The sequence below is a fragment of the Cnephaeus nilssonii genome, assembly GCF_951640355.1.
Source record: "Cnephaeus nilssonii genome assembly, chromosome: 1".
In the NCBI taxonomy this organism is placed as follows: Eukaryota; Metazoa; Chordata; class Mammalia; order Chiroptera; family Vespertilionidae; genus Cnephaeus; species Cnephaeus nilssonii.
The window spans coordinates 76,142,779-76,361,749 of NC_137072.1; the positions used below are offsets into that span (position 1 = coordinate 76,142,779).

Here is a 218,971-nt window from a genome sequence, read left to right on the forward strand (position 1 = left end):
AAACAAAAATTCTTCTTTTTATCCCAACAATTAACTAATACCCAAACTGCTGTCCTTACTCATAAAATCCACCAGTTATTGACATCATCCAGTCCTACATCTAGAACTTCATTGTAAAATCCTTTTAGGCATGTGTTAGATTTCTGTGAAAACGCTGTTTAAATATAAACTGCATACAACACTGTTAGTATTGTTTTAATAAAACTATAGATTTATAAAAAAAATTCTTTAAAAAAAGTAACAAAAGAGAGGGGCAGAAAATGAGGGAACGCAGAAAGAACAGAAAAGACAGCCATATGGAGACTGAGGCAGAGAATGGAGTTTTCAGATATGAGCCAAGGAATTCCTGGGGCCACCAGAACAGGAAGAGGCAAGGAAGGATTCTTCCTAGAGCCTTTGGAAGGAGTGTAATACTGCTGACACCTTAATTCCAGATATGTGGTCTCTTGAACTGTGAAAGAATAAATTTATGTCTTTTAAGTCACTAGGTTTGTAGTAATTTGTTACAGCAGACTCAGGAATCTAATAGAGAATGTATGAATACAGCTAAGAGTGAGAGTGGGAGAGTAGCTGAAGGGGTTTGAGGAAAAGAGAGAGGTGAGAAATTGTCCTGGAGTATGGGAAAGTCAATAGCCTGGAAACATATAAAATGACTGCCTGCAGCATTAAGAGCTACTTTAGGATCATAAAGAGGAATTTAAAATGAGATAAATCGGTTTGTGTGGTTTTTCCTACAGATCTGTTTATCTGTACAAGGGTACAGGTGAAGAATCATAGAAACTTGGGTTTATCCAAGGTTATCTTTTCATCAAGAGAGTACAAAGTAAAAGACAAGTAAAACAGTTGATGATCTATGTAAAGAACTGATTTTAATGATTGTCTTCTTTTGTAACTGCTCTCATCTCCAGGTACCTACAACGTACCCTGACACATCATAGGAACAGAGCAAATATCTATTTAATCAATTACTAAATGGCATGATATTTACCATAGTAGGCTTCTCCGAAATAAACATAACACAATAGAGTCTGAGCTACATCACAGATAAACCTAATCACACCACAATCTCCTGTGTGTGGGTCCATGAAATGCTCTTCTTGTGATCCTGTGAAAGAGCCTAATTCCCACCAACACCATGACTCCTAAGCTATGTGATGCTTTCCGCCTATTCCCTTCTTACATGACAACAATTGTTTGTCACCTGGTATCAGTTCTGTCATTTCCCCTCAGGAGAGAGAGAACAAAAATATCAGTTGAAGAGAAATATTCAGAGAAATATCTCACTTCTCCAAGAAAAGTATATTGTCATTGTTGATATAATCCTTATGCTGTATATGTTTGTCAAAACTCAGCATTTTTAGTGAATAGTTCTGTGAATTTTGGCAAACACATACAGCCTATAACCACCACCACAAAATAGAAAACATTTTCATCATCTCTGGTAGTGAATGCCTCCCTGCCACCATCGGACTCTGGAGATTTTGATCTGTTTTGTCCTTAGGAGCTTTGTTTTTTCTAGAATGTCCTATTAATGGAATCATGCATTTTGAGTCTAGATTCTTTCACTCAGCATAACTCTTTTAAGGTAATCTCATTTTATTTTCATATACGTTACTATTCTCAGAGAAGAAAAATTATATTCAGAAAGCTAATAAACTTACTCGAAGCTGTAGTTCTTGAGGGTCAGAAATTTGGTTCCAGTTGCTTCAAAGTTGTATGTTTCTTGTTCACTATGCCATATTGCCTTCTGTTAGCTGATGGCTTATACAACTCTCACTACCAATTCTTGAATTTAGCCATTTAGTCCTCTACCCTCCTGCAAACAAAGACCAGAAAGCTAAGAAGACAGACATCAGGGCCAAGAGAGGCTGTCTAAGCAAACTTCCTGCTATGTTTGCCACGCTGACATTGGGGCAGTCACCATGTTATCTTAATACCATTGACGATTCAGTTCTTACATGTGCCACTAGCGTGGGGAGCATTTTACATGCATTCTTTCACTTAATTCTTACAACAGTCTGGAAAGCTATTATGAATTCCATGCACAGAGGAGGAAGCTTAGGTGCAGGAAAGGCCAACCAGCAGTAGTGTCGGGGAGCCAGGATTTACAGACAAGGGTATTTTCTTTTTCTTTTTTTAAAAAAATATACATCTACTTTACTCTCAAATTCACATGGAAATTCACCAATAGGTCCATAAAAAAAAATTAACAAATTTTAACACAGACATTATACAAATTATATTCTCAAAAAAATGGAATTAAACTAGAGCTCAAAAGCAGAAAGATAACTGAAAAATCTCCAAATAATTGGGAATTAACCAGCATACTACTAGTAATGTGTATTTTCCTCCAAAGTTTGAGCTTAGGAAAGGAACCAGGCCTTCAGCCCCCTACAGTGGAAGTTGCCATTTAGTACCAGACAGTGTGCTAGGCAAGTGCCACATACATTATGTTATTTAATTCTCACAAAAGTGGTACATAAATTTATATGCAAAGGCCACTGCAGGCAGCTTGGGTGGGATTGTAAATTGGATGAGGTGGTATCTTAAGGAATCATTTCATACAGGAGAGCACATGCTGAAAGGGTTTATGTAGCCTGTCAAAGTTCACCTAACTATTAGGAAGTCAGAATTCCATTCTAAGTCCATGCCTCTGTTCACTATCCCTTGAAGCACTATGTCGGTGGGGCAGAGGGGGAGGGGAAGGGCAAGGAGGGAAAAGATGGAAGGAAAGGAAACAGAAATGAAGGGAAGAATGTAACTATGTGTGCTCCTTCCTTGTTAGTTCAATTGAATGAGCTTCACTAAGGGTTTCTCTGAAAAACGTTAGCTAAGAAAATATATACAAATAAATTAAGGACTTCTAACAATATTAGCTGATATTTCTGTAATGCTTCCATTGCACAAGGCACTAATCCAAGCATTTTACCTATGTTAACACATTTATACTTCAAAAAGCCCTATAAGGTAGTCACTAGTATTATTTCTATTTTATAGACTACTACAATTTGAACCCTGGCACTCTAATTCTAAAGAGTTTGTCCACTTACAGCACAACACGCACAGTACTAAAATTATTTCAAATGTCCTCTCCCTATGTGTTAGAAGCAATGACTGATAAAAACCTTTGTAGTGTTTCCCTTTAAATGGGTACAATTTAGTTGTAAGATTATAATGAAGGCTAAACAGGGTGTTCATACTTCATATAGTAGTCAAAAAGAGAAGGTAGGGAGAACCAAGATAGCGGCATCGGTAAGCACCTGTACTCACTGCCTCCCACAACCACATCAAAATTACAACTCAAATACAGAGCAACCATCATCTAGAACCACTGGAAAGCTGGCTGAAAGCACACTGAGACTGGTAGGAGTACAGAGGCGCAGAACGGCTGGTCTGGCACCCACCTGTGCTGCTTTTTTAATCAGGAGGGAGATCATCTCTGCAGAGGCCACGGGGTGGAGCCAGGGGTCCCAGCCCCACATCAGATCCCCCCCAGTCCAGGGTCCCAGAGCTGGGAAAAGAAGTCCCCATAACTATCGGCTGTAAAAACCAGTGCAGATTGGGGCTCAGTGACACAGAGGCTGCTGGAGACCCAGCTGTTCCTCTTAAAAGGAAGGCATCATGAAGTAAACTTACAAGGTCCTGCTTTCTCTGAGCTCCAGTTCCAGGGCAAGGATCTGGGGGACACATTTGTCTGGCATCAGGGCAGGAACTTGGGGGTGGCTCTCTCCCAGACAGAGGTACTTGCAGGGATCATTGTTCCTGTGCTGGGACCTCCCAGGTTGCAGGGCTGACAGCTGACTGGCAGCCGTTTCTGTTTGCTCTGCTCTGGTGATTCCTTAAGATACCACCTCATCCAATTTACAATCCCACCCAAGCTGCCTGCAGCGGCCTTTGCATATAAATGGCCTGTCCTTGAAAATCTCATACAAACTGCAGCTGGGTCAGGGAGCCTGAAGCCTATCAATAAAAGGGCCAAGACCCAGAACCAGCACCAGCCTGCCTTGCTTCACAGCTGGGCCTCCTCTGGGCACTTCCATACCCAATACAAAGAGGAAGAATCTGTAAATCTCTCTGTAGCTCCTACTGGGTGGCCCCAGGCAGTGGCTGACTTTGCACCTCTCTGGAGACTCAAAGCCAGTGTACCCAGTGGTCAATGTCAGACCATACCAGATTACAACTCTACACATCCATAAGGGACACACTCAAGGGGCGGACTCAGTGAGCACCAAAGCCCCACTGAAGCAAGTCCTGCTCCATAGGAGTGTCTCCTGAATGGTAGCTCTCCCACTGTAGTCACAGCTGGTCCTCATAGCCAATTGGCCTGGAGGTCAATTTCTCCCAGTGATGCCAATAGCAATAAAGGCTCAACTGCAACAAGACTGGACTCAGCTGAAACCGGTTTGGCTCAGTGGATAGAGTGTCGGCCTGCGGACTCAAGAGTCCCAGGTTCAATTCCGGTCAAGGGCATGTACCTTGGTTGTGGGCACATCCCCAGTAGGGGGTGTGCAGGAGGCAGCTGATCGATGTTTCTCTCTCATCGATGTTTCTAACTCTCTATTCCTCTCTCTTCCTCTCTGTAAAAAATCAATAAAATATATTATAAAAAAAAAAAAAGACTGGACTCACAGCCCACAAAGGGGTGCACCTAGAGTGCCCAGTTCAGGTGACTGGGGAGGCTGAGAGCTACTGGGCCCTATAGAACACCTACTACACAAGGCCACTCTACCAACTCAAGGAGACTTAGCAGCTACCCAGTACATTGAAACAAACACAGGGAAGCAGCCAAAATGTGGAGACAAAGAAACAAGTCACAAATGAAAGAAATGGAAGAAAGCAAACTACTGGATATAGAGTTCAAACCCACAGTTGTAAGATTACTCAAAAATCTCCTAGAAATCTGTAAGGGACTTAGAGAGACTTTCAATGATCTTAGTGAGAAGAAATTAAGCATACACTGACTGAAATAAAGAATAATATACAGGTATTCAACAGTAGAGTAGAGGGTTCTGAGAATCAAATCAATGATTTGAAATATGAGGAAGAAAAAAAAACATCCAACCAGAGAATCAAAAGAAATAAGAATCCAAAAATATGAAGATAGTGTAAGGAGCCTCTGGGACAACTTCAAGAATACCAACATTCACATTATGGGGATGCCAGAAGAAAAGAGAGAGCAAGATATTGAAAACCTATTTGAAGAAATAATGATAGAAAACTTCCCCTACCTGGTGAAAAAAATAGACTTACAAGTCCGGGAAGCACAGAGAGTCGCAAACAAGAGGAACCCCAAGACACATCATAATTAAAATGCCAAGGGCTAAAGACAAAGAGAGAACATTAAAAGCAGCAAGAGAAAAACAGTTAGTTACCTACAAGGGAGTACCCATACGACTGTCAGCTGATTTCTCAACACAAACTATGCAGGCCAGAAGGGAGTGGCAAGAAACATTCAAAGTAATAAATAGCAAGAACCTACAACCAAGATTCCTCTACCCAGCAAAGCTACCATTTAGAATGGAAGGTCAGATAAAGAGCTTCACAGACAAGGAAAAGCTAAAGGAGTTCATCACCACCAAACCAGTATTATATGAAATGTTGAAGGGTATTCTTTAAGAAGAGGAAGAAGAAGAAAAAGACAAAGATAAAAAATATGAACAACAAAATAGCAACAAATACATACCTATCATCAATTGAATCTAAAAATCAAAATAAATGAATAAGAAATCTAGTGAACAGAATAAACTGGAGAATAAAATAGAATCAGAGGTATGGAAATGAAACAGACACAATTCTCAGAGGGAAGGGGGGTGGGGGAGGTGTGAAGAGATTAAACAAAGATCTTATATGCATGTATGCATTACCTATGGACACAGACAATAGGGTGCTGAAGGCCTGGGGTGGGGCAGGAACTGGGTGGAGGGAGGCAATGGGGGGGGGGGGAGAGGGACATCTGTAATAATCTCAACAATAAAGTTTTTTTTTAAAAAAGGAGAATACAGATCTGTGTTTCCTAACATAGGAAGATCTTCAAAATACTAAGTGGGGGAAAAAACTCCAAAAAAATGGGTACAGTATGATGCTTTTTAATTTATTTTCATGTGTTTTTTGCAGATATAAGTGTATGTGTAAATACTTAGTATGCTCTGTAAAAAGAGAGGCCTTTTTAGGACAAGATCAAACAGGACTTTAGGCTCATTTCTAATGTTTCACTATTCACAAAGAGCAGGTATTTATGTTATTTATCTAATGCTCTAATTAAAAATTATCAAAAATATTATTTGTTTCTCTTATCTCTTTTTTGTTTTCTTTATGCTGATAAATCTCTCTCCATATATAGAAAGACATATATGTGTAATATATACTAGTACAACATAAATGTAAATTGTAATATATATTTATTATGTAAAATCATTTTGGGGAAAATCTGATTTGATATAAATTTATTTAAAAACTCTCAGAAGTAGATATTTTAAAAGAAAAATAATTATGTATTAATAAATTCACTATGTCCCTGTGACGCATGGAGATAGCTCTTTTCAACAAAAAATTTAAGGAGTATTTCTTGTGTTATTTTATAAATATAAGTTTTAAGAATATCTGGTTGCTTTTATTGAGAGCTTTTATGTGAAGGCTTCTTTAAGATATCTGTATACCTACCAATAATCTTCTTTAAACTCTTAATCCTAGTGCATTCCTTAGGTGTTTCTCATTCAAATCCTTGCAACCAGTTTCTTCTCCTTTGATGAAATTAGTCAATACTAAAAAAAAAAAAAAGATATTGCTTTCTTGTTGGGACTATGCTGTCTCTGAGCTCTTCAAGCTGTTCTATGGGTTGAGACTTCTCTGTTCAGACTTGTCGAACTAGTTTCATTTCAACTACTTGTAATTTGTTTCCTTATTTCTTGTAGCTGTAGACCTTTAATATACTAGAGATGTCATATAGTTGATTAGGAAGTCGAGTTCAGTGGGTGCATGATTCCAAGCGCATGTTTTTCTCCTGTAGATGATGTTGCGGTAAGTTCAGCTTTGTTTTGTAAATGGCTTGTTTGCTCTGCTGTGTGTCAGTGGCTTGATTCTTGGTGTGTCAGACGTTCCTGCGAGGTGTCCTCAGTGGATTGAATCTCCATTGGATTTTGTGAGATGTCTGAAATTGTTATAACAGCTGGATTAATCTCTGTGTTTGAAGATCATTGTTAGCATTACTGCACATTGTCAATTTCAAATAGTTGGGATTTTAGAAGTTAATGAGAACTAAATTACATTGCATCCTGATTGATTCTGATTTTGGGGTTAGGGGAAAGGTGTTCATTTGTTTTTGAAAAGCCTGTTAGCAATCTGAAAAAATTTAGCTTCTCTGGCACTTTCCCTTTAGTTGCTTTTCCTTGTACCTTAAAGTCAGTCCCTGGGAACTAATGCAGATTGGGAGGTCAGTAACTATAGAGGCACCTGCCTTCATCATAGAACTGTCAGGACTTCTTGGGGGAAGAAAGACAACAGGAGACCCGGATTGGGGAAAACATGTCTATTCTCTTAAAATTTTTCTATTAAATATTAAGAAAAAAGAAGACTATGATTTCAAGATTTTTTTTGTTTGTTTGTTTTTCAAATGGGGTTTGCTACATGCAAAGGAGAGAAAAAATAAGATTTCTTGATATAACTATAAACAATTAAAATAGTGACTTTAAACATCCATGATGACAATAATACTTCACCGTTTATGCCATTTCAAAACATTTATATTTATGTTAATTCATTTAATAGCCAGGACACTCTTGTGAGATCAGTAAAACAGGTGTTGTTAACTCTGACTTTAAAGTGAGAAATCTGAGGGAACCAGACGTGAAGGGGCCTCCCAGGTCTACAAAGCTGTGTAATGACAGAGCCCGAGAGCTGCAATGCGCAGCTCCTCAAGTCCTATCTTCCCGGACTCCTGCAGATGCTCCAGGTGGCCAGGGTTCCACCGGGGAAATTTCAGAGATGAGAACTTGACTCTAGATTGGCCACTAAGTTAATGAACTTCCCTGGGCTTCCTTCCCCACTAATAAAATCCAGATTTGTATCAGCACTTTAGTGAGCACATTGCAATTGTCAAAGGTTCTCTGAGATCCTGAAGACAGGTCTAGAATGCTTCACACATAATCGGCACTCTGTAAATATTTGGTGAACACATGAATGAGTAAACACATGTAACTGTTTAGCATTAATGTTTTGCTTATTAAAATTTATTGATTTTGAAACTTTATATCCCATGTTCATTGAAAGCATGATGTTGTAAAGCAGTAGTTCCAACCTTTCATATTCACATTCCCCAAATTATTCTTTTAAGAATATGAAGTCTCATGATTATAGATAGCCAAAATCAGTTTTTTTCTAATGAATATCTGTGTTTATAGGAATGTGTTCAGTTTTAGGGAAGTAAATTACAGGAATAATTTTGGAAACCAATGCTCTTGTTTAAGGCACCCATGACACTTGTTGTTAAAGAAAGGGGACAGTAGGAATCATCAAAGGTTTATGGTTCCTTTAAGATAAATTCAAGGAACACTAATCCAGGATTTAGAGGATTTGCAGGAGGTGGCAGGTCACACTAAGAGGTGAATCTAAGGACTGAGGCAAAGCAAAAGCTTAATAATTTCTGGTATCCCCACTTTTCAAAAGTTCATGTTATGCCACTTCACTTTACAAAAAGTCTACATTAGTATCTGCTTTTGTTAACTGAAAGAAACCCAAAGAGGACTTTCGCTTTTATAAAAAAAAAAACAAAAGAAAAACATGAAAAGCGAAAATAGCACTCAGTGTTTGTTTTGCAGTGAGCTGTTACAGAGGCAGCAAGCACCGTGAGTGTGGAAAGCGGCATCACCAAGCTCAATCTAGTTTATACCGGCCATGTATTTACCACTATTATTTCTGTTCTTACTACATGTTAATGTTACTTTAAGTTGTATGTATTATTTGGTATGATCTGGTAAGTTATTTTGGGGGCCTGGGAATGCACGAAAATTTTTCCATAGAAATTAATGATAAATGTTTCTTCCCTTTTTGCCATTTATGCTTACCAGAGGTTTCATAGGAAGGCTCCACTTCCAGAGAGTGGGGGAAACCGGTGCCATGACACCCTATATCTCACCTACATTCAGTCTACAATACATTCTACAATCACACTCACCATTCCTACTTCTCAATGAACAAGAAATACAATGGGAACCCTTGTCAAATATATTTGACCCATATCTTCACTGTTTCTGCTCTATGGAACCTTAGGTCTCTTCTCTATGGGTTTAGGGATCCTCTTCTCTACATCTCAGAGATATCTTCAGTGTTTGAACCTTGCTGTGAATATTCAGTTGCATTTGCCTTTAGTAATATCCAAACCCCTACTCTTCTTTAAAAAATGTATTAATTGGGAGAATTACTCACTTAAAATCTCAGTTATTTCCCTTGTATAAATAAAATACTAAATGACTTCATCTGAGATTGTTGTCCTTTTCTCATAAGTCTGCATATCCCTCTCTTCCTATAGCACATTATTTTTGGCATAGCTAACTAAATGCAAAAATTAGATTCCTCCTCTCCATTTTTATTCTTTAGAGGAAAAGATCGTCCTGGGAAAGTCTTTGCAAACATTTACATTTTATATTTTAATTTTATTCTGAATACTCATTTTAAACAATTTGTTAATTTGCCAAGCTCATTCTCTAATATATTCAAAAACCAGAATTAAAATCAAAAGAGCAAAGTGAAACCTTCATGTTTCTTACTGATTACTAAGCTTTGTAAAAATTATCAATTTTACTGTTTTATAATTTTTCAGCAATCTCATAGTGTTTAGATACTGTTAGATTCTATTATTATCTCCATTTCATAGGTGAAAAAGTAACTGGCTGTACATCATACCAGGTAGTAAAGTGAAGAGTTGGGATTTGCGGAAATCTGAAATCAGAGCTTAACTATTAAGATATTCTGTTTTTCCTTTTTTTTGTTTTTGTTCTTTGGTTTGTTTGTTTATAATTTTCAAGCCAAAATAACTTTTGTTTTGTTTTTTAATTTAAAATTTGAATAAAAGATCCATATTGTTAGTCACTCAAAACTCCACAAAGCTGTGGCAACAACTACATGAGATAACCCGTATGAAAACTCCTGATCCACAGAATAAATTTAATATGTGCTAAAGTCCTTCATTACTCACTTCATTGCTTCATACCTCTGGGCAGTATTTATTGTCACTGTTTTAAGGTGGGACAATTGAAATTCAGAGAAGTCATATAAATTTCTCATGATACATGTTAAAGAGTTACAAGCAGGGACTGAGGCCAAATTATTCTACTCTAAAAGATGGGGCCATATCTGCACATATCTGCAATACAGGATGCCTTCCGAACATTTGGCCAGGCAGGTGAAGACTTAAAGGAATTTTTAAAACCTTTGTCTCAGTAAAACAGCTGTGTGGGGCTTTTCCCCAAACAATTCTGGAGCACCAGCTGTCCTACAATTCAGTTCAGTTCTGACAGTAATCAGAATTAGCACAGATCCCTTGAGTGAAGGGCTCATCCCCTTCAGACTATCCTGGCCCCACTTCAGATGCCAACTCCTCTTCTGGGTTTCTATTCACTTTTTTTTTTTATGTTGCTTGAAATTTCACACATTATTCATTTGGGTTAACAGGAAGCCTACTCTGGGGGGAAAAAATCACTCTCAAAGGGAAGTTTGATATCTCAGAGAAAGATGGGCTTCTGAGTACTAGTAGCCAAAATTAGATTATCATTCTGCGTACTCACTGTATTAATTGAGCAAATTATTTGCCTGTAAAATGAAGATAAATAACTCTACTGACAAGAGTGTTTAGAGGATGAAAGATTACAAGATATGAACAACTCCTACAAAGTCAGCCCTTAATAAATAGTAGCTCTTGTCCTTATTACTTTTAGTATTAAATGCTCATTCTAAAATAGTCATGTATTAGGTCCCCACAAAAGGATGCTTTTCTGTAACAAATGCCTGATATTAGTGGCTCAGAGGGAATGATGATTTTCACTGGTGAAAGGAGAGTTCGGCACTTTGGTTCTATGAGAATTTTCCTCCAGAGGTGGGAACCGGGCTGGAGAAAGAGGAGCAGTTTTCTGCACCAAATGGCTCCCAGGAAGTTAGTGCATTTAGCACCTTTGTTCAGTTCCATCAGGAGTTAAATAGATATCTAAGTTGGCCCAGGAAGCTAACAGATAATTTCTTTTAAAATCAGATAGTATATTTTACACTTCAAAAACTGTCTTTATGAAGAGTAATGAGACCATAACCTATCTATAAATTGGTGCTTATAAAACAATCACATGTCTCTACCTGCATTTGTGGAAAGATACCATGTATCTACAAGGAAGCAAAAAGCCCTAGCTGGTTTTGCTCAGTGAATAGAGCATCGGCCTGCAGACTGAAGGGTCCCAGGTTCAATTCTGGTCAAGAGCACATGCCTAGGTGGTCTCGATCCCCAGTGGAGGGCGTGAAGGAGGCAGTCAATCAATGACTCTCTCATCATTGATGTTTCTCTCTCTCTCTCTCTCTCTCTCTCTCTCTCTCTCTCTCTCTCTCTCTCTCCTTTCCTCTCTAAAATCAATAAAAATATAAAGCAGAAAAATAATCTTGAAAAAGGAAATATTTGGAGCTTGTAGATAAAATTATAAAGGGCATGTGGTTGACTCTGGAGTGAGCCAAAGTTGCTGCCTTCAGGGAAGGCCTTTCTAGAAAATTGTAGATCCATGTGGAGTGGAGGGGCCTTTTGCTAACTAAATATATAGAACTCACATATATAGAAGCCCTCAGGTTAGAGCATGGTTACTGAGGAAATGAATATCGCAACTCTGATCATTAACAATTCATACTGTTCTACGTATTCTTCAAGACACATGTCTTTCAATCTGAAAGATTGCAGAAAGCAAAATTACTAAATTATTCAAATTATCACATGTTTTCATTGACAACATCTTTGGAAAAATCATGCCATGAATATACTGAATAATTAAGCTTAATGAAGGTATAATGGATATGAAAAACTGGATTTCATGGAATGCAGATTGCCTCATCCCAATGCATATGAGGGATTAATTTTAGCTTTCTTTCCATTTTAATTTCCAAGGGTTCACATTGCATTCCCCAAATTATTGCTTGGAAAAAATATCCCTTAATCTTCTAATTGCATGCTTAACATAGAATTCCATTGTAATGAAATAGTTCTTCACCATCCTCACAATTAGAGATTTAAATCTCACATGCTTTTTTATGAAGTCTATAGATTTCTGTCCATTTTTATCTAAGTCATAATATTTTGTGATAAATTTGTAAGATTCTTAATCCTTGATGCACATATTCCTTCTCCTATTTATTCAAATGAATATAGGTGTTGCTGTGAAGGAATTTTGCAAATATAATTAAGGTCTGAATCAGTTGATTTTAAGATGGGAAAATTCTTGTGGGCCTAACCTAATCAGGCAATTCCTTAAAAAAGGACAAAGCTCGCCCTGGCCAGGTGGCTCAATTGTTTGGAGCATCGTCCCATACACCAAAAAGTTGTGGGTTTGATTCCTGGCAATTACCTAGTTTGTGGGTTCCGTCCCCGGTCATGATACGTACGGAAGGCAACTGATAGATGTTTCTCTCTCACATCCATGTTTCCCTCTCTTTCCTTCTCTCTCCCTCATTTTCTCTCTCTCTCAAATCAATAAAAACATATCCTCAGGTGAGGATTAAAAAAAGGACAAGGCTCTAAATGAAGAGAAACTCAGAATATGAGAGATTTAAAGTGAGAGAGATTCACCATCACTGGCTTTGAAAATGGAGTGGGCCAAATGGCAGAAAGATAGATTTCAAAATTCATAAAACTCCTTGAGTTCTAGCCTTATTTCTTTGGTTCTTTTGTGTGTGTGTGTGTTTTTGAATGACTTGGAGACATACTGATAAGATTCTCTGAGAAAATGAATGGTCAAATATATAAAGAATAAATGAATGAGTGACTAAATAACTATATAAATAATAAACATATTTAAAAATTAAAATGCAACCAATGGAGAAGCTGTCTGGCACTGGGGGAAAAAAGGGTTGAAGGAGTGTGAATTCATGAGTTTAAGATTACTGATGGTTCTATTATATTGGAGAAATTACTTTTTCTTCTCTGGGCCTCAGTTTCCTCATCTAGAAAATGCATTAAACTATACTAAGTAGTCTCTAAGTTCTCCCTCATTTTTGAATTTTTAAATTTTAAACCATTTAAGAGACTAAGTAATGTTACTCCCCATGGACCTTCTGCTTCTAGCTTCTATCACCTTAGTTCTTGTCCATCAGAGGACACACTGCCTTTCCACAGCCAGTTAAAAATAAAAGATAAAGCCGAAACCGGTTTGGCTCAGTGGATAGAGCGTCAGCCTGCGGACTGAAAGGTCCCAGGTTCAATTCCGGTCAAGGGCATGTACCTTGGTTGCGGGCACATCCCCAGTAGGGGGTGTGCAAGAGGCAGCTGATTGATGTTTCTCTCTCATCGATGTTTCTAACTCTCTATCCCTCTCTCTTCCTCTCTGTAAAAAATCAATAAAATATATTTTAAAAAATAATAATAAAAGATAAAAAGTAAATGGAGTAAGATATCCTTCTTTTTTACACTGTATAAATGTACCACAGTTTTTAATCCACTCATTTACTGATGGGCACTTGGGTTGTTTCCAGATCTTAGCTATTGTAAATAACACCACTATGAACATAGGGGTGTATATATTCTTTCTGATTGGTGTTTCTGGCTTCTTAGGATAGATTCCTAGAAGTGGGATCACTGGGTCAAATGGCAATTCCATTTTTTTTTTGGGGGGGGAACTTCACACTGTTTTCAACAGTGGGTTATACCATTCTGCATTCCCACCTGCAGTGTACTAAGTAGAGTTCCTTTTTCTCCATATCCTCGCCAGCACTTGTTTGTTGATTTGTTGATGGTAGCCATTCTGGCAGGTGTAAGGTGGTACCTCATCATCATTTTAATTTGCATCACTCTGATGATTAGTAATGTTGAATATTTTTTCATATGTCTCTTGGCCATTTGTATGTCTTCTTTGGAGAAGTGTCTGTTCAGGTCCTCTGCCCATTTTTTAATTAGGTTGTTTGTTGAGATGGATGAGTAGTATATTACCCTCTGAGAAATCATGGAGGGACATGAGAGTATTATGCTAAGTGAAGTCAGCCAGTCAGAAAAAGACAAGTATCACATGACCTCACTTATATGTGGAATCTAATGAACAAAATAAACTGATGAACAAAAAAGATCCAGAGACATTAAAGCAAGTAACAGACTGACGTATTTCAGTGGGAAGGGGGAGGGAAATGGAAGAGATTAATCAATGAACTTACCAGTATATGCATAGCCCATGGACCCACAATATTGTGGGGAAGACCTGGGGAGGAGGTAGACGCGGGGTAGAGTGGGTCAAAGGGGGGGAGGAAAGGGAGACATCTGTAATACTTTCAACAGTAAAGATAAATTTAAAAAATGTAAAAGGGATAATAGATTTGAAATCACTTTGTAAACTCTAAAAGGGTAGACAAATAAAATAGATAATTTTTAAAGTACTGGAGAACAAAGAAATGGTCCTTTTTCAAGCATGCATGCTACTTTGGACCACACTGTTAAGGGAAATCAGATCTGGCCACCACAGAGAGCCATCAATAGCCTCTAGAAATAGAAAACAGAAGCAATATTATAGATTCCCAAATTTTGATCTTTTCCACACCCCACACCCCCACACCAAGATGACCTTGACCAAAATGGAAGACAAATATCTTCTTGCTGGGAAAGGTAAGCTAAAGCAACTTGCACTTATTCAAGGAGTATCAGAAAGCCTGTAACCATGACTATGTGAGAGTTACTGGTGAGTTTTCCTTTATGCAGAGCAGTAGGATTTGGCACCCGAAGCCGAGGTTGTTTGAAACCATGGATGATTGCCCTTCTCGTTGTGTTATTGCTGATTGTGGTGGCAGTGACCATTGGTCTTCTGGCTCACTTCTTAATCTCTGGTAGGTAAAATTATGGATTTCACTTCGTTTGAGTTCATTTTTCTGTAAAGCCTCATTCGCATACTATGTAAATGTAGTTTCATCCAAAAGACATTTGTACTTTTACCCATAAATGCCCACATTCTAAATATTTTTATTTATTCAATTATTTCCTCAACAACTAATAGCTGAATGCCTATTATATGCAACTACTTTTCTGAGTATTCAAGATAGAGCATTAAGCAAAGCAGACCAATTTCCTATATCCTTGGAGCTCACAATCTAGTATTTTGAGAAATACACAAAAGATCAAAGATAGTAATCATAATATATTCTAATCATCATTGTACATTCAAGGGAAAAACTATGATAAATTACTTACTAAATTAGTAACTAAAATTGGCTCTTTTACTCATCATTTTTTCTGTCCACCAACATTTCAAAGCTAAAAGCAAAGCACATGTCCAAGAAAATAATTAATTTTGAAATGACTGGTAAACTATAAATATGACACAATGTTTTTACTAATTTTTAGAAAAAAATTTGCACTCTCCAAAATAATATTCAGGGATTTTTGTATTGCCTGATATATTTATAATCACACAAACAATGCATTTTAGAATTGTCTCTTCTAACATTACATTTTTCTCCACACAGAGTAAAATCCATTTACGTTTTTTGACAAATCTCTACAATGTGACTCTGACCCAGATTATGTGACAAAACAGCTAGTTCAGGCTGTTAACTTGAATAGTCTTATCTGCTGTCACTTTCCTCAGACTTGATGAGGGACTGAAGACTCTGTTATGAGCTTTAAAGGGCTTAAGAACATAGTTCTGGCTCCAATATAACAATCCAACCTGTGGTTTACACGATGGCAAAAGAGTTTTAGGTCAGTTAATTCGATTGCACAAAAACGCCTTTGCTATGGTTAAAAAGATTGATAATTGTGGATTGTATAGATAAGTATCAGGGGCACTAAAAAAGCATTCCATATCCAGAGATGTCCCACTTAGGAGAGAAACTATCCCGAGACCCCTGTTTCTGTCCAAGTTCCATGGGAAACCCTCCTTGTGTCCTCTATGCCAGGCTCCCCGAGGAGAAAGGTTGTTTTGTGGTTGCTCTGTTCCCAATTTCTAACTCTCTCATAGCTTTCTTGCCCACCCGCCCTCCACCTGGAGGCTTTGGTCCTGAGATTACCAAATGCTTCAGTACTTTCCACAGTTCTCTGTGTTCTCTCCTTTCTTACTGATTCATCCCAGTTACACACTGTTCTCACTACCAACCTGATAGTGTTCCTCCTGCCTTTCTTTTCATGTATTTCTTAGTGTGCCTGGTTCTCACATTACAAATTAAAATGTATAAAGATTTTTATTTTAAAAAGTTAATAAAAAAAATAACTGAAAACACACAAAAAAAGATTTTTATGTATGTCTACTTCCAGTTGAGTATAAGATGACATACACTTCACCTCAGCAAGGGGTAATAAGGTAATTAAACATTCCAGGACTACAGCCAGACTGTCTGAGTTTAAAACCCAGGTAGATCATTTACCACTTCCATAGCACAGAGCAAGTTTCTTAACACCTCTGAGCCTCACTTTTCTCATTGGTGAAATGGAGGTGATTATAATCTTAGAGAGCTGGAGTGAGGAAATACTATAGGTAGAGTGCCCAGAACGGGGCTTGGCACATAATAGGCATTCAATAAATATAAGCTGCTGTTATTAATCGGCAGCATTAATCATTATTTTCACTATACTTTTTATTAAACTAAATTATAAAGGCTCTCAGCAATATATTCAAGACCATATTAGCCTCATTATAGTTGGACTAGAGGCCCAGTGCACTAAATTCGTGCACAGGGGTCCCTCAGCCCAACCTGCACCCTCTACAATCCAGGAGCTCTCAGGGGATGTCCAACTGATGGCTTAGGCCCACTCCCGTGGTTCTCTGCTCTCTGCGGGGCCTGGGGGTTTCACTGCAGCCATGGAAATGAAGCTCTCATGCCCTGCTGTCCGCTCTCTGCCGGCCTCCACATGCGCTATGTGAAGGAAGCCCCAATGCCCTGCAGTGTGCTCTGTCTGCCAGGCCTGGGGGCTTTGCCAACACTGACACACTAAGGAAGCCCCCAAGCCCTGCTGTCTGGGCTCTGTCTGCCATGTCTGGGGACTTCCCCGCCACTGCAGCACTAAGGAAGCCCCCAAGCCCTGCTGTCTGGGTTCTGTCTGCTGGCCTTGGGGCTTCCCCGCTGCTGCCGCACTAAGGAAGCCCCCAAGCCCTGCTGTACTGGCTCTGTCTGCTGTGTCTGGGGGCGGATCCAGCCTCGCTGCTTGGTCCTCGTGAACCCCCGAGGCGGTGACGGGCCCAGACTCTGCAGCACCAGTGGAGCGGGGAGGCTGGATTCGCCCCCCTCCGGCAGTGGATCTAGCCTCGCTGCTCCGGCGGACAAGCCTGGACACTCCAGCAGTGGGGCTGAGGGGACTGGGCACCGCCATCTGTGGCTATGAGGGCCGCCGATTTTGTCATGGAGTGGTGGTTAATTTGCATATTACTCTTTTATTAGATAGGATTCTGAATTTTTTTGCCAAAACCACTTTATTTTCTGCTTTTTCTTTTCACCACAGGCCAGAAAACGGAGTATTATCATGGTATCTTTAAAATTTTAGATGTACGAACCAATAGTAATTCTGGAGACAATGGCGTATACCAACTTAAGGACTTAAAAGAGATAATTGAAAACTTGGTAAGTCAGATACAATTATTTCTATCATAGGATAATGTGGGTAGAAAGGGTTTTGTAGATCATTTCACTCAATATTTTTCAAAATGTAAATTTCAGACTACTTGTACCAGAATCATGTTGCAGATCCCGAGGTCCCACTCCTGACCCACTGAATCAGTGTCTGATGGGAAGGGAAGGGCATGATAGGGGAGCAAGGGCGTCAGCATGTCTAACAAATGGATCGTTCTGATAAACCACTCTTTCTAACTCAACTACTTCATTTAAATGTGAGAGAACTGAGGCCACAATATGATCTAAATGGGAAAGCTTAACCATATCAGAAGTGGTTATTTGTAAGACCACATGCTTGTTTTTGGAGACCACATTTTAAAATTTTAAAGATTTTTAAATATATGAGGAAAGATGATAGTAAATATTCATTTTCTCTTACAAACATAGTAATAAAGTTAAAACACTCAGACTTATTACAATTTAGTTCAATGAAATGCTAACACATTTTTTAAACTAAAATTAAAGAATGCTCCTAAAAGGAAAAAAAAAAGTAAACTTAGCTGTACAATAATTCTGCTCAGGACACCTGTGAATGCTCACTTTGTGTTATAACTCACTTGGCTTAGTCAGGTCTGGCTGCTTCCCAAAGTACCACAGACTGAGTGGCTTATAAACAGCAGAAAGTCATCTCTCACAGTTCCAAAGGCTGGAAGCCTAAAATCATGGCACCAGCATAATCAGGTTCTGTGAGGGCCCTCTTTCAGGCCAGACCATAGACTTCTTGGGTTATCTCACAGGATGGAGAGCAGGGAGCTAAACAGCCCTTGGAGTCTCTTTTGTAAGGGCACCAATCCATTTATGACCTAACTAGAGGCCCGGTACATGAAAATTCATGCACTGGAGGGGGTTCCCTCAGCCCAACCTGCCCCCTCTCACAGTCCGGGTGCCCTCAGGGTGGGAGGCGACATGGCAATCAGGGGAAGGCAATGCTCCCATCACACCTCTGCTGCTGCCACTGCCAGCAGTGCAAGCCTCGGCCGGCCCTAGTTACCTGAGCCTCAGGCGGCCCTGGGCAGCTGGGCAGTTGCCATCCGAGGCTTGCCTGCACCTCAGGCTGGCCCTGGGTGGCTTGGGGGCTGAGGGTGGATCCAGCCACACCATGTACCTGCTAGCCCCCCCCACCCCCTGGCGGGGCTGAAAGGACTGGGGGACTCCGGCGGGGCTGAGGGGATTGGGCACCCCCATCTTGTAGCTATGGGTGCTACCTTCTGTGTGACAGCATGATAGTCAATTTGCATATTCCCTCTTTATTAAATAGGATTACCTACCAGTATATGCCCACTTCCTGATATCTTTACCTTGGGGGTTTTGGGTTAAACAAATATTCAGTCCACTGTATCACTTTTTGTTTCATACATTTTTACTCAGATTTGTTAAGATCTATGTTGTTAAATGTGCATCTAATTAATTACTCTTAGAAGCTACATGATGATTCATAGTATATACCTACCATGTTTTACCTCCTCCCATTATTCCAAGAAATGCTGCACTAAACAGCCTCCTCCTTATCCCCTTATGAACCCATGCAAGTTCTTCCGAAAGCAGAATTACTGGGTCATTAGGTGTGCATACACTTAATTTAACTAATTGGTGTTAGCTTGCTCTTTAGAGTGACTGCATCAGTGTGCACTCCCATCTGCAGTGCATGAGGATCCCCATGTCCCAACATCTTTGCTAACACCTGGTATTAGTTAGCTTTTTAATTTCTGCCAACAATTAAGTTGTATCTTACCAGTCTTTGTGATTTAGTTTGCATTTTTCTAATTGCTAATGAGTTTGAGCATTGTTATATCTACTTGTTAGCCTTTTGAGCTTTCATTTCCATAAACTGCTTGTACCTTTCCTTTGCCTATTTTTCTGTTAAGGCTGTTTTGTTTTATTAGCATTGCTTTGCTGGAGTTCCTTATGTTGTGATGTAAACAACCCATTGGCTACAGACATTGTACTTATGCATTCTGTCTGCTATTAATTTGGACCATGATTCCTAAAAATAGAGATTTGTAATTTTGAAATAATCATATTCATCAATTTTCTTTGCCTTACTGTTGTGTTTTTAAAGGTTTTTATGAAGTCATTCCCTCTCTCTAATTCTATATTAAAACATTCTAGTATAATTTTTTCTATTAACTTTATAGTTTGGTCTTTTACATTAGGTCTTTAATGTATCTGGAATCTACCTTTGAGTGTGATGTTAGGTAGGGACCCAGGTATTATTCTCCATATAGTGAGCTAGTTTTCCCAATTGAACTAAACAATCTGTTTTCCCAAATTTCCCAACACATGGTATGGTTATTCAGCTCTTTACATTTTCGGCATCTGAGTCTTACAAGATGGAAACATGATCTGTTCCCTAAAGCTGCTCCCAATCTCTTTGGAGTGATGAGAGTAACACACATGAAATTGAATAGCATGACACGATATAATTAAGGATTAAATTGTATGTTGAGGAAACAAGTACAGAAGGACTTCAAAGAAGAGGAAGATCAACTAGGGTTCCCATGGTCAGGAAAGGCTTTGTATTGTTTTAGCCCTCTTTAAATAAGACAGGTGTCCCTTTCCCTCCACTCCCCACTAAGTTACCTTTAGGAGAATTACAAGAAGGGTTCATGCCTCATTCTGAGCCACTCCTATTATTTGTTGTTAAATTCCAATGAATAAAACCAGATTCTTCTCTCTGCCCCATGGGGTGCTCACTAGACAGCCAGGAAAAACAGGCTGCAGTCTTGTTCTTCCTCATAATTTGGGATTTAATTGTTTGGATGTAAAAGTAACATGAATTCATGCTCAGATACTGCTAAAACCCATCCCAGGTCCCTGAGATAGTGGCACAGACATATCTCATCTTTCATACAATTTTTCAGAGAAGACACCAGTAACCAGAAACCAGTAATTCATGGCACTCCCAAGTGGATAGGTCACTTTCATCATTAGTATAAGTTTGAGTAGTGTCACTGACAGAGGGAGTACTTCATTTGGAAAAATATATTTCAGAAATATCAAGAAATATTTTTAAATTATAAGGTCATTACAAATAACACCATGACAATAACATAGCTAACATGTATTGAATGCTAAACATCACATTAAGCATGCTATGTGTCATTTTAATTAATCCTCAAAAAACAGCCTTATAAGGTAGGCACAATTACTATCACAGTTTCACAGATGAGAAAACTAAGGTACAGAAAAGTTAACTTACTCAAGATCACACAACCAGTAAGTGATATAGTTGGGACTTCAGATTACATGTTCTTAATAAACTATCATCCATAAAATCATCTATGTGATTTTCTTTCCCATCAACCATCCCATAAAATACCAGAAATCAAGTAATTATTCCTGGTACATTCGTCTCTCTCAACTATACAATTAACATGGGCTAGTGATCATCATTTGCATTAGCAAAGGCAACAGTCAGGGATTTTCTTATTGGGGTTGCCTCCCACCAAAAAACAAAAACAACACTCTACTCCTATACCCAGAGCAGTTCTAAATTTTATCTTCTTTATACCCAGGGACACCAAAAACAGGGCCTGAAATGATCCTCAAAGTATCCTTGAGCTTATGTGTCTAGAGTTGTAGTGACAAAAAAAAAAAATTGGAAACAGAAAGTGATGCAAGGAGATGAATGTAATTAGGAACACTCGGTAAATGAATTAGAAGGCAAAAGTGAGATTTGGCTCAGATTAACACTGAAGCAGGAAGTTCTACTGAGAAAAATCAACTGTGTCAAGGTATACCTAAACTTAACAAAGGTATTAAACTATTTAAAGTTTGGGGTTGAATAAGGTAAGAAAGGTAAAAGATACCTCATGCTTGGAGAAGGGCTACAGCCCTATGCCTAGAGAGAACAGATTGTACTGGAAGTTTTCAGAAAAAAATAAGCAGATGTTACCAAGAACCTTGTGTTCAGAGGTTAGAAAAATTGGATGTAGAGAATGGCTGAATCCTTACTTGAGAGCTAAGACTTACTTTGTTTTGTAATTAAAGATTAGGCATGATGAAAAGAGGAAGATGTGTAACACTACATCTACTTTCTATGTCTTTAATTTGAATCCTGAAAGAAAAGGCTAGTTGTTGTATATTTCATGTCAAATCTTCAATATAACATCGCCAAGGAGGCATTATTATCCAAACTTTACAGAAAAGAGAATTAAGCCTCTGAAGTTAAGGTGTACAACTAGGAAATGATAGAGGGGAGATCTGAAGAAATCTAGGTTACTCAAACATAAGCTCATTTCTCTAAATTGCTCTACTAGTCAAGAAAAAACTCAGCTAAGATAGGAAACTCGGTTCTATATAAATTTTTTTCTCATAATATTTAAGCCCATAAAGATTATAAATCTCATATATGGTACTAGATTACTTTTAGTTATGTAACACATTGTGTTTACTTATTATACTAGAGGCCCGGTGCATGAAATTCATGCACGGGGGGGGGGGCGTGTTCTCAGCCCAGCCTGCACCCTCTCCAATTTGGGATCCCTCGAGAGATGTCCGACTGCCCGTTTAGGCCCGATCCCGGTAGGATTGGGCCTAAACGGGCAGTTGGACATCCCTCTCACAATCCAGAACTGCTGGCTCCCAACTGCTCGCCTGCCTGCCTTCCAGATTGCCCCTAATCGATTCTGCCTGCCAGCCTGATCACCCCTAACCACTCCCCTGCCAGCCTGATTGATGCCTAACTGCTCCCCTGCCAGCCTGTTTGCCCCTAACTGCCCTCCCCTACAGGCCTGGTCACCCCTAACTGCCCTCCCCTGCAGGCCTGGTCCCCCCCACAACTGCTCTCCCCTGCAGGCCTGGGTCCCCCCCCCCCAAAATGCCCTTCCCTGCAGGCCCAGTCGCCCCCAACTTCCCTCCTCTGCCAGCCTGGTCACCCCTAACTGCCCTCCCCTGCAGGCTTGATGGCCCCCAATTGCCCTCCCTTGCAGGCCTGGTCCCTCCCAACTGCCCTCCCCTGCTGGCCTGATCGCCCACAACTGCCCTCCCTTGCAGACCTGGTCCTTCCCAACTGCCCTCCCCTGCTGGCCATCTTGTGGAAGCCATCTTGTGTCCACATGGGGGCAGCCATCTTTGACCACATGGGGGCAGCCATCTTGTGTGTTGGAGTGATGGTCAATTTGCATATTATTCTTTTATTAGATAGGATTAGATAGGATAGAGGCCTGGTACACAGGTGGGGGCCGGCTGGTTTGCCCTGAAGGGTGTCCTGGATCAGGGTGGGGGTTCCCTTGGGGCGTGGGGCGGCCTGGGTGAGGGGCCTGTGGTGGTTTGCAGGCTGGCCATGCCCCCCCGGCGACCCAAGCAGAGGCCCTGGGATTTATTTATCTTCTATAGTTGAAAGTTTGTAGCCTTCAGCGGAGCCAAGCCTCCTGCTCGCTCCATGGCTGCAGCCATTTTTGTTGGGATTTATTTATCTTCTATAATTGAAACTTTGTAGTCTTGAGTGGAGGCCTGGGCTGGCCAGGATGTGCGGAAAGCTTGGCTTCCTCCTTCACCAGGGGAAACCCAAGCCTCTTGCTCTCTCCAGCTCCATGGCTGTCGCCATTTTTGTTGGGATTTATTTATCTTCTATAATTAAAACTTTGTAGCCTTAAGCAGAGGCCAAGGCAGGCCAGGGCAGGCCAGGGCAGTCAGAAAGCTTGGCTTCCTCCATTGCCAGGGAAACCCAAGCCTCCTGCTCTCTCTGTGGCCACAGCCAGCTTGGTTGAGTTAATTTGCATACTCGCTCCTGATTGGCTGGTGGGCATGGCTTGTGGGTGTAGCGGAGGTATGGTCAATTTGCATATTACTCTTTTATTAAATAGGCTAAATACTAGAGGCCCAATGCATGAAATTCGTGCAAGGGGCTCAGCCCTCACAGCCCAGCTGCCTCGTGGCCCCACAGCCCCGCCCACTGGTCATTCCCGAAGGTCATTCAGGAAGGTTGTTCCATTGTCTGGTTTAATTAGCATATTAGCTCTTTATTATATAGGATGCCTTTATCCTTACTTTCTTTGCTTCCCTGTATCAGTTTTTATCCAGCTTTATTGAGATGGAATTGACATATAACATTGTGTAAGTTTAAAGTGTAAACCATGTTGATTTGATACACTTATATATAAGATAATTATCACCATAACAATATTAATTCTTATAATCCATGAACATGGGATATCTTTCATTTGTTTTTGTCTTTTTCAATTTCTTCATCAAAGTCTTACAGTTTTCAATGTAGAGATCTTTCACCTCCTTGGTTAAATTTATTCCTAGGTAGTTTATTACTTTTGATGCTATTGTGAATGGGATTGTTTTATTTCTTTCTCAGATATTCTGTTATTAGTGTATAAAAATGCAACTGATTTCTCTATATTGATTTTGTGTCTTGCAACTTTACTGAATTTATTGATTAATTCTAACAGTTTTTTGGTGGAGTCTATGGGGTTTTCTATATACAATAGTGATGTTCCTTCTATATGCAATTTGTTGAGCGTTTTTATAATGAAAGATGTTATATTTTGTTAAATGCTTTTCCACATCTATTGAGATGATTATGATTCTTTCTGCCAATGTGTGTATACATTACTTATTAATTTGTGTATGTTAAACCATTTTTGTATTCCAGGAATAAATCCCATTTCATTATGGTGCATGATCCTTTCAATGTGCTGTTGAATTTGGTTTAGTAATATTTTGTTGGGAATTTTTGCATCAATATTCATCAGAGATACTGGCCTATCATTTTTTTTTCTTTTTAAAAAAAATATATTTTTTATTTCAGAGAGGAAGGGAGCGAGAGATAGAAACATCAATGATAAGAGATAACCATTCCTCTACTGCCTCCTGCAAACCCCACACTGGGGATTGAGCCTGCAACCCCGGCATGGGTCCCGATCAGGAATGGAACCATGACTTCCTGGTTCATAGGTTGCTGTTCAACCACTGAGCCATGCTGGCTGGGCTAGTTTTATTTTCTTGTAATGTCCTTATCTGGCTTTGGTATCAGGGTAATTCTTGCCTTGTAAAATGAATTTGGGGGCATTCCTTCCTCTTCAATTTTTTTGTAAGCATTTGAGAAAGGTTGGTATTAATTTGTATTTGAATTTTTGGTAGATTCACCAGTGAAACTCTCTGGTCCTGGACTTGCCTGTGTTGGGAGGCTTTTGATTACCCATTCAGTCTCCTTATTTATGTTTTATCTATTTGGATTTTTCTATTTCTTCATGATTCAGTCTTATTAGATTGTATGTTTATAGGAATTTATCCATTTCTTCTAGGTTATCTAATTTGTTGGAATATAATTGTTCATAGCAGTCTCCTGTGATTCTTTGTATTTCTTTTGTACTAGTTATAATGTCTCCTCTTTCATCTTTGATTTTATTTAGTTGACTCTTCTCTCGTTTTTCTTAATTTGTCTAGGCTTGTCTATTTTGTTTATCTTTTCAGAAAACAAGCTCTTAGTTTCCTTTATCTTTTCTTGTTATTTTTCTAATGTTTATTTCATTTTATTTCTGCTCTGATCTTTGTTATTTCCTTGCTTATGCTAATTTTGGGGTTAGTTATTTTTCTTGTTCCTTGAGATGTAAAGTTAGATTGTTTATTTAGCATCTTTTTTTCTTAATGTAGACATTTCTTTATATGAACTTCTCTCTTAGAACTGTTTTTGCAGTATTCCATAAGTTTTGGTATATTGTTTTTTCATTTTTATTTGTTTCAAGATTTTTTTTTGGATTTTCCTTTAACCAATTGGTTGTTCATAACTATGTTGCTTAATTTCCACATATATGTGAATTTTCTAGCTTTCCTCCAGTTAATTGATTTCTACTTTCATACCATGATAGTCAGAAAATATACTTAGTATGATTTCAATCTTCTTAAATATTTCTTAAGATTTGTTTTATGACCCACCATATGATCTATTCTGGAGAATTTTTGTGTGCACTTGAGAAGAATGTATTATTTTGCTGCTATTATTAGATATAATGTTCTGTTAGATCCATTGGTCTGATGTATGGTCAAGTCCAATGTTTCTTTATTTTCTGCTTGGATGATCTATGCATTGTTGGAAATGAGATATTGAAATTTCCTACTATTATTTTATTGTTGTCTGCCCCTTCAAATCTGTTAGTATTTACTTAATTTAGGACCTGTGATGTAGAGTGCATATATATTTATTATGGTTATATTTTCTAAATAAATTGACCCTTTATTATTATATTATTTGTCTTTTGTTACTGTTTTTAGCTTACAATCTTTTTTATCTGTGTCAGTTTATGAAGAGAAAGACAACAGTTAAAGCAATTGTAATAGAGAGAGGAAGGAGGTTAGTGGATATATTTGCATTTACTGGGTGTCCCCAAAAAAACATATACACACTTTGAATAATTATTAATTCCAATGAGTTAAATCTGAAAAGGATGAATCAGCAATTGAGCTATCAAGAATGTATGTGTATAAATTTGGGGGGGGGACATAAGCAATCTATGATTGGAGGAAAGATGTGGATAGGTGTTTTCTGAGGGAAGTTTTTGTGTGAAAAGAAGCAATATTAGCTATCTCTAAACTTCCTAATAAAGATGTAAATATTTCACAATCTTCATTCTATTGGATAACCTGCTTAGGTTATTATTAATTATTCAGGCACTATAAGAAGTCTAAGAGAAATTATTATCTCTCTCTCTCTCTCTCTCTCTCTCTCCTTCTGAAAGAATAATCAAATTTAGACATTTTGAGGACAATCACCTGGAGAGGAAATGAATCTTCTAAATAATGATTATCCCTTGCTTTGAGCATTCTGGTTTAAATATCTTCAGTACAACTTTAAATAGTGACTAATTATATATTTTCCTCTTTAAAAAAAATAATTCAGAGATCTAGGCTTTTGTAGTATACTTAAATGTACTATACTTAATAATGTCTCTATCACCCTTAATTGCAAAAAAATTAATTCTATGACTTTATTTTGCCCGTCAATCTCAGGAATATAAACAAATTTGAGATAAGTTTATCCAATGCATTGCTACTTGTGATATATGATTAGTTAGTCACAGATGTCTGTTTCCTTCTGGCATTTCACAAAGAAACACTGAGGAAGTAGTAGTACAATAAAAGAAACAACTTTGGTAACATCACATAACAATACAACCCATTGGGTGCTATCATTACTTCCTGGTTTAGAGTAATCAGAATGTCACACTTCCATGGAAATTGCTTGCACACCTACAGATCCCATATGACAATGGATATAGCTGCCTTCTCCAAAAAACACCGCACTGGGTGCAAAGCTGTGGGAGTTATAAAGAGGACTTTTGTGAAAATGAAGTGACTTGATTCCCAGAAGGTCAACAAGCCCCCAAATCCTGGGAGCCCCACCAATGCTCAGGTTAGCCATGCTCTATACAGGCTTAGAATAATGATTCACATCTCACTTATTGACTCTTGGGTTTCACCAAAAATCTGGATACAATAACTTTAAAGGATTGTAATAGAACTATTGAGATTATGACCTTTATTTTGGGGAGCAAAGAAAACAGGCTGCCTTCAGAGAGGAGTATAACAGTTTCTGGTCCCCCTAACATGCTGCTTGCTACATGTAAATGGGTAGGAACCCTTAGTGAGAGCCCACCTGTTTGCTCACACTGAGGTCAGCTGGCTCACTGCTGTGTCACCTTGGGAAATTCACTTACTTACCTATATGACAGTATTTACCTCAGAGGTTGGTGTGAAAAGCAAATGAGCTCAGATACAATGGAGTCTATGCCTGGTGCACAGGTAGAAGACAGCAGTCATACTAGTCTTCTATCATAACTAGTGTGGTCTCATTATGGAGGAGTTTTCCACAAGGAATCAAATTACCTTAAAATGTCAACAAGGAGGAAAATGTTTCAAATAATTCATGGGCAATTTTTTTCTCTAGGAGCATTAATCACAATTTGATATAAAGCTCATTAAAAACTCTTATAAATGTCCTGATAAATGCAAGACTTTCTGATAAATAAATTTCTCTTTTATTAATTCACTCAACAAAAACATGCTGCATTCCTATATATTGTAGAGAATGAAAAGATGAATCACAGTTCCTATTGAGAAAGGGTTCCTATTGAGAAAGGGTTTGCCATTTAGTAGAGGAAATAACATATTTGCATAAGTAACTATATTAAGGAGTGGAAGGTTTAAGAGGGATAAGAAAAATTAGACAAGAGGAAAAACGATTACTCTGAGGTTCAAGGAATAACCCTAATGAAGGTATTATCTGAACTAGACCTTGAAGGAGAGCTGTGCTTCAGAAACACAGAGGTAGCAGAATGGGGGAGGGGGCTTCTGACTGAAAGAATAGCTTGAGAAGGGCAAAAGCATAGCCAAGCCTGAAAGGTAGTGGTGGTGCTGAAGGGGGTCGGGGGCATTGGCACATGGTGAGGCCCTTGAATGTCTGACTTTATGACTGGAGGCTCAGATTCAATTGTGTTCTGTTCTCTGTTTCTACCTTGAGTTCAACCCGTGCAGCAAGCAACATCCATTAAGCCTTACTAAGGCTTAGTGGCATATTTTTAAAAAGCATCCTTTATACATCCTTCATGTGGTATTCTTGTTATAATTATGAGAAATCAACAGACTCTGAAGTTTTCTTCATGGCATATTTTGGTTCATTGGGGCGCATCTGGTGTGATGGTGGAAGGAACTGCTTTTATATCTCACTGGGCAATCTTCAGTGGCTTAACTATCTGAAGTTTGCATTCTCAGCCCTGAAACTCCCCCTATGTGATTACAAAGACTGCTGAGAGAGGATTCATTTGGGAGCATCTGACAGTGAAAGAAAGAAGGCTACGTGTGTAAATAGAGTTAGTTTGGGAATGATCATTGAATGGTTGGGTGAGGTCTGTTTGTTTGAGTTGACAGCCTCTCCCTAACTCTTTCATTAAACACCCAACTAACCTCCAATTGCCCTCTTAGAACTTAATCTCAGTGCAATTACTAGCATTTCAAAATCACCCAACACAAAGAGGTACTACCCTGAAAGGGGGTCTTTATTCAATGTTAGGAGAGTAACTCCAACTACAAAATTCGACAAGTGCCCCAGATGAGAAGTAGGATAGATTTAGAAACCACTTACTCTATTAGGTGGTATAAATAATAAATTTATAACAAGCTGGCACACAACTTAAGTGTCCTCCAACATTTCTGGGAATTTAGAATGCCAAAAAGTGTTGGTGGAGTGTTTCTATAAGGTAGGCCTCCACCTACCAGGGAAACATGATTTCGGGTCTCTAGAAAGCTAATTCATACATACTAGTAAATGCCAGTCAGCAATAAAGTTTATGTTCGTGTTTGCTCTAATTTTTCCCATCATAAATTTAGTTAGTGCAACACTCCTAGCCAGTCTGTGCCCTAGCATTTCTCAAAGTGTTTTCCTCAGGCTACCTGATCACCTGGAAATCCGGGCCTCACCCCAGACCTAATCAATGAGGCAAGGTCCTGGGATTTGAGTTATAAGGAAGAAAGTCCTTTATTTCTATAATTACTGAAGTTACTTCTACCCAGATTCTTCTTATGTTATTATTTCAGCTCCTATCTTCCCAGACAGTTGAGTCATTCAAAGGTGAAGCTGATGCTGGGTGTAGATAGTCTTCTCAGTAGGCATGTTGCCATATGGATGATGTCATCCAGAGTCAAAAACTTACTCCGATACCTTCACTAACAAGTTACAAAGGGCCAGGGGATCAACTGTGGTTGGGATTTCAGAGAATCGTTACAAACCAAATTTTGAAAGATATCCAACTGCTATTAAGTTTTCTTCTTTTTAATATTTTTCACTTTTATCTCTGTTGTTTTTTGTTTGTCTTTGCTTTTCTTTTGGATTTCCCCCAGAAAACTGAGTAATAGGACTGGTTGTGGATTATAAGAAAGAAGTGATTATAATAATGTCACTCTTGCAAAAACATATCTTCCAAAAACAGTTTTGTTACTAGTAAATAAACCTCTTTCCTCCTCAGTCCCTTTAAGCTTTTATTTAAACACAAATAAAATCATACTTTGGACCCTAGCAATTTCTCTGTTTTCCAAGTGCCGCTTTTGATCTTAAATGAACAGCTATTACCAAATGCATATCTTTACATCTTTTATACTTTGTCTTGTAAAGTCAACCATCTAGTTATTTTATAATTTACTATTATGTGTTCTATAAAAAAATTGAAGTAAGGTGTATATCACATTTAACAGGGAGGTTGTGTGTTTGATGAGAAGAGACCTACAGACAGAAGACCTAGATTTAAGTCCAAGTTTATTATTCACGTGATTCCAGAGAAATTCATATGATGTCTCTGAGTCTTAGTTTCATATTTAAATACTAGAGGCCCGATGCACGAAATTTGTGCAAGAGTAGGCCTTCCTTCCCCCAGCTGCCGGCACCGGCTTCCCTCATAGCCCTGGCTTCCTCTGGAAGGACGTACGGAAGGACATCTGGTATAATTAGGATATTATGATTTTATTATTATAAAAAATAATCAATATAATTCTTAGTTCACACAGTTATTGTAGGGATGCCTAATGATGTTAAGGAAGTCATAACGTATTCCTTGATCCCTAAATCAGCCTTCCATTCATTTCTATCTTTTGTGTTTTTCAAAATGATAGTTGGTCTTCTTGCTCCTTCCATAAGGATGTAGGACATGGTTTTTAATGCAGTGCCAGCATTCTGATCACACTGTTGCCACCAAGTGGTCATTATGGGTACTGCAAGCCAAATCTAGGCGTGATAAACCACAACATAATAGTGCTATGACAAGCAATTCAAACTGTGCATATTGACTAAAACAGTAGCTTTTCTACTCCTTCTTTGGTGACATAAACTGAGTAACACAATTCTTATCTGACCTGAAACACCATCTTACTCTTTCTTCCTCCTTGATTTACCCTAGAGCTCACAATCCACAACAACAATTTAAAAATCATTGTCTCTCTCTTAAATTCCTAATCCCTCTTTCCTAGTAGTATACATACAGCCAAAGACCTGCAAAGAAATCTGAGATGTGAAATGCCCAGAGGGAGACTAGGGAGCCACCAGTAGTTGACTACCATAATATATCCAGCATCTTACATGTGTTTAATCTTGAAACCCTAGGAGCAACATACAATATCTTTGTCTTACAGGTTAAGTAAGGCTCAAATGGAATCAGTTCGTGAGCAGCAGGATAAGCTTCAAACCCAGGAAAGAGCCAAGTTCTCTCCAGCACCTCTCAAGGCCTCTTTTCCAGCCCGGTGGCTGCTCTGTCATTTTCTGCTTTACCTTCTATGGCGTTTAGGCATCCTCTACCCAAGATACCTACACCAGCACATTCGGAATCACCTGGCCAAAGTCTTACAATACGAATGCCTAGGTCCCTTCCAGACTAATTTTAACTAAAACTCTGGAAGATAAATCCCAGCATCTGTAATTTTTTTAAAATTCTGCAAATTACTCTATTGTACTGTGAGGGTAGAGAACCACTGGTTTAAATAATGATATTACTCATGTTAAATTGTTTTTCTACTGCTTTAGTATTTAATCAGGGGTATATTCTTATTATGAAACTAGAGTCCCGTTGCACAAAATTCGTGCACGGGGGCGGAGGGCGCGGAGGGGTGTCCCTCAGCCCAGCCTAAACCCTCTCCAATCTGGGACCCCTCGAGGGATGTCCGACTGCCCGTTTAGGCCAGATCCTGCCGGTAGGATCGGACCTAAACGGGCAGTCGGACATCCCTCTCACAATCCAGGATTGCTGGCTCCCAACTGCTCACCTGCCTGCCATCCTGATTGCCCCTAACCGCTTCTGCCTGCCAGCCTGATCACCCCCTAACCACTCCCCTGCCAGCCTGATTGATGCTTAACTGCTCCCCTGCCAGCCTGATTGCCCCTAACTGCCCTCCTCTGCCGGCCTGGTCACCCCTAACTTCCCTCCCCTGAAGGCTTGTTCACCCCCAACTGCCCTCCCTTGCAGGCCTGGTCCCTCCCAACTGCCCTCCCCTTCTGGCCATCTTGTGGCAGCCATCTTGTGTCCACATGGGGGCAGCCATCTTTGACCACATGGGGGCAGCCATCTTGTGTGTTGGAGTGATGGTTAATTTGCATATTACTCTTTTATTAGATAGAATACTTTATTAACACAAATTTCTCTCTTGTGATAACAGGTGGATGAGATATTTATCGATTCAGCCTTGAATAACCATTATATCAAGAACCGAGTAGTCAGACTGACGTATGTATATTTGGGCAAAGGTGGAGTCACAGCTTAATGGAACAAAGGGCAAAGGGGACAGGGACCCTCATATATTCTGCATCTCTAGGAGCCAGGCTTTGGCTATGGTTTCTCATAAACATAATCTCTACAACAGTCTCAAGACATAGCACTGATCACCATTTTGTAAAGGAGAAAATGAAAACTTGGGGCGGGGGTAGGTTAAGTGATATGTTCAAAGTTCCCCAACTGACAGTTTCCCAAGTGAAACAGAACCAGGATTCAATATCTGGAACTACCAGAATCTGTGTCAGGGGAAAACCCAGCAGCATGCCACTGCAGGCACCACATTGTATTTTTTTTTTTTTGACAAATATGTCATTTCAAAAATATTAAGAAGGAAAAGTTGGCTACAGTTTGGGACAATTAGTTTTACCTGTAATAAAGCCCCAGTGTCAGCAGGCACACCTAAACAAAAAGAGGTTTCTGTTTTAATAAATGTTCTGTTTGTTGTAGTGGAGGGGGAAGACTCATATCAGTTGCAGGAATTGCTCAGAGGTTTCTATTGTGTTATTTGGAAAGCACATAGCTGAACATATACATAATAGGTGCAAATGTATGGGCCTGTATGACTCATCTTCTTAAAGAAAATGAATATATTTAGACAGATTTATTTGAAGGAAATAATCATTTTTCTCACCCATAGACTAATGCCTAGTAACAGACTTACTCCAAGTTCCTTACAACTTTTCTGACTAACTAGTGACCACCAGAAGAATTTTATAAAATGGGTAAATTCTATAATACTTAGGAGATAAAAGGAACATATTTGCTGAAACTTTCTGGACTTCATGCCTTCTATTTTAAAATTCTGATTTGCCATAATATTCAAGCAACATTATCATAATCTTACAAACTCCTTTAAAATTTGTAGCCATTGTCAATGAATCTTTGTGTGAATCCAACAATTGAGGCATAATTCCGGGGAAGAAAATACAGGAAAGAGTGTAAATCGATACCAGATTATTACTTCGAATAATCACCTTTCTCTTATGTCTCAAAGTCCAGAGGACGGTGGTATGAAAGCAGATATCATTATGGTGTTCCAGTTCCCCTTTGCTGAGCAAAGGGAAGTAAGGAAGAAGAAAATCCATAGCATCTTAAACCGGAAGATAAGGAACACAAGAGCCTTGTCAATAAATGCCTCATCAGTGCAAGTTAATGGTAAGTAGGCACCTTTCCGTGTGATGTGAAATTCTCTATTAGGTTCATTTTGTGTCTCATCTTAAACTTATATGCCATATTTCTATTCCAAATAATAGCTAGAATCAAGATTAATTTTTTTCAGTTAAAAGGTAAAATTTCAAGGTTTTATTATTCGCTGATGAAAGCATGTCTGCGGTTAGTTGTCAAGTGGTTTTTCCTGTAGTAAGTGACTGGTGCTCATCCCAAAATAAAGGCCAACCTTTACCATTAATAGAAAATTAATCTGACCTACCACTGCCTCCATGATTAAGTAAGTGAAAATACTAAGCATTTAGCAACAACTGCTTTTCTGGGTGGGACCCTTCTAAACATAAACTCATGTGTTGCCTCTCAAAAATATGGATGATTTCTGTATATAGTGAAATTATTACATTTTTAAAAATATATATTTTATTGATTTCAGAGAGGAAGGGAGAGGGATAGAGAAATAGAAACATCAATGATGAGGGAGAATCATTGATTGGCTGCCTCATGCATGCCCCCTACTAGGGATCAAGCCCGCAACCCAGGCATGTGCTCTTGACCAGAATCGAACCCAGGACCCTTCAGTCCACAGGCCAACATTCTATCAACTGAGCCAATCTGGCTAGGGCAATTATGAAATTTTTGTTAACTTTTTTCCTATGGGCATTTGGAAAATTGGAAAAACCAAATTTGGAGCTACTAAAGCAATCATAATTAATAAGTAAAAATCACTAACCTAGAAAAAAATTATTGAAACAATTATACCATTATCACTTCTCTGAAATAGAGAATCAACCTTTACCAAGGCCCTGTCTATGCCCTTTATATGCTGCATCTAATTTCTAGATCCCTATGAAGTAGGCAAATGTTATAGATGTGAACGAAGGCCTCAACAGATTAAGGACTCGAATTGTTAAAAGGAGGTAAAGTTCAAATCTAGATCTCTAATTTCTTGAGAGGCTCTATTTAAAATGGCTCTGTGGTCAAACACATTCTAGAAATTCTGTTTTTTAATATTCATCTCTTAGAAATCCATTCCTTATTAGCATACCCTGATGAGTCCAGCTAGACAAAAACCTGTCTACCCTTGTATATTAAGCTGCATCTACTTCCGGCAGACAAATGCAGACTTCCCTACAAATTCCAATGGACACCATCCTTAGCGTCACAGAGAGAATCAGAGTGATTAATATCAGATGGGAAACAGGATGCCCTGCCCTTGTAAGGGTCTGACTGACTCTTCAAGAGGAAACCTGACCAGGAAGCAAAAATCTGAGAGAATGGGATGGGCAAGAGTTTGCTGATGTGGCAAAGAGTCAGCTACTCAAGGAATAAATCTGTGGACCTCTCCCAACCCGAGGGGGAAGAAACTGTCAAGCGCTTAATCCACCTTCTTTGTCAGGTGGGAAAGCAAATGAATTGAGGTTATGAAATAGTGGAAATCCTGATAAGTTACATGATATGTTTATTTAATTCCCAATAACCAGTTAACTTAGCAGGAATTTAAAAGTCTGACCTATCTGAAACTTGAAATGAGATGTGAAATGGTCATGGATTGCTTGATCTTTTTGTTTGTTACAGACTCAGATTGTACACTGCAGTTTATTTTAATGACTGGAGTAGATTAAGGGTAGGATGTGCTGATGGAGAACCTGATTTAAGTGTTACCTGACTAATTCTAACCCCATTGAGTCACTGCAGGACCAACCAAGTAATTGGCCCAGGACTTTGCTTCATTTTCTCATCTATAAAATTGTAATGATAATTTTTGTTCTTCCTGAAATCATAGAAATACCATGAGGATATAGGGGAAAACACATACACACACACACACACACACACACACACACACACACACACACACACACACATAATATGGAACATATAGACTATTACCACGTAGAAAACTAGTAAATTGTGCATATGCTTTGGAAACTGAAAGCATTAATGTGAGTGACTGGTAATAGGAAAAGCTAGAAACTTGAAGGTTTCCAAATTTAGAAATGTAAAAAGAGCAGTGTTTGCTAGCACTTAGGAAAGGCCCATTTAATGGAAAGCTCATTAAGAAACCTCAAGGCTGTTCTTACAGGCAAAAACATTGCTCTAAACACTTAATTTGGGGGACTCCCAAGGAATAAAAAAACTGCAGCCCAAGATTTATCCATAAATTTGTCAAAATATGTGTTTTGTTTTGACAAATAACTGTGTGGTGTGGGTCCTTCATGTGATGCAGTGTGTGAAAGCAAAGCCAAAGTCGACATCTTTGCATCGCAAATGCCGTGGCTGTGGCAGAGCAGCTCACTGCCTACCTGCAGTGGGAGTGCTCCCGCTCCCATCATGTTACTTGTAGGCTGTAGAGCCCTGAATACTAACTACATTCCTCCCGACTCAGGGTTACTTTCAAGACTAGGGTGTTCATGTTTCTTTGTGCTCCTAGATGTGGAAAGTCAAAATATTGATACAAATTAAAAACCATCAATAGCTAGTGACTTGTATATAGGAAGTTTACCTGTAGGTGTAATTATACTCCCTAAAAAGTCAACCCTTAAAAATCCAATTACACTTACAACCATTACACTTAACCTGGTATCATTCCTGGAAAAGAGATATTTGCATCATGCTCAAACTAAGCTGAAGAAGTTTTAACAGAAGAATTCTAACATTATACTATTTTCCATTTTAGTGCATTACTACTGTGCGGCATTTTAAATTGGTTTTTTAAGTGAAATAAGAAATTTACTAAAAACAATATTTGACAGAAAATTGAGTTCCTTCCATAGAGTAAGCATTGAGAATGTGTGCTGAGATTGATTCTTCACCATATAATAATTTGGGCATGCCTTCAAGGGTATCTTTGAATTCAATATTTTCAAAACCCCAATTTACAGAGTTCATCATCACTAGTTTTCCAAGTGGGACTTATAGAAGGTGGAGAAAAATTCTTATTTTGCACAATGAGAAGTTAAATTCAGAAAACATGAGTCTATACATACTACTGGTGAAAATTTGTAAAAGTTTATCTTCATTCTACTCAGCAAGCAATTTTATCTTGAAAATCATCATTATTCAGGCAACCTTCCACCAACTTAACTTTAAGTATTCATGCTTTCTGTATCAGATCCCTAACTTTGTTGGAAATAAGCAGACTTTAATCTTAGTTTATGTTCAATAATTAATGTTGGCTAATAATACACAATAGTTTATACTCTTCAGAAAAAATCATTTTGATAATTTAGGAACTATGTTTTAGAAGTATTTTAAGTACAGTTCACATGGGTGTTTTCAATGTGTTGTTGTTGTTATTATTATTATTATTATTATTATTATTATTCCTAAACCCTTTTACCAAAGAAAGGCTCTGTGAACTCTTAAACAGAAGAGATAAAAGCAGACCTGCTCTGGTTGAGGCTGAGTTTGAGCCTCAAAACCCCACCTACTTGCTCCCTAGTTCCCCACTTTTTCTATCTTCTAAGATGAAATCCAAAGAGGGTATTTTCTGCACCATTGGAAAACCACTGTTCTGTAGTAATATAAACTATTTGTGAATTTTAATCTTCACTATTTGTGCCCTAATCACCCACTGCTTGAGGTATTATGCACCTAATTGGAGGTTGCCTATAAGTCTCTACAAAAATTGTGCACATATCCTGTTACATCTGGTAGCCATTCTCCTGACTGATGAGTACTGTCTAGAATCCATATATGGTCAGCACTTCCTGATAATTTCAGGTCATGGAGGCCAATCAGGAGAATGTCAAATTATTATTCTTTGTTCTGTTTTGTTTTTCAGCAATGAGCTCATCAACAGGGAAGTTAACTGTCCAAGCATGTAAGTCTAGTTAGCTTATAAAAACAAGTTCTATTTCCACATCAGAAAGAACAATATCTTCAAATATTAGCTAATAATTTCCCATCCATGTCCCACTTTCTTGGGAGAGAATAGCAATTGGGCAATGTGGAAATACTTTTATTTCTAACTCTGAGATTGATCTTTTCTCATGTTTAAGAAAACATTTTACATGATTGAAATTTTGAGCATTTTGAAGAAGTTATATATAGACATACATGTATATATATACATTTCTGGTTTGGAATAAATGGACTTGCTTTTCTAATTTTTAAATACTATCAAATGTGCTTTCTGCTGAGAAATAAAATGAAAGTGAGATGGAGAGGAGATAGATTCCATTATCTGCGAATGACCTATACAATTTGCTTAATATATCTTACCTTTATGGTTGACAGCAGCTCCACTTGCTTATTTTATATCAGTGTAGCCAAATTTTTGAAAGATTTTATAAAAGTGGTGATGAATTTGAGCAAAGCTATTCAAGCATTCATCTATGTGTCTAACAAACATGCCACACTACACATTTTAATTCATTCATTCATTCACTCAACAAATACCATTTTAATATCTACTAAGTGCCAGGAAGTGAATATCATTGTGAATAAGACACAATACTGCTTCTAAAATTAAGAGTTTGAAGTTAGGAGAAGACATAAATAAGTCAGGAAATGTTAAAACGGTGTGACAAATGCTATGACAGAGAAAGTGCACACTGCTATGAGAGTCAATCAGAGAGTTAGCTAATCTCATCTTGTGGAGTCAGAACGTGATCTGAGACAGCATGGTTAATAGTGATCAAAGACCGGAATCCTGCTGACACATTTTGACTTTATTTGGAGGGCAGTGAAAAATCACTAAAGGGTTTTACTCAGATCAAAAAGATCACTCAGTTTCAATGTGGAGAACAGATTGGAGGGACAAGACTAGAGGCAGGGAGATAAACTGGGACGCTGTAGAAGTCTTCCAGATGAGAAAAATGGTAAACTAGAACAATGGCAGAGTGATGGAGATTTTTAAAATGACTGGCCACAGTTGGAGTGTAATCAATGCCAGTAAAATCAGTTTTCTTTTTTGGTACCTAATTAGTTAGAACAAGAATTGAAGCTAGTTTATTTTCCTTATGAGCAAGGTGCTAATAAAGGAGGCTGATTCTTAGCAGGAACCCTAAGCAGCAGACTAATCTCTGATCTGATGCACATAACAGAGCACATACTTATTCCCACCAATAATAAATGTGATGTGTATGGGGAAAACATGGAACCTCCATCCTGCAGGGTGAGACACTGGTCACGATACATTACCTCATGCACACTTTAAGAACTGGCTACTCAGAAAAATTTAAAGAAGAAGGAGCTCCAACACATAGGCAATTACATGTCTGGTCAGTTCTCTTGTGAGAGTTCATGTCAAAGTGACACTGTTGAATCACCTAAAATTGAGAAACAGTGATCTCAGTATGAGCTCCCAGGACATGTAGATAATTGATACCACAAGTCCTTAGGATACACACTTTGCAGTGTGCCAACCCTTTGCAGCTGTACATAGTTTCAGTAGGCAATATATTCCACATATATAAAGGGAGGGAAAGAATAAAACATCAACATATTGGTAAATACAGAGGACGGATATTAATATTGTACATGTTTATATAATGATAGATGCAAATATTGCATTGTAGTACTCTATTAGAGGTTCTTTGCATCAAAACTTACACATTTCTTAAAACTTAATAGTCTCATCTCTTTCAGGTTGTGGTAAACGGGTTGTTCCATTAATAGTCAACAGAATAATGTCCGGAGACATTGCGGCCAAGGCTGCCTGGCCTTGGCAAGCTTCCCTTCAGCGTGATAACGTACATCAGTGTGGGGCCACCTTGATTAGCAGTACGTGGCTCGTCACTGCAGCACACTGCTTTAAGAAGTAAGTTATAGACCTTAAGTTGGACCCCACTACTGCTAAAAAAAAAGTCTCTGGGATTTATTATGTTCTGAGTAATAATACCCCCAAATATTACTGAGGTAAAAATGAGAAAACTCAGGTTCTTTTCTAAAACAATGTTACTTATTTGAAAGTTGCGGAGGCGGGGGAGTGAAGTAGTCATTGATTAGGTCCTCAGACTTCTTTCTAACTAGCTTCACTTTATGACCTTTTACCAGTACCAAATATCCTGGTAAGAAAAACAGAAATTTCCAAAGGACTTTATCCATACTAATAAAAGGGTAATATGCTAATTAGACTGGATGTCTTCCAGACATCCAGACAAAGCCCGGTCCGGGACAAGCCACCTGCTCTGTGGTCCCGGGTGCCAGCACCTGCGGCTGCAGCCAGGGTGAGGGCAAAGTCGCCCATCCCCTGTCGCCTGCGGCTGTGGCAGGCTCAGGGAAGCTGGCCCGGGTCCCGAGTGCTTGCAGCCAGCCAGAGAGAGGGCAGCCTGGATCCCGGGTGCTTTCGGCTGGCCAGAGGAGGGAATCCTGGGTCCCGGGTGTGGGGCCGAGGCAGAGGTGGTTAAGGGCAATCAGGTAGGCAGGCAGAGGGGGTAGGGCCGATCAAGCAGGCTGGCAGGTGAGCAGTTAGGAGCCAGCAGTCCTGGATTTTGAGAGGCATGTCCCCAAGGGGGTCTCATATTGGAGACGGTGCAGGTCGGACTGAGGGACTCCCTCCCCCGTGCATGAATTTCATGCACTGGGCCTCTAGTGTTAGAGTAATAGCAAGAACTAAATGATGTGCTTGAACATGTGAAAATTGCTTAGAAATTTCTGTTGGAAGATAACCTACTATGAGTTACTTCACAAAACTACAATTGTGATTTAGATTACATTAAAAGAAATTCAGAACCCAGAATAAATGAGATATCAGACTCTTTGTTGGTCAGATCCTGCCTAAAATAGTGAATTCTGTCCTGGACAATACACTTAAAGAGAACTTGACAAAACATAATGCTCTTAGAGTAGTACCGAGTCCTTGGTGATAAAGAAAGGTGCTGGTATATCCATACAATCTTGCCACTCAAAGCATAGTTCATAGATCAGCAGCATTGACATAACTACAGAATTTGTTAAAAATGAAAGAATCTCAAGCCCTATCTCCACCCTACAGAATCAGGAACTGCATTTTAATTGGCTCCCCAGGTTATTTGTACATCTGGTAGAGATGATAAATAGTTATATTCACACTAGAGGCCCAGTGCAAGATATTCGTGCATGGCGGGCGGGGGGGGGGGGGGGGGGGGCGGCCTCAGCCAAGCCTGCACTCTTCCAATCTGGGACTCCTTGGAGGATGTCCAACTGCCGGACATCCCTCTCACAATTCAGGATGGCTGGCTCCTAACTGCTCACCTGCCTACCTGCCTGATCACCCCTAACCGCCTCTGCCTGCCAGCCTGATTGCCCCTAACTGCCCCCGCTGCCGGCCTGGTCACCCACAACTGCCCTCCTGCCAGCCTGGTCACCCCTAATTGCTCCCTGGCCGGCCTGGTCACCCCTCACTGCTCCCTCTGCCAGTCTGATCGCCCCTCAACTGCCCTTCCTGCCAGTCTGGTCACCACACACAGCCTGCTGTTCAGTCGTTTTGTCGTCCCTCACTAACTCCCCTGCCAGCCTTGTTGCCCCACGCAGCCTGCTGTTCCATCGTTACTGTGAGGGCTTCCTGACCAATGTGCATATTATCTTTTTATTAGTATAGATATCTGAGATACTTTCCATGGAGGAGAACTAGGTAATCAAGTAAGAATTTCTCAACAGTCAGAGATGCTCAAAGATGAAAGGGATTTTGAGGTAAAGAAAGAAATATAAAAGCAATGATGTCCCCATCTGCAGCAGTGTTCAAGTGTAGACAATCTCCACTTGAGAGTGTTCTTGTAACAACTATCATCATTCATTAAGCCCCAATATGCTGCAAACATCTGGTTAGGTGCTTAAGATTTGTTTTATATGATTCTTATCTATATCCTCCTTTGCTTGCTAAACCCTGCTTAGGAAGCCCATTTTCAGTGAAATAAGAAAAGTTAAGTAACTTGCCCAAGGTCACAATGTTAGGAGATGGTAGACTTGAACACAAGAATATGACTTCCTCATGGCAAGCCCCATTTCCCAAGCACTGGGTCAGTGAAAGGACTACATGACTTTGTATGGCCTTTACTACTCAGATTATTTTATATTAGTGGAGTCTAATATTGAGTTATCACTTTCAGAAACCTCAATACATTATTTTTTTAAAACTAATAGTCAACAGAATTCCTAGATCCTATTTATAAGGATGATTTTTCAGACCAGATGTCACCATTTTGAATTTTTACAATTTATTTGGGGATCTAAATTACTGTTTTATACTTATCACCAGAAAATTGCATCTTATTGATTTGGGGCCAGGTATTTCTGGTTTGTAATCTGCATATGTAATAAACACAAACTGTATTAATTGGTATCAAGCCATTGTTGGAAAGTGTTAGAATGATCACTCCCATTTGAGTAAATACAATTCTTTCCTTTGCATTTCCAAGTTCAAAATATCTAACTTATGTGAAGTTCCTCTAGGCATTTTAAGTTGCAAGTGTCGATTTGTACCAATAAATCTCACAAAAGACTGATTTATAAATTTAAAATGTGAATATATTTATGCTATATGAACAATTGTGTTTATAAACCAATCTTTTTTAGTTTTTCTCATTAGAATATTTTTGCACATAAAAATTGTATATAAAAAATAAAATTTTAAATTTCCTCAAAAATAAAAAGAATAATCCCAGCATAATTAACAGCTATCAAATAAGACTTAACCCCCATTGATATGTTTATAATAAGTGCTTCTTTCTATGAAGCTACCTATTAAGAAATAGTTAGGTTGAGAAACAAGTATCCATGTAGACAGTATTTGTCTCTTTGGTTATCCCTTATGGATGATGTTAAATTAATTAGTTAAGGAACATTTATCTTGCTATTAATAAATAAATTTTGGTTGAAGACCATGTCCTATTAAAAAAAGAGCATAGAGAGGCAAGCAGACATGTGATAATAGGTAAATAGTGTAGCCCATCTAGGCCTTATTTTCCTTAAGTATAAAACACAGGCTTTACTAGATATTCTGTCATCACTAAATGACCTTTCCAATCCCTACGTGCACCATTATCCACCAATTGCTCCAGCCCACAAGCTAGAAGTCATACACAATTGGCCATCTCTCACACAACCTCTGACAGCTTTTAACTCATCCACTCTTACCGTCCAACAATCTATTTTTTCAGAATCAACATGTTTTTGTTTTTGTTTTAAATATAAATGAGAGTCAAGTACTGTCATCTTAAAATCATCCATATCACTTGAATAAAATCCAGGCACTTTATTCATGACCTGTAAGGCACTCTAAAATCTGGTTCTTACCTACCTCTCCAACATCACCGCCACCATTCTTCCTTTGGGTCCTGAACTATAGCCCCTCTGGTCTAAAGAGTTGGGAAGTTTGTCTGGAACCTTGTCTTCCCATCTTCTCAAAGCTGACTCCTTGTCAACCATGTATTAGTCCCATTGTCATGTCCCAAAAGAGCCTTCCCTAACTACCCACTAGTACTCTATTCCATTGATCTATTTTATTTTATTCTTAGCCCTTGTCACTGTTTGGTTATTTACCTGCTAGAGGCCTGGTGCACAAAAATTCGTACACTCAGGTGTGTGTGTGTGGGGGGGGGGGGGTCCCTCAGTCTGGCTTGCACCCTCTCACAATCCAGGACCCCTTGGGTAGGGTCCCTAGGCCTGGCCTGAGATTGGGGCCTATCAGGGCTTTCCTTCGCCTGGCCGCAGGCAGATGGCCCCACCCCCGCCGCTGCCACTGCTTGCCATCTGTGCAGCACTGCTCCCCGCTACCCTGCCACTGATGGCCTCCTTCTGCAGGCAACAGGCGTGGGGTGCGATAGCTTGGTTGGCCTGGGCCTCCCTCTGTGGGCAATCACTGGCTGTCTGCACACCTGCCACAGGGTTGCCACAGGTGGCCTGGGCCTCCCTCTTTCTTTGCTGGGGGATGGGGCCAGCTCTGTGAGGGGCTATCTGCCTACCTGATCGCTGCTAACCGTTTGCTTGGGGGCAGGACCAGCCTAGCGAGGGGCCATCTGCCTACCTGAACACCCCTAACTGCTTGCTGGGGGGCGAGACCAGGCCTGAGAGGGGCCATCTGCCTATCTCAGTGGTCGGCAAACCATGGCTTGTGAGCCACATGTGGCTCTTTGGCCCCTTGAGTGTGGCTCTTCCACAAAATACCATGGCCTGGGCGAGTCTATTTTGAAGAAGTGGCATTAGAAGAAGTTTAAGTTTAAAAAATTTGGCTCTCAAAAGAAATTTCAATTGTTGTACTGTTGATATTTGGCTCTGTTGACTAATGCGTTTGCCGACCACTGGCCTATCTGATGCCCCTAACTGCTTGCTTGGGGGCAGGACCAGCCCAGCGAGGGGCCATCTGCCTACCTGATCACCCCTAACCGCTGGCTTGCCTACCTGATCACCCCTAACCGCTGGCCTGCCTACCTGATCACCCCTAACCACTCTGCCTGCCTGCTTGCCTGATCCACCCTAACTGCTTGCTTGGGGGCGGGTCCAGCCCAGCGAAGGGCCATGGTGGTTCTGGTCTCTGGTCATTCCGGTTGTTATGCTTACGGTGGCTGGCCTTTTATTATATAGGATTTGTTAATCTGTTTCATTCTTTTTCCTTCACTAGAATCTAAACTTTTCTGTCTTGTTCACCACTTTATCCTCAGCACTTTGAATAAGACTCAGCATGTAGATGTTCAATAAATATTGGCTGAAGAGATGAATGATATTTTATGTGCCTTTGCAGTTCTAAAATCTAATAATTCTGTATTAGATTCAGGTCTAAGATGCTTTTTGTATATGTCTTATCCTTCAAAATAGTAGCAGTAGACTCCATTTAAATAGTCAAAGAAAGTTATTGGTGCAATCAGGTATTTTCAGGATGCTATTTTCTCTTTTATTAGCCTAGTGCAATTATTGTAGTGCAGTTTATATATTCTGTTCATTTGCTAATCTTTTCTAGGAATGCAAATCCACGTGACTGGACTGTTAGCTTTGGAACAACAATCAACCCTCCACTAATGAAAAGAAATATCAAAAGAATTATTCTCCATGAGAAGTATCACTCCCCAGCAAGAGTGTACGATATTGCTGTTGTGCAGTTTTCTCCCAGAGTCACCTTTACTGATGACATCCGCCGGGTGTGTTTGCCAGAAGCTTCTGCATCCTTCCGACCAAATTCAACTGTCTATATCACAGGATTTGGAGCACTTTACTACGGTGGTGGGTATCTCAAAAATGATCAGAGGGTGTGATTTAATTTCCATCAATATTGCCAGCCATTTCCACAACTTGGTTGGATTAGTTAGGGCTCCTGTTTTGCAAGTGACAAAAACTCAACTCAGATTAGCTAAAGCAAAGAATAATGATGAAATGGCAAATTTTGCCATTGTAATTTGGAAATCAAGAAGTTAATTTGGCTGGCCTAGCTGGTTTGGCTCAGTGGATAGAGTGTTGGCCTGCAGTCTGAAGGGTCCTGAGTTCGATTCCAGTCAAGGGCATGGGTTGCAGGCTCGATCCCCAGTAGGGAGCGTGCAGGAGGCAGCCAATCAATGATTCTCTCTCATCATTGATATTTCTATCTCTCTCTCCCTCTCCCTTCCTCTCTGAAATCAATAAAAATATATTTTAAAAAAAGAAAAAAGAAATGAGTCTGGCTTCAGACACAGCTAGATTCAGGACTTCTTATGATGTCACTAAATTTCTGAATTTTTTAATCATTCCATTTCCTCGCTCAGTTTCCCCCTTCATATGGAGGGATTCCAGCTCCAAAGTGGCCAACAGCAGCTCAGGATTTACCTGCTCTTTACCTATAGATGCCAAGGGAAGAACACATCTCTTTCTTTGCCAGAATCTATTTTAATCCCTGAAAATATCTCTTTTGGCCCAGCTTGTGTCCAGGGGTACTCAGATTGATTGGCTAACTCAAATACTCAGACGTATGCCTCCACCAAGAAAGATAGGTGTGTGATTGGTAGCCTGGTTAGCATCACATGGAATGAGGGAGAGGCAGTTTCGCTTTAAGGAAGACTTCCTTCAGCAACAATCCTATCTAATAATAGAGTAGTATGCAAATTAACCATCACTCCGCGACAAAAATGGCGGCGCCCATAGACACAAGATGGCGGCGCCCAGGCCCGCAGGAGTCCCCCAGTCCCAGGGAAGGCTGCCGCTGAGAGAAGGCAGCGAGCAGCCCAGCCTGTTGGCCTAGGAGGCGGCTTTGCCCTCCAGCCAGATCCTCTTCTAGCCCTGAAACTGGCCGTGGGTCGGGGAGGCGCCCACGCTCGGCCGCCATGATCAGCTTCATGCCCGACCCGGGCCGTGGGTCTGGAGGCGCCTGCGCACGGCCGCCTCCATCGGCTGCCCTCCTGGACCCGGTCCGTGGGTCTGGGAGGAGCCCGCGCACGGCCGCCTCCATCGGCTGCCCTCCCGGACCCGGGCCGTGGGTCTGGGAGGAGCCCGCGCACGGCCGCCTCCATCGGCTGCCCTCCCGGACCCGGGCCGTGGGTCCGGGAGGCGCCCGCGCACGGCCGCCTCCATCGGCTGCCCTCCCGGACCCGGTCCGTGGGTCTGGGAGGCGCCCGCGCTTGGCCGCCTCCATCGGCTGCCCTCCGCGACCCCGGTCCGTGGGTCTGGGAGGAGCCCGCGCACGGCCGCCTCGATCGGCTGCCCTCCTGGACCCGGGCCGTGGGTCTGGGAGGAGCCCGCGCACGGCCGCCTCGATCGGCTGCCCTCCGCGACCCGGGCCGTGGGTCTGGGAGGCGCCCGCGCACGGCCGCCTCCATCGGCTGCCCTCCGCGACCCGGGCCGTGGGTCCTGGAGGCGCCCGCGCACGGCCGCCTCCATCGGCTGCCCTCCCGGACCCCGGCCATGGGTCTGGGAGGAGCCCGCGCACGGCCGCCTCCATCGGCTGCCCTCCCGGACCCGGGCCGTGGGTCTGGTAGGCGCCCGCGCTGGGCCGCCTCCATAGGCTGCCCTCCGAGACCGGCTGCCTCCATCATCTGCCCTCCGAGAACAGCTGCCTTGATCAGCTGCCCTCCGCGACCCGGGCCGTGGGTCTGGGAGGCGACTGCACAAGGCCGGCACGATCAGCTGCCCACAGTGGCCTGGGCATTGGGCCTGCGAGGTTCCAGTGCATGGCAGGAGCCGTCTGCTGCCTGTCCCAGCCTGGGCTGTGGGCCTGGGAGACCCAGGCTGCCTATACACCTCCCTCCCACCCCCCCACCCTGCCCCCTCTGAGATCAGCTCCCATCTGCAGCTGGGGGGTGTAGGCCTGGGAGGCAGCCGTGCCCCCCAGAGCTATTCCCTCCAAGAGGCAGCCTGGGGTGTCAGGGTGCACCCCCATGGAGTGATCCCCCACACACACTATAGCCTTGGAACTTCCCTTGCCGCCAGCCGAGTGATTGGAGAGGGAGGGGGTTAGTAATCTGGGCGATGCTGCCCAGCAAACCTCTCCCATTGGGTAGAAAGTTCTGACCAGGTTAGGGAGGTAAATGGGTTTTGTTTAAAATCTTTAGGAACCACATGGAAATGTCTGAGATAGGGTTTCACATCAGAAGTAACTTACAACTAATTTCTGAAGGCAAACCTGGACATTGCAGTTACATTACTGGAGAGTACTCCGAGGTCCGGAGGTTGGCTCTGCAGAGGTGGTGCAGAGTGCTCCCCACCCTGGTTCCTCAGCACCTTGGGCAGGGCTTGAGCCCACCCAGGAAGGCCTTTTCCCCTACAGTTTTCACCAAGGCAGGGAGGTTTTGTAGACATGAATAAGAAGTGCCCATGCACAAGTCCTGAAGATGCCGGGGCCGGCAGAAATGACAATCAAACCGGGAAAAGAGCAAAACCAGAAACACCACCAATCCCATCATAGATCATCTTTTTCTTCAGATGACTGTGTGTTTCCCTCTTCTTTGTCTTCTGGAAGCAAGACAGATTCAAGTACTGACAATTCTACCAACGGAAAAGTTAAGAGAAAGAGAGGACAGAAAAGGAATAAAAGGAAAAAAGAAAGAAAGGACAAAAGTTGAAACATCAAGAAAAAGAAAGAAAGAAAAAAGAAAGAAACAACCACATCATATCACCTTTCTAAGGTCTCATGAAATTCCTGTTTAAGTTTATTTTATGACACTTTTAGTTTGGGTTTACATTTTTTACTGGTTTGTGAAGACCACGGCAGGTACACAGTCCAATATGTTAAAGAAAAAAACCCTATCTACTAAAGAGGTAATAGGAGGGGAGAGCATTTGGGGGTGACCGGGCTGTCAGGGGAAGGCAGTTGGGGATGACTGGGCTGGCAGGGGAACAGTTAGGCATTGATCAGGCTTGCAGGAGAGTGGTTAGGGGGTGATCAGGCTGGCAGGCAGGCAAGCAGTTCGGAGCCAGCAATCCTGGATTGTGAGAGGGATGTCCGACTGCCCGTTTAGGCCCGATCCTAGGATCGGGCCTAAACGGGCAGTCGGACATCCCTTGAGGGGTCCCAGATTGGAGAGGGTGCAGGCTGGGCTGAGGGACACCCCAACCCCGTGCACGAATTTCGTGCACCGGGCCTCTAGTAAAATATATTTCTGTGTGCCGTTCTCTATGCAATACCAGGTATTGCCCTCTCTAAGAATATTTAACTTAATAATACTAACTTAATCTCCTAACAAGTAAAAATGATTTTATTTTTGAATATTTTGAGGGCATACGTAGACACACTCTGGATCCTAAAATCTGGTCCAGGTACATACATATACAACAGCGAGAGGGTTTCTTTAACTCTGGGCTTGAGAAGATGAGAAAGGGCTTTCTGAGAATGCCAAAATTCATTCACAGAGTTCTATACAATTTAAATACAATAAACTCTAAAGAATAAGCCTTTAATTCTCAGTCTCTACTAAGAAACTAGGAATACCTTTCACTAATGTGGCCCAGAATAGATGTCCCATGTGGTTTCATTCCCTATTATACGAGCTGAGAAGCGTGTTGCTTTCTTTAAGGCAATATAACTTGTCACAGAAGTGATTATCCATAGTTTTTTTTTAATTCCAGGGGTGGCTGAGTAGAGCTGTAGGCCTGACACCTCTATGTCTGCATTCTATCTGAGGGGTTTCATCCTAAGTCAGAGTTTGCATTCTCTGCTTCAGGATGACAGGAGGGACATCTCGGATTCCTTTTGGCATGGTGAGAAGAAACATTGCTGGCTTGGAGTCTGAGGCTGGCTCAGAACCATACCTAGCATAATACTTTTTTTGCGTAGCAACAGGATTTGACTGTCATGTATAGAACACCATACCAAACAACAACAACGACAACAACAACAACAAATACTCTTTCAAGCACCCATGGACATTCACCAAGATAGGCCATATCTACGTCCATAAAACAATCATACACACACTTTAAAAAATTGAAATCATACATGGTATACACTCTGGTCATAATGGAATCAAACTACAAACTAGTAACAGGAAGCTACCAAGAAAATATACAAATGCTTAGAAATTAAACAACTCCCTTGTAAATAATCCATTGGTCCAAGAGGAAGTCTTGAAAAAAATTTTAAGTATACACAGAATTGAATGAAAATGAAAAACAAAATATCAGTATATACAAAATGCAGCTAAAATAGTGCAGAGAAGGACATTTACAGCAAATGTGCAAATTAGAAAAGCAGAAAGGTCTCAAATCAATGATCTAAGTTCCCACTTCAGGTAACTAGAAAGGAGCAGCAAAATAAACCTACAATAAGCAGAAGGAAGGAAATAATAAAGATTAGGAAATGGATAAAAACAAAAGCAAGGAAACAATAGAGAAAACTAATGGGGGAAAAAGCGAATTCTTTGAAAAAAAGTCAATATTCAGCATTCTCACAAGAGTTGAGAAACAGTTCAGGGAGTTCCAGGATTTATTTAAAACAGCAAGCAAAGTCTTGATTGGGATTGTGGTCTCATTTGCAGCTCTGGGTTCTCTTCTAAGCTCATTGATTGGTGGTGGAATTCAGTTGCTTGCAGCTATAGAACTTCTGACAACTGCTTGTTCAATGCCATTAGGAAAGTCTTCACACCCAGGGAAGGCCTCAGCCCTTTTTAAAAGGGCTCATCTGATTAGGTCAGACCCACCTTGGAAAGTCTCCCTTTTGATGAACTCAGTGTCAAACGGAATTCATCTTAGTTTACACTTAAAAAATTTCCTCATCTGTGCCTCATACCATAACCTAATCATATGCATAATACACATTATATTCAGAGATTCCACCCATACTTGGGGGTAAGGAGATCACAAAGGAATCGTGGGGATCATCACTGAATTCTGTCTGTTACAGTGTCAGTTTCCCAACGATCATAAGATTTAACGTAAAGCATCTGTGAATGCTTGTGATATTCTTTGTTTGTACCCTAATTATCTTCCTGCCATAATATTGGTTTCTATAATTCAGAATCTAGTTTATAATCTGGAGCCCCAAACTTATAATACATAAAAAATGAAATCGTTGTCATTTTATGTGTGAAAGTTCTTCATAAAAATGCAAAGAATAAAATAAATATACATAGTGTTACAGTTATTTTATCAAGCCAAGGGAGAAAACTAGACCTATAAAGTTCTGGAAATAAAGTCCACAAATATAAATATTATTTTTAAAAATTAATGTCTTCCAGCCCTAACCGGTTTGGCTCAGTGGATAGAGTGTCGGCCTGCGGACTCAAGAGTCCCAGGTTCGATTCCGGTCAAGGGCATGTACTGTGGTTGCGGGCACATACCCGGTGGGGAGTGTGCAGGAGGCAGCTGATCGATGTTTCTCTCTCATCAATGTTTCTAGCTCTCTATCCCTCTCCCTTCCTCTCTGTGGAAAATCAATAAAATATTTTTAAAAAATTAATGTCTTCCTAAGTATATAAACTGATCATTTTTAAGGGAAAGATACAAAGATTTTTCCAGGAAAAGAAACAAAATGGTATTTCTTGCTAGTATAGCTATTTATAAAAATACGATAAGGCCCCCCACCTAGCCAGTTTGGCTCAGTGAATAGAGAGTTGACTTGTGGACCAAAGGATCCCAGGTTCAATTCCGGTCAATGGCACATACTGGGTTGCAGGCTCCTCCCTGGCCCAGGCCCTGGTCGGGGTGCATGCAGGATGCAACCAATTGATGTGTTTCTCCCACATCAATGTTTCTCTCTGTCTTTCCCTCTCTCTTCCACTCTCCCTAAAAATCAATGAAAAAATATCCTTGGGTGAGGATTAACAAAATGTGATAAGGCCCTAGCTCATGTGGTTCAGTTGGTTGGAGCATCATACCATGCACTGAAAGGTCTCGGGTTTGATTTCTGGTCAGGATACATGTCCAGGTTGCAAGTTCAGTCCCTGGTCAAGGCACTTGTAGGAGGCAACCAATCGATGTTTCACTCTCTCATTGATATTTCTCTCTCTCTCTCTCTCTCTCTCTCTCTCTCTCTCTCTCTCTCTCTCTCTCTCTCTTTCTCTCCCTTCCTCTTTCTCTACAAATCAATAAAAGCATGTTCTCAGGCCCCGCCAGCATGGATCAGTGGTTGAGCATCGACCTATGAACCAAGCATTAATGGTTCAATTCCCGATCAGGGCACATGCCTGGGTTGCTCAATCCCCAGTGTAGGGTGTGCAGGAGGCAGCCTATCAATGATTCTCTTTCATCATTGATGTTTCTATTTCTCCCTTCCTCTCTGAAATGAATATATATATATTTTAAAAACATGTCCTCAGGCAAGGATTAAAAAAATGTGATATGGATAAAAATAATTTAAATGTGCCAGGTTTTAAACAGAATTTTATTTTCCTCTGGAAACTGCTTACATTAAACTCATGCCGTGTTGACAATTTTAGTATGAAAAAGATTAGAATAATGTCTGATCACTTCATTCTAACTAAGAATGCTGACTGTGAACACTAAAATTATTTTGTTTTTCCTTAAGGGGAATCTCAAAATGACCTTCGAGAAGCCAGACTCAAGATGATAAGTGATGATGTGTGCAAGCAACCAGATGTATATGGCAGTGATATAAAATTTGGGATGTTTTGTGCTGGATATCTGGAAGGCATTTATGATGCCTGCAGGGTAGGCGGAGAGAGATTATTTTTATATCATTAACTCAAATATTTTTTATCTGAATTAAGAAACATTCTATGTTCTTTATACTAGTACAAAATACAGGTATCTTATCAGTTCAAAAATTTCTAAATGCAAATTTCACAACATACATATTTTTAGATGTTTTGTTACACAAAATAAGCAGAGTTCCTTTGATACTGTCAAACAAACTAACCAACAAAATTAAATGTCCTTGCCCTAGCTGGTTTTGCTCAGTGATAGAGTGTTGGCCTGTGGACCAAAGGGTCCCAGGTTCAATTCCAGTCAAGGGCACATACCTTGGTTACAGGCTCCTCCCCAGCCCAAGGGCTGGTGCAAGAGGCAACCAATCGATGTGCTTCTCTCACATCGATGTTCCTGTCTTTCCCTCTCTCTTCTACTCTCCCTAAAAATCAGTGTAAAAATATACTCGGGTGAGGATTAAAAAGAAAAATAAATAATAAAATTAAATGTCCTTAATACTAGAAGTCCAAAGATTCATAAAACTCTCTTTTATTAAAGAGCTCAAATATAGGAAGGAAACATTCAGGAACAATGAATGATGATGTTATGTTATAAATGATATTAATGAAGAGCAAATATTTTTACAGAAAGTATCAGAAAGATCACATTTAAATGAGGCCTGAAGGATAAATAGCACTTGCCCAATCCTATATAATAAAAGGGTAATATGCAAATTGACCCTAACAGTAGAACAACCACTGGACCAGTCACTATGAGGTGCACTGACCACCTTTTGGTCCCTTTCCCTGGCTGGCAAGCTCCGATTGCCTGATGGCTACCCACAACGGGGGCAGGGCCAGTGAGCGGGCGGGAACAGCCAACCTCTCAGTCCTTTCCCCCAGCCGTCAGGCACCAATCACCCAATGGCAAACGGGAAACCGGGGGTGGGTGGTGGCAGGGGGCAGGGCCAACTGTGGGCAGCTGGAGAAGATGGTCCTGATTGCAGGCCAGGCCTAGGGACCATACCCGCACATGAATTTCATGTGCCGGGCCTCTAGTTATAGAATAAGAAAATAATATTATAGAAAAGAGGAAGAGCATAGCCACAATTATAAAGGTGTGAAGCTACAATTCATATTTGAGGGCACCCCAGGCAACCTGTTGAGTCTCACATAGGAGGATGAGAGGTGAGAAGTAGCAAATGCTCAGAAGGTGGATTAGACCATGTCGTGACTACCCAGTGCACTTACCATGTCCTCCTCTGTTATCCAATATCTATCCTGCATGTATGTGTTCTGACAAAGTACAAAAGTGTGTTTCTTCCTGGAGGCACTTGCTCTATAATGTGAGATCCTTGAAAATTCCAAGGAGGTGATTCTACCTGATGAAATGATGGGGTTATTAATATCAGGTGGCAGCAAGCCCTTCCCAGAGTCCCACAGATTACAAAACATGGGAAGCCTCTGTCAGAAAAAGGTATGCTACGTACATATACATGTAGCATATAGGCTGGGAAAGAACAGAGTCTGACACACACCTGGCCTCAGTTGTTAAGAATGTGGAGGAAGGCAGCTAGAATTCATGGAATCCAAAGAGAGGCCCATGCCATGACAGATAAGTGGAAGGTGGCAACAGGAGTCTAGGAGCAGACAGGATATGGGAATCTAGGCAAACGTTGTGATTAATGATAAGCCTCAGGAAGGATTGGTGCTCATGAAGAGCCTTCCCTGGATTGGGAAGCAGACATAAGATTCCTAACCCATGACTATGCAAGTGAGTAATAAGCCAGAGTTATTCAAAAAGTGAGAAAGTTATCAAGGAGGGGACTCAGGCACAGGGTCCAAGACAAAAATACAGAAATTGTACTGGGGTACATGGTGTGGGGCTTAGTCTGTCTGAGAAAACAGAAGTCCAAGCACCCTACTTAGAGTCAAAAGAAAAGCAACATCAGCTTGACTTTCTTTGTTATGTATTTGAAATTTGTTAAGAGTAGACCTTATGCATTCTTACCTGCCCCCTCCACACACACACACACACACACACACACACACACACACACACACAGTAACTATGTGAGGGATGGATGTGTTAATTAACCTGATGGATATGTTAGTTAACCTGATGGTCATTTCACAAAGTATGTTATGTCAAATCATCATGTTGTTTGCTTTAAATATATACAATTTTATCTGTCAATTATCCTAAAAAATAAAAGCCTAATATGCTAAGTATCCAGTCATCAGGTCATCCATTCAACTAATCAAAGCATAATATGCTAATGATATGCTAAGGCCTCTCAACCACTCACTATGACGTGCACTGACCACCAGGGGGCAGACAGTCAACTGGTCGACCAGTCGCTATGATGTGCACTGAGCACCAGGGGGCAGACGCTCTGACCCATAGGTTAGCTTGCTGCTGGGGTCCGGTTAATCAGGACTGAGCAAGACTGGCTGAACACACCCTGGAGCTCTCCCATGGTTCCTCCCTGGCTGGCCAACCTCCCGCATCCCTCCCCGGCCCTGATCATGCACCAGTGGGGTCCCTCGGCCTGGCCTGTGCCCTCTCGCAATCTGGGACCCCTCGGGAAATGTCGGAGAGCCGGTTTTGGCCCAATCCCTCAGGCCAGGCTAAGGGACCCCACTGGTGCACGAATTCGTGCCCCGGGCCTCTAGTATATCTATAAAGCAGAAAAAATTAAAATGTCAACATTGAAATTTTATAGACTTTTTAAAGGGTTTTATAACTTTTAAAATATATGTTTCAATTAATTATCCTATAATTGGTAACCTATACATATACCTAATAATAAAATATGTGCTTCATCAGAATATCTTAAGTAATAAGCTTTATATTTAAGTAATATTTTCTTTCTCTCTTTTTTTTACCTTCAGGGTGATTCTGGGGGACCATTAGTCATAAAGGATCTTAAAGATACCTGGTATCTCATTGGAATTGTGAGCTGGGGAGATAACTGTGGTCAAAGGAACAAACCTGGAGTCTACACAATGGTGACTTATTACCGAAACTGGATTGCTTCAAAAACAGGCCTCTAAATTACTGTAAAAGTTCAACATCGAGAGCTGTATGCAGGCCACACACGTATGAGAACCCAAATATTCAGTGAGGTTAAATGACTGGACCTAGCAACACAGAACATATGTCACTATTTATTTTAGGATCACTCTAATCAACCAATAACCCATAGCCAATTCATAAAGAATTTAAATTTGTAAAGTTGTGGGTCAATTTAGCCTGGCTTGAAAAATACATCAGAGCTACTTAGCTCTTAAAATCACACAAGGTGGAGCATAAAAGAGGAGCAATGCAATCTATTGAGGATAATCCATGAGATTTGTCAGGGGTGTCACCTTAAGTGAGTACATTTTTAAACACTCAAAGAGTACAGGAAACCTTTATATAATCTCCAGAACTCACAAATACTTTTTTTTCTTTTTTTCTCATTCTTCCAGGTTTTCCAAAGAGATTTTTCACCATAAGAAACTATTTTTTTACTTATAAACTCATTGGAGGGATCTTCATAAAAGAAAGCTATATCTGGGAAACAAAGTTCTGTGATAAATCAAGCCAGAGATCTTACCTTTTTATGTTGGTTCTAACCTCCTTAATTTGTGGTGATTTTTCACACACACACACACACACACACACACACCTATCCCTACCCTATAGATAAACTCAGAGAAAGCTTGATTAATGAATAAGTATATATATATATAAATTAATAAGTATATATATATAAATTAACTAATCAAAAATATATTTTTGTTATAAGAAATTTGGGGGAATGTGATAACTTTATGAACAGTACCAAAACAGTGGCACAACATTTTGACATTTTATAGATGCATTTACATGTTTGGACCAACAAGAGGTGACTTTGTGGATTATCACTGTAAGGTTAAATGCCTAGAAAAAAATTAAAAATTTGCCAATACATTAAAGAATCAAAGAGCATCACCTTTCTAGATAGAAATCAAGTGTCTTTGTATTGCTGCAGCCGATTATCCCCTAACGCTTGTGGCAGCCTGACCACTGCAACCATGAAACCCTAGTTTAAAAAAAAGTTTTAAAATAAATATAAATTTTGAAGACCTCCCACACAGAACACATGAACAATGTCATCTGAAAGAACAAACATGCCCTCTAAATAAAGTGCCTTGTGAAGACATTGGGAAAGTCAGGCTCATGTATTCGATGATACAATTGAATGAAGGCTTTGTGGGAACTTTGTGACACCACCAGCTAACCCTCAGCTCTGCAGTATGGTGTCATTTATTCATGTAGTCCAAATATAAGCCAACGCATTGGGAAATTGAATTACCTTACAATAATTTCCCCTCATGTGCTATTGAGAAGGCATGAAAATAACCCTGAAGTAATGGAAAGGAAATTTACAGTTTACTCACCAAAAAAATAAAAATAAAAAGTTGATCCATAACTTAGACTCACAAAAGTTTAAAAATTAGAAAAGACTGTACAAGTCATGCAGGCCAGCACACATGGTTCAGAGACCGGAAGCCAGGAAGCATAAATGACTTGGTGAGGCCTAGACAGCCTGTATCCAGCGAGGGCCGTGAACCCAGGTACCAATTTCACATGCTCTTTACCTTGCAAAGCATCTATTGTTTTTTAACATCAGATCTATAAAAGTTTCAACAAGGGCTATTATTGAATCTGTCTTAAATTAGGAAACTCTTAAGAAATTAATTTTAAATGATGAAATTCACTCAGGCAGCTGGCTGCCAATTCTCTGAACTCACTTCAAGATAAAGTTGCTTGTTTATAGGCAAAAATATACACAGACATATAAATTATTCTATATTTTGGTGGTATATAATTCTGACTTTCGATGTTAAGATTCAAAATAATCTTAGAGTTATGAACTTTGTATTTCTAAACTGTTTGGTGCAGCATTTCATTCTGGGACATGTGCAAGCAAATATTGATATGTCATTTTAAATCAATAATAAAGTTGGTGGTCAGAGCATTCTATAAATACCATTTAATCTGTGGTAGGCCAATAGTATGAATCTTTCTTTCAACTGATCTTAAGAATTGCCTTTCTTTCTTTCTTTCTTTCTTTCTTTCTTTCTTTCTTTCTTTCTTTCTTTCTTTCTTTCTTTCTCTCTCTCTCTCTCTCTCTCTCTCTCTCTCTCTCTCTCTCTCTCTCTCTCTCTCTCTCTCTCTCTCTCTCCTCACCAGAGGATATTTTTCCCATTGCTTTTTCAAAGAGAGTAAGGGAGGAAGAAAGGGAGGAAAGGAAAAGAGAGAGAGAAACATCGATAAGAAAGACACGTCGGTTGGTTGCCTCCCGCAGGCATCTGGCAGAGGCCAGGGAAGGAACCTGCAACCCAGGTACCTGCCCTTGACAAGAAATCAAACCTGAGACCCTTCAGTGTGGGCCAATGCTCTAACCACTTCCCAACACTGGCCAGGGCTGCGTTTCTTTTAAATAACTAGTTTGGGTCACGCTGAAGCAGGGTTTCTCAACCTTGGCAGTTTTGACATTTTGGCCTAGATAACTTGTGAGGGGCTATCCTATGCAGTGTAGAATATTTAGCAGCACCCTGAACTATGCTGCTAGCAGAAAATATAAAATATGATATTTCCTCATTACCAAGGTGAATCTTTTTTTTATCAATATGTTTAGGCAGAGAACAGGAACTAAAAGCTAAATATTATGCAGCTTAAAATTCTGTGGAAACTGATGGTGATTAAGGGCCAGTACAGGCAAGGACTAATAACTTCAGGAGGGTATTAGAGACCTCCAGGATAGTATTATGCTAATTCTAGTAGCCTTGAAATACGTGTTCTGGGTTTGGGCATGCTAGACGTGATGCAGTATGCAGGGTCACTGAGGATCCCTGTAAAACCTGCTGACTATTTTGCATGGGCTGTAGTGATCAACTAGAGTAGCTTCATAGTACAGAGAAAGCACTAGGATGAGTACCTCCCTGATTGAGAGATGTGGTCACTGCCCTCATAGAACAGACTACTCTCTGTGCCTCCCAGAACCATCTCAGGAGGCTCTGGCATTCGACTGGGCACTACTGTCCAGGAGTCCTCCTGCTACCCTTTCCGGGACCTTAGTAGGAACCTGGAGGCTAGAGGACATCCACATTCTCAAGTTTGTTACATTTTCCGAGGAGACGTTTCTTTGACCTTTCCCTGGTAACCTGGCTCCCGGGTTTTGGAGGAGTTGTCTGGCAGTTTTGAAACTCTACTCCAGTGAACACAACACAGCTGAAGTAGCGGTGGCTGTTACCATGGTAGTACAGGCCACGGATATCTGGTCACGTCATTCCATGATGCTGGCTCCCCCCAAAGGAATATTTCTAAATCTTAAAAGCATGCTTGGTCTTGAAGAAAAAAGGCATTTTATCTTTGTGAGAATGCTTTCCTGGAGAATTTGATATGAGTGGAGAAGAGATACTGTTTCAATGATGGAAGGTAGGGTTAATTTAGGGAAGGAGATTGGGTTAATCTTGTCACTATGTACAGGAACTACAGTTACCTCTGGGGTTCCAGACAAACCTCCTTCCCACATAAAGGTTTGTCTTCTGGGGTATGTGTGTGTTTAGAGAAGTATGAAATGAATCAATGAGAACCTTAAATTTTTTTATCAACCTTGAAGATTCCTAATGATGAAACTGTTATCAATTATCTTGCTGGAATCTTATACTAGATAGAGACAGCACTCAGTGTTCCTATCAGTTGCTCTTCCTGAAACTGTTCGAAAAGGGGTAATGTAATCTGGCTCCATCATACACAACACCATGGTGGTCCAGCACAAGGCTTTTCCTGTGCCTCCAACACCCAGAGCTCCTCAGCTTTCCCGGATTCTGTTGGACAACTAGGGAATAGGACGGAGCATGGAGAAGCCCCTTCTAGGTCAGAAGTCTTGCTCACAGCTAACCACAGCTCTGATTCATCTCTTCACTTTGTCTGAGGTAAGAAATCCAATTCAAAGCACAAACATTATCCCTGGCTGTTCATGACAAACACTCTAAAAAACAGCAGAGCCCTCACATGCCTTTCATTGGGCCATTTAAGGACAAAACAACATACTCTGATTACACAAGCTCCTATTTTATCCATATCCCTTATATCCTTCTCATTTATATGCCCCTGAAAAATTAGATCAACAGATTATAGCACAGGACAAATAATCAAAACAAAAGAAAGCCACAGACTGGATTTCAAGGTGACCTTGATAGCTTCTCCCTGATCCATGACTACAGTCTATCCCTAATCCCAGAAAACCACAGTGTTAAGTGTTCCTGTCCAAAAGCCCTGGAAACAAATAAGGATGAATCAGTGGAAAGGTCCCTGTATTACTAAAAAAAGAAAACAATGCAAGTACATGCTCTTCTAACTGTGAGAACTATTACGTATCAGAAGGGTGTTATATACATCTTCATGGTTCCAAATGACCTCAAACCCAGTTCAAGTACCTGGCTACAGTCACATATTTCAGAGTTTGGTAAAAGAGTAAAACATTAATACAAAACCTGTTCATTGATGACTAGTTAGACCAATTGGATTATTGAATATAGGTTCAAATAACCTCTTAAAATATTTGTAAAACATTATACTACCAAATCACACATTTGCTAGATGATGGATAATATGACATAGGAGTAAACAATATGAAGTTAAACAGAATTTATTTGAATCCCAGCTCCACAACCTACCACTGAATGACAATGAGTCTGTTATTTGAACTTCATGATGGTTAGTTTTGCGTGTCATCTTGACTGAGCCACTGGGCCCAGATAAGTGATTAAATATTATTTCTAGATGTTTCTGTGAATGTGTTTTAGATATTATTAACATTTTCCAGCTTTATTGTGAAATAATTGACAAAGAAAATTATATATATTTAAAGTGGACAGCATGATGATATGATAATACATACATTGTGAAATGATTGCCAAATTAGCTAATTAACATACCCACCACCTCACATAGTCGCTTTTACAATACAGCATTAACTATAGTCACAATGCTGTCCATTAGGTTGCCAGGATTTGGGAGGTGGGGGAAATGAGAAGATGTTGGCTAAAGGGTACAAACTTATAGTTATAAGTACCAGGATCTAATGTACAGCATGCTGACTATAGTTAATGGCACTGTACTGTATACTTGAAGGTTGATAGAGAGTAGAGCTTTAATGATCTCATAACAATAACCACAATAAAATTGTAAATATGTGAGGTGAAAAATGTCTTTACTACCTTATTGTGGTAAACATTTTACAATTTTGTGTAGCAAATCATCACATTATACACATTAAACTTACACAATGTTATTTGTCAAGTATATGTCATTAAAGCTGGGGGAAAATAATTTAATTTTTAATTTAGCAGTAAACACTCAGAAAAATAAGTGGGGAAAGTAACCTGTTCAAAATAACAACAACAACAAATCCAACAAAACAAAATCAAGAAATTTACTTTAACAATTCTCATCACCAAAGTGGGAAAAACCCAAGTTCAATGAAAGGTCTCTATAATTAAAGAGCTAGTAGGACATGTTTTGTATATTATAAGTGAAGCAAAACCAAGAACAGCATTTTCACATGCAAACCCAAAATTGAAGATCATGAGGGCAAACACTCTATCACAAGGGTTTGATTTGTAGTCTACATAAGCAACCCTATGTAGCTTATTCTAGAAAAAAATAGACCATTGGGTTTACTTATTCAAATATAGTTAATAATTTCTCATAGTTAGATTGGTATATTTCTTAGTATTTTACCAAAATTTGTATTAACCAAGATCACATCAACATTATAAAATTCACTGAAAAGATTTTAGCATGTTCTATACTTGGGAACAGTTAAGATAGCACAGGCAATAACTGTTTTGGAAATGCTATGAGTCCAGATGTTTATAGAAAAAAATTTAATACATTTTTTCATTTCTCCTGTGGTTACTTTTTGTTGTTGAAGTTTCCTAGCTCTTAAATCAATTTCAATAATTTGTTTTTTATCCCAGACATTTATTTTCTTGAGACTAAATATTTTAGAATAGTTTCACATATAATTACTTATTTTTTCTACATTTGTTGTTACGTTATTGTTCTCATTTTCAAAATTGTATGTTTGTGTACTTTTGACCAATACAAATTTCACTCTTTATCCTAGTTTATGTTGTTGCTTTGGATTTCTGTATATTTTCCTGCTGTCTTTGTTCTCTTTATCTTTAACATTCTTTTTGTTTTAGTTGTATATCTGAAAATGTATAGGTTTCTTATAACTGGATTTTCTTTTTAAAACCATCAAAGGAGTCTTTGCCTTCTACTATATCTGTTGAAACCATTTACATATATTGGCATAATTTTTATGTTTTGTATAACTTGTGTCAACTTTCTTTGTACCATTTGTTTCTTCTATTTTCTTGCTAAATTCTTTATATGGGGGTGGCAAAAGTAGGTTTACAATTCTGAGTATGCAAAACACATAGTTTATTCTTGCATTACTGTTTATTAATTATTTTATTACTTTCCATAGGAACAACTATAAACTAACTATTGCCAAACCCTGTATTTTATTCCCAAACACACATCCATCCCCAGAACAATAGAAACCTTAGCAAATAGGTTCTCTCCCTTGGTGGGAAGTTTTCTGCATCTTATTCATAATTAGAGGCCCGGTGCATGAAATTCGTGCACGGGGGTGTGTGTGTCCATCAGCCTAGCCTGCACCCTCTCCAATCTGGGATCCCTCTCACAATCCAGGACTGCTAGCTGCCAACCACTCATCTGACAGCCTGCCTGATTGCCCCTAACCACTTCTGCCTTCCAGCCTGATCACCCCCTAAACACTCCCCTGCCAGCCTGATCAATGCCTAACTGCTCCCCTGCTGACCTGATTGCCCCTAACTATCCTCCCCTGCAGGCCTGGTTGCCCCCAGCTGCCCTCCCCTGCTGGCCCAGTCACCCCTAACTATCCTCCCTTGTCAGCCTGGTTGCCCCTAACTTCTCTCCCCTGCCGGCCTGGTCACCCCCAACTGCCCTCCCCTGTAGGCCTGGTCCCCCCAACTGCCCTCCCCTGATGGCCTGGTCACCCCCAACTGCCCTCCCCTGCAGGCCTGGTCCCCCCAACTGCCCTCTCCTGCTGGCCTGATCACCCCCACATGCCCTCCCCTACCGGCCATCTTGTGGCAGCCATCTTGTGTCCACATGGGGTAGCCTTCTTGTGTTGGAGTGATGGTCAATTTGCATGTTACCTCTTTATTATATAGGATGGTCTAATCACTCTGTTTTACACATACATAAGTTGTTTCTTTTAAAGCACCTAAAAGCAGAAGTGAAAAAGAAGTTTGTATGCTAATATTTAATGTAATTTTATTTCCCATGATACTTTCACTTGTTCCTCCTTTCAGTGAAATTCCTCTTTGTCAGAGGCCTGGCTTGTGCTCTTAGAGAAAGCCATGATGCTTCCCCATATTAAAAAGAACACTTGCGATGGGAATCCATATAATAATTTAATACACATAATTTAATGAGTCCTAAAGCTCTTTAAATATAGCATTGCATGGGTTGAGATATATTTTTATTGATTTTAGAGAGGAAGGGAGAGGGAGAGAGAGATAGAAACAGCAATGATGAGAGAGAATCATTGATTGGCTGCCTCCTGGACACTCCACACTGTGGATCAAGCTGTAACCCGGGCATGTGCCCTAACCAGGAATCTAATCATGACCTCCTGGTTCCTAGGTCAATGCTCAACCACTGAGCCACACTGGTGGGGTGAGATATATATTTTTTAATTACTACTTTAAAATATTACCATATATTGAAGTCAATATATGATACGGCATTGTCTCTAACTTTAAGATTATAATTAAATTGGTTTTATTTTATCATCCTTTTTGCTATCTTTCATGACATGAATTGATGTTAGAAAGAATCTTCTAAATAATACTTTCTTAATCCTAAGCAAGAACCATGTCCAAGTGCTTGTGAGATTTTTATACTGTCTTTGAAACATTTTAATAACATTTTGAATACAAATGCATGGTCTTATTACTGCTCAAGAATACTATTAAAATGAAAAGATAGGTACAAAAGACATGACACTGTTAAAAAAAAAAAACACCCAAGTTACACTTAGTCATAACCAGAAAAGAACATAATTTCTAGGAAAAGGGAACATAAAAAAACAACAACTGTGACATCTCTGAATTTTGTCTATATATATGAAAAAAGTTAAAATAAATGGCAAATGGTATTGCCGGATATTCTTATTCTACTTCCAAATGAGCAAGACAATATAAAGTACTTTTAATGACTTGTAATAATCACAACGAAAGCAGTTATTAAAGGAGTTTCTCCAGAAAATAAATCCTACTCTTAATTATAAGGAATCTACCCACTTAGAATTCACAACAACCCAACTAGTACTGCTGGCTAAGGTCCTCTGGGTAGGCAAGACAAACTCACACCCAAAATAGATGTCTACTCTATTTTGGGTGTGAGGAAAAAATGGCTGGTCTTTCCAGGATGGAAGAGTCTCAATGTAGCTGGCTTGCCACCAGCTTGAGAAGCTGTGAGTTCAGCCTTTGATAATAGGTTGAACATTCAGAGGAGGGGTTAGTTAGATTGGTGTTGGTAAGTGAGAATTCATGCTGTTGGCCTCCATCTCTCCCGCTGTGGCCATAACAGTTATGTGTCCACCATGCCAACATTTAATAGTTCTAGTTTAGAGTGACCAACTGTGCAGTCTGCCTAGGATTGAGGAGGCTCCCAGAACACTGGACTTTCCATTTTAAAGCCTAGAAAAGCTTGGGCAAAGTGGAACAAGTTCATCCCCTACTGGTGCCCCTCTCACTAGCACATTCCTGATGGCTTCCTTGAATGATATATTATCTAGACCCTCCCATGAACATAATATTCTGATGGGTCTCCTGGATTCACATAATATATCCATTTTATTGTGCTCATTTCTTGGGCTTTTTAATCCTTTGACCTCTACTGTCTCCTACAAAAATTCTGGCATTTCAATTTTGCTTAGCATGGATCATCCTTTTTTCCCAGGTCTCTAGGAGCCACTCTAGCAGTAAGTTTACACCATTTCCTGGGCATCTTGTCAGGTGTGATGCCTTGTATAAAGAGAGACTGCTCCAAAGTCAATAAACCCTTCCTTATCCAGCCTTATGTTCCAGCCACTTTTGATATCATTGTAATAATCTGGTCATTATTAACAGGAAGGGAGTAAAGGGAAGATTAAATAATATAGACATGCCATTTATACAGGTTTGCTAATTTAATACTCTCCAAGTATGTTCCTCGCTGATCAATGGTGGAAGGGACTGGACAAAGGCAGCTTGGACACATGCCCAGTAAGGTCTAAGTGATGAGGGAAGATGCTTACCTGTCAGCCACACCTGGAAGTGAGTCAGTGACCAGAATAGGCATGGCTAGAGCAAGGGTGTAAATCCTGAATATTTTAACTCCTAGACAAATGAGTGTGCTCTCTTGTCTCTTCTGCTTGTCTGTGCTCCTATGATTCCTGTTGCAGGGGGCATGCTCCTCTGCATTCCCCATATGCTCACAGCCATGTGGGGCCCATACAATGGACCAACGGACTCTAATTAGCCTGAATGCTGAACTGGATCCAGCTGCAACATGGAATGGAAGCTCTGGACACTGGCTCTGCTTTGAGCTCTACTGAAACCCCAGCTGCTCCTCTTTCAGGACTTGGTTAAGGGGCATGGAACTTTACAACCTGAAGAATGTAACTCTGCACCAAAAAAAAAAAAAAAATGAAAAAACATTCATTCTCCCATGCTAATCTTAGAATTTCTATTTCTGAAGATATTACAAGAGCCACCCCACACACACTGGTGTTGGGGATATTGGACCCCCTAATTTCTCTGGTAACACTTTAATCAAGCACCCTTGGAATCTACTCACTCAGAAAGGACTGTCACAGTCCCTGCTGGTACATGCTGGCTTATTTTTGCAGCTCTTTTGGTATACAGAGTCTTTCCTTTCTCTTTAGGCCTGGCATGGTCCCAAATGATCATGTTGTGACTTAACTTTGGTCATAGACCCAGCAGCCAGGAGAAGCAATGGATGCAGCTCCTAGAGAGAATAGCTATTGCCTTGTTGGAAAGAGGTCTGGGCAGTGTCTCTATAGAGGAAAGAGAGGACTCAGTCCTACAGACTCAAAGCCTCAAAAGAAGCCTTCAGAGTCAAAACCTTCAGGGACATCTGGGATATCCACATCTCATGTGTCAGGTCCCAGGTTTTCCCATCTCGGGCTCTGATTTTGGAATAACAGACCTCTTTCTGTTGAGCATTCAACCACCACTGGAATTCAGCCACTCAATCCAATCCTGTGCTTGGTAGTCCTTCTCATCCACTGCATAAGATGAAGGCTTCTTAATCTGCCAAAGAGGATTTCTGAATCTCATACTCAGCATTAAACTATGTCAATTGCCTTCAACTTTTTATCCACTTCTTGGTTATACATGTAACCTAGTAGCAACTATGCAATTCTACTGTCCTTATGTGTATCATCCCTCTCCCCTATACCTTTCAAATACCTATATCATTCACTGGCCTGTGCATTCACCTCTATTAGCATGCTGGCCCAGCTCACTACTTATGAGAGTTTTAATAATCAGATCACCGCCGTGTACTAGAGGCTGTTGGCATGCCATGCACCACCAAGTCCTCATTACCAGCTGGGTGGTGAGTAATCAGTCCCCAATCTCATCTGAATACCTGTTTTCCTGGAGCTTCCTCAGTCCTCCCTAATACAAGTTGGGTTTTCTGGATAGCAGACAAAGTAAAAGTACAAAGGTTTGTTGAAAAGTACCACCTGTTAAAGGAAAAGGAAGGAAGCAGAAATGGGTAAAGAGAGCTATCGAATGGGAATGTCTATCTGATAAATTTCTGCCAGACTGACTGGGAACTCAGAAACAAACCTAACATGTTAGAGACAGAGGTGGAGAACTTAGGAGAGGGGTTGTGTGTGATGAGCTTTGGATTTCTTAAATGATGTTTGAACAAATGGTTTAGGAAAAAGATTGGCTTAGAGAAGCCAAATCACATGTATAAATCTAGGGAGGTGAATATTTTAGAAACATCCAGGGTCATTTTCAAACTACATGCTCTCCACCTCTCAGCATTGTGACTCCTACATCTATACACACCAATCTACTTTGAGAATTGGCACTGAGGAGTGGCTACGTTACATATTGTTGAACATACCAGGTGCTTTAAATTCATTAGTTCATTTTATTTTATTTTATTGAATTTAATTTTAACAATTCTATGAGAATGTTATTTTAACTTCATTTGTACACATAAGAATAATGAAGCTTTCAGAGATAAGCAACTTTTCTAAACCCTGCTGAGTAGTAAATAGAAGAGACAAGATTTGGTTCTAGGTATTTTTAACTCCAAAAGAATTAAAAATTATTATTTTCACTACAACATGTCTTCTGAATGGTGAAAAACCTTTGGAACATGGTAGGATATACTTATTCCCTTTCTTCCAACTACCTACATCAATAATCCACAAAATTAAACTTGGCTACACTTAAAAAATTCAATTATCATTCAAATTTTAAATGTATATTTATGAAGATGACTGTGTAGGTAAACACTTGTACTTGCCATCTCCCACAACCACATCAAAATTACAACTAAAATACAGAACAACCATCATCCAGAACCACAGGAAAACTGCCTGAATGGAACTCCTACAACTAGAAAAGTAAAGAAGAAAGCACACTGTGACTGGTAGGAGATGTGGAGGTGCAGAACAGGCTGGTCTGGCACCCCCATGCTGCTTTTTTAATCAGGAGGGAGAGCATCTCTGTGGAGGTTGCCCGGGAGAAGCAAGAAGTCCCAGCCCCACACCAGAAGCCCAGCCCAGGGTCCCAGAGCTGGAAAAAGAAGTCCCCATAATTACAGGCTGTAAAATCAAGTGCAGATTGGGGCTCAGTGACACAGAGGCTGCTAGCGACTCAGATATTCCTCTTAAATGGCCAGCACCATGAACTGAACTTACAAGGTCACACTTGCTCTGAGCTCCAGTACCAGGGAGAGGCTTTGGGGGACACAGACACATATGAGGAGGAACTGGATTGTCTGGCATCAGTGCACAAACTTGGGGCAGTTTTCTCCCAGACAAAGGTGCTCCCAGGGATCACTGTTTCTATGCTAGGACCTCCTCAGTTGGAGGGCTGACTGGCAGCCATTTCTGATTGCTCCACCCTGATGATTCCCTAAGACCCCACCTCATCCAATTTACAACTCCACCCAAACTGCCTGCAGCAGCTTTTGCATATGAATGGCCTGTCCTTGCTCAGACTAAAATCTCTCAAACAAGCTATAGCTGGGTGAAGGAGTCACAAACCTAACAATAAAAGGACCAAGACCCGCAACCAGCAGCAGCCTGCCTTGCTTTACAGCTGGGCCTTGTCTGGGCACTTCCAAACCCAATACAAAGAGGATGAATCTGCAGATCTCTCTGTAGCTCCTGCTGGGTGGCCCCAGGATGTGGCTGACTTTGCACCTCCCTGGAGACCTAAAGTCAGTGTACCCAGTAGTCAATGTCAGACCATACCAGATTACAACTCTACACATCCATAAGAGACACACTCAAGGGACAGACTCAGTGAGCACCAAAGCTCCACTGAAGTAAGTCCTGCTTCATAGGGGTCTCTCCTGCATAGCAGCTCTCCCACTGTAGTCATAGATGGTCCTCATAGCCAATTGGCCTGGAGGTCAATTCCTCCCAGTGACACCAATAGCAATCAAGTCTCAATTACAAGACTGTTCTCACAGCCCACAAAGGGGTGTACCTAGAGTCCCCAGCTCAGGTGACTAGGGAGGTCCTATAGGACACCTACCACTCTACCAACTCAAGGAGACACAGCAGCTCTATCCAATTCATAGAAACAAACAGGGAAGAAGTCAAAATGTGGAGATAAAGAAACATGTCACAAATGAAAGAAATGAAAGAAAGCAAACTACTGGATATAGATTTCAAAACCACAGTTGTAAGCTTACTCAAGAATCTTCTAGAAACCTCTAAGGGACTTAGTGAGACTTTCAAGGATCTTAGTGTGAATGCCAAAACAAATGGAAAAGGTCCAGTAAGAAAGTAAGCATACACTTATTGAATTAGAGAATAATATACAGGGATTCAACAATAGAATAGAGGATTCTGAGAATCAAATCAACAATTTAAAATATGAGGAAGCAAAAAACATCCAACCAGAAGAGCAAAAAGAAATAAGAATCCAAAAATATGAAGATAGTGTAAGGAGTCTCTGGGACAACTTTAAGAATACCAACATTCACATTATGGGGGTGCCAGAAAAAGAGAGAGAGCAAGATATTGAAAACCTATTTGAAGAAATAATGTCAGAAAACTTCCCCTACCTGGTAAAATAAATAGACTTACAAATCCAGGAAGCACAGAGAGTCCCAAACAAGAGGAATCCAAAATAACCACACCAAGACACATCATAATTAAAATTCCAAGGGCTAAAGACAAAGAGAGAATCTTAAAAGCAGCAAGAGAAAAATTGTTAGTTACCTACAAAGGAATGCCCATATGACTGTCAGCTGATTTCTCAACATAAACTATGCAGGCCAGATGGGAGTGGCAAGAAATATTCAAAATGATGAGTATCAAGGACCTACCACCAAGATTAAGCTATCATTTAGAACTGAAGGTCAGATAAAGAGCTTCACAGACAAGAAAAAGCTAAAGGAGTTCATCACCACCAAACCAGTACTATATGAAATGTTGAAGGGTATTCTTTAAGAAGAGGAAGAAAAAAAAAAAAGATCAAAAATATGAACAATAAAATGGCAACAAATACATACCTATCAAACAATTGAATCTAAAAACCAAAATAATTAAATAAGAAATCTAATAAACAGAATAAACTGGTGAATAAAATAGAATAAGAGGTATGGAAATGGAACAGATACAATTCTCAGAGGGAATGGGGGTGGGGGAGGCGTGAAGAGATTAAACAACGATCTTATATGCATGTATGCATTACCTATGGACACAGACAATAGGGTGGCAAAGGCCTAGCATGGGTTAGAAACCAGGTGGAATAAAGTTTTTTTAAATGTATATTTATAATAAATGTAAAACTTGTATACAAATAAAAATATTTTAATATATTTTTATTGATTTCAGAAAGGAAGGGAGAGGGAGAAAGAGATAGAAACAACGAGATGAGAGATAATCATTAATCGGTTGCCTCCTGCATGCCCCCTACTGGGGATCATGTCCGCAACCTGGGCATGTGCCCTTGATTGGAATCGAACCTGGGATCTTCAGTCCACAGGCTGACACTCTATCCATTGAGCCAAACTGGCTAGAGCTACAAATAAAATTTTATATTAAACTAGAGGCCTGGTGCACAAAATTTGTGCATGGGTGCAATCCCTGGGCCTGGCTGGCGATTGAAGCATGAGCGTTTAGCATGGAAGGGCAGGTCCCAGGTGACCTTTGTGCCCTGGGAAGCACCTGGGCCCCTGGGCACCCAAGCTCCCCGCTCCGCCTGAGTCATGGCACCCAGGTCCCCACGTAGACATGCGGTGAGTGTAGCCAGATGCCATGGGCTGGGAGCAGAGTGCGCCTCTGGGCCGCCCAGTGGCAGTGCACTCTCTGCCAGCCAGCCTCACAGACCGGCTCCTGCACAAACCCACGGGAAGCCTGACCAGTCAAACTCCTGGTCAAACTCCTGGTTGAGGGGACAATTTGCATATTAGGCTCTTATATAGGATGGTGAGCATGTCTATTATCTTTGTTTTTCTATCTTTATAATAACTGTGAGAGAAGTAATGACAAATTCATTGCCAACCAAAGCCATATGACTGGACTGCTCTGAATTGAGTAATCAAACTCCAAATTCAAAGAAATCACTACTGGCCCACACCCTCTTAGATCATCTGCGTTTTGGTTGTTGTTTTTCTGCTGGTATTGTTATGACGGACTCCATTGAGCAATTCATATTTCTATCAAAGTTAAGTCTACGAACTGATTGTTTGCATGTTCGAAGATATTCTCTTTACTATCTATGGTCTCTCCCCCTCAGCCTAGGCAGGCAAAAGAATCAATTTCAATAGCTCATATACTGCCAGTTTATCCTTCATCAAAATAAATTTTATCTCTTATTTGAAAAAACAACAACTGTTAATCCTCCTAAGTCGGGCTGCCTTGGTTTTGTGAATGTACAACTGGAGGAATAAAATCAAGCTTATGACAGAGAAGAGGATTATGATATTTTTATATGTCATTCTATGCTCCTTATTCTTGCAATGCTGCCTCTCACAAACAGAAAAGGTCAAGGCCTAACCTGCCACTTTCTGAAGATCTTAAGATTAAGAGTCAATATCTTTTTACATTGTCGAGGATGTGTAGAAAAATGGAACTCTCATGCACTGTTGGTGGGATTGTAAATTGGTGCAGCTACTGTGGAAAACAGTATGGAGGTTTCTCCAGAAATTAAAAATAGAACTACCATATGATCCAGAAATTCCATTTCTGGGTATATATCTGAAGAAAACCAAAACATTAGTTCAAAAGATATACATACCCATATGTTCATTGCAGCATTATTTACAATAGCCAAGATATGGAAGCAACCTAAGAGTCCACAGATAGATGAATGTATAATGAATTATTAATCATAAAAAAAGAATGAAATCTTGCCATTTTCAACAACCTGGATGAAGAGGGTATTATACTATGTGAAATAAGTCAGAGAGAGAAAGGCAAATACCATGTGATTTCACTTACATGGAATCTAAAAAACAAAATAAATGAACAAAACAACAAAGAAACAAACCCATAGATACAGTGAACAAATTGATGGTTGTCAGATGGGTGGGGGTCGGGAAGGGTAGCGAAGGTAAAGGAATTAAGAAGTACAAATTGGCAGTCATAGAAGTAGTCACAGGGATGTAAAGTACAGCATAGGAAATATAGTCAGTAATATTGTAATAACTACATATGATGTCAGATGGGTACTAGACTTCTCAGGGTAATCACTTCATAAGTTACATAAATATCTAATCACTATGCTATACACCTGAAACTAATATAATATTGTATGCCAACTGTAATTGAGAAATTTAAAAATAAAAGTTTTTAATGAGTCGACATCTTTTGCACTCCCTGTTAAGAGCAAATCCTTTGCCTCACAAACCATAATTTCATGCCCCAGCTCTCTTTGTATGGAGCTCATTCCAGGCAAGCAGGAAGTCACTTTCAGACTGAGCACAGTTTTCCCCATGCCATTCCCTTGACTCATCCCAAGTTCTGCTGTGAATAGTGATGGGGCGCCAGATCTGCATGAATACATTCAGTTACTGGACATCCAAACAAATGTTTTGACTAAACACATACTCCTTAAAAAGGCCTTTGCTGAGTACTCCAGGAAACACAAAGATAGAGGAGAAAGAGCACGCATACTCGGGGGAAAGTGCTGTCAACCAAAACCAGAGGACAATACTTCACATCCTTGAAAAAATTATTAAAAGTAAAGTTTTAAAAGCCATTAAAATATTCAAATAATTGGCTGAATAAATTATTTTCCCTTTTATTTATTTCAAAGAAAAATTGAGCATTAGGGTGGAAAAAAAAACTTGTTTGTGAAGGTGGTCATTGAAAGAATGAATCATCAACATTAAAAAAGATATAAACACTTCATATCAGGAGATAGTTTCAGTATTTTATGATGAATCTAGTCAGTGTAATATGACTCATCCTTTAAAATGCAGCCATTAAAATAGTTAATACTTGATGAATCTATATTTGAAAGTTTTCTGTAAGTTTGAAATTATATCAAAACAAAAAGTTATAATATACTTTTTATATAACTATTGGATATATATATCCTATATAATAAAGATGTAATATGCAAATGGTTGTTACACTATGAAGCGTAACTACCGATCGAATAACAACCAGATCATGGATCAGCAGGAGGATGGGGCAGCAGCGAGCTACAAGCAGGTGGCAGAGAGCTATGAGGGAGGAGCAGGGGGAGGGGGCCGGGGGGAGCTGGAGGGCGGGGCAGCAGGTGGAGAGCTACTGGAGAGCGGCAGGGAGCTACTGGCACACACATTCGTGTGCAGGGCTACTAGTATACATATATGTATGTGTGTGTGTGTGTGTGTGTATATATATATATATATATATATATATATATATATATATATACTAGTAATTACATAGCTACTAGAAATAAAAAAATAGTAATACAGGGATATGCTTATGAAATAACATTAAATATAAAAAACATCATACAAAGTTATATATTTTTATATAACTGTGTGAAAAATACCTGAACATGTGAAATGAATATGATTTGTTTAGTTAACTTTGTTCAAAAGTTTTAAAAATAATCTTTCATTGTTTTACTTTAAAAAAATCAGAATATCGAGCATGAAAATATATAAGGGAAAGCAAGGCAGTCTGGAGTGAATGTGTTGGTTAGCAGTTATCAGTGACTTACAAGGTAAAGTCATAGGACTTTAGACTTGGAAATGTCCTCTAATGCAACCTGATTCAGCTTCTCATTTCTCATTAGAAAAATGAGACTCAGAGAAATAAGTGACTTTTTCCCCTTAGTCTCCCATTAGTTGGTGAAAAAGCCGAGACTAGAATTCAATCAATATTTAACACCCAATCTAATTCTATTATACATTCCAATTCTTTAGCATTCATTGTTTCTCACAAAGTAATCTAAGCATAACCTTCCAAATTTATCTCCTACTCATTTTCAACACACTAAACAGGAATGTTTTTTCTCACTTCCACATTATTCTAGCCTCTATGTTTTCTTGATCATAGTCCCTGCCTGCAAACATCTCCCAACACTCTATCCCCCCACACACTCATACTATGCTCCATTGCCCATTCATCTACTAGAAGTAATTAGCTAGAATACTTTTTCAAAAGACATACTTAAAAAAAGACAAAGTGAATTTTAGTTTAAGCTATTCTACTTGATTATTACACAACTTTGTACACCTACTCAATTACTTCTCTGAATCTCTGTTTCATATGTGAATGAGAAAACAGTATTTTCTCTTAGAAAGGAGAATGCCTTAACATATGGAAAGTATTTTCTGATAGTCCTTGGCATACTGTGGCAAAGAATAAGCTCTATGACAATATAACACAGGCAAGAGTGTCACATCTTCTTTAAATGAAAAGCAAATACTCTACAGTATGTGGAGTAGTTATAGGCTTCCACAAAATACCTGTCATCTCTTATGGTGTTGAATCACAATATAACCAGGAGAAACGAAATTCTTCCTGGTTTGTAAAATTCCCTGTCTATTTCTGATTCTGTTCCACAGTCCTACTATTGGTTCAAGTTGATTCCTTCAGACTTGTCTAACAAGTTGGGTATTAATCACATGGGATTTCCTCCTTTGACCTCAGCGCCTTCATAGATCACACATAATACATGACAGTCATTCATTTGAGCGAAAACCTCAGAGCAGCAGGAAAAAAGACCTCTTCATTATTCAACATTAAAATGTATAGGTAAGTCCTGTTTCTGACTCTGTAGTTTTAGAAGTTTAACTATATCTTAGAGCGTGTGAAAAATATACAGAAGCTTAAAATTTTGGGTTGTGTCTAGCAAGCTTCTCGTTACTTTTTTGGAAACTTCTTTAACACTCTTAGATATTTTAAGATAATATGCTTGATATTGTTTAAATAAGGTTCTTGGCTGCTTGACTACATTCTTTTATGAAATGAAAAAAACTAAAGAGATGGCTTGGCATTATGACAGCATATCTTTAAATAAGGAAGTGTTCTTGTTTTCTCATGTTCCATTTTTTAAAAAGTGATGTGTGAACATTAAATGAAATCAGTAAAAAAAATTCTGTTGTTTTAATTTTTTAGGATTCTGTATTTTTACTCCTGTTACAGTGTCATTACTAGCTATTAAATATACAATAAATCTTGAAGTTTTCTTTAAGAAAGTAAAGACATTATTTGTCTACTTTTTATATACTTATGGTATCATTATTTTCAGGTAAGTTCTTGTTGAAACTTAAGAAGAAAATAGTATTTATCTAGTTTTGTTTTCAGTTAGTAAATATTTCCTTTTACACACTTTCACATAAAAAACAAGTTGTAGCCTAATCTAGTCAAACAGTACAGTCTCAAAATCATTATATAATTTGATGATTTTGGTGTGTGCATCTATGAGTTTACAATTTGTTCCTTTTGTTTTTTCATGACAAAGAAAAATATGATACTGATGTGTTTTTAAAAGGGGGAATATATCAAAGCATGAATAGTGTGTTGGCTATGTTAAGTAGAGTTGAGTTTATTTTAAATGTCCCAAACTTTAGAAAACTCAATCAAAATAAAAAATATTTTAATAATTAAATACATGTGCAGGGGATTATGAAGTATACTAGTAAACTACCAGTCATAGAAGTAGTCATGGGGACATAAAGAACAGCATAGGGAATATAGTCAATAATATTGTAATAACTATATATGGTGGTAAGTGGGTACTAGACTTATAGTGGTGATCACTTCATAAGGTATGGCAATGTCTAATCATTTTATTGTATACCTGAAACTAATATAATGTTGTATGTCAACTATAATTGAAAATAAATTTTAAAATAAATTAAAAATATATGTACAATAGTGTGCATTTAAATATATATATAAAAGAGTGAAAATTGATAGCAGCCTAAGTTTCCACCAATAAAAAATAATTAATAATTACCAGTAACATAAAGAAAATAATATCAATTATTTAATATTCATGCAATGGATATAAAGAATTCATTAAAATAAATCAAAATCTATGAAGTAATATATATACTGGTTGGCTGGTTTTTATCAGGATGAAATAGAGTTATCATACCAAATTGATGAAATTTTGAAAATAACTTATGGATCCTTATTCATCAATTTGAAGACCTGTGACTGGGAAATAATTCCTTCTGTCAACATGAATAAAGAGCAGAATTTTCGGTGGGCAGGGTAGAGTATATTCAAATGGCTTAGGGTGTTAAAAAAGATAGACATATTTTTGTTCTGATAATATTACTTCTAAGCCAGTACATCTGCATGTGTTTAATATTGCAAGGAATGAATTAAAACATAAAATTTCCTTCTCTGCTGAAATATTCTAGTCAGCATAAAGAAACACAATTTTTTAAAATATCCCAAATTCCACTATTTCAGAATTCCTCCATATGCTCTGAGGGAGCAGGGTATTCAAATAAGGTAACAGAAGTGAAATGAAAACTAACAAATATTTTTTAGATAATTTTAGATCATTTTAAAGTAGTTTTAGGTAAATTTCCAAGTAATTCTGAGATATCTTTGGTTTCGAATAGGCTCTCTTGGATGGTTTGATTACTTTTATGTATAAATTAAACTGTCACACCTCTTCCAGGTTGTCCTCTCCTAAAGACAGCAGAGATGGTGTGTTTCTTTTTTCCCCACCTGTTCTTCCCTTCTCGGAAAAAGAAAATCCTATTACAGGGCCCAGGAACTTGGGCAGCTGTATTATCATGATATAATCATCATTCCTTTTAATCATCATTCCTTTCAAATCCTTGGATATTCCAGATGTCTCAGGTCCATTAGGAGAGTGTCTATATCCACTGAATTACAGTAAAAGTGTGAGATGATGTTTGGACAATAGGATGAAGATTTGGGGTGAATGGGCATATCTCAGTTTAGGAACAGAGAAATCTTAGTAAGACTCCTCCCACCATAACACATCTTATTTCCATTTTCTCCCCTTTGTTTGTGCTCATAATACAATTAACTGACTACACAGACATGCCAAAGACAGTCAGTCAGGTGCCCTGCCTCCTAACAGTCCAAGACAACACGAGGCAAGGGGGGAGATGGTTATCTGTCAAAAATGCATTTCAAACTCAATTCTGGTTTATAATTGTCTATTTTAACTTTAAAAAACCATGCTCAACATTGCAAATAATTAGGCAAAAGATGTATATCTTAATAGAAACTAGGCAAGTATATTTAAGTAGTGCATATAAAGTATAAGTTTTTGCCCACAAAATCCTCAAGGCCACATACTAAAACAGTTGCTGAATTTGGCCAGAATGTTTTACTACTGGAGGTGATTAAAGAAAGGTATATTATTTTTGGTTAACAAATGTTTTACTAATAAGGGAGTGGTGATAGAGTTATATAATACATAGGATGGTCAGCTGCAATCAGTCACTTAGGATACTATATTTTCCAGCAAATTCTCTCATCTCCACTATCAATTTGTCCTCTGGAATGCACTCCCAAGCTATTTTCTCAGAGATTTCTTACTTACCTTACTCTTATACCATTCCAGCTCCCAAGATGGTTAAGGTTGACACCCCTAAAATAAAACATGAGGACAAGAATCAATATCTACTGTTTTAATGAAACCTCAAGATATCCAATCCAATTCCTTAAAAGGTGTTACTCCAACTTAGAGGATCTCTTTCTCTTGAGTTAAAAAAAAAAACACAAAACCACAAAACTTGCCATTATTTAAGTTTTTCAAAGTATTCTTTTTAAAAATATATTTTTTATTGATTTTTTACAGAGAGGCAGGGTGAGAGATAGAGTGTTAGAAACATCGATGAGAGAGAAACATCGATCAGCTGTCTCCTACAACTTCCCCTACTAGGGATGTGCCCACAACCAAGGTACATGCCCTTGACTGGAATTGAACCTGGGACCCTTCAGTCCGCAGGCTGATGCTCTATCCACTGAGCCAAACTGGGTAGGGCCAAAGTATTCTTTAAGTCTAAATTTAGCGTGTGTTCATAATATGTAAAATAAAAGCATCATTCCAAACCTAAAACCATTGAGTGAGTAACTATCTAAGATGACTCAATACTGATGACTGCTGACTGATCAGGGTGGTTGAAGGCTGGGTGGCTGTGACAATTTCTTAAAAGAAGACAACAGTGAATTCTGCTGTATTGATTGACTCTTCCTTTTAGGAATGATTTTTCTATGACACATGATGCTTTCTGATAGTATTTTACTCACAGTAAAACTTCTTTCAAACTTGGAGTCAATCCTTTCAAACCCTGCCACTACTTTTTCAACTAAGTTTATGTAATATTCTAAATCCTGTGTTATCATTTCAATAATCTTTTTAGCATCTTCACCAGAATTAGTTCCATCTCAGGAAAGCACTTTCTCCAACTCCTCATTCATTAAAGTTTTATCATGAGATTACAGCAATTCAGGCACATCTTCAGACTTTGCTTCCAATTCTAGTTCTCTTGCTATTTCCACCACATCTGCAGTTACTTCTTTCTTAAAGCCCTGAACCCCTCAAAGTCATCCATGAGAGTTGGAATCAACTTCTTCCAAAAGTCCAGAGAAGTGATTTTGCCTCATGTCAAACAGCTTTTCTGATCACCTCAACAATTTTAACCCCAATATGCATTCTGCTTCCCAAAATAAGATATATATCTGCTTTTTTTTTTCTGAGCTCTAAGGAATACATTCTATTGTGTAGGTCTCAAAAAAATCAGTATCAGAGATCTTGAAACTCTGCTCATTTTTCTATGACACGAAATCATCCTGGACAGTGGATACTGAGAAACTCAACTCTTCCCTCTGCTTTTGTAGGTGATCTGGGCAAGAAGCCAGTAGGATTAAATTCAGAAGAGGTTGAGTACAAGATGTTGTTTTAAAAAATATATTGATGCAACTAAATATTACTCAAGAGTACTTAAAACAGCTAACCTTGGGTTTGGTCCATGATTCATTAAAAGCCACTTTTTTTCCCGTAAGAACAACATCATTTACTAGATATAGTTAAATAAAACTAACCATGATGAATACATATGGGATTCTGAACCTAGTCTTCATTCCTCTAGCTGCACTGAGAATAGTTCCAGGAAATTTCTGGATTGTCTATTATGTCGTGCCTGTTAACTTATCCCATCTCGTTTGTGAGGAAATGTTTTTCTTGTTTTAGATCCTTTACTAATAGATTTTTACTTCTTTAAATTGTGCATTTAATTATGTTTTTCTTTCTTCTACCCCATCATGCATAATACCTCCTTTCCTGTTTCCCTGCTCCCCTACCTAAGTAAACAATGTTAAAAACTATTGCATATCCTTCTATACAAATTAAGCAGGATTGTTTCCTTGACAGTTGTTAGAATCTTTTTTACATTTGAGTCTATGTCACAGTCAAATCAAACATTGGAAGATGAACACATTTGGGGGGGGGGGAAATAATGCTACCTGTGCTTCTCTGGCGTGTGATATACCGAATTCCCCACCTCAGTGGGACACACTTTGTAGAGCCAATGAATGACATATCCTGACACTTGCAGTTTAGTATTACAAATCAGGTCACATTGAGCTGAGAGAAAGGACCCCTAAATCTGTTACTCATTTATTTTCTGTAGAAAGCAAACATGTATCTAGTTCTGTATGATGGTCAGTATATTTTGACAAAGTGGTAAGTTAAGGTTTTGAACATTTCATACTGATCTTATAGACACAGATTGTTTATGTACTTGGATTTTAGAAAGCAGAGAAATCAGAAGCCTTCGATAAAATCACTCTTTTTGGCCCAGACCACTGTGGTTCAGTTGGTAGGAGCATCGTCCTGTGCACCGAAAGGTTGCCTGGGCACATGGTCAGGGCACATGCCTAGGTTTTAGGTTTGATCTCCAGTGGGGGCATGCACAGAGTCAGTTGATCGGTGTTACTCTCATACAGCAATGTCTCTCTCTCGCTCGCTCTCACTCTCTCTAAAATCAGTAAAACATATCTTTAGATGAGGATTAAAAAAATTTAAAAATCACTCTTTCCCATGGATCTGACCAGTATTATAAGCAATTCCAAATGCCTTACTTGTAACACTGCCCCACCAAAAATTAAAAAATGCAAACGAGTGAGAGGAATGTTATGTTAGAATTAGCTGTTCTAAATTGTGTAAGAAGTAAATCATTTCAAAACTCTGATGCTTTAACTATTACTTGTAACAAATGGCTTGCCTTCAACAATAACACACCACTGTATTCCAATACCTGAGAGAATTGTTTTCTAGAAAATGGCCTTGAAACTTGAACTGAACAGGTTATTGAGTCCTTTTCAGTTCTTGTGAGTTTAAGTCCACCCCAGAGACAATTCTTTGTAGAAAGTTTGATAATTTTGTTTTTACAGTAAGTAATAATCATTAAAATATAAATTTAATTTTTCAGCAGCTTCACTGAGATATGATTACATACCAAAAAGTTCTCATGTTTAATTGTACAATTAATTCAGTGCATTCTCGCATATTTATAGAATTGTGCAACCATCACTGAAATCCAAATTCCAAACATTTTCATCATTTCAATAGCTACAAAAATCAATTTCAAGTATTCATTTACAAGAAGTATTCTGACAGCATGATGCCAAATATCATATTTAGATTGGCATTGGCATGGCTTTGTAATTTGAAGAAAGTTACCAAAATAATGTTGGTGTCAGTAAAGGTTAAAGATCCTCTTTAATTAAGATAAAGGAAAATAAATGAAGGGAAAGAATAAAAAATGACAAAGGAGAAAGAAAACCAAGTTTTAAAACTAAATCCACTGAGGAAAAGGTGCTATTTAGAGGAAAGTGGACAATGAAGAAAATCTTCAACTGAACAGTTTCTTGCTTTGCTAATTTACTCTGGCTCTGTCAGTAGCTAACCTTTTAGAGCTCAGAAGGAAACTAACACTGAACAGCAGTGACCTCTGGAGTACATGCTGGCCTCTCCCTAACCTTAATTAGCAAGGAGATCAATAACCTGTGCCAGGACTTTCTCTGTTACAGGCGTTGGTACTGAAACACTAGGTACACGTCTTTCAACGATGGTAGAGTCAACAAGGTATTGCTTTCATCACTTTGTGAATTTGGTGACTCCTAAAGAAATATACTTAAAATACCAGCATCATGAAGCTCCAAAAGAAATATTTCCATCTGTTGTGTTGTTTTCAAATCACCTAGGTAGGCTCACCTTTGTAGAAGAGCCACCACCTACCATATTGACATTGTGCCCATTTGCACACTAACAAGGCTCTATAATCTCAATTATGGATACAAGAACCCACGCTTTGGGTTCAGTTCAACTGTACAGTTCCAGCAAAGATAGCCTTTCTTCTAAAAGCAAGTATACCATAAGTTTAGTATTGCAGTAACCAGAATATACCTTTAAGTCTTTAACTGACTCTTTGTCAGTCAGTAGTCTCCAGACATCTTCTATTAACAGTTACTCAAAACTACTTCTACAATGCAAATCTCCTAACTCCACTTCTCTTTCCACATCCCCTTAAATGTCTTTTAAATGCAAGAATTAAACACTGTGCTCAGTTTAAAGTCAACTACCAAATCTTCTTAAAATTGTTTTTACATTTCTCATGATATTATATTTTTTATTTAATTTAATTTTTTTCCATGACCATTTAGCCCCTCTATGCTCTCTTCCAGTTCCATCCACCTTCTTCCCCTCCAGTCACCACACTGTTATCCATATCTATGAGTTCCCCCTCTTTTTAAAAAATTTTTGCTCAAGTAATCTCAGATCTTTCATTTCAAAAACATAACTGATATCAGAACAAAGGAAATCTTAAAAAGAAGAAATGATCACTTTTTAATTGAAAAAATTCAGCACCTGCCTTACTTTTTTCAGAAACATAAATTGGACATTATTGACTATATTACAAAACTGGAAGTATTTTTCAATTTAGTAGGGTCCAAATAAATAAGATTTGATACACTATGATGAGGCATAATCTACAATATTTTCCTTCTTTAATAATTGTTTAATATACCTTTAATTACTAGAACACAGTGAAATCTTTTAAAATCAGGTAATAATTGTTGTAAGTCAATTTTTTTTGTAAGTCAACTTTTTAAACACATTTCAATGTTATAACAACAATAAAATGGAGAAAAATGCCCATAGATTTCCATATATAAAAAATGATTTTTTCAAGTTTAGAACCAATTAGACAACATATGAATGGAGCATCACTAGGGAAGGCATTTATTTTTCTCCCAGCAGTGAAGGTAGATTTGCCCTGTTGTGGCCACACCCTCTCATGGGGTTGACTCTAGGACTTAGACCTGTTCAAAAGATCCTGAGTCCCAGCAAAGGACAAACTTAAGCAGCTCATGAAACAATTGAGCCCACACTCTTAGCTTCATTGGCAGCAGGTTCTCATGAATCATCATCACTCCCAACTTAGCCATTACACACACACACACACACACACACACACACACACACACACACATATACACACACACACACACACACACACATACCTATCTACATACATGCGTACATACTCATCATTTGTTCATATCAACTTGCAAATTTTGTGAGAAGAATTTGAATCCTACATTGGCTTTCCCTTCAAGTAGCAGATGACCAAATTTCGACACATCTTTACAGGACTGCTATACACAGTTGTATAGTTTGCGCAATATACAAAAATGGATAATTCAGGGGAAGATTGGAAGCAGATATGGAGCCTAAGCTCTGTGCCAAATTTTCTGTCCCAGAGGAGAGCTGCATGCAGCCTGAGGGGCAGCCTTTTATAATTGTCTGTGCCAGAGAAGTTGCCTTTTCCTAATTCTCACAAAAGCATTCTAGCATTACCCATTCTGGGCAAATGGGTCCCTCACCATTTGCCCAGCCTCTGTGTCCTCAGGAAGTATAAAGGGATTTATATCCTCAGGAAATATAAGCTTATTTATATGCTACACAAGATAAAAATAAAATGAAAGTAAACCATTGAATATTTTAAAATGTCATGTAGTGTATTCCAAAGGTACACACACATATAGTGTTGCATGCTTGTGATTCAAGAACAGGATTATTTTTTGTCCAATTATAGTTGACATACAATATTATATTAGTTTCAGAGGTACAACATAGTGATTAGACATTTATATAACTTACAAAGTGATCACACCAATAAGTCTAGTACCCATCTGACATCTTACAAAGTTATTAAGATATTATTGACTATATTCCCCATGCTGTATGTTACAAAGGATAGGATTCTTACCTTCCATATAAGCCCAGTTTTCAGAATGTATAATTTAATAAAACAAATATATTCAAGAAGTCTTAAACCTATGGCACTGACTCTGCCACCATCCAGTCGTATGATCCTAATGAATCCTGTGTCTCTTTCCTTGTACAGTGTACCCAAGCTTACCACGTTGATAAACTGAGTTGACATCAACTAAGTTTGACATCAAGTTTATCAACAACAAAAAATTTAGAAATAAATAAAAGTATTGGACTGACTCAGTGAGAAAATAGATCATTTTCTCCCATCTCAAATTCAAACAGAAAAGCTACTCCATTTTCTTCTGTTCATTATTGAACTTCCAAATAAGACCTTATTTAATGTGCTCCTCAACTTAAAAAAAAAATTAAACCATTGAGTTGGATCATCTCTACTGCCTGCCCAGTGTTAACCATCTAGAGTTAATGAAACTGACTAAAATAGAATTTGTCCCTTCACTTTGGAACCATTTTCATATTCTTCATAACTCCAATGCTCCAGTATATAATGTAAACACATATATAAAATGTATGTGTGTGCATATCTATATATATATAAAAGCCTAATATGCTAAGTGTCTGAGCAGTCACTATCATATGCACTGACCACCAGGAGACAGATGCTCCAACCGGTAGGTTAGCTTGCTGCTGGGGTCTGGCCAATCGGGACTGGGCGAAACGGGGCCAGACACACCCTGGAGCCCTCCCGCAATCTCTCCCAAGACACTGGCCCTGATCGAGACTGGGCCAGATGGCTCTGATCAACCCCAATTGCCGGCCAGGCGGAGGGACCCCACCTGTGCAGGTATTTCATGCACCGGGCCTCTAGTCCTATAATAAAAGGTTTGTGCAAATATTTTTGAACTTTCCATCTCTTAGAATCAAGAGTAACATAGTAAGTGTGATAGAAATTAGTAACAACGATGTGCTAATTAGCAGAAAACCTCCTCCCATCTTCTGTGGACATTTTTGCAGTTTGAGCTTGACAGACCTGGATTCACATTCCAGCTCTGTCACTTACTAGCTAAGTGACTAAGCCTCCATTTCATCATCTATAAACCAGAGTTATTTACAAGGATTAAGTTAAATGATGTAGAAAAACTCAATCCAGTGCCAAATACACGTTAAGCACTAAATAGATTATTCTCCTATCTGTACTGTGTCAGTATTCAAACAAGAATGGATGGTAGACAATTGTATTTAAAGTCCATCCAAACTATAGTAAAATTATTTTTAAACTCATCTCTGCAGTTTCATTCATCAATTTTTCCATAAACAAGGCCCAATATAGATTCATAATTTGTATTGTGCTAAGGATGGGACATATCTATGCATCTCTACCTTTCACGAGCTACAGCCTAGATGTGGGTGCAGGCAATACAATCATTGTGTACCACATGAAGGGATAAGGACTAGAATAGAGAAATTCATTGGGCATATGAGATCAGATAAGGGGCAGTGAGAGCACAAGAAGGGAAAAGAAAGATGCTTGAATTATTTTAAGAATAAAATGGGAATTCGCCAGGTGTCTGGCTGGGGATAAGTGAGTATGTGGCAGAAGATAAGGCTCCAGAGGTGACTATGATGGACTTTAAATGCCATGTGAAAGGTCTGGCTGCCATCCTGAAGATCATGAAAAGCTACAGATAAATTTCAAATGAGGTAGGGGAAGGGGAGAGTGTTAGAACCTAAGATTTAAATTTAAAAAAAGAAAAGAATCCCTTGCAAGACTTTAAAAGGTTGATTGGAAAGAAACAAATATCAGATTCAATCTAGATCCTTTTTTCTACATCTCATAAGTGAACCATCAGCAAATCTTCCATGGTCTAAATTTAAAATATATCCAGACTCTGACCACTTATCACCACCTCCAATGCCCTTACATACAAAGCCCTGAATGATCTCTCCTCACCTGCTGACACCCTACTCCTGCCTTTCTCACTTTATCTCCCTCTGATGTATCCTCACCCCTAACTTGCTCACTCCACTTCAGTCCAGGACCATTGCTTTGTGAATCAAAATTCAGATACTGGCCCTAGCTGGTTTGGCTCAGTGGATAGAGCATTGGCTTGCAGACTGAAGCATCCCGGGTTTGATTCTGGCAAAAGGCACATGCCAGGGTTGCCAGCTCAATCCCCAGTAGGGGGCATGATTCTCTCTCATCATAGATGTTTCTCTCTCTCTCTCTCTCTCTCTCTCTCTCTCTCTCTCTCTCTCTCTCTCCATTCCTCTCTGAAATATATATATATATATTATAAATTCAGACAATGTCTGGAACACATTTTCTCTAATAGTTTACAAAGTAAATATTGTCCACAATTAAGTTTGTGCTGTCATAAGCTTTAAAGCCAGCCACTTACAAAGTGGGACAAATCACACTAAAAAAAGCAGACATTTCTTCAGCTATTTTGTATAGGGTGGAACAATCCATTCTTATGCAATTAACTATGGCTTCTGAGATTAAGATAATTTGAGCTCCACACCCATCGTTTACTGAGTCATATGTCTCATGATGCTTTTCAGTCATTGAATTTAAGAAGTTTTCTATTAACTGAAGCAAAGTTGGCTCTACAGTCATTCCCATGGGAGGCTCATCCAAGCTAAAGCATATGCTGACTCCAGCCTTTATGTTTTTGCTTTCTGGGGTTTGGACCTCCAACTTAAACTTTGTTTTTCAGTACTTCTCTCTCCACATCCATAAATCTTGACACGTTCACCTCTGGAAATAGTTAATCCCTGGTTGAGGAGGATGTCCAATCGATTTGAAATTTATTTAGGTTTTTAGGTTTACCCTTGTCTCCAATGCTGTCTCCTTTTGGCTCTCCTACTGCTGGGTAGCCACTAATATTCACTGAACTCACAAATGCTAAACACCATGTGCATTGGTGATTGCTTGTCATTGGCACGACAACCTCATAAGGTAACAGGAGTAATAGGATCAAAAGTCAACAAATATCAAAGTGCCAATTTTCTCCAACTTGTAAATTACCACTAGTGGTTCCTAAACATTGGACTCCGGACCAGTGTCAGTGAGCATCAGTTTCACTAGTAGAGCAAAATGAACAAATAGGAGCGATGGAGTAAAAGGACATCCTAAAACTGAAGTCTAATTATTCATCATCTTTTTTTTTATCATTCTGAGATTATGTCCTTCCTACTTTTACATATTTAAATGCCTTTTTACTAAATGATAATGTTTGAGCATGGTCATTTTTTTAAAATATATTTTTATTGGTTTCAAAGAGGAAGGGAGAGGGAGAGAGATAGAAACATCCATAATGAGAATCATTGATTAGCTGCCTCCTGCATGCCTCCTACTGGGGATTGAGCCCAAAACCCAGGCAGGTGCTCTGACTTGGAATCAAACCATGACCTCCTGATTCATCAGTTGATGCTCCACTGGGGAGCCACACTGGCCTGGCAGGCATGGTCAATTTTTAATGTGTTTAAAATTGAAAGTTGGCAATTCTATGTCCACCTCCAATAATCTGACATGTTACTAGTCCCAGAGCCATAACATATGATATGCAGGGGGTACATCGCAAAATGCCAGGAGGTTCCTTCTCATAAGTCTGTGAGTTGGGCAGAGCCCAGACACCACTAGGCAACCCTGCTGTGAAACCTAAATGTCTGGGAATATCTGACCTCAGAGCATTCCCTTCACATGTAGCCCAGAATGTTGGCAAAACAAATGGAAAAAAATGAAAATCAGACTAAATGTAACTGCTTTTCAGCTCAGTCAAGATCTTAAAATTTGAAACATGGCCAGGTGTTAACACATACAGCAAATATCATAAATATTTATGAATCACTTATGTATGCCAGGCACACTACAAAAGTGTCAGAAACATCATCATGAATACCATCTTTATTTTCAAGGTGCTCACAGCCTGGTGAATAACCGATTTAACCAGAAATATATAGTTTACAGCACCTAACATAACCTTCCTGATCTTAAAAACAGCCTTATGAGGCTGGTATGATTATTCCCATTTTTCAGGTAAAGGAAGTCTCAGATAAATAACAATATAATCACTAATCAAACAAGGGATAGAACAGGAATTCACACTCAGCTCTTCTGACGACCTCCCCAGTATGAGTGTGTGTGCAGTAAGAGGGAGGCAGTGTAAAAGATAGTACCTGGGCTATATGCCTAATGCAATATCAGATACTACTGGATTACACTGCAGTTGACAAATTCATGAGAAAAGGGAATAAATCACACACATCCTCTGCTGGTGGTACAGTTCTAATTCATTTCAGGAGCTTGCTCCTCTCCTGGACCTCAGCTCTCGGCCTCTGGCCACATCCCCATTTTTATAATAAGGATAATATTTCTGTGAAAAATGCTACTGCTCTGACTCCCTCCATCCTTGCCCCACTCAAAATGATCTCTTTCTGTACAATCCTGGGGATGGTGCCCAGGTGAGGGAGATTACTATAGTAAGTGTTCCACATAGGGTCCTGGGAGAAGTTATAGCAAAACAGAGAACAATTTGGTTCTTGAGAATTTCATCAACTGGAAGAAGGAAAAACAACTGCAAACCATATTTCCTTATGCTTCTAGCAAACTACATGTCAACAATATGCTGAAAAATTTTTGAAAGAAAAACCATTAAGAAGAATGTTGTCCAGGTCAGGTTTATTTCCAGAACTAAATTCCCATCAAGAATCACTTAGTTTTCAGCCCAGCTGGCCTGGCTCACTAGTTGAGCATCAACCTATGAACCAGCAGGTCACGGTTCGACTCCCAGTCTGGGCAAGTGCCGGGGTTGCAGGCTTGATCCTCAGTGTGGGGCGCGCAGGAGGCAGCCAACCAATGGTTCTCTCTCATCATTGATGTTTCTCTCTCTCTCTCTCCCTTCCTTTCTAAAATTAATTGTGTATATATATATATATATATATATATATATATATATATATATATATATCACTTGGTTTTCCATAAATAGAACCATGTGCAAGCTAATAGGTTTAAGAAGACAGAATATGATCATGAGCACTAAAATAACAGCTTCTCTGCGTGAAATGAGCAGCCTGTGATGTTTTTCTCTTGTTCAAAGGCCAGCACGGGTGCCATCAACCTCAAGATTCCTGAATCCATATGTGGTGCTTTTTGTTGTTGTCGCAGTGGTGTTAATCCTGGCAGTGACGATAGGTCTACTGATCCACTTTTTAGCTTTTGGTAAGTACCAGAAGATTAAAAGTGCCACTTTTCAGTCTAAATAACTAAATATACTTTCAGATTAAAAATGTGGCTTTCCTTGAAATCTTACCATTTGCAACAAAATGGATGAACCTAGAGGGTATTATGCCAAGTGAAATAAATTAGATAAAGACAAATACCATATGATTTCACTTATATGCGGAACATAAAGAATGAAATAAATGAGCAAACCAAACAGAAACAGACTCAAAGAGAACAAACTGATAGTTACAAAATAGTCAAAGGGGATGTAAAGTTCATCATCTTGAATATAGTCAACATATTGTAATAACTATGTGTGGTGTCAGGTGGGTACTTGAATTATCAGGGGGATCACTTTGTAAATTATATAAATGTCTAACTATTTTGCTGTACACCTGAAACTAATATTTTAAAATTTTTTGGCCTGCCTTAATTGCCACTTTTAGTTCCTAAGATAATTATATTTTTTTGCTTATAATCTCCTATGTATTTGTTTCTATATTTTTCCTCAATCTATATATTTTTCTCTTCTATTTTGGCTTTTTTAGTCTAATAAACATTATTACCCAGGCAAAAGTATTCTAGCCAAAGGAAAAAAATTTCCTGGTACTTTTCTGATACTAGAATTTGCCTATTTTGTTTTTTCATTAATGCCATGATTTCTCTTTTCATTTAATAATCTGATAAAACTAGAGGCCCGATGCATGAAATTGATGCAAGGGCCTTGGCTCGAGCCCCCACCCTCCACCGCAGCTGGGGGCCTCTGCTGCCTCGGCCTCGGCCCCTGCCCACTGCGGCTTTGTCTGGAAGGAAGGATGTCCAGAAGGACGTCTGGTCTAATTAGCATATTATGCTTTTATTATTAAAGATTGTAAAAACGAAATGTTCTAAAGAACCTTAAGTTTCAAAAATAGATACAGAGGTAAAGAAGCATCGAATAAACTGTCAAACTACAACAGGAAGGCAAGGGGAGGGTTGGGGTGGTGAGAGATCAACTAAAAGACTTGTATGCATGCATATAAGCATAACCAATGGATGCAAGACACTAGGGTGAGGAATGGTGAGGGCATGTGTTGGTGGGTAGGGGAGGCCTGGGGAGGTCAATGGGAATAAAAGGAGACATATGTACTACTATTTGTAATACTTTAAACAAAATAAAATAAAATAACCTTAAATTTCAATCCTAAAATTTGGATGTACCTAAGTATTTGTTAATTTATAATCTGTCTTCTGAAAACACAATCTTAGTAGCAGCTGTCCCTCCCTCCGGCCAGCCAGCCAGCCCCAATTGTCCCCAATCACCAGCCAGACTGAGCGACCCCACCTGTGCACAAATTCATGCACCTGGCCTCTAGTTTTATTATAAATACATTTATATTAAGTTTAAAGTATTCTTTCATTTAATAGAAGCAATTTTTTAAATTATGTAATATATCCTCCCATAGTTCTGAATAAAGATTAAAGTACTTAGTAATGTGCTTTTTCTTTGTTTTACAGATAAAAAGTCTTATTTTTACTCTAGCAGCTTTGAAATCCCAAATGTTAAATATAATGATAAGTTAAATTCACCAGCTACACAAGAGTATAGAAATTTGACTGGAAGAATTGAATCTGCGGTAAGTTAATATTATCTCTTTTCTTTATTCCATCATAAAAAATACGATAATAAATCTATTACTTTGTAATACATTTGCAATTGCTAGGTGCTCTACATATTTTTCTCTCTTCAAAGGTAAAATTGTGTTTCTGCTTTTTCTAAGTTAATCTGCTAGTATACTGATTATTCACATTTTCTTAAGTCATGAGTGAAAAGTGTTAGAAGGGTCTAATTAAATACATATTTATATGATTATGACTTCTTCAAAGAATATAAGTCTATTATTTGTGCAAATTGAGCATTTATTATGCTCTCCTGAGACTGCCAGTTAAACCCATTTGCCTTATTCCTTTTTTCTTATCCAACTAAACACACCACACACATAGATAATAGGCATTAAAAGACAAGTTTGCCTATCAAAAATAACATAGTTTGGTCAATATCACACTTTGGTTCAATGATAGACATAGAAACTATGCAAAGCAAACTTGGACTTTCAATTTAAGAGGCCCCAAGCTGCCTACCAGAAAACCTCACCTGTGAACCCAGAGCGTTTCTTTATTACCACAGACAGGGCCTGGCCTTCAACCCTGCAGAGTCAGAGTTGACCAGTCTCAGAGTTGCTTACTTAACCCTTATCTTTCTGAAGAGTCCTAAGAATATAAATTAATCCAATGGCTCTAAAACTTGATCATGTAACAAAATCACCTGGCAGGATTATTAAAACACAGATTTCTGGGCCCTAATGTCAGAGTTTCTGATTCAGTACATCTGGAATGGGTCCAACAATTTGCATTTCTAACAAGTTCTCAGGTGATTCTGATGCTAGTGATCCAAGGACCACATTTTGGGAACCACTGAGTAAATCCACAATAAAAATTATCATGGCTGGGGGACTGAATCATCCGCTTGTTTAACACATTTTTCCCACGGAGGCAAACTTCACTGAGGGCCAAGTTATGAGACAACTGCTTGGTGAGCATGGAATTAGAGCAAGGGACATTAGGTATACTATTTCAATGTTTAATGAGATCAGAAAAAATATCAGAATTAGAATGATTTGGGAAGAGAATCTATTTCAGGAGGTAGATGTAGGATTAACATTGAGAACATCAGTTTATTATGTCAGGAATGGGAACCTCCTGTTCCTACAATAAACATTTATTAAAATCAATCCTGCCAAATGTTGTGAACATACAAAAATGGATAGTGGACCCTGACCTTGTGGAGCTAAGTCTAACATGAAAGATTAAACAAATCTAAAAATACTTATGATGCAAGCTATATAATGGGTACGTGACATGGGAGCAAGGCAAACATGAGTTTGTGATGAGAGGATAAATTACATTCAGTCATGGAGATCAGAGGTGGCTTCTTATAAAGATGACTTCTCAGGTTGTCTGTAAAGATAAGTAAGTCGCACTACAGTCAAAACATAAGCCAAAGTATAGAGGGGAGAAGGTGCTTAGCTAACAACTTTGGACTTTATTTTGTAGGCAAAAATCTTCAGTTGGAGGTTGCAGGATGGAAACGGGATCCAACAGATTTGTGTTCAGAAATGTAAAAATTAGATTATGAAGAGAAGAGCCTGTATACTAAGACTATTTAGAAGGCCATAACAGTGGTCCAGAAAAGATCCAAAAGTCAGGAGCTTGAATTTGGGAATATTACAGAAAATATGGAAATGCAGATAAAACTTCTATCTCAGCAACTCTCCTCCCCAACTTATTACTTTCTCCTCCCAATCTGTATGAAAAAAGCAACAGAAATATTTAGTTGTATCATTTATATCATGAGATCCCATTATTTGGACTTCAAGCCAATGGACATTCCTAAATTTCTTGAAGATGCTACTATGGATATACATCTCAGGAGGCCAGTTACTCATAATGAAGTTTTCAAATCCACACAAAGATATCTTGAAATGCTTCAGCTGTGTACTTAGCTCAATGAAGGAAGCAAACTGCAAGGTGGGTTTTGAGTAGACTCCCAGCTTCATCATATGGAATGGAACCCTATTATTTGTCATTACAGTAAGATGCTAGAGGTCCTCAGCCCTCAGGAGATCACTCAGTCCCTGACAGAGAGACCAGGTATGTTAGCTCAGCTCATCCTCAGTAGAGCATATGTAAAATTGCAAAAGGCTAATTTGAAGAGAAATGGCATAATAAAGCAAAACATATGTTCAACAATTTAAAAACTAGAAACTACATTAATTTCTTTTTAAAAGCCCTACCAGCACATTTGGAAGATATACAATAAGTCTTTAGAACCCATTCCCCAATGACAAAAAAAAATATTAAATTAAACATTATTATTATAAAATTATTAAATATTTCCTAATTTAAGCTTGTTATTCTTATTCTCAAAAAATGTTTTTAAAGTAAATCATAATCTATACTAATAAAAGGGTAATATGCTAATTAGACTGGACATCATCCAGACATCCTTCCGGACAAAGCCACAGTGGCAGGGCTGAGGCAGAGGTGGTTAGGGGCGATCAGGCTGGCAGAAGAGGGCAGTTAGGGGCGATCAGGCCAGCAGGGAAGGGCAGTTAGGGGGTTATCAGGCCTGCAGGCAGAGGTGGTTAGGGGTGATCAGGCTGGCAGACAGGCGAGCAGTTAGGAGGCAGCGTTCCCAGATTGTGAGAGGGATGTCAGACTGCTGGTTTAGGCCTGATCCTGCAGGCAGTCTGACATCCCCCGAAGGGTCCTGGATTGGAGAGGGTATAAGCCGGGCTGAAGGATCCCCACCCTGTGCACAAATTTCATGCACCAGGCCTCTAATATATATATATATATATATATATATATATATATATATATATATATATATATCCTATCTAATAAAAGAGTAATATACAGATTGATCATCACTGCAACACACAATATAGCTGCCCCCATGTGGTCAAAGATCCTGCCTCCATGTGGACACAAGATGGCCACCACAAGATGGCCAGCAGGAGAGGGCAGTTGGGAGGCACCCGGCCTGCAAGGGAGGGCAGTTGTGAGGGACCGGGCCTGCAAGGGAGGGCAGTTGTGAGGGACCAGGCTTGCAAGGGAGGGCAGTTGGAGGTGATCAACCCTGCAGGAGAGGGCAGTTAGGGGTGACCAGGCTGGCAGAGGAGGGAAGTTGGGGGCAAACAGGCTGGCAGGGGAGCAGTTAAGCATCAACCAGGCTGGCAGCGGAGTGGTTAGGGGGTGATCAGGCTGGCAGGCAGAAGCGGTTAGGGGCAATCAGGAAGGCAGGCAGGCAAGCAGTTGGGAGCCAGCAGTCCTGGATTGTGAGAGGGATGTCTGACTGCCCTCCAGGAGTCCCAGATTGGAGAGGGTACAGGCTGGGCTGAGGGACAACCCCCTGCCGTGCACGAATTTTGTGCACCGGGCTTCTGGTATATATATATATACCTTATTATCAAAATCAAAGTATTTTTAGTACTATCTCTTGTTATAAAGATAATGTACAAACATGTAGAAAATTCAGAGTATTCAAGAATATAAAGAAATAAGAAACATGCATAAAATCTCCTACTCATATATATCTACTATTAAGATATTGATGTTCCAGGCACCTTTCTATGCAAATTGCATATATCACACGTGCCCAGACACATAATTATCTGTCAGTGGAATCAGACTATACATGCTAATTTATCTTCTTTTCTCTCAAAATTATGTTATAGAATTAAATATCAATAAATTTAGAAATGTACCATTTTAAATAACTAAGCAGTGTTATAGTGTGTAGATATATCCTATCTAATAATAGAGTAACATGTAAATTACCATCACTCCGCTACGCCCACGATTAGGCGGCGGGAGGCTGGGGGGCGGGACTCGGGGTGGCCTATCCAGCCATTGAGAGGCACGGATCCACTGCCACTGAGGGGGGCTACCCTGCTGTTGAGAAGCGCAGGGGGCGGGACTCCTGCCCCCTGTGCCTCTCAACGGCCAGATCCGCGGCCGCTGAGGGGGCCTGCCACGGACACCCAGCTGCGCCTCTCAACGGCAGGGTAGCCAGGTGTCCGCAGCAGCCCCCCTCAGCGGCCTTTGAGAGGCGCAGGGGCGGGACTCCCGCCCCCTGCGCCTCTCAAGAGCAGGGTAGCCCCCCTCAGCAGCCACGGACCATCAAAAGCGTGGGAGCTGGGTGCCTGTCTGCTCCGGCACCAGGCCTTTCAGAAGCCTCCGCCGTGCCAGAGGCTTCTGAAAGGCCTGGTGCACCAGCAGACAGGCACCCAGCTCCACCGTGAAAAGTGAAAGCGTGTAGGGGACCCTACACGTGCATGATTCAATCATGCACTGGGCCTCTAGTAATCTATAATAATAAAAGCATAATATGCTAATTAAATTGGACAGCCGAATGACCTTCTGGATGACCTTCCAGATGAAGCCGGGGCTGCAAGGGCTGAGGCAAGCCGCTGCAAGTGTGAGAGCTGAATCCCTTGCACAGATTTCGTATATTGGGCCTCTAGTATTTTATATAACCAGCCCTTTATTGACAGTTTTAAATTGTTCCCAGTTTTTCACTATTATATTCAATATCCTGATGACCACCCTTGTTCACACATCCTTACACATTTGCATGATTATATTTTGGGGATATAGTCCCAGACGTAGAGTTATCAGAGTATGGGATCTATGCATTTTAAACATTTTTTCTAGAGATTTTCAAATGTTTTCTTTGGTTTTACTGAAGATTTTATTGTAGAAGCATTTTAGATTTACAGAAAAGTTGTAAAGATAATATGTAGTTGTCTTATACATCACACCCAGCTTCCTCTATTATTACCACTGACATACAATAGTATATTTGTTACAATTAATGAACCAATGTTAATACATTGTTATTAACCAAGATCCTTATTTTATTCCATTTCCTTTGTTTGTACTTAACGTACTTTTCTGTTCTGTTCCCAAATCCCATCGAGAATACTACTTAGGCTCTTGTAAACTAGGACAATTCCTCAGATTTTTCTTCCTTTTTATAACCTTGCCAGTTTTGAGAAGTACTGACCAGGTATTTTATAGAATGTCCCACAATTGAGGTTTTTTTGAGGTTTTTTTTTTCCTCATGATTAAACAAGGATTATGGATTTGGGGGATGAAGACCACTGAGGAAAAGAGTCATTTTCATTACATCATATGATGGGAGTGCATATTAGCAACATGACTTTTCACTGTTGACTTTGATCACCTGGCTGAAGTAGTATTTGTCAGGTCTCTACATAAAGTTACTCCCTCCTTTTTCCACACTATACTCTTCAGAAGGAAAACATTATTTGCAGTCCACACACTAAGAATAAGGGAGTGGAGAGTCATGCTTTGAATATTTGAAGAATTAAAATTCTTCTATTACCTTGTTTTCCCCATGTATGTGTTTATTCAAGCACCTTTTTATACCAATAGAGTGTAGTTTATGCATTTTAAACATTTATCTTAATTTCTAGATTGCACTCCAGAGGGCCCCAGTTTACATTCTCACCAGTGGTATATAAGTACACATAAGTGTGCTAATTTCCCTCCAGCATTAACACTAGGCATTGTAAATCTTTTTCATTGTTTCCAATAAGTAAAAAGAGATATGTCATTATTTTTATTTGCATTTCTTTGATGACCAGTATAATTTAATCTGCCTTCATATATTAATAAGTTATTTTTATTATTTTATTTTTTTAATTTCCTGGTCATGAGCATGCCCATTTTATTATTAATGGAGCATTTGTCTTTTTTACATAATCTGGGGAGGGGGGATTTCCCTTATTAGAATATTAAAACTTATCTATAATTTATATTGCATATATTTTCCTGATATGGGATTTGACTTTCAACCTTGTTTATATGTGGGGTTTTTTATGCCCAATAGATTCAGTATTTTTATGTAGCCAAAATTATCAATCCTTTTTATGATTTTTTACTTTTGTGCCAAGTTAAAAATGTCTTTCTCCACTCCAAATATTCTAACATGTTCATTCACATTTCCTTTTTGTACTTTAATTATTTCAGTTTTGTAATTTTATCTTTGATTCATCTGGAATTTATTTTATAGTAAGATAGAGATACAGCTTTTTTCCCAAGAAATAGCTAGGTGGTGGTACCAAAACTATATGTTAAATAGTGTAATTGATTTATTTGTCATGCTACCTTTATCATACACTAAATTCTTCCTTTTATTTTCTCTGTATTCTACTCCCTACCACTGATTAATCTTGCCTCACAGTACCAAACTACTTAGAGTACTATGGCTTTAGAATCTATTTAAACACCTGTCAAAGCAAGATCTCCTGTGAAATTCTTCTGATGTATGATTTTGGTAATCATATATTTATCCTTCTGTAAAAAGACATAAAACATAATATGAAAATACTTTAAAATAGTGCTTTATAGTTTACATAGCACTTTGACATATATTATCTAACCTTCAACTCATAACAGCCATACGAATTAATAAATCATTTTTATAGGCTGGTAAGCAAAGGTTGTGAGATTAAGAAACATCAAAGGCCATTCAACTGGAAAGTTGTAGAACCAGAATTTAAACCAAGGTCTCCTGACCACAAATCCAAGAATCATATAATTTCCCATTGGTAACATCAGTACCCTCATTATCCTTATCCCATAGACAACATTGTTACATTAATGAGCAGTGAACTAGTCCTGGAACCTTCTGTTTGTTATATTAAGCAATTCACTTCTCTTTTCTGGTTCTGTTTACTCATAAGTAAAAAAAATTTGTTGGGCTAGATGATTTTTATAGTACTTTCTAATTCAAAAAGTCTATGATTTTGTGATTTCCATGGAAGATATTTGTGCCACACGTTCACCTGTTTTTCTTATCCTACCTTTCTGGCCACTCCTCTATGTCCTCTACAGACTCATGCTCCTCTACAGGCCATTTAATGTTGACTTCCTCCAGGCTTTGGCCTATTCCCTCCTCTCTTCTCATACTGTTTTCTGTCTAGATGATCTCATCCATGAGCATGACTTGAACCAAAATGTATATTCTAGTGACTCACTCTATCTCCAGCCCAGACTTTTCTTTTGTACTTCAGACCTTTTCACCCATTTGCCAGCTTGATATCTCTACTTGACTTTTTTAAAAATATATATATATTATTGATTTTTCACATAGAAGAAGGGAGAGGGACAGAGAGCTAGAAACATCGATGAGAGAGAAACATTGATCAGCTGCCTCCTGCACACCCCCCACTGGGGATGTGCCCGCAACCAAGGCACATACCCTTGACCAAAATCGAACCTGGGACCCCTGAGTCTGCAGGCCAACGCTCCATCCACTAAGCCAAACTGGCCGGGGCTCTACTTGACTTTTTAAAAATATATCAAATATATTATGTCCCTAAACCAAATCTATGATCTTTTCACGCCATCCTAGCCTTCTTCTAATAATCCTATACCCGTTAATGATAATGTCATTTATTCAGTTTTTCAAACCAAAAACTTAGAATTCATCCTTGACATACTGTTCTCTGTCATTCCAAATATCAAATTCATTACCAATTCTTATAGGTTTTATCCCACATTATTTCCCTCAAATCCATTCATACCTCTCCTTCTGTGCTACCACCACACCCATCCAAGCCATCACCTCTACTCTAGAGTACTAAAATAGGACCATAACTAATTGGCATTATTTCTTCCCTAAAATTGATTATCCATATGCAGCCAGAGATACTGTTCTTAAATTGCAAGTCTGATTATATTTTCCTCTTACTTAAAAAAAATGTCAGTGACTTCCCATTATTTAAGATAATGCTGCATGGTCTGGCCTTTCCTATCACCCTAGCCCCTTTGCTCTCTATGCTGCACACTTACACTGGCCTTCTCTTCTTTAAACACAACCTATTTGTTCCCACTGCAGAATTTTGCGTGTTCCATTCACTCCACCTGTGAGGTTTTCCATCCTCTTCAATCAGCTAATGGCTAGTCTCATTCTTAAAAATGTTCAAGGCCTCTCTAGAAAAAAAAAATTGTCATTTTGTCAAACAGCTGGTTGGTTTGATATCTGCCTATAGGAATGGATATTGAAAAAGTAAAATACAAGATGGTGGAAGAGATTGCATAAACTTTACACTTACAAGAATCGGCTTCAAAATCTGGCTTACTGTAGCATTCAGCATGCTACTTTATTTTCCTACCTTCATCTTTTCGTATCCAACTCAACCTTGGTGCAACCTCACAGTATAAAGGAATGGAATCCACTCTCAATTACAAAACCTTACTATATCTGACTTGCAATTTGGGGGAACTGTTCCAGTCCTAGAACCACTCCTCATTCACTGTAAAGCGAAACTTCAAGAGGGCCATTCTTGCTGGGACTGAGCAATGATCCGGGGAGATAGCTAAGGGCAGATGAGAAAATTACCAACTGATGCTAAAAACACCTCTGTTGCTTACGCATTAATCAGAAATATCAAGGAAAAGACCGCCCTTTGCTTCTTTCTCCCCTTCTCTTCAAGATCTCCATTGCTATCCATTTTAATCTGGTTTTACCCTTTTAAAAACAGTTGTTAAAAGGATTACACAATGTAAGTTGTATCAGTGGACTTCCCTGATGTTGGCTTGGTTCCTGCCCTCCCCCCCTCCCCCGCCCTAGGAAGAGCCACCAAATCACATAACACGGGCTCTCATTGAGTAAAGCATCCTAGTGTGTTTAGAATAGCTTCTGGTGAAGACACATCCTATTCACTATCATCTTTGTGCAATAAACGAAGAAATGGGCCTGCATCAAAAGTTTATGTAACCTGCCTAAATCAATCCCATGTGTTCTGAAATGGAATGGAACTAAACTGAACTGAACTAGTTACTCAAGTCCCTATACCTCATTTACCTAAGTCTCATGCTATGAGGTTGAAAGCAAGGACTAAGGAGAAGAACTGTAATTACAGAGGGTTCCCCCCCTTTATTTCTACAGATTACTACAACATTCAAAGAATCAGATTTAAGAAATCAATTCATCCGAGCTCATGTTGTCAAACTGAGGTGAGTGGAACAATATCAAAAAATATGGAAGCTTGGATGCAATTTAGCCCATTTGACTTTTATTCACAGCATAAATAATGAGTGAAACTTTCACAGAATTCAATGCAATATTATGAGAATAGTATCATAAGTAGTTTAAAAAACAATGCCAAAACAAAAACAAAACATGTCAGATATGACCTATTTACCTACTAATATAAATAACTACATTTAATTTTGGGTAGGAAAAAGAGAAAAGGGTGGAGAGAGATTTGGGTGAAGGTACAGTAACAGGGCTATCCTATTGTATAAATTCAGTGGATACCCTTCACAATGCAGTCTATGTAAACAGGGGCCCCTGGAGTTATGCAGTGCTGTGATCCTGGCCTTATACATCCAAGATCAGAACACTATAGCCACCATCAAAAGTGGCTCTGGGTTTTTGTTTGCCTGGAATGCTGTAATATAAAGATGCTGTGGCAAATGCAAGCATGTCTGTCATGAATTAATAATAGAGGGAGTAGCAGCATGCATGCTAGCTATTTGCCATTCCTGCCTTAATTGAATGTGTACCTATTTACATGATGTGATAAGACAAGCATTCACAACTAAAATAGTCACGCTTTATTAACCCTACCACAAATGCTTCAAATGCTCACATTGCTCAATCCTTCAAGTAATATGCAAAAGTTCTTTGAAAGAAAGAAGAATGACTCAGTTCTTTCTCAAATACTAATACCACAAGAAAATTAGTTTTTCTTATTCTCTGTAGAGTCACCTAATAAGAAGCCATGGAAATAGAGCTCTGGACAGATAAATTTTATTGAGGGTTAGAGGAGTGGGCAGAATCCATGAAACAAGTATTTTCCAGAATGCACTTTAGTGCACATTCGCCTTACTACCTTCTTGCGAAAGTCTCTGTACTAGCCACCAGCTCTCCAAACATGTAGGACTGAATGAGCTATCTGTATTTCTTCTCCCTTTATTCACTTTCCCCTTAGCTGAAGCTATTTCCAAACCCGAATCTATCATCTCTCCTTCACCAAGTGTTACTCTTCTAGTGTTGCATACCTCTATTAATGGCAAAAGTTTAACCCAGTTGCTCAAGAAAGACATATGAGTCATTTTTAATTTCTGTCTTTCCTTCAATCCACACTATGTGTGTATTTATACATGTACATATGTGTGTGTGTGTATATATATATATATATATATATATATATATATATATATATATCTCCTTAAGACATTTTATTTATATATGTATTAAAAAGTTTACTAAACCTTCCTTTATCTGACTTCTTACCATCTTCATCTCTGAGCTTATCTTTTACTACTTTCCACTCTGTTCTTTACTCACCACTAGACTTCTTTCAGTTCTTCATTCTCCTTAACTCAGACCTTTGTTCCCTCTGCCCGAAATACGCACACTTTTTCCCTTTCCCTTCTGTATTAAAATATAGTGTGTTAATGGAGAATTTGAGGTACAGAAAGCCAACACATCAAGAGATGATTACCCTTGAAAAGCCAGTTTTTATTCACAGTTCCCAAGAGAAAGTGACATGACTCTTTGATGGGGTGTTATGATGATCAAATAAGTTAGTAAGTATAAAACACTGTCCTGTGTGAGCATCTATTTACATGTTTATCTTTCACTAAGGATCCCTCTCCTTTGAATTGCATAGTTATATATTTTCTATTTTTCTCTTGTTAGCCTTTTTCTTACTGATCTGTAGAAGTTCTATATTTATAGTAGGTACCAATCATTTGTCACTTTCTGAGTTGCAAATATATTCTCCCTCTCTGTGGCAGAAAAATATCATAATTATCCATTTTTTAAATATCTTCATGGTTTTTAGGCAAAAAGGCAGTGCTGTGATGGCAGATACTGTTATGAAATTTAAATTCTCTAGAAATAACAATGCAGCATCAATGAAAAGCAGAATTGAGTCTGTTTTACGTCAAATACTGAATAAGTTTGGAAACTTGGAAATAAACCCTTCAACTGATGTATCAGGCAAGTACCTTTTTTTACCATTTTATCCTACCTAATAAAAAAGTAATATGCAAATTGACTGCACCTTCACTACGCCCAAGCCACGCCCACCAGCCAATCAGGGCGAGTATGCAAATTAACCCAACCAAGATGGCAGTCAATTTGCATACATGCCTGGGTCCGGGAACCTCTTCGGCACCCAGGTCACTTCCAGCCGGCCATCAGGCAGAGGTTTTAGGCTTGGGAAGGGGCAGAGCCTGTGATCAGAGGTGTGGGGGTGGGACCCCTTCCCAAGCATAAAGCCTGGGGCGGAGGCTTTAGGCTTGGGGAAGTGCTGGGGGGAACCCCTTCCCAAGCCTAAACCTGGGGAGGAGGCTTTTGGCTTGGGAAGGGGCTGAGCTTGGGATCAGAGGGAAGAGGAAAAAATCAATGGAAACATATCCTCAGATGAGGATAAAAAGAAAAATAAAGAAATGTCATATTCTATGAAAGACACATCTTGAAAATGCTTAAAGAAAGTTGTCATTTTTTTCATGGTGAAGGGACTGGGGTCTGTGTTGATGAAAATACCTGGGCAGCTGCGGTGACTGGCAGTGGCTGCAGCAGAGGGGTGATGGGGTGGGCGCCTTCCCCTGATCAGCCTGGTCGCCTCGAGCAAAGGGAAGCCAGACTGTGGCTTAGGTCAGCTCCCAATGGGGAGTGGGCTTAAGCCATCCATAGGACATCCCCTGATGGCTCCCAGTAGGTGACAGGGGGCAGGCTGGGCTGAAGGACCCTTCCCCAGTGCATGAATTTCATGCACAGGGCCCCTAGTTTCAATATATCCCTCAGTGTAACTAATCCATGTTTTAAATTAATGAGAAACTGGCCTTATTTCCCCTTGGAATTAAACTTTGTGAAAACAATCCTACCTAATAAAAGTATAATATGCAAATTGACCCTAACTCTGCTACACCCACAAGCCATGCCCACCAGCCAATCAGGAGCAAATATGCAAATAAACCCAACCAAGATGGCTACAGCCACACAGAGCAGGATGGAGGCTTGGGTTTCCCCAGTAACAAAGGAAGCCAAGCTTTCTGCCTGCCGTTGCTGGCCTAAGCCTCCACTCAAGGCTACAAAGTTTCAGTTATAGAAGGCAAACAAATCCAAACAGAAATGGCGGCAGCCACTGAGCTGAAAAGAGCAGGAGGCAAGGGTTGCCCCCGGCAATGGAGGAAGAAAAGCTTCTGCAGCCCTGGCTGGCCTAGGCCTCTGCTCCAGGCTACAAAGTTTCAATTATATAAGATACACAAACCCCAAATGGCTGCTGGCCATGGAGCGAGCAGGAGGCTTGGCTCCGCTCCAGGCTACAAAGTTTCAATTGTAGAAGAAACATAAATCCCAGATACCAGGGCCTCTGCTTGGGTCACCAGGGGGTGTGGCCGACTTGCAAATCACCACAGGCCCTTCACCCAGGCCGACCCACACCCCAAGGGAACCGCCACCCTGATCCGGGATACCCTTCAGGGCAAACCAGCTGGCCCCCACCCATGCACCAGGCCTGTATCCTATCTAATAAAAGAGTAATATGCAGATTGACCATCACTCCAACACACAAGATGGCTGCCCCCATGTGGTCAAAGATCCTGCTCCCATGTGGACACAAGATGGCCGGCACAAGATGGCCAGCAGGGGAGGGAAGTTGGGAGGGACCAGGCCTGCAAGGGAGGGCAGTTGGGGGCAATCAAGCCTGCAGGGGAGGGCAGTTAGGGGTGACCAAGTCGGCAGAGGAGGGAATTTGGGGGTGACCGGGCCTGCAGGGAAGGGCAGTTGAATGGGACCCAGGCCTGCAGGGGAGGGTAGTTGGGGGGGACCAGGCCTAAAGGGGAGGGCAGTTAGGGGTGACCAGGCCTAAAGGGGAGGGCAGTTAGGGGCAAACACGCTGGTAGGGGAGCAGTTAGGCATCAATCAGGCTGGCAGGGGAGTGGTTAGGGGGTGATCAGGCTGGCAGGCAGAAGTGGTTAGGGGCAATCAGGAAGGCAGACAGGCGAGCAGTTGGGAGCCAGCAGTCCTGGATTGTGAGAGGGATGTCCCAGATTGGAGAGGGTGCAGGCTGGCCTGAGGGACACCTCCCCCACCCCCGCCCCCCATGCACGAATTTCATGTACCGGGCCTCTAGTATATTATAAAGCTAGGTACAATATGTAGCCCTCTAATATGAAACATTCTAAAGTTTGAAGATACTTTTAGAATTCATATAGTAAATTTCATTTACTAAAAAATCTTTATTAATTTTCCCTTTTAATACTCCTCATGAGGAATGTTGTCAGGTGTTCAATTGTATGTATGTTACAGGAATGGTAAGTAGCTTCTCAAAGTCAGAGACCAATTTAATGATCCCCACCAATTTACAGAGCATGCAACTGTAAGATTTCTATTAAATACTTGTAGAATAAAGAAGAAAACTGGGAGATTTAGCAATATCCCTATATTCTCTCTGAAAATTATCTTTCTTGAATCTATGTCTATTTTCTTCCATCCCAAATGCTACCTCTCTGATTCAAGCCAACATCATCTCTCATTTGAACTTCTGCACCAGCCTTCATACTGCTCTCCTTATATATTTTTCTTGGCCCCTTTCAATCTATTTTCCACAAATTTATTAAGGCAATGTTTTACAATACAAATATGATCTTGCTTACAAGCCTCCCACAGCTTCCCACAACACACACACACACACACACACACACACACACACACACACACCTTTAAGTGGAATACCATATTTTCTGGTTTGCCCAGGACAGTCTCAGTTCATGCCAGCTGTCCCAAGAACCATGATAATTATTGCCCCCTAAGTGTCCTGGTTAGGACAATAAAGGATATTGCCACCTCATCTAAAGCACTGCATGATTTGGTTCATACTTACCCCTCCAGTCTCATACTATATCACTCTCATGCTCATTCTGGCCATACTTTCATTTTCCCCAACTGCCAAGCTCCTCTCTTCCTGCTTGAGGGTCTTTGCACACATTGTTCCCATTTTTTATAACACTCCCTAGATCACCCCTGAGCATCTGTCAGTTCTCATCAGAATTATTACTTTCTAATGCAAGCCTTTTCTAACTTCCATTACTCAATTACCTACCCTTGTCACAGACTCTTTCATTTACCTTCATAGCATTTATCTCAAAGAAAACTACAAAATTATTTATGTGATTTTTATACTGTTTGTCTTCATCCTCTTCTGTAAGCTTCCTAAAGGCAAGAACCAGTCTGCTTTGTTGATCCTACTGTCCTTCTACTACTCAGTATCTAGTATAATAAATACTCCATTAATATTTGTTGCATGACTAAAAGAAAGGAATTACTTAATATATGCATAAAATTTAAGGACACTCCTCCAACTTTGTCTCATAACACATTTAGTAAACCATGATTCCCTCACAATAAACTCAAGATTAAAGGATTTTGCTGGCTCCCACACTGGACTGCTATTTAATCTCATTGTTAACCAACAGAGAAAAAAGCAATTTGAAATCTGTTGGTAAACAATCATTGCACCAGGACCACAAAGTTTTCTCCCCAGCCCCTCCAAGTCCTTCCAGTTCTACCCTGGACTCCCATCTCCTCTGCCAGCAAGTAAAGAGTTAATCCTTGGCACAGAACAGACCTCCAAGACACTGCTCCAGTTCCATGGCTGGTCATGTCCTTTCTAACTTGCTGACACTCAAACACTACAGTTTGTTTAATCCTCACAACAATCAGATCTTACACTTTTATTGTTAACTCTCAGAAAAGCTAGATAATTGCCCAGGGTCAGTGACTCAACATGTAGGGGAGTTAAGATTTGAAGTCAAGTCTCTCTTGTTCAAAAGAGGAAAAGCAATGGTCAGCTCTTTTTACTTCTTGCCTCTAAAAGGATTTTTTAGCTCCTCTGACACTACACAGCAGATGTGATACCAAAGCCCTGTGAAACTTCTGGCAGCCAATAAATTCACATAGATTGATTTTAGAAAGCATGATAACCCGTCTGAGTTTAGATTTAGATTATAGGAAATACTAAGTTGATTTCAATCAGAGAAGGATATGACCTGATATACATTTTTAGAAAAATCAGTCTGGTAAAATGGAGATGGATGCATGCAAAGTGCAAAGGAACCCAATTTGAAGGTTATTTTAAGAGTATAGGTGTCAGATGATGTAATAGCCTGAACTAATGTAATAGCCAAAAGGATGGAGAGAATGGGGCTAATTGAAAGAAAAATTAGAAGCTAGAAGGTACAAAATGTGGAAACCAGTAAGATGTGAAAATTACAAGAAAGAAATAGTTCAAAGGCCATTTCGGATGTCTAGCCATTGGTGGAAGTGATGTCATTACTAAATGAGGAGCCTAGGAACCTGTATTTTAGCAGCTGTCCAAGTGTTCCTTTTTTTTAATATAATAAATCTTTATCAAGTATTTCTGATTATAGTTGTCTGAGGGCTACCCTTTAAGAAATTACAATAAAATTATATACAGTCCTTAATGTATTAATCTCAGTCTTTTTGTTTTTTTGACACCAGTTCTTGATGACCAAGAAGCAGTAAATATGTTCAATGAAGGTAACTTTTAAAATTATTTTGTAAATATGATTTACCAGAATATACAGAGTAAATGATCATTTGTGCCCTTTGCCAAGACAGTGTCTATTGAGGTGATATCTTTATACTTAGTTCAGTTCACTCACGTGGGGTGTTGTTGAAATATGACACTGCTGATTCCATGGGCGATTCAGGTTTTCCCCTCCTTGAGGAAAGAAGCGGTAGCAGTGGCATCCCTCCCAATCTGTAACAAGTGTGACCTTGTAAGAAATCTCTTGGCAGCTTTGGATAGCTTTTCCTGCCCTGATCATATGCTGACACTTCTGTAGAATTGTAAATTATGTTGGGTAATATCATTATGGCTTCTCCTAACTACCAGAATAGTGTGCTTTGTTGTGGAATTATGTTAATTATAATGTATAAATTTTTTAAAATTATAAAACGTGTTGCCAGTTTTATGTTGATAACCTAAAGAAAAAGACACTACCACTGTCATTCTGCATACTCTCTGGCTAGGATAGCTGAAATGTAATCACTAGAAAACAGCAGTTCTCTGATGATAAAATGTAGTCAGAAAGTAGTTGAATATACCTCAATAACTGGCCTATTTCAGATACTTAAATGATGTTATAAGATAATGCTACTCTGAGTGTTGTTTAACTTTATTATATATTTAATGCATGCTTCTTCATTTTTGTGAAAATGTACTTAAGTAAATTTTTAGAGGATTTGGTTGGTGGTACAACCAAGGAATATATGTTCCATGTATATTCTTAATTAAAGTCTAGCCCTTTTCTATCTGAGAAGTCTGTTACCAAAAAAAGCCTTTGGATGGTTGTCATATTGAAGCAGTATCACTGCCTTAGTGCTGGTCCAGTAATAGAAGTTTGTGGTGTTGATTTACCTCTAATTTCTTAGTAATAAACAAGAGGAAGTAAATCATGGGAATGGAAATCGAGAGGAACTGAGTATCTGGCCAACCTCAGCCCATTTCAGCTTTGGCCATTGCAGTGATCATGGGCTCTCTTAAGATTTTTATTTGTTTGTTTCATTCTTTTTTAAAATTTTTAATTTTTGTCAATTACAGTTCATATTCAATATTATTTTGTACTAGTTTCAGCTGAGCATGTTTAAATAAACCTTGTTTGTGTGTGTGTGGTGAGAATGTTTAAGATATACTCTCAGCAACTTTCAAGGAATTACTTGAAAAGGAATTACTTTAGATCCACAAAATATTCTTGAGAATGACAGGATCTTAAGCATTCTCACCACACACATAGGAAAGAGTTAACTACTAATATGTGAGGTGAGGGATGTGTTATCTTGATCTTCTTCGTTATTCAATGATGTACGTGTATATCAGCTCATCACATTGTACGCTTTAAATACACAATTACAATGATCAGTTATTCCTCAACAAAGTAAGGGGGAAATGTAGTTTCTGATTTGTTCCCTAGTGTGGGTCTGAGAGTCACTATTTCTTTTCCTTTTTCAGCTTTGAGGTATAATTAAGAAATAAAATTGCAAGCTGAAATATAAACTGGACAACATCAAGTTGTCCAGTTTATATATATAGTGCAGATTCCCCTATGTAGTTAATTAACACATCCATCAGCTCATATATATACCCTTCCCCACCATTTTTGTGTGAAACAGTTAAGATCTACTCTCTTAGAAAATTTCTATTATACAATACAGTATCATCAACTGTAATCACTATGTGTTACATTAGATTCTCAGACTATATCCACCTTATAGCTAAAGTCTGTACCCTTTCACCAAACTTTCCTTATCTCCCCCTCACCCCAGCTCCTGCCCTGTCCCACCCAGTCCCCCTCAGCCCCTGACAACAACTTTCTGATACCATGCAGTAGTTGTTTTTGTCTGGCTCATTGCACTTAACACAACACATTCAAGGTTCATTAATGTCGTTGCAAATGACAGGATGTTTTTCTTTTTAAGGCTAAACATTATACAATTATTCCATTTTGTGTGCGCGTGTGCGCACGCGCTACATTTTCTTAATCCATTCATCCACTGACAAACACTTAGGTTGTTTCCATATAGCATTGACATTTTTAATAGCTCCCAGAGATACCCATACTGCAAGTCACAGACAATAGTCTGAGTAGTGAGGCTACAGAGAAGATAGAAATTTCCTAATGAACCCAACAGTGACCTATCATAACCAACCCCAGCTCATGAGGAATTCCAGAGAATTTTGAAGCTGTTCCAGAATCTGAAGCGACAACACCAATTAACTTCAGAAATGTTCTCTAAAATTCAATTTAGAAGCAACAGTAGTCACATAAATAGTCTAAAAATATAGCATATTGATCATGCTTTTAGAAAGGCTAGCATGTCCTGGGAAAGAATACATAAAAGACAGAATACATAAAAGTCATAAATGATGAACTCTTGCAACATCTCCCAAAAGTAAATGAATCATGATATTCCCAGAACACTAATGCCCTTTTCTCATTAGAATGTGGGGCCCATCCGAACCTAATATCATTGTCTGAAGAGAGAATCGTGGGAGGCACAAAGGCTGAGGAAGGAGACTGGCCATGGCAAGTCAGTCTACAGCTGAATGGCGTGCACCACTGTGGCGGCATCCTGATCAGTAACACATGGATCCTGACAGCAGCTCACTGCTTCAGAAGGTGAGGCCACAGCTACCTACCCATCTGGAACAACTAGGAGAGACATATACATGAGGACTCCACCCATACCTTAAGGACTGAACATGATTAGATTGAGTCAGAAATAATTCAATGCAAAAAAAAATAAGTATTTTCTTCCTATTCGTGATAGCAAAAATATTTTTTCACCTTCAGCTAGCTGATTTATTCCTGTATTTCAGGTAATTGTATATTATCATGGTAAATAGCAAAGATTTATATGTCAGAACTAGAGGCCCGGTGCATGAAATTCATGCACGGATAGGGTCCCTAGGCCTGGCTGGCAATCAGGGCCGATCTGTGGGGAGACTGGTGGGGCAATCAGGGGCCCCCCACTGGCACCTGCCTTGGCTGGCCTGGCATCGCCTGCTTGCTGCCCGCCCCCCACTGCTGCCTGTGGAGCAACCGAAAAGGTGATCAGGGAATGGGAGGCCCCCCACTGGCACCTGCCTTGGCTGGTCTGAGGCCTGTGGGCTGGGGGCAGCTCCCGCATTGAGCGTCTGCCCCCTGGTGGTCAGTGCACATCATAGTGACCAGTCGTTCTGCCAATCGTTCCTCCATTCAGTTGCTTTGCATATTAGGCTTTTATTATATAGGATGTTTAATTTCAATCTTAGCTATAAAACTTAGGAAATTTGGGGACTGGCAACAGAGAAACCAAGATGGCGGCATAGGTAAGCACCTAAACTGCTGCCTCGCACAACAATTTCAAAACTACAACTAAAAGACAGAACAGACATCATCCAGAACCACAGGAAAGCTGGCTGAGTGGAAATTCTACAACTAGAAGGAAAGAGAAAAGCTCATGGAGAATCAGAGGAGCTGCAAAGAGCTGAGGTACGAAGACACGAGTGCAGAGAAGAAGGGCGGCTGAGTGCCTGGCTGGCTTTCTCTGGCAGGAGGGAGAAGGAAGCTCCCGACTGCACTGAACCCCAGTTGTGGGCAAAACCCCGTGGACCCAGGCTCATATGGGGGTAGTCTGGACTGTCAGGTAGAGAGAAAGGCACACAGAGACTCGAAGATTCGGGGAAGCTGCAGCGGGCAGGGGTCTGGAGGCGCACACACGCGAGTGCGTGCAGAGAAGTCTGACTGCAGAAGTTGCCGCTGGCTTTCCGTAGCGGAAGGGAGTCAAAAGTTCCTGACTGCTCTGAACCCCAGTTCCAAATGCACTGAACCCCAGTTCTGGGTGAGCTCCTAGGGACCCACGCTCTTACGGGGGGGTGGGGGGGGAATCTGGACTGTCAGGGGGAAACTCAGGTGAGTCGCAAAAGGCAGAGGTCTGGAGGCACATGCACAAGTGCACGCAGAGAGGACTGATTGCTGACTGTGCCACTGGCTGGAGGGAACCGGAAGCTCCCGACTGCTCTGAACTCCAGTGCTGGGCGAGAATCTGGGAATCCAGATTCATTGGGGGAGAAACTGGATTGTCTGGCAGTGGGTGAAACTCAAGGGCATTTTTCTCTCAGAAGTGCTTGCAGCAATTACTGAGGGACACTGAGACGCAGGGCCTCGGGCAGGGCTGATGGGAAGCCAATGCTGTCTGCTCAGCCCTGAGACTCTGCCCCATCCAAGCTGAGCACAGAGGCTTTTGCAATTTTGCAAGTCTGGTCCCATAAGGCTGTCTCCAGCACAGAAGGTCTCCTGGCATAAACACAGCTGATACTCACAACCAATTGGCCTGGAGGTCAATTCCTCCCAGTGATACCAACAACAATCAAGACTTAACTACAACAAGGCTGTATACACAGTCCACAAAGGAGTGCACCAAGAGTGTCCACCTCAGGTAAATGGGGAGGCCGACCCACTGGGCATATAGAACACCTAGCACACTAACCAACTCAGGGAAGCAGCAAAAATGCAGAGACAAAGAAACATCACAAATGAAAGAAATGGAGGAAAACGAATGACTGGATATAGAATTCAAAATGACGGTTATAAGGTTTTTCAAGAATTTCCTAGAAAAGGCCGATAAATTTAGTGAGACCCTTGAGGATATGTAAAAGGACCAACTAGAAATTAAACATACACTGACTGAAATAAAAAATATTATACAGAGATCCAACAGCAGACTAGAAGATCGCAAGAATCAAGTCAAAGATTTGAAATACAAAGAAGCAAAAAAACACTCAACCAGAAAAGAAAAAAGAATCCAAAAAGTTGAAGATAGTGTAAGAAGCCTCTGGGACAACTTCAAGTGTACCAACATCAGAATTATGGGGTGCCAGAAAAAGAGAGAGAGCAAGATACTGAAAACCTATTTGAAGAAATAATGACAGAAAACTTCCCCCACCTGGTGAAAGAAATAGACTTACAAATCCAGGAAGCGCACAGAACCCCAAACAAAAGGAATCCAAAGAGGACCACACCAAGACACATCATAATTAAAATGCCAAGGGCAAAAGACAAAGAGAGAATATTAAAAGCAGCAAGAGAAAAACAGTTAGTTACCTACAAGGGAGTGCCCATACGATTGTCAGCTGATTTCTCAACAGAAACTATGCAGGCCAGATGGGAGTGGCAAGAGATATTCAAAGTGATGAATAGCAAGAACATACAAACAAGATTACTCTACCCAGCAAAGTTATCATTCAGAATTGAAGGTCAGATAAAGAGCTTCACACATAAGAAAAAGCTAAAGGAGTTCATCACCACCAAACCAGTATTATATGAAATGCTGAACGGTATTCTTTAAGAAGAGGAAGAACAAAAAAGTAAAGATAAAAATTATGAACAACAAATACATATCTATTAATAAGTGAACCTAAAAATCAAGTGAATTAAAAATCTGATGAACAGAATAAACTGGTGAATATAATAGAATCAGGGGCATAGAAAGGGAGTGACTGATAATTCTCAGGGGGAAATGGGTATGGGGGGTGCAGGAAGAGACTGGACAAAAATCATATACCTAGGGATGAGGACAGTAGGGGGAGGTAAGGGCAGAGGGTGGGGTGGGAACCGGGTGGTGGGGAGCTATTGGGGGGAAAAGGAGAAACAATTGTAATAATCTGAACAATAAAGATATATTAAATTTTTAAAAAACTTAGGAAATTTATCAAATCTCCACAAGCCTTGCTTTTATTTTTATTTTTTCAAATTAGGGGCAAATAGGGACATACTGTTATCTATGTCTTAGTTTTATTGAGAGGATTAAATATGCTAATGAAAATATGTTAAATGTTAGCACAATAGATTGCTGCAAAAAAAATGCACATTATATCTGGTAAGCTAATCAACAGACTGATGGCTGATCTGAAACTGCCTATGCCATTAACAGTGTTATCTATTTTAATAGCTAATTAAAGAAACAATGCCCCTTCTTCAAGGGCGCCTAAGTTCTAACACAAAAGTAATGACCAATTACATGGAATAACATAAATAAATTAATTTAAACAACTTATAGAGAATTCTTCAATTATGTGAATACAGGTTATTGTTAACGTAATTAGAGTAATAAGCTGCCAGTGGATAGTAGGATACATAAAATTATTCTACTGACATAAAGAAAAGGCCCTACTTCTCATAATAGAAGAACTTTAGACTTTAGTGTGACTAAAACCTTCTAGATTCAGACCTACCTTATCGTTAGGGTATCCTAGACACAAACATTGTGAAAGAACTAAACTCAAAAATTTCACTTAGAAAGTGATGATGATCTGAACTCATGTGTCTCTAACCATATCTATTCTCTTTCAATAACCCCTGTCTCAAATCCATCCTCATTACCACACCCCCAAAGCACTCCAATTTTAGTAATTCAGTTTTATTTCTCAAAGCATGAGAAAGCTTAAGTTCCAACCAGATTACATTACTCTCTCCCCTGGACTCTGCTTACATTTTCCCACTTCAGAGCATTTGCTCAATCAGATTATTCTCTTTAAAATGTTAATATTCTTTCCAAACCTCCATGTCTACTGGAATTCTATAAAATCTTCACTAATTTAAGAAGTCCTTTACAGATTTGATGGTACTGCCTCATACTACAATGCCTGTTTCAAAAGTGTTTATTAAGTTAAGAGGGAGTAACATTTAAAAAGATTAGTACAGCCCTAACCGGTTTGGCTCAGTGGATAGAGCATCGGCCTGCAGACTCAAGGGTCCCAGGTTCCATTCTGGTCAAGAGCATGTACCTTGGTTGTGGGCACATACACGGTGGGGAGTGTGCAGGAGGCAGCTGATCGATGTTTCTCTCTCATCGATGTTTTTAGCTCTCTATCCCTCTCCCTTTCTCTCTGTAAAAAATCAATAAAATATATTAAAAATAATAATAATAAAAAGATTAGTACATATATTCTGAATAAATGTTTTAGGAAAACCCAAATTATTCTGAAGTTTTCTTATAACTATATTATGACTCGATATACTTTTTACACATTGAATACATTTGAAATTTCTGATAGCAGAACTTTCTGATATCAGGAGTAACCAAATTTCTGATTTAGATCAGCACATTTATTGCTATATACCAGAAAATACAAGCAACAAAATTAACAAAAACATTTCAGTCTGCATTGCCACCTAAAAGGAATGGCACTAATTGATTTCGATCAACCCGGAGTTTAGGAACCAGAAATGCAAATACCTGGACTTAGCAACAAACACTTAGAGTAATCAAGAATGCAACAGAAAGAGTGCAGGATTCTAAGCTGTATTCAGATCCAACCACCGAAAGCTAAGTAAAGGCCACAGTTATAAATGAAAGCCACAATTATAATGAAAGCCACAGTTATAAATATCACCAATGGTAACCAAAGAAAACCATGATTTTAAAGGCTTGGAACATTTGGGGAAGTTTGTCTCCCCAAATCCTTCCATTCACTATCATGACTTAACCCTGAGAGCTGGCAAACTACATGCACCTTGTATTGGTGTCTCCCTTAGACCTGATTGTCACTGAGAACCCATCAATGAGGATTTGTTTGGGGCAGGACCAATCTTCTATCAAGGGACATAGAAGTGATGAGGCCTTCATAGAAAGGAGTCTTGAATTGTTACCTCCTCTATGAAGATTTCCCTGATGCTCCTTTCCTTCTCCTACCTTCTCACAAAAATATGCTTATTTACCTTTAACAGTAGTCCCTATGATTTATGATTATCTCTGTTAGGCTCCCCTTCATTAGTGTGTAGAGCTGCTCAGTAACACATGGATCCTGACAGAAGCTCACTGCTTAAGAAGGTGAGACCACAGCTACCTACCCATCTGGAACAACTAGGAGAGACATATACATGAGGACTCCACCCATAATTATGTATATTCTTATTCCCAGAGAGTCATACTATTCATTATACAAAGTAGATACTTAGTAATGGCTTGCTGAATTTTAATTAATGAAAAGAAGAGTTACCTTCATTGAGTATTTACTTTGTGCCAAGCACTATGCTTGACATAATTTACTTGTCTGAATGAATGCTTAAAATTGTGTGAGAGGAAATCATCTATCACATTTTATACATTAAATGAACTGATAATTAAAGAGTTTAAGTAACTTGCCCTAAATAATATTGGTAATATGTGGCATAGCCAAGATTCAAATCTAAATCTTACTGGTTCTCAAACCATGATGTTATTCATTTGCTACGAAAACACACACACACACATACACACACGCGCACATACACACACACACACACACACCACACACCACACACACACACACACACACACACACACACACACAGGAAGAAAGGGAGACAGGGATGCAAGGAGGCAAAGAGGAAAGAAAGACACAAAGAATATATTTTAGAATCTTCACTGAAAGACCTCGATCAAATGAAGTTCAATGTAAAATAATCATGTATTTGCTTCTTGTCAAATATTTTTTCTTTAGAATCTTTAACTAGTATTTACTTTATACAAGCTACTGTGACCTATAAAAGCATTTCCTGGATATATAATTTTTATTTTCTATATCAATTCCACTGTCTATATCTAAACTCCACAAAACTATTAAATTATTATTTGGTTACATTTTAAAAATATATTTTTATTTATTTTAGAGAGAGAGGGAGAGAGAGAGAAACACGAATGTGAGAGAGAAACATGGATCAGTTGCCTTCCAATCCGTTGTTTTCCATATGTGCCCAACCTGGGACCAAACCTGCAACCCAGATATGTGCTCTGGCTGGGAATAGAACCGCCAACCTTTCGTTGCACAGAATGGTGCCCAGCCAACTGAGCCACTCCAGCCAGACTACATTTTGTTTTTATTCAACTTTAGGAGCATGTTGAGTTAACCCTACAATTCACAGATCCTTATTTTCATCAGTCTGTACAAGATCTTTCTCTCATTTTATTTTTCTCCTTTTAATGTGGATCCTATTTCCACTGCCCCCATAGGCTTCACACTAATATTTTACATATGTCTTCAAATATACAATTACCTACAAAATGTATAGGGTGTGTGTGTGTGTGTGTGTGTGTGTGTGTGTGTGTGTGTGTGCCCTTCATTTATATAAGTAGCACTGTGCTCATATTATTCCTTAGTTTGGGGGGCTCAATCCTGGGAATTTTAATCTGGTCCACCATAGACTCCACCATATACCTTTATTCAAGTAGATTGCTCCAACTTCACATACACACACACACAGAGACACACACACACATCTTCATTTTTGCCTCTCTATAAACCTTCAAGAATTTCTCTGAAATATGTACCCAGAAGTATATATGCAGTCTGCCAAACACACTAAAATGCTTTCCAGAAGTTTACATCTTTACCAGCAATGCAAAAGAGTTTGAACTTCTCTTCACCAACACCCTATTATTCTCTTCTTAAACTGTTGTCACCCTTATGAATATACATTAGATGCTCATTATTGTTATATTTTCCATTTCTCAGCTTACTAGTGGGTTTGAATATTCTTTTACATATCTACTAGCTCCATGGTCGGCAAACTGCGGCTCACAAGCCACATGTGGCTCTTTGGCCCCTTGAGTGTGGCTCTTCCACAAAATACCACAGCCTGGGCAAGTCTATTTTGAACAAGTGGCGTTAGAAGAAGTTTAAGTTTAAAAAATTTGTCTCTCAAAAGAAATTTCAATTGTTATACTGTTGATATTTGGCTCTGTTAACTAATGAGTTTGCTGACCACTGTACTAGTTGTTTGACCTTCACCTTCCATTAACTGCCTACTCACATATTTTGCCCATTTTATAACGGTTTACTGCACATTTATTATTGGTTTACAGGTTTCTTTCTATATATTCTATAAAAGTTTTAGATATTAAACACTGCAGGTATTTTTTCATGGTTTCTCATCCATCTAGTAAACTTGTCAATAGTATACTTAATTTGATTCCATGAAATTCATCCATTATTAACCTATGGTTTGTGTTTTGGGAGTTTCACTAAGAAATCCAAATTTCTAGGTCACAAAGATAATGCCTTAGATTTTTTTTATATTAGTGAGTGGTTTCACACACACCCTCTCTACTCTCTCTCTCTCTCTACACACACACACACTTACACACACACACACACACACACACACACACACACACACATTGTACACATATGCACAGAAATCTTCAACAAGCCTCACAGTACAGAAAAATCATTCATCAACTAATAAGATAGGAGCCCCTATTCATAACTACTATTTAAATAGAGCTTTTGGCTAAAGACACGGCAAGGAAAAAATAAAGATGGAAGAAATGATTTAAAACTAAAGTGGAGATTCCTTCAGACTTCTTAGTTGTTTGGATAGGAGGATGTAGAAAGAGAAACATCAATGAAGGCATATCAAAGTATCAGAATATTCTTACCGAGATTTCACCAACCTAAGATATATTTTCTAAAATCTTTCTATGTTTCTTTATTGTGTCAATGAAGAGTTCAACTCAACTGCTAGCTATGTAATACAGAAATACATAGCAAAGAGAGGTTGACCAAACAGTTTCTAGATGGTGGTGTGGGTTAAAAAACACAAAATCCAAATATTTAAAATATTTTCAAATTCCCTATTCAAATCCATGATTTCTTTCTTTTTTCTTTCTTTTTTTTTTTTTTTTTTAGCTACTCTGATCCTCGTAGATGGACTGCCACCTTTGGTATTTCCACAGCATTTCCTGTAGTGAGAAAAGCAGTAAATACTATTTTGAGCCATAACAATTATAACGCTGTAACTCATGAAAATGATATTGCAGTTGTGAAACTTGCAGAAGGTGTCACCTTTACCAAAAATATCCATAGGGTATGTCTCCCAGAGGCTACCCAGAATATATTACCTGGTTTCACTGCTTATGTAACAGGATGGGGATCACGATCATATGACGGTAAGTATTTCAGGAAAAATAAAAAAAATTTAAAATCTCCTGGCACTTGCTATTATATAATCTTTTTAAATTAGGGAACACCTGAAAGATAGATTCTATAAACATAACCATACTATATTCTAATCAGCCTAAACTGATTATTTCTGATTTTCCTCAGCAAAGCAAAACAATGCCCCTATCTACTATGGAGAATTCCCAAATGCATGGGAAAATGTAAAATAAGGTGATAAAGAAACATGAGTTCTTCATAGGGAAATACAAGATAAAGTGATGAAAATGCATTAATTTTTCAATGACGCAGAGACCCCATGTTATTCAACTGGCTCCCTTATAAGAAGAAAAATAAAATAACATTTTTAAAAAGAGAATTTGGCTAGATATTATCTAAGGGTTTTAACATGCTTTAAGATATTAATAGCCACTTAAGGTATTCTGGGATGAAATAAATCCTGCCTCAAGCAAGACACTCTATGTATACATAAACATTGCTCAGATTTATTTAGTGAATGAATAAAATGGAAATAAATATGAGGGCAATATGAGGAAGCAAATAGGGCCAAGGGGAAAATAAGAGTATCACCAGCTAGGGAGTGGAAAGATAGCATTAACAATTTTCATGGGTTTTACCCATGTTGTAGATGTCTCTCCAGAATAACACAAATATTTAATTGTCCAGAAAAATATTTTATTGTGTTCTGATGGTTCAATGTAATTTGGTATAGTATATAAAAATTTCTGCGAATCACAAAATGGCATTGTTTTTTGAGAGAACATCAATATAAAATAAATTAGTTCTTTAGCCTTGAAAACAGACTAGTTTCTCTTTTGTTGCTAGATTAAAGGTTATTCAACATGTAATTTTCCAATTCAAAGTCAGTCAGAAGATAACTTAAATGCTACTCATCAGTTTTAAGATGGCAGATTTATTTTTTTGCTCTTAAATTCTAAGGGGCATTACAATGAGAGAGAGAGAGAGAGAGAGAGAGAGAGAGAGAGAGAGAGAGAGAGAGAGACTGATCTGTGTAAAAAAAAGGTTATCTTTCTCTACTCATGGGTATCTTTGCTGAGGAGAGACACCTAAGTACATCTAAATAGCCTTTTTTTCTGAATAAGAGATAAGGTTTAGAGTAGTTATTCCTTCCCATATTCAACATAGAGTCTTCAATTTATTTCCTTATTTTGACTCCATTTTCTTTCTGATTTATAATTAACAGGCAACCCAGTTCCAGTACTAGAACAAGGACAGGTCTACATAATAAGTAATAATGTATGTAATGCACCATCTAGTTACGATGGAGCAGTCTTGTCTTCAATGCTATGTGCTGGACAGGATCAAGGTGGAGTGGATGCATGCCGGGTAAGTTCAAGACAATGTTATCCATGACTTCACTCAAATTTGTAAGTTCTTACTAGCATGTGATACCGTGATAGGCAAAGAGATAAATTGTAATACACAGTCCTGGTCCTCTAAAAATGTAAGATTTAGATTTTAGAGATAAATTTTATTTTATTTTATGAGGTTGATTTGTCATGAAATACTAATTTTGAGAAGCCAGATTGCAGAGTGGTTAATCCAAGCTCAAGAACCAGACAGTCCTGAGTTTGAATTCCTTAACCTCTATAACCAATTATTTTATCAATAAAATGAGAAGAAGAAGAAGAATAGTAGTAGTAGTATCTAATGTTTTTACATCCTACTAAAGAGTAGATGGAGATTAAATATGTAGGGTACATATTAAGCAACCAAGAAATACCAGCTATTTTTATTGTTATTAATCTAGATCATGATCACCGGCATTAATAACTGTAATCTCAACCATTTAACCACTATGAGGGTTTAAGTAAATTAATTACTCATCTAAGGGTCAAGGACAATAATTGATTTTAAGATTAAATAACACCTCAATATCAACACCTTGAAGATAGAAAATTTATTTTAAAAGCTTAATTACTTGAGTTACAATATCTCTCAAATTGTAAAACAGCACAAATGAGAGAAAAATTTAGATCTAGCCTATAATTTTAATCAAGTATAAAAATGCAAACAATAAATATGAAATTCTCCCTTTAAGATCATTAAAATAATATTTTAATAGTAAAAATTTAATTAAGTTATCTAAACAATTGATGTGGTTATATTTTTTAATAAATTTTATCGGAAATCCAATTCCATATATTAATAGCAACAACTTCTCAATATCAGAAATTACATTCCTGGAATTAAGAAAAATCAATCTGTACTGCTTTCCTGGGAACTGTATGCAGAAAAACTAGGTTTATTCTTTCCTCAAACATTACTGAGTTTTATATTTAGTGCACATGTTTTTAAAAAGTGAATAAGAAGCACTTCTTACATAACTTTTATGAAGACCCCAACCCATACACATTTTCCCAAAAATGAAACATTTTTATTGATTGTAAGTTTTGTGCAGGTGAGGGGGGTTGTTGATTAATTTTCAAGATACTGTTAATTACTCATGGCCCTTTATTCCCAGTTTAAGTGGATATGACTTTGTGGTAGAGACTACTTCTTACTCCCCTAGCAGCTTATTTTTTATTGCTAGCCCTGTTACCAACAAATTCTCAACTTTCATAGTTGTTTTCCAGATAATTCACTAATCTAATAAGCAGCACACCTCTGCACTGACAATTTCAGATCTAAGAGCATTAATACAAACTGACTTAGGGACACACATGAGTATAAAAAGGTGTTATCATGCTTTACTCATGATGCCCTTTACCTTCAATATAAAAATTCAGCTCTTCCCCCAAACCTAGTTGAAGCCATAACTCATCTTGAAACTTTGCTGTGTCTTCTATTCCAGGCCTCATTAATTTTCAGCTGAAATACTATAATGCATACAGTTTGTGCCTCAAGAATAAGTAGCACTTTACATAAGAGCTTATGATGTTTTATTCATTTCTGTTCATTCATTCATGCAAAGAAAATATATGAATTATTTTTTGTGCATTACACACTTGCTAACACAACAATGAGTTCCTTGCACTCAGCAAAGCAATGTCTAGAAGAAAGAACACAAGATCAAATGTCTGCATAATCGGACAGTGAAGCTGGCTAGATACAGGGAAAAATGACATGTCCTTCTTAGTTTAGTATTTGCCTGTGCACTCTTGGTAAGACATTACACAGAAAATTTTCTTACAATAGGGGAATAGCAGCAAAAAGGCAATGGTGAAAAAAGTGCTGAGAACTGGTTAACTGAAGCACAGATGCATAATCTGAAAGAGGCAGTGCCTCTGGTGATTCACACACTGACCCGTCCTCCTATCTAGACCAGTAATTAAGTAGGTATGGAAGCACTAGCTACCAAGAGCAGTCAAATGAATAGCAAACTATTCTAGAAGCACACTTGGTAATAATAGCTGATTTTTATTAGTACTGACTATATGCCAGGCAGTATGTATGTTAACCTCATTTAAACACTCAAAAACGTTTACAGATGAGGAAACCTGAGGCACAAGGAGCTATTAAATAGCTTCCCGAAGGTCATGTTGCTGATTAGTGGAGGATTCAAACGCTGGCTATCTAACTCCAGAACTCACAGATTTACCCCCATCATGCAACATGTAAGACCTACATTTGTCTAAATTTGTCTCCCCAACTGGAAAGCATATGCACATATTTGTTGGTTGGTTTATTATTATAATTGGCTGGTATTTCATGAGGAGCATTTTACTCATTGCCATATAAATATCTTTCTGCTTATTCATCAAAAATAAAAATTTTTTGAATTTTTTATATTTATCTTTATTGTTGAAAGTATTACAGATTTCCCCTATTTTTCCCCATGGACCCTCTCCAACCTACTCCCACCCCTCTCCAGGCCTTCACCACACTATTGTCTGTCTCCATGGGTTATGTATATATGCATATAAGTTCTTTGGTTAATCTCTTCCCTCTTCAACCCCTTTCCCCAGAGAATCATCAGTCTGTTGCATACTTCTATGTCCCTGGATTTATTTTGTCAGTTTCTTTTGTTCATTAGATTCCAAATCTAAGTGAGATCATATGGTATTTGTCTTTATCAGACTGGCTTATTTCACTTAACATAATACTTTTCAGGTCTTACCATGCTCTCTCAAAGGCTAAGAGATACTTCTTTTTTACAACTCCATAGTATTCTATGTTATAAACTAGAGGCCCGGTGCACAAAATTCGTGCACTTGGGGGAGGGGTGTCCCTCAGCCCGGCCTGCACCCTCTTGCAGTCTGGGAGCCCTTGGGGGATATCTGACTGATGGCTTAGGCCTGCTGCCCAGGGGGAGCGGGCCTAAGCTGGCAGTAGGACATCCTTAGCGCTGCCGTGGAGGTGGGAGAGGCTCCCACCACCGCCGCTGAGCTCACCATAGGTGAATCTGGCTTCTAGCTGAGTGGTGCGCCCCCTGTGGGAGCACACTGATCACCAGGAGGCTGCTCCTGCATTGAGCATCTACCCCTTGGTGGTCAGTGCACGTCATAGTGACCAGTTGTTCTGCCATTCTGTCAATTTGCATATTAGCCTTTTATTATATAGGATGTACAACAGCCTGTTTAACCACTCATCTGCTGATGGGTACTTGGGCTATTTCCAGATCTTAGCTATGGTAAGTAGCCTTGCTATGAACATGGGCATGCATATATTCTTTCTGATTGGTGATTCAGTTTCCATAGGACATATTCCTAGAAGTGGGATCACTGGGTCAAATGGAAGTTCCAGTTTTAATTTTTTAGGAAACTTCATACTGTTTTTCATAGTGGCTACACCAATCTGCCTTCCCATTAACTGTGTACTAGGGTTCCCTTTTCTCCACACCCTCACAGGACTAGTCATTTGTTGATTTGCTGATGGTAGACATTTAGATAGCTGTGAGGTGATATCTTATTGTTGTTTTAATTTAGGTCTCTCAGATGATTAATGATGTTGAGCATTTTTTCATATGTCTCTTGGCCATCTGTATGTCCACTTTGGAGAAGTGTCTATTTAAGTCTTTGCCCATTTTTTAATTAGATTGTTTGTCTTCCTTTGATAAGTTGTATGCGTATATATATTTTGGAGATTAACCCCTTATCAGATGTATCATTGCTAAATATGTTCTCCCATACAGTGGAATCCCCCTTCTTTTCTTTTCTTTTTTTTTAAGTATTACATATGTCTCCTTTTTCCCGCATTGACCTCTCCCCGGCCACCCCCATCCCCCAGCACATGCCCTCCCCCCCTCCCCCAGTGTCTGTGTCCATTGGTTATGCTTATTTGCATGTATACAAGTCCTTTGATTGATCTCTTCCCCTCCCCACCGCCTCCCCTGCCTTCCCGCTGAAGTTCAATGGTCTGTTCAATGCTTCTATGTCTCTGGCTCTATTTTTGTTCATCAGTTATATTGTTCATTAAATTCCACAAATGAGTGAGATCATGTGATATTGATCTTTCTCTGACTGGCTTATTTCACTTTGCATAATGCTCTGTAGGTCCATCCATGCTGTTGCAAACGGTAAAAGTCTCTTCTTTTTTATAGTAGTGTAGTATTCCATTGTGTAGATGTACCACAGTTTTTTAATCCACTCAACTGCTGATGGGCACTTAGGCTGTTTCCAAATCTTAGCTATTGTAAGTTGTGCTGCTATGAACATAGGGGTGCATATGTCCTTTCTGACTGGTGTTTCTGATTTCTTGGGATATATTCTAGAAATGGGATTACTGGGTCAAATGGATGTTCCATTTTTTATTTTTTGAGGAAACTCCATACTGTTTTCCACAGTGGTTGCTCCAGTATGCATTTCCCACCAGCAGTGCACAAGGGTTCCTTTTTCTCCACATCCTCTCCAGCACTTGTTGTTTGTCAATTTGTTGATGATAGCCATTCTGACAGGTGTGAGATGGTATCTCATTGTCGTTTTGAATTGCATCTCTCAGATAATCAGTGACTTTGAGCTTATTTTCATATGTCTCTCAGCTTTCTGTATGTGCACTTTCGAAAAGTATCTATTTAAGTCCTTGGCCCATTTTTTATTGGATTGTTTAATATTCCTTTTGTTAAGATGTATGAGTTCCCTATAAATTTTGGAGACTAAGCCCTTATCAGATATAACATTGGCAAATATGTTCTCCCATTCCGTGGGCTTTCTTGTTGTTTTGTTTTGTTAAAGGTTTCTTTTGCTGTGCAGAAACTTTTTATTTTGATGTAGTCCCATTTGTTTATTTTCTCCTTAGTTTCTATTGCCCTAGGAGATGTATCAGTAATTATTTAAAAAAAAATATTGCTACAACATATGTCTGATAAAAAATAAAACATTTTAATGACACCATGCAGGGAGAGTACTATGAATAGAAGGATAAGTGAGACTTCCATTCAACAAATGTTTTCTTAGCATCTCCTATGGACTAGGAGCATAGGATACAGCAGTGCCTGGAATAGGTAGGCCCCTTCCCCTGATGGACTTTACAGAATGACCAGAAAAGCAGACACTGAACAAATATCATGAAAATGCAAGGAGGGTTGCAGAGATGTGCAGCTGCCACAATGAGAGAAACTGACCCAGTGGGTGTAAGTTCAAACAGGCACACGAATGTGCTCGTGTAAAATAATGATGAAGCGATAAAAAAAAGATACACACAAGATATGGGAACACAGGCAGTGACAAACTAATCCAGACCAAAGGAGGGAGGGGTGGTAGAGGGGAGGGAAGGCACAAGGTGGTCAGGAAGGTTTCCTAAGGAAGGTAAAGCTTGTGCTGAGCGGCAGTCAACCAGGCAACTGAAGGAACCTGGGAAATGTGCTCCTCATCTTCTCACACTTGCTGAAGGAACAATGTGTGTGCTTGGAAAAGTTTGGTGATTTTCACATGACTTGGTATAATATCTTACCAGGAAATGTCAGACTAACTGTATTGTCCTAATGGATACGATTTCTTCCACTGCCATGAAAAATAAACTCCTTAATGCTTTGGAGTTGTCTTCACAATGAAATAATTATTCTGTTTCTGTTCCTTCAGGGTGACTCTGGTGGCCCACTGGTACAACAGGACACTCGGCGGCTCTGGTTCCTTGTGGGGATAGTGAGCTGGGGGGAACAATGTGGTCTGGCAGATAAGCCAGGAGTGTACACGCGCGTGACAGCCTACCGTGACTGGATAACTGAGCAAACTGGGATCTAGTGCAATAAATGCCTCTCTGTTGCAAAGTCTGTATGCAGGTGTGCCTGTCTAAAACTCTAAGACTCTATTTTTCAACTGCAAAATAAACTGCAAGGTCCCTATTTAACACCCTTTACATAAATATGGTTTCATCAGCAATTTAATCTTTCCGTATTACTATGGATTTCATATTTTCCTCAAGAAAACCATATGAACATTGCACAGCACTGTGGCAGCATGCCAGGCAGAGGTGAGAGATGTATTACAGATGTGGTAACTGCTGGTAGTGAGGAAAATGGGTCTTCAGGAGGAGACACTGGAGGAACGCAGACACATCTGCAGCATCAGAGGCCTCTTCTCTAAGCAGTTTCACTGAAGCTGATACGTAGGCAGAGTATCAAAACGTGCGAAAAAAGAAGTGGTGGAATAGCATTCAAGACAGAAAGAACAACATGAGGCAAGAAAAGATACTATTTATTTGAAATTTCTGCTTACTCAATATTTTATGGGTGGTATTGAGTCCTAAAATTAAATATATATAAAGTCATCATACAGTCCTACAGCAATCTTAATTATCCTGTAAGAATGTGCTCCCATAAGAGCTTACTGATGAATTTTAGGCATTTAAGATCAAAGCTAAAATATTCACTTCTCAACTAAGACCCGAAAAATTAAAAATAATTTTCAAGACAACTTTTATTAAAGATATTCTTGATCTATGTGAAGGAGAGATTTTATTTCCTCCATAACTAAATTTAGGAAATACATCTATACAACCATCTTGGGTAACTTACAACTACACAGAGCTTTCTTACAATTAAATAAGAGTAATTTTAAGAACACTAGTGGCAGTTATTTTTTAGAGTTTAAGAATCCTCAAAACCTAAACCCAAATAATGAATTGGAAGTCATGAGGGGGAAAAAAATGTGAAGAATTGGTTTGCAAAGAGAAAGTTTAATTTTAATGAAATGATCTTAGAGAGACAAAGGAACTTTTCTCTCTCCCTCTTTCTTTCTTTCCCTCTCATACACACACAAACATAAATTAAATAAGATATATTAAAATGTAATGGCAAGCAATTTATATCATCTGAATCATGAATGTTACTGAATTTTTACGGGATCCTAGCATAGCTAAAGCGTGGTTATGCATAATCATCTATGTGTCAGGGCTTCCTCCTTCCAAAAGCTAACTTATGGGTACCAGAAAAACCACATGCGTTATGATGAAAACTTCTTATAATTCCTCATGTAAAATTGTGAGATCTACATTGAAGTCATTTACTTTTAAAGAAAAGAAGTTGAAAATTTAACCAACTCCTGGTGAAATGTATAAATAAACTGTTGGCTTACTTTATTTCAAATAAATCTTAAAAATCAGTTCCCTGCCTAAGTATTTATGGAAGTTATGATTTATGGAGGACAATCCAAAACAATTTATTTAATTGGTTCTCAGGTAAGAGAACTGCCAACTTGACTCTAAAAGCTTGGCACTTTCTGCTGCCTTATAATCAAGCTCTATAACTGAGGCAAGCGTCCAGCTTGACACTCCCTTGCTCCACCCTGTGAGGACAATATTAAACTGGTAATTTAGAGTATGCCCCAACGGGACTGGGTTTTCTACCTGTGTTGGTATGTTTGGAAGTGTGTGTGCTGTCACATAATCATAAATGCATTTTTGTTTATTCCTACATATTGAAAGCTATATAAAGGAAATTACTTATTTGAAAAAATATAAAGAAAACTCAATTATTTATTGAAATGCTAGCAGAAATTTTCTAGCACCCTAATTCAGTGCCAGAAAGACTTAGATATACCAAGGAGAATCCTGTTCAATGTATAGAAAATACACAGACAAACCAATAAGAAAACATGGCAAACAAACTGAATCCTTCTGAGTTTAAGATAATGAACAGAACTAACAAAAGAGTCAGAATTATCCAAGAAAATTTAGAGCTAACAATTGACTTTTTCTTGCACTTGGAGGTCTTGATTATAGAGTGGTCGATCAATAGTTTAAAATATTTATTAAGCCCTACTATGTTTCAGGTTTTCTACTACATACTGATGAAACAATGATAAGTAAGGTCTTAGTCCCTGCCCTTAAGACACTCAGAGAATGGTGGTGTTGACAAAACCATAACATAATGGATGCAACGATAAAGTGTATGATATTTATTACAGAATAACAAAAGAAGGAGAAGGTCCTAGAAGACTCAGGGAAAATATTTTATAATATCAAAAGAGAGTCTTCCAGAGCATCAATTTGCCATGAACCATGCTAATTACTCTGTGGTTAGAGAAAAAGTGATCTAAGAACTTAAATTATTCACCTGAAATGGCACAGGCTCTAACTTACACAATTCAATTACCATTTTCCAGTTTGCTAAACAATAAATGGTCTAAGCAGATCCAAAATAGATTCTCTCTATGTTTTTTATATGTGTACATAATCCAAATCTCAAAACCCAGCTCTTTCCATTTCTAATCAGTCAGTTTGATTAATCTCCAATGGGGAAAACAGGTCATTTCCCCCATATATTTCTAGTGACTTGTTTCTAAAACAACCAGTTGTTTTAAAGAAACTGGTCCTGCCCTAGCTGATCTGGCTCAGTGGATGGAGCGTCGGCCTGTGGACTGAAAGGTCTCAGTTCGATTCCGGTCAAGGGCATGTACCTTGGTTGCAGGCACATCCCCAGTGGGAGGTGTGTAGGAGGTGGCTGATCGAGGTTTCTCTCTCATCGATGTTTCTGACTCTCTATTCCTCTCCCTTCCTCTCTGTAAAAAAAATCAATAATATATATATATATATTTTTTTTTAAAACGAAACTGGTCCCTTATTATGGGAGCTATTTAATCAAAAGCTGGATTGTTTCCTCTAGAAATGTTTTAGAAGGTTTCTGAAATGGTTCAGCCTAATAGTAGATCATTCCTATGGTCCCTTTCCATCTAAGATTCGCCCCATGATACACAAATAGTTTGGAGGAAACATAAGACCTCTGTGAAGAAGTAAGTTCAGAGTATTGGAACACTTGTTTGCTTGTTTAATCTGGTGCACAACCATGAAACAAATCATCTAGAATAAAGAAATCAAACCAATCAGAATTCAAATTAAATAGAAACTCATTTTGGAGAAAAAGGCACTGCATGAAATTGAAGAATTAATTTTGAAGCAAGCCAGAGCTCACAGGGCTTTCTCCAGGGCTAACTCTACATGTAACCTACCTCCAAACATCAAAATTAGACTGAAATTACTAAAGCAATAAGAAATAAAACATTTGATACATTAATAAATGTTTTTCCTCTGAAAAAAATCATCCATCTAACCAGTCATTCATTTCTTTCATTCTTCCATTTGTTTGCCAATAGCTTTTGAGCATTTATAATGTACCAGGCAGTATTCCGGAGTAGTCAAACAAGTTCTAAAAAAGAGAAACCAGGCAGAGGAAGAAGCAAGGTCAAAAGTTCTGAGGTGATTACAAGTCTGAGGGTTTGAAGAACTGTACGAAGTTAATGTGACTGGGGCAAAACTAACTAAAGAGAGATGGGTTAGATGAGATTGAAGAAATAGGCTTAGGGGCTTTATGAAGAAGTTTGGATTTTATTCTAAACTAGTGGCCTGGTGCACAAAATTCATGCACATTAAAAGGGAATTAATTAAAGGAAATCCTATATAATGAAGAGGTAATATGCAAGTTGACTGTCACGCCCTCACACAAGATGGCCTCCCCCATGTAGTCACAAGATGGCCACCACAAGATGGCCAGTAGGGGAGGGCAGTTGAGGGCGATCAGGCCAGCAGACGAGGACAGTTAGGGGCAACCAGGCCAGCAGGGGAGGGCAGTTGGGGGTGACCAGGCCTGCAGGGGAGGGCAGTTAGGGGTGACCAGGTCAGCAGGGGAGTAAGTTGGGGGTGACCGGGCTGGCAGGGGAGCAGTTAGGCATCGATCAGGCAGGCTGGCAAGGGAATGGTTAGGGGGTGATCAGGCTGGCAGGCAGAAGTGGTTAGGGGCAATCGGGCAGGCAGGCAGGCGAGTGGTGGGAGCCAGCAGTCCCGGATTGTGGGAGGGATGTCCGACTACCAATTTAAGACTGATCCCACAGTCGGACATCCCATGAGGGGTCCCAGATTGGAGAGGGTGCAGGTTGGGCTGAGGGACAACCCCCCCCCCCAGTGCACGAATTTCATGCACTGGGCCTCTAGTGTTTTAATATTGCTATTTGCCCTTTCTCTATAATAGAAGTGTCAGAGATGAAAGAAAATTAGTAAAATGTATATGAAAATCTCCCTCCTGTCAGAGTCTGGGATGCGCTGTGGGACCCAGAGAGTCAAGTCCCCGCCCACCCACACGTGCCTCGAAATTGCGCCAGATTGAGACCCAGCCAGCCCCACCATTATTGGGCGAGACCCAGACCCAGCTGGCCCCACCCCTGTCAAGCCCCGCCAGGCAGGGGGCACAACATCAGGTCCCTCATCAAGCCCCACTGGGTGGGGGTGCATGGCCTGAGGTCCCCTGTCAAGCCCCACTGAGTGGGGGGCACAGCCTTAGGTCACTGCTGATCAGTCATTTCAGCATCACGGCTGACGACCATTTGCATATTAACCTTTTATTATTATGATTTGAGACAAGATTTTGTGATCAATTTTCCATTTTCTAAAGATTTGTCTGGCTACTCTAAAAGGAAAGAACTACAAGAGGACAAAAGTAGAAGGCAAATGAGTCAGGAGACACAGTAATCCAGGGAAATAATGGGGCTGACTTGTATTGAGGGAGAGGAGTTGGGAGACACAGTAATCCAGGAAAACAATGGGTCTGACTTGGATTGAGGCATGAGCAGTGAAGATGGTGAAAAATTGTTGAATTCAGGAAATATTTTTAGAAAGAAACCATAGGAATTTTTAATAGACTAAATTTAGGGGCTGAGAGAAATGGAGAGATCAAGGTTGACTCAACTTTTAAGCCTGAACAACTGAGAGGAAAGTTTGGGAGGAGGAGCAAGTTTGGGGATGGAGAATCAAGAGTCTCTTTCTGAGTCTACTACATTCGATATGTACAAGCCAGCAGGTCAAGCAAACAACTGTAAATATAGATCATGAGCTTGGGGGAGGGATTGAGATGTGACATAACCTCTTTGAAGACATTTACATTTTCAAGGAAGTAGGAGAAAAAAAGTGATATTGAATGACTAGAAGAAAGAATGGGAAATGTAGCTTTTAGAAAATAATACTAGAAAACATCTTTTTAATTTGCATCTCTCAGATGATCAGTGACTTCAAGCACTTTTTTATATGCCTTTTGGCCTTCTATATGTCTATTTTGGATAAGTGTCTATTGAGGTCATTTGCACATTTTTTAATTGGGTAATTTATCTTCCTTTTGTTAAGTAGTATGAGTTCCCTGTAGATTTTGGAGGTTAACACCTTATCGGATATATCATTGGCAAATATGTTCTTCCATACAGTGAGCACTCTTGTTATTTTATTGATGGTTGCTTTTGCTGTGCCTCACACCTGTAAGAATGGCTGTCATCAACAAATCAACAAACTACAAGTGTTGGCCAGGATGTGGAGAAAAAGGAACCCTCATGCACTGCTAGTGGGAATGCAGACTAGTGCAGCCACTGTGGAAAACAGTATGGCATTTCCTCAAAAAACTAAAAATGAAACTCCCATTTGACCCAGTGATCCCACTTCTAGGAATATATCCCAAGAACTCAGAAACACCAATCAGGAAGAATATATGCACCCCTATGTTCATAGAAGCACAATTTACAATAGCTAAGATTTGGAAACAGCTTAAGTGCCCATCAGCAGGTGAATGGATTAAAAAACTGTGGGACATCTATACAATGGAATACTATGCAGCTGTAAAAAAGAAGGAATTATTGCTATTTGCAACAGCATGGATGGAACTGGAGACCATTATGTTAAGCAAAATAAGCCACTCAGAGGAAGATAATATCACATGATTTCACTCATATGTGGAATCTAATGACCAACATAAACTGATGAACAAAAATAGACCCAGAGACATAGAAACATTGAACAGACTGTCAAATCTCAGAGGGAAGGCAGGGGAGGTTGTGGGGGGGAGAGAGATCAACCAATAAACTCATATGAGTATATGCATAACCCAAGGACTCAGACAGTGGGTAGTGAAGGCTTGGGGGTAGGGGAGAAGAGGGCAATGGGGGGGGGAAAGGGACATATATACTCCTTTCAACAATAAAGATTTATTAAAATATATACTAGTATATATATATCTTTAATAAAGATTTATTAAAATATATACTAGTATACATATATATACATACATATATAGTATATGAGCTCAAGAAATATCTTGATATCTTAAAGAAGATGAAAACAAAATGTTTTTAGCATCACAGCAAAAAGGGACTTAAAAATAATGTTACATTTGATTTTATTACAAGTAAGAATTTTTTGTTATTCAAAAGACTCCATTAAAGGATAAAAAGACCAAATGACTGAGTGAGATTATTATAATACACATAACTAACAACTATCTTATATCTAGAATTTATAGGAAGGACTACAAATCAATAAGGAAAAGACAGATAACTCGGTAGAAAATGGGCAAAAGATTGAAACAGGTACATCAAAAATAGAAGAAATCCAAATTTCATTTAAATTTTATACATCTATAGGATTGCCTAGCAATATTAACATTATGAATATACTTAAACATATCTAATGTGCATGGTTCTATTCCAATATTAGATTCTATTTCTTCCACAGCTAGTCATTTTCCTAAACTATGTTTTTGAGGGTAAAATAAAAAGATACATATAATCCCATTTTGTAACAAGATACAGGCTTAAATGATTCAGATAGATTGTTAAACAATTGTACTTGCAATAATAAAAGTGAAAATGTTTTAAATAAAAGCTGTGTGTGTGTGTGTGTGTGTGTGTGTGTGTGTGTGTGTGTGTGTGTTTGTGTGTGTGTGTTTAAATAGAATACTTATAAAGCCCTTAGAAAAATAGTTAGGGAATCAATGTTCCCAAATTTTCTTAGCTGGTAATTTTCTACATTTCCATTTGTATACTCTCTTTGTGAACGATATAAATTTAAGATTAGCATTTTACAGCTTTTATAATTTTCAATGTTTTATAGAGAAAGTCTTGAAGTAAACATCTTTTAATATTCTAAACATTTCCACTTTCTATAACCATAGCAATTTAGTTTCCTGTTTTTGTTCTACTAGTCAGGAAAAATGGCCAGGGTTTCCTACCAGCTGTTTCTTATTTATTTATGTATTTACTAGAGGCCTGTGCACAAAAATTCATGCACTTGTGTGGGGGGGGGGGGTCCCTCAGCCTGGCCTTCCCCCTCTCACTGTCCAGGAGTCCTCAGGGGATGCCCTACTGACAGCTTAGGCCCGCTCCCCATGGCTGATCAGGGGAAGGCACCACTCCCATTACCCCCTCACTGCTGCTGCCTCTGGCCTCCCTCCATGGGAGGCAACCCGGCAATCAGGGGAAGGCACGCCCCCATCACGCCTCTGCTGCTGCCACTGCCAGCCATGCAGCTGCCTGAGACTCAGCCCTCGCAGCCACTGTGGTTTGCCTGAGCTTCAGCCTGGCCCTCATTGCCTGAGCCTCAGGCTCTGGGTAGCAGCAGCCGCCATCTGTGGCTTGTCTGAGCCTCAGGCAGCCGCTGCGGCTTTGTCCAGAAGGACACAGCATCAAGTCCCCTCCCATCTGCACGCTCCTCACCAAGCACGCAGCCCTGCCCACACGTGCGTGCCTGCCGCACACGCAGCCTCCTGCTGATCAGTCTTTACGGCGTGATAGCATACGACCATCAGCATATTAGCTCTTTATTATATAGGATGTATTTATTTATGTATTGATTGATTGATTGATTTAATGTTTTTATTGATTTAAGAGAGAGGAAGGGAAAGGGAGAGATAGAAACATCAATGATGAGATAGAATCATCAATTGGCTGCCCCCTGCATGCCCTCTATTGGGGATCCAGCCCACAATGTGGTCATGTGCCATGACCAGGAATTGAATCATGACCTCCTGGTTAATGGGTATACCTCAACCACTGAGAAACACCAGCTGGGCTGTCTCTTTATTTGATTTGCAACTGGAGGAAAAATTGTCAAATTTAGTAACCAACTCTATCACTTTGAGATACTAATAGATGTTCAGAAAAGATGAATCAGTAAATCTCTTGAATATTACGAGATATTTATATGTTTCTACTAATAGCAGGAAAATGTCAGAATTTTACCTAAACTTTCTATTTCATCTAGTTTTCTGTAGTGTAATTGGCTCATAACTTTAAAATGTGGGTTTTATTATAAACATCCACACTGAAGAGAAACTTTAACCTTATCTCAGAGCCTTACTGTTGAATTTTTAGATGGCAACAATATAAAGCTAAATTTCATGAACAGCAATGATGGCTGTTAGTGTAACTATCTATGTGGATAATACAGGGGTTGGCAAATGTAGGTTTACAGTTGTTAGTATGAGAAACACAGTTTCTTCCTGTTTATTTATTTATTATTGCATTATTTATTGTTATTATTAACCTACTTTGGCCCACCAGACATTTTTGCATATTGTTGTGTTTAGAAAAATAAGGAATAAGGAAATAAATTCAACTCATAATATGATCTAATGGTCACATTTAGTCGAAGAGGTAGTATTTTCCTTAAAAGTTATTTAAACTCTATGCAAAAGGTCAGAGAAGTTAATTGATGTGACCAACTTCATCCACTAGGAAAAGGCAGAAGACAACTCAACTGCTGGTTATCTGATTCAGACCAAAGTTCTTCACCACTCCCCACCTCCCCCTACGATGTACACTGCTCTTCCACTCACATTGGTCTATTGAAGGACCATGGTGAGCCATGCCAGGGTTCCCATTTCCTTTTCTGCAAAGCTTCAACAAGAATACTCCCTACTTCCTAGGGTTTTACTTCAGGTAAATGAGGAAATGTGAGCATTTATATAAAATAGAAAATTTGGTTATTAAAAAATATTTTTAATAGAATAACTGAGTCAACAACAAAAATTTTAAGTGGGAATTTTTACTCTGAAGATATATAATCAGGCAATTTATTTCGCAACCAACTATAGAGTCTAAAAATGTATTTTATATTACTCTTTAATTTCAATGATAATAAGAGTGACATCTTTTATTGAAGATCTAAACCACTCAGAAAAGAAGTGCCACTCTTCAGCAGAAAGTACAAAATTGTCTCAACTTCGGAGGTTCCAGTGCTATTAGGTAAAGGATCTTGGTTACCTGCAGTCTGGCTGGGTAGTTTCAAGAAGGCTGTCTGTTTTTTGAATGATTCCATTCAGAATTCTTGCCAAACAAAACCTGATCAGGAAACATTAAAGTGTAAAAGCTTCAAAATTCATACTCTCTTGTTAGCAACAGTTACATTTTCTTGTTAAGTGAAGTTAACATTAAATGTTTCTTTTTACACAAAAAAGTGCTTTCCCTAATTAGTGTGTGTGGGGAAGGGACAGAAGCTCTCATAAAATGCCTTCTCGATCTCTTTCTTTTATAAAAATGAAGCACAGCTACAATATTATAAAGTGAGCTTGTTTACATGATTACAAAACTCATTTGAGTAGAACTCATAAAACAGACAATTTCAATGAATTCTAACATTAATATAATGAAAGTGTGGTGGTTAATATTTTCATGCCTACCCTACTATTAAACCTATAAATTATATGAACTTCCTCTAGCCTATTTGTTAAAACTTGCTCCAGATAAAGTAGTTTATAAGGATATCTCTTTTTACTGGCAGTTTTGCTAGGATACTCCCACATAAGCTTATTTGCTGGGTTACCCAGTGTAAACTGCTCTCACTCGCTTCACCTGACCAATTCTGAAGTTATGCTTCAGCTGATAAAATTTATTTCGGTTAAATAATGTTAAATTCATTTTAACATTTCCTCACTAACTGTTCTGCTTCATCAGGGGTATTTGTCTTTGATAAATAGGAACCATGAAAGCAAAAGTTGCCTTTCCCCCAGGATTTTTTAGAAAAATAATGTATGATGGTGGACCAAGCAAAGATGACTGATGATATTCTAATGTTGTTTATAATTGCAGCCTAACAATACTCAAATATCTGGTCAAGTCAGTCAGGTTGCTTCCCACCATCAGGCAGCCCTGATATGACTTTTGCTCAGTAAAGAACAAATGACTATTCATTTCTAACCAAATGCTTTGCCAATGTCTTCACACACATGTAGACAGCCATATCTGTTTAATATTGCTTGACCATTTAACTCCTGAGATTGTTTTACAGAGTCATTATGAATAGCTGCCAATTCTCCCTAGAGAGGTCATTTGTTCAGGTGTCCAGCATACAATATATGTATCACATGTTAAGGAATAAAGTACAAAACTATGAATAAAAATTCCCATTAACAGTAAGTAAAATAATAAACTAAAATTTCATACAAAAAAATTGTTTTCTTATAGATCAAAAACCTAATCATTGAAATAATGACCTGCAATAATAAGAGTAATGATAAGAATGATAGTTATAAATAGTTGATATTTGTGAAGCATTTGCTAACCACTTGGCCCCATGTAATAATGCCAGGACAAATATTTTTACAACTATTTCTTTAATATGCTTTATTTATTTTTTTAAGAGGGAGAGAGATAGAGAGATAGAAGCATCAATGAGAGAGAAATATTGATCATCTGCCTCCTGCACATCCCCTCTGAGAATGGAGCCTGCAACCCTGTAATGTGCCCTGACCAGAAATCCCACTGGTGACCTTTTGTTTCATGGGTTGATGCTCAACCACTGAGCCACGCCGGCTGGGCACAACTATTTTTAACAGGGAAAACCTAAGGTTTAGAGAAGTTAAGTAAATATCTAAGATCACAGAACTGGTAAATTGCAGTTAGGATTTCCAGGCAGGTTTTCAGTTCTAAAGCCTGTGTACTTATTCTTTAGACACTAATTATTAGCATAATTTTAATTTTTTATATATAAATGTTATCTTTATTTTCCCAACCCTATCAGTTTTCAACTTAAGAATCAGACCCTGTAAATACAATTTCCTCTACATTATAATGGTATTCATGTTCTCATGAGTACCTTCCACATTATGGGAATCTCCATGTTCTGGTGATCTAGCTTTTCAAGGGTTATTATGCACTCGCATCCCTTATTGTCAACAAATATGCACTGGCTGTCATTCAAATTGGAACCTACAGAATAATGACACTCAGATGGTTTAGTAATTTTCTTTTTGTTCTTCTCCGTGTCTTTATGGACAAATTCTCACTCATAGTGTGATCATATACAGCCTCCTTTTGAACCATGTTGCTTCCATCTGTAAGTACCACATAGAACCTGACCTATTATCCCTTCTTTCCCAGTCTCAAGCATGCCCATAGCCTGTGCCCATGAAGCCACTCATTCATATAAGCCTCACCACTGTACCCACCTATCTTCAACAGATGTTTCTTCTGGAGATTTCCTAAACTTCCAACCCTCAGGAATGATGGGGGTGTCTATGCAGGGGCAGAAAGACTGGCTTCTCTCAAAGTCTGTGCCACACCTTTTCAACAATCATTCAACAATAAACAATTCTGAGGGGTCTAAAGACTCAAAAAAATCTCTTGAATATTTCATTCATTAATCATGTCTTGCTTAAAATCTCACCAAACTCCTCATTTTAATAAAATGTTCTTCAGTTTAGGGTCTTCACTGCTCCAACTCTAAGAGCTGACAGTCCCAAGGACCCGATGCATCCCCTGCACTCCCTCTGGCCACCGCCACCAATGTAAAGCTGACTCCTATGAAGGAAAGAAAACCAAAGCTTTCTTATCAATGTGATGAAACAGATGCTGAGAGGGAACATAGGATAAAGGTGTGAAGGCTATTGATAAAGGCTCCTGCGCTTTAACTAGTGTTCTGCTGTAGTTTTTAAACTACTATAGCTTTTTCTACACACATGGTTGACTGAATCAAACACTATCTGCAATTCCTAAACTCCTTTCTAGTTCTAATGATGTCCTGAGTTAATACCACTCATAGTCATGCTCATCCTGGGCCACCTGAGAAATCCTTCCTATTGCTCCTCTTTGATGATTTATGCATCTCATCTGATAAATTCCCTGGCTTTTTTTTTTTTGGGGGGGGTCCTGAACAGGCTTAAGATACAAATTTATTTCTTTTCAATCTTAAATATTCCACTTTCTCCCTACTTTTGAAGGTTAGAGCATTTTAATGAGAAAGGTATAAATTTGAGTGAACTGTCAAAATCATGAGCAATAAAAATATGATTATAGAAAAACCAACAACAGCTCCAAAGATATGTTTAGACCACCTACTTGGACCAACTTTTTAAAAAACTTTAACATTATTCTTCAAATTTTATGTTCTATATAATTATATTATTCTGTGTTGTTGTTTTTTTAAATCCCTGTTCGGTTTGTAGCTCTTATGAGAACAAGGCAACTATTTTTCTAAAACTCTGAAGCTTTTTTTCAATCCCTTCTCTAAAACTTTTCTATTTAGGACACTTGTCAAACTTGTTTTATATAAACTGCCTATAACTTCATTTTTCTCCAAACCTGGCTCAGGAAACATCAATTGCAACATAAAATGCCCTTAATTTTATAGAAACACTTATCCATAATATGAGATCAAAATGCAGTTTCTTTTTCATCAATTCTAGATACCCAGAGGTAAGTACAACTTTTGTTTCTTTGTAATTTCATATAATCTGGGGGATAAATGCTAGTTTAAAAACATGTAATTTTAGGACTCTCCTCAATGGCAAACATTTTAAAAACTAGAAAATAAGAATAACTCTTTAATAAGGAAGACCTCTCTAGTTAGAGGGATTCTTAAAACCTGCCTCCCCCAAAAAAAGTGTTCTTAACTTTTAAAAGTAAATTTTTAAGAATTTTAAATAATAATTTAAAAGTGAACCAAATAAAAATGCTCTGTAAATGAGATAAAGAACCTAAAGAAATAAGAACTAAAGCACATAGCATTTGCCTCAAGCAGACTTGAAATTACCTATTAATTAAAAGAAAATATTTACTGAAAAGTGAATATATATTTTAAATTACAAACATATGGAAAAGTTCAATAAAAGCCTATATTTTGAAATCCTGGATTTTAATTATTCAGGTAAGTTTTTAACATTTAAGAATGCAAAGTCTATATATGTGTGTTTACAGTTTATGTTTCTTATGGAAGTCAACAATATTGAACAATATAATTATTGTTATTCAGAAGACAAAAATATATAGCCAATAACCTATGACCAGTTTTTCGATGAAATTTATACAACCACATCATATATGTGTACAAACTTTTCACAAAATTTTTCTGGGATTCAAGTTTTCAATAAATTAAAATATTCTTGACTTTCATCTCAGAATTCCCACCATGATGCATAACAGATAACAGATATTCAATGAATATTGAATGTTTTAAAATCTTTAAAATAAAGTTTTAAAATCTTAATGGCATTAAAAGGCAAATTAAATTTTTTTGTTCACCATAGATGGAAATTATAGCCACAAAGATAATTTTATATTATATGCAGCAATTTTTTATTATGACTTCCAAAACCAAAATACACTTGGAAAAATCTAGAATGCATTTTTAAACATTACTAAACTTCTTTCAAATACTTTTTCGAGCATACAGCTTTTGTTATTAACGGGTCAGAAAGGTATATACAGAGACACACAGACACTCAGACGCACAAGTATTTTCAAACACATACAATTATGAAACTTAAAGGAATAATATATAAACATAAAAACAATCATACGCACATTAACCAAAAAAACAACAACAAAAAAGTAGTCTCAGGTAAGAATAAGAATAATTAGAGAATTTAACCAATATTAGTTTTTGTTAGACAATTTTTACAAAAATAAAGTATGAGTTGTTAACAATAAGTATATACATAGATATTCATTAACAAAATGTATAATACTATTTTTCAAAGTATGAATTTCATGTATTCAAAGATTACCTTTTAAACTAACTTGTTGGTATTTCAAATAAATTTTTTTTTACATAGAACAATGTCCTCTAAAATAGCTTATTATATTTAAAAACCAATAAAAAATTTTTCTTTGGCAAATACCTTTTTAAAAACTGAACTATCTTTATGTTTTACCCTTTGTGATTTTATAAAATTTCTCTTCAGTCAATGTTTTCTACTTTAAAAGTACATAACATATATTTTATACTTTTAAAAGAGATCTATTTTAAGTTTTCACATGAAATGTTAAAAGTAACTTTAACTGAATAAAAAACAAAGTTTCTTCATTTTAAAAGAATGAATTTTGCAGGCATATTATAAGAATGGGAAGGAATTAAAAGCTTTTAAAAAAAAAATCAGTGACACTGCCAATAATCAACGACAATCAATTTTCACTTTCTCTCAGTTCACATCTAAATTTATATATAATTTTACTTGGTTTATAATCATAACTGTTGGTTCACAACTTGGCCCCTGTACACAGAGGGCAAGGAGGGAGGAAAGACAGAAGCCACTCCAGATTGTAGGTGGCAGGTTTTAATAAGCAAGGGAGCTTACTTATGAGGCTTGGCTTGAGCAACAGTGATATGAGATCTCCACACTCACCTGCCAGAATCATAAAAGTTTATCTCTTACCTGAGTTCAGTCACGTATTCAATCCAGTGGTGTCAACACACATTGTTCTCTCAAGGTTGCGCCCTTGAAGATGGCTCCCACCATGGGAATGGTGAGCAGAACTTACATTCCAAGGATGGGGTGTGTGTGGAGAGGGTGGTCAGCAGGGGGAGCCTCTGATTGCTGGAGTCCAGCTCCTGAGTAAACCTGTGGTCCGTGGTCCTATCCTCTCAATAATCTCCTCCAACAATGTATAAAACAATTTTGTATTCCGCTTTATTCACTTTATATTTTAATGTCATTTTATACTGCTTCATGATAACTGTCAAAAAGCTTTAAGTTTAGCCTACATTTCAATGCACCAGTTAACATTCATTTAAAAATTCGTTTTTAAATTTCTTTCACTTCAAGCCAGTGGTTCGTTGACTGATTTTTTTAGTGATAGCTTTTAAAGTGGACACTTGGCATTGTAATAAGGAAAAGAAGAACAGGGGGGGGAAAAAGTAAAATATAGTAAAACCTTGAACAACATGGATTTAACTGAATAGCCTGGCTTATATGCAGATTTTTTTTTTCAATACACTTGGCCCTTATATCCTCAGGTTTTGCATTCACAGATTCAACCAATCAAGAATCAAAAGCAGTATTTTCAAATGCTCAACCATAGATTCCTAACTGCAGGTTGAAAATACAGTTGACCCTTGAACAGGTGGGAGTTAGGGGTGCCAGCCCCCGAGCAGTGGAAAATTCATATATAACTTTTCACTCCCCAAAAACTTAACTACAGTCAGACTTTGCATCTGTGGATTTAATCAACCACAGTTGGGAAATCACAGTTGGGAATGGGAAAATATTGCTTTCTGTGTGTGGTTGGTTGAATCTATGGTCACCAAATCTGCAGATACAAAGGGCCAACTATACTTATCAAAAAAGGTCCATGTCTATTTGAAACTGCACAGTTCAAACCCTGTTGTTCAAGGGTCAACTACACTGTTTTCAAACCAAGGTTGGTTGAATCTGTGATGCAAAGGGCCAACAGTAAAGTTTGGGGGAGAGGAAAGTTATATGTGGATTTTTGGACAGGGTGAGGGGGGTTCAATGTTCCCACTGCTGTTCAAGGGTCAACTATACTTTTAGTTTTTTAAGGTATTGTAGTATACATTATCACAAATGTTAGACATAAAATATATCTAACTTTCAAACAGAAAAGTATGGAATTTAAAAGGAAACTTAGAGTTGTAACTTCCAGGTGGCTAAATATTAGAATGTGTCCTATCTAGTTTCCACACCAATATCTAAATTGGCTGCCAAGAAACACAATGCTCTCCAAACCTTTGAAAAACTAGCAGTAAAATATTTTTTTTTTTAGTAAAAACAACACCCTTTGGATTTTAGGGAATAGAAAATTCTTTAATGGGCACTAGTATTAGGATCATTGTAAAAATTCCAGGAAGGAATTCATCAAAGGATGATATATGGGTTGAAAGAGTCAAGAGTGATATGAGTTGGAGAGCATTCAGATTCTAATGGAGGGTTAGAGCTTGGACAGCCATTGGCCTTCCACCAAAAAGCAATAACGAAACTGCCAAAAATTTTGGAAGTGGATTCAAAGGAGCAGAAAGAGCAGCTGCTTGCCTCCAGATTCACAAAAGGCAAAAACTGGGTGAGTAAAGGCTCTTTTCAAACCAGGGGACCCTATTGTTTGGTCACTCACAGCAACTGAGTTTTAAATTTTGCCTTCACTTGGGTCATGTGATTATTTACTATTTATGGGGCAGCACCTATACAGCTCATGTTTTACTAATGTAAAATTAATTAGCAAATGTTCAGAAAGCACTTTGAAGATGAAAAGTTGTGTGTCTGCTAAGTATAATCATTATACTACTATCATAAAACACATAAAAGTCACAGGATCTCGTAAGCTAAATAGATGGAGAATGACTGTGCTGCGCAGCACTCGGGGAGAAGATGGCAAAGGAGCAACCTCGGCAGAGGAAGCAAGCATGGCTGCCCCTACAGAAAAGGTGAGCTTACGTGGGTAGGCGGTGGGTGCAGGCTGGCCTGCCTTTGCTCCTTGGGCCTACTTTCTGAAGGGACCAAATTAAAGTAGCTTCATTGGTATTCTAAAGATCTTTAAAAACAAGGTTACTCTCGCAACTTTTTATGGAAATAAGAGCAATGTAAATCGCAAAGGAAAAACAAGAATGAATAAGATTGGAAAACTGTAACTATTCGAATCTGCCGGCTTGTGAATTATTGTGAAAAGTCTTTCCATCACAAGTAGGCCATTCCTGAAAAGTATATGGATAATTGCTGGAATTGCTGAAGTAAAATTGGGGGGTTTTACTTTTAAAAAGATAATTTCACTTAGAAAATGTAAAGAATACAGGATAGTTACATCTCTCTATTTCTAATGCTGTATGTTGCTATAGAGGCAATATTTGTGTTCATAATATGCTATTTTACCTATAGGAAGTGGAAGACAAGGTTTAGGTCTTAATTTTTAATTACTGAAACATTGCAGTGCTTCACTGCTAAATAGTGTTAGCGGTATAATTTAACATTGTAGTTGGAAACAGGAACAACAACAAGAAGAGAGGATTTTATTCCTTCCCATGAACAGGGCCATATGCCCAGATAGTTATTGGCCTGAAGGTCAAAGAAGTGTGTTGATGGTTACATAGCACACAAAGAAGTACAAATAATTTTTGTGATGATTCTTAATGTAATCAAACTCACAAATACAAATATTCACATACTCATTAGTCTTTCCTAGACTCCAGCAAAATGCATGCCTTTGAGCCTAACCCATATTTTTAATAAAAACTTTAGATGACTTTTCTGATTTTTATATCTTGCCAACAACTAGCCTCTAGGTAAAGAGTATAATATTGAGCAGAATGTAATTTCCCAATAAACAGGTTGAATAATCAGTCATTTTATACATTAATATTTAGCTTTAGCAGCTATAAGAGAACCTCTGAAATCTTTTCCATCAAAATTAGTTAATCCTTTTATTTAATTAACAAAAAGGCTAGAAAAAATATTTAATCTTGGTTTCCAAGTAATATGTTCTATGCCCTTCATGCTCACTTGTTATGCTCCATAAACAATATATGATAAATCAGACCCTGGTTTCATCCTTTGAAGGAATTAATAATTTTTAAGTACAACTCACCACTGTTTCTGAAATCCCTATATTCTTGATATCCTCTTATCACTATTATATCTGATGACTTCAGGATATATTTGGTGAAAAAATATAACACTGTGGAAAATTAAAGCAAGTTGCTGAAATTAAAACAAGTTTTTCTATTCCTCAAATTAACTCCATCCCAAGACCCAGTTTCGGTTGAATAATATTTCTCCACCAACATTCCACATCATAACACTTTGAGAAAAGTAGGATTTATGTCTGACGTTGTGTTTAGAGAACATTTTAAAGAAAATAATCTAAATGGAGACAAAGTTGAATTTTTCTTTTGAATTGCAAACACACACACACACACACACACACGAAAACTGCAGATTGATTAAACCCTTTGCAAATAGGAAGAATATCTATATTTTAGAAAACTCAGGTGACAATGTCAGAAATACTTCGTTCACCTGCCTTTAAAATTAATTTTTACTTATTACCATAATTTTACATTTATGAATTAAGATACAAGTTACTGTGGTGATCTTTGATTTAGTCTGTAAGGTAAGTGAGAGTTGCAAGATAGAGTGGCCTATATGATTTGATTTTCCTTCTGGAGATCAGGAACTCTCACCCAAAACCTAAATATACTAATAATAACTATCCCCCCCTTGAATCCCTACCATACCTTCCCTAGATTTTAAATGGCTTAAACAGAAAATATTGTTTTACAATTACCCTTCTTTAAAATTAGGAAACCAGAGTGGTGATCTGCAAAGTTCCTTTCACTGCCAAGAAGCTATGCACATCCCATTCTAGAAACTATCCATTGGAGGGAGGTTTGAAATTAGTAAACAAATTCTGGTATACAAGAACCAGTGTTCCATCACCTTATAGACAAATAAGGAGGGACAGTAAATGAAGTTTATATGTGTGAAATATTGTGAAGTTTCCAATATTCTATTTTTAATATACAAACAGCATTTTTTATATTATTTATTCTAGAAGCACATGGTTGAAAAGAATAAGAAAATATACCCCAAATATTTGCTACATCAAGTTTTACACTCCATTTATAACTTTTTTTTTGAAGCTTATCCCATGGAAAACTGTGTTGAGTAAAATATACAGACATATACCTGTGGGTATAGGAAAGGTTGCTTTAGGATAACATATTCATCTATAGGAAACTAAGTTACCAAGGTTTTACTATATTATTTAGTCATTTATTTTTCAAAAATATTTAAATGCTATTTTACATTCAGTAAGTGAGTTGATCAACTTGGGGAAAAGTGTTTTCCTCTACATTTTTACAGAGTGAAATGTCTTTTAGGTTATTTTAAATTTTATTTTATTATAGATCCAAAAAGTTCCTGGGCATTGAGTTTCTACAGAAATATTAAGATATTCATTTATGTGCAGAGCATGTACAAACACAATTTAAACAAAATATATTTAAATTGTCAAAGTTTTTTAAAGTAAAATGAAATTTCTAAAAAGATTTGGAGTTGGAAATTTCACCTGCATTGGAATCTAGTTAATATTATCTGTTCATGAAATAACACTTATTTGAGGAATACTTGTTAACTAACTAAAAGATAAATTTCCTAAAATATATTAAATTGTTTGCAAACAAAAATCAAATTAATATAGGTGTTTCAAATTGATCAATATTTAGTATTGTCATTGTAATGTATGCTGATTATATGTTTATATATATACATTAACATAACAATATATAAATCTGAAATATATATATAAACCTATGTTCAATATTGTATGTATGGGTATATGAAATATACAAAATAAAATATAAATATTAAGAATTTATATTATATTATATTTGGTCTATATTAAAACATATAGACCAAATATAAATATATATATTGTGGGCTGAATTTTATTCTTCAAAGTTCACATGGTGAAGCTCTAATCCCTCATACCTCAAAATGACTGTAGGATTTAGAGATAGGGTCCTGAAAGAGGGAATTAGGTTATGAGATTATTAGACTGAGCCCTAATCAAATATGACTGATGTCTTTATAAGAAGAGTAAATTAGGATGCAGATATGTAGAGGAATCTCCATGTAAAGATACAGGGAGACAACAGTCATCTGTAAACCCAGGAGAATGGCTTCAGAAGAAAACAATCCTGCCAACCCCTTGATCTCAGGCTTCTAGTTCCAAAATTGTGACAAAATAAATTTCCATTGTTGAAGTCTCTCAGTCTATTGTACTTTGTTATGGAAGCCCTTGCAAACTAGTACAATATTCACTATAGTATATAAAATAAAATTCTTTTTACAGCTTTCACATTTAACATCAGTAATCTTGCTCATCATTATAAATCCTTGGCCTAGTCCAATACCGTGCACATAGAAAATGTTCAATAAACATGAACACAATAAATTACTTAACTTCTAAAGAGAAATTTTCTGTTTATGCCAAAGGAAAACATTATTTAACATTGTAGAAATATGAATACATTGGAATTAGGTTGTTGCCCAATTAATAAATAATATGGTAATTTATTCTAAAAGTTTTTATTATTGTTATTTTCTTACTCTATTGCTTCCATTAATGCTTATTAAAACAACAAAACCTATGAGTGTGTAAATAATGCTGAATAAGCCCCCAGAGCTTCTGAAAGCTGTTTTGATTAAGGCATTAAATAAGCTGACTTGAGCACTGTCTAGGGCAGCTCAGTTGATTGGGCGCCTTCATTGCATCTGGGGGTTGCCAGTTGATTCCCGTCAGGGCACATGCTCAGGTTTCCAGCAGTAAAGGGTGTGCAAGAGGCAGCCAAAGGATATTATATTCATTCTCACATCAATGTTTCTCCCTCCCTCCCTCTCTAAAAGTCAATGTTTTTTAAAAAACAAGGCTGACTTGAGCTCTAAAATATTAAGAAAGGATGGGAAAAGACCAGTCATGCAGCATTATTCAAAGGAAAGCAGGACTGACTATATTGATATCAGAGAAAGAACTAGACTTCAGTGCAAAGAAAATTACCAGATAGAGAGGGAGATTGTATAATGATCAAAAAGTCAATTCACCAAGAAGCTATAGCAACTTTAGAAGTATATTTACCAAACAACAGCTCAGCACACTATGTGAAGTAAAAAATCAAAAGAATTGAAAAAGGTTTAAAAATTCAAAATTACATTTGTAGACTTTAATGACCTCTTCAATAAGTGTTAAACAACTACAGAGTAAAACAACAGATATAGAATAACTCGATAACACCGTCAAACACAATACCTAATCAACATGTATACAAAGCCTCACCCAACAATAGTAGAACACATTCTTTTTTAAGGATCCATGGAACATAGCCATGCAAGGTCATATGCAGTGCCCTAAAAAAAAAAAAATTAAAATAATTTAAATCATATATAGTACATTTGTCACTTGCAATAGAATCAAACTAGAAGTCAAATTTTAAAATGTTAACAGGAATACCTCAAAACAATTGGAACCTACTAGTAAACAGATTTCTAAATAATCTATAGGTCCAAGAGGAATACTAATGGAAATATTAAAAATATATTAAACTACATAAAAATGAAAATAAAACATTAAATTTCTGAGACACAGCTAAAACAGTGCTGAGATGGAAAGTACAGCATTAAAAACATGCATTAGAAAAGAGGAAAAGTATCAAATAAATAATCTAAGCTCCCACTGCAAAAACCCAGAAAAAGAAGAGCAAAATAAACCCAAGCAAGCAGAAGAAAAGAAATAATGAAGAGTAGAAATTAATGAAATAAAAACAGAAAAACACTAGAAAAAAACACACAATAAAACACAGCCATGTTCTCAGAAAGAAATCAATGAAATTGGCAACTCTCTAGGAAAACTAACAAAGTAAATAGATTAAAAATTACCAATATCAGAAATTGAGCAGAGTCTTTCTATAGATACCCACAGACATCAAAAGGATAAAAAGGGAATACTACCACCCTAACCGGTTTGACTCAGTGGATAGAGTGTCGGCCTGCAGACTGAAGGGTCCCAGGTTCGATTCTGGTCAAGGGCATGTACCTTGGTTGCGGGCACATCCCCAGTAGGGGATGTGCAGGAGGCAGCTGATCGCTGTTTCTCTCTCATCGATGTTTCTAACTCTCTATCCCTCTCCCTTCCTCTCTGTAAAAAATCAATAATATATATATGAAATACTAACAACTCTATATACATACATTTGACAACTTAGACAAAATGGACCAATTCCTTGAAAAAATTACATGAATTCCTATCAACACTATACTCAAAATGTTCCCAAACTTCAGCCTCTTTTAAGTTCCTCTTCCTCTCCCACCCTGGTTCAAGCCAACATCATTTTGTGCTTGGATTGTTGTAATCATTTCATATATTGTTGCTCTTCGTCCACTTGTATTCTCTATAATTTACTCTCCACAAAGTAGTCAGAGGGATCCCAATAAGAAATTAGGCCAGATTGCCCTAACTGGTTTGGCTCAGTGGATAGAGCATCGGCCTGCGGACTCAAGGGTCCCAGGTTTGATTCCGGTCAAGGGCATGTACCTTGGTTGCGGGCACATCCCCAGTGGGGTGGTGTGCAGGAGGCAGCTGATCGATGTTTCTTTCTCATCGATGTCTCTAACTCTCTATCCCTCTCTCTTCCTCACTGTAAAAAATCAATAAAATATATATTTTAAAAAAAGAAAAGAAATTAGGCCAGATCATCATAGTCTTCTCTCCAAAGACCTCCAATACTCCCATTTCACTAAGAGAAAAAGCCTATATAATTACAATGATTTATAAGGCCCTACATGATTTGAACCTTAGTAGTTTTCAGACTTAGTCACTTACCACTCTTCCCCTCATTCACTGCTACAGCCAAACTGTTCTCCTAACATACCAGGCATGACCCTCCTAAAGACCATTTGTCAAGTTGTTCCCTCTGCATGGAACATTCCAGAAATATGTATGGCTAACCCCCTCACATGTTTCAAGTCTACTTAGATTTTACCTTTTCAGTAGGCCTAACCTGACTATTCTATTTAATATTGCATCCTGACACCAACACCATCTTATACATACTTCCACATTTCATATCTTCTTTACTTAGATATATGTTTTTTTTCTACAGAGCTTAATATTATTTTACCAGTTATGAATTTTATTTATTTCTAGAGGCCTGATGCACAAAATTTGTGCACACAGGGGGTGTCCCTCAGCCCGGCCTGCACCCTCTCCAATCTGGGACCCCTGCGGGATTGGGCCTAAACTGGCAGTCAGACATCCCTCTCACAATCCGTGACCACTGGCTCCTAACAGCTTGCCTGCCTGCCTGCCTGATCTCCCCTAACTGCTTCTGCCTGCCTGATCGACCCTAACTGCCTCTGCCTGCCAGCCTGATTGCCCCCATCTGTCCTCCCCTGCCAGCCTGATCACCCCTAACCGCCTCTGCCTTGGCCTCCACCACTGTAGCTTTGTCTGGAAGGAAGTCAGACGTCCGGAAGATGTCTGGTTGACCCGGTCTAATTAGCATATTATCCTTTTATTAGTGTAGATGGTATTTGTTGTCTATCTTCCCTCAGTAAAATGTAAGCTCCATAAAAAAGAGGTCTTTTTTTCCTATAACTCTGCTTACTACATAATAGGATATCTAAAAATATTTGTTGAATGAAATCTGATTTTAGTATTACCATTATTATTCATATGTGCTCAAAAAAAAAAGCAAGCCAAATATTATATTCACTAATTCTACACGATGTTTTCCAAGCTCAGGAGTCTATTGAATCCATAGTTATTGAAAAATAATATAATTACCAGCAAATTCATAGTTATTTCTGATAGTTCTATATCTTACTCATATTAACACTTGCTTTCCTGTTCTTTTTGCTCAGAAGAACAGAATCAAACACAAAAGTGAAACTCACAAAGTGTGGAAAGATTGCCCTGGGTATCATAATTGTGATTGCTGTAGTAACCATTGGACTCATTGTTCATTTCGTCACTCGTGGTAAGTACTCATGATATCTGGATTTCTACCCACATGAATTTAATTTCCCATTTTTGGAAAATTAGGAACTTTGAGAATGGGAGAAGGAAAGGCATCAGATAAAACTATTTGACAGAGATAATTTCTTATGGTTAATAACAGTTACTGCAGTCTTTGTTCTGAATCGACCTTTGGCTTAGGGCATTCTGAATCCAAAGATGTGGTATGATCTTTTTTTTTTTTAATTCCTGCTAAAGATTTAGGTGCTTGGAGGACATTAATAAATAATTAATCAATTAATTAATTCACTGTTGAATTAATAATTTTTGAAGAGATAATCAATGAGTTAAATAAATATAAAAGCCTACAACCTAGATTTGTAAGCTAGATTTCTTATTCCAAAACCTATAAATATTCTCCACATACAATGATTTCTTCTCATAAAATTCTCTCTAAAAAAAGTATTTTCCATTAATGAGGGATGAAAAAAAGAAACAGTACAAATTTTTCTATATATTTTTTATAGAACTGTTTGACATTGAAATTGGGACTCAAAAGAACTGTTGGCCCAGAAAGAAACTCACTACAGACTGATTCATTTGCCTGTCAGCATAACCATTATGGCTTATCTCATTTTCGGTTCTCATAAGTGTATTTCGTGTATCACATGATCTCATGCATCTAGGGGAAATAATGAACAACATAAACTGATAAAGAACAGATCCCGAGACAGGGAAGCATCGATCAGACTGTCAAACCTCAGAGGGAAGGTAGGGGAGGGTGGGGGGAAGGGGTGAGATCAACCAAAGGACTTGTATGCATGCATATAAGCCTAACCAGTGGTCACGGATAACAGGGGGGTGGAGGCATACATGGGGAGGGGTTTGGGATGGGAATGCGGGGATGAGGACAATTATGTGATACCATAATCAATAAAGAAATTTAAAAAAAAAGAAATCGGAAAAAAAATAAATCTGTATTGTTGAAAAGAGAAAAAAAAGAAAAAAGTATGGGATCCTCAGATTTGATGTTTCTTTAAAATAGCTATTTGTAACAACTCCTCTGTGTCCTGTGCTTATTACTTTCTTTCATTCACTCTTTCCTAACCTTTTCAAGGATGAGGACTTCTTTATAAAAAAAAATTCCCACAAGAAATTATCACATTTATTGGTTGGTATATACTGAACCATTCTTGCATCCCAGGAATAAATCCCACTTGATCAATGTGTATAATCCTTTTAATATATTGTTCAATTCAGCTAGCTAGTATTTTGCTGAGGATTTTTGCACCTATACTCATCAGAAATATTTGTAGTTTTCTTGTGTTCTTATCCAGCTTTGGTATTAGGGTAATGCTAGCCTCATAAGTTTAGAAGTATCCCCTCCTTTTCTCTTTTTAGCCAATTTTGAGAAAGATTAATATTAAATCTTCTTTACATGTTTGGTAGAATTCACCAGTGAAACCATGTGGTCCTAGGCTTTTCTGTATTGGGAGGTTTTTTATTACTGTTTCAATCTCCTTACTCATTATTTGTCTGTTCAGATTTTCTATTTATTGATGATTCAGTCTTGGAAGGGTGTATATTTCTCAGAGTTTATCTTTTTCTTTTGTTACTGTTTTTTAGCTTAAAGTGTATTTTGTCTAAGTATAGCTAACCCGCCTAGGTTTATTGTATTTGTTCTCTCTAACAATTTACTAAAAAAGAACAAAACCTCTGTCTTGTTTTACTTTGCATTTCTTTATTTGTGAGGGTGCACACAAAATTTTCTCCAAATAATTAGCTTCACTGACATGAAGGATCTTCACAGTGTTACATGTTTTTACTTCTTCACTCTTTCTCTCTTCTGTCTCCTTTCTTTTTCCCTCTTCCCCTCATTCTCTCTCTCTCTCTCTCTCTCTCTCTCTCTCTCTCTCTCTCTCTCTCTCTCTCTCCTCTCTTCTCCTCTCCTCTCCTCTCCTCTCTTCTCCTCCACCCCCTAGTCTATTAAATAGTGGGGTACAATGGAACCTGAGCATAGTTACAAAAAGTCTGGATTTCTATCATATTTGATGTACTAAAATAGTACAGTCCAAATACAAAACCAATCCTGAGAAAAAAGAATGAAGGCAGAGGTATCATATTCCCTGGCTTCAAATTATAATACAAAGCAATGATAATCAAAACAGCATGTTATTGGCATATGCACAGAACAATGGAACAGAACTGAGAGCCCAGAAATAAATCCACATTTATATGGGCAAATAATTTTTGACAAAGAAGCCTAAAATATAAAATAGAGAAAAGAAAGTGTCTTCAATAAATGGTGCTGGGAAAACTGGAAAACCACATGCAAAAGAATGAAACTAGACAGCTGTTTGTCCCCATGTGCAAAAATAATTCAAAATGAATCAAATACCTAAATATAAGATCTGAAACAATAAATTACATAGAAGAAAACATAGGTACTAAACTTATGAATCTTGGTTGTAGAGGACATTTTATGAATTTGACCCCAAAGGCAAGGGAAGTAAAGATAAAAATAAATTAATGAGACTATATCAAACTAAAAAGCTCCGGCACAGAAAAAGAAACCAACAACAAAACGAAAAGGCATCCAACTAAATGGGAGATGATATTTGCAAACAACAGTTCTGACGAGGGCTTAATATCCAAAATATATAAAGAACTCATAAAACTCAACACTAAACAAACAATCCAACTAAAAATTGGGCAGAGCATATGAACAGATACCTCTACCAAGAAGACACACAAACAGCCAACAGATATAAGAAAAGATGTTCAAATCAAAGCTACAGTGAGGTACCACCTCACACTTATTAGAAAGACTATTATCAACAAAACAAATAGTAGCAAAAATTGGAGCGGTTGTGGAGAAAAAGGAACCCTCATTCACTTCTGGTGGAAATGTAAATTGGTACAACCACTATGGAGAACAGTGTGGAGGTTCTTTAAAAGATTAAAAATAGAGTTACCATGTAACCCAGTAACCCCTCTTTGCATATCTACCCCAAATATTTGAAAATAGTTATTCGCAAAGACATATGCACCCCTATGTTCATTGCAGCATTATTCAAGGTAGCCAAGACGTGGAAACAGCCAGTGTCCTTCGATAGATGATTGGATAAAAACGTGGTACATACAGCGTGGGGTAAAAGCAGGTTTTCAGTTGTTCGTATGGAAAATAATACAATGATTAATAAATAATAATACACCTATGTTTTATGTACTCATAACTGTAAACCTACTTTAGCCTACCCTCTATACACAATGGGATACTATTCAACCATAAGATGAAATACTGCCATTTGCAACAACATGTATGGACCTTGAGAATATCATGTCAAGAAAAACAAGTCAGACAGAAAAAGTTAAAAATCATATGATTTTACTCATATGTAGAATATTAAACTGAAAGCAACAAATGAACAAGTAAGAAAAACAAACAAAAACTCATAGACACAGACAACAGTATGGTGGTTACCAGAGGAAAGGGGGATGGGGTGTAGTAGAGGATAAAAGGGTCAAATATACAGTGAAGATGAAGGAAGATTCTTTGACTTTGGGTAGTGGGTAATAATGCAATATGAATATCATGTACCATAGAAATGTACACTTGAAACCTATATAATCTTATTAACCAATGTCACCCTAGTAAATTTAATAAAAAGAAAATAATTACTCTATAGTTTTGCAATAAATTGTTTTATTTTATTTTTTAATATATTTTTATTGATTTCAGAGAGGAAGGGAGAGGAAGAGAGAGGGATAGAAACATCAATGATGAGAGAGAATCATTGATTGGCTGCCTCCTGCACTCTCCACATTGGGGATCAAGCCCGCAATCTGGGCATATGCCCTGATCAGGAAACGAAACTAGTTCATAGGTTGATGCTCAACCACTGAGCCATGCCTGCCAGGTGCAATAAATTGTTTTGTAACAAACTTTCTAAAAAAACAAATAAATAAAATAGTAGAGCTGACAGTCTAACCATCAGCTTTATGCTTTGCTTTACTTTCTGAAAGTTGTAAGTTTGATTTATTTGTTCTTTTTACTTAATTTGCAGTAACTTACAAGTCATGCCTCCTATTACTTTCCTCTTTATTCATTTTCATTTCTTAGGTACTTCATAAATGATTAAACCTGAGACTCCACTGATTTTCCAAAATGTAATCTGTGATGATCACAAAAACTAAAAATTATCTACACTTAATATAATTTCATTTAATAGTTATACATCTATCTTCAGATTGCCCAAACTTGAAAGCTGGCACAATAAAATTTTACATTAAAAATTCTGATAACATTCTTGGGTGAAGTTATAATTTAATAAACATTCCTCTGTCAAAGTTATTTCAACAGTCACTAGGAATCAAGATTATTTAAATGTCAAGTTACCTGAAATTTTATCAGAGTATTATATTTCATATGATATTTCTTAAAAACAAAAGCAGTTAGACAATGAACTATGCTAAGTGAAATAGCCAATCATAGAAAGACAAGTACCATATGATTTCACTCATGTGGAATTTAATGAACAAACTACCAAGCAAAATAGAGACAGACTCATAGACAGGGAGCAGCCAGACAGCTCTAGTTAGAGAGGAGTTTTAGGAAGGGGAGGGGAGGAGGGATTGAGAATAAAAAGAGAGAGAGAACTCATGGACATGGGCAACAGTATGATGATTGTGGAAGGGGGGGAAGGGGGGATAGGGCATAGAGAGGTTAAATGATGATGGAAAAAATAAAATAAAATAATTTTAAAAATAAATGTAGTTACACAATGATCAAAGTCAGAACTATTTTTTTATTTTTTCTCCTCAGGAAAAACATTTTTCTATTATCACATCAGCTTTAAAGTCAATAACATTGACTATGACAGAAAGTTTGAAAAACCATACTCACAAGAATATATGGACCTAAATAAAAAGATAGTGTCTTTGGTAAGTTAAAATGTTTTTTCTGTGCATTGTCTTTTTATGGTAAATGCTGTGCTCCTAGAAATACCAGAATCCTAGTAATCACCTTCCAACTTGGAATTTAATAATTCATAAATTCACACTGTTTCTTATCACTATTTTAGTTCTAGATTAGGACAGCCAGCCCTTTCAGAAAGTAAGTTTCTGTCTTGATTCAAAAGTTTTCCACAACCCATAAAAGAAGTGTATTCAGTTTCCTAGAGAGTCTTTCTCCCTACTTTTCAGTTTTAATCTACATGGAAATAGTTTTAGTATAAGGTAGGGGGGGGCAACTTTATTTTATTTTAGGTATAGATAGCTAGTTGAGCTGGCACTACTTATTAAATAATCCAGTCTATCCCAATGATTTAAAATGCCATTCTTGTTAAATCCTCAATCCCCATATATTCCAGGATCTATTTTTGGATTCTGTATTGGGCTACACATTAATTTATAGTATTTCTTTTCTATACCTTCATCTTGAACAGTATTTCATCCTTTTACTTAAAGTATGATGCTTCTAAATAATAGATAACTAGGTTTTGTTTTTTAATGCAACTTAATAGATTCTTTCATGACATTTTATCTATTCTCATTCATTATAACAAGTAATAACTGTTTTTATTTTTTTAAATATATATTTTATTGATTTCAGAGAGAGAGAGGAAGAGAGAAACATCAATGATGAGAGAGAATAATGAATCAGCTGCCTCCTGCACACCCCCTACTAGGGATCAGGCCCCAACCCAGGCATGTGCCCTTGACAGGAATCAAACCAGAGACCCTTCAGTCCACAAGATGACGCTCTATCCACTGAATCAAACCAGCTAGGCAATAGCTGTTTTTATTTCTCTAGTTTGCTTTAAGTAAATATTTTTGCTTCCTTTTTTATTATTGCTGATTTAAATTGTTTTCCATTCCATTTTTTTCCTCCTGAAAATGTCAATACTGGTATACTTAGTTAATAGTTAACTTATCCTTCCTGGAACTAGAAATTACATAAATATTTTTCCACTATTATTTTAAAAATTGTTAGTCCCATCAAATGATTATTTTCCTTACTTAACCCTCAACCCAAGAAAAGGAGGCCTTTAACATACTTTCACTTCTATCTTCTCCTCCCTTTTCCATTCCCCACTCCTGATAAGACTTTTTATCACTTTTATTTTCTCTCCCTCTTCTGCCCTCCTTTTCTCTTCCTAATAACTAGGTTTTGCTGAAATAGTAAACTTCAAGTTCAAAACTATTATTAGGATGTTTCTTAAAGTATGTTGCCTCCACTTTAAGCATTGAAATTATATATTCACTAGAGGCCTGGTGCATGAAATTTGTGCACAGGAGGGGGAGTGTCCCCTCAGCCCAGCCTGCACCCTCTTTAATCCAGGACCCCTCAGGGGATGTCCGACTGCCGGTTTAGGATCGGACCTAAACCGGCAGTCGGACATCCCTCACACAATCCTGGACTGCTGGCTCCTAACCGCTCACCTGCCTGCCTGTCTGATTGCCCCTAACAGCCCTCCCTGCCAGCCTGATCACCCCTAACTGCTTCTGCCTGCTGGCCTGATCGCCCTTCACTGTCCACCCCCTCCCCCCCCGCCGGCATTGTCACCCCTAACTGCCCCCTTCTGCCAGCCTGGTTGCCCCTAACTTCCCCCCCTGCCAGCCTGGTCACCTCCAAATGCCCCCCCCCCTGCTGGCCTAGTAACCCCATACAGCCTGCTGTTCAGTCTTTTGGTCGTCGGTCTCTAACCCCCCTGCTGGCCTGATCACCCCACGCAGCCCTCTGTTCAGTCGTTTGGTCCTCCCTCACTAACCCCCTTGCTGGCCTGGTTGCCCCACACAGCCCGCTGCTCAGTCGTGTGGTTGTCCCTCACTAACCCCCCTGCCGGCCTAGTCACTCCACGCAGCCTGTTTGGTCATCTGTTCAGTTGTTTCGGTTGTGACGGTCACTTAGGCTTTTATATATAGAGAGATTATATGTCATCCATCCCTCTTTTTTTCTCTTTTTATACTCCTATTATTTATAGCCACTTCTGGAATCATATTCTAAGTGGGGGTTTTGCACCCATTATTTTATTTTGATGAGCATATAATCTGTTTTATTTCCTTTCTCTCCCTGCTAGGCTCCTTTATTTGCATTACCATTTTTCCTGTTGGCTTATTGGGGCCACTGTTTTGTTATTAGAGGTAGTCCTACAAGTTGGGAAATGAGATTTTTTTAAAATCGTATGTGCTGAAGGTTGAGCAGCAGGCATTCTCCGTACCAAAGCCCCAGAAGAAAGTCTTCCAGCTCCCCATTTTCTGCCCACCATACTAGCTTAGTCTCAGTCTCAGGAGCAAGGAATCTTCAGTTATGCAGTTTCTTCTTGGAGACAGTGGGTCTATGAAAACCCACTCACATGGTCCAGTGTCAGCTTAATCCCTGGGCATCCATACATCTCAGTTACCCAATCTCTTCCCAGGGCCTGTTGTGATTCTATTTTTGTACAGGGTTCTCAGGTTGTTCTCTAGGTTCTTTCTAGCCCATGGAAAAGAAGGTTCCTCATCACCTCCCTGCTCCCAGGACTCCCACTAAGCCCAAACCCACTCAACACCAGGAAAGGCAGGTATATTGAACTGGAAATAAAAGAGAAATATGACATAATTTAGCTATCATCTTGTCAAGATTCTTCCATTCACTATATTTTAAGAATTACATCCAAACCCCTTATCATGGCCAACAAGGTTCTCTATAATCTTGTCCCTACCTACGTAGACAACCTCAATTTATATACTCTCTCCCTTGCTCACTTTACTTGAGTCACAACTTTGGTTCTATCCCTCAGTTACACCAATCTCATTTTTCCCGGGGACCTGCGCTTCCCGCCATCTAGAATACTCTTCTTCCCTTGATTGGCAACTTTTCATCTTTCAGGTTTCACTCAAATGTCACCACTTCAAAGAGGCCTGTCTTGATCATTCCAAAGACTCCATTATTTACTTTAGTTTATATTTTTATATCACCTAATACTATCTCAGATTATCATATTTACATATTTATTCCTTGGTCTGCTTGTTATCTATGTTCTCTTTTGAATCTCTAAGAAACAATGGATCTATCCCATTAGTTCATAGTTTTATTTCAATATATATTTATTAAATACATGAACACATTCCAATTGCTTTGGAGCAAGAGGAAAATGTAAATTAAATCCCTGGATTCCAATATTGAGTCAGTTTTTGAAGGGCAATCTTTGCAAAAGTAAAAGTCCTGGGCAGTGCAATTTGTTGTCTGGTGCTCTGTAAAGATCATACAGTGGGAAATCATCCATCAGGTTCAGATCAGGAGCACCTGAGAAAATGATTCATACAATTTCTCTGAGAGAATTCTACATATCCCACTTTGAACCCATCAGTAGCATGTTATTCAAACAGTTTGTTCATGACTGGACTGCAAACCATTTTGCCTAAAAATGGTTTGCAGTCTAGTCATGAACAAAGGCTGCCATTGTTTAAAAAAAAATGAATGAAACATCTCCTTCTGGGGACATTTCTGTCAAGTTTTATGACATTGATACTCAATAAAAGGCTGAACATGGAAGATAAAATCTATTAGTTGGTCTTTTGAATTCACCTCTCCAAAATGAATATTCTGATGTATCATGCTACTGTTAGGAACAAATATTTTTATCCAACTGTGCCACATATTTTTTTTTTATTTAAAGACATTTGTGAATGAACTGAGCCATTATGAAGATAATTTTCAAAAAGTTGTATATTTAACACATTGCATCTTTTTCCTAAATGAGTCATGATCTGGGAAAATTTTAATACTATGTATTTGATAATATTAAAGAATTAGTTAATTCCTGAGATGTAGGTAGTAGTACAATGAAACTGGTTTGGCCATCCTATATAATAAAAGCCCAGTGACCAAATGGTGGAATGACCAGTAGACCAGTCACTATGATGTGCACTAACCACCAGGGGGCAGACGCTCAATGCAGGAGCTGCCCCTGGTGGTCAGTGCACTCCCACAGTGGGAGCGTCACTTGGCTGACTGGGATGAGCTGCGCTCCCACAGTGGGCAATCCCCACAGGCCACATTCCCCATCAATGCATGAATCCTGTGCACCAGGCCTCTAGTTTATTAACTGATAAAGCTGAATGATGGGTACATGGGTTTTTCACACTACTCTATCTGCTTTCATGTATGTTTGAAGTTCTCCACAATGAAAACTTAAAAAATAATCATTATGAATTTTACTTTTTAACAGATAAATGAAACATTTCATGGATCAAAACTGAGAAGACAGTATGTCAAATCCCATGTTGTCCAAGTAAGGTATATAAATTAGCCTGAGAGGCACCGAGAAAAAAAGTTCTGTCCTCTTTCTTATCTCATACTCAACAGAATATCTTTCCCTGGTATACAATTAAAGGGTTGAAACAAATTTGAATTTGGGGCTTCAAAACAACTAGCATCTTCAAATGTGGGAAATAAAAGGTATTCAAGGTCTATTGAGAAATTATTAAACCAGAATCAAGAATTCCAGATTATTGTGAGTATGAAGTAAAGATTAAATGGGTGTGGTTTTTTTAAATCTAAGGCACAAAATAAAATTAAAAAAATTAAAATCAGGAGATGATTTTAAGCTAAGGAAAGAATGGGTAAGATAAGAGAGCCATGCACAGAATGTCTGACCCAGGAATGGCAAACTAGTAGCTGATGGGGTAAATCCTAAATGTAAAAGTTAGAAAATTTCGCATAAAAAAAGAATTTTTAGAACGTTAAAAAATCAGAATATCTAACAACACAGCCCACATTCCCACATGGTAATAGTACACCGAAACTGAGGCTGCACGGTTTGCCATGATGTATGCACATGTATTTATACCCAACAAGCTTCATTCTTTTACCTTACCCTCCTGCCCCTCTAAAAATCCAAGTCTGCAGCAGTTTTCTAGCAGTGAGGATATTTTATCCAAACATTGGGAAGGAACAGATAACCTGCAAGAGCTAGCAAAAGAATAACTACAAACAAAAATAGAAATGTTAATATGCTTTGGAATCTACCTCTCCTTAAAACCAGCACACTTAACAAGTACCCCACCCCCGTGAGAACTTTTTTATATATTAACCTGATAATAACCCTGTATGGTTTTATGTATCAGTTTCCCATTATACAGATGAGGAAACTGAAGTAAAGGAAGGTTAAGTAACTTGCCAAGGACACATATTTAATAAATGCTAGAGCTGTAGGTTGAAACCAAGCAGGTATATCTAGATTACTGCATCAACTTCTCTAATCTTCAGTTTTCACTCTTGCTCCACTACAATCAATTCCCCACACTGCAGTCAAAATGAATTGGAAGAGCCTATAATCCCCTACTTAATATCATTTGATCATTTCCTACGATTTCCAAACTCCTAATATAGTCCACATGACCCTACCTGACCTGGCCCTGCCTCTCTCTGACCTCATCTCATACCCTTGACTTCACCCATAACTTTATATTCACACTACTGACCTGCTATTATTCTTCCAATAAACATGCAAAATTACATCATTGACTTTGCCCAAAGAAAACCAAACTAATGTCTTCGTGACAGGAGGTGGTTTTACAACTTGGAATAGGTGCCCACGAAGGTTACATGTTCACCTTCCCACTGAAACTGAGAGATAGAGAAGCTACCATCTTTGATGGTCACTAGACCTGAGATGGCTTTCAGGTCCCTGAGAAATACATTTCTGGGTTAAACTGCAAGAGCCTTTTGAAAAATTTACTTATAACTCAAAGAGCAGAGAAAGAATTTACATGTATAAGTTTTCTAGAGTAAGTGATCTAAAAACAGGCTTACCGAGGGCCTAGAGTCAAAAAGAAGTCTGTCAGATATTTAATAAAACCGAGGGGAATGTTAAGGCTATTTTGTTCAAGGTTTTTACAGTTGATGTTCCTTCTTTCTGGAACATTCCTCCTTCAGACCTTAGCATGACTCACTCCTTGTTACGAGGCTCTTACTTCAAAGAGGCTTTATATAATGTTCCCACATCGACCCTTCAAGTCATTGCTCTATTTTCTTCATAGAATTTACCATAAAGATTATTTATTTCTTTGTTTTATTGTTTATCTGTCTCTCTTACTAGCATGAGAGCAGGGATCTTGATATCTTATATGAGCTGATATAGCTCTGGTACCTAGAACTATGTAGGATATATTGCCTGAACTAAATTAATACATGTCTGTTAAATGAATGAATGTATGAATGAATGAATGAGTAAATGAATAGAAAGTTCAGGAATGTAAAAGAAAACAAGCATTTGTCATATAAAATTAAAGAGTATTTTATGAGTCAAGAAAAGGTAAAATTAAAATATATTTTATTTCATTTTTCATTAGAAAAGAGGATCATTTTACCCTAATGATGTCAGATTAATAATCCATATGTCAATATTTAGTTTAATTTTAGATTGTTATTTGACACAAAATGAAGAGTCAAAGTGACATCTATGGTTTGACAAAAATCTTTAAAATAAACAAAGTAATACAATATGTCCTTGTCTATTGCATAAGAAATAAAGGGTTTGTCCCTATAGAACAGACTAGAAAAAACTAGCATTGCACCTGCATAAAAGAATCTATACATATAAAAGCCTAAGCGACCATTAAGACTGGTCAACCAGTCACTATGACACTCACTGACCACCAGGGGGCAGATGCTCAATGCAGGAGCCGCCCCCTGGTGGTCAGTGCACTACCACAGCCAACCTCCCCCAGTCCCTCCCCCTGGCCGGCAAACCTCCCGTAGTTCCTCCCCCCATCCAGCAGGCCCCTGCAGGCCTGGCCCCCATCAGGACTGGGCATGATGGCCCTGATTGCCGGCCAGGCCTAGAGACCCCACCTGTGCATGAATTTTGTGCACCGGGCCTCTAGTACTTAATAAATTGGCAAGTAATAACTAATGCTTAATACTGTATAAAGGAAATAAAAATAATTCACATATAGCACTCAAAGTAAGAGCATATGTATACATACTCTAAAACATAAATAAGGAATGATATAAAAATAAGCTAATCCTTTCATTTAGAATTATCTTGGAAAAAATGTTAAAATAATAGGCTTTATAACCATTTTAATCATGGATACTGGCCATGGTTTCTGTTTTTGTTCATGAGTGTTATGAAGGTTTGGAAGTGGATGTTTTCAGGATCTTTTTTACTTTTTAATATATTTTTATTGATTTCAGAGAGGAAGGGAGAGGGAGAAAGAGATAGAGACATCAATGATGAACGAGAATCATTGATCAGCTGCCTCCTGCATGCCCTCTACTGGGGATCAAGCCCACAACCTGGGCATACGCCCTTGACCAGAATCAAACTTGGGACCCCTCAGTGCTCAGGCCAGCTCTCTATCTTTTGAGCTAAACCGGCTAGGGACAGGATCTTTCTTGAGTCTCATAAACCTTTGGGGTGGTTGTAGGTTTTCAAAAGCACATATTCAGAGAAATACCTAGAGAGGTGAGGAGACACAGAAACAGAGAACAGAGTGTAAGACACATTCCCTAGAGTCACTAGTAGTTACTCCTTTTTAAATTTCTGGTTTATTTTTACTTCGTTTATTTTATGTTTTTGCATCTTCAAGTCAGAATTACAAATATAATAAATCTAGTCTAAATTTTTTGCTCAGTCATGATTTCTAACAGGTGAGAATTGGCCCACCCTGGAAAATTCTGCCCTCACTTAAAAAAAAAAAAAAAAAAAAAATAATTAATGATTCTCTCATCTTACCTGTTACATTCACTTTGTTACTAGCTATTGGTCCTTTATACAGAGTCCATACTGGATTTATAATTCATAGATGCATTTATATTAATAAGTAATCCTATATAATAAAAAGCTAATATGCAAATCGATCGAATGGTGAAACAACTGCTAGCAATGATGCATGCAGCGGCTGTGGTGGGAGCCTCTCCCGCCTCCGCCGCAGCACTAAGGATGTCTGACTAACGGCTTAGGCCCACTTCCCATGGGGACTAAGCCTAAGCTGTCAGTTGGACATCCCCCAAGGGCTCCCAGACTACGAGAGGGTGCAGGGCTCCCAGACTACGAGAGCGTGCAGGGACCCCCCCCCCCCCCAAGTACACGAATTTTGTGCACCAGGCCTCTAGTTTTTACACAATAAATTTTTCAAAATACCGCCGAAACCGGTTTGGCTCAGTGGATAGAGCGTCGGCCTGCGGACTCAAGGGTCCCAGGTTCGATTCTGGTCAAGGGCATGTACCTTGGTTGCGGGCACATCCCCAGTAGGGGGTGTGCAAGAGGCAGCTGATGGATGTTTCTCTCTCATTGATGTTTCTAACTCTCTATCCCTCTCTCTTCCTCTCTGTAAAAAATCAATAAAATATAAAAACATTTTTTCAAAATACCTTCATAGACATTATCTTATATGGTGTTTACAATAACCCAGTAAATAATATTCCATCCCTATTATAGATATGAGGAAATTTAAGTACAGAGAATGCCAACAGTTTGCTATAATCAAGAAGGTGGAATATGGTAAATCTAGAATACAAATTCAGTTCCCCTGAGTCTAAATCACATTGTCTTTACTGTTCACCATGTCCAGACAGTGCCATTTCCATGCCCTTGGGAGAAACTGAAATAGCTGCTAGGAGCTCTACTTAACAAAGTGTGCAATGACTCTGCTAAGAATGATAGAGGCTCAGTAAAAAGCTGAATTTATTTGTCTGCTTCTGTTCTGCAGCAGAGCCAAAGGGAAAGTGGTAATACATTCTGTGCTGAAGTTTATATTCTGCTGTAAAAATAAGGCAGCAAAATTTCGGGATAAGATCGAAACCATTTTATATCAGAAGTTAAATGGTGAAACTGGGTGTTTACATATAGATTCTTCTTCATTGAGGGTCTCAGGTAAGCATTTTTCTGTATGATATAGAGTGATTTTCAACTTTTAATTTGAACATGGTATTTTGTTATGCAAATGAAAACACTTCTCTCTTTAAACATCATTTTATATACAATAATTACCTTTAATCACTGTTTAAGTATTCATGGTTCATTTTAATCAATTTATTGATATAATATCATCTTTCATTATTTGAATTAAAGCTTATTTGATTATAGTTTGTTTTGTTTTTTCAAAGTAATCATGTTCCCAAATAACGTTTCTTTGCAACACAAGGCAACCTTTAACTCAAACTATTATGATTTGTTCTGTGGGTCATGATTTCTTCCTCCATTCCTTTGGATGTCACAGACTCCTAAATTCCAGAATTGAGTTTGAATTTCTTTAACATCAAACTTCTTTATAGGCCTGTAATGGACTTTGTCTCTCACTCTTCTGCACAATCTTATTCTTATTCTCAGTCACCTAACACTATTGTAAAAGGCAGCTTCTAAAAGGTAGGGACAAATGTCCCACCATTCTCTGGTCTTGATAAAAGTACAGCTAACATTTGGCACAGCTAAGCTAGGCTATCAGGTCTCTGGTACAACAAATTTGACCAAGGACAGAATTGTATCTCTACCCCTAAAGGAAGGACTTAATGCTTGTGAAGGTTGTAAGGGGAGAGGAGAAGAATCTAGACCAAGGGTTCACTTGCATGGAACATCAAAAGGCTTAAAACGCAAAACCTGAACATGCTTCTCCTGGATATGAAGCCACCATGTATTTGAAATATGACTTTCCTCCAATTATTTGATACTTTCTTTTATAACCTTTCTTATCATACAGCTTATCCTATGTGCCATGACCTCAAAAGAATACAGATAAATAAAACAGCTCTCCAATTTATAAAGAGGTTGACAACAAAGATATATTTTGGGAAACCCATTTGCTAAAACCATGAACTCATAAGTTAAGAAATAACATTTATTCCCAGTATTTTTCCAAACTGTAAGACCATTATGTAGGACACCAGGAAAACAGACTTTATGGATGTCTTTTCCAGATTTATGATTTTTCTCATTATTACATATTACAATGCTATGCTACAGTTTTATGAAAATCAGTGACTGTTAAGTGTAATATACTTAAGTATGGACTGCACTTTGGTATTTTCTTAGTCTCTATCTGTTGCTTAGAAACTCCATCTCCCTCCTTTCTCCCCTCTCATCAGAAGGTCTTTGTCAGCATGTCTAAAGCCCTATGTTTTAAGTCCACTGGCCTCTATACCCTTGTCACCACGTTTGGCCAACAATTCCAGTAGGAGTTATATTCCTTTGAAAGAGCTCTCAAAGAAGCCCATTCTTTTCCTTCAGAGCACTTTCTCAGATTTTAATTATATATTCACAAGTGATTATTTGATTATGGACTGTCTCTCCCATCAGATCATAATCTCCTTGAGAGCAGAGGCCATGTCTATTTTTGCTCACCATTATATTTTCAGAGACTGGCACAGGGGCTGACATATAGCAGTTAATAGCTGTTGGGTAAATTAATGACTTCCATAATATCAAAATTGCAACTGAAAACCAGAAAAGTACAGTATATATATATATACACACACACACCCAGGGATCGGGCCTAAACTGGCAGTCAGACATCCCTTTCACAATCAGGGACCCCTGGCTCCTTACTGCTCACCTGCTTGCCTGTCTGATTGCCCCTAACTTCCCCCCCACCAGCCTGGTTGCCCCTAACAGCCACCCACTGGCCTGGTTGCCCCCAACTGCCCCCCCTATGCCAGCCTGGTCACCTCTAACTGCCCTCCCGCTGGCCTGGTCGCCCTTACTGCTCCCCCTGCCAGCCTGGTCGCCCCACACAGCCTGCTGTTCGGTCATCCATCTGGTCGTGTAGGCCTTTTATATATTAGGATATATAAATATATAAATATAAATATAAATATAAATAGTCTATTCTGTAGAGTATGGGAGATATCTACACTAATAAAAGAGAAAAATGCTAATTGACCATACCTTTGCTACACCCACAGCCAATCAGAGCAAGTATGCAAATTAACCCAACAAAGATGGTGGTTAATTTGCATACGCAGCCGCTGATTGGCCTGGGTCCCGGGAACATCCTCTGGACCCAGGCTGCTCCTAGCCTGTAGGCCTATATGCCCTGAGCGGCAGGGGTCCCAGAACGCCCCTGGTCACTCTGAGCCTATGAGTGCAGGCGCCAAGCGGCTGGGGGCAGGGTGGGAACATCCTTGTGTCACCATAGTGACACGGGGACATTCCCGCCCTCCTGCAGCCACTTGGATATGCTCTAGCACCAAGCGGCAGTTTGGGTCCACGCCCCCAGCCTGGGGTCTTGGGCTGGCGGCGACGCACGCACCCATGCAGCGATCGGGCCCCGCCCCCAGCCTGGGGTCTCAGGCTGGCGGCGGCACGCGCACCCACGAGGTGATTGGGCCCCACCCCCAGCCTGGGGTCTCAGCCACTGAGTCACACCAGCCAGGCAGATATGGAGGAATCTTAAATGTTTCTTTTTTTATATATATTTTATTGATGTTTTACAGAGAGGAAAGGAAAGGGATAGAGAGCTAGGAACATCTATGAGAGAGAAATATCGATCAGCTGCCTTCTGCACAGTCCCCACTGAGTATATGCCCCCAACCAAGGTACATGGCCTTGACTGGAATCAAACCTGAGTCCCTTGAGTCTGCAGGCCATTGCTCCATCCACTGAGCCAAACCAGTTAGGGCTGTCCAATATGTTAAAGAAAAAACCCTATCTAATAAAGAGGGAATATGCAGGAGAGGGCATTTGGGGGTGACCGGGCTGTCAGGAGAGGGCAGTTGGGGACGATCAGGCCGGCAGGAGAGCGGTTAGGCGTCAATCAGGCTGGCAGGGGAGTGGTTAGGGGCTGATTATGCTGGCAGGCAGAAGCGGTTAGGGGCAATCAGGCAGGCAGGCAAGCAGTTGGGAGCCAGCAGTCCAGGATTGTGAGAGGGATGTCCGCCTGCCTATTTAGGCCCGGCAGTCGAACATCCCCTGAGGGGTCCCAGATTGGAGAGGGTGCAGGTTGGGCTGAGGGACATACACCCCCGTGCACGAATTTCATGCACCAGGCCTCTAGTATACATATATTTGTCAACTGGGGTTCCATAAAAAGAATTAATCCCTAAAGAAAATGGTATGTGTGATTGTTTTCAGTTCTTCCAAGGAAAATAGATAGTACTATTCCAGATGCATAAAAGTGTTCATTCATTTCATAAAAATAAAATTCCCCTAAAGCTTTAGAGATTAATTCTCTTCCAGAATCCCAATTGAGGAAGGATGATGGCAAGGTTGCAACATGTATGTTACTAGTAGACATTGTTACTCCAGATTTAGGATGTAAAGAGTACTTCACTTATTAAGACCCATGAACATAATGTGTCATTAAATTTTCTACTCACTCCTGAATTCCATGAAAAATGACAAAGTTACTATGTTCCAAGTTACTAACAATCAGTGAGAGAGCAATGTTTTCTCCATTCATCCTAAACTCACTAGTTCAGAAGATTTTCAAATTGCCTAGTTAGCATAAACCTAGAAAAATCATTGATAGTATAGTTTTTCCTGCCCATGAAAGAAGTGTTTCCTGAAAAATCTCTCAAAAAGAGAATTTCTCAACCTAATACCATTGATGCCAATGGGGAAACTTTTTATGCATTTCCAAACTCCCCAATTTATATTCATGTATGCTTAAAACATATCACATTTCTTTAAAACAGAGATGATAATGTCAATAATTAAAATTAGTAAGCATAGTTTTTCTTTATTTTATAATGTGACTGCTGTACATGATCTTGTTATTTTATAGCGTAAGAATCAAACCAAAACATACAAGTGTTTGTTTATGTAATTCAAACTTCAATCCAAAAATAAATAAATAAAAGAAGGAAGGAAATGACAAGTTAAACAATTCAAGCAATATCTCACCAAACAAGTTGACCTCACAGCATGATGCTCTTGACTATCACTGCCATAAACCCTCAAACCAAAAGCTAAAAAGAAAATGTAGCACTAAACTAGATGTACCAAATACACAGCTACAAAGATGACCACATGGTGGCTCTCTTCAGGGAGCTCTGGAATGAAAAATCCAAGTAATTCCTTATAAAGTAAAGAAATATCTCACAAGCTAAAGTGAGGGTTTTAAATCAAATGCCTTATAAAGTTGAATGTTCATAACTTTAATGGGCATATTTAAGGGTAAGCCTGTAATTTGCTTTAAATAATAATCATTTCCTTAAAAATGCCTGCATATACTGGTACACTTAACCATCTATTGAATAGGATGAAAAATATTTTAAAAACTTATGCTAAATCATAATTAGTTAAAGTAAAAACTCAAATTATGTTGAATTAATAGAAAGAATAATAACATAGAACTTCATACAGATCACTGTCCTGACCCACTATTAACAGTTTTACAGGAAGAATAAAGCTCTGGCCTAGCACTCATTTGTGAGCAGCTGGCCAACACTGACAAATGGATGATTAGTAGAACTCACCTTTTTCATGTGGCTTGATCCTGAGACAATGCATGGCTGCATTTTCACCCTGATTTAACCAGTTGACTAACCAATTATTCTTTGATAAATCCCAGAGGACATTTTCTTAAAGCTTATTATTGCCCACAGTGTCCTTTCTTAACCAAGAACCAATCTTCAGTTCTTATAAGCCTGTTTTATTAACAAAATGTTTTTTAAAATATTCTAAGTAATATAATACCTTGACAAAAGACAATTCATTGTAAATAACTCTTTCTAAATAGGCAAATTTTCTGAATAGTTTATATTTTATCTGTTTAATAAAATATAAAAATTCTCTTTAAATTATATTTTTACAAAAATCTTTCTCAAACTTACCACCTACTTTTCTAGTATGAACATTAGTATGGACATCCATCAATATATAGTGGATATTCTAGTGCCCTCAGGGCATGTAGGGAAATATTAGGTTATTGGTGCCTTTGCCAAATAACCCCAGTGTTTGGGGTTTTGAACTCTAATATTTGTTCTTTATATTTTATTTATTTCCCATACTTCAATGTCAAGCAGAGTTCTCTTTTTCCTTTTTTTTTAATTCTTTATTGTTTAAAGTATTACATAAATCTCCTTTTCCCCCCATTGACCTCTCCCTGGCCTCCCTCAACCCCCAGCACATGCCCTCACCCCCCTAGTATCTGTGACCATTTTGGTTATGCTCATATGAATGCATACAAGTCCTTTGGTTGATCTCTTACCCCCACACCCCCCACCTTCCCTCATAGGTTGGACAGTCTGTTCAATGCTTCTATGACTCTGGTTCTATTTTTGTTCATCAGTTTATATTGTTCATTATGTTCCACAAATCAGTGATATCATGTGATATTTATCTTTCTCCGACTGGCTTATTTCGCTTAGCATAATGCTCACCAGTTCCATCCATGCTGTTGCAAATGGTAAGAATTTCTTCTTTTTTTCCAATAGTGTAGTATTCCATTGTGTAGATGTACCACAGTTTTCTAATCCACTCATCTGCTGATGGGCACTTAGGCTGTTTCCAAATCTTAGCTATTGTAAATTGTGCTGCTATGAACATAGGGGTGCATATGTCCTTTCTGATTGGGGTTTCTGATTTCTTGGGATATATTCCTAGAAGTGGGATTACTGGGTCAAATAGGAGTTCCATTTTTAAATTTTTGAGGAAATGCCATACTGTTTTCCACAGTGGCTTCACCAGTCTGGATTCCCACCAGCAGTGCACGAGGGTTCCTTTTTCTCTGCATCCTCTCCAGCACTTGTAGTTTGTTGATTTGTTGATGATAGCCATTCTAACATGTGTGAGATGGTACCTCATTGTTGTTTTGACTTGCATCTCTCAGATGATTAGTGACTTTGAGCATGTTTTCATATGTCTCTTGGCCTTCTGTATGTCCTCTTTCAAAAAATGTCTATTTAGGTCCTTTGCCCATATTTTGATTGGGTTATCTTTCTTTTGTTAAGTTATATGAGTTCCCTATAAATTTTGGAGATTAAACCCTTATCGGAGATAACATTGGCAAATATGTTCTCCCATGCAATGAGCTTTCTTGTTGTTTTGTTGAGGGTTTCTTTCACTGTGCAGAAGTTTTTTTTTAATATATTTTATTGATTTTTTACAGAGAGGAAGGGAGAGGGATAGAGAGTTAGAAACATCGATGAGAGAGAAACATCTGTCAGCTGCCTCCTGCACACCCCCTACTGGGGATGTACCCGCAACCAAGGTACATGCCCTTGACCGGAATCGATCCTGGGACCCTTCAGTCTGTAGGCCGACGCTCTATCCACCTAGCCAAACCGGTTAGGGCTGCAGAAGCTTTTTATTTTGCTGTAGTCCCATTTGTTTATTTTTTCCTTAGTTTTCATTGCCCTAGGAGAGTGGTCGGCAAACTCATTAGTTAACAGAGCCAAATATCAACAGTACAACGATTGAAATTTCTTTTGAGAGCCAAATTTTTAAAACTTAAATTTCTTCTAACGCCACTTCTTCCAAATAGACTTGCCCAGGCCATGGTATTTTGTGGAAGAGCCGCATGTGGCTCGCAAGCCGCGGTTTGCTGACCACTGCCCTAGGAGGTGTATTGGTAAAGATATTGCTATGACAAATGTCTGCTATTTTGCTGCCTATAGCTTCTTCTAAGATTTTTATGGTTTCCCGTCTTACATTTAAGTCTTTTATCCATTTTGAGTTTATTTTTGTGTATGGTGTAATTTAGTGGTCTAGTTTCTTTTTTTTTTTTTTTTTTTGCATGTATCTGTCCAATTTTCCCAACACGATTTATTGAAGAGACTGTCTTGACACCATTGTATATTCTTGCCTCCTTTGTCAAATATTAATTGAGCATAATGGCTTGGGTTGACTTCTGGGTTCTTTGTTCTGTTTCATTCGTCTATTTGTCTGTTCTTGTACCAATACCAAGCAGTTTTGCAAACAGTGGCTTTGTAGTATAGCTTGATATCTGGTATACTGATCCCTCCAACTGTGTTCTTCCTTCTCAAGATTGCTGCAGCTATTCGGGGTCTTTTTTTACTCCAGATGAATGTTTGGAGAGTTTGTTCTAGGTCTTTGAAATATGCCATTGGCATTTTAATGGGGATTGCATTGAATCTATAGATTTCTTTGGGTGGTATGGACATTTTAATGATGTTGATTCTACCAATCCATGAACACGGTGTATTCTTCCATTTGTTTGTCTTCCTCTATCTCATTTTTCAGCATCCTGTAATTTTCTGAGTACAGGTCCTTTACCTCCTTGGTTAAATTTATTCCTAGGTATCTTAATTTTTTGTTGCAATGGTAAATGGGAATTTTTTTTTTTTAGGTTCTCTTTCTGTGAGTTCATTATTGGTGTATAAAAAAGCCATAGATTTCTGGGTGTTAATTTTGTATCCTGCTACATTTCCGAATTCATTTATTAATGCTAGTAGTTTTTTTATGGAGTCTTTAGGGTTTTCTAAGTACAATATCATGTCATCTGTGAATAATGACAATTTTACTTCTTCTTTTCCAATTTGGATGCCTTTTATTTCTTCTTCTTGTTTGATATCTATGGCTAGCACTTCCAGTACTATGTCGAACAGGAGTAGTGAATGTGGGCATCCCTATCTTGTTCCTGTTTTTAGGGGAAATGGTTTTAGTTTTTACCCATTGAGTATGATGTTGGCTGTAGGTTTGTCATGTAAGGTTTTTATTATGTTGAGGTCTGATACCTCTATTCCCACTTTTCTGAGAGTTTTTATCAGGAAAGGGTGTTGGATTTTGTCAAATGCCTTTTCTGCATCATTTGATATGACTATGTGATTTTTGTCTCTCAATTTGTTTATGTGATGTATCACGTTTATTGATTTGTGGATATTGTACCAGCCTTGCATCCCTGGAATAAATCCCACTTGGTCGTGGTATATGATTGTCCTAATGTAATGCTAGATCCGATTTGCTAGAATTTTGTTGAGAATTTTAGCATCTATGTTGATGAGAGATATTGGCTTGTAATTCTCTTTCTTTGTGGTGTCTTTATCTGATTTTGGGATTAGGGTAATGTTGGCTTCATAGAAAGAGCTTGGAAGTGTGCCTTCCTCTTGAATTTTTTGGAATAATCTGAGAAGGATAGGTTTTAGTTCTTCTTTGAATGTTTGGTAAAACTCCTCTGTGAAGTCATCTGATCCAGGGCTTTTGTTTGCTAGAAGTTTTTTTATTATTGTTTCAATTTCATCAGTAGTTATCAGCCTATTCAGGTTTTTTTATTCTTCCTGATTGATTTTTGGAAGCTTGTATTTTTCTAGGAATACATTTATTTCATCAAGGTTGTCCAGTTTGTTGGAGAAGAGTTGTTCATAGTACATTTTACAATCCTTTGTATGTCTGTGGGGTCATTTGTTACTTCACCTCTTTCATTTCTCATTTTGTTTGTTTGGGTCCTCTCTCTTTGCTTCTTGGTGAGTCTGGCTAGAGGTTCATCAATCTTGTTTATCCCTTCAAAGAACCAGCTCTTGGTTTTATTGATCTTTTATTTTGTGTGTGGGGTTTTTTATTGTTGTTGTTTTTTGGTCTCTATGTCATTTATTTACACTCTGATCTTTATTATTTCCTTCCTTCTGCTTACTCTGGGATTTTCCTGTTACTCTCTTCCTAATTCTTTAGGTTGTACAGTTAGATAATTTATTAACATTTTTTCTTGTTTTTTTGAGGTAGGCCTGTAGAGCTATGAACTTCCTTTTCAAGACTGCTTTCACTGTGACCCATAGATTTTAGATTGTTGTGCTTTCATTGTCATTTATTTCCAGGATGTTTTTAATTTCTTCTTTGATCTCTTTGGTAACCCAATCATTGTTAAATAGCATGCTATTCAGCCTCCAAGTGTTTGAATTCTTTTGATTGTTTTTACTTTAGTTGATTTCTAATATTATGCCATTGTGATCTGAGAAGATGCTTGATATGATTTCAATCTTTTTGAATTTGGAGAGACTTTGCTTGTGACCCAATATATCAGTGGTTCTCAACCTTTCTAATGCCACGACCCTTTAATACAGTTCCTCATGTTGTGGTGACCCCCAACCATAAAATTATTTTTGTTTCTACTTCATAACTGTAATTTTGCTACTGTTAATGAATCGTAATGTAAATATCTGTGTTTTCCGATGGTCTTAGGCTCTACAGCAGCGGTTCTCAACCTGTGGGTCGTGACCCACAGGTTGAGAACCGCTAGCAGGGAGAATCACTGCTGTAGAGCCTAAGACCATCGGAAAACACAGATATTTACATTACAATTCATTAACAGTAGCAAAATTACAGTTATGAAGTAGCAACAAAAATAATTTTATGGTTGGGGGTCACCACAACATGAGGAACTGTATTAAAGGGTCGTGGCATTAGAAAGGTTGAGAGCCGAAACCGGTTTGGCTCAGTGGATAGAGCATCGGCCTGCAGACTGAAGGGTCCCAGGTTCAATTCTGGTCAAGGGCATGTACCGTGGTTGCGGGCACATCCTCAGTAGGGGGTGTGCAGGAGGCAGCTGATGGATGTTTCTCTCTCATTGATGTTTCTAACTCTCTATCCCTCTCCCTTCCTCTCTGTGAAAAATCAATAAATTTTTTTTTTAAAAAAAAAGAAAGAAAGAAAGGTTGAAAACCACTGCAATATATGGTCTATCTTTAAAAATGTCCCATGTGCACTTGAGCAGAATGTATATTCCGTAGCTTTGGGGTGAAGTGTTCTGAAGATGTCAATTAAGTCCATCTGATCTAGTGAGTCATTTAGGATTGCTGTTTCTTTGCTGATTTTTTGTCCAGAGGATTTATCCAGTGATGTCAGGGGGTGTTAAAGTCCTCTAGTATGATTATATGGTTGTCGATCTCTCCCTTGATTTCTTCCAGAAGTTTTTTTTTAATGTATTTGGGTATCCCTGTATTGGGTGCATATATGTTTACCATAGTTATATCTTCTTGATGTATTGATCCTTTTAGTATTATGAATTGGCTTTCCTCATCTCTTGTTATGGCCTTCACTTTGAGGTCTATTTTGTCCAATATAAGTATTGCTACCCCAGCTTTCTTTTTTCATTTCCATTTGCCTGAAAGATATTTTTCCATCCCTTCACTCTCAGTCTGTGTATATCCCTTGTTTTGAGGTGGGTCTCCTGTAGATAGCATATATATGGGTTATGTTTTCTTATCCATTCAGTCACTCAATGTCTTTTGATTGGAGCATTCAGTCCATTTACCTTCAAGGTTATTATTGATAGGTACTTGTTTGTAGCCATTTTTATTTTTTGTGCCTGTGTTCCTTCTTTCCTTTTTATTTATTCTTTTTACAACAGTCTCTTTAGCATTTCTTCCATTGCTGGCTTGGTAGTGATAAACTCCCTTAGGCTTTTTTTTTTGTCTGTGAATCTTCTGATTTCCCCTTCAATTTTGAATGATAGCCTTGCTGGATAGAGTATGCTTGGACTCAGTCCCCTGTCCTGCATCACTTTGTATACTTCCTTCCATTCCTTTCTAGCCTGATATGTTTCTGTTGAGAAATCATTTGATAATCTAATGGGAGAAACCTTGTAGGTAATTCTCTGTCTCTCTCTTGCAGCCTTTTAAGATTCTCTCTTTGTCATTAATGTTTGCCATCATAATTACAATGTGTCTTGGTGTGGGTCTTTTGGGGTTCATCTTGTTTTAGAATCTCTGTGCTTGTGTGACTTTCTTCTTCCCCAAATCAGGAAAGTTTCCTGACATTATTTCTTCAGGTAGGTTTTCTAACCCTTGCTCTTCTTCTTGTAATTCTTTCATTCCTATTATATGTATGTTGCTTTGTTTCATGTTGTCCCAAAGCTCTCTTAGGCTCTCCTCCTGCCTTTTAATTTTTTTTCTCCAATTGCAGTTCAGATTGGATGTGTTTTGTTGACCTGTCTTCTAATTCACTAATTTGCTTCTTCTAGTCTACTGTTAAAACCTTTCATAGTTTTTTTTATTGTAGCTATATCAATCTTTATTTCCTCTTGATTCTTACATAAGTTGTTGATTTTCTCATCCATCCGGTTTATGAACTGTATTACCTTTATTTTGAATTCTTTTTCTGACAAATTGCATGCTTCCGTTTCATTTAGCTCCTTTTCTGGCGATTCCTCCTTTTCTTTCCTTCAGGTGTTGTTTCATTGTCTCCTCATTTTTGCTCTCACCAAAGAATCTAGGTGTCAAGTTGCACTGTGACTGTGACTGCAGTGTCGGGCTTGATGGCAGGTCGCACAATCACCAAGCCCGGGGTTGATGCGTCAGGCTTGGCAGTGATTTGCGTGGTTGCAGCGCCCAAGATTGCTGCATGAGGCACCTGGAGTTGCTGTGTAGGGCTTGGCAGCACATGCTCAGTTGCAGTGCCCAGGGTTGCTGCGTCGGGCTTGTCGGTGTCTAGTGCACTCATGGCATCTGGTGTCACTGTATAAGGCATGGCTGTTCACATGCGGATGGGGCACCCAGGGTTGCTGTGTAAGGTTTGGCTCCCAGGGTTGCTGCGTAAGGCTTGGCTGTTCACGCGCTCAAGCAGAGTTCTTACTGCCACTTCTATTTTCTCTATCTCCTTCTATCTTTTCCAATTAAATTCATTCTAAATATCCTATAGTAAATATAAAAAATTAGAAAAACAAATAGCTTTTAAATGATCATGTGATGGGCCTTCTTATTTAATTATATTAGTAGATATTTTTATATATCTTTTGGCATCTTAGGTATTCTTATTTCCTGATTCTTTAGTTTAGAGAAAATGTTGCCCAGTATCCTTAGAAATGTAAACCACTATTATCTATGGCCATACCACCCTGAATGCGCCCGATCTCGTCTGATCTCGGAAGCTAAGCAGGGTTGGGCCTGGTTAGTACTTGGATGGGAGAAATGTAAACCACTATTACTGTTGGAATTTTAAAACATCTTTCAGTAAGCTTGGAATTTATTTAAAAATAGAGGCCTGGTGCAGAAATTCATGCACGGGGGGGGGTGGGGGGGGGGGCTGCAACCTTTTGCAATCTGGGACCCCTCGGGGGATGTCTGACTACCAGGCCTAAACTGGCAGTCAGACATTCCTCTCACAATCCAGGACTGCTGGCTTCTAACCGCTGGCCTGCTTGCCTGCCTGATCACCCCTAACCACTCTACATGCCTGCCTCATCACCCCTAACTACTCATCTGCCTGATCTCCCCTAACCACTCTCTCTGCCTGCCTGATGCCCCTAACTGCCTCTGCCTGCCTGCCTGATCACCCCTAACGGCCTCTGCCTTGGCCCCCGACAACACAGCTTTGTCCAGAAGGTAGTCCCGAAGGTCATTCAGCTGTCCGGTCTAATTAGCATATTATGCTTTTATTATTATAGATGATATTTCTTTAAGTACTTTTCAAATACAATCTTGAGTTAGAGTTTGAATTATAAAATATTGTACCATACAACTATGGTTTTAGACACTGTTCAGATACTTTAAGAGAATTTAATATTAATAGATAGTCACTATCAATAGGGTACATGAGACATAGCCACAAAAATATCTGTGAACTAAGATGGTCTTTCATTGTAATCATTTTAATTTTTTAACCTGCATGAGAGGAAAAACCATTATAATTTTATAATAGTTATTTTAATAATCAGGCATTAATTTTAAATTATTAACACTAAAACACTCTCCATAGTGGTCCAATGCAGTTAATTGCCTGAGCTACTTAGACCCATCTGGAGTGACTAAGTTCTAAACACACAAAAAGTCTGAGACTCTTACCAAAATAGGCAGGCTATTAATAGACCAGACACCAACAGACTTTACTCAGTGAAGTTCTAAATTGATCTTACCAATTTAAACCCAGTATACCTAGGATGAGTCCTGAACTTCTGTCATCTGCTCTCTGCATCATATCCATTCCTTAACACTTCTTTTAAAATATATATGTGTGTATTTTTATTGATTTTCAAGAGAGGAAAGGAGAGGGAAGAGAGATAGAAACATCAATGATGAGAGAGAATTATTGATCGGCTACCTCTTGCATGCCCCCTACTGGGGATTGAGCCCAAACCTGGGCATGTGCCCTGATGGGGAATTGAACCAGGACTTCCTAGTTCATGGGTCAATGCTCAACCACTGAGACACACTGACTGGACTGGGCTGGGCTTCTTGACACTTCTTGGCTGAATTCCCAATCTTGTCCTTCATTATAGATAGTTTTGTACAACTATCTTTATTTTATCTATTTGTGGTTGTGCATTTTCATTTTTTGCTAAAACTGAAGTTCTCAGAAACTTAGCTCTCAGGGTTAGAGTCTTAATAGCTAGGTTAGCTAGTTCTTGCCAACTCCCCACAAAATGCTTGGAGTCTTGTACTCCTGGGATTGAATGCCTCGATCCCAAATACTATGTCCTGATTGATATTCAGCATCATCCATCTGAGGTTCAGATACATCTGTGTGATGATTAATTTTATGTATCAATTTGACTGGGCCACAGGGTTGCTGGGTGGGTCCATGAGGATGTTTCCAGAAAACATTTGCATTTGAAATGAAGTGAGTAATAAAAAGAACTTAGATGAATCTCTAGAAAGCTACACTGAGTGAAAGAGGCCAGTCTAGAAAGTTATATACTAAATTATTTTATTTATATGAACATATTACATTCTTAAAATAAATAAAAAATTATAGAATGGGAGAACAGACTAGTGGTTGTCAGTGATTAAGGAGGGAATATGATGGGAGGAAGCAGATGTGGCTATAGAAGGGCAACTTGACAGGTCCTTGTTGTGATGGAAACGTTCTGTGTTTTAACAGCATCAGTGTTGATATCCTAATTATGATACTCTACTATAGTTTTGAAGACGATACCTTTACAACATCTTTGCAAGGTATTACCTTTGGGGAAAATTAGGTAAAGGGTACATAAAAATTATTTATTACAACTGCATCTGAATCTACTATCTCATACTAATTGTTGAAATTTTTAATTGCATTACAAAAAAACATATACACACAAAATTTTGGGATTAGATCTTTGATGTTCTGATGGGTTTGGCTCCTTATCTCTCATGTCTTTACATCTCTGGTTACTGTCCTAACAACTATGACTTAAATGAATCACAGTGTGAGGTTTTTTTTTAATGGCTTTGAGAAATTTGAAAATCTTTTGATGATTCTGAAATATAGCATTATGGAGTTACTCCTACTAAAGCATAACAGTGATATCTCATCTTCCATTTCAGCAGCCTGAAATCTTTTGACACTCATCAACACTTTAGATAAGATTGTGAGGGTACTAAAGCTATTAGGAAAAAACACTGTTTCTTTTTCATATGATTATTTCTTTCCTGCTTCTCTTAATGCAATACATGTTAAATAGTACCATGTAATAAATGTCAATTTTAATTTTTCCTCTTAAAGTGATTTATTTTTCTGATAATGTACATACCCAAGAGCTTGTATTAAGGCTCATAAAAGTCAATAAGGACAGAAAAGACATTCACAATATTAATAGCTCTGTGTTAAAAAGAAATAAAAAGTTTTACCAAGTCTGTCAACTCAGTCCAGATAGAAATTTAAACTTAAAGAATTTAGACATTTCTTCCAAAACAGATTTTCTAATCTTTGCACCTTCTACATTGTGTCTCTTATGAAAAATTTCTGAAGAAACACAAAAGAATTTTTTGTGTTCTGAGTAAGAAAGGAATAGCTGGGTTTGTGGTTAATGACAGCTTACTTGTGCAACTTCAAAAACCATGTAATTGTCATTAATTTACTCACAAGTATTGCATAAAATAAGCCTATAAATTTTGTTAAGTTGAAATTGGGTCTATTAACCATTGCCTAAATATTTTTATTTTTATGCAGTTTTTTAAATAGTTCCCCAGAAAAAATACTTTCTTAACTATAGAAAAGATACGTTTAAAACAAACATCTTGAAATAAGTTCCAGAGGGGGAAAAAATTAATTTGTTCAGATTGAACAAGTGACTATTACCAGGTGATGGTTATTTTGCATCAAAAACTACTAAATGCAAATTGGAAAGGAAACATGAAGCTAAGGTATTTACTAAGAAAAGGGGGGTAGGAAGGAAAACTTCTTGGAGAAGCTACCTCTTAAGATGGATCTTTAAAAAAAAGCAATGGGTATGACCTAAAAAGAATCACAAAGTATTCTTTGCTGAATGAAATACCAGAGCTGTGCCATCAAAATGCAGACTTTCACAAGGTAACCAGGAGTGCCAAGCTAGAAACTTCCCAAACTGAAAGTGTTAATTCTAAATATTAACTTCCTGTCCAACATGTGTTCTCAAAAGGGCCCCTTAGAAGCATATAAGCATTTCAAAAGCTTAAGACAGGTTATCACTTACATTGTCCACTGCTCATTACATCAAAGAGCTGTCTAAATATTCTCCTCAGTACATGTCTGTCCTCTCTTCATTGCAGTAGTCTTTTCTACTGCTGCCAAAGCTTAAGATCAATTATGGCTAAGTCATAGGAAAAGCATATACTGTATATTACCAAATAAAAAGAAACATTTCTGTTTTTTTGTGTTTCTTAAAATTGCATAAAGGTAAAAAAAAAACAAAAAACACGTTGAAGCACAGTTCTACCTCAAAATCTACTACCTGCATACACAACTGGTTATTGAAGTTTAACCAACATAAAAATTTAATTAATTAAATATTAAATCTTTTTAAAATTTTTAATCTTCAAAGTTAAAATGATGAACATATTGAAATATTTACATCACTCTGAGGAATGATATGTGATACTTAATATCAAACCATAGATTCAGTCTAATTAGAAGCTTAAAGAAAACCATTTATTGTTCAATATGTAGCCAGGTGACTAATCAGCCTGCAGTGAGTGAAGGATTCAGATTTTATCAACCACAATCCAGGTCCACACTCTATTCCTTTGCCTTTTAATGCAGACCAGTCATATTAATGCTCTAGAGTAGCTTCCTTTTTTTTAAGTGAAAACCTTATGAATGAATTTCCATGATGGAAATTATCATTTCTGTGTCATAAAACAACTTTATAATATTTACCTTGCTTAGTAAATCCATGTACATTTATAGTTTTAAAGTCTTCAGAAGTCTACCAGATGATCATTTAAAAAAATCTCATAAAATACATTTCATAAGAGGATTCATCTAATGTCTGAATTTTTAATGTCAGAATCCTAGGAAAACTATATGAAAATTAGAAATAATAAACTCATTTGGCATTTGTACTCATGAAAAGTAATAAATTCACCCGAATTAAACCCACAGTATATGTAAAATTTATATAATAAATGTAGCTACTGTAAAACTCTTCCTTATACTCTAACATCACACAGCTTAGTTTATTATGTTTCAGACTTCTTTTTTCAAGGAATAAAATACTCACTGGGTATCAGACTTTTAGGGAGTTCTCATTCTTTCCAGTCCACCAAAGTTGTATTTCTTGCTTCCTAACCCCCAGGAGACACCAAATATGAAACAACTACAGAACCAAAAGCCCATTTAAAGAGCATTAAAGCATCATTTTAAATCTAATCTTCAACAGCGAGTGAATTATACTTATTTTTCTCCCAGTAAAAGTAATTTCCTGATTAATTTTGTCATCAGCTGTTCCCATTCCCCTTTCACCCCTCTATGCTAAGTGACTTTTCTTGGTGCTCTAATGTTTTCTGTCATAACACTTATCACATAATATCAAATTGTCTACTTAGTTGTATAGCTCTTCCACTACATTCCAGATTCATTGCGGGCAGGGCCTTGTCAATTCTTCTTTGATTTCTGGTCCATGGAAGAAACCAATGCACATTGGCTGGGCTGTTTTTAAAACTGCTTTGTCTTATCCATTAATGGAATCTCATTTTTAGCAGGGGCAGTGTTATGGGGGTGGGAGGTCACTTCCTTTATACTCTATAAACAGAGTATCTTCGGTTACAGCATTGACTCCTTGATTCAGAGGTAAATCCGTAAGAGTTCCAGCCTTTGAGTGTGAGCCAAGGGACCTAAAAGGAAGGAAACATTGTGACTCAGACCAAAGGAGTGACAGTTAATGTCATTTCCCCATTCATTGTACATGTCTGTCTTCCACCAACCCAAGTGATAGTTATCCTATTAGGTTCTGGGATAATACAACTACTAAAAGTAAATTACAAGTCAGAAACATTTCTTTCCTTTAGCAAGTCATGCATCAATAAGGAAATCCTCAAAGAAAGAAGAAAGTTCTACAATCATAGAAGGGTTCCTAAATAATTTGTTCTTAAATTATTCATAGAAGGTTTCCTAAATAATTTGTTCTTAAATTATAGGAATTAACATTTTTAGTCAAGTTAAATAATTTTATTTCCCAAAATCTTAATGTGGTTTGATATATTGTACCAACCACAAAAAGCTCAAAATTAAAGGTACCATGCTGAACAAAACTTAGCTTCTGGAAGGCAGTTATGAAGGATTAGATGGAAATATGCTACCTTCCTGGTTTAGTAGGTGTGGTGCATGTCTACTCATAGTCCATCTGACTGCTGAATTGCTCCTGACTTTTTGTTCAGACAGGTTGACTCTCTGGTAAAGGATTCTTTTGTCTCCCTGGTTTGTTGTGCAACCTAATGTAAGAGTGTGTAACTATAATTGGCATATGGAACTGGATACTCCCTCCTGGATTTATAGAAACCCAAGAGCATAATAAAATAAACCTACATTGACACTTATGGTATTTAATTTATAGAGCAACTAGAGGTGTTGTTTTGTGTTTTTTAAATTGATTTCAGAGAGGAAGGGAGAGGGAAGAGAGAGATAGAAACATCAATGATGAGAGAGAATTATTGATTGGCTGCCTACTGCATGCCCCCCACTTGGAATTGAGCCCCAAACCCAGGCATGTTCCCTGACTAGGAATGGAATCATGACATCCTGTTTCATAGGTTGACACTCAACCACTGAGCCACATCAGTCAGGCTAGAGATTCTTTTTGGAAGAGAAACACTTAAAGAGAAATGTCTAGTGGACTTACAGTTTTCAGCATCTGAAATTTGGACATTGTCATGATTCAGTTGTTCACCCTCTCCTTGCACATCTCCCTTATAAATCAAACAGGTTTACAATTTTGCAGAAATGTGGAATTTTGCAGACAATTTTTCAGAATTTTCTGAAGTAAATCTCATCCTGTAATGTTCCCTAGATGCTAGAAATGATTAGATGTTGTTAAAGTCTGCCTTATTACTAAAGTAAAAAAAAAAAATTGTTATCCAAAATGAATGGCAAACAAATAGCATATTAAATGTTCTGAATAATTGAAATATTACACAAAGAGTATTAATTTTAAAAATATCAAACTATATCAAAATTACTTATTTTAGAAAACTTGAGAAATTTTAGACAGAAAAATGAATACTAATATTTTATTACTCTTTATGCTAATCTATAAATACAGAAATTATATAATGAAGATTGAATAAATAATTATTCCTACATAAAATCCTATTCCCCACAGAAAAAATAATTAATGTTAATTACTATTAAAAATAATATGTTTATAAATATTTCCATTTTCTTTTCCCTTGACTTTTAGAAATGGAAATGTCGACAGCAGAAAATCTTCTTAATACCTGTAAGTTCATCAACAAAGACTTATTTTCTAGTGAATCTTAATTTCTGGGATGGCAAAAAGACCTCCTCTGGAGAGTCAATGTGGTATTCATAAAGGTGTAATGGGAAGCCTGCTTTTAGAAACTTGTGTGAAGGTGACTGAAGTTGGCCTTAAAATAACTGATATATGTATTTAAAATGAGGAACACATTACCACGCGCCATAATGGCAGAGGGGATCTAGGGATAATTAAGCACTTAAAATCTAAAACCAGCTACATATCAGTTTTGAGACCCAGATCTGCTATTTACCACTGGATAAATTTATATAGGTTATGTAACCTTAAAGCCTTTAGTTCCAAGTTGTTGTGAAGAGAAAAGAATAAAGCACAAGTAAAGTACATACAAGAATTAAAATACTCCTCCATTTTCCAACTGCATATCTGTGTGAAACCAGATTTTCTTCATATAGTTTGACCAAAACAATATATCACAGTAGATTGAAGTAACAAGAAGCAACTATAAGAAATTCAGCCATCTTTTATTAAGACAGACTTGTAAAATGTAAAACAATGCTACTCTCTTTCCCTAAATTATATTGTTTTGAAAATATACTTTTTAAAATAAAAATATCTAATTTATGCTTTTAAAAAGAGAGTACATGGCTCATAATAAGCACTTAATAGATGTCAGCCGTTAAATTGTCTACTATGCCTATGAAAACTTCAGGTTTAGGAACTCACTATGCAATTCTGACCCTACAAGCCAAGCTTAGTCTGCTATGAAGTAAAGTGCCGTACGTGCAAGGAGCTTCCTTGCTGGCCAAGGCATTCTGCTTCCACGATCCTAATAGCTGCCCTGATAAAGGTGATCTCTGGTTGCTACAACCTGGCTGTCAGCAGAAGCACTGCTCTTATCTGGGGAGTGAGACCAATTGGGGTAGCTGGATTAGAGGAATCTCCCTCCAGAGCCAGGTGACACTGACCCTGGTGGCTCTTATTATCCTTCAGTCACAGCATAATTATTTCTGAGCAACCTGGGCAAAACTTAAACACAAAGCTGTATTACTTTTCTCTCTGATATATTTTGGCTGAACAATCCTCAAGCAACTTAATAAGACATCTTAAATCACTTATTTCAATTAAAACTTTAGTACTGATGCGATCAAAATCTATAACTAGGAATTTGTCAGGTTAGTAGAGAAGTAGTCAAGACACAAATAAAAGCAATGGTAAGGAAGAGATCTGCCAATTTATCTATTCCCCAGCTAGCCATCTAGATCAGTAATCTGAATTTGACTTGGCCTCTTCTGAGATTTTGATTGTACCTTAAATAAAAGGGGAGAAAGAAGAGGTTGGCAAGCAAAACCAAACAAGTTAAAGAAAAAATAAAGTTTTAGAACATGATATCAAGTATTTAAAATGCAGTAATAGGTGATGAAATAAATTTAGAAGGGTATGGTGGCTGTAAGAACTTGGTAAGTTCTCTGATGTTTCTGAAAGTATCAGCCAGAGAATCATTATATTCTAAAATCTTTGAAATTTACCTTCTGACCTCTTTTAACACAACAAAAGCAAGGTGCCCTGTAAGATCTCAGCAAGGTAATACTGAAGAGGTAGCAACTGAAAGCTTAACAGAGAGCTCAGAATGGCAGTTTATGAATAATTATGAATTAGATTAAAATTCTGAGTAAGAGCAGAAACAGGGAAGTTAGTCACCCAGGGGAGTTTCTCCTAGCTCACAGAGAAGCATCTTTGTTTTTATATTCCTCTCAAGGAAGTTGAATAAAAGCCGATTTCCTGTAGGAGTTGTCCCAACAAAAGGGAGGATAGGGAGGAGCCATTATACCTTTGGGTTCTGGATTGTTTGTTTTATCCTCTGTAGGGACCATGATTAAGGAGTAGAAAGAAAGAGGAAAAGGCAAGGGAGTTACATTCAGTGAGTCAATGTAAGAGCTCTCCCATCAAAAATAGCAATCACAAAGGCTCTGTTTCAGCTAAGTGGTTTTTATGAAGAGGATGCCTTAACAAATGAAGTTTGGGTTGCATCAAAGAGAATAATCTGGAATCGGAAGCAATATACAAACTTGAGGACTTCAGAGGACTAGTGAAGGCCCTTTAAAAAGTCTACATGTCCCTCCCCTGTGCTTCTAATTCCTTTCCACCTTCAGGAAAAAATATCACATGACACATCTTGTCACATATAATTAACAACATCCCTGTAAAGCAATTGACCATCTAACCTTTCCAATTAATTTAAATCTCATTCTTGATATAAACTCCTTTCTCTAACTCAGAGTTTATCAACTTTAACACTATTGCCATTATGGGCCTGATAATTCTTTGTTTCAGGAACAGTCCTGTATATTATAGAATTTTAGCAACATCCCTGGCCTCTACCCACTAGATACCAATACCCCTCCCCGCCCCCAATTAATACGACCCAAAAATGTCTCCAGATATTGCCAAATTTCTCCTGGGGATGGAGGGTGGTGTGTAAAGTGTGTCTGATTAAGCGCCACCACTTTAATCTATGCCCACTGTATTGATTATGGCGAGTTTTCAGCATTCTGTAAATGCTTAGGAACATTACACGTTACAGAAAAGGGTTTTGCTCTCAAATATCATGTTTATTCCAAGATGTCTCATGGATTAGTAGACTATACAGACTTCATTTCTACAAACATTTGTTGAGCACCTTGTATGTAGTAGATTCTTTGAGATAGCTTATGGAGATACATTTTTTTAAAGATACAGTTTCTGCCCTCTAAAAAAATATTTATTAGTGAGACTGACAATATTTAAAAGATACCATAAACTATTAAGGTATAAGCTCGGTGCTTCATTTGGAGTAACATGAGATAGTCAAAAGAATCAGAGAAGGAGAGTCAGACAGATAAAATAACAGTGAAGTCGTTCTATTACTGCAGATTTGCTTTAAAGGCTTAAGAATCTATGCTAAGGAAATAAGCCAGTCAGAGAAAGACAAATACCATATGATCTCACTTATATGTGGGATCTAATGAACAAAATAAAACTGACAAACAAAATAGAAGCAGGGGTATGGATACATGGAACATACCGACAGCTGTCAGAGGGGTCGGGAGAGGGGACTAGATGAAAGAAGGTGAAGGGATTAGTCGAATAACATATATGCATAACCCATACACTCAGACAACAGTGTGGTGATGACCAGAGGAAAGAGGAATTGGGGGATGGGTAGGGGCTAGCAAAGGTGGAGGAATGGGGATATCTGTAAAAATGTCAACAATAAAGTTAAATAAATAAATTATTTAAAAAAAAATTTTTTTTTAAGAGTCTAGCAGTTTCTCTGGATCTAAATTGACATGAAAGTGTTCTTGATTCAGAGAAGCATATAACTTTGAGAATATCCTCATGTGTTCTTCCTTTTATCCATATATTGTGTATTGTGACTTGAGTATGAACTCATTTTTGCCTACTCTTTCTCTCATAAATATCTCATTCATATTCACATTCATTCACTCTTTATTACGAATGTTTCATAGCAATCATTACTCTAAACAACTGCTCATGAAATTCAAAGGTACACATTTCCCTATGCAACTTCATAACTGGTTATACAATTATTATCTTCCAATTTCAAGCATTTAATTTCACTTAGCTCTTACAACAGGCAAGGCCACACAGACACAGAGAGAGTGTATGTGAGTGATGAGGATGGGGAAGGAAGATGTCAATTTAGTTTGAATGCTCAGGAAATCTCATGTCATCAGTAAGTTAGTCCTAACTTTTCCAAGACTGTCTGTTGAGTTTTTCCTTAATTAATAGTTAACAGTGAAATGTATTATGGGGAATTTGTTTACTAGAGCAATGTATGCAAATGCAATATGAATATCATTAGATGCTAATGAGCTCTATTTTGAGCAGGTTGTGGACAGCGCACAATAACTTTCTCTGGCAACAGGATAGCAGGGGGCTCTGATGCCGAGGAAGGGGAATGGCCCTGGCAAGCTAGCCTTCAACAGAACAGTGTCCACCGATGTGGAGCCACTCTGATTAGTAACCATTGGCTTGTCACTGCTGCTCACTGTTTCATAAGGTAAGCTCTGGACCACATAAAGGCTTCAAAGCACTCAAGTACCTAAATGTTTGATACATATCTTTCAAGAATATGGCCATACAACAGCACCTCCAACTGTTCAATATTGTATAGTCTTAAAATTACTTATCGAATTATTAATTAAAAAATAGATATATTCAGGCTAATGCAGATTTGTCAGCAGTGGCTGATGGACATTTTAAATAAAAAATAATTCTTTATATGTCATTGTTGTTGTTTTTGTTGTTATTTGGGGAGGGGGGCTACCTGTGATTTCAAAGATATTTAGCAGCATTCCTGTCCTCTACCCACCAAATGCCAATAGCATTCCCTCAGGATTGACAAGCAAAAAATGTCTCCAGATAATACCAAATGTGTCCTGGAGGATAAAATAGCCCTCAGTTGCAATTCACTAAACTAGATTCACTTAATTTAAATTTATAAAGAAACTCTAAATCCCAAATTGAACGTAAGTCTTCTATTTCTCATCATTATTACATTTGGTCTTATTTAATAAGTATTTGAATTCATCCTGTATCCTCCCATATACTATTTTATAGCCCTATTTTAAATAATTATTTCTTTAAAGGATATATATTATTACACCAAAGTTTGCCTTTTTTTCTAAAAGCTTTTTTATCCCTTTGTTTGATGGTTCATTTCAATAATTTCTATTGGCTTTATGTAGCATTTATAGATTTTAAATCTATAAATCCTTCTCAAATTTGAGAGTTTAAAAATGTCCCAGAGCTCTAATTTTCAATGCTTAGTATACAAACCTTTGATTAACAAGTAATGGTATCTTGCTTGATTAACACATAAAATATCTTCCTATTTATAGTTATAACTAGAGGCCCAGTGCACAGATTCGTGCACTGGTGAGGTCCATCAGCCTGGCCTGAGGGGATCGGGCCAAAACTGGCTCTCCAACATCCCCTGAGGGGGTCCCGGATTGTGAGAGGGCACAGGCCAAGCCAAGGGACCCCATAGGTGCACGATCGGGGCCCAGGAGGGACCATGGGAGGACTCCAGGGTGTGTCCAGCCTGTCTCACCCAATCCCAATCGGCGGAACCCCAGCAACAAGCTAACCTACCAGTTGGAGCGTCTGCCCCCTGGTGGTCAGTGTGCATCATAGCGACTGGTTGAACAGTCGAATGAACAGTCAGACACTTAGCATATTAGGCTTTTATTATATAGGATGATGATTATATAAGAGGATTTAAATACTTCATTGATTTCTATGTTTACTCTGTCTCATAGGCTTGCCCACTTTTTATTTAATCTTTTTACCTTGTGTTGTCATAGTGATCTATTTAAATCACTTTTAAGTCTTTTCTGGACAAAACAAGAATAAAATGTAGTTTTTATGGATTATCTTTTTAAATATAGCTTATTAAGTTATTCAAAATCTTACCATGTTATTATCTTTAATTTTTCTCATATATATAGCCTTATTTTGTATGCATATATGTACTATAGAAATTCAAAACATTTATAATTGTTTTTAAAAGCATAAAATATTAATAAATAAATTTATTTTCTTTAGGGATAATGATCCCAAAAAATGGAATGTTAGTTTTGGGCTTCTTTTAAGTGATCCAAAAACACAACGAAATATCAAGAATATTATAATTCATGAAGACTACCATTACCCTGCACATGAGAATGACATTGCTATTGTGAATCTTTCTTCACCAGTATTATATACAAGCAACATTCGAAGAGCATGTCTTCCAGAAGCTAATTATACATTCCCACCCAATTCAGATGTGGTGGTCACTGGATGGGGAACATCAAAGACTGATGGTGAGTCCCTAACCTTCCTCCATTACATGATTTGATTTTTAGGAGTTAAAGAACAATACCCACTAAAACAAACTAAACCTAAGAAAGACTTTCTCTGGATCATTTTTAAAAAGAATAATGTGCAATAGATTAAAAATTATCCTCAACAACTTTCATACAAAACTACAATTTCATAGAGCTATTTACTATAATTTCCTTTAACAATGGCAGTTTTTATAGAAATATATTACTTGAATAAGTAATTCATTTTCCTCCATTTCATTCATTCATTAATTCATTCATTCAATAAACATTTATATTAATTATCAGCTTTGTTTCAAGTGGATTGGAGATATTAATAAATTAAATAAGCAAGTATCCTTGCCCTCATAAAGCTTACATTCTTAGCAAATAAAAATAGTTAATAATCATAAAATATAATCAATAAGTAGATTACACAGCATGTTTTGTGCAGGTGAGGACCATAGAAAAAATAAGGACTACAGAGGACTGGGCATTTTTGATGGAGTGAAATTAGTAGCCCTCTGTGATATGGTAACTAGAAGCCCGGTGCACGAAATTCGTGCATGGCGGGGGGTTGTCCCTCAGCCCAGCCTGTACCCTCTCCAATCTGGGACTCCTGGAGGGATGTCCGACTGCCCGTTTAGGCCCGATCCCACCAGGATCGGGCCTAAACGGGCAGTCGGACATCCCTCTCACAATCCAGGACTGCTGGCTCCCAACTGCTTGCCTGCCTGCCTTCCTGATTGCCCCTAACCGCTTCTGCCTGACAGCCTGATCACCCCCTAACCACTCCGATGCCAGCCTGGTTGATGCTTAACTGCTCCCCTGCCAGCCTGTTTGCCCCCAACTTCCCTCCTCTGCCAGCCTGGTCACCCCTAACTGCCCTCTCCTGCAGGGTTGATCACCTCCAACTGCCCTCCTCTGCCGGCCTGGTCACCCCTAACTGCCCTCTCCTGCAGGGTTGATCACCTCCAACTGCCCTCCCTTGCAAGCCTGGTCCCTCTCAACTGCCCTCCCTTGCAGGCCGGGTGCCTCCCAACTGCCCTCCCCTGCTGACCATCTTGTAGTGGCCATCTTGTGTCCACATGGGGGCAGGATCTTTGACCACATGGGGGCAGCTATATTGTGTGTTGCAGTGATGATCAATCTGTATATTACTCTTTTATTAGATAAGATACCTGAGCAAAGACCATTTAAACATGAGCATCCTGATGACCCTTATAATGTAAATATTTAGTGGCTAGTTATATTCATGAATGTATTTGAAAGCAGATGAAAATAAACCTAAAATTATTTCTAAGATTCAGAATTATGGTAACAACAGAAAATCTTTAAAAAGATCATAAAATGTATGTTTCTGCAATATGAATTTTTCATTTTGTTTTATAAGGCATACATATAATAAAAATAAAATTCCAAAATAACTCTAAAGGAAAAATCCCATCACATATGGATGGACACACTATTTCAAAATATGATCATTTTTTACAGTAGCTTGCTGTGTTGTTAACATTTACTAGGAATGGAGACAAATAAAATGTATGTTTTACATTTATTTGAAAATTGCATACAGTGTTAGACACTAATAATCTAACCAGAGAAACTAATATTGACTTTAGCAAAAATTATAAAATCTCTTCTTCCTTTAGGAACAATTCCTAATATACTCCAAAAAGCAACTGTGAAGATTATAGATAATAAGACCTGCAATAAGGAAGAGATATATAGTGGTGTGATCACACCTGGAATGTTGTGTGCTGGGTTTCTGAAGGGAAAGGTGGATGCCTGCCAGGTAAGTCTGCCTATTCCATTTTCAAGAAGACTTTTTTTCTTGTAGTTTTTAATTTCCAATTAACCAGTTCCATTTTCTCAAAAGATTGACAACAAATTAAAGCTTAAGTATGTTTTATAGCCAAAGTGGCTAATTAAAATTATATTGCTTTTTAATAAGTCCCATTAAAGTACTAAAGTCCTAAGCCACCCTTACTATTATAAGAAGCTGAGTGGGAATGGAGAAGAAACTCAATTTGGAATAACAGTAGAGACTAAATGAAATACATTGGTGACTTTAGTTCAATTGTCCTCTTTCACCGAGAAACATTCAACTGAGTTCAACATCAAATCATAGAACTTTCTTAATCTAGGGTAGCTCCAACACCCTAAATATTTTCTTTATCTAACAATACTTATATAGCATCTCCATGTGCTAAACACTGTTTTAAGATTTTTAAAAATATTAATTTATTCAAGTTATTACAGTTCTGTGATGGATGTTTGTACTATTATAAACCTTATTTCTCAGATAGAGACTGAGACAGAGCAAGTAATTTGTCTAAAGTCGCACAGGATTAAATGGCAGAACTGAGATTTAAACCCAGGAAATTGGGCTCTATAGCTTATGCTCCGAATGCCACACTAAGCTGCCTTTCCTTATGCTTTATATGCTTCAAACACTCCTGATGCTATTTATAAACAATCATATAGAGCTAAAAGAAAAAATACTACTGTAGTTATTTAGACAGGCAGAATTGGTGATAAATCCAGGAAGACTCTTATTTTATTAACTCATTCTTTCATACAATTTACTCACTACTAACTATGTGCTAGGTGCAGGAAAGTGAAAAGTGAATAGAGTATTATTCCTAACCTCTGGAGCGAGAAGACATGCAAACAAGTACTTGCAATACATGATTATCATCTCTAATTACAGATTCCCAGCTTTCCAACTGTCCCACTAAACCTATTCTTCCAAGTCATGACAAGCTTAAATCCTTGTTTCTCTCCTTTTTCTCTCAGCCTATGACTCTCTTCTAACCTTATGCATTCTAGAACGTATGTTTTATTATTTCAACCACTCTCATGACACCACCCTCAATGACTTCACCATCTTCTATTTCCCCCACACCCATCCTAATAATCTCTAACCACTGAGAAATCTATCTACTGTATTTGCTTTTATATGTGAGCTCCTTAGCACAGCTAGAAAACATCTTATAGCCTTGTAAATCGGTGCCACATAATCACAGCCGGGTCTTTAACACACTGTAGAATTCTTTAATGCATGTATCTTGGTGCTGTGTCAAATTTTCATTACTTTTTTAATGTATCACACTAATGTAAACTACTACTTTAAATCACAGTCTCATAATCCTTGACTTATGATATTTCCTCCTATTAACTGGAAAAAATGAAAGCAATCACATGAAAACTCCTTTAATATTTTTTTACCTGATAGATTTATAGTTGCACTTATCTTCACCTACTAAGCTCACAAAAACAAGTTTATCCTACTATTCGAAGCTAATCTCTTACCTGTGTTCTTCATCCACTATCTTTCCATCTATACAGATATTTGAACTTTCTATTAATTTGAACTTTCTTCCATATTCTCCAAACTGTCCCACTCTAATGTACTCTTCCACCTATTCTGCAAACATTATTAGGTCTTTCCCTCAATATATCGTATTCAATCTTTCTTTTCCCCTTCTTGGTCAAATCCCTAAAGAGTAATTCACCATCATTGTTCCACATTCTCAATTTACTCACTTTCTGACCCACTGCTTGCAGACCTTTACCCTACTAGTCCACTAGTCAAGATTACTAATGATTGTCTACTTGCCAAATCCAATATATGCAGAGTGTAAGACAGACTGAAAGCAAGTGAGCTAGAGTAATGTGATCTATAAAAATATTTTGTCTGAGACCTGGGTGCTTTGGCTCACTGGATAGAGTGTCAGCCTGAAGAGTGAAGGGTCCTGAGTTTGATTCCAGTCAGGGGCACATGCCTGGGTTGCGGCTCGATCCCCAGTGAGGGGCATGCAGGAGGCAGCCAATCTCTCATCATTGATGTTTCTCTCTCTCTCTCTCTCTCTCTCTCTCTCTCTCTCTCTCTCTCTCTCTCCCTTCCTCTCTGAAATCAATTATATATATATTGTCTGAGAAAGGCAATGAAGGCTTCAACTAAGACACAGTAGGAATGAAGAGACAATAACAGTTGAGTAGACAAGACGGTGAGATGGATTATATGTGAGGAAGAAAAAAAAGGAGCAATATAATGTTAACTCCCATATTTCTCCCTGAGCAACTGGAGAGAGGGTGTAAAGGAGAAAGAACAGGTTTGAGGAGAGTGAAAGTTCAGTCTGGGGTATGCTAAATTTGAGGTGCCTGTGGAATATCCAGGCAGATATGTCCATTATACTATCCTATATAATAAAAGACTAATATGCAAATCAACCAAACAGTGGAAAGACTGGTCGTTATGATGTGCACTGACCACCAGGGGGCAGATGCTCAATGCAGGAGCTGCCCCATGGTGGTCAGTGCGCTCCCACAGGGGTAGTGCTGCTCAGCCAGAAGCCAGGCTCACGGCTGGCGAGCACAGCAGTGGTGGAGGGAGCCTCTCCCGCCACACGGCAGCACTAAGGGAGCCTCTCCCGCCACACGGCAGCACTAAGGGAGCCTCTCCCGCCACACGGCAGCACTGCCAGCTTTAGACATCCCTCGAGGGCTCCCGGACTTCAAGAGGACACAGGCTGGGCTGAGGGACCCCCCACACACACACCCCAGTGCACAATTTTCATGCACCGGGCCTCTAGTTGAAAATCAAAACCTTGAAATCAGGAAAGACTTCTGGTTAGAAATACATATGAAAAGCCATTTCCTTCTGGGTGGTAGTTAAATTTGTGAGCATAAATACAATTCTGCAGATAAAGTGTGTAAAATAAGAAGCACCTAAATTACAGAATTCAGTTATACATGTTTCAATGGGTAACAGTAAGAGATCATAAAGATCAGAAAAATTTGGTGTCACAAAGGTCTCAGAATCAGAAAAAGGGGAATAGTTTATAGTGACACATGCCATAGAAAAGTCAAATAAGATAAATGCTGGAAGAAGCCCATCAAATTCTACAATTTTGTAAATAAAGTTTAGAAAGATGCATTGGTGGAGAAGAAAAGCCCCTGATGGCAGGCTAGACCTAGGGGACCCTACATGCACACGATTTAATCATGCACTGGGCCTCTAGTATACATATAATGGAATGTTATTTAGCCTTTAAAAGGGAAGGAAAGTCTGACACATGTTACAACATGAATGAACCTTGAAGACATTATGCTAAGTGAAATAAGCCAGTCACAAAAGGACAAATACTCCACTCAGATAAGTCTCTCCCTATCTTTATTACAGAAGAAAAAAAATGTAGTATTCATCTTTAAATTATAGTAATTGTACATATTCTTTTTCTTTCTAGGGTGACTCTGGTGGACCTCTGGTTAAAACAGATCATAAAGGCATTTGGTTCCTTGTTGGCATTGTAAGCTGGGGAGATGAATGTGCTCTTCCAAACAAGCCTGGTGTCTACACTCGAGTAGCCTACTATCGAGACTGGATCATGGCCAAAACGGGTCTCTAGTGCAGAAGTTCTTTGTAGGTTAAAGCTTGATGATCATATGCTTGTTAAATGTTTGTAATTCTCAAACTACATTTAACTAGGACTCACTTTATGTATTAATGTTGAAAATTTTAAAATACTCAATTTTAGAATTATGAAAGCTTCTTGTGTATTAGATTTTGACAAATATTTAGTGAAAATAATGGTACAGGCATACAACTTTCTCTTTTACCCCTTTCCAGACTGAAGACAATTATGTGAGTAAATATGGATTATAGCTAAGCAGGTCTTCACTGCTGTTTTGTAGATCATTGAGAAATTATAGAGTTGGTGTTCACAATAAACTTTCTCCTGAGTATATAAATAATGCCCTGCTGACAAGCATGTGGATTCCACAAGATCAACATATTGATAGGTTGTAGCCTAGTGAGTTGTAGTAATACTACCTATAAAAATTTCCCAGGAAAGTCTGTCTACCTGTTGTTTATTTTCTATTCTGTGCCAATGCTAACCCCCTTTCTATTTTTGGCTTCTTCACCTTGAGTGACACAAAAGAGCATGATAATCCCATGGGGTGCATTGAACAGATCTTGGTGACTATTGATTTGTCCCTATTTTTCTTTCATATGAAAGCGAGGCCAGAAGATGGTTCTCACATATACACACATAATAGTAAAATTATCCTCAGACACTACATAGTCTTGAATAGATTGTGCAAATAATGCCAAATTCCTCAATAACACAAATTATCAACCAGAATAAATAATATAGAAATTTGGTTCTACTTTGCTTTCCCAACCAGAAACATCCTAACCAACTGCTGAATCAATACCATTTTATTCAAAATTATATTACTTTACAATAAACAAAGACATCATAATTTTGTGTGTAAATTGTCTTAATTAGAGATTTTGCATAAAGCAATGCCATACTATGTATAATGTGGTATCTTGCCTGCAAAGCATGATGGACTAATGATTTAAGCCACAACTGCTCTTCCTTACCTAATTTTTGTATAGAAAATGTATAAAATTCCTATGGGAAGAAGTACAAACACTTAACTTTTATTTATTTTTAAAATATATATATATATTATTGATTTTTTACAGAGAGGAAGGGAGAGAGATAGAGAATCAGAAACATCTATGAGAGAGGAAACATCAATCAGCTGCCTCCTGCACATCTCCTACCGGGGATGTGCCCACAACCAAGGTACATGCCCTTGACCGGAATCGAACCTGGGACCCTTCAGTACGCAGGCCAATGCTCCATCCACTGAGCCAAACTGGTTAGGGCATTAACTTTTATTTTTGAAAATAATCTAACATGAAGATAGACATGGTAGGTAAGCACATTAATGAAGTATGCCACTTCCAAATAGGGATGGTTTAAGTGAAACAACTTGCATAATGATATATTAGATGATGATAGACTGCCTTTTCTTCCCTATAGAGAGAAAAGAAAAAAAACAATAAGTAATGTCAGTTATAATGGTGCCTTCCACCCTGGGAAACAGTGTCATAACTACTGGGTATCTTCAGATTCAGGAATTCCTGCTATAATTAGTAATGGCAAGATTTCATGATGAGAACTTTTAAATAATAGTGAAAATTCAATACATTAAATATAAATAAGTTATTACCAAGTTTATTAAATAGGTAAGTTAAATATTATACAAATAACACTACAACCTCAGAAAGTTTTTTATTAAATAAATGAACATAAACCAAAAAAATACAAATAAATGAACCAAGAATAAACCATTTAAGTCAAAAGAGCCACTTTTAATATTCTTCCAGCTTTGGCTGCCACAGAATCAAACTAGTTAACATAAAACAAATCAAGCTGGTGATTTAATAAATTTCAATGTAAGTCATACCAGTATTTGTAAGTAACATCACCAAACACTCACCATGAAAGTTAAAATAGCAATACAGAGAAAGCTTCTAAGTGGCTTCAATGTGAAATGATCTGATATAAAGAATATAAACAAATATTCATATTATATAGAAACATACAAATGTGGTTATAGCATTAATACAGTATTCTCTCCCATATCTAGTTACTATCCTATATAATAACAGAGGAATATGCAAATTTGGCCGGGAATCCATAACGGTCATGATCACTCGGCAGCGGGGAGAGGGGGGAGCAGGGCCTGCAGCTGGGATGTGAGCCTGTGGTGCCTCCTCTGGAGTTGGGGAGCTAATGACCAATGGGCTCTGGTCCTTCTCCAACAGCCCCTTCCAGCAGGCATGTGGTTGCTGAGACCCAGGCCGGGCCTCTGGCCACAGATTCACAGCTTCGGGGAGACCGACTCTACCAGGCCACCCGGAGGCCATGTGGCTGGGCTGCAGGGTGCCCATTCAAGATGTCACACAGACAGGAGATTCAGGAGGAAATCCAAAGAATGGGATGTGGGGGTTCAAGACTCACTTTCTTTGGGCTTTGTCCTTCTTGGCCTTGGTCCTTTTCTTTCCGGCCTGGAGTTCAAGCACTACAGGAGAGAGGGATGGATGAAGGCCGAATGTGGAAGAAAGGAGGTGACCCAGGTGAGGGTGGAGACCTAGCAGAGGCATAAGGCCCAACTACGGGGCCACCTGAGTGGTGGCTCCCCGATGAGCATGGTGGCTTTGGCCAAGCAGAGGCCAGGAGGTGGGTGGCCCAAGGGGTGCAGAGTGGCGCCTCACCATTCCTTTATGAGGACACCCCACACAGGCACTGCCTTCGCCAGCAGGCTCTGGGCAGCATCTGCAAACGCTACTGCAACCTCTAACATTCTGGGCAAAGAACTGACCCTGTGCCCCTCTGGGTACCAGGCTTGCTAGGAGTGTGCTGTCACCAATGCCACAGATCAAAGGCAAAAACCTGGCAAGGTGGGGTGCACAGCAGGGGCTCGGGCAGGGGCAGGGGGCCCACGGGTGGAGATCTGCCTCACCTCCGGAGAGCGAGGTTTTGCAGTGGCCCCACAACATGGGTCAGCTGGCGGGGAACAAGGGGCATGGAAGGACACCTGGATGGAGGGGCACGGACCCGCAGCCCTGAGGCGGGGGTTGAGGGGCGGCACCACCTCAGTGGAGGGGTGCTGCACTGCAGGGTACCCGACTGACTGACGCAATTCAGAGAAGCTCCTGGCACTAACCGGATTTAATAAATTCCAGGTGGCCTTTGCACTTCAGAGGCAGCAACTCCTGCACCTGCCTTGGCCCAAAAGCAAGCCCTCGCCCGCCCTGCCCCACAGAGGTGCACGCTTGCGCCATGAGTGAGAAGCCTACCACCTGCTCCAGAGAAGGGGGGGCAGTAAACAATGGGGGCGGGGTGGGGGAGAGGAAAGAATGTGGAGCATCCGTGATGAAGAGGTGCTTGAGCAAGAGGCTCGGAAGCCTGATGGGAAGGTTTGTTCTGTTTGCCCCGCGGCTGCCCCTTAGGAAGGGCAGAGGTAGCAAGGCTATGAGGGCTCCCTGCATGCTGTGTCAAGTTCCACAGCCAACTGGAATTGGCCTCAGTTTCCTGGTCTGTAAAATGGATTACACGTGTCCCAGTGCCTTCGCTGAGCTTTGAGGGCCAATTGAGATAGTATATAAAGAAAATGAGGGAAGAAGTGAGAAAGAAAAGGAAGGATGAGCAACACAAAAGAAAGACTGGAAGGAACCTGTAAACCCATTGTCACTTAAATAGGGGATATAGTCAATAGTGTTGCAATGATGGTATGATGCCAGGTGGGTACTGGAAATATTAGGGAACACTTTGTAAAGTATATGATTGTCTAACCATTATTCTGTAACTAATATAAAACCTGAAACTAATACAAAATAATATTGAATTTAAAGAAATGAAAATAGGAGTGAAATTTTTATAAATTTCACAGTTTAAATAAAGGCTGTAAAGGAAGGAAGGGGGAGAATAAAAATAGTGTTTTTCATTTTACCACTTTATTGTCTTTTCAGTACATGAAAAAGACAGTTATCTTTATATGGTACTTTTATACTTTTCCAAGTCATTATCTCATTTGATGTTCAGGGCAACTTAAAGACAAGATAATTATTCCCTCCACTATTCAAAGAAAGGAAATCTTGGTGTCTGACCCCAATGATTCAATTGTCAAGCCTTTATTGTAAATCAGGGTTAGTGAAATGTTCTGTGAAGGGTCATATCTATACTAATAAAAGCCTTGGGGGCGACCAGGCCAACAGGGGAGGGCAGTTGGGGGCAATTGGGCCAGCAGGGAAGCAGTTAGGGGGTGATCAGGCTGGCAGGCAGAAGTGATTAGCGGCAATCAGGCAGGCAGGCAGGCAGGCAGGCGAGCGATTAGGAGCCAGCAGTCCTGGATTGTGAGAAGGATGTCCGACTGCCAGTTTAGGCCCAATCCCTGCAGGCCTGATAACCCCTGCAGGATGGGGCCTAAACCAGCAGTCGGATATCCACTGAGGGGTCCCAGATTGGAGAGGGTGCTGACCGGGCTGAGGGACAGCCCCTCCTGCACGAATTTCGTGCACCGGGCCACTAGTATGCAAAATTGTACAATGATGGTAAGTATAATATTGAAACAATTACATAAGCCAGGCAATAATTTTTAAAATAGTTTACCATTTTTATTCTAACTTGAGCATGGATAATCTGACCATTAAGACTGATTGATAAATTTGATGCAGTCCAATTTGTATCATATCAATTTGATTCTAACTGTTAAGGTATCAATTTAGTGTTTTGTGGAGGATGTCATTAAGTTAGTATATTTGTCTAGTGTTTGAATGCATAGCAGCATGTGATTTTAAGAGAAAACAAATGTTTTTGAGAAATGTATTCATTTCTTCCAAGAACAGATTTTAACTGAGTTATTTTTGTCTTTTTCTTCATATTTATTTTGCATCTGTTGGACGGAACACTAACACATTAGTTTTTAGAAAATCTCTTCATTACGGTTATTTTAATAACATCCTGAGTAAATTTCAAATTCAAAATTAAGCTTCAAGTGTCCTTCTTCCATCAGGAAAAATGTTGTGACAACCAGGCCATCTGCTGGGGTTCTACAGTTACGTTTGGCCCTCAGAATGTGTTTGGCAGGCTCTGTTTTAGCACTCTGTTGGATTATAAACCCACAAAACAAGTTCACCTTGAACTTTTGCATTAAATATAAAGTATGTCAGGAACAAAATTTGTCATAAATCTAAACCGGTGACAGAAATAAAATGGGTTCAATTACAATAAAACACCAGAAGTGCCAGGAGCACAAGTCTTGAAGCTCTACCAGTTGGGAAATATGGCAAACGGTGCCTCTGCTGAACAGAGTCAAAACCACTGTTCATCCATCAACAGCAGCAGCCCGCTGATGCAGGGCAGCCTCCCCACCCTGACCTTGTCTGGAAAGATCCGAGTGACCGTTACTTTCTTCCTTTTTCTACTCTCCACGACTTTCAACGCTACTTTCTTGTTGAAACTTAAGCAGTGGACTCAGAAGAAAGAGAAAGGGAAAAAGCTCTCGAGAATGAATGTGCTTTTAAAACATCTGACTTTAGCCAACCTGTTGGAGACTCTGATTGTCATGCCACTGGACGGGATGTGGAACATTACAGTCCAATGGTACGGGGGAGAGCTCCTCTGCAAAGTGCTCAGCTACCTGAAGCTTTTCTCCATGTACGCCCCAGCCTTCATGATGGTGGTGATCAGCCTGGACCGCTCCCTGGCCATCACGAGACCCCTACCTGTGAGCAACAGCAAGCTGGGACAGTCCTTGATCGGCATGGCCTGGCTCCTCAGTAGCCTCTTTGCTGGACCACAGGTAAACCATTATCATGAACGTGTGGCACTGTGGCCATCACAGATTTCCTGTCTAAACTTGAGTACTAGTATTGTTTTGTTGTAAGTCAAAGGCAGTATTGTATTATCCTTAAGAGCTTGGCTCTGGAAGTCAGAGAGTAGAGTTCAATCCTGGCACTGTTCCCTTGGGCAAATTTCTTAACCTTTCTGAGTTTCAGTTCCTTCATTTATAAAATAGAGGTAATGCCTACTTCATGCAGGTTGTGTGATTAAATGAACATATATTAAAGTGTCTAGAATAATCTCTGGTACATACTGAATACTCCCCAAAAATGTAGCCATTCTCAAACTTGATCACATTCCCATCTTAATGTTCCACCTATTTTTCTTTTTGCTCTGGTTGACATGGCAAATTGAGAGGATCTTTAGGAACTATGAAATTTGTATAGATAGAAAGCATGTATAACATATCTTATTTGGGACCTCTTGAGTGGAAACGTTAAGAATTCTGTCGTTGCTGCCCTAACCAGTTTGGCTCAGTGGATAGAGCGTCGGCCTGCGGACTGAAAGGTCCCGGGTTCTATTCCGGTCAAGGGCATGTACCTTGGTTGCGGGCACATTCCCAGTGGGGGGTGTGCAGTTGGCAGCTGATGGATGTTTCTCTCTCATCAATGTTTCTAACTCTCTATCCCTCTCCCTTCCTCTCTGTAAAAAAATCAATAAAATATTTTTTAAAAAAAAGAATTCTGTCATTGCAGTTCAGAGAGAATTGTTCTCAATTAGTATGTTGATCTAAAATTTGCAGCTGAGTGGGACTGAATAAAGAGGAAAAGAGGAAAATCTTGAACTTTTGGAATTTTGAATATTTCCCTGAGGTTGACTTAAACTTTTCTGGAGGAAAGTTACACTGTATCCGACTATTAGCAAAACTCTAGGACTGTTGGTGTAGGCACAGGCCCTCTCCTGCAGCAGGCAGATGGAGATCTCTCCAGATTGTTTTCAACAGAGGCTACCTGGTTAATTGACCTATAGAATATGCCTTTGTCAGAAGTCATACTTTGAAGAAAAGGACACATTCTTGCAAATAGAAAGATCCTTTAGTAACAAATAAACAAGTTCTCTGAATGCATGTAAATGTACTAGGTGAAGAACTCGGGGCTCAAGGGGGTATCAAGAAGTAAAGTCAGAGTTAACCAGGATCCTCCAAAAACGTGCCAAAAATGGAAATTTATTTAGACATTCTAAACTGGCCAGATGGTGAAAGAAAAAAAGGCAATGCAAGACTCAGTATATAAATAGTACAAGACACAGGAAAGCCGGGTAACTAAATTTTTTCACTAATTCCTCACTCAACCAATATTTTTTTGTTAACCAATTAGTGTTTGTTTTATAACAGGGAAAATGGGAAAAAACAAAAATGTATTTTATTTCCCTGGGGGAAACTACATTACAATTATTCTCACAGTGAATGAGTAGATAAGAATAGGTTTAGCAAATATATCGCTTGAAATTAAGTTATTTAGCTAAGGCTATGTTTTGAAATTTTCCATTTTGTTTCTTTAAAGCATGAGTGCTGCTACTTATTGATTGGTTTTCTTGGAGAAGATAACCACAAGTTGGGTTTCTAGCACTGAGCCTGGTATTGAGGAAATTAAAAAATTGCCCTCAAAGAAAATGTAATTCAGTTGTGGAAACAGAACTTATATAAAGCTAATTTAACTATATACTAAATTGTTTTAAACCTATTACAAATGTAAGAAGAGGGAGAGATGAGTATGACTTGAAATGGTGAAGGAAGGTTTGAGGGTAAAGGTACGATTAGCCAAGTTTTTAAAGAGGGATGGTATTTGGATGGAAAAAAATAAGTCAAGGAGCACATATATTTTTCAACAAAGGTTGAAAGTGTGATTTTTATAGAAGATGTGTTTGGGTAAAGTGACAAATTGAGAGTTGGGACCAGCAGGAAATTTATTTACCTTAAAGAAAAAGACATGCATATATTGTGAAATAATTACCACAATAGGTGCAGCTAACATCCATCATTTCATTAAGACACAATAAAAAAATAAAAAAAATTTCTTGTGATGAGAACTATTATGATCTAATCTGTTAACAACTTTCCTATATATCATACAGCAGTGTTAACTGTAGTCATCATGTTATGTACATTACTAAAATAATTTTTAACAAAAAAATATTTCAATAAAATGTATGTAGAGAGGAGAGAGACAAAGAAGCTTTTTCAGAACATTTGGCAAAGAGGTGATTAGGCTGAGGGCTAGGGTGGAGTCAGAGGGAATTGATAGTAATTACAAGGGACATTTCAAACAAAAAGCAAAGCTTGGCAACAAATTGGCTTTAGTAGTAGGGGGTTAATAATAGAGGGGAGTAAAATAAAGCTCTGATATTTTTGGTCAAGGAGTTTTAATGGTAAAACCACAGAAACAGACAGGTAGGTTGAGAAAAGTGTTAGTTTCTTTGTCTGCCTGTCTATCTGAAAGGGGAGGAAAGGCAGGCTTTGAAAAGGGCTAAAAACATTTGCTTTAGGACATGATATTGACAATATAAGGTCTTTATATAAGTACTAGAGGCCCAGTGCACAAAATTTGTGCATGGGTAGGGTCCCTAGGCCTGGCCAGCAATCAGGGCTGATCAGGTTCCCCGTCTCCCTGCCTCCCCCGCTTCCTCCTTCCCTCGCTGCCTGCATCCACTGCCACCCACTCCCAGTTCCACGTCCCAGCCCAGGGGGCCCGGCCCCGATCAGGTGATTGGGACCTGCCAGCTGGGGAAAGGGACTGGGAGGTTGGCCAGTAGGCCCTGATCAAGTGATTGGGTCTGCTGGCCATGGGGAGGGGCCAACTGCCACCACAGTGGACAGGCGGTGGGCCAATCAGGGCCTGCCAGCTGGGGGGGGAGGAATGGGGGGAGGGACCCAGGAGGTTGGCCACCATCCCCAAGGAAGGAGCCAGCCCTCAGTCCCCCTGGGAAAGGGGCCGCATCTGCCACCACCTACCACCAGTTCCCTGTCCCAGCCCGGGGGCCCGGCCCCAACAGGGCCTGCCGGCCAGGGGGAGAGACCAGGAAGTTGGCCTGCAGGCCCCATTGGTGATAGGGGCCTGCGGGCTGTGGACAGCTTCTGCATTGAGTGTCTTCCCCCTGGTGGTCAGTGCATGTCATAGCGACCAGTCATTCCAGTCATTCTGGTTGTTTCATTATAACAGCCCCTTAGGCTTTTATATATAGAGACTAGAGGCCCAGTGCAAGAATTCGTGCATGGGTGGAGTCCCTCAGCCTGGCCAGTAATCAGGGCTGATTGGGGCCATGGGAGGTTGGCCGGCCAGCCTGGGGGGAGGGGCTACGGGAAATTGGCTGCCCCAATCAGGGCCATCGGGCTGTCCAGCCTGGGGGGGAGGGGCCACGGGAGGTTGGCCCACCTGCCTGATCCAAGCCAGTGGGGAGGGAGCATGGGCAGTTAGTCAGCTGGCCCCACCCCAGATCGGGGTTGGGGGGGCCGATTGGGGGCAAGGCCAGCCAGGGGGAGGGACCGCCCCCTGGTCAAATTCCTGTAGAACTCCTGGTCGAACTCCCAGTCGAGGGGACAGTTTGCATATTAGCCTTTTATTATATAGGATGGCTATTCAAAAAGTGGTTGGTATTTTGGAATACTGATGTAGATGAAAGTTAAAACAGTAGAAATAAGCCAATTTATGATAACTGAAACACAAACCCACAATTTCACTCTTTTAAAAGAACTCTCCCAAAGGTTGTAAATAAAATATTGATTTATTACTTTAATTATTTCCATCTAAGTATATCACAGCAACAACAGGAAGAAAATGCCAAATACTTATCTATCTTGATGTAATAAAAAGAAAACATAAAATTAACTTTAAATTGTTTAGGAATTTCAAGTGATTAATAGCTTGACTTCAAATACATTACTCTGAGAGATTTATGTGAATATGGGCCACAGAAATTACGGTAACATATATTTTTTGGTAAAACAAATGACCCATCTTTACTTTCAGCAGCACTTTAAATTTGTAAGGAACTGTGTAAAATTTCCTGGAAAACCTAAAATATGTAATCTTATGTTATATTTACATTAACTCTATGAAGTACAGTAGAACCATGTTATTATCCCCATTTCATGCATGAGAGAATGTCCAAAAAGAACCTTTGAAAATAATGACATTCAAACCTTTTTGGCAGTGTACATACTACATAGATACATAGTTTGTCTGTCTTTCTCTCACACACATATGACTAAGAAAAGATTTTTCATTAAACAAATATGTATTCTGTTCCATCTTATTTTTAACTGTTGATTACAACTACCTGATAGGCAAACCTGCAGTTTGGAAACCACTGGTTTAAAGGAGTCATTGGCTCTCCCAATGTCACTTGACCTGTTGTGTTGTTTTTTTTATTAATGCCAGTTTTTCTTTTTATTATGGCTCTCTGCTATCTCTGAAATAGGGTTTCAACCCTGTGACTAATGTTACTTATATTTGAAGATGAAACATAGAGAAAGCTTTTTATTTCTAGACTGTGACACATGGTGAGTGTACTTCATGCTTCACCACACTCTGGGGACAAGCCCATTGACAAAGACACATCCTGTTGTGGCTAATTTACAATGGACTTTAACCTTCATCCCTTGGTGCATATATTAATTTTCTATTACTTGAGTAATTCATTACCAGGTTAAAAAATATAACAAGTTTGTTGTCAAAATTTAGGCCTGGCAACCTGGGAATTTATGACAGTTTGTGACAGCTCAGAAAGACCAAATTTCAAATTGGCCACCTTGGTTTTCCACCTTCCTTATTACTAACCTCAGAAACTACATTCTATGATGGTTTGGAGATATATTCCCAAAAGTTTTAGCTCAGTTTACTGTAGGAACTTTCAAACTTTTTACTAGTAATGGAATTTTTTAACCTTTTGCACTCGGATGTCGAGTGTGACTCGACACGGTTAGCATCGGTAGCAGCTCGTATGTCGAATTGTATTGAATGTATCAATAATTTGAAATATTAAAAAATCCAAATAAGTAAGTTTGTATGAAAAGAAACTCCAGTTTTTTATTCTACTGCCGCACTTTGTAAAATCTGGGGTATTTAAAAAATTAAATCCAGAGTAGAATAAAGGAATCGAGAAAAAAAGCAAGCGAGTGCAAAGGGTTAAAAATCTATGTGAAGCCCCAATAAATAAAACAGATATGCTCTGGTTGAATAGGGATAAGGGAGGCCCAGTCTTCTGCTTGGCTATACACTAGGCCCAGTAATAGTCTCTCTGAAGATCTTACATCTCCCTGCAACAAAGTATGACAGGCAATGGGACAGTAGAAATGGCATGGATATTGGATTAAAACAAAGTTGACTTCAAGTCTCAATACTATCTCTTACCAGCTATGTGATTCTGTGTAAATTAATTAAGTTTAAATGCAATTTTAAAGACTACATTATAAAGAATAAGATATATAAAGTATCATCTACTATAAGACTTTATAAACACTCAGTTAATGTTTATTTCTTCCTCTCCTCCTGTCTTCATTCCTTCTTTCATCGAGTCAGGTGAGAAAATAATAGGGAAATATGGGCATTGAAATGCATAGTTCTTTGAAAAACAGTAAAGAGGATTGCTTATATAAAGGTTGATTATTTCAAATTTATTCTGACAGATAAATTTGGCCAACCTACTCCCTAGTCACCAAACTATCCTACTCACTCTGATAGGTACATAATGAATCAAGTATTGGAGGCATAATTTTTTAAAAGTAGGAAAAGGAAAAAAGAGGGAAGAATAGAAGGGAGAGAGGGAAGATGGGGAAAAAAAGAAGAAAAGAGAAGAGTAGAGAAAAAAGAGAAAAGTTAAAAAAAAAAAAGGCAACAAACATGACCCAAAGAAGATCTGACTTAAGAGCATCTGTGGTTAGGCTGGTAAGTACATGTTGAGAAGAAAACATTTCCTGAATTAGGTGTGTCCGTATATAATTAAAAATTACATGGTTTTCAATAACAGTCATTTAAGACCACAAGAATTCCAGAGTAGCAGATTATTTACAGAAAGAGTTTATACCACTAGCTCATACCACTGCTTAATATGAAGCATTACCTATTGACAGTACTTAAATTCTATAGTTAACCTAGACCTACAGGCAAGATATATGAGCCATCCTTCAGTCTTTGGTATGAAGATGTGTGGTCTGAAGATGTGTGGAGGCTTGCCTTGACACAGAAAATTTATAGTGCTAGAATGCACTTTTGAACTTGACAGGCAGCTTAAATTCAATAAATACTCATCACACACCCACACAATATGCCAAGAACTGTACTGGAACACAGTAAGAGCAAACTAATAGCAGATAACAACAATGATGATGATGATGATGATAAATAATAGCTATGGAGGACATAAATATTGGATAGGAAGTTACTAAATGCTTTTGTGTTCATTACTTCATGTAAGGCTCCAACAACTCTATGAATTAGATATGATTATTGCCCTTATTTTATTCATGAAAAAACTAAGGATAAGAATCCTACCTAATAATAGACAAATATGCAAATTGACCATACCTTCACTATGCCCACAATTGGCCAGGAGGCACGGGGGTCAGGGGGAGACTCGGGGTGGCTGGGGTGGCTGATTGGGCCGGCGGGACACTGAGCTCGCGTCGCCAGCGGCAGCATGAGCTCAGCGTCTGCGCCATGGCTGTGCTGCGGCACAGAAGGGGCCTCTGGGGCAGCGAGCCCACGTCCTGCTGTGGACCCTCAAAAGCGGGAAGCAAAAGCGGGGGAGCTGGCTGTCTGTCCGCTCCGGCACCAGCGGACAGACAGACAGCTCCCCCGCAATCGAAAGTGAAAGCGGGAAGCTGTGTGTCTGTTCCAGCACCAGCGGACCCCCTGCCATCAAAAGCGGGGAGCAGGCTGCTAGCAGTGTCCGCGGAGCATGCTAGGCTTTGCGGGGCAGTGGATATGGCCTGGATGGCAGGTAAGGCCTAGGGGACCCTACATGTGCATGATTTAATCATGCACTGGGCCTCTAGTGTTATATAATATGCCCAACATTACCATCTAGTAAGTGGAGGTGTCAGTGCACCCGACTACCTTCATACCAGAGCTTTTAACTACTGCACTATACCCACACTATGCAGCATTGTCTATTTCCTTTTTACCTGAAGGAAAGGGAAAGACAGGAAAATTGTAAGGTGAGAATAGATGGTTAAGGGATTTCAGGAATAAAAAGATGGCATATATTTACAAATATATAAATAAATATATATGAACACATATTTATAAGCTCTGTGCCGCAAAAATCAATATATATAAAAGGCTAATATGCAAAGTGTCCCCATGGGAGTTCAACCAGGAGACCAGGAATTCTATCACTCACTCTGATGTGCGCTGACCACCAGGGGTGGCACAGAACGAAGGAAGGCCCTGGCAGGCAGCTGGCAGCTGGGAAGGGAGGCCATGGACAGCAACCAGCAGCCAGGGAAGGCAGGCCCTGGCCAGCAGCCAGAAGGCCCTGATTGGCCGTCGTCACTGGGCAGGCCTAGGGAACCTACCCATGCACAAATTTCATGCACTGGGCCTCTAATTTTACTATAATAATGGTTGTGACTTATATAGTGCTGTGTGCCAGGCACTATTCTAAGCACTTTCCAAGTATTTATTTGTTTAATTGTCATGATAGCACCTAGGGGTAGATACTATTAACATCTCCATTTTATAGATGAGGAAACTGAATCACATCACCTGAAGATAATTACCTTTGGAGAAGATTAGGTAATGGTGTAATTAGTCTTGGGTAAGGTAAGGGTTGAAAATAATATTCTAAAAAGAAATGAGCATCTGCAATTGACTGAAAGGAAAACAGATTGCTCTTGTGTATGTCAAAATAAAGCAAACACTAATGAAACTGGGGCCAAGGATAAGAGAGGAGAAACATAAAGAAATATAATCCAAGGACAAAAGAACCACTGGAAGTAAAGTGATCCCTCTAATAATCATTAAAATGAATGTTGCCTTGAGCATAAAATAAACCGAACCAAGCCTCAAACAACTAATTTATGGGCAAGTAACTTTCTGATTTTCCATAACATTTTACTATACCTCTCTTTTTGAACTTATCACAGTCTGTCTTGTATTGCAGGTGTCACATACATGCTCTATCTTCTTTACCAAATATTTAATACCCTGATAGCAGGATATATCTGGTTTATTGTTTAGTACAGACAGCACCTAGTATAGTTTTTAACCAAGGAGTTGCTTTAAAAATAAGCACTTTTGCCCTGGCCAAGTGGCTCAGTTGGTTGGAGTATCATCTCGTACACATAAAGGTTACAGGTTCGATTCCCGGTCAGGGAACATACCTAGGTTGTGGGTTCAATCCCCGGTCAGTGTGCATTTGGGAGGCAACCAATCAATGTTTCTCTCTCGCATTGATGTTTCTTTCTCTCTCTCTTTCCCTTCCTCTCTCTAAAATCAATCAATCAATAAAAACATATATCCTCAGGTGAGAACTAAAACACACACACACACACACACACACACACACACAAAAGTTTTTGTTAAATAAAAAAAAGATGATAACCAAAATTCAAATCAGCCCAGCCAGTGTGGCTCAAGAGTAAGCATCAACCCAGGAAAAAAGAGGTACCAATTAGATTCTAGTCAGAGCACATGCCCAGGTTGCAGGCTGGAACCCCAGTAGGGGGTGTTCAGGAGGCAGCCTATCAGTGATTCTCTCTCATCATTGATGTTTCTAAGTCTCTCTCCCTCTCCCTCTCTCTCTAAAAATCAATAAAACATATTTTTAAAAAATTCAGATGATAGTACCATATTTCAAAGTCACTATTATTGAAAGTTTCATCATTATAACTTAAAACATTAAAGTGAAAATGTGGCCCAGTGCAGAGCATAAAGTAAAACTCAGGTCATCTGGCTCCAAGTACAATTGGGAAGGTGGGAAGGGAAGTAAAGATTTTAAGGAAATATACGACATTCAGGTTCTATGTAAAGTAACCCTTCCAAAGACTTCCAACTCACATCTGTTTGGTCAAATTAAAAACTGAGCTTTAAGTAAGGTAGCTTGAAAGGAAGTATGGAAAACTGAAAGAATCACTTTATATTGAGGAAAAAGTTGGTCAGGATCATAAAATAGAATTAGCTGATTGCGTGTTTGAGTTTCTTGATTTTAAGATTGATCATTGGGCGCCCTCTACTGGACTAATTTTAAAATTATTTTTGCCCTTGAAAATAAAAATCAACATTTTAATCCTATCTAATAATGTAAATTGATACAGCCTCTGTAGAAAACAGTATGAAGGTTCCTCAAAAAATTAAAAATAGAACTACCCTATTTATATGGGATTTTTGTACTGGAACACGTGGTGTTCCCTTGGGCAGGATGGTTCCGCGGATTCTTTGTCCATCGGAGTCGAAGAATGAATTCACAGATGGAAGATGGTATAACAAAGGTGGAGACTTATTGAAGAACAAGTACAGACTCCCACGTGGGGAGGGGGAAGAGTCCCACAGATTTCCTGTTTCCATGGTTTATAAAGGCTGCAAGTCCCTTTGTCCTGATATCCCTTCTGATTGGTCAATAGTCCCTTTTGAATTGGTTACTATAGTAACTCCTGAGACCCTACTCCCTCACTCTTCTCCTATTCCCTCTGGGCTTTATTCCTCCTTCTTTATTTTGTAACTATAGACATTTTTGCTACTCCCAGTTCCCTTGTCTTTATGGAAATGTAACTGTTGCTGCTCCCTTGTCTTATGGAAATGTAACTTCTGCTCTGTAGCCCTGTGTGTTTTTTCCATGGACCCCCAATTCTAAAAATTCCCTAAACCTGCCTATTTCACCCCTAAAAGTCCTATTTCAATGTTATCCAGCAATTCCATTTCTGGGTATTTATCTGAAGAAAACAAAAACACTGAAACTGAAAAGATATATGCATTCCCATGTTCACTGTAGCATTAGTACAATAGCCAAGATATGGAAATTACCTATGTCCATTTATGGATGAATGGATAAAGAAATGTATACACACACACACACACACACACACACACACACACACACACACACAATGGAATATTATTCAATCATTAAAAAGAAGGAAATTTTCCATTTGTAACAATATGATGGACCTTGAGGGCACTTTGCTAAGTGAAACAAATCAGAAAAGATAAATACTATATACTATTGCTTACATGTACAACATTAAAAAGAAAAAGAAAAACAAGCTCCTAGATACAAAGAAAAAATTGGTGATGGTCAGAGCCAGGAGGCGGTGTGTGAAGAGGAGCAAACCATACACATTTCCAGTTATGAATGGCATAGGGATTTAATGTACAGCATGGTGACTATACTATACTTAGAAGTTTCACAATGAAAAAGAAAATGTGTAACTATGTGTGGTTGATTCCAGTTGTTTTCTTGAGCAGGATGCAAGGGTGATTTCTTTCCCAGGTTCTTGTCCAGATGGATTTGAAGAATGAAGCCACGAACAAAAGCTGGTAGAAGAATGGATGGAAATTTATTGGAAGCAAGTACAGACTCCCACGTAGGGAGGGGGTCCCAAGGGGGTAACCCATCGAGCTCTTTTTTGCTAAGGTTTATAAAGGCTGCAGTTCTTTGTCTCTTCATACTGCCTTCTAATTTGTCACTTTTTTGCAGAATATCAGCTTCAAAGCCCAATCCCCACGTGGTTGTGCCCCCTCATTCACTCCCCCTTCAGTGGTAGAGTTCTCTATCTCCTGTGAAAATCTGTTCTCCTCTTTCTCCCATTAGTTGACATTTCTCTATTCTTTTTCTCCCCATATCCTGTGGCTTTTCCCTGTCTTCTGTGAATGGCTGTCTTCTTCTCCCCTTATCCTGTGGCACTTTTTATTTTTTTCTTGGTGAATGTGTGCCTTCTGGTAGCTCCTGGCCTTCACCTATGCCTTCCTCCCCCATGGACCCTCTTTATTCCTAAAACTCCCTAAACCTGCTCATTTTATCCCTAAAACTCCTTTCATGGTGACAGATAGTAATTAGACTTAATGTGGTGATCATTTAGAATATATACATCAGCCCTAACCAGCTCAGTGGATAGAGCGTTGGCCTGCAGACTGAAGGCTCCCAGGTTCGATTCTGGTCAAGGGCATGTACCTTGGTTGCGGGCACATCCCCAGGAGGGAGTGTGAAGGAAACAGCTGATTGATGATTCTCTCTCATCAATGTTTCTAATTCTCTATCCGTCTCCCTTCCTCTCTGTAAAAAAATCAATAAAGTATATTTTTAAAAAGGAATATATACATCAAATCATTATGTTGTTCACCTGAAACTAATATAATGTTATAGGTCAATTATACCTCAATTTTTAAAAAGAACTAATAGACTACAGATTTTTTAAAATCCTGTAATATTTTTGTTTGAATTTACTTGCTATCAGTTTTTAAGTGCTTTGGCCCTCTTATCTTTCTATTTTATTAATGTTTCATAGTAAATTAAAGTTTTTTGGTGGAAAAGCTTGTAAATGACTAGGTAAAAGTGTGTTTGATGAATGAGGAATGAATAAATGTCCCCTGCATTTTTGAAAACAACTTGCAACATTTCTTTAATAGTTGATTCAATTTGTGCTTTTTAACATAGCATAATTTCATGCTTAGAGAAAGATTGCAAAAATTGTACAAAGATTTCTTGAATACACTTCCCTCAGATTCCCCAAATATTAACATTGTACTACACTTGTTTGTTTTGTTCTCTCTCATATACATTTTTTCTGAATTGCTTAAAAATAAATTCAGATAAGATGTTCCCTCTCAATATTTCAATATGACTTTTCTCACATATAATCACAAGTATCAAAATCAGAAAAATAGCACTGATACAATACTATCATTTATTTTTTTTTTTTTTCAATTTTTTTATTAAGGTATTATATGTGTACATATCTTACCATTGCCCTCCCCACACCCCACTCCCATATATGCCCCCACCCCCCAGAGTTTTGCATCCATTGGTTATGCTTATATGCATGCATACAAGTCCTTTGATTGATCTCTTATCTCCCCCACCTCTCCCTAACCTTCCCCTTGTAATTTGACAGTCTGTTTGATGCTTTACTGTCTCTGTATCTATCTTTTTGTTCAAGTTTATAATGTTCTTTATTATCCATAAATGAGTGAGATCATGTGGTATTTTTCTTTCATTGACTGACTTATTTCACTTAACATAATGTTCTCCAATTCCTCCCAGGTTGCTGCAAATGATGAGAATTCCTTCTTTTTTATGGCAGCATAGTATTCCATTGTGTAGATGTACCACAGTTTTCTGATCCAGTCATCTGCTGACGGGCACCTAGGCTGTTTCCAAATCTTAGCTATGGTGAATTGCGCTGCTATGAACATAGGGGTGCATATATCCTTTCTAATTGGTGTTTCTAGTTTCTTCGGATATATTCCCAGGAGTGGGATTACTGGGTCAAATGGGAGTTCCATTTTCAGTTTTTTGAGGAAACTCCATACTGTTCTCCACAGTGGCTGCACCAGTCTGCAATCCCACCAGCAGTGCACGAGGGTTCCTTTTTCTCCGCATCCTCGCCAACACTTGTCGTTTGTTGATTTGTTGATGATAGCCATTCTGACAGGTGTGAGATGGTACCGCATTGTTGTTTTGATTTGCATCTCTCGGATAATTAGTGACGTTGAGCATGTTTTCATGTGTCTCTTGGCCTTCCTTCTGTCTTCTTTTGAAAAGATTCTATTTAGGTCTGTTGCCCATTTTTTTATTGGATCATTTATCTTCCTTTTATTAAGTTGTATAAGCTGCCTGTAGATGTTGGAGATTAAACCTTTATCAGTGATGCCATTTGCAAATATGTTCTCCCATGCAGTGGGCCTTCTTGTTGTTTTGTTGATGGTTTCTTTTGCTGTGAAAAAGCTTTTTATTTTGATGTAGTCCCATTTGTTAATTTTCTCTTTAGCTTCCATTGCCCTAGGGGCAGTGTCAGTGAAGAATTTCTTTTGGCATATGTCTGACATTTTGCTGCCTGTGGATTGCTCTAGTATTTTTATGGTTTCCCGTCTTATGTTTAAGTCCTGTATCCATTTTGAGTTTATTTTTGTGTATGGCGTAAGTTGGTGATCAAGCTTCATTTTTTTGCATGTATCTGTCCAATTTTCCCAACACCATTTATTGAAGAGACTGTCTTTATTCCATTGTATGTTCATGCCTCCTTTGTCAAATATTAATTGAGCATAGTGGTTTGGGTCAATATCTGGATTCTCTATTCTGTTCCATTGATCTATATGTCTGTTCTTGTGCCAGTACCAGGCTGTTTTGAGAACAGTGGCTTTGTAATACAGCTTGAAATCTGGTATTGAGATCCCTCCTACTTTATTCTTCTTTCTCAGGATTGCTGTGGCTATTCGGGGTCTTTTTTTATTCCAGATGAATTTTTGGAGAGTTCTTTCAAGGTCTGTGAAATATGCCGTTGGTATTTTAATGGGGAGTGCATTGAATCTATAGATTGCTTTGGGTAGTATGGACATTTTAATGATGTTGATTCTACCAATCCATGAACATGGTATGTTCTTCCATCTGTTTACGTCTTCCTCTATCTCTTTTTTCAGTGTCCTGTAGTTTTCCGTGTATAGGTCTTTTACCTCCTTAGTTAAGTTTATTCCTAGGTATCTTAATTTTTTTGGTGCGATGGTAAATGGGATTGCCTTTTTAGTCTCTCTGTCTGTAAGTTCACTATTGGTGTATAGAAAGGCCATAGATTTCTTGGCGTTAATTTTGTATCCTGCTACATTGCCGAATTCATTTATTAAGTCTATTAGTTTTTTGATGGAGTCTTTCGGATTTTTTATGTACAATATCATGTCGTCTGCAAATAAAGACAGCTTTACTTGTTCTTTTCCAATCTGGATGCCTTTTATTTCTTCTTCTTGTCTAATTGCAATGGCTAATACTTCCAGTACTATGTCAAACAGGAGTGGTGAGAGTGGGCATCCCTGTCTTGTTCCTGTTCTTAGGGGAAATGTCTTTAGTTTTTGTCCATTGAGTATGATGTTTGTTGTGGGTTTATCATATATAGCTTTTATTATGTTGAGGTATGAGCCATCTATTCCCACCTTGTTGAGAGCTTTTATCAAGAAAGGGTGTTGGATTTTGTCAAATGCTTTTTCTGCATCAATTGATATGACTATGTGATTTTTATCTTTCAATTTGTTTATGTGATGTATCACGTTTATTGATTTGCGGATATTGTACCATCCTTGCATTCCTGGGATAAATCCTACTTGGTCATGGTGTATGATCTTTCTGATGTACTGCTGGAGCCGATTTGCTAGAATTTTGTTGAGGATTTTGGCATCTATGTTCATGAGGGATATTGGTCTGTAATTCTCTTTCATTGTGTTGTCTTTATCTGGTTTTGGTATTAGGGTGATGCTGGCTTCATAGAAGGAGCTTGGAAGTGTTCCTTCCACTTGAATTTTTTGGAATAGTCTGAGGAGGATAGGTTTTAGTTCTTCCTTGAATGTTTGGTAAAACTCTCCTGTGAAGCCATCAGGCCCCGGGCTTTTGTTTGCCGGAAGCTTTTTGATGACTGCTTCAATTTCGTCCATAGTTATTGGCCTATTGAGCTGTTTAGATTCTTCTTGATTGATTTTTGGAAGGTTATATTTTTCTAGGAATATGTCCATTTCCTCCAGATTGTCCAGTTTGTTGGAATAGAGTTGTTCGTAGTATTTTGTAACAATCCTTTGTATCTCAGCAGGGTCTGTTGTTATTTCACCTCTTTCATTTCTGATTTTGTTTATTTGGGTCCTCTCTCTTTGCTTCTTGGTGAGCCTGGCTAGAGGTCCATCAATCTTGTTTATCCTTTCAAAGAACCAGCTCTTGGTTTTGTTGATCTTATGTATTGTTTCTTTGGTCTCTATGTCATTTATCTCCGCTCTGATCTTTGTTATTTCCTTCCTTCTGGTTACACTGGGCTTTTCTTGCTGCTCTTTTTCTAGCTCTTTGAGTTGTAGGGTTAAGTAATTTATTACCATTGTTTCTTGTTTTTTGCAATAGGCCTGTAGAGCTATGAACTTCCCTCTCAAGACTGCTTTCGCTGTGTCCCATAGATTTTGGATTGTTGTGTTTTCATTGTCATTTGTTGCCATGATGTTTTTTATTTCTTCCTTGATCTCTCTGGTGACCCAGTCCTTGTTTAGTAGCATGCTGTTTAGTCTCCATGTGTTTGATTTCTTTGGATTGTATTTATTGTAGTTGATTTCCAGTTTAATGCCACTGTGATCTGAGAAGATGCTTGATATAATTTCTATCTTCTTGAATTTGAAGAGACTTTGCCTGTGACCCAGCATATGGTCTATCTTTGAAAATGACCCATGTGCACTTGAGAAGAATGTATATTCTGTGGCTTTGGGGTGAAATGTTCTGAAGATGTCAATTAATTCCATCTGGTCTAGTGAGTCATTTAGGATTGCTGTTTCTTTGCTGATTTTTTGTTTAGAGGATTTGTCCAGTGGTGATAGTGGGGTATTAAAGTCTCCTACTATGATTGTGTTGCTATTAATCTCTCCCTTGATATCCTCCAGGAGTTTTTTTATGTATTTGGGTGCTCCTATATTAGGAGCGTATATGTTTACCAGAATTATTTCTTCTTGTTGGATTTCTCCCTTTAGTATTATGAAGTGGCCTTCCTTATCTCTTGTTATGGCATTTACTTTGAGGTCTATTTTGTCAGATATAAGTATTGCTACCCCAGCTTTTTTTTCATTTCCATTTGCCTGAAAGATATTTTTCCATCCCTTCACTTTCAATCTGTGTGAGTCTCTTGTTCTGAGGTGGGTCTCTTGTAGACAGCATATATATGGGTCGTGTTTTTTTATCCATTCAGCTACTCGATGTCTTTTGATTGGAGCATTTAGTCCGTTTACATTTAAAGTTATTACTGAAAGGTATTTGTTTGCAGTCATATCTATTTTTGTGTCTGTATTCCTTCTTACCTGTTTATTTCTTCTTTTTACAGTATTCCCTTTAGCAATTCTTGCATTGCTGGTTTGGTGGTGATAAACTCCCTGAGGCTTTTTTTGTCTGCAAAGCTCCTGATTTCCCCTTCAATTTTGATTGATAGTCTTGCTGGATATAGTATTCTTGGATTCAGTCCTTTGCTTTGCAACACTTTGTATACCTCCTTCCATTCACTTCTAGCTTGTTGTGTTTCTGATGAGTAATCATTTGACAATCTGATGGGTGTTCCTTTGTAGGTAACTCTCTGTCTCTCTCTTGCCGCCTTTAGGATTCTCTCTTTATCATTTATATTTGCCATTGAAATTATGACATGTCTTGGTGTGGGTCTTTTGGGGTTGATCCTGCTTGGGACTCTCTTTACTTGCGTAACTTTTATCTTTCCCATCTCCGGGAAGTTTTCTGTCATTATTTCTTCAAATAGATTTTCTAATCCCTGCTGCTCTTCTTGTCCTTCTGGCAGCCCTATTATACGCATGTTACTTCGTTTCATGTTGTCCCGAAGCTCCCTTAGGCTTTCCTCCTGCTTTTTAATTTTTTTCTCCAATTGCTGTTCAGCTTGAGCTTGTTTCTGTACCTGATCTTCTAACTCACTAATTCGGTCCTCTGCTTCTTGTAATCTACTGTTGAAACTTTCCATGGTGTTTTTGATTGTAGCTATATCACTTTTCATTTCTTCCTGATTCTTGCATAAGTTGTTGATTTTCTCATCCATCCGATGTATAAATTCCATGACCATTACTCTGAACTCCTTTTCGGTCATGTTGCAAGCTTCATTTTCACTAATTTCCTTTCTTGGCGACTCCACATTTTCTTTCCTCTGTGAGTTATTTCGTTTCCCCATTCTGGCTATTACCAGAAAGCTCAAGCTTCTGTTTGCGTGGACCTGGGCCGTGTGCTGTGGGGACTTCGCTCCACCCTAGTTTCACTGAAGTGCACTGACACTAGGACGTGTGGCTGTCTTTGGTTGGTGGGAACCAGACTTGCCCAGGATCAGTGTCCCCAGTGTTCCGTGTGGTCTCGTGTGCACATTTAGAATCAGGGGCCCTGTCTGCACCACACTGTTGGTATGTGCCGAGAATGAGATCCTTAGCATGTGCCAGGAGTCAGAGTTTCCCTGTGTCTGCACCAAGACTCGAGTGTCAAAGTCTCTGTTGCCTTGTGCGGTTTCTCGTTGAGAATCAGGGTCCCTGTGTGTGCACGCACCAACAATTGGGGTCGCTGGCTCTTAGTGTGAATGCGCTGTGAGTCAGGGATCCCAGGCAGCTGTGTCCGGCGTGCCAAATTCCCTGAAGTGGGGCTGCGTCCTGTGTGTGCTCTCTCTACTGAGCCAAACCGGCTAGAGCGCACATTCTTAAAAACCTGAAGGTGAGCCGGCTCAGTGCACTCTCCCAAAGTCCCAGAAGGGGGGCGGAGTCCGTCCTGCGCGCCAAATTCCCCAAAGGGAAGCCCCTCTTAAGAATCTCTGAAGGGGGAGCTGTGACCCGCGAGCCAAATTCCCCCAAATTCCCCGAAGGGGAGCCCTCTGTGCGCACTGACAGATTTCCCCGACGGGGAGCTGCTTCTGTCCCGTGCGCGAGCGCGCGCCAAATTCCCTAAGAGGGAGCGCGTCCCTGCGCAAAGCTCGGCAGCTTGGGCCAGGGGCGGGTCTATCAGTTACTATGGCGCTGTCTGTGCGCGCGCCCGTGAGCAGCTTGGGCGAGGGGCGCGTCTATCAGTTACTATGGCGCTTTCTGCACGCCTGTGGGCGCTCAGCAGCTTGGGGGAGGGGCGGGTCTATCAGTTACTATGGCGCTATCAGCGCCTGCGAGGAGGGGGATAGGCTCTTTGACTCACGGAAATCTGCCGGGAAGTCTGGATTCTTGTTGTTTGTCTGAAGCTGTGATAGCAGTTCTCTGTCCCCAGTGGCTGCAGGGTCCTGGTTTGTGTTAGAAGCCAGGATCCGAGTCTCAGGCAGCTCTGTTTCCCAAGATGGCGTGGTCTCTGCGTCCGCACCAGCCGCCGAGAAGTGTCCGCTTTGTGCGCGGGGCTCCGCCGTCTGGGGCTGCCCTGTTCGGGAGCCCCTTGGAAGACCTGCAGAATCTAACTGACCCTATCTCATACACACACACACACCACACACATCTACACTCTCCTCTATGGGTTCCTCACTCACACTCTCTCTCTCCCTACCTTCCTGCCGGTCGCCATCTTTTTTCCACAATACTATCATTTAATCTCTATACCTTATTTATATCTTACCCGTCATTGTAATGTCCCTTTTATTTTTTTATTTTTTAATATATTTCTTTATTGATTTCAGAGAGGAAGGGAGAAGGAGAAAGAGATAGAAACATCAATGATGAGAGAGAATCATTGATCGGCTGCCTCCTGCACGCCCCCTACTGGGGATCGAGCCCGCAACCCAGGCATGTGCCCTTGGCTGGAATCAAACCTGGGACCCCTCAGTCCACAGGCCGGCGCTTTATCCACTGAGCCAAGCTGGCCAGGGCTGTAATGTCCCTTTTAATAAAGAAAATCTAAGATTATGTGGTGGACTGAGTTGCCATGTCTCTTGGGACCTCTTTAAACTACAACCTTTACTCAGTCTTTTTGTTTGTTTGTTTCATGATATTCACATTTTAAGAGTACAGGCCAGTTACTTTGTAGAATGCCCCTCAATTTATGTTTGGTGGTTTTTCATGGTTAGTTTCAAGTTATGCACCTTTAGCAGAAATACAAAAGAAGAGATGCTGAGTTCTTCTTAGTGCATTATATAAGGAAACAGACGCTGTCAACTGGTCCCATTCCTGGCAATATTAACTTTAATTACTTGGTTCTTTCTCTATTATAGTTATTTTACTCTTTATAATGAACATACTGTAGGTAGATATTTTTAGAAATGTAAGTAACCTGTTCTCTGCACTTTCACCAATGTTTTTACAATGCATTGATGATTCTTGCCTGAACCACTTTTTATAGATTACCACTACTGTTCCTTTCTATGGTGACGAAGAGCTTTCCCCCTCCATATTTGTTTGTTGTTGTTTTGTAATTTATTTTTTTAATGAACCCATGTATTCTTACTTTATTCAGTAGTTTATCATTATATATCAGTTGTCTCCTTTATTATCAAGCTTAAACTGCCCTAGATTTGGCCAATGGGAGCTCTTTCAAGCTGGCCCCCGATCTCTTATGACATGCTCCGTCACTCTCTGACTACTGCCTGACTTTTGGCACAAGAAGCTGTTCTAAGCACATACTGTACTTCGCCCGCCAAGCCTTGGCATCACCCACTTCTCCAATGAGCACTTGTTCCTTTGGTAGAAAATGACAGTTAGAAATCAAGATTTGGGCACTAATGTGTCATTATCCCTAGAGTCTCTCAACAGAGCTGGAAAATAAATAAATGTACACATAGGTGCACACACAAATATATAGAGAGGCCCAGTGTGTGAAATTCATGCACTCAGGGGGTCCCTCAGTCCGGCCAGTGCCCTCTCACAGTCTGGGGAATGGGCCTAAGCCATCAGTTGGACATCCTTAGCACTGCTGCAGAGGTAGGAGAGGCTCCTGCCACCACGGCTGCGCACACCAGCCATGAGCCCAGCTTCTGGCTGAGCAGCGCTCCCCCTGTGGGAGTGCACTGACCACCAGGGGGCAGCTCCTGCATTAAGCATCTGCCCCCTGGTAGTCAGTGTGCATCATAGCGACCGGTCATTCAGCCTTTTGGTCGATTTGTATATTAGCCTTTTATTATATAAGATTTTTAGATAGGACTAGAGGTCTGATGCATGAAATTCTTGCAAGGGGCTCAGCCCTCACAGCTGCAGCGGCTTGATTTGGTCTTCGCAGCCCTGGCTTCTTCCGGAGGGTCATCCAGAAGGACATCCGGAATATTATTCAGCTGTCCAGTCTAATTAGCATATAACGAGAGAGAGAGAGAGAGAGAGAGAGAGAGAGAGAGAGAGAGAGATTTTCCTTACTCTTTATTTTTATAACTATATAGCACTCCATCATGTGGTCCACCATAGTTTATTCAGCTACTGTTCCATGAATTGGTATTTAGATGTTTTCAATATTTTTCTATTACAAACAATGCACCAGTGAATAACCTATGCAAATGTATTTTCATATAATGTAAGTAGGGGTATATCACCCAGATATAAATTCCTGGATGTAGGATTGCTGCATCAAAGGTACATGAATATGTATTATGCTAGTTACAGCCAAATACCCCTCCATAAGTTATGGAGGGGTATTTTTGGAGGGGTAAAAAACAATTTGCATTTCCACTAGCAATGTCTGAGAGTCCCTGTTTCCACGCAGCCTTGCCATGAGACCATGTTGCTACCATGTTGCCAATCTTGTTAGTGAAAAAATTACATTTCAGTGAAGCCTTAATTGGCAATTCGCTTGTCATGAATGAGGTTGAACATCTTTTCATATGCATAAGGGCGACTATTGGATCTCTTTTGTGAACTGTGTGTTCATGTCCAACTGTCTGTTTTGACCACTTTATTGGAGTTTTCTGTCTCAAAAATAAAATTTAAATACATATCTTGGGGGCACATTCTAAATGCCATAATTTTTAAGTGCTGCAGATGGGACAATGAACAAAATTAGTTGCAAAGTTTACTCAGCACATTTTCATCTGAAATTTAAATTCAAACTAGGTTTAAATCCTTGGTTGAGGATTGCTCTACAAGTTTGTTTTTTTGTTTTGTTTTGTTTTGTTTTTGTTTTTTTTTTAAATATATTTTATTGATTTTTTTACAGAGAGGAAGAGAGAATGATAGAGAGCTAGAAACATCGATGAGAGAGAAACATCGATCAGCTGCCTCCTGCACACACCCCACTGGGGATGTGCCCGCAGCCAAGGTACATGCCCCTGACCGGAATCGAACCCGGGACCCTTGAGTCCACAGGCCAACGCTCTATCCACTGAGCCAAACCGGTCTCGGCTGCTCTACAAGTTTGAAGTAATTTCCAAAAAAATCAAAAATCCTATAGATTCATTCACATTATCCAAACATACTTTAAGTAAAGACTCACAACTTTTCACAGAAATTCCTAAAGGGTAAATCAAGGACCTCAGCAATTGCTTTGGGCAACATCATGCTAAGAGGCTAGCAGAATGCAGAAAACTCTTGCCCTAACCGGTTTGGCTCAATGGATAGAGCGTCAGCCTGCGGACTCAAGGGTCCCAGGTTCGATTCCAGTCAAGGGCATGTACCTTGGTTGCGGGCACATCCCCAGTAGGGGGTGTGCAGGAGGCAGCTGATTGATGTTTCTCTCTCATCGATGTTTCTAACTCTCTATCCCTCTCCCTTCCTCTCTGTAAAAAGTCAATAAAATGTATTTTTAAAAAAAAAGAATGCAGAAAACTCTCAAGAACACATGCAAATACTGTTTGAAATAAAGTAACACAACTTTTTAATTTTTTATTTCCTTATACAGTTATATATCTTCAGAATGATTCATTTAGCTGATGGCTCCGGACAGTCAGACGGTTTCTCTCAATGTGTAACACACTGCAGTTTTCCACAATGGTGGCATCAAGCCTTTTATAACTTTTTCACCTTCAGCTGCCTCTTCATCATTCCTCTTCTCATCATGTTGATCTGCAATGCAAAAATCATCTTCACCCTCACACGGGTCCTTCATCAGGATCCCCATAGTATGTATTCCTTAGCTTTGGTGTTAGTTGAGGGTTAACGGTTTTTAAACAGCAATACCCAGAGTGGCACTTACTATGTGCCAGATACTGTTCTAAGCAGTTTGCATATATTAACTCACTAGAGGCCCGGTGCACGAAATTTGTGCAAGTGGGGAGGGGGTGTCCCTCAGCCCAGCCTGCACCCTCTCCAATCTGGGACCCCTTGAGGGATGTCTGACCACCCGTTTAGGCCTGATCCCACTAGAATCAGGCCTAAACAGGTTGTTGGACATCCCTCTCACAATCCAGGACTACTGGCTCCCAACTGCCCTTCCCTACAGGCCTGGTCCCCCCCCCACTGCCCTCCCCTGCTGGCCTTGTCCCCCCCAACTGCCCTCCCCTGCAGGCCTTGTCTCCCCCCCCCCCCAACTTCCCTCCCCTGCAGGTCTGGTCCCCCACAACTGCCCTCCCTTGCTGGACTGGTCTTCCCCAACTGCCCTCTTCTGCCAGCCTGGTCACCCCCAACTGCCCTCCTCTGCTGGCCTGGTCACCCCTAAATTCCCACTACTGCCCTCCCCTGGAGGCCATCTTGTGGTGGCCATCTTGTGTCCACATGGGGGCAGCCATCTTGTGTCTTGGTGTGATAGTCAATTTGCATATCACTCTTTCATTAGATAGGATTACATTCACAATCACCCCGGGATGTAACCCTTTTATTATCTCCATTGACAAATGAGGCTGCATCTCCTAATGTTCTAAATTTGGACCATGGAATTAGAGATGAAAGGATAATTGCCCCATTTACCCAGTATAAGCATTGGAGAACTTTTCCTGCTGGGCTGTCACAACTCTCTTATCAAACACCTGATTTCTAGAATGTAGCAAAGTACAATTATTTAAATGGCAGCCAAATATTTGTTTAAATTAAGCTCTTCTGTTTCACATCAAATCCTCTATATCCACATACAATAACTGTGCACATTTGTGTGTGTATGTTTGTGAGTGTGTATGTGTTAGCTATGTGGAAAATTGTTGAATATGTAATTGAGTGTTTCATCTGAAACTTTACAAATATGGTTGTGACTTTTTTGCTTCAGTAACCTAGTGCATTCTCAAAAACTAAAGTTTATGAATTTATAAAGTAAACATGGCTATGTTGGCATGACAACCAAGATGCAGAGAACTCAGCTCTATTCAACCTCAGTCTGCTCTCTCAAATTTATATTTTAAGAATTTGAGTACCACAATATTTCAAATCCAAATTAGTTTGGTAGAAAATTGTAAGAACACTATCATCTTTAATATTTTCTATTAATTATATGCTATAATGGAAAACTTGAAATATAAACATGCTTTCTCAACAAATTATCATTTATTAAAAACATTAAAATTTGCTTCCATTATATTTATTAGGATGAATTAGTGATTCTCTCTTCCTTTTTGTCCATTTTAGTCTTGTAATAAAACTGGTCTTTAAACACCTACTCTTTTCTCTTTTTTAATAGAACTACAACTGAATCGATCCAAGAATAATATACCAAGAGCTCGGCTGAGGACCCTAAAGATGACGGTTGCCTTTGCCACTTCATTCATTGTCTGCTGGACTCCCTACTATGTCCTAGGAATTTGGTATTGGTTTGATCCTGAAATGTTAAATAGGGTGTCAGATCCAGTGAATCACTTCTTCTTTCTCTTTGCTTTTCTAAATCCATGTTTTGATCCCCTTATATATGGATATTTCTCTCTGTAATTATTAGACTACATAGGAAGTCATGTAAAGACAAGCAAGGTAATGAATTTTCCCATTTGGGAATGATAAACAGGTAGCAGCAGACAAACTTATAAACAAATCGTAATTTAAAGTTATGCTCTCATCCTTTTTGTAAAAGAATCGCATTGTCAGAGACTCAATTACTAGGAAAAAAAAACTTCAGAAATCTTGAAATATTTTGCCTTAATCATTAGCTTCTGAATTAATCTCCTTCTGACCTCCTGTAATACATTATATGGGTTTACTATCATTTTCTTCATAGATAGATAGATAGATAGATAGATAGATAGATAGATAGATATAGATAGATAGGTATATCTATATATATATAACACCCTAAGCTGCCGGTCGACCGTTCGACCAGTCAACCGTTTGACCCATCGTTATGACACACATAGACCACCAGGGGGCGACGCTCAACGCAGGAGCTGCCTCCTGGTTGTCAGTGAGCTCCTACAGTGGGAGCACCGCTCAGCTGACCAATGGGTGCAAGATGCCAGGCTCACGGCTGGTGAGCGCAGCTGCGGTGGCACAAGCC

The 218,971-nt window shown here is 38.7% G+C and overlaps 4 protein-coding genes across 4 annotated transcripts; all 4 read left to right on the forward strand.

The window, feature by feature from the left end:
* Positions 1-14,778: 14,778 nt before the first annotated feature.
* On the forward strand, positions 14,779-54,259 carry TMPRSS11A (transmembrane serine protease 11A; the record flags this gene model as incomplete). Its single annotated transcript, XM_079762559.1, is given in 12 exon segments — positions 14,779-14,870; positions 14,918-15,042; positions 17,648-17,766; positions 29,359-29,414; positions 29,416-29,434; positions 31,960-32,027; positions 33,070-33,230; positions 37,027-37,065; positions 38,835-39,006; positions 44,122-44,381; positions 51,085-51,227; positions 54,098-54,259. Coding segments are annotated over 12 exon segments (1,416 nt in total).
* An 18,388-nt stretch (positions 54,260-72,647) lies between these two features.
* Positions 72,648-123,030, forward strand: TMPRSS11D (transmembrane serine protease 11D). Its single transcript, XM_079776083.1, has 10 exons — positions 72,648-72,777; positions 86,368-86,489; positions 87,990-88,108; positions 97,018-97,085; positions 98,924-99,081; positions 103,609-103,647; positions 106,112-106,289; positions 114,323-114,582; positions 115,797-115,939; positions 121,573-123,030. The coding sequence occupies exons 1-10, from the start codon at positions 72,698-72,700 to the stop codon at positions 121,732-121,734; spliced, it is 1,329 nt and encodes a 442-aa protein (XP_079632209.1). The 5' UTR covers positions 72,648-72,697; the 3' UTR covers positions 121,735-123,030.
* Positions 123,031-138,304: 15,274 nt separating this feature from the next.
* Positions 138,305-189,244, forward strand: LOC307094122 (transmembrane protease serine 11C-like; the record flags this gene model as incomplete). Its single annotated transcript, XM_079762689.1, has 10 exons — positions 138,305-138,405; positions 145,377-145,492; positions 150,296-150,414; positions 154,686-154,753; positions 159,175-159,338; positions 177,928-177,966; positions 181,852-182,023; positions 183,571-183,830; positions 185,483-185,625; positions 189,083-189,244. 10 exons carry the CDS (start codon positions 138,305-138,307, stop codon positions 189,242-189,244), a joined length of 1,344 nt encoding a protein of 447 aa, XP_079618815.1.
* Positions 189,245-194,483: 5,239 nt separating this feature from the next.
* Positions 194,484-218,412, forward strand: GNRHR (gonadotropin releasing hormone receptor; the record flags this gene model as incomplete). The annotated part of the gene is made up of 3 exons (XM_079771413.1): positions 194,484-195,002; positions 216,464-216,683; positions 218,168-218,412. 3 exons carry the CDS (start codon positions 194,484-194,486, stop codon positions 218,410-218,412), a joined length of 984 nt encoding a protein of 327 aa, XP_079627539.1.
* Between the last annotated feature and the right edge of the window lie 559 nt (positions 218,413-218,971).

Excerpts from the sequence above, each read along its gene's own strand:
- TMPRSS11D (XM_079776083.1), top strand. The coding sequence starts at position 72,698 with ATGACAGTCATTCATTTGAGCGAAAACCTCAGAGCAGCAGGAAAAAAG. Across the intron at positions 72,778-86,367 it reads TTCAACATTAAAATGTATAG|GCCAGCACGGGTGCCATCAA; the intron begins GTAAGTCCTGTT and ends TCTTGTTCAAAG. Across the intron at positions 115,940-121,572 it reads GTGGAGTGGATGCATGCCGG|GGTGACTCTGGTGGCCCACT; the intron begins GTAAGTTCAAGA and ends CTGTTCCTTCAG.